We start from the raw sequence: 288,358 nt of genomic DNA on the forward strand, positions 1-288,358 counted from the left end.
AGTGTTTAATTAGGTGTGTGTGCTTAAGTAGTGAGAGCTATTCACTGTCATAATACAGCTGACCTTTTCTCTATCGTACCTTAACCAAACACCGATTCCCCCATTTGTGATTGAAAATAATGTTATACTGTAATACATAGCAGTGATGTAACTGCTTAGGAATGAGGTTAGATAGCAGATTTAACAGGAGACTAATAACAAAGACACCACTAAACCAGTAATGTTTTCCTCATACCACCGGCAAACTGAGGTTTGAGAGCACTCAATCAAATCTGGACCCAGTTGCAATTCTGCTGAAATTTCATTTCTCAAACCACAGCTGGTTTACAACACGTCCTTATGCTGACAATTTGTAAACGTATCAGATTCTCCCAATTGCACACCGTTATTCCCCCCTAGTGAAACTATTTCAGACAGTGGAATTAGCCGCTCGCCGTCAGATATTTTGTTTGTTTTTTCAATACAGCCAACGTCTTTCTTCTTTGTCCTGCTCATAAACGTAATATAAATGTTTATGTCCAGTCTATGGTCCTGGTGTGATAACAGCAGCTATAGTTACATTCAAATTATTCTACAATTAGCAACTATTCTCTGTCTGGGTAAATTAAATTAAATATTGAATTTTATTTTCTACATTTGAGTTGAAATTTACTTGGTAAAAAGCTTTATTGTTATCTCCGAATTTTGCCATCTGTATGTTTGAGGAGAAGGAGAAAATCTGGATTATCCAGTTAGCACTGTCCAGAATGAGAACAAGAGCTCTTTTCTTCTCTTTTCTTTTCTTTTTTTCATATTGACAGGGAAACAGGACTTGCGATAGATCACAGCGACCCCTGCTCCAGAACAAAGCTCGGCCTGTTGTACTGTTTGAGTCCCAGTGTGTGTATTGTGATAGTTTTGCGTGACTCACCTGTCCTGCTGTCATCCTGTGTACATATCCTTTGTTCCTGGGTCTCCATGATTAAATGAAGTTCAAGAAGCTTAAAGAAAAGTCCGTGAACTCAAGCACACTGCTTAATGCTGACATTGTGAAGGTGCCTTTGTGTGGGTGCTTATGACCTGTCTCTCTTAGATAGCAAAAATAATGAACTGCAGTATCTTTACAATAGGCAGTGTTTTGCATTTCACACTAAACAGTAACCTTTTTCATTGGCTGGGTGCATCTGAAGACCGATCAGCCGGAAATGTAATCTGAATAACTGCCCTCATAAAACACATCATTCCTATAAGCAGTAAATGGATGATGACACAAAAAGCCACACAGCCACTTTGATTAAACCCCAAGTCTGTGTACTTCACAGAAAGCTTGACCATCTTCCTTCTCTGTTGCTTCGGCCACTGGCAGCCTTTGCAGGATCCGCCACGGGTCTCCAAATCCTGGCGGCAGGCCCTATTGTTTGCTTCTCAGCAAGATGTAGCTACAACATGGAGGAGGGTCTCAAACTTGCAAGAAGAGATGGATTAAAGGCCTTAAAATAGAGCAGTGCACCTGTCACCGAACATTTTCCAGCATGGACACTGTTGGACTGACTGACCACAACAAATGTCACATGAAGAGGACGCTGTGACCACTAAGCTCCTTAAAGTTTTTCACACTCAACAATGGACTTCGACTGTGAGAGAGCAACGTCTAGATTTGGATCAAGTCTTGAAATTGTGCTGTAACATCCATTATATACTGTACACACTGTGGCATTACGCTGATTACACCTGCACAGTGTAGTTAGAGACTAATGGGTATTTTAGGGCACTGGCTAGTGAAGCAATTACAGTGTTTAAAAAATACAGAAAATATTTTCTTTCTTTGTGCATACTGCCTCTGCATGAATTTCACCACTTCACTGTTTTGTTTTTATTATTTTTATTCACCCGTGTTTCTGGTGTGCCTGAAAACAGATCCTGCTGATTCCTCAAGTTTCTTGTTTTTCCTCCATGCACATTCCAGAAATTAAATTCTTTGTTCTTGGCATAAACACAAATGTTTTGTTCAATTTGAACTCGTTTTAACACGCCCAGCTGCGTCTTTGCTTGAGCTTGTCCATCGCAGACCTGATTTGCATCCACTTTGCTTTGATTTCATATGAAAACAGGCCAAGTCTAAAGTCTGCTGTTCTGTCTGACCAGACCTTTAGAATCATGTTTGTGGTGAAGACTGCAGTGTGTAAATCTTAATTAACAAGAGTTTTTTGATGACTAATGATAATTTAAAATATATTATAATGACGATTCTGGTAAACACTCGTTGAGCAAACCCTACTTTTCTTTTACGTTTCATGATGACAAACTAAAAGTAATTTCACAGATACTTGACTTAAACTTAGATGAAATAAATGACTAAAACAAACTACAGTTCTCAGGAAATGACTAATACTAAATTGAAAGTTTGACCATTTTGAAAGTCGAAATTGTCAATGGAGGAATGTCATTATAGTCAATCTGCTAGTTAAATAATGTGCTTCATTTGTTCAGGGTACGACTCCAATAGTTGACAAACATAGATGACATCTGCAATGATGAGTCAATCAATCTAATTGCTAACTGAGAAGATTAGTTTTCATAATTAAATAATTATCCAGTCTCAAATCCGGGGCTTTTATTGTTGCCAGCTTCTCAGATGTGACAATTTGGTGCTTTTCTTTAAACTGTTTAGACTTTTGGAGAAAAAAAAAAACATAGAATAATGAATAATGATAGTTAACGTAGTTGAAGCCCTAATGGAAGACACGGTAGGTACTGTGTGACTGCACTTTATAAGAAATGTATTCAAATCCGGTATTCGGCCGGTGTCAATCTTGTGTAATGGATACAGGCAGCACATTTAAGTATCTTTACGTGATCATGTAAGACTTAATAAAACATAAAAGAAAAATAGAGCTTCCTAAATCATTTTTTCTAACTTGCTGTGCATGAAGATTTAATAGTCCAGGCCACAGAATATCTGGCTTTCAGTAAAAGGAAACTTGATTTTCAGTTTAGAGTAGAAAATCAGAAGAGGCCACTTTTTGTAATAATTTTACAACTGATCTTTTAAAACAACGCTATGAATATCTTTTACAAACAAAAAAAGATGTGTTGCAGCCTCTCTGGCAACCTCCTCTAATAGTTTCACATATAATTAATATTCAGAAGGCATAAACCTTGATGGTCGTTGCATTGGGTGCCCTTTTCCACTGTTGATTGCAAACATACTCATACATACTCATTTCTTTCCCACAAATAACCATTTATTCTTCACACATTTACTGAAAATTACAGTTTATTGAAAGGACACAGAAAGGTCAGATAACACAGATACATGTAGCTAGGAGTTACTACTCAGTGCATGGCACATTCTCAGGGACACGACCCATTGTGAGTCTTTGGCTCTTTGCCTCTGGAGTGTTAAAGGCAGAAAGAGTGCTGAAATATTAAATGTTGAACAGTTGGCCAGCCAACTTGAGCCTCTATATTTCAAAATGTGGAGGAGTAAATTAACCTTGCTACAATGAGTGACAAACAATATTCTAAGTTGGGTAGTAGTAGTGGTAGTATAAGTAGTAGTAGTAGTAGTACTAGTAGTAGAAGGAGCACAATTTTTTTATTTGTCAATTGATATACTTATCACAGGATACAGTGTCAGACCTCACCAGCGAAGGGAATTTTCTAGAAAGATCACACATTTAGAAAGCAGTGTCCTCACTCAGAATAAAACTCAGATAAGTAAACAACAAATGAACAATCATGAAACAAGTTACCAGTGCCATGGCTACCTTTTAAAAAAGAATTTCTAGAATGCATGCCATTTTACTATGGAGGTTTTCATGATGATAGTTTGAAATCTGACAGTTCCAGCGTCTCAGCGTTTGCAAACAATGCTAATATGCGTATGTGTATCTGTGTGCGTGTCTTTAAAAATGTGTGTGTGTGTGTGTGTGTGTGAGTGAGTGTCTGTATTTGTGGCCGCACATATGTTTTTTGTGAGAGTGCGCAGGTGTGTGCTCTTAGAAAGATCCTTCAGGCAATGCAGGAGGTCTGCATTTTGGATGATATGCTGTCCACTCAGTTGTCTTTATGTGGCTTTGTCTTTTTGCTGCTGCCTCCCTCCTCCTCCTCGCTGTTGTCTGAGCGCTTTGTGTTGAATTTTCCAGTCTGCGCTTGGCTCCTTTTCTGTAAGGTCAAGAACATAAAGATTAATAATGAGCGAGGCGGACAAAATACCGTTTCACAGTGGATGCAGTGGTCTCTAATCTGTGTACGGCCTCTTCCCAAATATGTGGGAAGAAACTTGTTTTCATTATTTAATATTAAAGTTTACTCTTCTATTGCTTCTATTGCAGTTACTTATTATCCTTAATTTGTTTGATTCTTCTGTCCCATTTTAGGAGATTCTGGTTTAGCTGATGCAGCCAAATGAAGAAGCTGCCTTTGAAAAAATATCGAGCTGAACTCTCATCCTTCCTAAGCAGGATGATTGGAAAATTGACCACATGTCGCCACCAGTTTTCTCCTCCTCTGCTACACAGATACCAAAGTTAATGCTGCATTAGGACAATCCTCTGTAGTTCAAATTAGAAGTTTTGAAAATTGCTGTAAAACATTAGGTAGTGTTAATTTTAATCTGTATTTAATGTTTCTTACTGAAACATCTATTGCATCTATTTTATTACCTATCAAACATATAAAGGACAATTCTTTCCTCCTGAAACATTTGCAAAGCTGATTTTAAAGTTCCACCAATTGTGTAAGAGCAGTACAGAGTAAAACCATTGCAGGATGTGGATCATGGCGCCTGCTTGCTTGCACAGCATGTGCTTTATTGTATTCATAAACAAAATGGGGACCCACTCATATGAATATTTACCCATTACTGGAAGTTTTACAATTTATGGAGCTTAAAGACAAAATTAATTCATTTTTACAAAGTCCAAAAAAGGCACTCTGTGTAGTAATTTGTGGTTACAGTATTTTAGTTCTTAGTACATGGGATGAAAAGTATATAATATAAAGTATATCATATAAGTATGATGAGGATGGAGCTGCCAGACAGGAGGAGAAGAGGGGAAGAGGAAGGGCAAAGAGGAGGGTCAAAGACATGGTGAAAGAGGACATGTGAGAGGTTGGTGTCGCAGAGGAAGACGCCTAGAACAAAGTGAGATGGAGACAAATGATCACACTGTGGCGACCCTTAAAGGGAGCAGCTGAAAGAAGAAGGTGATACAGGTCTGCAGGGCTAAAGTAGTTTATTTTCATTTGCAGAAAGATAATAGCTACTATTGGACCAAACATAATAAAGTGTGGTGAGGATTTGTTTATATTGTAATTAAACGGCTGTACATATAATTGACTTAAATGCGGATTTAAATTCCTCTTTACAGCTAATGTTTGAAGATAAATATAGCCTTGCCAAGTGCTGACTCTGAAGGGGGTAGCACCTGTGCACTGGGACGCAGCTACTGTGTCCCGCTGGTTTCATTCCAGCTATCAAGGAAATGAGTTCTACTTTAGAAAGCAATGCAATTAAATACCTGGCAGGATGGAAAAGCAGCAGTTCTCAGGGTTTTGAAACCAACAGTGATGGCCTGTTTACAGTTCAGTAACACATTGAAACGCAGCGCAATTTAAGAGAGAGAGAGAGAGAGAAAATGTGTGTGTGTGTAGCGTGTTTTAGGATGGTAGGTTCCTGTTGTTTTTACAAATTCCCTCTAACATTTTAAACACAGATTTATTGGGCTCTGATGTATTTCATTAATGGAATCCAAACGTCTTTGGTACGTTGAATAATCTAAGTCATTTTTGCCAATGACATGTTTAAGTACTGCGCGCAGGCACTAGAAAACAATCCCCCAAGCAAAGCATCTGTTTTGTGTTTACTGATGTCACTTTGGAGAATGCCTTAAGGCTTGCTGGCTGCTTGCAAATTATTGAGTTACACATCACTCTGAATGGCAGTGGGTTATAGTTCTATCACCTGGCTGGAAGCAAAACAAACAAAAAGAGGCAACGTGCACCTCAGCTTTTATTTCATGGGGGGCAGTTGTGTAATTATACAATACTGAGTAGTACATTTTTCAACAGAAGTATGCAAATATGTGTGATACAGTTAGCGAGACTCGGCACTGAGTGACTGTCGCTTCCATCTGCAAGCAAATCTCAAGGTCTCACTTAATGCACTCAGGTGGCTTCTTGCCATCTTATGTTTCTGCCTACTTTGATGTTTGTTTGGGATTTGCCTGTTTGTGTGTGTGCTTGTTCATTTCCATCAAAAAACACCCTAAGGACAGCAAAACATTTTAGTGCAAGGATAGATTTTTGGAGTATCAGGAATGTTAACTAATTTAAAACAAATGTGCAACATATCTGACAAAATAACTTAGATGTCCACTTCTGCTAAATACATACAGAGCAGTTTTGACTTTATATTCCTGGTTAGAAAGAAACTGTTAATGCCTTCTCTTACCTTGTGGATGAACTTTCTTTCTTGCCTTATTTAGCAAGTGTTTTGTGAAAACACTGCACACCAGCTAACTAACCGACTGACTGTACCACAGCAGGACTTTTATTTCTTAGAATATGTGAGATACTAAAACAAATGGGCACATTTTCTTTCAGTTTTCTTGGATATTATGGCCTTTTAAAATCTAAAGGCAAACATTGCAGGGGCTTAAATCTTTTTTATTAGCAAAATAGGCAGAATTTCAAAGTTTTCTAAAAAACATATAATAACATTTTGAGGACTTTGTTTATTTTAGTTTTAATTCATTTATATTGTACATTGGGGCAAATAAATATCTGACTATTTTTCCTTTTAAGATGTTTCTATTGCAGCTGTAAGTTAGACCCAGTATTAACTCAATAAGGCCCCGTGGCAAAAATAATCATAGCATCGTCATCAATAACAATACAATGCAATGCTTTTCTTTGGTTTTTGCCTTGTTTTCAGCTTTTCCTCATCTACTACTACTATGTGAAATGCTTAGATTCCTGGAGTTTTGCTTTCTTCTTTAAGTATGCTAGGGTTTGCTGAGGTGTTATGAAGATCTTTTGTTTTGTAGGTTAGCTGGCATACAGTGGCTTTAAAGCAAGGGTGGGCAGTTCCGGTCTCTAAGTAAAACACCCTATGAGGGCATGTGCTGTTGATCTGTAAAGCTCTGCATCTAATCTGTCTGCCAGATGAGACAGAATGAATAGCCTAAGGTTATTAAATACAGTGATATAGAGAGTCCACATGTTGCTTGCTTGCACTTTAAACCTTTCTATGTGTTGTGTAAAAGAAAGTCTATTCTTCTAAAACCATCTGTAGTGTACACAACGGGGGATGCTGTAGTTCAGTTCTATAAACTGAACATAAGAGCACATAATCAAGGTAGTGACAGGAGTAGGGGGCAGATTAATGAAAAACGAGGCACAGATGCAAGAATTGAAGCCATTACTAATCAAATTAATAACTACACCATGTATGCTGGGTGTTGTGCCTGAAGAATATCAGTGGAAAGCAGAAAAAGAGTTGAATGTAGAGACATTGCTGCAAGACAGTGTGGAAATTTCCCAATTAAGGAGATAACAATAGAAGAGAAAAAAAAAAACCTCTCAAGTCATTATCCCAAATTAGAAGTTAGAAGTCTTCTTTTTTTGTTTCTAAAAAATGCAATAATTTGAAAAACTGGAACATAACACGTTTTAAACAAAACACTGAAATGTACAATGTTCACTAACACACACACACATTTCCTTCCATCATTGTACTTTTTGCTTTTGCATCTTGTGTTGATACAGAACAGTACATATGCCTCAGGGGGGATGAACTGCTTTTGACTTCAATAATATGTTACATATTATGTGGAACTACTTCTCTACATTGAATCTAAAACTGAATACTATTATCTTGTAGAGCTTTGAATCAGTGACACAGTTCGCTGTTGTATCACATAACAAAAACAATTGTCAGACTGTCTCACTGAGTATCTTTTTGGCACGAAACAAACCAGTGAAGTCAAATCTGCCCATTTGTCGAGATCTCCTTTGAAATATTCTTGTGAAAATAGTCTGTGCCTAAAAAGGGATCGTTGCCACTTGGAATGCATGGAAGTTGCTCAGTTACACTGTGATGCACTGCATTGAAATGAGATGCATTGTTTGGCAGTGGCAGATGGTACAGGAAAACACGTGTGACTCAGTTCAATAATATGATGAAGGAAGAAGTTATGCATAGCCTTTGGCAGGGCATTGAATCTTACATACTATAGGTGACATTGGCACACTGAATATTAGATTTCAGCAGATGTGTTGACGGCATTGAGCATCTTTCCATCATGTATTTTTAGCTGTTTCTTTGTTATATACTGTGTTTGTTGTTAAGCTATGTAGCTACACTGTCATTTCCATCATGTCTTTTAATGTCTTTTGTGTTTGCTATGTTTTCATGATTACATTGTTGTGTGTTACATTCAGAAAATGATAAGCTGAAACTGCTATAATTTGGTACAGAGGAGCTACTACAGCTACACAAGGCACAGCTTATGGTTTTCTATGTTTAAAAGTCTCAAGTCTTAAGTCTCATGTCTCATGTGCAAGTTTCTTGTAAAAGAGTAGTATTTTCCTGCATAGCCCATAGGGGTGTGAAACTGTGACTGAAATGGCTACACAAATGTCAATGATCCTGTGTCTTCTATTGAAGAGACAGGTTCACTGAAGTGAAAGTGTTTTCCACCAGTTTTCCTTTGTTTTGCCTTCAGCTAACACCATGACGTAATCATGATGTAGGCTGTAAAAGGGTCTATAGAAGGCATAATGTGAGCTGTCAGCTGCTGGTCTGGTGCACTGCATTCATTTTCAGTGCTGACTGTAGGTCACCTGTGTTGTGAGGCGTTCAGGGATATTATAGCATGTGGGTCATCTGTGTTCTGAATGATCACAAAAAACTAAATAAAAATAGTATGAAAAAAAATCTCATAGATGGTGCCATCATTTTAGCCTTCACGTGATGTATGAACAAACATGGTAGTTGAGTGGCACAGACAGAATAGGAAAGTCAGGTTGTCATAAGCAATACATTTATTCTTTTGTTGTTTTCATAGGATTAGGATTGCTGATGATAAGGAATACACCTTATCTTTTAGGACTGTTTCTATTTTATTGACTAAAAAGTTCTTCTGGAAGATCAAGAATTCCCATCATGGTTTTAGTCAAATGTTTGCATCAGCTGTTATTTCCATGTAAATGCACATGAGTCTTACCTGCTGTTGCTCTGGCAGCTTTTTACTTTCTGGAGCTGATTCCTCCGTCCGATTCTGGAAGCAGTCGCCCCCAGTCTATAGGAGGAGAGGGAAAATATCTCAGGTAGTGTAGAGAACACAGAGAAGGTGTGCCAACTTCATATTTATGTGTGCATTCCAGGAAAACGTCAGATGAATAGACCCATATTAGTGACATTTTATGTCCTTTAAATTCTCACAAATCCGCTGTGTCAATGTCATTAACTTCTTGTACCACCATAAAAGCATCCAGTCACTTTGATTTGACTGGATTTATGACAATAATCAAAAACAAAATAAAAAAATCCAATCGTTGAAGTCATTTACTAACAAAAAAATGCAATGACACTTGCATGTTCTATGAATATTTGCTGCCGGCAGTGTTGGAAACATCACACACATCACATTACACTGTCAAAATGAAGCACAGACTGTATGCTATACAAAATATACACACTCATACAAACTGTCTTTGTCCATTTTCTCCCAGCCTACAGGCAGAGGAGCACAAAGATGCACGTGTCGGAGTTCATGAGCACATTCAGTTTCTGAATCTTTGTTTCAAATATGTCTCCTCTTATCTGTAGCAGCATGTTTCTCCCTCTTGCTGCTGCATTTTTACATCTTTGCCAAAATTGCATAGTAAATGATGGGACACCAGTGAACATTGTTTGCACAAATTCATTAAGAAACAATCTCTTTGACACTGTTTCTACACAGGGTAATTTTCTCTCTTGTTGGCATCTCTCCATACTCCTCTGTCTCCAGTAGTCTATCAACTTAAGTCTGTATTAGTTCTTGAAAGCCACTCATCACAAAAACTGTTCTTCCTCTTTCTTCAAATCTTTGACAGAGTTGGCGATGCTCATTTACTGAAGGATTTTACTCATTTTAACTGATGCTCACAGTTGCCAGGATCACAGAAACAAGTCTGCGTCCTTCCCAAAAAAACCTGAATAGGAGGGGTCAGTGACTGCTTTTCTTTGTCTTACCTCAGTAACTGCCTTCAAGGTGTTAGCAAGGCACTACTCTCCCTCAAATGTTCCAGTGATGCTCTTGAGTGTAAGCACTGTAGTGCACTGTGGTGCAGTAGTGAGTCAGAGGGAACTTGAAAAGGCAAATCTTCAGCTTTTTTGCACAATAAATAATTTGATTATATATTAATAATTGATTTATGACTAATGAAATTCTACCCTTTGGTCTGGTGCTAAAAGAACTGATGCAACATTATTCTAAAAGTTGAAGTAGATAAAGAATATGAAAAAAACACACTATTAACTAAATCTTGTTGCAGTTCTTACATTAAGTTCTGAAGTTAATGAACCTAATGAAGACACTTGGAGTAAAAGTGGTTTGTTTGATTTGTGATGAGGGACTTGAGCATGAATGCAGTGAACAGATGAACCTTGTGGATATGGACCCTCAGGTTACACAGGCCATTACAGTTTAATTACTCCGAAGGCTCACCTTTTCCATCTGGCACTCTTTAACTCCATCACTCTCTCTCCTCATTACTCCAATGTTCATGGGTGATTTACTTGCTGTGACAATTCTCTGAACTTTAGAGATATCCTGTGTGGAAAAAAAAGAATATTTCAATTTTGGGTTAAGATTAAAATGCATAAGTGGCTGATGCTGTAGTGGCTCTTGGGTTCTTAAAAAGTAAACAGTTGTGACCCAAAGGCTCATAAATGTTTAATTTTACTTGTTCATTTAAACTAAATCAATTTATTTATTTGTAGTAAATAAATCATGTCTTGAATTACCATTAATTAACAGGCAGCAGGAAAAGACAGAACACTGACAAACTAATTATTGAAATACAGTACCATGACTTGGAGGTCACATCTTGAGCACTGAGATGAAAAGCTTTTCTTAGTACTAATATTTCTGACCGAAATTTCAAAATGAACTGTTGCAGTTAAAAATTGCTAAGGTACTACCACCAACTACTGCATTTCTAAACAAAAAACTTACAAATACTATACAAAACAATTGTCATCAAAAACAAATAACTACTGCAACGTGTCTGCAACAATGCTGGTAACACTATGAGCCTGTACACATGCACATTGGTGGCTTCATGTCAAAGTCACCATGTTAAACGTGGCGATGCTAAGCATGTATAATGTTAAGCATGTTCATCATTTTAATTTATCATGTTAACATTTTTTTTAGTACTAAACACTAAGTTCTGCTGAGGCTGATAGATTTATTCATGAAATGTAGTATCAGACATACAGTATGCCACACTGGTGATGAAGGTGAACCAAAGTGAAATCATTATTATGCTGCATTGTGGAGGAGCCTCAAAATATCAATTTACACTACTTGACTGACAATTGTTCAAAGCTTTATAATTAAGTTGGGCATGTCAGGAATATATCCTGTGTTGTTCCATGGTATGAGCGAGGGGGCATTGCCTTCCTAAATGTAAATATCAAGTTTTGTTTTAGTTATTACTACGTGAAGACTTGTTACCTGTCTAATTAGCTGGGCATAAAAGCAAAAGGCAATTAAATTCCACTGTCATTTAACTCTTACTTATGAAACAAAATGTAAATGCACAGTTGTCTGTCAACTGACTCTGAGGTCTCAGTTGTTTGACCTTCAAACCATTGTGCAACTGAGGTGAGTATAAACACAGATCACCAGAGTGAGAAGTAATTCTGAACGATAGCTTTGGGATTTACTTCTGTGAGAGCTTTATATGATGAACAATGATGTTGTGTGATGACCCACTGCAAAAACAGCCCACGCAAAGTCAAGATAGTGTGAGGAAAACAAGATGGACAGTTGGAGATGAAAAGGGTTCTCTCTGGCGGTAGAAGAGCAATCTATATCACCACCACCTGAAATGATGTCCGTATGAAAAACATGACTATTGCAAGGTTGATGTGCTTTGACGCAGGAGTGAAAGAAAGGCTTCATCTTCGGCACCAAAAAATGGTAAATAAAAACAAAGTTTCACAAGGGTTGAACACCAGACTACAGTCACAGTTTTCTTTCATATAGTAGACATCATTCGCATACAGATGAGTAACGATATGGCTGCTCTGAATCTAACTGTTGCCTCACAAAACGGTGACACATGATAAACTTTCGGAACTATGGCTACATTTTGTTATTTATGCACCTTTGGTAGCACCAAGAAAAAACCTCCTAGGATCTGATACAGTTCCATCCGTAAATAACGAAACAAATGTAAGCTTTTTGGAATTTGTCCTCTGTACACCAACACAATGAAAAAAGTGAAAAACTCAGATGAATGAAGGGAATGAAGTCAAGACTTACTAACAATTTAGGTTTTATAGCCATTTTCATCCATACATCCCCATTTTTGCTTGCCCATAAATAGTGGCACAAGGACTACCTTAAATATTTGGAAGAATTTCCTTGCAGTCAGTGACTGACCAAATTCCATTCCATTTCTTTGCCTTGAGAAACTTTTGGGTTGTGACACCAGCCACATGGTTCCATTAGCAGCCATACATGTCCATGCCATTACACTACCACCACCGTGTTTGACAGATGATGTGGTTGCTTTAGATCATGAGCTATTCCTTTCCTTCTCCACACGTTTCTCTTTCCATCATTCTGATACAAGTTCATTTTGGTTTCATTAGTCCAGAGAATCTTATTTCTCAGTTGTTATTGTTTTTTTTTTCTGGCAAAGTCTAGTCTTTCTGTTTTTGGGCATTACCAGTGTTTTGCACCTTGTTGTGTAGCGACTGTATTTAGATTTATAAATTTGTCACTTGTCATAGTCTACAGCGTGTTCTTGACTTGACTAGCTGTTGTGAAAGGGTTCTTCTTTACCATGGATACAATTTTGCAGTCATCCACTTCAGTTGTCTTCTGTGGTCTTCTGATTCTTTTGCTTATACTAAACTTAACGTACCGTTAAATCCTTCTTTTTAAGAATGTTTCATACTACTTTCTTGGCTACTCTCAGTGTTTTTGCTCTCTGTGTGATGTTTTTTTTTAATTTCAGCCCAACAATGACTTTCTTCACTTACGTAGACCACTCTTTAGACCTATGTTGACAATTCCAGTGAACAGCTACCAAATGCAAATCTAACACTCCAGTCTCAAGGCCTTTTATCTTAATTAATTATGGAGTGAGGGGGGGACAGGCCATCCTTGGCCATGCAACTCCTTGTCTATGCAACTCCATGTCAGCCATTTGTTCCACTATTTATTATCCTCCAAAAGAGGTGTGGGTATGAAAATCATAATTCCTGAATGGTTAATGCCATACTTGGTACATATTGACTTGTCACTTTCACAGATGCTGGACTGTAGTTTTTATTTCCAAACTAGTGTATGATACAAATGTTGGCATGACCAGATGTCATGTGCAAAAAGATTCCCTATTATTCATTAAAAAACAGTCTCAGGGCCTGAGTACAGCAAGAAGCTTCTGCTTGACCCTAACGCATAAGGAATGCTGGCATTAATTACAGACAGTTCAAGTGTTTCAGCCACAATGAACTAACCCCTGACTGTACTGCTGACCTATGGACCAATGGCTCATGTAAGTGTTAAAACAAAGACTTGACAGAGAGACAGGCCAACTCGAATTCTCTCAATATTCACAAGCAGATGTATGTATATATATATATATATATATATATATATATATATATATATATATATATATATATATATATATATATATATATATATATATATACAGTATATATATATATATATATATATATATATATATATATATATATATATATATATATATATATATATATGTGCCATAACAGGACAAAACTGATTACTATTCTAACTAATTGAGGTGGAGCTGATTTTGAGTACTTATATACTGTACAGTATCCAGTGACTACCACTGAGTGCAATATTTTACTCTGAAATATAGATGAGTGGAAGTATCCACCATAACAAAAATGTAATGTAAGAAAATGTGCCTGGATCAGATGTTGTATTTATATATTTTGTACATTACTGTCCAACAATAAAAGATCAGCAGATATAGTTTTTCCCCAGCAGATATTCTGCAAGTGTTTGTCTACTGCAGCCAGGCTTCAGCACAAGGCTAGAACATAGTACCTTCCCTAACTGGGTCAAAAATGGTCTCTTGAGAGCACAAAGCAAGACGGTCGCAAGATGAACACAAGCAATCTTAACCTGTTACTGTCAAACCCTATTCTTACTTTGTCAGCTGAAGCAACATCTTTTTAGGCAGGTTCAGTGAAAGAGGCTGTATTTGTGGATGTGACCACTTTTGGATGAACATTTCATGTAATATTTCCTAACTTTTGACAACATCACTTAAGATCAACAGAATTTCACAGTGCAGTAAAGGATTTAATATGCATTTCTATCTCCATAAAGTCAGTACTTAAAATGGCGACCCTTCTTATTATGGGATGCTTGGTAATTGTAGACTATATTTAAAAAGGAAATTGAATGAAACATAAATTTAAAAAGCTTTATTAGAAGGCACAACTAAAATGGTTTCTTTAGAAAGTTTCCCAGATTTTTTGCATTGTGCAAATGTTCCTTTAACAGCTGATAAATATCTACAGGCAACTTTTTGCACTGTCAACCACTCACTATCTCCTTCTTGCATGGCAGAGATAAATATTGCATTGATTTTTATAGACAATGAAACAATCATAAAAGTAAATACTAAGTGCTGAGAGCAGGGCAATGAAATGCCTGATTTCTCCTCCAGCACAGTGCTCCAAGCATCTAAGACATCATCTCCCATTACTTTGATGAAAATTGCATGCTATCAGACCACAAGACTTGGCTCCCTCCTTGGGTCTGTTAAATATGAAGCAACTTCCAATCTTGCTGATCTCTGCATCCTCACACTAATGAATCTTTCACCAGTATGAAGAGCTTTGTGTGTGTAAGGCAAGGCCTGTGAGAGTCTTATCTGTTGCATCTACCGGAGTGTAAGGTCCATTACGTTAACTCCGACTATGAGCATGAAACTCAAAGTGGTGTCAGTGAGTGCTTGAACAAACATCCCTGCACTTACCCACTTTGGATTTCAAATACACAAAGCAGATTTTAGTCTAAGTGTGCTCATGAAACTCAAATGCATGTTTTATCACCCAGTAAGTGGATAAAGGCTTTCTCCATATGTTAAAAGCTTTGGAGCATTTTTTTTGTTTCTACAGTACATTGGTGATAATGCCATTGTACCCTGCCTTTTGATCACCAACAATTAATAAAGAGCTGGTATTGTAGAAAATTAGGGATAAAATGCTTGGGGTGGATTAGGATGATGGTAGGGCTCCACATGTACTGTAAAATACTGAATTCTATCTTAATTATCCTAAATTATTTAAAAATTTTAAAGTCTTGCCTCAATAGTAAGCAGTTTGGACACTATGTAAGTTCTGATGTCTTTCTCAAATGTTATATAAAATTCGCAAGGACAAGCCCTTTATATAACTTCTATAGTTTGCATTACAGCTAGATAATGAGCAAAGGAGGACAACCAAAATGTGCTTTTACCCTTAAATTATGTACACATTTTTAAACATACACACATATTAGACCATATATATTATAAAGGACTATAGCTGTGCTAAAGCTACAGCTAGTTATCTATATTATTCTATCTATAAGGAATATTCAATTACACTTACACATTTCTGGAAAGTCTCCAATTTTAACAACTTTTGGTGATGAAAATACTAAAGATATACCTAATACTCACCCAAGTTTTATAATAAATGAATTTAAAATGGATGTAATACTAGCTCTTTAAGATAACGGATTATTTCCCATGGATCGTCAGCTAAGTGTTACTAAATACATTCAATTACAATTTACAGTCCTCATACTGATATGTTAAATTCTAAACCAGACAACAGGGAATAGGATAAGGGATCTAATAATACCACTGAGCTCTTTCATGCTGTTAAGAAGCATAATAAGGAACACAATGCGGTCACCAAACAGCCAAGTTCTTGACATTTGCCTCCCTGTCAGTGCATTGTTACCCAACTTCTCTGCTGTGGGCTGTTTGGCTCTTTTATGCACAGTAAGTGCTTTTGCTTGTTGTTTTCTTACTACTTAATTTGAGTTAAATTTGGCAGTGATTTAAATGGGATTTGACCCACCTCCGCATGCACAGGCAGAGCGGACAGATGGAGCACCCCAGTAATCTTTACAGTGAGGGCGCACCCAGATTTATCAGACAGCCCGTCAAAGTGTACAGCAGCTACAGGAGATAATGGAGCTCGAAAGTGGAGTGCTGCTATTTGTATGCTAATGAACTGGAAAGTAATAACTTCATTAGCATAAAAAAATCAACTCACACCTACCTCGAGTTTCCTTTACTTGTCATTTATTTTGTAAGATGCTTATATTGCCCATGTGCTTGCACTTATTTGGCTCAGTATTGAAAAGAAGATGATGGGGAAATACACACTTATAATGGGATCATCCTGTTTTGCTGAAAACACCAACGAAGAGTTTAAATGTGGACAGAAAATGTCAATTGTTTTGTATGATGCGACAACGAAGGGACAGTGGTGACAATGGTGGGGGTGGTGGCACTGACGCATGCAAAGAAATAATGAAAAGCAAAAATAAATAAAATATAAAAAAAAACAACACCTATAAGTAGAACGTCAAACCTCTTAGGCACCTACGGAAGAGACTCAATGCACATTGTGACTGTTTTGAGGGCACAAAAAGACAGAATCGTTCACCAGGATCATGGCAGATAAGGCACTACAGTGCTGTGGCCGACTCGATGATTTCAAAGTGACTGCAGTGACTGCTTTTCTGAAATCAGAACTAACACAGTCTCTGATTGAGGTTGACATGGCTGCTTGGTAGAAGAGAAAAATAACTGCAGGTACTATAAGTATATTTTCAAGAAACATACCTGTATGTACTCCATATAATCTTTTTTTATCTGTAAGTCTATAAAGTAAAATACATAGGAAATGCTTGAAGGTTGTTGAATCAGACAGTGTTGCTTTTTTTAAATATATTGACTGTGTGAAACGTTGACACGTAGCAGTTGTCACAAATGTCAAAGTGCTTCACTAGCAAAACAAGACAAAATCCTGTTTTTATAACAAATCCTCATTGCAGTCACCTTTTTTATCAACTCCTAAAAGGGATTAAACATGAATCCTAAGTGCAGGCTAATGTGACCTTGACTTTGAGAAGCTCCAAACAAAGACTTTGTGTAGTTAATAATGTCATAAAGAAAAAAATTGAAGTCCAACATACCAAAACTCCATAATGCCCTAAAGTGGTTCAGCTTCACGTCCAGTGATACAGCTCCACAGAGTGTATCGACTGGCATGCATAACTTGGACTGGTGCTTGATTCCTAACAACCTTTGCAGTTGTGTTTGTCCAACTGTTATATTTGCAAGTGATTATTTCCAGGGCAATTTTTCTCTAGAGAATGATGCTCAGGGCATCAGATTGACAAATGGCCACTTGAAAATGAGGTAATAATTGGCTAGCACTTAAATTCATATCGCATAGAGTGCATTATGTGTGCTCTGATGTGCGCTGAGGTGAACATTTTGGCATGCAGCTATATTCCATGATGTCACCAAGCTAGGAGTTAAAGCGTGAAATGAATTTCAATTTGGAAGTGTTTACACAAAGAGGATAGCACAAAACAGTTGCCTGGTTTATCTTATCTGGAAAGTCAGAGGGAAAATTATACTCTATCATTACAGAGGCAAATCCCAAATCCAACTTGAGTTTCATTTTCACTTTACAAACAAACGTATCACATTCTCATCGAGATATTGTAAGTGTAATTTCTATGTTTAAATTAGGATCTCTAACAATCAAATTGACCCTACCTACATTTTAAGTCAATACTGCGAGTCTTTTTTTTTTATTGCAGACACTTTGACATGTGCAAGCAGGAAAACCACAGGTGTAATTAAAAAGATTAATTAGGGCTGCACTCCATTTAGCACTGCTATTGTGCATGCTGGCCCTCTGACATGGCCTACTGATACACATAAATGGCACTGAGCCATTGTTAATGGTATTAATTAGACCTTTTTTGCTATGGCAAGTCAAAATGTCACTTGTGAAAAATGCCCATTGGCCGTGAGTCTAGTAATATCAGCGGGCTGTAGAAGTGCATTCTGCATTAAGCATGTATTGTTCATTCAAGGTCAGTCTTTTAGTCAATGTGCCATGGAGAAAAATAACACGAGTTATGATTACCACAATGACATGTACTCATGGCGCACAATGTGTTGCTCAGAATCTCACTGTGACATTAAATGTTCAGTTTAGGTCAGATAACAATGTTATCAGCTGAACTATAATTAGCATTGAACTTCAAATTTTCAAGATAGCGTTTTGATAGCGTAGCTCAGAGAGTTGACAATTTTGATGAAACACAAAAAAACAACATTCAAGCAGTTGTAATTACCTAAAAAACTATGAGCAAAAGTAAAATGACTTAAAAAAAGCTAAATAGTTGTTACAGTAGTTCAATTAAACTTTACTGTCCCATGCGTTAAGCAATAAAAACAGGGAAATATGGTTAAATATGGAGTGTACTGTTGCAAACTATTTTTGAAGTGACTAAGCATAAGTATTTAAAATCAATTTACTTTATGGTAAGCATTACAAACATCGCACACTGTATAAACACAAGTGCTTATATTTTTGGACTTCTGCAGAGTACACATTGACATTTCACAGTGAGACATTCATTTAGTTCAAGGACAGGAGAGCCTTATCTACAGCAGATATATATCACTATATCGCTCAGTCGATTCAATAAATATAAAAGCGGTTGGATTTTTTTAAAGACCGCAGCCTGCTTTTTGATAAACACTAAATCAGATGAAGCTGCACTGACTACTGCATTACCTTGGCATGTGGCTGCTGAAAGGTGACTCTGGAGCTGTTGATGAGTGATGAGTATCTGAACAAGTGGGTGGGAGAGGTGGGAAATCTGTGGCTGCTGCTGGGCTGGTTGTGCAGGACAGCTGAGAAGCAGATGTGAACTGTGTCCTTCAGCGCCTTCAGCTGAGACTCCTGTCCCCAAACAAGATTACACACAAAAGAAGATTTTTGAATTCCTCCATGCCTCCTCCTAACCACATAAGAATTTACTTAGGCATTAAAGGCATGGGAGGCCATGCTTTAAAGTGACTTTAGAACGGGTTGAAGACATCGTTAGGCAAGGCATCCAGAAAAACTCACCAAAGTAATAGAAGGAAAGCAAGGTTCAAAAGATCATTTACCTTTAATCGATAATAATAATGGACTCTGTGATTGGTTTAATTATTTTACAACAGCTTTTGATGATAACTTCAAGTTAAGACATTTTCAAAAGGCCACCTAAGGGTCTAAAGTTGGGATTCATGCAAACCACACATCCTTTATTAAAAAACGAATTAGCTAAAAGTTGTAAAAAAGAAAACATTACTATCACAAATAAAGACAGTATGATGACATCATTATTCACTGGTGATATTCTTCCTGTCATTCACCTTATCCAGTGCTGTCTTCTCCAGCTCTTCCTTGGCAATCGCTAACTTGTGCTCCAAGTCCATAAGTTGCTGGCCCTGCAGAAAAGAAACAACTTTTCAATCATTGTTCTGTGCTATTCTGCCTCCCACCTTATCTGTCCAAGCATATTAATAATGCAAATGTATAGAGCAGCTTGACACACTGAGGGTCCTCTTTATTGTTTTTTCGATAATTACTTCTTAAATCTCAGACCTAAACTTATTGCACATTATTTGCTTTTAGCAGCCACAGGACCCCGTTGTGTCTTTAAACAGGAAAGTACTGGGATCTCATAAGCCTTTATAAACATAGGTTCACTATATTGATTCATTCTTAGTTCAGTTTTATGACTAAAATGCTTTGCAATGCTTTGGGTATGCAGAATGGGATGAGCATACATTCATTGCCAGCCACGTTAAAAAAAGAAAGAAGAAAGGTTTAATGTTGAAAGTTGTGTAAGCAGACCCCCTAAAGCCCCTTTGAACGGGCGTCACAGCTGTGGTGAACAACACACACAAAGGGTTTTTTTTTTTTATATCCATAAATAAGCCAATATGACTCCATATAAGGACCAAGAGAGCTCCCTCTGAGCAGTCTTTTATTATTGATAAATTCATCAGCGAGCAGAAAAGAAAGTCGTTTTAGGGTCATTTGCATGCAGTCTGTGTAAAACGTGGCCTTGGTGGTGGAATTTGAGCCATGAACTTTTATTGGGTGTCTTTTACTGGCCTCTTAAAATGATAAACTGCATGGGCTTACATTCTGAAACACCCAAGGACAGCGAACCCAACAAACACCAGCCACAGTCTTTGCACAAAAAATGCAAAAACTTTCAGAGATGGGTGATGGGGCTGACTTATGGGTTTTGGTGAGTTTTATAGCTTCATGTGGTTCCTCTGTGAGTTTTGTAACACGGTGTCTTGGCGTGTTCCTCGAATTTCATCTCACTTCCAACTTGATTTCTGCCCGTTAAGTAATGATTCTAATAATGAACATGCCTGTCATTCCTACCACTCAATGGGGCAGCGGGAAATGATATTTAAATTTTCCCTGACAGATGAATCATGCAGTGACAGTGAAGGACAGATCAGCATTCACCACTCTGGTGTTTCAAAGACGCTTAAGAATCTGAAGTTACTCCCAGAAAGCCTTTTTGAATGTTCTGAAAGTTTGGGACAATGGCACAAAGTTTTTTGTAGATGTCCTCGAGAGGGAGCGAAGGTTATAAAGTCCGAGGAACAGTTCTTTAATCATGGACACAAAGGATGGCGTATGTATGATCTCTTTGTGGCAAATGAAAGGTACAAATATTCACTGGTATGCATTGGAATTATTTTTAATATAAAGCATACCGACACAAAAGAAAACTATTCTAATAGTCTAATTTTAAGAGACTGGTGGCTTTTGTAGAAATCTGCCCTCACATCTATGGCAGTGGATATTATAACATGATGATGATTAAATTTAGTTTCTTTCCAAACACAATCCAAAATGCTGCACTTTGAGATGACCTAAAGGTTCCTGTCTATGTTATATGTGTTGCGTTCAAGCAAAATATACAAATGCTGAGCTGAAGAAATGGCTGGACTTGCTCACAAACACAGAAAAAAAGCAGCCTTCTCTTAATTCATCTTCGAAAGGGGAGATGAAGACTACATGTGCTCGAATGTAGCATTACAGTAAGAGAGCCATTACATCCATTACACAGAGCATCATCAGCGAATAGTCCTCTGAGGACTGCGGGCGCATGGCTGCTGACCCAGAAATGCTGACTTTCAGGGTTAGTGCCTCCAAGTCTAAAGCTCCATATTTCTGTGCTGGGTCCATTATAGAGGTGTAGGGTCATTGAGGTGTAAGCCACTCTGCTAGATGAGGCATGCAACTACATCAAGCCGTCATTTTTCTTTACTGTTTCTTTTTCTGAGCTGGAGGAGAAACCGCTCTAGGGGTAAATTTAAAAGTGGACTAAAAGAGAGAAGGAGATGTGAAAGCTTGAGTATGGCTCCTCTGCCAAAAATATTGTCTCACAGGGAAAAGGCGCCATCAGTTTTTCTGAAGTTTTTAATGTCACGGCTGAGCAAGTGACGCGAAACCTGTCTGCCTAGTGTTTACAGTTTAGTACTGGGACTGCATGGTTTGGATTCACAGAGTTGGGCCTCGCTTTTAAGTTGTCCTCTAAATTTGAGGGCTACTGATGATAAAGTATATACGGAAGAAAACACTTGCTTGTTTCCTGATACTATAGATGCAGTGTGTCCTCACTGTGAATATCTGGATCATTGCATTTTATTGAAGTTTCAAGTCTGCTGCCTTCTTTCTTTTTCCAGTTTCCCAGTACTTTTTCTTTCATAGCCATACCTGTCAGTTCTCAAAAAGCTGGGGTGATTCCCCAGATCAAATATTTGAGGCATGAGTTTTAAATTTTTTTCTATTTTATTCTGCCACCAGTTTTATAAGCTCATGTTTTTGTGCACAGTGACATTGTCCTGCAAAATGCACTTTGATATGTACAGCAGCTGTCATAACCAGTTCAACTGCCTCCCGGTCAAGGTGCCTTGACTGACATCCCCCCTGTGAGGCTGATGACATTTCTGTATCTTGAGTGACTCTTCTCTGCTCATGCTCCCTCATCCCCCCACTGGGCATCTGAATAGAGCATATGGGGAATACAGATGAGTTTTCAGGAATAGCCAGGGGGTCAGAGGGACAGGATGAATTTCCAGCTGACGTTTTTCATCAGGAAAAATAAAACTGACTGCTTGTCATCTTCCAAATATGACATTTTACAAGACTATTATGATCAAATTAACCAGATTTTTGTGCAACTGCAAAACACAAAGACCAAAGCATTTTTAAGCCCCACGTCAAATATTTGATGACATTGAGCAATGGCTTTGTTTTGGGCAAGTGACTGATGCAGTTTAAAAAGAACAATTTACAAGCTGTGACACGAAGCAAACAAGTCAATTCATATATCTTTCACAGGATGGAAAAGAACAAGGAACATCTAGGGACAATATATTCAGACATTGAGCTTGTAACAGAAAATTCAGTCGGTGAAGACTGAGACCTTTTTTTATTCATTTATGTCTGACAGAGCTTTAGGAAAGACGGCCTGAAGGATCAAAATATACTTTTAAGAAACGGCATTAGAGGGCATTGTGGCAGAAATGTCGACTGACATTTGAACACTGCAAACAAGGTCTGAAAGGTCAGCCCATGTACCCGTAAATGCCAATAAATATTACGTGAGTGCTCAAATCTAAGAACATTTAGTCCTTGCAATACAAGGGGCAGTGGAGCATGCACGGCTGGGCAACAATACAGAACGGCTTCTTGTTTGCTGCTTTTAATGCGCTTGCAGAGGAAATGTGTGAGGAGCAGGCTCATTTCTGATGCCCTATATTTGCTACTGACAGAATTGTAGCGATACATGTGTCAGCTGTAATTTGTGTCTTGAATAGTCCCTCATATGATATAATGCCTTAGTTTGTATCAGCTTCATCCACTGCTATCTTCATCATTAATCCACTTACCTCCCGTGATTGAAACCAATGGGATGGATCTTGTAGAGGGGGAAACTGAGGACTGGACAGAGCAGTATGTGGTCTAAATGCTGGCCAATTGACTTTGCAGGCTGCTGCCTTGCTGGAAGGGACTTTGTAATTGCAGACTGAATTAATTGGAGTGCCTCCCGTGATGAGATCATATTTTCAAGGTGGTCTGAAGTACCTGTTTACCCCTTGTCTGGTGCTACTATAAAGCCCCCACCCCCTTCAGTTTGAGCTTACCTTAAAAATTAAATCCTTTTTCCCGTACCGCAGTTCTTTCAGTTGAGCCTGGATTTTTTTGGACTGCAAGGGGAAGATAAGGAAATAAGTGTTAGCTTATTCAAATAGCGAAATTGGTTTTAGATCACGTAGCAGGATTCTGCCAGCTGCAGCAGAAGACTCCTTTGTGAGTGTTCCCTGGGCAAAGCTCTGGCTTAAAGGAAGGCCCTACTGAAAGGAAGAAAATATCAAATCTCCCCTTCACTGAACTGCATAGTCCACACAATGATGCAGTCATGCACTGGCTTCTTGCCCACTGTCTAAACCTGAATTCTCACTCCCACTACACAGGTTACCGGCACCACTACCACACACATGCAGGCTCCTAGGTTATGATGGGATCTTACCTGTCATGTGTGTGTGTCATCTCCCACACCCACCCACACACACACACACACACACACACACACACACACAGCACTCCTTTATTGCCACCCCCAAATGTACACAGTGACCAGTCCTGCCTGACATTCACACTGCTTCTCCTGCTTCTCCACATCAGTGGGCGCATGAAACACAGAGGCTGTCTCCTAGATTGATACACAGCCATTTTCAAAGCTGCTCATGATGTGAGCATGGACACTGAACGCTCCCACATTGGACTTGGCAGGGATTCGAAATGTTTCGGTCTGTAGCCTCAGTCAGACTGAAAGATGTTTTCAGTTTTTACATTATAGATATTACACAGCCTGGAATCTGTGATTGATATGTAGATAGAATTGATTCAACTTGATGTGAAACTTAACAAAACTAAAGTTTTAAAACAGATCAATGTGTCAGGTGGTTCATATTCCAGTTATTATGAAAGAAAGAATATTTTAGTTTTGACTGATTATGTAATATCTATTTCTATTCATATTCACCCACTGGCCACTTTATTAGGGATACTGTACCTTTACAAACGAATGCAATCCAATACAGCAGCTCTGGCATTAATGCTACTTTTACAGTGTTGTTATTTATATATATATATATATTTATATCTTGTGAAGCACTTTGTAACAAATGTTTAGAAAAGTGCTATATAAATAAATGTATTATTATTATTATTATTTCTCAGTTTTTCTTCAAACTGTCAGAAAGGTAATAATATGTGTGGTAGCGCATGGTGCGGTGTTCGTGAATGCAGGGTGACATTTGCAACAGCATACCATAATAGAATATACATTTATACAACAGTTATAGATGCATTTATAAACAGAGCCTGGCAACAGTGCATTAGATTAAAACTAATATTAAACTCTGAACAACAGCGGAGACAAATTATGATCTCTTTGGTTTTCAACACCAAGGGATAAATTCACTTCAAAGAGTTTTCATCTAGTTATTCCTTCTCCCAGGGTGCTTCCATGTGCCATGATAACCAACTCTGTCTTGTGTAAATCAATCAATAAATTCAAATTGCATATTGGGACTGTATATAACGGAAGGTTAAATAAATGCAGGGCTAATTTTAAACAGCTTGAACTCACAAGTGCAAGCCGTATATTTTATTTGAGATTAAGACTTTTTTCTGTGTTCAGGTCATAAAATGAAATGACAATAAATTTTATTTCTATCAGTTAAGTGGACCTTTTGAGAGACCCTGCAGTAATATAATGAATCATATGAAGAGGCTACAGAGCCATACACTGCGGAGTGTTAACTTATAAATGCAAATATCTGAATCTCTAAATGTGCTGAGCTCTCAGAATTGCCAAAGCATCGGTCTGTTATTTACTCCGAATAAATCATGTGAGCTGTCTTCACAGCCCAGGAGAATCGCAGCAGCATATCTCTCTCTTGTTGTTCCTGATGGTTTAAATCTCACAAGGGTGGCACTTGCATTTCAAATAGTTGCAAACCAAATACAGTTGCGCAATATTTTATAAGATTAGTGTAGTACGACAGTTCTTTCTAACTAAGTAATGTGTCATACATATTCAAGTATTAGTATGAGAATGATGACAAAACTATTACATTTTACCACAGTAGGCCTGCTAATGAGTGCTACTATGCTAGAAATCGTCTTCTGCCAGGCTAGGTTTATTATTTATTTTTGCATGTTAATATGGGTAATGATTAAGTAAAACGAGGGCAGACCTCTACACTTTTAAGGGGTTAGGGTTTCTTTTTTCATTTATCAAATATTTCTACCAAAGATGCTTAAAATACTGTAAATAGTAAACATAAATATACTGTATAAGTAGCAGCACTAATGTTCGTTCATTTAATGGTTGTACAAGACAAGGTATGACTCTGTATGAGGTTTTGGAATGAATGCACTGAAGCTCATTTTGTCCTGTCATCATTTTAAGGCTGGCTGATCTAAACTGTTGTTTGGCATTTTATCTAGCAACAGTGACAATCAGCACTAAATGATCAGTAACACACTTTTCTGGACAAGGCTTTGCTAACAACCCACATAATTTGTGTTGTCTTCATCATACAGTGAATCCAGAAGGTTTTTTACAGCGCTCTTACGGTTATTGTTCTGTTGAAAGATTAACCGTCCACTCTAAGGTCCAGAGTGCTCTAGAACAGGTTTTCACAAAGGATGTCTCTGTACATTGCTGCATTCGTCTTTCCCTCGATCGTCACAACGCTCCCAATTCCTGCCTCTGAAAATGTGTATTTCTTTCCAAATCATGTACAATCAATCCTTTTAATAAAATTGCAAAAAAAACAAACAAAAAAAAAAAACACTTTGACATAATAAGGTATTTATTATTGAATTTTGACATAAAAACATAAAATGGGGAAAAAGTTAAGCACTGTGAAAACTTTCTGGATCCACTGTAGGTTTGGTCTGTAAAAGTTAATGTAAAAGACAGAACTTCAAAAAACTCATGTAACATTTGTATTAATATTACAATATTACTCTTAATGTGTAAATATACCAACCTCGAGGTGATTTGGATGAGAAGTAGACACAACTCACGCAAGTTTGCATCCCTGTATTTACTGATGTATTTTTAACAAAGATCTATATTAATAACACTCATAACACAACACAAATTTAATTAGCATTTTGCTAAAAAGGGGGTACAACAGAAAATGGTAATTCGAATAACACTATTTACACAAGATTGATTATGAGATGAAATTGTCAGATGAGCTACTTGTATACACACTGTACCAACACTTGATAAAAATGTCTTCATCTTTATTTGCAAAATGCTCTAAAGAACATTTTGATCCCCAGGTAGACAAACTTTGTCTGTCTCTTTTTTTTGTTTCTGAGCAGTTAGTGGTTTATCCAACCTGGAAACTGGTGCCTGGCTTGATCGTAAACAACAGTTATTTTGATCTGTCAATAATGAGTGATAGCACTCCTAAAAGTAAAAAGCAGAATGGGTAGCACCTCATTGATTAGTCATTGTTGGATCATCAAACCAGAATTTACTCTTTCATTTTTTTTTTTTTTATGTGACACCAACTAAAGGACGTTGATTGTATTTACATTTTCACATCTCTCCTTATTTGACAGACTAGTTGCATATGCATGTTGTATACCTTCACTTCACTATTCATTTTGTTTAATGCAGATTCATTTTTTGTGAAATTATTATTTATTTATTTTTACATTGCTCTTTCGTTCTCAGAGAATATCAATAATGTTTGAGCTCAAGCTGATGACGAACTATTCCGCTCTGCATCAAATAACATTATTCCAAAAGTATGGCATAACAGCCTTTAAGGGTTTCTCATTATCCAAGTTCAAATGGCCTACGGCACTGTGCGTGAGCATGTCTGGAATTTCAAACATGGAGATCAAAGGGAGTATGTGTTTATAGGATGGCTTTATACCAATGCGTTTCTATATTCCTATTCTTCCCTAGTCTCTGCACAGTAGTTGTCAAAGCTTTATTTCAGGAAGAACAACTAACAACTATCTTACATTGTTATTGAAAAAAGGACAAAACAGTGGATCTGTTTTGTATGTACCGTTTGTGCCCATAAATCGATGTACCATAAAAACTTCCTGCGGGAGAACAACACACAGCTGCTCCACATTACAGAAACGGAGACACAAACAGGTGACGTGACATCGCAGGGTGGTGGTAAGGGTGCAAAAGTGTGCAGACGTCCTCGGCTATTTTGTATGTGCATGTGCAGTGGGGGGCACAGCAGCATCACAAACCCAATGCACCTCCCTCCCCATTTAAACAGATTGCCCTATTTGTGAAGTGTGTCCGATTGGCTGCAGCATGCCAGACGAATCCAGTGGCAGGCTGGCAGCCAAAGGTTACTGACTGAAGTATGAATTTTATTATAGTTATGTCAGTCAGGGTAATCTTACTCATTCAATAAAGATAGTGAATTAAGCAGAACAGCGTAGCTATACATTATTGAAAGGATCTACTCTATGTGCTCCCTGTGCACATAACTAATTGTATTGTAGGGAACATCGCTGAATCTCAGAGCACACATCTCCTGCAACAACGTATTATCAAAGCAGCCAAACATCAAACATTCAGATGTGTAGAAATTCTTTGATTTCTAATTTTCCATTCTGGATCAGGCCTGGAACTTTTTAATATTACATGGCTTTTAACTAACATATTGCACCTCTTTCCTGCTTCCTGATAGGACAGAAAATCTAATAAATGTCTTAAGCCTTGGATATTCACACATGGAGAGACAACAAGAACATTTGATGGAGCACAGAACATATTGTACAACTCGCTTTCTCTCTTGCACACATCCGAAGTCTATTAATAAATGGAAGTGAAGAACATTTATTCAAATAATTGATGCTTTAATAAAGACCAGTGTTGTTTCATTCTTCTGGATTATTAATTGCCTCCCAATGCAGAAAATGATGCCATGCTGCTCCCTTTCTAAAGCCTTGTAGAAATTACATGGGGCCATTCACCTTGAAATCAGTCATTACAGCATATCCTCCCAAACCCAGGTATCACATTATATCTGCATAAGGTTGAGGTTACGAGATGATTTCATTAAATCCTGATGCAAGAATGAAATACAGTGGCAATACAAAGTGTGTGTGGAATCTCATGGTTTTCTGCATTAATTTGTCATAAAATATGATCTGATCTTCATCTAAGTCAGTTCCTATGATACCTTCAAATCTTTGGCTGTCTCTCAGAGTTGTTTCTTTCCCTCATTTATGAGTGTTCGCTGTGCTCTTAGGGTCATTTTGACTGGCCGCCCACTGTTTGGTTTTTGGTAGAGTAGCCACAGTCCCAAAGTGTCTCCATTTTTGCCCAACTGTAGACTAGTTAATTTCTAAAGTCTTTGACATCCCTTTGTTACCATTTCCAGATTTTTATAAATCAGCAATTGTTGATTGCAGATCCTCTGAAAGCTTCTTTTAAGCATATTCTTTTTGTGCAAAGCAAACTCAAAGAGTTAGTGTTTTTTGTCAGTCAAAGTACTTCTAGTCCACACCTCCAAACCAAATTAGCTTTTTTGAGGTCATTATTCAAAGGGTTCACATTTTCAACTCACACTGCGAGGTTATTATGGTTTTTCTCAATAAAGACATGAAAGATCAGATTTTAGGCACATTATATTTGTTAAAACTCTTGACATAGATGAAGATCAGATTACATTTTTACAAATTAATACCAAATGATTCACATTCTTTTTCTTACCACCGTATAATTCTAATAAGGACAGAGTTGAAATACTTATATGTAACAATATCCCTAATCCAAATGATGACTGTGCAGCAATGCCATAAATTTCACAGAATACGAAAAAGGCGACAAATTCATGATCTTGAGAAAAAGATGAGCAACAGATCTAATTGCATCTGTCACGCCACATGTCACCGTCCTTCACAGAAAATTATTAACCTTGACTCAGGTTTTCTGAGTTATCAGAGGTTTGCGTAAGAAAGCCTGCATGACATTTTTCAGATAAAATAGATAGGGAGCAAAAAATAGCCAGATATGTATAGCAGGCAGCATAACCTTCAGCAGCAGCAGAAGCAAACTGAGCAGCAGCAGAGAGCTGGACTGTTGGCTTTGCAATTTGAATGGACAGCTGAATTTGTGAAGTGTTTGTGATTGGTGAAGTGAACAAAACACAGCAGAGTCAGGCCAGTGGCTGCCTGCCAGTGAGTTTCCTGACTGAACTTGTTAATTCTGTGATACACTTTTCTCAGTGACCTATTCTCATGGTCATGTTTCAACATTGACAATTTCACTACTGTCTCTCCAAGCTGTTTTTGACATTCAGAAAAGAAGCTTGGCATGCCTCCATCTGTCTTACTATGAAAGAAGGCTTTGCAAAACGTCGCCATTCTTACCCACTGGTAATAACTGTAGTATAAAAAATGGCACATCCTTTAACTGTCTCAAGACTGTGGTGAATGGAATAACAAGGTCTGGAGTTTTATTAGCCCTGTTAATCTTAATAGCAGCTGAGAGTCAGATCTGCTCCTCGTGGACAAATAGATTAAAGGTGTTTGAACCATCTGACAGACTGATGGTTCAAACTGCACGACTGGTGCTGAGGCTCACTTTTTTTTAAACATAATAGTTTTAACTTTTGACTATTAACTTTTGACTATGTTTATAATGATTTATTATTTAAGTACTACTGTTGCTACAGAGAGAACATTGTCATGATTTATAACTGAATAACTTTGCAGTGCTAGTTGGACAAAACTAACTTTGCAGTTGCAGAGCTACAAAGCTCTAGAAGCTTTCTTTGTAGAAATTTTCAGTAAAGTGGGCCTTTATTTTTTTGTAAATAATATTGTTTGTGCTGAATGCTACACTCAATGAAGATCCAACTAGACCATAAAACTGGTGTTAACATGTAATTTCATACATTTTTTTAACAGAGTAGCTTTCACGAGACAACAAAGCTTGATCCTCCACCTGGCATAGCAAGCAAAAGTCAAGCAAAAGTAGAAGCTGCTACCTTAAAAATGATTATCACACCAATTAAAACATATTCCACTATACAATGCATTCCCAAAGCCAATTTTCACAAGATAAGGATGCAAAACACACATAAAGGAAAGCTACTGTTTACTCATAGAAAATCCTAAAATGTATCATGGGACACAAAAGGAGCTTGTGCTTAGAAAGTTTATCCAAGGCTGGCTAGAAAAGCTAGGGCCTAATCTGAGTTCTTGGACATGGCTTCAAAGCTGTGACTTCATATTCAAAGATTTTATCACAAGCGCTTTTTAAACTCACTTAATGCTCTAAGGAAATCTTAATTGGAAGGATCTTTGAAGCCTGAAAGATGATTTCTAGACAACGATTAAGCAAACTTTCAGAGGTTAACATGTTCCTAGAGCCTAGGTTAGAGCCAATGCAAGGCTGTCCACTATATTGAGATAAAGTGAAAAGTGTGCTAGGTCAAAACAAACAAACAAACAAGAAAAAAAAAAAAACATAATGTTTTCAAGTTTTACATTTTCCCATTGGTATCACTGTCCACCAGGTGGTTTCAGAGTTGTGCCAGATTGGTACACATTAGAGTGAGTAAATCTTACCTTCTCACCTGCAGACAAACCTTTAATAGAATGCTGCAGTTAGCAAATGGTAACTTTTTCTGAAGCTTGTTTATCTCTCTCTTTCTGTCACTATGCAGCAATAACAGTGTGATTACAGGTTCAGGCTGCAATCCTTCTCCTTTCAGCATAAAAAACAATCTGAGATGACAGTAGGAGGAAGAATGTTCTTCTCACTGATGTACTTGAACTATTATAGCATCCCAAGGTAATTGAAAACAGTGTCCTCCATCTACCTGTGTTCATGAAAATTCTAGTAGTCTCTTTACCTTGGTAATAGTCCTGCAGAAATAACCACTACTGGACTTAGCATACAGTAACTCAATATTAAGTAGTTCTGAGCACAAGATAATATCAATTATAAGCAATCATTTCATCACTATTTATATCATTTCCTTTGCTGCTGCTGCTGCAGTGCAGACTGACGGACAACTTCAATCAGGACCTCTTCATAGCCTTTGTACTCTTTCCAACTCTTTCCTGAAGTGTTATAATCAGGCTTGGCTGCATAGTCAAATGTGCCATCATCATCTCAGAGTTTGAATATTTGATGACAGCTTGGATAACACGAGCTGGTGAAATGTCAGGGGATGTTCAGCTGGAGGATTTGTAGGAGGAAAGAGGCCTGCAATTTTCAGCATCAATTTCCTGCATCAGTAGGAACTTGGGAAGAGCTGTAGAGTTGGAGCAGGTTTCTGGGTCGATAAAAAGCTCTTCAACATTAAGAGTTTCAAAACACTGGATTCTCTTTGTGGACCACTCAACTGTGGTGTGTGTATGACTGCGGTCAATTTCAATGTCTAGTCTACAATACAGGTTATTTTTATTCTCACGCTAATTCCCATGCATACTCATACATTATATTTTTCAGTTCTTAGACTACATCATTTAGTATGTCAATAACAGTGTTCAGTTATTGTAAGCAAGGCCACAAATACTTTTGGGGGTACAGATTACTATCCAGTCACCTCGTGGTTTTGTGACAGCTTACATATCTGATCTCTTCATCCCATCTTCTACATCCAGAAACCTCAAATCCCCTGATCAGCTGCTCCTCTCTGTTCCACACTGTAGTCAAAATCTAACGGAGATGGGAGTTTTTCCATTGCTGAAATCTGTGACAGATCTCGTCTGTGTTGTTGCCACTTTGATATTCTGGGTAAAGATTCATCTTTATGTTCTATCAAGTACACATAATTATTACTTTATATTTATACACTGTGCTGAGCTGTCATCATTGTTTGCACTAAAGAGGCCTGAGCTTGGTATCACCTAAAAAAAAGGCCAATAAATATAAAATAAATAAATAAATAAATCGTCACTAACATGTTAGTTAATCTCCAACTGCTGGTGTTTTAGTACTGCTCTCCTCAAAATCAAAAGGAGAGATACATATCAAGTTGACTCCTAGCAATTTCTCTCTGAGAAGCGCATTGTTCACCCTGTAGTTTTTAAATGTGACCTTAAAATACATGACATGACTAATTTGTGAGATTTAACATAACACTCTCAGATGCATGCCAGACATTTTTAAACTGCAAACAAACATTCTGTCATTTAAAAATCTTCAAATTAACAACAACAAATGTCTACTCCTCTGTTCTTTTACATATTGCATCCTTGATATAGAAAATGCTTGGAATCCCCAACTGCATAACTGCGTAACTATTCAGCCTGAACCTCGATTACACGGCACCAGCTGCACTGACTTGGGTATGTCATCAGGATACCCGCAGGACCTACTGCCTTATATGATCCTGCATGGCTAAATTACAGCATGAGCACTGGTCAGCAGGAATGTAAAAGCAGCAGTTCAAAGCTCAGCTCAAGGCTTCACTAAGGATGTGAACCTGGTGGACGCTGCTGACTGTAACAACTGGCAGAGGAGCTGAAGTAGAAAAAGAGAAAAAGTAGGTGACAGCAAAAATGAAAGAGATGAAATGTCCTCGAATCTGCTCTCACTACAACCTGACTGCAGAGTACAGCCATCAAATAGCTCACTCTCACAGACAAGTTGTTCTGAGAATCACTGGGCAGCCAAAACCAAGCAAGTTTGTGTGTGTGTGTGTAAGAGCGAGCAAGCCTGTAGCGAGTCTTTTTTTTTTATCGTTTGCCCTGTAGAGGTACCACCAATAGTTTCCTTATTACAATTAAAAATAATTATCTAAATAATAGTGATTAACTTTAATTTCAGGGAACCAGACAAACTGCACAGTAAGCCATCAGATTATTATGAGTACAGTAAAATATCTCATTTAGATTTTTCTGCATTTCTTAGATACAATTAGTATTTAGTAACATTGCTTACTCATAGGAATATTTGTCTGCAATATCTTATAAATTGCACCTATTTCATGAACAAATAAGTAGGTAGAGTTAAGAATTCATTATGTATATGATAACAGGACAGAATCGACTAAGTGGAAATGCTTACCTCTTCGGCATAGGCATCACAAAGTTTGTTTCCCGAGAGTAGTTTATTTTTCAGGCTCTTATTCTGAAAAATAAAGAGAGAAAAAATGTCATTGGTGTCTGTCGTGTACTCTGCACTGCATGTTTAAATTTATCTGCTTTACAAAACGCACTAGTGACTCAGTGGACCTCAGTTGCTCCAGCAAGATATGTGGCTGTATAGGAACTCTGACACCAAGTGTTTGGTTTCATCTTGATTTGAGACTAGATTGAGGAGTGGTCAGGAGTGCCCTGTCTAAGTATCTGAGAGTGCACTCAGGCTCACAGGCATCTAAAAGGTCAGCAAGATAGTTCAGGCCAGACCTCCACTGAACTAAACATGATCAGTAAAACCTTAAAAACATTTGACTGGCAGCCAGTAGAAAGAAGGCAAAATAGGACACAAAGGGTCTCATTGTTTGGTGCCAGTTAAGATCCTCGCTGTACTCTTACACTCTGGAAGCACAAGAGAAGAGAAGATTTTTACTAAGACAGAAACACTGTGTCTTACATCATTTACATGAGATTTGTTAAAGCATTAATGATCATTGCCAGTTCAAGAGGTTATTAAATGTGATTTCTGGCTGATAATTTCAGCTGTTGAACTGCACTGCTCTCATTAGCAAGTCAATAGAAAACAAAAACTCACTTACTGAAAAAATAAAATCTATCAATTCAAATTTTAGAAAAGAAATATTTCTGAATCCTTATTTATCTTAATAAATATTTAATTTTCTTTTTTCTCTTAAGAACCAATAATTTATCACTAAGGAGAATGCCTGTTTGTAAAAGCAAATGCCAAAGTCAAAAATAAGATAGGGTTTCTGGCCACAGCTTGCTGTAGATCTTCCTTTCTCTTTCTGTTTGAGTAAAATGCACCAGTATATATTTCAAAGGAAGTCAGCAAATGACACAGCCAACATAGGCCAAGTAAAGGTGGAAGAGAATGGGACCCGAGGGTGATAACAGTACTTAAGGGGAAGACATTTCCCTTGTTAATTGTCAATGATCTGTTAGTAAAATTGGTCTTAAACCAACTTAGTGCTTAACCCAAAGTACCTATTCCGATGCCTAGATGACCCAATAAAACAGCCTGATCAGGCATAACGAAAGCAAAGTCCTAAAAGGACTAAATTTGAACAGTCTTCAGCACCTGCAGTTAAGGTAAGGTGATTTCAAATTGCACTGACTCCGAAATTAATCAATAGAAATATACACTGTACAATCAGTATTATGTAGTGACCAGAGCATACTTGACCATGCAACACACTGAGTGTATCTATGTCCATGTACTAAGTACTTGTATCCGTATCTGCTGCAGGAAGTCTCAAGCTTGCAGCATGTTTAAATGTCTAATAAATGGTCCAGTTTACTTCCTGTGGAGGATCATCGTGTGAGTGCAATTAACGTGTGTTCTCCTCTGTGTTATTGCTCTCTAACTGGTGCTGTGGACCAGTTTACAGCACTCCGGAAGGAGGTCTTCTACTTTTGGTCTTTATAAATCCATTGGCTACGGTGTTATTGGTGACTTTTGGATGAGCTAGATAAGGTAGTGGATAGGTTAGAATTTACTTCAACCAATGAGCCAATCACCAAGATGGAGCTGTGTGCTAGTTTCAAAGATCAAGCACAGTCCACAGTGTTTTGCATCACATTTCAAAAGAAGCATAGGGAAGGTGGTACAGAATAGCTATAGAGGAGCTTTGATAAACTCGTCATTTGTCAGATCTTTGCTACTACTTACTGTTTGATACGTTTGACTGTTCAGCATTCTTTCAAAATGTGAGTATCTACTGAGAGGCAGTGAAAATGTTAAGTAGTAGGATCACAGAACCTTAAAATGTCTTTAAGGATGTCTTAAAGTTTCAAGTTTTAATCACCTCTGTTTTATCTGAAACAAACGCAATTAGATGCAACTTCATCATAGCAACCAGTCAAGATTTATTTACACTTTTTACTGACTCAACGCATTAAGATTCTTAATTAGTTTATCAATGAGTTAATTACGTGTAGTCGAGGGTCAGTTCTTCACACCCATTGAGCAAAACACAAGTGAGAGCAATGAATATTCATTCACTAACTGTGATTAAAGAAAACTAAACTCAATGACTGAAAACTGTTCAACCACAGCCCTGTAGAGCAAATTGCTCCTCAAACTGACTGCACAGTACATATGGTACATACACAAATGCTTGCAACAACAAGTCTTTTTCCACAGTTGTTTTTCATGTGAAGGGATTACAGTGTATGGGTTTAGAGTGAGATCTAACAGACTTTGAAGCGGTGTAACACTGGATGCCAAGAGGGTGGTCCTGAGCACCGGCAAAACTGTAATCATGCAGGGTTTTTCAAAGGCAGTAATCTCTGTACATTGTACAATGAAGAGAAAAACTCATCACAATGTTTGCTATGTGGGAGGCAGCCCAGGGAAGATCTACATAGGAGATGACACATGGCTTAATCTACAAACAGTCCATACACGAGAGTCATTCATGACAGTAAACATCACATAACAGTTACTGAGGATAACAGGCAGTTTTGAAAAACACAATGGACTTAATTAAAAATGACAAGTCTCCGAGTGAATAAAAACCTGGCCCATTATATTCACAAACAACGAGATATGTTTTCTATCTGATCATAAATAAATAATGATTTCACATGGGATTAATATGATCTAAATTCTAAATCTAAAATCTTAACAGAACAAAACAAAATACAGATCTAACAACTGAGATTGGGAAATATGAGAGATTTAACCGATTATTTATTAATAATTGTACATTTCACACACTTTTTACATGTATGTCTGTCTGCCTGCCCTTCAGAGTTTTTTTTGGGGGGGGGGCTTTAGTGAGAGTGAGGAAATGTTGGTTTTACCCTGGAACAGTTGCCGGTATTTTCAGAAATGTGTTATTTGTTTAAGCAAAAGGATTGTAGATGGCCCACAGATTAATTTAGGTGGATATAACACATTTGCCTATCATGTTGCTGTGCTCTGATGATATATTTGCTGCTTGATGTTGGAGACAGCTCAGTGTTATTAGGTGATGAGTTGGCTGTGAACCACAGGGACAGTTTGGATATAGAGGGAGGAGGAAATAGGCATCCACCAGCTGGTCCTTGACATCTACTTATAAATGATGTGGCCACTGTCACAACACTTACTTTGTGTCATGGTACATATTGACTGTATTGACAATTCCACGCTTGATGACAGCCATTCACAGGCCATCTGTGTCTGAATAACGCTAGAATTATCAATTTATCTTATTTATTTTTAAACCATGCTAGCACTGTGGCTGTAGGGAATAAAGTGTTGGTCTGTCAGTTGGTCCAGACTAGAATATCTCACTTTGATGTATTGCAATGAAATTTTGTACAGACATTTACAATCAAACAAGAGAATTAATCCCACTGATTTTGGTGATTCCACCTTTAGAACTACTGAGAGCACCTGTATTTGTAATGAAATGTCTCCACAGTGGACAGATTCCTATGACATTTGCTACAGACAAGCTACAGTGTCTAATTACTCAGCACTTAATGTTTATAGTGTATATCAAAGCCAATTTATGCAATTAAATATATAACTTTGGAATTATATATACAATTATATGACTCATCTCTGCTGTCTATAACATCAAAATTGTAATTAATTACCACCATTACCAACAACAACATGGCAACACAACATTATTTGGGTTATGGTTAGGGTTAGACCAATCTATTCCCAAGCCAGCTTAAACCATAATGTACTTTGTTAGAAAACTACACTACATGTGGTTATGCATTATATAATTATGGACTGAACAGGAACCTTGAAAACATGGTGATGAGACAAGGTTCAGGTTTACAGTACAGGCAGAAAAAAGCTGTGTTCAGTTCAAAAAGTGCTAGTTTCTTACAAACTGGCCTCTGTCAATCCTTTGCAATTCAGTTCTAACTGCCACACACACATCTGTATAGTGTAGTGTGTACTCAAATACATACAATACATGCACACTGAGCAGAAGTAATGAGCTCGGATGAAGCTGCTTGTGATTCAGTGAGGCAAAACTGGCCGAGCATCAAAAGCACACAGGTGCACCTCCTATCACCCCTATAGAGGGACCACCACGAGGACTTGTAGAACTGGCGGCTGTCATAAACTGTGACGCAGTTTAGCTCCAGGACATATTCAGACTGAAAGTGAGATCCTCTGGAGCTTATGGGTTACAGTGCATTATGCAAAATGTGAGCTGCATATGACTATGCATCTGTGTTATTACCACAGTGGTGTCATTCAGCAGAAGTTAAAATGTGTAACAATAATAATTTGTACAAAACAAAAAAGGATACAGGAATATATTGCAATAAGGACAATCACTGATTTCTAAAGGACTTCATCTCTAAGTAAATGGCTGTGGCAACTCACCAGAGTTGTTTTGACACATTAGAAAGTGTTAATAAGTTGACAGCTCTGTTGATATTTAATGTCCATCTAGGTCAACTTTCACACTACTCCACACACATCAGTATTAGATCCTTTTAGCCTTAGTGTCAGAAGCCAACTCTTCTGGAAACACTTTTTTTTTTCTAAATGGTCAAGGTTTTCCCACGCTATATATATATATAACACTGAGTGTGAGTGTAACCCAGTCATATTACATATGTATGTCTCAAACTAATTTGATTGCCACTGTTGAACAGGGAAGATTAAGCCTCTCCCACACTGTCCATTCTGCCCAGCACTGCAAATGTGAAATAAACCACCAAAGGTGCATGTAGGGTTGGCATTTTTATTTTTAATAAGTGAGTCACACTAGCCATGACACTACTCAGCGATACAAGCAAACAACTGTTGTCGCAACATGTTTAATCTTAAAAGGTCAATAAGCTTCATTCTAGTGACAAAGAAAACAAAATGTCAAGATGTTCCTGTTGCATGGCTGCTTTAATGGCTTGTGCATCTCAAATCTGGAAACATCACTCCATTATTTATGTAAATTCAAAGCCACAATAAGGTATACTCATAAAATAAAAAATATTTTCAGATGTCATAAAAACAAATGCATTTGTTGTCACCTTTTGTTGTAGATGAGACCGCGGCAGCAGAAGATAATGCGGTAATATAGTACAGTATGTGCCATGTAAAGTAACTCACCTGTCACGAAGCTGCCTCACCATTTAAGATACTTGATGTCTCAGAGTTTTTTATTTCATATAATCATTTCACCATCACAGTTTAATTCACGCTTGTAAACTCCTGTTCAACCAGAAGATAGCAATCTGAATTTTGTGAGACCTGGAGACTGCCACACAGGTTCTAGTTTTGTTGAAATTGGTGTTAGAATCAGCTTTGAAGTAGACGTGTCTCTTTCACTTTGTTGGGTTACAGTAGTGGGAGTGATGTTTGATAATAATCTTTCATAGGAAAGTGCTCCTCTCTAGACTTCACTACAGATGGACTTTGAAAGACTCCAGCAGTGAGCCACTGGGACAAGTGAAGGGGAATAACAGCATTATGAACTAGTGTTTTCATTTTTAACTTAAGAACAAAGACTTTTGTTATGCACGCTTAGTCATTTGTCCCATGTGGTTCTGATTGACTCCCACCACATAGTTTTCATAATTATGAACTAGAAAAATATTCTGTTAGAGTTTTAAACACCAGTTTCTGTCTGGAGTTTCTTCACATTAAAAGTCATATTGTGGTCTGCAGTGAATCTATAGTCAATATAGATAATTCATTATTCATTATTGCATGCAGTTAAAAAACACTGTAATAATCTATTATATGACTATTTAACTATTTCTTGCTCTACTTTTTGACATTTTGATATGATGTTAAACAGGCTTCTGAAACACGATCTTTTGATTAAATAGAATAGACTTTAGAAAAGGAGCATAAACTTGTACTTAACTAAACCAGTTTAGTTATAAAATACTAGTGGCTAGTGTTACTGATATTTGAAATACAGTTTCTATAAAAGACAGGCTGCTATAATAAAAATACATATTTGAAAAACTAGTTTTAAAACTGGATGTCAGCACTGACCTCCAGAATGAATTCACTTTAATTCATGATGATTTAATTACATCCAATAAATACTAATGTGACCTGAAGCACTTCTTAGATACCAGGGAACTGGGGTATTCATGGAAATATTTTCAAAATCAAATAAAGCATTCAACCACTCAGTTGCTTCCTTGAATAAAAAATTATGTACATTATAGACTATTTCATAAAGGCTTTTCTAGGTTATAAAACTGTGGACCAAGGATTAATTTATTAAAAAAAACACAAAATTGCTAAAACATGATGTGTATATAACATCTATGTAAGTAGGTGTAAGAACAATAAAATATGTTTAAAATATTGAAAATGACTTAGCAGAAAATGATCATTTTGAACACAGAAGGGGCAGAAATGTAAAGTCTGCTTTCTAATTCATTCATCAGGCATCAACCTGTTATCTGCAGACAAGCATTAGCTCCCTGACAGGGACAGACTGAATGTAAAAGTTGAACTATGAGCTAGGCGGAATCAGTTAAACATACCAAGTCTCATAAAGTGTGACAGGTTCACATGGGCTTTTACAATTCAAATCATGGTTTACGGAACTGTTGTAGGACAGTTAGGGACATCAAAATAAATGTTTGGATCCATGGCTGTTTAAATCTGTCCTGAACAAGCAACAATCTGTGGAGGTGAGGAAAATAATCCCCTTCCCTGACATGTCCATCTATTCTATTCTGTTCAGTTTAGTTTGTTCCAAGAAAAGAAATTCATCATATGCCACTGGATGATGTGACTCTCTGTTTTAACAGTGCATACAACTTTCTACTACTCTTATGAGGGTGTCATCATGTGGAAAATAAACTAATGTAAGGTATTAAGTGAGTCAGTTGGCTGTTTGAAGTATTTTTCTAACACTGTGTTGCCAGGAAATGTGACAGCATTTTTCTGTAGCTGTACTCATTATGTAAATTAAGCGTCTCATTGGGTTACAAGAAAATATTTGGAAAGAGAAAATAAAGAATCAAAGTCAATACCACTTACAGTTGTACATTAGCAATATAATATTATGTAGTCATTGATGTGCTACCAAATTTCATTGTGGAAAGTTAGTATTTTAATTTCAAAGTAAGAAACAATGACATTTCAGTGAGCAAAGTAAGAGGAAAAAACTACACACTTGCCAGTCAAAATGTCCAGTAAAAATGCCCATAACATAGAATTTATATGGTAGAAATTTAAATTTAAAATGGAATGCTTTCAATGTTAAGGACCAGCAACAGGAAATGTTTGAAATGTTTGGTTATCATTAACAGACTGATCACTGGAAACAGAAGAGACAGAGGTTAACAATGCAAGCTTGGAACTACTCACATTGTATATATATATATATATATATATATATATATATATATATATATATATATATATGTATTGTTGATGCTGACACTGGTGTTTGATGTGTACTATTTAATGCAGCTGCCAGCTGAGGACTTGTGAGGCGTCTTTGTCTCAAACTAAACACTCTCAGATATTTGTTTTCTTGCACAGTTGTGCATCGGTGCCTCCCACTCCTTTTTCTGTCCCTGTTGGAGCCAGTTTGTGCTGCTCTCTGAAGGGGGTAGTTAATAGCATGATAAGAATTTTTCAGTTTCTTCGCAATTTCTGGCATTGAGTAACCTTCCTTTCTCCGGACAACATTAGACTGATGGGTCTCTAATGAAAGTTCTCTCTTTCTAACCTGTAAACAAACAGCTGCTGATGTGGGGGTATACAACACAATTGGAAAATGATTTTCTCATAATCAATTAGCCTTATTAAATGATTAACTTGAATTAGTAGACTGATGCAGAGGACTGACAATTGCTCATAATATTGTTTTCCATCAATGTCATTGCCATAATAAGACATTAACTTTTTTTTTTTCGTCATATTTGAAATTTCTTATGTCTGGCAAATTTTATAATATTACCAACCGTCATAAACATACAAGAATTTAATTATTATTTGTGAGTACATATCTAGTATCTCTGGTTTTGGTCACTACCGACCCCAGAAGGAAATATTTGTCTCATTGGCACCGCTTAACATCTGAGGGCATGTGCAGATCTGGTACTGTAATTCTTTGACTTTACATGTTGGTTATTATATTATATAAATATTTATGTTAGCCCATGTGATAACATCAGAGTATTACCTGAATACCTCATGGAATTAAATGATTTAACCACACATCTGTGATTAGTTTGGTATATTTACACAAGATAGGCAAATGTTTTTATCAAGTTAATAGGAGCAATACAGATGATTATCTCAGGATTTGATTGCAAAGTCAGGGGTCTCCATTGTGAGTGGGTAGACAAGCCTTCTAATTTGCAGCATGCCACCATTTAACAGTTTTCATAGAGCTTCAATAATTGCTAATTTAGTAGAGGTAAAAAGTGATAAAAACATGAAAGGTATTCTTATGAAATTACCTCTATTTTCAGTACTGTTTTACAGGAAAAGAGTTAATCTACATATTAAAGATACAGTGGATTTGCCACAGGATTATATAAATATAAATTAAATAAATAATATTTTGGTAGAAAGGATAACATTTGTTTTCTCTGCAAGTCCTTGGGTTACAGTGACACTTATCATAAAGTTTCTTAATCCAGTATAAGAATATATACATACTGTATATATATAGGATTTTTTCCATTATTATTTTCTTATCTTCTTTTTACAAAGCTCTTTTTTTGTAGCTTTGAACATCCTCCTCTAAGAAGTCGATGCTCTGGTGGCCCAGCTGTAAGTCTCTACTACAATCTCTATAGTGATGTAGAAGACGAGGTTTGTCAAAAGTAAGAATTAATTGATGATATGTACAGTATATGTTTAAGATAAGATAAGATAAACCTTTGTTTATCCCACAGTGGGGAAATTTAATGATTTAATTCATGCATTCTTACTAAAATTAAAGTATAGTAATACTCAAATTATAGAACAGTTTTTGCTAAGACATTAATCAGAATAATGACAATGGAATATTTATAATGCTTTTGAAGAAAATGTTTTTGTTTTTATGCTCTGAAGCTTTTCTGTGATGCGTTGACACTCTCATCGTGTCAAGACTGTTTGAAATTGAAGGTCCTGTTCAGCCGCAGTCTTTGTTAAGACAGCCTCTAGCTACCATAAAGCAAGGAAAAAAACATAAAATGTAATTTTCTGAACATCTCAAAGAAATATTTGCCGTCTCAGCCGTCATCAGTCTTGAAGCACTTGGATGTATTTCTGTAAAAAAAAAAAAAAAAAAAAAAGATAGACCATCCTTTTAATAGTGTCACAGCTGAATACCACAGAAAACTGGTCACTTGTCTGGAAGCTGAGAGCTAGAAATCAATATCCATGGCAGGCTGTGAGGAATAAAGCAACGCTGCTAAGTGACAGCATGACAACAGCCCTCTGAACACATGCAGCCTGTCTTTACTTCTCTCAAACAAGTTTTTATCAGTTGAATTCAGAGCCGGTGCCCATGAAGACAGATATACTGAAAATTTAGTATCGAGTGCAAAACAATGTGGAGAATGACATAAATTTAATCCCTCTTGTTCAAGAAAGTCTAAAACTTATGCATAAATGTAGGAGTTGCCAGCTGGTGGCTGAGTTACCCAGACAGACATCCCACACACTGCAAATGAGGAAATATTATTTTTCACTTCAACTTGATGCACAGCTCAGACAGAAGTCTTTCCTTGATGTTAGGGGTAACTTTGTGGCTGATTGTTGCTCCACTTTCACTGAGAAGTTGGGGGTCGCTATGAATCATCGTTTTATTGAAGGCTCGTAAAATGCAACAGCAAATCAAGAGGCGAGAACCAGAGGGGTGCACTGATACTGTTATCAATCAAAAACCAGAAGACCTTAAACTGAAATCACTGAACTACTTGGCACCAAAGGGACATAAAGTGCACTAGCGCCCTTTTAGCACTGAGAAATGTATTGTGAGGAGGGTTTGTGGATAACACGAGTCAAAATGTTTGACACCACGTTCAAGGCAGCTCAGTCAACCATTAGAAGGAAACAGGAGAATATTGTTAAGCACATTTCAAGTCTTAAAGTATTTTTGTGCCTCGTACTACAACCTCAACTCTGCTCCACTGTACTCGCTTTTGGTACCAAGTACTTTGATTTCCGCTGCAAATTGTTCCCCTTAGTATAAGTCGTTGTCAGAGCGATGCCGCATGAAACTGTTGTGAAACTGCCGAAACAAACAGGAACAATGGAGGCTATCGAAGGAATGCTGTTCTTGTTTCTTGATATTTGACTGTTTGTCACAACAAGGAGACAAATCTTGTTTGAGAAAAGACTGAAAGCAAAAAGATGAAAGACAACTGAAATAAATCAGGAGATTTGGAGAAATACTTCAGTGTTCAGATAAAAAGACGACTGTGGTAGAGATGGTTACTCTTCTCTCTAACCACTCAATAGTCCACAGTGTTTTCACATCACCTTTTGGTGTCACTTCAGCTTGTTTGGAACCACAATGGATGACAAAAAGCAGGTACCAACTACTATCCACGACATTTTTCCAGTAGGAAACCAAAAAAGGCAAGTAGAGAACAGAGTTGAGTCAAATTGGTATTATGTGCTAAAATGTCAGTAATGTATAATGTAAAAAATAGGAATTATATATATATATATATATATATATATATATATATATATATATATATGTATAGAGAGAGAAAACCTGCAGAAAGGTAGACAGAGAAGGACTCAGAGAGGAAGATGCACAGCTATGGGAGAACAAAGACACAGAGTTAATGACATGCAATGATGGCATATAAATGCCTAGTGAATGGGGAGAGTAGAGGAGAGGATCGCGGTGTATCAAGGGAGTTCCCCCAGCAGTGTAAGTGTATAGCAGCATAACTAGCAGATGGTTCAGAGTAGGGACTCACCGCTGCTGAAGTTTTAGTGTCTGTTAATGTTAATATTTATTTTGCTTTTTGATTTAAATATTTTTTTTAAATGTATGTATTTTCCTAAACAGTCTACTGTCAGTTGAACATATGTTATATTTTTATTTAATATTTTAATAAAGTTTTAGTCATCTGTAGCTGACAGCACATTTTTTAAGCAGGATAATGATGCATTTTGTTTAATTTATTACAGACATATCCTATTAGACTGCCTTCCACTCTTGTTGTCATTACAGTCACTATCACAGTTTCACTTGTATTCAGCTTTTTTAGTAGAAAAATTCAGAAAATCCAGCCCTGTTTTGTCACATACTTGGGTTTTTAATTATTGATATGATCAATTCATCTAGTTTCATTGATTTCTAATAATATTGTCTATGGGAAACTTGTGTAGAGAACCGTGACATTTCAGTCCAACCACAAAACCTGTGGAACTCCAAGTAACATTTGTTTATATGGGAGTTTATTGAACAGAATCAGTTATGCCCCTCTGGTTCTCGCCCCTTGATATATAACATAAACTGTTTGTTCCCTACATTAAGCTGAAAAGACTGACTCTACAGTTCACTTTAGATTAAAAAAATACAATGGCTTTTTTTTTTTTTTTTTTAGTTTTATAAAAAATGGCATAAATTGCCATTTATTCACTTTTAAATTACTAATAATGTTAAGGGGTCTGAATATCCCCTAACGCAACTGTACAGCAATTTAAATTCTGTCATATGTAACCTCGATGCCTGAAAAACTGTGACTGGCTGTCATTCGCTCATCTAATCACACTAAAGGCGTAGTCCTTGATGCTGGCACTGACAGTTCATGTTTGAACTCAACAACTAAACAAATACACCCCATTATTCAAATAGAACACCACCATAATTCATGCACATGCATTGCAGATACAGGGGCAAGAGCTGATCCAACAGATTATTGCATAAAGCAAAACTGAATGAAATGTACCCACATAATCAGATAAAACACAAGCAAATGTGAATAAATCTGAATTTAATTGTGATCAAATGGAGCTCACAGCTCACAGGGTTAGTTAACTACAGTACAGCTGCTGCGGATACACAACTAGCAGTAACATTCAGAGACTCACCAGCTCCAGAGTCCGCTGCTCTGTCACAAACAATGGTATGCAGTTTATGTGTTGTCTCTGAGTTTTTATTCACTGGTTGCTCTGATAAAATGAATATGAATTATCTGCAGTATGAGAACACATTAAAGACTTGACTTATGTGACTTCTAATATTGTTAAGAAAATGTTTTGCAGCTCCACACTAATTACAAATCCTATACAATCCTGAGCTACAGGACTAATATACAAGAATTCTGAAAGTGAAAAATACCTGTAAAATGGGATTGGTATATTATTGCCATTTCACAGAGAGTAAATGCAATTTGTCTTTTTGCATATTGCAGCACTTTGGCAGTGTTGGGAAGAAATGCCAATTTAATACAAGCCCACAAGGAATATGCCCTCCATTTAATATGAGACAGTAGGCCAACAAATTGTGCGCTCAGGTTTACATGCCACTCGAGATTCCATTACAGACAAGCCAGGGCAGAATTACTGTACTTCATGATTTGAGTATTCTCTAAACCCTTCCCTTCTCACAGATTTGCGCAATGTGTCTGTGCACAGATTCACTGTCTATGGAGCACCTTATGTTTAGTCCACGCAGGACCAACAATCTTTATAAATGTCCTATCTGCGAGTCATCAGTTCTAATTAAAAAGAAACACACGCATACACACACACACGCACTCATTAGATTGAATGTTACTCACAGTCTGACGACATCCATTGCATAAGCAGCACTGCTGATAATGAATCAACAAACAACAACAGAAATGTCAGAAAGCATCTCTAGCACAGCAGTCTCTGCTATAAATGCCACAGCATGCAGTCTAACCTAGATCACAAAGACACCATGTTTCAAATCCACTGTGGGTATGATTCACACTGCTGATGGCATCTAAATCCCATAGACTTTCACTTTAAACCTTGGCCTCTCCTCAATACCGTATGCCTCTTTATTCTTGGCTGTGAGACATATTTGGGGGGGAAAAAAAGTGTTTTATGGACAGAAGAATCCATATAATAACACTGCAGCTAAGGAAACAAAGCATTAAATGACAAATAGCTTTCTGAACAGCAAAGAACCCAAAACAAAATAGCCCATGTCGCACACTGCTTTAATTCTTCCAGAGCTGAGCCCTTATGCAGCACTGCAGGAAACAGTTGCAGTGCTTTTCCATTTGGAACAAGCTTCCTGTCAGTGTCAAGGAAGCAGACACTGACTCAGTATTTTAGCTGAAACTCAACTCATTTCTTTAATGCAGCATTTGTTAAATAATGGTTGCATCATTCCAGCAATACCATTACCCTTCCTTTTTAGCCAACAGCACATTCTCTAAATAAACACCGTAGTCTGTCTATAGTGTGCGTTTCCCCACTCTTCAATGTTTTTGACACTGATTGAGAAGAAGAGACAGATACAGTCTGTTAACCCACTGCCTCACCCCAAGCCACATTCGATTGGACGCTAAGCTGTCCGCTGAAATAAAGTGTGTGGATTCACTGAATTCACTGACAAGCTTTCCGGGTGTCCGGCTCTCAGCGGAGGGAGAATCAATGCAGCCTGTGGATAGTATTGAGATCAGAGCTTTTTTGGTTCGGGGAATAGTGTGAAATGAGCATGATGTCATAAAATGAAAGTACACCCTCTCTGTGTGAATAGTTTGAGAAATTCAAAGGGATTATGTGAAAGAGAAACAATGAGAAACACATCTGACATTGAACTAGCAGGGTGGATGGGTATTAGACACATCTGCCTTTAACTCTGATTAATGATCTTCATACTTGACCAAAGTTTTAACTCTAATCAAAATTGTATTTGCATAATCAAAGCCTCATTCAGTTAACTCATCTTCCACGTACAGTGGATGCAGCTCTTATCAATTGTGGCTGATTGATAGTGTATATAAACTTGCTTACACCGGATGTGTGTTATTCAACGTTATTAAGAAGACACATTTTCATTTTGTGACCTGTTGATCTGGACTTGGTGAAGCAGGTTTGTTATATTTTCAATTCAGGTTGTTAAGGGCTTATCTGGCTCAAACACGTACTTTGTGGCTGTGAGACTCTTGTGTTACTTGTGCTATACTGGGTGCCATGTTTGCATATTGCCATAGCAACCTAAGACACATGGATTTGTTGTCCTGATTTTATTTACATCTAAATGAAATGCCATACCATTCCAGTGTCTAGACCTTTGAAATGCAGTGATTTTTTTGTTTGTTTGATGTCATATCTAATGCTAGAACTTTTCACAGCATGCCATCTACAGTATACCTACCTATACATAAATAATAATAAATACATCATTTCTATCTACAGTAACAATGTAACTACTGTCTAACCCTCATTCTCTTGATACACTTTGTCTTTCAAACATGTCCATGATTGGTAATTGGTTCTAAGAGCATCTTTCTGGCTTTGAGAGTCTCTTTGTGTTGGTGCAGTGGCTACTGCTACTACTAGTGAAGAAATGAGTAAGCCATTTATCTTCAAAGACAATAAACCAATCACTGTAGTGTGTTGTGTGGGGAAATAACTAGAAAGTAATTATGTATGTTGTATGTTTTTTGATACAACCTTGAAGCATTTACTGGCAAAATATAAAGAAAAGCCCGACATAGAATATTATACAAGTTCTTTTAAATGATTGCGCACACTATTCTAGGAAGACACATTATCTTTGGCTTCATGTCTTTGATCATGGACCATCTTTACTTAATTTTATCTGAGCTGCTGCAGTTTGATAATGCTTGAGCCAAGTTAAATCCCGGAAAAACGAACTTTAACTTGACTAAAGACACATTTCTGTAAAAAAAAAAATAGTCGTGACAGTCAATATTTTACTTTTATGACTTGAACAAGTGAACTGCCCAGCTTGCTAGACAATAATATCAAGCCTCTATTAACTTTAGTAGTTTCATCTGCTTTTTGTTTGCCCTGTTCCAAACACATAATAATGCAGTTTCTATTTTCTGCCTGATTCAGTTTTTTGTTATTTTTTTTTCCAGACTATCACAAAGACTATCCAGTAAATGTTCTGCCGCGTGTTTTTTTTTTTCCTGCGATTTAGTTGGTGAAATGACACCAGGAAACATGAAAGGAAGAAGACAATGACAGGATGCCATTTTAGACTATAAAACATCAGCATTAGCAGCGAGGAGCTGAATGTGTGACAAAGCTGTCTATTACAATGCTCTGTGAGAATGTGATGAATCCCAGCAGGATCCAGGTCAGTCTGTAAATCATTCTCCCTCACACTACTCATAATAAGCCCTGAAAGCAAATCATTGATAATGACTTGATTTGCAATCGTAAGGCTTCCACACTGACACCGCAACACAACTCACAGTGATGTGTAACACAAAAACACATTTTAAAAACTAATGCTGGCATAAACAAATGATATAGTCTGTTGTACAGATGTTCCCTTCAGTCCTATGAGGAATCTGTATAACAGACCACAGAAGCACTAGTTCTGAGTAAGGATATATTATCAAATTGCTATAAGATGTTCACAAAAACTATTAAGTGCTCAAAACTAAAGCATCTGCAAAATGACTAAATGTAAATCTCCATCGAGCTACACTAACCCATAATAAAGTAGAAACATGTTTCTGAACTATCACTCCAATCTCAGGTCTCATGTGCTCTGGAGCAGGTTTTCTACAAGGACTTCATTATATGTGGCTCTGTTCATCCTTCCCTCAATTATGACCACTCCTTTTTTTTTGCATGTACATACATGTTACATGTTGAATTAGGTGTTTAAAAATGAAAAAATACATTATATCATTATGTTAAGTTTTGTCAGATCACGGAAGTGGAGAAAGTACTGTAAGACTGAAAAGAGTGGACTGTGAAGTAGTAAAATAATAATGCTTAAACACTTTTGACCTTTGGGTTTCTGCACACAGGACATTTCTGTAATGCACACAAGTGTAATGAATACAGGAAAATGTTTCTCATGATTCCCTGCATGTAGCCACGACTTAAATGTCAGAATGGCACAGATGTGAGGGAAATTCCCAGACTTCTATTGACCACAAATGACCCCTTCTGTATGTGATTAGAAAAGTCTCCAAACCTAGAGAGGCCCTTTTCCAAGACGTGTACATCTGACAGAAAAACGTCAGTCTATAAAAGGTGCTTTCATCTACACCTGCTCTTTGCCTCATCCTCCTACGCGCAGTCTAAATTTGATCTAATATCAAAGTTTTCTTCAGGTGGTGTAAAATCATTTCCCTGCAAATTCTGCCAACAACTACTGTTTTTTTTTGTTTGTTTTTTGAGTATGTTAATTTACAGTTTAGTTAACTCTATTCAGAGTCAAACACTGATTGTCTTTTGTTCTGGAAAAATTAGTGCAAATCAATGAGGGGATTAAGGTACTGAGCGTTAACAGGTGGCCTGTGATCACAGCATGTAAAAAATATAGCTCCATACAAAAAAAACTGGACTGCATGTGAAACATTCGAGAAGAATCCTCTTCATGCCCCATCGTCTTCATACTTACGTTGTTTTCAAATTAAGATGTTAAGACTACGGGAATCCCTAAGTGTTCATTACAAAGTCAAATCATGGCCTCTCTTATGGGTCATTTAGTCAGTTAACGTGATCTGCAGCACAGTATTGCCAACATGTGTCGGCTCCTGCTGTGAAAATCACATGATTGATTATGGAAGTGTCTCACATTTACCTTTGATTACCCCCTGCGGAATTAAACGTGCAGGAACAAATTTAATATATAACATTTTCCAGCATTCATTTAACTTTAACTGCTACCGAGGATATTATTCTTCAAATGCATTAATGAACAAGATTATGTTTCAAGGTTCATCAGGCTTGGGTACTATCTCATATCTACTTCTGCAATGACACCAATATATGGCACAATGATGTAAATTCACAAGAGAAGATAAACTGTATAATAAAAAGAGACAGAGTGCAAGATGAGTGTCAGCATGTGGATTCTTGCGTTCCCCGCAGTCTTTGTGACAAGTGCATATATTGAAAACCTGTTGACTTGAAATCAAAAGCCAATAATCCTACACACTATTCATGACTTAAACAAAATTTATTAAAACAATGTTTTAATAATGTTTTATTAATAATTTTGACTTAGATGAAGATCAAAAGGTTCACATACTTTTTCATGATACTGTATGTATTCATGTATGTATGTATTATGGATTATTATAGATTAACCACCTGGTAGTACATAAAGTGGGTAAAATAAGCATTGCCCTTACCAGCTCAGTTTCTTTGCCACATTTTTCATGGTTAAATCTTTGTTTGTAGCTATAGGACAAATGTGAAGTAAGTTCACAGTAAATGTTTTCACCTTTTAGAAACTTAATGAAATGAAATGAATGTTCTCAAAAATTTCTGTCCTTGAATCTTTACACGAATAACATCTTATATATGAGGCAACCATGGACTAGATTTGTATATTCCTCTTATCGACAGAAATTAGGTTCAATACTTTTTCTTTGCTCAGTAACTAAGTCAGACTCATATCCAGAGAAATCTCTTTCTTAATGGAGTACTTGTAGCATGTACCAACAAGTCTTTTAGTTTAATTTTTCTTTACTTTGTTTGTCCCTGGCGTCTCGTTCAACATTTGCTGAAAGAGTGACCCCATGGATGCAGTCGTGCCAGGCATCAACACCAAAATGGTAGTTGCTATCTCTGAGATTACAACTGTGCAAACAAAGTGGTTTGGTTTGGGTTTGGGTTTAGTACAAATGTTACTTAAAACAACAGTTTGCTTAATGTTAGGTGACATAATTAATGGATGGAAGCAGCACACTGGTGGATACTTGCCTGAACAGTTTGACTGCAGTAAATTGCTACCATTATGTCATTGTTTAGGGAATTCATTTGAAGCCCTCGATTATGTTACCAAAGGAGAGTAAAAATTATCCTGAAATTAATTTGAACATCCTGTGGAAATCAGTTTCTCACTGCAGTGCTGAGTAATATGGTGTGGTAATTTTCAACATCTCTTTATCTTCATTTCTTGTGATCTTTGCAATGGCCTGCCTGTAGTTCAGAAAGCAAAACATGCAACCACTGTGACCATGGCCAGCCATTAGAGAACATTAAATTGTAATAAGTAACAAAGCTAATACTCAGACTAGGCATATGTATACACTAGGTGTTGTGTGTTGGTATATAACAAAGTTCATAGATATCAATCAATCAAATAAAGCAAATTAAGGCAAAATAAGCTGAAATTAGCATTTGATGGGGAAATGGAGTTAATTAATCTGTTTCAAAAACCGTACATTTAAGAAACAGGCCCTTTACGCGTGGAACCTGAGTGAACAAACTCCAACTTAAGGTACCTGAACATGTTTAAAGGTTCTGTTGGCAAAATGGCTATGTTACATTTAATGGGCCAATGTTCCTATAGATAACAAGCCAAATAGTAGGTAATGTAGTGTCACAAGTTTGCAGTATAGTTACAATGGTATTTGTGAGCAGAACCTTTTTTTTAAGGCATCAGCCGTAAACATCAGAATTTGGTGTCAGCCTGTCAGAATAAAAAAATAAAAAATATATATAAATGAATAAAAACTTCCTTTTAGACTTACTATTTTGCACTGATCCTCAACAATCACACAGAAATAAATCTATCACAGAGGAAACAGTAGATAGGGAGACCAATTCCTCCACCAGCATAAACCACAGCAGTCATGATCAAAGACATATTCTATAGACATATTTGACGTAGGTCCGCCTTTGAATTAAAGCAATAAGCTGTCCCTTCAGTCTCAAAAGGGATTGCCAAAAGGTAGAAAATCATTCAGTGAAATACAAGTAGGGGCGTCCAGTAAGTTCAGGTTAGTCATATACCTTGTGAAAGCCTAAACTAAAAATTAATGAGGATAACAAATCCTTATTTTTGTTAGAATACAGTAGCATGATTTAAACCAGCTTCAAACAATACTTTGATGACTCACCTCTTGCTGTAAATCCTTGATGATTTTGGTCTTTTTCTCCATCTCCACTTTTAGAAATTTGATCTGCAGACGAAATGAACAAAAGAAAGATGATTATGAAGGCTGTTTAGCGGCACTGTTTTTACCATTCGGTAAAAATAACAGCTGTTGAGTATGTTAAGCAACATATGTAGAAATAAATCCACTGAATGAAGGCAACATCAAAAGGCAGCTCCAGTCTATGCATTAGTTCATCTCTCAGCCCTGTCTGCCTGGCTTCCCTAGCAAAATCTGTTTTCTAAAAATGACATTCCTTCGCAACTTAACTGCAAAAGCCATTCTTTTTTGTAGTAAACATATGCCATATGGAATTAAGCTTCAATGCAACATATGTTTTGAATGAATGAAGCACTACATCATTTATGTGAAGTAAGATTTCCTTTTATTTAGCCAGACCACTGTCTTTTTAAAACAATAACCAAAGTTATTTTTTTGCCTGAATATAATTATAATAAACTTTAATAATGGTGTGGTCACAAAAACTGGATGTGGTAATAGGTTAGAATATATATTCCATCTTCTACTTTTTAAAAAGTTTTATGTCAACTGTGAATTAACTCATTTGCTGCTGTATTATTGTACCTGTTAACAAGAGCAGCATCATGTACAAGGGACTGATTCAAAATAAATTAGCATCTGTTTCATATAAATGTGTGACAGTGGGGTTTATCTAATGTGTTTGTTCTTAAATGTTTTGCATAACAATAAAGCTCTATGGCAAAAAAAGAAAAAACAAATATATCCGGGTTTGGTTACACTGACAGTAAGTTTATTTGTTGATTAAATAAAAAAAGTATTGTATTGTGTTACATTTAATATTTTAGGCTATGGCCATAAGCAGAAATGTTGTATTTCATACTAAAAAAAAAATCCCACTCACATCATTTTTTGTTTGTGTTTGTTTGAAAAGTAAAAGTCACATTTTTTCCACTTTTTAGTGAGTGCACCCTGGGGAACTCGACCCCACCAGCTGACTCACATCCCTAAACAGCATAATAACATCAAAGGTCACGCTCAGTCACTGTCACTGCCCCAGAGACTAGGAAAACATATACAAAAACAGAAAAAAAAATCCCCGGTGCACTAAATATTTTAGCTAATTAATGTATGAAAAGAATAAATGGATAATTAAAGTCGCCATTAGCAGTTATGTGTACTGCAAGTAGTAATTTCAGCATCATTGGTTGATTCATTGTTTTTAATTTCATCAGAATAAGCAGTGTTGGTATGTTTACATTCAGGCAGCATACTGGGGCACCTACCATCAACGACAGCTATATCTTATGAACAAACATTGGCACAGAGTCATGTATTAAAATTACAATACAGTTTTTCACTTTTTAGACTGTATAACCGATAAAAGTCATCTGTCACCTCCCGCCCCTTACATAATTATTTTTTCATGACGTGTTCAGAAATGGTTAATTGGAGAGTCTCTGATTGAAGCACATGTGATACACTGAGCCATTTATTCCTGCAGTGAGCAACTGCCGATTTTCCACTGCATGCTTGATTTAATAGCCCATATGCTTATCATGTGAGAGTGATATTTTTGTTTTCCACAACCTTTTTATCATGGGCTCCGCATGTCTTGCTGATGCAGGCCTGTGGCTTGTGTCTAGCAGCCAGACAGAGGTTCAAACACCTGCAGATGGCACACTGCTGCCAAGTGCTGTCGTAAATCGAAAAGAATGAATTCTGTGTGTGTGAGAGAGATAGAGACGGGTCCAGGTTTCGACTTTCCAGAATGAAAAGGCTTTTTTTGAGCATTGCGTGACCTTGAAACAGGTCATCAAGATAATCCGGAGGACAAAGAGAAAAAGATTCATGGGGCTGGTGACCTCATACCAGGTATCGACCCCCAGGAACAGTAAACTAAGTTGACTCGTGTCCCCAAGCAAGGCATGATAACATCAAGGTTCATGTTTGAGCCTTTCAGTCACCGTCACACCCTTGGGGAATGGTATAAAAAAAATAAAAAATAGCATCCTGTTGCAACATGGTCTATGTTCTATGTACCAAATTGTTTGTTTGTTTGATGGGGCCTATTTCTAAGCCAGAAAAAATCAGTTCCTAGCTCTATATAGGTTAAGATTCATAACACATTTAACATTTATGACCATTTATGAGTAGGAAAATTAAGCATAATCTTTTAGCAGAATGGATAAGCTGGACCAAATAAAACATGGATTCATGATTTGTCGATTGGTAGACAGTTGACTAATCTCTAGCCCTACTTCAAGCTTCTAACCAATACTGAGAAGGTGGTGGTAGTAATATTGCTGAACACCAGAGACTAAAGTAAATCCTTAAATTTACAGTCAGATCCAAAGACTTTTTCTACACATCAGAAGCTACAATATACAGTGTATTATAATATATTTTTATGACGTGGGGTGCTCCTCCCATTCTTCTTTATGTTGATTCGCTCTGGATTTTTTTACGAAGCTCTGAACCTGCACATCAGTGTTCTCTTGAATGTGTGTGGCATTTGCACACATTAGCAGCGTCCTCTTTCCATCTTGAATCTCAGTGGTTGTGATAAATACCATTTAACAGAACATAAATGTCAAACTCAAACTATAAAACCCTGCAACTGGGATTTGTCACTGGACTAAGATAAAGGGCAGGCGTGCCACTTAAAATTTTACTGTACTTTTGTTTATCCTACAGAATGATAATGGTGCATGTTAAACCTTATGACATAGGGAGGCATAGAAAATCAGGACTATTGCAGGACAAGGTTTTCCTGCAAAATACTAAAAACCCACAACTACTCTCTTAGTTCAGCCAATCAGGCTTCTTCACTAGAGGCATCTCTCTGAATGGTAGGAGGGTGCAACTGTGGGACGGTACAGTAGGACAGACAACTTTGAATAGAACAACATAGGTAAAAACGAATATTATAGAATAATGAAGACAGTAAACACAAACATTACTACACTTCAAGTGTTATAAGTCACATTGTCATTTTATGAGGATATTAATTTGTTTTTTCACTGTTGATATTCTGTTGATGAGTTGTTGATATTGTTCAGAGAAATAATCCACATGTTTACGTGTCCATGGTACTGACAACAAAGCACCAGCCCAGCAGGCTTATTTTTGGCAAATTCAATTTGAACGTACAATTAATTAATTCACAAATTAATTAACGATATTTGTCATAATTACTGGAGTGAGCAAATGTTCACATTCTTTGCTGACTGTGAATTTCTTTTTATAACATCATCAATATGCTGTGACCATGAAAAAAATGTTGGTAAAGCAAATTCAGTATTAATTTAATTTGATTAATTTGTTCAGCTCAAAGACTAACATAGATAAACATGGCTCTTAACTGATCTTAATATATTACAAGTTATAATTTACTCTACAGAACACCAAGAGCAACAGTAATTACCTCAAAACACAGAAGTACTAGTTTCTGTGTTATAACACCTTAATTTTATGGTAATATAACATTAACCCAAACACAGAGCGCCTCAGTAGTTACCTAAAAACACACATAGATGTTTATTAATAACCCTGATATATTGATATTACCCAAATTATACCACCTATTACATTATTACCAAAAGCTATAACTTTGTTGTTACAAATTATTACCCTAATTACATTGTTGTTGCAAAAATGTTGCACTTGACACTGTTAAGTTATAGAATTTCTAGTTCATCTGCAGGAAACTAAACAGCAGCTCCAATGTACTTTATGCTCAACACTATCCATCATGATCCATTTTCTTTATCTATTATAATAAAATATATTTTGTTGGATTTTGGACTTTAAATCTTGGGCTCTGGGAAAATAGTGACAGGTATTTTCACTAGAGGTATATATTCACTTTCAGGTATACATACCAAGGGATTGATTCAATTAAACTTACCTTATTTATTCTTTGATCAGTTTTTTTTGTTTGTTTCTTTTTACCTTGGAATTTAATTAAAAGCAAAGTGACAGCCTATCTGGAGAGATAAATACATGTCTTCAGATTATAATACCTTTGTCCAATCTTATTAAGTTTTGTGTGGGGTTAGGAAGACACAAAGCTTTCCTTCAGTATTTCTGAGTCTTTCAATTAAGTGGTGAGGCAAGGAGGCGAGAGCTGGCTGCTGGGTAATGAGCGTGGATCACTGAGAGGCCCTGTGTGACAGGTGACGGGGCTGGTTAGAGGAGACCGGATGTTGATGGTCAGGTCAGCTCTGTCTTACCGTGGCCTGCTGCTTCTCTGCTCTCTCATTTGCCTCATCCAGCTGCTTCTGCAAGGCTGCCTGGAGGGACTTCATCTCCTCTCTGTCAAGTGGGAGGGAAGTGAGAAACACTGTTAGCACATCCGCCTCACACTCTCAGGGGCCCCAAAATGTCTTTCTTAAATGTACCACTGTTGAGAGCCATTTTGAACAGAAATTGTAATATGCAAAGCAGTTTGTGAACAAACATGTTGAATCGTTTCAAGTTTAACTAATTCCAAAATCAGGAAGCACACATTGTATTTGTGATATTCTGGTAAACATCAAATCCTAGCTTTACCTTTCCACCTACTGTAGGGAAGTGACAATAATGAATGAAACAAGAATATAAACATTAACACGTTATTAGTTATGCAATTAGGGGATGAAGAAGGTGGTATTTTGTAGCTAAATTGTGTGCCAAGAGAGCTGTAAATTGCTTTTGTGTAATTGCTGAAACCTTGTTTACATATTCACACATTCATTGATTTGTCACCTTATTTTTCTTCTGTGGTATCAAAACATTTGTGCTTTTTTTAGTGTGTGTGTGTGTGTGTGTGTGTGTGTTTGAATGTAAAGGTTCAGCTACAGTCATGATAATGCAAGGTTTGACAAATGCGCTAAAACAAATATCATACATAGATAATGTTATATCAGTAAGATTATACAGGTAACATGTTGCATTTCAAACACTCTCCATGCTGTGTGAAAGTCGTAATGTGTTTCATCTAAAATGTTAACTCATTACTATACAGTGGATATTTTAGTACCGTCTGATGCTCCTGAACACAGATAACAACAATGCGCACTGAATTATGAATCAAGTGATGCGGGTCGGTGGTTTTTAAAACATGTAGAAATCACATCTCAGGAACACAGAGTTAAATTCGAGGTAACAGTCTATTTACTGTTTCCAAGCGTGGCTGCAAGTTTGAAAGTGTGTGACATGGTTGTAGTCAGCCAGAGGTGTAGTCAAGCGGCAGTATCTTTGAAGGCAATGCAGCAGTGCTCTGTGTTTGTGTCAGAAATATTTTACTGCTCAACAGCCATATACCCTTATATTTTATATGCCAGTGGTCTTGTGTCTTGGCATAACTTCAACCTAGCAAACATTTTTCTTCACAGCAATCAGCCAAGCGCCACAGCTGTGGCATTTCATTTATATTCCCATGTCCTGCATCTGAGACTTGGAAACAACTTGGACAAACAAGATCAAAACTGCAGAAACTGACAGAAAATGTCCCAGTAACTATGAGACTGACAAATCACAGCATGCTAAATTAAAACAGCTGAACTAATTGTTGTTGCTACTTTAAAACCTTTAAGTGTTTCTACCTGTCTGCTGAAAAAAAAAAAAAACATTTTCGTTTGGAGCTAAATTATTTTCAGAAAGCAATCAAATTGCTGTTAAGAGTTGTCAAAAATAAATGACTTGCAATGAATCACCTGTCTGTATCCGCCATGATGGAGTCAGCTAGTAATCACACTTGGCAGACTTGGAACTCCAAAGGTGGATTAATAACACTTTGAAAAAAATCGCAGCTCACAAATGCAAGGTAGGCAACATTGAGCCAAACTGCTGCTTTATGGTTTTTAGCCTGATGACATGTGAGAGCTGCCGTGGACTGGTGATAGGGTATTGATTTGCTATCAAGATACTGCACACAGGATGCTAGCATTTCAGAGCATGAAGGCCACAAACGACTCCAAATCATTAACAGTCTCATTATACACAACATTAAGCAGACAATCCTAACTAGCAAAGTGCACTGAGTGAACACTTTTCCAGCTTGCGTGCAAAAACATAAAAGACTAATTCACAGATGTTGGATGGGCTTTTTTCACAAAGCAAAGACAGGCACATCATTTTAAAATATACAATAAGGATTTGGAATTGGAATATGCATTATTTTGCCAGACCGCTGTCAATCAACTCAGACTGCACCCACACAGTCTAGATGAAGCAGATTAGTTTTGAGTGTTAAACTCTCAAATGATAACACCTAAATAAATGTTTTTGACATTGATCAACAGTAAAAAAAAGACTCAGTCGTGTCAAAATCAGATCAGTGAAAAACAGATCTCTACAGAGTAACATAAATTGATGGAAAGTATAAAACAGAAATAAGTGATTGCATAAGTATTTCCGCATTAAAGTAACTCATCTAAATCATCATTGCTGCATCCAGTTGGGTATCGAAGTCACACAGTTAGTTAAATAGAGCTCACCTGAGTGCAGTGAAGCTGATTGTAGTACAAATTCAAAGTTCAGTTACTGGTGACTATTCAGTGAAGACAAAAGAACACTTCACACAACTCCACATAAAGGCTAATGGAAAGCATAGAGGGATCAATTCAAGGAACATTAAAAAAGGCACCATGAAGCATGATGGTTGCAGCACCATGCTGTGAGGTAGCTTCTCAGCAGTGGGTCTTGAAAAGCTTGTGAATGAATGCAGCAAAATACGGACAAGAACCCTGAAGGAAAACCTGAAGCAGTCTGCATGTGAACTGTGACTTGGGAGGAAATTTGGATTCCAGCAAGCCAGCGACCAGAGAATATCTGGCTCAACTTGAAAAGGATCCCCGAAGAATCTTGACCAGTTTGTGAAGAAGAAAGAAAGGTGCATCTGCTAAATACTTACTTTAGTAAGCTGCAAACTTTTGCTTTTTTCCCAACGCTGTAATTTTAAGCTTACGCCAAACATAACTAAATGTCTCTTCACAAAATGTGCCTGTGAAGCTTTTATGGCACACCAGCTTTTACATTTTCTATTTTACCAAATTGTTTGTACGGATGAGTCAAGCTCCATCTCTGAGTCACCTAATGTCACCTATGTGAAAAATAAATAAATGGGGCTTTTACTTTCAGAAAAACGGGTGCCCACAATAGATGCTACAGCTGTATAGTGATGTACTTGAGATCTGAAGCAAAGTTTTATGTATTAATTAGAATTCACTGTTTGTATAACACTTGACTGATGGTGAAGGTGATTCATCAGCCATTACTGGTGGTTATTATATTGTAAATTTCTAACAACTTCTGATGGCATTTGTGGCCATCATGGCACTGTTTGTTACTCATGTAATTCATTATCCCTCACTTTACCTCTGTTTGTGGCTGAGTTCCAGGATCCTCTGCACGTCCTTCTTGGCCACCGTGTCATCATTTTTCAGTGACTGAAAGAAAAAAAAAAAACCAACAAAGAAAAAACAGTTTTCTAGGAAGTTCAAAGTTTTTCTTATTACATGATACACTTTAAAATAAGATTTTTTTAAAGGGAGCGTGAGTCATGCTAAGTTCTTCATTTACATTCAACTAAATGTAAAATACTGTAGTGCAATCTCAAATCACATCACAATCATAAAATATCTGAGGTGAATTTCATAAAATGATGTAACAGATGTAAAATGGCATAGATGCCCCAGAAATGTATTTAGCCTATAAGAATAGGGCAATGAATGTCTTATATAAATCCTAAAGAGGGACAGGAAGACATCAAGATTGCACTCCACTGGCACATAAGCACCTGCCTGATGGCTAATTATGGATTAGTCAGGTCTCTGATTGCCCTTCAGTCCCTCCAAGATATTTTTTTACTTGTTATGAGCTGAACAGAATTTTCCAGACCCCTAAGAAAATGTGGGCTCAGAGGGAGAGATGGCTTTTGGTTAAATTGTGCTACAAGGTGATATCTGTGGCAATTAACAACACATTTCCATAACATCTGTTTCATCCAGTCTCAGATGAGATGTTTCTCCTCCTCCTCAGTCCCAGATGTCACTTCATGTACGGTTGTAAAGAAGAGAAAGACGAAAGAAATGAGCCAACAGCTGCTTTTGACAAGAGAGCATGTATCGCATTAAGGCAAATGTTGAAGTTGGAACAATAAGAAGTTTGCAACTGTATATTATTATTTATACATGACTCTCTAGGTTTATCCTCTGAGGCCACAGATTTTACAAGCACCGTTTTGTCAATGTTTGTTCCAAAAAAAAAGTTCAACATTTAGATGACAAAAAATCTTCAAATACACTTTCTAACCATTTTGAAAGCCATGGGTTTCAACTTTACCTGAAGTTTGGTGCAGGGCATCAGATTTTCATGATTTTAATTCTCTTAATTCTGCTTCGAAAATGACAGATCCCCTAGAACTGCCCCTGAAGCAACCCATTTAACTTCACACAATATATGGACCATAATAAACTCATGATTTACACATTCTACACATTTTCTATGTCAAATTAAAACTGTCTTCACATTTACTGTTGTGCTATTATTGTACTATTTTCCTTTAGGATATGGTGAACTGTATGACAGACAGGTTTGTAGTGTGCAGATCTCCTCAGGTTAAGTTATTATGAGATTGAATTTAAATTGTGTTCATAGACCTCATTAGGTTATTTTGCAAAGTGCAACCCAAATAGTTGCAAATGCCCAAAGTTTGGTGCAGGGCAGAAAAAAAAAAACTTTCTATTTCTGCACTAACTGCTACACAAGATCTCACCCGGGAGCTGCTGCCAAGAATAAATTCCCTACCTCACAAAGTTTAATTATTAGGGTTGCTGACCTGCACCTAGAGGGCAACTCGTTAAAACTATGAACACTTGCTCCATCAAATCTTTCCAGAAATACTAAATGTTTCTCCCTGTTGACTTGATTTTCTTTTAAAAGTTGATGATTTTTATGTAGATGATGTTTCCCCCCTGAAGAAAAGATTTGTTCCACAGCACACCATTACAAATCTAACCCAACCTCTGCCCTGCCCAGCGTGCTGGCACAGGGCCCAGGGCAAGGATAGATGCCAACCTAGCTAGCTTGGAGTGAATAGACATCAAAGCCTGCCCCCAGGGGTGATGGTAGCCAGACTGCATGAGCTTTTCCCAGACACATCTCACAAGTCTCCCAGGACACAAATCTCTCACAAACACACACAAATGCAGGAAAAAGTGTGCATATCATTGTTTGATTATTGATTTCCAGACAATTCTATTGGCCCACAAAAGTTGCCCGAAGCCTAAAAACATCAACACCCTGCCAAGAGGAAACTATAACTCAAACTGCAGTCTTGGGAGCATTGCACAGAAATGCAGGGAATCTGGCACCCAAGGTCTAAAAGTCCAAGAGGGAGGCATGTTTTGTAAGATCGCTGTTGCATACCCTAATGTCACAGAAAATCCAAAACGATTAAAATATCTGAATGTATAATTGAGTTTCTCTTCTCTTTCTTGTCACTGCCAAGAGCCGTAATGAAGTTGACCTAAACAGACTGGTGGAAAGTGATGTTCAGTATCTGGCACAGAGATAATTGTGTTTTGTGAAATGTTCACAGAATTGTAATATCTACTGTATAATAAGTTACATGATTTGAAGATCAGTATTTGGTGAAACCCAACAGATGTCCCCCATTCCAACAATGATATGAATCTCCATTATCATTCACCTGAAGTTGTTTTATTAACCAAATTTTTCCTCTTATTTTGTGCTAAAATCATACTCGGGAAGGCAGGGTATATATATATTTTTTTTACATATTTGGTTTTAGGCCAAATGTAATTAGGGCAAAATTAATCAAACCTTCCAAGCACAGATGCATGTAAAGTGAGGCTTGGATGTATAAAAAAATTGTTTAAATTTATATATTATATTGTATATTGCTGTTTTAAGAAACTCAAAGAAACCTGAAAATTCCATGGGAGCTGCACATGGCATTAAAAAGAGTCCCATTATTGTGACCCATGAATTAAGGAGGTGTTAACTAGAGCGTAGGTTTCATTTTTTTTAAGATTAGGCCATTGGTTATGATAACATTTTTTTTTCCAGGGAGACATAGCTAAAAATAGACCCAACAAGTTGCCGCACTATATTATCAACTCTAAACAAGCTAGCACTTAAGGTAAAGTGAGGTGATCCATAATGATAGAGATTTTCTTTAAAGTATTATAAATGTTTACAATGAGCAATTGAAGTGTAGTTTTATCTGTAGCATAGTTTTTTTTCCTCAAAGAATTGTAATTAACCTAGGAGTTTTAGTTTAAGTTTACAATTTTCATTATCCCTGATCTCTTAGCTGTAGTACACAGAAGAACTTGAATTGTGTACAATCACTAACTACAATTTGTAGGCACTGCTTGTGCCTACAAAGTGTAATAATTATTCCACTTGTATCCCAAAAACGTAAGTTAATTACTGTGCTTTTCCCTTTATTTCAGGATGGGTACGTCATGAAGGGATCTATGTGATAAAATGAATTCTCCGATTTTAGGGTTAACATACCTTCTAAAGTTACTGGGCTTTTTTTTTTGTACTTGAATGATTATCTGGCTGCTGGGGCATGTTGCCTCATTGGACCTATTTTTAGTTATGCAGCTATGTTCCCTTTCTCAACTTACCGTGATGAAATTGAGTATAAGATTATTATCAAGAGATTTACTTTTCAAGCTATCAGCCAGTGTATTTTTTGGTTTACTGTTTCTAAAATCTGGCATCGAGTTAAGCATAAAAAACAGTGTTGAGGATAGAACATTGCTTACATTTTCGTGTATTGATGGTACTGTCAATCTTTGCTTTATTTTTCTTTTCTCACCCTTCAGTAAAGCTTTTTAACAACACTGAAAGCAGCAGTTGGAAATAAATTGTTTACTTGCTTACTAATTGATCTGAATTTAAAAGTGCATTGCTTATTCAGCACTTGCATTTCCAGCAACACAAATCAAATACGCAACAATGGGCGGGCTCACTAAATTGAAAAACATTCACACATTAATATTTAACAACAGCGAGTTGCTATACAGCCAAATAATGAAAAATAAGTGAGGAGTGGTGGGTTTCCTAGTTATCAGATGACTGAATGCACAGGCTGGAAATTTACCTCTGGCCCATAACTCACAGTTAACTAGGCCTTCAAATGCTGCTATACTGTAGCTTTCTAAGAGAAACAGGAAAATTCCAACCTGAAGGTTGCCTTTTATGCTGTCCAGTTCCTTTGACGTCTTGGAGAGCTGGTGCAGGATGCCGCTTCGCTCACTGAAGACTTCCTTTAGCTTCTTTTCCAGCCCATCATAGCTTTGTCTGTTGAAAGAATGAGAGAAAGAGATATTTCACTATTAAATATCTGCCACTGGCTATGAGAAGTCATTCTTTATTGACACCCTTTGGAGAAAGAGGTGTTTTAAACTGGATTAAAAGCATCATTGTTACAGCTAAAGGGGACAGAAATAGGGAGAAAACTAATATCTACTCAGCACAGCACAGTCCCTCAATGAATAAACGAGGGAAAAACTTCTATTCCTTTCAATCAACTAATTTAGTGAAAGCTTGTTTTACAAAGATAGGTCTTTTGACCAGTGGTATGCCCCTGAATTACCATTTAAATATTCATGTAGTCCATCCAATTATTAACTCAAAAATTCTACCGGGCACATTTGTCAAATCCTGTTTTTCTCTTTGGGAAACTGAACTTCTGAACAGCACTGCGGAGACATTCTTGTCATTTATGACTGAGCTTCCAGAGAGGCAAATATTACTTCACAGCATGTTTGCATGAACTATCGCTATAAGAAAGGTTTTCTTTCATATTGTGAATGACATTCTGCGTTTTCCCCCTGGTATAATAAAAAACTGGGTACAAAAAACATCTGGGGACAAAAGTAAGGGCTTAAGAGCCCGGATGTATCGTAAGTGAACAGAAATAGAGGGAATTAAACCTTGAGAGTCGGACAACCCTGACCCCTTGGCTGCTTCTTACTTCATGACTTGATACTTCTTTTTACCTTTTTTAATCAACATAATAAGAGCTACAACTTTCCATATGTTCCTTTTCACTTCCTAAAAGCTCAAAGTCCATTTTCTCATTTATTCTAACATACTTGTTTACTAACTGAAGGACAAAAGCAACAACTCTTCTGGGAGGTGTTTAAAATCAAGTGTACAGTATATGAATGTTGTTACTCTACTGACAAAAAAAGCCCTGAGGCCCCAGTTTTCCTCTTAAGTCCCAAAATATGATTGCCTTGATGATCCCTTGAGTCTTTTAATTGTAACTGCATGTAATAGTAAAAAAAAAACAAAAAACATCCACCCTTTTTCTTATCCCATAGTAAGGAGTTGAAAAGGTAATGCAGTGTCAATAAGTGAAATCAACTGCTAGGGAAACAGTTTCTGTCTAGACATAGTGAGTTATTTAAGGACAAAATGAGATAACTCAGTAAAATGGTCCTATCTCACTCTGTAATCCATTTTACTTTGGGCATTTCATTACAGTTAAACTTACAGATTGGTCTACCAACAAGAAAAAAAATTAAATTATTATGGGAAATAACATATTGATGCTAGTCAATAGTTGTCGGCCAGTGGCTGGATTAGATAGCTAAACCTCAATGAAGTTTGTGCTAATACTTTAGCATACTTTACTTCAAACACAATCATCTCAAATTGTATTACTGTCAATTACTTAAAGATTTACATATTTACTGCGTCACATACATAGCATATACATTTTTATTTTAGAAGATGAGGATTAGGAGTTAAACCTAATCAGAGTTTTACAATTTGCTATAAAGAAACAGCCACAACTGCATGGCAAATCAACTCAACAGCAGCTTGTTAAGGAAATATATGTATATGTTTTTCTTTTTTCACAAGAAAGATCAAAATACCAAAAGAATAAATATCTGTGCTTACTTTCGTATGTAATTGAAACTCCAAATTATTGCAAAAGCTTCAAGCGAAGCATATGCACTCGCTGTACTTGAATAATTCTTTACTAAATAGTCGCTGGTAGTGACAAAGTCTCTCACTTTGCTGTCTTACATTTTTAAACAGACTCTGGCTGACCATTTCTCGTACGGTCCAAAGAAAAAGTGAAAAATGAAATGCTCGTGGACAGAGCCGAGTGCTGCACTTTATTCTAAATCCATGGGTTTTGTTTCAGCCTGGGCTGTCTTCCAAAAACCCTGCACACCCCATGTCATAGATCCCAGCAGCAGATCATACACAATGACACATAAATTACTAATAGAAAAGCAACACCTGGGAAATAAATAAATAACATGGCATACTGGATTCCACACATGAGTTGCCACCATATGGCAATATGGGAATTTATTGCAGGTTCATGAAACAGGGTAAGATGGGGTTCTTCCCTGACTGCCATATTATTCATTACCCAATGGAACAGGTTGTTGGGTATATGTAAAATGAATGAGACCCATACTTTGAGGTCCACTGACACAGAAACATGCATAGCCCAATGTTCTTAGATAAACTGTATCTTTTTCTGCCTAATGCACTATAAATTGCTCATTACAACAAACAAATGGTAACAGCTGCATGACTGCACCATGACCTCTTAAGAGCCCAGTGTTCTAACAGCCTCCTCCCAAACAAAGACCTTCCTTTTTTCACAGCAGAGAAATGTGATAATGACAACCAGAATGCTGACAAAAAAGGCTTATGATCAGAAATGGCACCACCAGGCACATGGCCATAAAGCAGTGGTGATGAGATAATGAAATCTTTCATTTCAGACATCTGCAGTTTGAAATCACTCCCTGCCTGTCTTCATGAAACTCATCAAACGCCCGAGACTGAGGGGGAGGCATCATTTATTGGATCTTATTATTGAGGACAAATATTTCTTTACCCTTGGAGTCTCAGCAGGTCTCCGAGTTATATGAGGCTGACCGTGCAATGTGAAATAGAACTGCTGAGGCTAAAGGAAACGCCACTGAACTCAATCGTCAACATCCGAGCAATGGCTCAATAAAGGAAGCCAAGGCTGTGGCATCCGGCCTCACAGAGAGAGCTGCAGTGGCTTGCGGTTCATTGTTGACAAGCGCTGGACTGTAAATACATTTATAACACAGATAGAATAACACATAAGTGCAGCTTTTCTCGACAAACTGTTCACAAGTTCAGGTGTCTATTCACCAGGTACTCCGTCTGCCACATTACTGGTTGTTTGTATTTGTAAGTACTGAAGCCTCTATTCAGTTGTTCAGTGTTGTGATGAAGATATTTAACATTCAGATATGTATAATATGTCTTTACATGAGGGAAAACTAATAACATTTCCTGTGTGGGTAAGTTGATTTTTGTGCCATCCACATTTTTCGCCACACTAACTAAAATATATATTTATATTAAAACTAAAAAATGTGGAAAGGCTTACACTATAGCAATAGCCCTGCAGCTAACATTGGTTTGAATTTGAAGGTGCAGTGAGGAAGGCAGAGATCAGCTCATAACAAAATGACAGCGGGTGTCAGTGATTTTCATGAAAATGACAAAAGAGGGGATAATAATCTATTGATTCTATTCCCAGTATCCATCGAATTCAGACTCATGAGTAACATCTGCATGATAACAATATCTTTCATTCAGTTACTGATATGCCGCTTTGTTAACAGGGTCTGTTGCTGTACGTACGGTGTCCTTCATTTACCTATGAAGGTAAGACATTTATCCATGTCTTCATATAGAATGTGTTTTTTTTAACCCGATGATATGGAACAGGGGGGTCACTCTGGCTATCCTAGAAGTAGTAGTAGTAGTAGTAGTAGTAGTAGTACTAGTAGTGGTGGTAGTGGTGGTAGTAGTGGGTTAAAAAAAAGGAATAAAAAAATAGCAGCTCATAGCAGTCAGAAAAAATATTTTCACATATCTAGACACCAGCAAAATCTAATATAAAGGCACTGAGGATACCATCAACCATCTCCTGCTTACCAATTAGCAGCAGTAAAATACTGTAATTATACAGGAGCTTAGTGTGTTAGTAAGCTGAATAATCTAATGCAGCCACCCCTCCATCCCCAACATAAACTCTCACTACTATTTTTGGAAAATTTGCAGGACACAGTCAGCAGTTCAGACAAGGACAAATGAAAGGATTCCCCTGGGCTCGTTTTTTTTGGAAGCCCCTTCACTACCTACCACCCACAGCGGAATCTGAGCTCCATCAATCATTTATTCCACATGTCGACTACCCATGACATCCAGTGACCATGACAAATACACTGCCATTTTTCATTTTTACATAACCATAGGTTACTTCGTGAGAACAAAACACGTTACTTTCAAAAATAAGTAAAACATTGCCTCCCTTGCTTCTACCTTCTTTGTTTTTCAAAATGGCAAATAGTTTTTATTCAAATCTGCAAAGTTATCCATCTGGCTCTTTTAGAAAAATAAGAATAGTAGATGTCATGGGCATACATGGCCAAAAAAAATCACATGTGAAATCATATTTAGTAATTGTTTTAGTCAAAATAAATAAGTGCTGCCTGACAAGGTCAGTACAGGGCAAGGAACTCTCTGTCTTCTCTTGCCATTTACTCTCAAAGTGCAGCCCATGTCTACCCCCAGTGTTATTTGCTGTCCCCTGCACACTAGTTTGTCAATTTATGTAGCACAGTCACCAGATACGACACACAGGGGTAGACAACATTATCAGCCAATCAGTTATTTCAGCAATCTTACAGTGATAAGCTGACTCATTTGCAAAATCATAATTATCAGATGTATTTACATGAATGCAATCAACTCTGTGAATACAAATTGTACAACACTTGTAGATAATTTGTTTGTGGATGAGTTGAGATTAAACAAAATAGAGTTTGAATGTGGAAAACCAAGGCAGCAACATATTTTCTCATTCTGCTGTTTTTCTTTTTCAGTATTAAGAAAGAGCAAAAAGCATTTTATTAAAATGGATATGCAATAACTGTGTCAGTGTTTTTCAGAGGGTCCACTGACCACAGCTTCCAAGTTTTAGACTATAAAATGAAACTAACAGTGAGTGCAGTGCCACTGTTACATATGCTAATACACCATGCCATGTCTCTGATTGTACGATCGAAGTAAAATATTTAATATTTAACAAGGCAACAGCCACAAAAACCAGCAGCTACTGAGCATAAGAGTTTATTTGCCGTCATGCAGATTATGGGCAGACAGCAGTTTATGTGGTACTTCCAATTTCAGGCTGGATTAATTATGCCATTAGGCGGGCGAATAAATAGTTTTAATAAGAGGAACTGCCCAAGGCCTGTCAGTGAATTAATATATTCGTCTACCAGAGCATGACCACCATCCTACATCTGCAACAAAAGTCAGTCATGTTTACCAACCGTTGTATAAACATTGCAGACAGCAGGGAATATTAATTGCATGCATGTCAGGGGATGTCTGTCGCTAAATCTTCTTTAATTGTTTAGTCCAGGGATATGATGAAACAATTGGTGATGAGGAAGCCAATTTTGATTTGCCAGCACAGGTCAAACTGATGTATGGACCTTAAATATCACAATCTTTAAGGCTCTCCATGTAACATCTTGCATATATAAATGTAAAATGTCTTTATATTTATCAGAATATTAACAGTGCAAACATTTAAATATTTTTATAAATGTGCTTTGTATTTAATTTGTATTTGTATTAGTGTAATATATCTCACACTTTTATAAGTTTGTTGCCCAAAACACACATACAAGTTAGTTTTCGGCTTCCTGTCGCTTGTTTTTCTGAGGAAATTTGGGTTTGTCTGGAAAACTGTTGAGAACTCAAAAATAGGGGTGTGTATTTGAAAGGCGACCTAGTTTTTTTGCAGCTTTTTTCTGTTACTTACAGCAGTCTTTGCTATGATTATGGGTAATTCTTGTTTTTGACAAGCATAATCACACCATTGGATACCCTCTTGGGTATTTTTGCAGTACTGTAGCAACATACATTATGTTCTTGTAGCACGTCACTAGCACTGCAGTTATTTAGGATTATTTTCTCTTGACCAGTCTTATTGTAGACGTTGCTGAAAACAAAGGATATTTTACGACTTCACTTCTAAACAAATGGTTATGGTGTAAGATGTAAAAATTAGCACGGACACATACCAACAGAATAATTATACAGTATATCTTTATAAACTGAGAGGCAAAATAAAAGGCAGTTTTGAATTAGTTACATTAAAATGTGGTCATAGAACGCAAAATAATTATTTGAAGACAGGTACCATCCAACAATGAGAACCCAAATCAGTTAAAGAGCAGTACTTTATGATGGATGAAATTAAAGTAATGTAACCGATTTTACAACTGAGCTTTTACTACCCATTAAATATATAATCCAACTTTTATTTTTACTTTTATGTTGTATTTGAGCAGCTCATATAAAATCAACGGTAGTCGTACTGTATGTTGTAATATAATAAAGATTTCAGATTCCTCCATTTGTTACTCCTTCTAATTTGTTCATCACTTAAGTTATGTAATTTTCCACCAAGGGAGGTTTAAGGAATAGAAATAGAAATACTTAGCATATTAGATGAATAATTCAATGATTACTCACAGGCAGTTTCATGCATAAGTACATGCCAATTACTTTCCCCCCGACGTTCAGCGCTCTATCATTCTCTACTTGGAAACAATATGTTTTTTTTTTGACAGAGAAGCATTTTACAGCAAAAGAAAATACAACAACTGAGACAAAATGTGAAACTTTGTTTTTAACATAGATTCAACTGATCCAGTGTAGTGCGATGCATCTTCTTTGTGTGGCTTCAATAAATGATGTTTTTCTCTTTCCTCTTGTTGTCCCTTGCTCAGTTTTACCTTCGGCCATACGTAAAAAAGAAAGTTAAATCCTGAGTGTATTTCTCTATTTTCTGCTTGGACTGAGCTCATCAGACAATCCACTCTGCTCTCTCCATTGTCATGTACAATTCAAGTCACTTTCACAGTGACATGAAACCTTCACATTTCATTTAAAAGGAACCAGGTTATAGCCAACCCTCATTTTTACTAATTATACTGTACAATTCATGCCGTGTTTACCGTACAGTACATTCTCTCTGTGCAGTATCCCACATAATACATAGGTTTTACATCACAGAGATGCTAATGTTCAATTTCTAATTCTTTCTTCAGCCTGATGTATGCTGTCGATGTGACTCATTCTGTCTTTCTATGGCAGAATATCTCATCTAGGGACCTATATCACACAAATTACGGCTTTAAAAGCATCCCAGGAACCTCTTACGGTTGCCAGCTTCAATTAAATCTGGGATTTGAGTGTATCTAATGCAATTCCGCCCATCTTTGCTTTTCAAAGCTGTGCAGCACTGCGACTCCAGCTTCAGTAATTGTTGTGCTATAATCAAGCTAGATTGAGCTTGGACTTTTTTGTTTATTCTGAAAGGCACACTCTGTCAGACATCAATTCTTACTGCTAATGCGGACGATAAAGCGATCCCTTTTGTGTGGGAGAGCCTCACCTTTTCCCTCAGAGACACTTCATGACAACATCTAATCCAGCTTTATTGTCGGAGAATGTTACAAGAAACAAGCTGTTTTACACCAGTGGCAACATCCTCAGGACATGAACACTACAGCTTCAATAGTGAATTTGTCAGAGCAATAGTGTGAGCAACAGCACACTGTGACAAAAGTGTGAAATCAACACAAAAAGCCATACACCTAATCCAGTCCCATTGCGTGGAAACTAGAACATCATAAAGTAATTCCTTTTTACTTCTTGATTTTCTATTTCATTTTTTGCATTTATTTGTTCAGTCACTGTCTCAAGTACAGTGCACGTAAATAATATGCACATTGGTCATAAGATGATACACAAATTACTGGTGTTATAGTTAGGGATGCATCTAAAGCCACATCTCAGAGTTAAATCTTTAGCTAAAGGTAAATATGGATTTTCAGCAGAGGTGGTAAGTGTTTAATATGGGATTTCAGCCATGGAATGACATAAAGCACTTAAAACAACTTTGTATAATCAGATAATCAGATTTTATGCAAACAACACAGCTGGCAAATATGAACTTGAAGCCAATGTCAACATGATGCACACTCTGTTGGGTAAAACGTGTGTCCAGCAGGCAATTATCTAACCAACTTTAGCCTTGTGTCTGACCTGAACTGCAGCTGTGAGTTTTGCCTCACACATCCTCACCAGACTGTGAATGGCTGAGCTGCTTCCACATTTCCCATTATGCCGTGCTAACAGTGCAGTTATGACGGTCTACACGTTGCCTCGCTTATTATGTTGCATGTATGATGTAACACCTCGGCTTTTTTTCCTTGAAGCTTGACACTATGTGTAATAAACAGGACTTCAACCAATGACCTCCTCTTGATTAATTAACACGTCAGAAAATAAAATGGCAGGAAACAGTTCAAATTACCAAAACAATTTATAAAAGCAGTTTACATCCTTAAAACAGTAAAAACCCATATTCAGTTTACCATCACATTAAAAAAGTCTATAAATGCAGTTTATCACCACAATAAAGAAATGTCTGATGCAATTAATTAAGATAGTTGCATAATCATTTTCTTTCAATCAGTTAATTGATTAATGGATTCATTGTGTCCACTCTTTTCATTTGCCTGAGCCTAATTTATGTCATGCCATGAAAATGTGCAGCTATGTCTGTCTGTCTGTCTATGTTTGTGCTCACTTTATAATACAGATATGAATTAATAGGTATATACCAAAACAAAAAAAAGATGCAACAGAAGCAGCGTTTATCTTCCAGGAGCTGTGTTGCTCTGTGTCTTGTTTCCTCTTCCCTGACCGATAGCTAAGAAGTTGGGAACTGGCAACAAGCAGGCAGATGCATCTGATTCCCATCAAGGCCAATCAGTGGAGCCTCTCCCCAACTTCCAAGTGTCACTCAGGGAAAACACAAGAGGACGAGTTAAGCCAGGCAGAGGGCAGGGAGGAGGGGGAGAGTGAGGTGGAGAATTTAGAATTGGATGACGGATGTGACTTGATTACTGGTTAACTACCCTGCTGGTGCACCACTCCGATCTGGATGAGAAACCCGCTGGCGGCTGGATTATCAATTTGGAATAGGCAAGACTATTTGAATCTACTGTTTCTCTCCAGGCAGGCTGATAGTTACACGGCCCTTCTCGTTGAGGGAGGTTTGGCGTTGGCTTTCTGGTTCTTATTTGCCACAGTGATTTGATACCTTGCCTATTGATTAATATAATCTATCAAAACTTTCATCTGATTTTTTTTGTGTCTGCCCTAAAGTTCTGGTTCTCACGCAAACCCACTGGCCACAGTAAGGTCCAACAAAATGAAATACAAAGCAAAGTCAAATGTGCAGATAGGAGGAGTTTCTTTTCTCACACTTCCCTGTACAAGTGTCTGGAAGGTTGTGATTATTTATTATTACCCTTTACTTAATTTGTTTTACTGTGCATTTTGTGGAAAAGGAGATCTAAGGTAAATTAAAGTCTACAGTGTTTTTCTTTTATTCCTTAGGATTTAATGAGGAAATATTTTTGCCAGTTTTAACCAGTGATTTATTCAAAGGGTCAATGCAACACAGCCTTTTAAAAAAAAGTTCTTGTTGCTCTTGAACGATGAACAATGGATGATGCTTTTAAGTTACATTTTGGTAAATGTAGCTGCCTTTTTAAGAGATTAAGCCATAATGTGAGGTTGAAGTCTGTCTGCTGTGATTTTCCACCATTCTATTTTTAATCAGTCTCTTGTGAGTCACTAGAGTAGTCTGCTTTCGTAGAGATATTTCAGAAAGAAGTGTCTAAATATATATCTATACCTAGTTTTATGAAGACTTGGCGTTATTTCTGTTTTTGACACATCTCCTAGTTTTACCACACATATTTTGCTTTACAGAGTTGGGGATGATAAATAAATAAAAATAATACACTTAAACATTAGAATGACATGGGATAACCTTGTGTCTTCTCTTAAAGCCTTTCTGCCACTGAATTTTCATTCCTCTTCTCTTACACGTCTTATTAAATGGGCAATTTATAAGTTCAGGAAAGCAGTGGTGTCTCTTGTGGATATTTGTTTGGGTATGTTGTCTCTGAAGTTGTTGCTAGTTTTCCACAAATCATCCTCAGGCAAAGAACCAGCCTACACACACGTTACAGGACTATGATTTTCTGCTCACTTACAAGCTGCAAGCAGCTTTTTGTCTGACCTCAACAGCAGATTTGACATTGCTTCAGCGGGTAATTGAGTGCTCTGAGTTTAGAGGCGTTTCACAGAAGACACTCTTTTATTGATTTCTTATAACCCGTGAAATCTTTGGAAATAATTCGATGCTTATTAAGTATTTTTGAGATATCCTTGATTAGGCAAAGCATTATTTTAAAAAAGTATGTCTTGCACTTTGAAAAAGACCATTTAAGAAACTACTGCACAGCGTGTACAATTCAATAGAAATGAGAGGTAGTCAGTTTATGATAGTAAAATACATTATACTAGATTAGGATTTGCACAGATTACACTTTGCATTCCAATGCATTTGTTATACCACTGCTTCAAGACATAGTGAATGGGAAGTTTAATGAAGCAATTAAGACAAGACTGTGACTACAACTGCTGCAGGATCAAAGCATTAAAAACAGTACAACATTTTAACATAGATCGGGAGGATGATCAGACATTTGCCTGCTGGAAATAATCTATTTTTCAAATGGGACACATAATGGCTTTCAAAAATGAGAGAAGAACCTCATCTAGCGACTAGTTTTTCAAGTAGGACAAATTAGAATATGTAACTAGCCTCTCAGCGGAACCACGTCTTTTGTATAATGATTATGCTATTAGCCATTGTATGTCTTTGGATTTTCAGGTGATGGTGAGGATGATGACAATGTTTTTGTACCCTGGAAATGTTTTCTTAATGCACAGCTGCATGCGTGTGTGACTCAAATAGTGAGGCACCATGTTGACCACAATTGTCAAAGTGCTGGTGTAAATAAGAATAATAATGCATTTCATTAACGTATTGATTTTATCAGTACACTGGCAGTACTCATATCACTCATCATCCACATATCATTTACCTCACTTTTTTAAGATAAACCTTAAACAATAAGGCCCAGGCTTCACAAATGGGATTACTGTTGCCTATTATAAGGTAAAATTCGTTGTCCAATATATTGACGTTCATATGAGCAAACATATTGTTAACAACAACATATGTGAATCCAAGCACAATTGTGCGCGATTTACTCTCTTGGTAGCCTGGAAAATGCATTTCATATTAAAGGTCATCAGAACCACATGGTCTGAAGTCTTGTCTGATGAATACGATGACAGAGAACACATTGATTTAAGCATGAAAACACCAGCCACAGATCACCTCCATCTTTAACCAAATCTTGAACTTTTTGACCAAATCTGCCTTTGAATCATAGCCACGATCAGTAAAATTCAAAACAAAGAGCAATAGCGTGGACATGGAAGAGGCAAAGATTCTTAACTTCATCTGCATGGATTTCTCATCAAATGTATAATTGCACTTGTTACTCTAGAGTAGAAAAGTCATCTTCAATCCTCAGGCCATTTACATAGCTTTTTATGAACTATGCGACATGCTATACTGGAAAGAAATTATCTACCATGCCTACAAATACCATCAATCTGAAAGAGGACTAAAATGAACCAAGGTTAATAGAGGTCTTCACCCTCATTTGATAAGAATGCATATGGGCATCTGTGACCTTTCTAAAGACTGACAGGAAGACCACAGAAAATATGCGATTTGATTCTAGCCCTATTTAGATAATTATCCTGTCACTATATTTGATTCCAGTGCCATCATTGCTTTGTCTAATAGCTGGTAGTACTGAGAGCTGGGTGTTAACTACTGAGTCCTAGAACAGGTCTATTTCCAGTAACATGAGCCTAAAAGAAAATTAGGCTTCTCAAAATCATTTCCTTTTATGAGAAGACAGAACAGGAATAAGAAGAAACATATCATCACATGGCTGATCATCCTCTAACAGTCTGCTTTTAAACTAAATAATTGGAGGACAAGCTTTAAGCGGCATATCGAAAAGCTACTGATTATTTCTATATGACATTTGTAATATAGAGAAGCAAATGGACCCAAATAGTCCCACCAAAAAAAATAAGATTTGGGTCATACACAAATAATTCAAAGAGTAAATCCAGTGTTAAAGCCTTTGTTGAAAATCTGGAATTTCTCATTTCTATGCAGGAAAGACTTACCAATGTTTAATATAATGCTACCAAGGTGTGTGTGTGTGTGTGTGTGTTTTCAGACAGAAAACCATAATCAAGTATAGTTTCAAATACAAATCCAGTGGTTCCTTTCAGGCCGACAATTTATTGCTTTTTTTTTTTTTCTTTTCAGAACAAGGCACATTTCATCCTGCTTTTTATATTGACACAACTCAGCTCTTACTCATTGTGCCATTTGCTATGCTCCCTGGTACCTGGCCTCTCAAGTTCAAGCCATCTGTTACAATGCTTAATGTGCTGGGTTCTCTTTCAGCTTGACCCTGTCTCATTTCCGCATTGGACATGAATCAATCTCAATCTGTTGCATTCTGCTGTCTCTGTATCGTTCTCTCTTAAAGCCACAATGGAAGTTTTCTCAGACTAGTTGCTTTAGGAATAATCTACTACTGCTATTGTTGTTGGGGGAAGCCACTTTGCCCCAAGGATACATCTCAGTTGTAAATGGGTTAATCATTTATTGCTCAAATCTCCTGCAATAGGTCTACTTCCCCATGAATATTAATAGCATAAAAACAGTCATATCTTGCAGCTAAATGCGCAGGAAAATGCAATTTTAGTGTCTATTTGCATAACAGTGAGGTAAGATATGGGCATCATGTGCTGACTTTAATTAGGCATGAAACAGGATTAAACTGACTTATTTCTGAATGGAAAGATTATGGTCACACTTATTTGCTGGATTAGATTTAACAGTATAAACCCACACATTGTCTTCAGTTACTTGAGGTGTTCACTTGCTGACAGAAATTATGCTATGTTAATGTCCATGTTAATTCCTAATTCTCTGCTTTCAGATTTTAACTTCAATGAACCATTGATGTTTTAGCTGCATATTTGCTTAAAGGTACTATGCATTTCTTTTTTCCTGAAAATTAAGGTATATGCTTTGTGTGTTTTCTTGATGTTTACCAATTAAATTGGATGCATTTCCTCATTTGCTTTTCCTCGATCATTTCTTGGCACATCACTGTCACTAACTGTGAAACAGTGTAAGAGTGTGAAACTGGCACCAGGTATGGTCCTGCATGTATGTGCTTGGCCTAAACCTCCACAGACTACCTTCAAGTAGAAGTTAAAGTTCGAGTTCTGCAAACTCACTGAAGAAGTACAATGCAAATTTACATTTCATGTGGAATAACTAGTACATACTGTATGTATATTGACTGTTAAAACTATCATAAGCAGTTTTTTCTATTGTCTATGTCCCGATGACAACAGAGAAACAGAGAGATGGCTGAAAGATAAAAAATGTAATTCTGTTCCCACCTTTCCTCTGCAAAAGAGAACTGATGGCAAACAATGACTGATAAATACTCATGCTACAATTATAGGTTCACTGTTCTGACAGTGAATCATTTGTACCGTATAACGTCTGCATGTTCAGACCAACTAGTATTAATAGTTGAGACTTTACTGCAAGTAAATTATTTTAAAATGACACATTCCTTCATTTGTGAATCAAGTTAACCTGTGGCTTGGTAGTGCACACTTAGGCTATAGATTATTGATTGATATCTATATCTTTGATTGACTAAACCTGAGAATAAACCTTCTCCTGAGTAGGTTTGAGATTGCCAAATAAAATTAAAATAAAATATATACTGAAAGTAATTTCCCTTTGAAGTGTTTTGAATTTATGATCTTGTAAAAGTACTGTAAGAAGCAGCAAATTTCCTCAAAGCTGTTTTTAGGTAGGTTAGGTTAGGCACTTGCTGTGCAGAAAAAAACAACACAGGTTGATGTGTTGCTTCTATGATAGGGAAATTAGTCTTAAAACTTAAAGTTAATTAAAGTTAAAACTGTTCCCTTGTTAAAAACACCAAACTGACGTTAAGGCATACCTACTTTGATGATCCCATGGTGACAAATTCATCAAAGGATTACAAAATACTAATTAAGATTAATTTTACATCTATAACCTCCTGCATAAACATGGCATACAGTGTGAACACTCCGAAAGAGGAACGGGTAAAGTTGGGTATAAACATCCTTCTTGACTCTGTTGGCACATCAGTGCCGGGCATGTGCAGCAATATCTTGGATTAAAATCATGTCTGGGACCTTCTCTACATGTCATGCCTTCTGCCTCTCATCTTTTTGCCTCTCTTCACTGTGAACTGCATAATAGAGCAGAAAAAAATATCTTCAAAAAGACACTTACCCAGATATGCTAAAGGGGTCTGAGGCCATGAACATCCCACTTTTTTGTCACAGTGCCGATATCCTCTTAGCTGTAATTTGTAGAATTTAAATGAAGTACAACATTAAACTGATCATTTCTAACAGCAAAAAGAGCTACACCACAGTATGTTTGTCTCCTTCACCAAGTTCCATCAACTAAGAAATTAGGTGAGTAAACAGGTGTATGCTTTGACTTAATGCCTCCTAATAGTTTCCTCAGCACACAATAAATAAAAAGGGAAGCAAATGTCCTTTCAATGTATGAACAGGATGAATGTATTCCTGTGGCCTTTAAAAGCTCCCCACTTACCAACGTACAACAAGCACTGAATAGGTTGCACAGTATAGTGTGTAGCTAATTCAATATTCGTCTGACTTACTAAATGTAACCACCAGGACATCATTGTGTTTTACACTTCCTTAATATTTAACCAAGCACACAATAAAAATTAAACCTAAAACAACTTGCATAAATCACTAGAAAAAGATCTTTCTTTTTTCTTCATCTGTAACAACACAGCCAATACAAGCAGTAAAAGCAAATTTGAACTCCGTTTCAACACTCTGTGCTGTCACTCACTTGTTCAAAGCGCATCCATCCTCTTCAATGACATTAATTAACTGAGCTTGGACTGGCAGTAGCTAATCCGTTGCACTTGGATTGTGAACACAAGTTCAGAGGAGTAAATGAGAGGCACATGAGAGGATGTGTGATGAAAAGAGGTCGTAGTGAAGCTCACAAACAGACAATGTCGACTAAGTAGGTTCACAGCACTTGTTTTCATAACTTATCCCAGGAGATGTTTTATTTATTTATTTATTTATTTATTTATTAGATAACAATCAAACAAGAAAACCTTTATTTTGACATGGAAGGAGCTGCTCATTTTCCAAGCTATTCATAACACGCTCATATGATGAGCAGGTATAGGTAAACTAGCTGTTTAACTTTTATATCTAGGTTTCACATTGAAGAATTATAGCCTATCTAAGTATATTTATCACTATATACACTACTGTTTAGAAGTTTGGGTTTACTTCCAAATTTTTTATTTTCCAAACAAAAACACATTTTCATGCAATTTGCAAAGAATTTTATCCATTTCACAGACAATTACAATTAATCTGATTATTTTAAAGAATGATGCTAGAACAGTGGTTAATACCTTTAGTCAAGGTTGGTGGAAGCAGCGTGATGGTCTGGGTGGTTTGGAGGTGGTACAATAGCGGTACAAACTTTTGAGTGGTGTAGTAGTGTATATTGATGTTTTGTAATTAAGACTCTTAACCGGCACTATTATTTCACTACAAATTAGTGTGGCAGAAGTTTTTAAACAAGCTAGAACCTCATTTTAACATAAAATTGGTTTAAACCAGTATCAGTGTAGTGCAGTAAATGCCTTGTGTAAGACAAGACATCTGAGCTATTGAACACACATGCTGGTTGTCATACTGGAACACTGTGAATCAGTGACAATGGCTTTTATCACCATGGAATTGATTTCAACTGTCATCTTACTTTGTAGACCTGTACAATGTGCTTTCACAGTTGGAAGTAATAAATGTGACATAGGCTTGATGAGACGCCTTTTCCTCCCAAAGTGGACAAATGGAGGAAAAATTACACGCTGGGCGAGAGAGACAATTCCATCATAGACAAGCCTTTAATGATGTCTCATCTGCATTTTTCAATTTGAATGGGGCCAAAAATAGATCATTGGCCAGGCTTTGTTAAAATGAGTCACTTTAAATGGATAGCAGTGGGAAAATCATTTATCGAAGGTTTATGTGTCTATTTTACCCGTGTCTCATTTCTGTATTTATCAAAACCCAGAGTTATAATTAACTGATGAACAAAATACATACTACCAACGGGAATTTTGTTTATTCATTTGATTCTAATTAATAAATATGAATTTTTTGGTTTGTTTTAATTTTTGTTTAGATAATAGTGGAGGGGAGTGCTCTCACAACATTTTTAATATATGACATCCAGGCTTTTTTAAGTTCTAAGGATTTCCTAATCCATTTCTAATCGTTTTGCATTATTGTAAAATTGATATTTTCTCTCTTTTCTATTTGTTACAGAGAGATAAGGGAACTGATATCATATTGGGTTCTTGAAAGATGTCACTAATATTTTATGAAGCTCTTTTACTACTATTATATTTGATTTCATAGACTGTTATCAACAGATTCATCGCTAATGAAAATAATTATTGCTTGCAGCCTTGAATAATATTTAAAAATACACAGAATTAACAATAATTGTTAATTGTAATAATTATTAAACTGCTTTGCATTTCACTCATTATGTGGAATAGTGCTACTAAAACTAAACTAAAACGTGGTTATGTTTTCACTTGCAAATATTAAACTAATACAGTCCCATTATACAAATTAATGCTAACTAAAGTAAAGTTATAAGGACTTTGCATGTTGCTGTCAAGTCATCTCTTCCTTTGTTACTGCATCTCATTTGCATAATTGGATACAAGCTATTTGAATATGTCATGTGCAATATGAGGTTCTATGCGCTCAGATAGTGTTACTTTCCCCAAGGAGCTGCCTGCCCTGCTAAAAGCTGGGGCAGAGGCTTGGCCCTCCACTTCAGATATTGGCTGAGCCAGTGACAACACTGAGGCTCTTTTGCCGCTGCTATGCGGCCAAGACCATTAACATTTGGATAAATTCTGCTGGGAGACTGAAGAGCACAGGATCACAAGCTGATGGCTGTGATAAAGTGAGACAGATAATGGCTAAAGCTCACACTATGTTAGGGGTCATGATGCAGTGTTTGTCACTCTGGATTTTGCATTCTTCTCAACACAGCTCAGGCTGTAAGCTTCTCATAGTGTCTTCACTTCTTCACAAAGGCAGAGCAGGGAGAGCAGGCTTAGCCTCAACCCTCCCTCCCTCTTGGCTCTCATGTCTCTTTCTATGAGTGTCACTGTCAGGAGAATCTCTTATTCTTGTGGCTCTGGGTCCTCAGTTCATTCATGGCCTTTAAGATTAAAGATAAGCCACAAAGTGTTAGCTTCAGTTCACCGGTCCTTTTTCCTCATTTTTTGCTTGTTGGTTTTTGATTAAATTTTTAGAATAGCATTTGAAGGAGCCTCTAAGTGGACTGGTGTGCAAATGAAGCATTATGTGCTGATAAATCAATCCTAAGAAGAAAAAAAAGGTGTGGAGAATAAAAGACTGGCTGGTGTAGAAAGCTGTGATGAAAGGATAAAAAATACAGAATGGCATATTCCCCTCTGGCAAGACAAAAACATCACACAAATTCCAGCAGATTTGTTGTTGTTGATTAGTTGAGTAATTAAGCAGAAAATTGTCATTTGCACCAGCTTTTCACAATCAAGCACCAACTTATCAATATAACTGGTAACACGGCCAACCATTTCCTATTCAACTCGTATTCATAAAAGTAACCCTGCTGAGATAGGAAAATTCTACAGCATGTAGAAAAATCAATTTCAGTTTTACTCCAGAGACTTTAAAACGTGCAAATGTTTCTCCACTTCTCTACTAAACTCCATCTATGAAGGTGTTCAAATACAGTACTGTATGTTCACATAAACCACTTAATTATACGATTATACAAAACAACATTCATCACTGCTGCATTAAAGGTGCCCTAAAGAACACAACATATACTGTATGTATTTGACAATTGTCAGGCATGTTCACTCTTAATTGTGACTGTTTTGGTAACACTTGGCACAGATCAAGCATTTCTCTTATTGGTAGCTTTGTTCAGCATGTCATCTTCACTAATGTGATCTGTTTGTTTAACAGAGAACCATTTTTTAAGAGCCTTCGATAAGCATTTCTTTACTTAGTGTCCTTACTTTTCGTGGTGTCAAGATTTTTACGCTACACTCCCACAAGGTTGTGTACAATAATGCAGTATTAGCCCTTTACACATTTGAGAGACGTATTAAATGTTAGCCAAGTTGATAAGTCTGATAAATCTAAAAGATTGGTATCAGCTTAGGTTCACTCCCCTGTTTTTTTTCAATCTGTACCAAAAAATGCCGCCATCGATTAACTGGGGGACAGTTTGTCCCCTGCTCTGTTGCTCCCGCACCTGTTTGTTCAGGTGTCACGAGTGTACTGACAAGATTTGATAACGTTAGATTTGCACTATGTCATGCATTTCCTCATTTCAGCAGCAACATTCACCCTGTCTCAATAGTCATATTAATTCCAAGTTACATATTACATCAGGCTTCCAAAGACTCCTGTCTCTTTGAACAACTTCTGCAGACTTGAGCTACAGTCTGCAATTGGAATGTATTGTTTGTGAATGTGACAGATTATCTGGCTGGTGTGTAGAAAATATCCACGGAGCAGCTTCAGGTTTTGCTGATTGCTTCGTGCTGATTGTCGCTGTTGCTGGTTAAAATGTCAAACAGCAGCTCAGCTCGGCTGATGATAGGCCAAATGAAACACACTGTTGTCGAGCTACAATACAACACAACCCCCTGTCTAGATTAAAGAACTTCTATGTTCCAGCCATTCAAATAATTTTGTCAATAGACAACTGAAAACAACTCTCTTATCCAAATTTTGCTCAATTCATTGAATTGAATTGAAATTACAAATTGACAAACAATCCAATAAATGGGTTTTAGTTTGTGTGCTTCTCTGCTCAGAGAGTAAGCTTAATGAACAATGATAATGGTGATGATTACAGTACAAAAACTCAGGAAAATAATATGGGCTTCATCAATCCATGTCTTCTGTGGGCATTACAAATACACTTGAAAGGTTTTTTTTAACGGAGGTCTATAAAACTATTTCCCTGTTTGATCTAAGCCTATCAACTTCTCTCCAAAGAGCACAAGTGGTGCATTGCCAGCTCACCAGCACTGCGAGTTGTAAAGGAGCCTCAGTGGAGAGTGGCAAATAGAAATACAGAGAACAAAACAACATTCGTGATTAATCCTTATTTAAAATCACATTGTTTGGTTCAGCTGGCGGTAGTGTTTACCAGCAAAGAAAGAAGCGGGGAAAAAAAGAGTAACACGGAAAAGGGTTACATTTACGAGTACCCAAAGCCATATTAAGCCTTCTAATGCTGCAGTATTGTAATAATCCAGCCCTATATTCACTTTGTGAAGGTGGAATGAGCATTCATACATACTGTACATTTCCTTCAATGTTAACAGCTAATTAAGAGGAGGATTTGGAACATGATGGGGGCTCACAGATTAAAGTGATAGGATGAAGACAAGAGTCCACACACATCAACAACTGCTGAAGCATGTATGACTAGCAGGCAGTCATACATCATAAGTCATCATAATACTTATTAACATTTAAAAAGCCTTCAGTGAATTCAAAATCCTGCAGCCAGTGTTTTCACTGGAAGTAGCAGGAGAGATCATATTTCCCTTCCGTTAACTTCTCTTCAATGGGTTTCCATAAAATCTAAACTTGAATTTAAAATCTTGATCAAGCTCTATCATATCTTTAAGACATTTTATTCCAACAGAAGACTTTGATTTCAGCTCTCAGCCTGCTCTCTGAGCTGTATGGGCAGTAACCAGTAACTTTCCAATCACCCCAACAGGTTTGAGGTAGATGGCCGCCCACCTTGTGCCTTGCTCTGCTGGAGACTGGAGAGGGAGTTTTCCCTTTCCACTGTAACCTACTGCTTCTGGCTTCCTTTTCTATATAATTGTAAACAGTTATATGGCAATTGTAGTTTTCCACATAATTCTGTAATATCTTGAACCTTACGATGTAAAGTGTATGGAGATGACTTTTGTTTGTGATTTGACGCTATATAAATAAAACTAAACCAAACAGCTGGGAATAACCAAAAACACAATGCATTTGAACAGGTGTCTGCAGCTGTGGCGGATGAGCAGGGAGTGAGTCATAGTGACAAAGATAAATGCATCATAATAATACTTCACTCTGTCAGCTAGTGGTGGCTACTGTGTATCCTCTTTCCACATGTAGTGCAGCAATCATATACTCTGTTCCACTATAGTACAAAGCTACATCACAGGTGGGTGTGATCACACTTCATGTGACTAATGTTTTGACTGATAAAGTACCAATAACCAAATCAGTCCCAGTTTGTTTCCTTTTCTCTGCTGTTCAGTGTTTTATACCTGCTTTAATGAACTGGTACATGAAGCTGTTACTGATATAAAACTGGGAAAAGAGACCTCTATGGCGTCCCATACAGTTATGCAATATTTTTGATTCTGAGTAGGCAGTTAGATAAAAAAAACATTTCAATCAAAATCTGACAACAGTTATTTGGTTGTGCCACTGTCACTCAAATCTTATTTTTCTTTCACCAATGTTAATTTTGATTGTTGCAAATTTAGCCCACAGTATTCAATATAGAAATCTTTTACATTTGAAACCTAATGTTCAGGGGTTTTAATATCAGCACCAACACTTGTCTGGTGGGTCAGATCATTACATCGCTGCCATAGATGTCAGTGATTTTGGAACTACCAAAGGTCACACTAGGCGTATAATGAGCCTCATCCCCAGTGTCCGATGTTCATCAAACACAAAGCACATGGCAATGATTAGTGAATTGTATACAGTATCAGTGACAATAGTCAGGCCTAATCAATGCACCGAAGAAATGCACTTGTTCTCAGATTCCTTAATGGAGGCAACTGACCAAGGTCAAGCAACCTGCTCGCCACAAGGGGACAAAAAGCTACAGCTTGTCTTTTAAAGCTAAAACTTGTCCAGTCGTTAATGGAGGATGTGAGGGTGCTTTGATGATAAGTCTGCAAAAATGGATGGATCAAAGGTTTCAAACTACCTCTATTGTTGAGGCAAGAAAGGTACACTTGTATTTGAAGTTATTAGTGATGGTTGTTCCAATAACCTTTGAATGTCTGAGGACACAGAAGGGCACTGCATTTTCTGAGAGGGTCGGCAGACAGGTTCATTTGTATGTCTGTGTTCATCAGTGATTTTGAGTGTTTCAGGTTGTCTGCGGCACAATGCAGTGGATAATACTGGTACTCAGCCATCCGAATATACAGCCGTTCGTAGTCTGAGCCCTGTGCACATTCATGATGTGAAATATCAGGTCTTTAGTCATCACAAAAAGTATGTGAACCCTTGGAATTAATGACTGGTTGACCCCCCTTTGGCAGCAATAACCTCTGCCAAGCGCTTCCTGTAGCTGTGAATCAACCTGCACATCGTAAAAATTGCTAACGGTCTGCCATATTCTTTGGATGTCTCGTGTGTGGCTCTCTTAAAGCTGTACCATAGTATCTCTATTGGGTTGAGTTCTGAGCTCTGAATTGACCACTTCAAAAGGTGAATTTTGTTTTTGTGAAGCCATTATGTTATTTGTTTTGAGTCATTGTCCTTGTGCATCACCCCACTTCTACAGAGTTCCAGCTGATGTACAACCATTCTCACATTATCCTGAAGAATTTTTTGATGCACTTGGGAATTCATCTTCTCCCCAATCACTGCAAGTTGGCCAGGCCCTGATGAAGCAAGGCAGGCCCAAATCATGATGTTTCCTTCACCATACTTTATGATTGAAATGCCGTTTTCATGATAATATCCTGTGACCTTATTATGCCAGATGTAGTGCTGTGTGTTCTTTCCAAATAGTTCAGTATAGTTTCATCAGTCCACAAAACAAAACACTTTGCCAATACCGCTGAAAAGTGTCAATGTGCTCTCTGGCAAACTTCAGGTGTGCAGCAATGTTCTTTTTAGTAAGCAGCAGCTTCTTTTGTGTTGTCCTGCCATAGACGCCATGCTTGTTCAATGTTTTATGTACTGTAGACTCATGAACAATGATGTCTTAAAATCTTTGTCTGTTTTTCAGGGTTGTTTCTTTACCTCAATGATGAGTGTTGAGGGTCATTTTGACTGGCCACTCACTTCTTGGTAGAGTAGCATAGGTAGGTACAGTCCCAAAGTGTCTCCATTTGTAGATTGTTTTCATAACTCTAGACTGGTGAATTTTCTAGAAAAGTCTTTGACATCCTTTTGTAACCCTTTTCAGCATAATGTAAACCAACGATTATTGATTGTAGATCCTCTGAAAGCTCCTTTCAGTGATGCATGGCTAACATAAGTGTATTCTTCTTATTCCTCAGTGTTTTTTGTTAGTCAAAGTAGCTCTAGTTCACACCTCCAAACTATTTTTTTTCCAGGTATGCTAACATTTTAATATAAATAATTATTCAAAGGGTTCACATACTTTTCCACTTGCACAGTGAGGTTTTTATTATTGTTCTCAATAAAGACATGAAAGATCAGAATTTGTTTTTGTTATTATTATTTTAGGCACACTGTATTTGTTGATACTCTTGACTTGGATTAAAATCAAATCACATTTTATGACACATTAATGCAGAAAACCATGAAAAATCCAAAAGGTTCACATACTTTTTCTTTTCACTGTTACAGCACATAGCACACAGTGGTTTTGTGAGGGAAGAATATTCCAAGCACACATGGGTCTTGTATTTTAAAATAGATCTTGTAGATGTTCAGCATTTAATTTACCAAATTCACAGCTCACAGTCAATACTTAAAAATGAATGAGTAGCAAGGCTGACAAAAATAGGCTCAAACTCAAAAGAAGCTCTTTTTACACCACTAGCATGCCAAAGACAATACTTCGTTCAGACAGTAGTACACTTCAGTGGATAATTCAGAGCATGGTACAACATGACATGTAATTTGCAACTCTTAGTACCCGGTGATTTTAAATAGACGCGCTAATGAATGCTTGCACAGGTGTTCATATCCATTTCATTAATTAAATACCAGACATCCCAACAATGTAGCAGCCTGCTCGAATAAAAAACGAACAAATGATCAGGCCTCTCGGGACAGTCTCAGGAGAAGCACCTCTTTCAGAACAAGTCAGCATGTCTAACTCTTCCTCACATGTCAGGTGGATGCTGTTGATTCATATTTTGCATGTGAAACCTTGTGTTTAACTTATTTTTGACCTTTTTCCATCACACACACCCATGTTAATGTTATAGATGTGAGAATGCTTATTGACAAAATGCATTCCCTACCTCCTTATCATAACCTTTAATAACTAAATAGATAAATGCCTATCCCTGACTTTTTATAACCTAATGTAAACCTAATTCTAAGCTGTACTGTAAATCCAAGTCTTAATCCTTTTGAAGTTGTAAGGACTCACCAAAATGATCTCAGAATTACAGTATTAAAATAAAATGTCTGTCTCATACAAATTTACATTTTTAGTGGTCTTTTCATTAACTAATCATTTGTGCAAATGTACATTGCGTCTTATCACAGAGTGTAAGAGAAGAGAGGTAACGGGTCATTACTCTAAACTAAGTACCCATTGAAGACGATCTTACAGAGGGACAGTTGGTATAGGAGAAACTCAGCTGTTAATCTCTACTGTTGAATTTTGCATGAAATTACATTTAAAGGTCAGAGGATACATTCTATAGCCAATGGCAGCAATAGGCCTTCAATGCACTGAACTCAAGGGCTGAATGTTAATGCAACAATACAGTATAAGATTGCCTTTTGTCTTAATTACTGGAAACAATAAATGACCTGTCATACCAAAAAACCTTCTTCAAAGAAACAGACTGTTCTAGAATAAAAATAAAAAATAAAATAATATCCTTAGGTAGATAAATTGACAAAAATCTCTGTACAAACTATAAATATTCTGGGAAGGCTGGAAAGGTTTGCTCAACTGGACGGCAGCCTCTTGTGCTCACTAAAATGTGTATGATAAACAACATGTGTGGAGCTGTGTTCATATATTATATTAATAGACTACAATGAGGTCTAGACCACGCAGTCTTGCACATTTGTAAATTCTAGGGAGCTGACAAAAGAGTATGCATGTGCACCCAAGGCAAAATATTGCAAGTGTGTTAGGTTTTTCAAATTGCATGTGTAAAATGTGTTTTCATTTAATACTGGAAATAAATCTCCAAGAAGAATTTTGCTACAGCTGTGAAGCTGACATTTGGTTTTGTTAGACAAAGTGTTCCATGTTGCACAAGATTTTTATATAATTACTGTGTGATAATCCGATCCGTTCCGATCCGATGGTAACTTTAATAGCAGACAATAAGCAGGCATAAATTAAAGCAACCGTGATTGAATTCCTCTGTGTGAGAGGTTTAAAACATGACGAACAATCCAGTTTTGCACTAATCAAAAAAATATCATCGCCACGTTGTTGTTGACCAACCACATTTAAAGAAACTTGTTCGTGTGTCTGAGCATTGGCAAGGATCCTTTGTCATTTACTAACTGACCTAGTAGTGCAAGTTGGAGTGAAAAATATTAACTACACGCTTGAGTTTTTCTTTAAATCCTATTAACCAAATATCAATGAGATATATCAGGACAAGATGTGACATTTTTGTCATACTAAGCACCGATTAATAACTCTAATACATTTTTTATCCTGCCAAGCCAGGTGTTGCTGTATCAATTTCAATCTTGCATTAATATTAATAACTGAATTGCCTGGTCAACTTCTGCATAGACACAAACAAGAAAAGTGTTGATGGTGACTCATGAATATTCTGTCAGAGATGGTTCACAGGTGTTAGATCGGGAGAAGGAGGAAGATGACTCCAAAACCAGATTGCTGACATTATAATGAATGTCAGCGACATAGAGCTTGAAATACAGTCAATGAAAACACTGAACAGTTTCTTTGGAAACATAACGAGTTTGCTTTGTATCTATAGTTACAGTGCTTTGTGAGCGATCAGGTACAGTACGACAATGTAATTTCAAGGATATTTCTTCTTTCTTCATATAATGTAGTAATGTACTAGCGCTTTGGTAAACAGTTTAAGGAAACATTGTACGTCTGCTCAGAATAATTTTTGATAAATAATTTCAGATCTAAGACTAAAGATACCAGAGTTGTCTATGTACTGACTTATCATTAACTCTTAACTGTTAGTTGTTTAATCCAACATATTATGATGTGGTCATGGTCAGGATTTCATGTTAAAGAGTTAATTAAAATGCAAAACTGCAGTAGACTAGCTGTAAATGACCATAAGTGAAATAGACATTGTAACCTGGTTTTAGACCACACCTCAGTGAAATATTTTATATTGATAAAAAAAGTCTTGTCAGTAAAACCTGGTTACCTATTACACCATCCAAAGGTTTTTAGATTGCAAATTTAAAATTAATTTTATTTTAGAGCATTTAGATAAGGGCAGAGTACAAAGCAATTTGGAACAGTCCAATGTAAAGTAAATGTAAGAAACTTATATGACATAGTTCTCTGTAAATATTTAATGCAAAGATGACTCCTCTTCATTTTCTATAAAAGATAACTCTAAGACAAATATACTTTGTTACAAGCTACAGAAGAATTTGTTGCTTTGGGTTTACTACCTTAACAAATCATCTTAGTGATTCCATTACAGAAAGAGACTGCTGCCTGGTATAAAAATAAAGAGAAGCAAAGACAAGAGGTGGCCAGAGTGGTTATGTTTTTAGCCATCTGGATAAAGACAACTTCAGGTGACAGGGAGAAGGGGCATGTAAGTCTGAGCACGGTGGTGAAATCCCACATGTATATCGCTGACCTTTTCCAGATGTGTGGCATTCCCATTTCTAAAATAGGTAACATAACATTAAGATTGACTGAGTTACACAGAAAAGAGGGCTGCAAAGCTGGATGTTATCAGGAGAAACGAAAGCTTACACTTATTAAAAGTAAAATAAACTGGCAGACTAAACAGTTAAGGAATTGTTTCCATAATAGATTAGCCAGACAATTAATGTTTCATTTACCCAATAGCTGTTTGATTATACCGAATATATAGTCATAGCAATTTATTGTAGATTCATTTTGGAATGTTTGTTTCAGCTTTATAAGAGAATAAAGCAAGTGAGGCTAAAACATAGGTGACAAACAGGAAGCACAAAAAGATAACAGAGATAATGACAAATGTAATTAAAGCTTGTTTGTTTCCTAAAGTATTGGGAGCATTGCTATAGATTGGGCTTGTTTGTTATTATTTTCCCTGATCGGTACTGTGTAGAAACTCTGCAATCTACATAATACTGACAGGTAAACAAGAAATCACTCATGGCTGACACAAAGTCTTTTTTCTGGTCTCATTAGTGTTCGCCTTAAAGGACGGGGATAAAGAATAATGGTGCATTTCTTTTTTTAAAGATTGGGAAAATTGGTGCACTCCTTTGTATTTCTGCTTTTGTTTGAGCTTGAGTTAGATATAAGGAGTCATTTTCCTCCTTTTAGAAGAAGTCATTTGCTGTCAGTCATTCTAGCATTGTTGTAAAAAAAAAACCTTGAAGACTTTAAAGTTCCCCGAGTTAGATAATCTACTGCAATAAACATGAGGCCCTAATTTGCTTAAGGTTTTAGTTTCTAGTTGATGAGTTATTCTCTGTTTATAACTGACAGTTACAGTGGGGAAATTAATGCTGAAAAGGAACAGATATGGTAAAACAACTGTATCGTAAAGATTTTATACTGTGATTCCATATTTTCCCAGCAGAATACTCTTTGCATGTATGTCTACTTGTGGTTCCTAGAGTTTCCAAATGTTGAATGGGAGGCAGAGCGTTAAGCTATCAAGCTCCTCTCCTGTGAAACCAGCTCCCAGACTAAGCTTAAAACTTTCCTTTGTGATAAACCTGATAGTTAGAACTGACCTCAGGTGACTCTAAACCATCTCTCAAATATGTCGCTGTAGACATCCTTTGCTCTCTTTATCCATTTAATAGATAGTTTGTGTCCCTGCCAAACTGCCCTGCCAGTGTTTCGTCTCTCCTTTGCTGATCTTTTCTCTCTTACTCTCTTTGTTGTGATTTGGTGATAAATAAACAAAAAAATGAGCTGAATTGAATTTATGAGGTTGAGATTGAAAGTTTATTCTTGACATCATCCTTATTTTTTTAAGGCAATGTGCACTAGGGAAAGGTGTTTGAAATGCTCAGAAGAATTAAAATTTTCAAACTTACTTGAACTCAAGGTAGATAGTATAATATTATCAGCAGCTATAGATCAGCCCCTGAAAGGCCTTATGGTTGGATTGCTTTGCTATCTGTCTTACAGAGAGATAGTTCCAAGATTTGTTCACCACATTTATATTCCTAGACCTCATAAAATATTGTGATTCAAAATTTCAAGTTATGTTTGACACTAGAGAAACCTACATACTTACAAAGCAACTAAATATTGAAACCAGACTAAACCTGCCGCCACACAGATATACTGTGAGCTGAATGATATCTTCATTATTCTAACACTGAGAGTCTTAACATATAGATGTTTATTAGATATAATGCCTACTATCATTACTTCTGTTTCATTTGTTATTTAGCACTAAACACAAATGGTAACATTTGTTTATCACGAATCCAAGTATTTGAAGTTTACTTTTGCAAATTTATTACAATTCTTCCAGAAGGGAGCACGAAGGTCTTTACCAAATGCCATGGCAATTGTCTTACAAGCTTTCAAGACATTTCAACTGTGAACGGAAACTGATATGGGGCGAGACGAGAAATATGGAATCATTAGGATACATCATCCTCGAACCTTGAGTTTGTCCCGAATGTTTGAGACAATTTATCAAACAGATAAAAAGATATTTCACATGCAAACCTTGATCTACATGGCTCTACATGACAGGTCAGGGTTGCATGTAAGACATTCATCCTCTTGGCAGTATGGACGCCTGTGCAAAATGTCATGGCAATCTGGCCTTGTCGATAGCATGCATTATAAAAGGTTTGAGAGAAATACAAATTATATGAGATAGTTGTAGATAGTCCTAAGCCTGGATGACACTAGTATTACTCTGGAAGAGCAATAGGTTATCCATGAAAATATCATTTGGAGTATAGCAAAGAAGATTCCACAGCATATCTTGCATGCACTGTATATTGATTTTCCAGCTCTGTGCCTATGTGTGTGCTGCTGATGCCCTTTTTTTTTCATTTGAGCTGCTGGCCTTCAGGTCCTTTCTGAATGTCCACGGTATCGTCAGAGAGCAGACGGCTACATCAGGAAAAGAGACACGGTGCACGCTTGTTTAGCACAGCCGATTTAAAAGGGAGGCTTTCTCCCCGAGATGAGGCATCGTGGGGCACTCATGAAAAGAGGAGTTGAGTTATGTATCTGTCTACTTTCATCAAAAACCACTCATGAGATAAGACTATTCACACAAGACTGACTTTACACACATACACAGACTGGACACCATCTATTGACCAACTTACCTATAAATGATAATTCAGTTTGGAATTGGGGTTATTTTGTCTGCCTCTCCATCTCAAAGAGTCTCTATAGGTGTTGCCTTATGGTGATATTAGCTGGATGTTTACTAAAGTGTTGTGTGATAAGGGCAGCAAATGAAATACTGAATTCCACTGATTCACTACTGAGGAAGTCTGGGGCACAGCTGGTTCAGAAAAAAAAAAGTTTCTCCATTCATTGTTTTTCTTTTTTTCTTATATAAAACTTTAAATAGAAATATGAAAATATGTCTATTATAATTTCAAAGTGATGTCTTTAAATGTCTTATTTTATCACAAGCTACTGTGCATTTTGGTCTTTAATGCACCATCTTTCTCTTTTATTCTATATTAATATCTTACTGGATTTTTATTTGTTTTAACAGGTCTATGTTCTTCAAATCTGCATTTAAATTTGTATGATGTCTTATCTTATAGTATGTTTTCAGTAGATTGTAGATTGTGGGATTGTAATAAACACACCATACTGTACAAATAAACTTGATTTCCTTCACCTTAAAATTGACTTACAATCCCAATACTAACAACAGAATCTCATAAACCCCCATTTTAGTCAAAACTAAACATAAAAAAGATCAAATACTTACAGAAGATGAGAAAATGTACCATTTTAAGAGAAAAATTAAGTAATTTTCAATTTGATGGCAGCAACACGTCTAAAAAAGCCAGACAGAGGCAACAAAAGGCTGTAAACGTACGTCCTGCTGACAAGGAGGAGTTGGAAGAACATTTTGCAACTAATTAGATTAATTGGCAATAAAAAAAGAACATGGAGAATCACAGTTCACTACTCTGTTCACCAAAAGCCGTGTTCAAATTGTCAAACAACTTCAGAACAAAATCTCCCAATGTAAAATTACAATTAAGACTAATATATATATATAATTATCTGCAATATATAATCGAAAGATTCTGAGATCCTGGAGAAACCTCTTTTTGCAAGGGACAAGGCTGAAACATTGGATGCCTGTGATCTTCAAACCCTCAGGCAGTCCTGCATTAAAAACAGACATGATTCTGCATGGGTTCAGTAATCCTTCCAAAAATCACTGTGTGTGAACACAGTTCTCTGCGCCATCCAAAAATGCAAGTTAAAGCTTTAGCACGCAAAGAAGAAGTCAGATACGACATATGTGAACATGGTCCAGAAAAATGCTGCCATCTTCTCTGGGCTAAAGCTCATTAAAATCATCTGTGGCAAAGAAAACTCTGCTGTGGACAAATCAAATTTTGACATTCAAAAATGAAGTAAAAAACCTAGGGTGTTGCATCCTCTAGACCAGAGAGGACAGATACCTGTGGTAAACATGGCCCTGCCAGCTTTTGTGAGATGTGTTGCTGCCATCAATTTTCTTTTTTCCCTGTAAAATGGAAAATGTTCTCATCTATACAGTGTCCCGCTTTTTGTTGTGATTAAGGTTGTGCATACTTAATTAGTAATTTGTATCTAAATTGTGATGTTTTGTAGGTCATTTTAGCTTTAAACTGTTGTGAAAGATGGACTGTCTAATCAAACTGACAAAAATGACTTTTTAAATACTTTAAAATAAAACTCACCCCCAAAATTATATTATTATGCTTACTCCTATTAGTAGCAGGTATAAAAGTGATGTTGTACATTTACTATGTATCATTGTAAAGCTTCACAGAGGGACTGGCAGTATGACCATGAAAAGATGAGACTGTGAAATTGAGTGAAAATAGTATAATTCAACTGAAGAGAAAATATTATTTACAATTTCTAATGCACTAAAATAGCAGCTTAGGTTGAGGTTATATACTGATGTGTATGTTATTGTTATGTTATTTATTTCTTTTCTCTAATCACTCCGCTGTTTACTGTACCTGTTTTTGCACAGTGTGATTATACCACACCTGTCCACATGGCTTCATACAGGCTTTCTTTGTTTGTGAATCACATGAATTCTGCTGTGACCCACCACTGGTTTACACAGCCTGCTACTCTGCATTAGCTCATTAGTCATGTACTTTAAATAGATGGCAGTTTTTACTTGCCCGTTGTCAGAGCTACTAAGCTGCCTCAGTGTTCTTGTTTTTCTGTTTTTTCATCCTGATCTTCCACCAGGATTCTTCCATCTCTGTCTGGTCTTCTGTTTTTTTTTAACAGTAAGTACCTGCCTGAACAATGAATGAAGGTGTGTTTTAACTTAACTAGTTAAATGATTGAGTGATGTGCTTGAAGTTTGCATTTAGGATTATGTGCAGCTAATTATACTGAATACCTGAATATCACTGAATATCATATATTCGTGCTCTTGCAATCTTACTTGACATGTGTCACACAACCTGGTCATGTGCCATACTGTAGATCCACAGGGATGAGATAATAAAGGAGTAAAATGTTAAGGTATTCACAACTACAGTGTAACCTGTATTATTTCTTTGAATGATGATTCACCTTCATACTTACACACTTAGACACTCACACATTTTCATGATTGTAATATAATAAATATAAACATTTATTCAACCTAACAGCAATTCATTAGCTAAATGAGGTTTATACACTGAGCGCAAAGTGCAAATAATATTTTCATGTTACTGACAGGCTGAAGGCTCAGAGCGCTGTCACATTTCTCTAAATTAAATCCGAGGGCAAGTGTAATCTTTCAGAAAAGGTCAATAAACTGACACTGCTGGACCTCCAGCTTGAGCTCTCATATGTTGAGTTTTTGCCGGAACCTGAAGGATATTTTTAATGTCTGTTGTCTTTGGGCAGTAATCTTTCATAATAGCTGTGACAATGCATAAATTCCACCTCCTGTTGCCCAAATCCCTGAAAGTGATTTGCCATTAACCTTGAAAAGGTTCCATAGATGAGAGTGAAAGCTTGGAGACATTTGTCCTGCTTTCTGCTTTCATGAGTGATAGTCTTACATTTTTTAGCATGTAAGTATAAAAGTTGAGGAATAAATGGATCTACATATTAGTTCGAGGGACACTTTAATTTATTCAGAAAAGATTAATAACATTAGTTCTGAAAAAATTAGGTCCTTTAAAATGGAGATGCCAATACATTTCCTCAAAGATAGCACCACTTAAGTGTTAATTATTGATTTTTATTTTTCAGTATTTTGATAAAACTAAACTATAAATCCCATATACCTTGTATGAAATTGCCTAATTTTCAAGCCAAACTGGTTAATATTTAGCAAAACACTAGTGAGAGTAGTTTATTTATGTTGAAAATATAAATAACAAAACAACTCATTCACACATACATTGTAACATTTCAAAGAAGTGAAAGTCTTACTCATAAAAATGTAATGTTAAATTTATGACCATCAAAACCACTATACCTTCTTTGGTATGATGACTAGTTTATGATGGCTAATACTAGCTTTAGGTAAATGTCGCATTTTAAAATCACCGAGATACTTTGCTGTTTTTACGAGTCTTCTCTGTGTGTGAGATTGTTACCTGTGACACAGGAAGGTGTACTATAACAATTTAATTGGTTTCATCACAAAGGAAAAAACAAAAAGGAACACAAAATTGAATGTATCATCATCCTGTAATGACCACTTGTGGCAGTTACAGAGGGATTTCATGGTCAAAAGAAGCAGAACAGACACTGATATGTGTCAAGCACTGAAAACTCTGGATTGCACATTTCTCATATAGCAACCTAATGGCATGTTTTAACAAGCCCTAGTAAATGGCTGTGTCCTTCAAACTCTGCAACTTGAGATAAGCCTGATGACATTATATGTCATTTTCTCAGACTTTGGTAAGCGCCATTTGGAGCCACAGAGGACATTAAACAACTGTCTTCAAAGGTTTAATATTAGCCCTCAGGATACGCCACTGATCTTCATGTATCAACTTGGTGGTGTGCCAACTTAATATGTGCTGCACATTTCTAAAGGCATGCTTTGTTTTTAACAAAGCTAAAAACAAATATGTCATCCGTCCTGAAACATCTGTCCCTGAAAATGCTCCCAGTCAAATGAAATGAGACAACTGTCTGTGCTAGAGTTCCTCTGAAGGTCAGTCTCTATGCGTCGAGTGATGGTCTGACCATGGCTCCTGCAGAATCAATAAAGAAATCTAATCAAGGGATGTTACCCAGGGTTCAAAACCAAATTATGTCAGAAGAAAGGGGCTCAGGATTTGTGGGCAACTTGTTAAACCAGGTCAAAATGTCAAGTATAATCTCATTAATTGGATTAATTGGCTACAGCGTCATGTTTATTTTTTTCTTTTATTGTGTACTAGAGCATTTGAGGCCTTCTCAGTGTTCTCGGTTGCTAATTATCCCTGACACGTGCATGTAGTTAAACTTTGAAAAGGTTACTGTAATACAAAACATGCATTTATTGCACATTTACAACTTGTTTCACTACTACACTTATTCACAGTATATGAACATTTCAGTTGACCAACAACTCATTTTAAAATTAAGCAAACATGTTGTTTTGTGTTTTGCACAAAAGCCAAAGGTTGCAATGACTAAATATTAAAAGATATAATAAATCTACTATCCTAAAATACTAGTTCAATAAATGTATTATCACAGCTAAAAAAAAATAAAAAAGAAAACGCCAATAGGCTTCACTTTTCCGTTAAAGGCAGATAACAGCAGAGCCATGGTTACATTCCCTCCTGTGGAAAATTCTTTGCCTTGCCTGTGGCAGATTTATTTGAGGAATTGGCCAGTGAACATCTCACCTTGGTAATGCAGTTCTTAGGTGAGTGCTTAGGTTTATAGTGGCTCAAACTTGGTATTCATAGCTGGCTGCATCGCCACACATGATAACATAGTGGATGTGCATGAGTTACAGATGTGAGGCAGTGCTCATTCAAGACTTTGCTCACTTGGCCAGTCAGCTTACAAGGTTCCAATTTTCATGTGAATCTGACTTTGACCTGGAGACTGAGCCAGTGAGTTGGGATTTTGATCACATTCAAGGCATCTCCTCGTTCTCATCAGTTTACCAATGCAGCACCTCTATCAAGTATCTCCCTTGCTGGATCTCTCCAGCTCCTTGAAGAGAGCTCCTCTATTAAGAGATCATCACTTCAGGGTTCTTAACTAGAGTGAAGCATGTGATTTCATTGGAGTCTGAGAGATAGTCAACACACTATCGGAAAGTCAATACGCATGTTGAGCGGCACTGAGCATCTGATCATAGTTATCCAAGGTGAGCAACACCAAAAGCTCAGTTCCAAGCCAGGAAACGCTTTCAGTGAAATAAGAACGCAGAGGCAATGATTTCAAATCTGAATATTAAGAAAATGTATTTTCAGCCCAATTAAATCTCTTTGCTCAGGACATATATATATTTATCATTTATTGATGCATGCTCAGACCAACTATTGCCCAGTGCAACATTATCCCCACATTTCCTTTGAAGTGACTGTATTTTATTTCTTCATTGGGGTGCCAAGTTTGATGTTAGACTACAAAGGTTAGGTAGGATCATTTTTAATTTTAGCTGAGAATGTTGGCATATTGTGAGGGATAATCAACAAGAATACAGCACCAGCACTTTCATATAGGATAGTGCTTAAACTGAAACGAAGACTTGAAACTGCCACTCTGACTTGTGATTTTTTATTCAGATTTCAGCAATAATGAAAAATTTAATTTGAGTCATGTTTAATCATAAAAGGAAAGCATTTTGGAGCTCAGTTAAATTGTAATAAGTCTTAGATGTCACTCATTTTTTTATAATGACTTCCTTCGTTTTAAGGAGTGGAGTCAAGCTGTGGCGGATAGATTGCAAAGGCTGCGAAGAGAAAAGCATCTGCAAGCCATGTTTGATGCTGTCTTGTCAATTCACACAAGCCTTTGGGGGTTGCTCCAGGATCTATCGTCTATATTATGAAATGTACCTTATAATGTCACTCCTCTTTGGAAAGCTGAACACAATCTGTCCCAGAAGAAACTGCGGCACAGTGAATGTGATGATGTACTACGCTTTGTGCTTTCTTCTCACTAAGAGTGCTATTTAGTTAAACAATGGCACTGATTTACAAAGCTTACAAGGCTAGTGGGTGTGTTTTGGATTTGCAATCATTCCAACGCTGTTCAAAAACCAAGCCATCCTCAAACTCTGATCCCCTGGTGCAGTAATACAAGCTGTATTTTCAATATTAACAGCAGTGATGAATTCCTGTATACACTGCTTGGTACCTTGATGTGGCTTCTCCTATAGCAACAGAGGAATATGTTGGTCTGTGTACATGATTTTATGTTTCAGCCTTTGATTTTCTCTAATTAGGCAGGCATAGTGTAAATATGACTCTGACCACCATCAAATGTGTTCTTTGCATTAATTTGTGATAAACTTTGTAATTAAAGAATCATTATATTTCCACCAAAGAGCCAAGTGAGGTTTGTGAGCCAAATGTTTCCTAACCTAGGTGTTACACACACGGCCAGACAGTTCTTTACAGAGTGTATTATGCTAATCTTGTCCTACGGAAGTGCATCTATTTCCACACCTTTGATCATGGTGTGACACAACATACGTACGTATTCAGCCACGATTACCTAATCGTATTCTGTGACTTGACTTCATTAAGGACTGGCTATTTGGTAAAACCCAGAGGGAAGCAAAATAAGAAACTGCTGTTCTACGCGGGCCTTTCCAATTAGTTCTGTGAAATCCCCGTGAATGCTGACAGCTGTAAATTATGATGGATGCTCTTGATTTTTCAATCCCCAATCCATACCAATCAATTGAAAGCCCAGTTCAGTCCAGAGTGCCCCCATTCTTCACCTTAGTGCGAGTGTTTTTTTAACAGCTCTATGAGCCAGATCTAACACTCTCTCTAGGGAGGTCTACATGATGTGCCAAGTACAGGCTAGGGGATAATTAACTCAGCTTTCTAATTAGGACAAAGCAATCCACTGAGGATTCAAGTAGGAAGAGGATAAATACTGAAACATCAGAATGGGAGAAGGACAGGGACATGAAGACAGATAAATAAAGAAAGGGAAATGCAAGCTAATGCTAAACACGTAATACATTAATGTACAATGTGTGATAGATGCTATTTTGTGTGTCTAATTTCGTGTACCATGACTTTCTGAGCAATTGTTCTGCATCTTCTGAACAGTATCAGCAAATCAGAAGAGATACATGTATGATAGTATATTATAAAAAATTGCCACAAGACTCAGGGCTTTATTTAATACAGGTTTGTTTGTTTCAAAATAACGTGCAAAGTTGGTAACACCTGCAAAAAACAGCGCAAGCTGATCTACTAAGGGTGCGCACTGAAGCCTGCGTCTTCCAAGTGAACAGAATAGAGCACACTGTTGTTTTTTACTCGTTTGTATTTATAAATGTGCAGAGTTGGGCACTTTTGCCCCAGAGCACAAAATATAAAGAGAACAAAGTGTAAATACATAAACTGCATTTACAGAAGGTGTGTTTACAAATGTTAATACATTTGAAATGATGTCGAAAAAAAATTATACAAATGTATCGTCTGTCAAGCGATCACATTCTGGACCTGAGCTACAGTATGGGCTGATGTGGAGCTTGTTGAAAGAGGGAGTCATGCAGTGCCTAACATGCCAAAACTTGGCCCATATATGTTTGGTCATTCTCCAAACTCTCCATGGCAGACATCAGTGAAAGACACAAAAGCCTCATTTAAATATAACCACCTCCACCATGTTTGCACCTGTTGTTGATCGTGGAATATTTCTTAGTAGATCATCAATTTAATGGCCACTAATGTAATGCACAATTTCCAAGACAGCGCACTAACCTATGGTATAAAATGAACAAATGTGAATCTGAGTATTCTCTCCATTAAGTCCAAAACCAGCACTCCAGACACTGCGATTTAAGACAGTGCTTCTCAAGCCAAAGATGCCGGTCCTTTGGGTGAGGTTGTCGTTTCAGTTTCGGGGGGTTGCAAACATATGAAGTGTTACTAATGACATGAAACCAGATGCTTTCCTTTTTTTGCCAGTGCAGATCACATCACCTCTGTCTTGTGTAATAATTTCACTGCAAAATGTTTAAAAGTAGTTAAAGTGTTCGGTAGCTGCTGCAAAGCTCGCAGAGAAAAACTGTACAAGAAGGAATTAAAACATTTGGCATTTTGTTGATGCTCTTTCTTCTTAGCAAAATACCAAACAAACTCAGACTCATGTTGTGCAAGGACAAATTGAAGTCTAAAAAAATAAAACACACACGCACACACTGAAAGTGATTCATTTTGTTCCAAACGCTTACATTCTGCAGTTTTGGTTTGTCTACATTTACTGACTAAAAGACTTTTGCATGTTGAACTGTTGCGGATAGCTCAGCCATCCCTGCAGTAACAGCAGGACAGAGAGGACTATGTGCTGTACATGTCTTCAAACAACAGTGGCTACAGCAAAGTTGGAAAAATAAAAAAGGGAGCATCGGTTAGCTGTGTGGGTACGGATAAAACCAAGTTACAGTTACACAAGAGCTCCTGCTGCTCTAAGTAGACATGCTACAGCTGTAGTTTGTGTGTGCTCTGGAAGTTTTTGGACTTTTTTTTTTATCAGCACGGCAGCAATTTCTGTTGTGGAAACAGCTCTGTCTTGTTAAAAAAGAACAATCCAGGAACATGTTTAATTTCTTCAGAGACCATGAGGAGAGAAATGCACAAAGTACAGCTTTGATAATACCTACCAGCAAGTAGGAAGGCCATACCTGAGCACATGTCATGCATGTAAGGGGAAGGAGGGGGTGCGGGGATACACGACATCGAGACAGAATGGAAGAGCCCGAGGGTTCAGTGACAGCCTGTCAATGTCTCCGAGTCCCAATTTTTCTGTTAACACTGCAAATCATGCATGCCTCATTCACTGGGTGTCATCATCCATCATAAAATAAAATAAAATAAAAATAAAAAATAAGAGTCTAATTCTAAAAAGCACTTCATAGGTATATACCACAGACTTGGAAGAACACATCAGAGGTGACACATATTGCAGGAATAGAATGTATTTGTGGCGACATATTCAGTCCTGTCGAGTCTATTAATGTCTGGGATGTGTAAATGCCAAAATTGTTCCTGGCAAGTGCTGTATGGAGCTTAATTAATCATTTTATAGTTTCTGCGGCTCTGTTTCTTAAAGCGTACAGCCTAAACGTTTTTAGAATATTTATTTATCTCATTGTGGGGAGCCTCTGTCAGAGCCTCCTGTGAACAGCACCAGCAGCAGTGCTGATATATCTGTTTCGAAATGTTTCTGAGTGAGGCTCGCCTTCAGACCTGAAAGCAATTTCAAGAATTTGAGCTTGATTAGTAGGTTTTCCAGCATTTTTAAAATGTGATTTGATAATGACTAACACTTGGAGGGCTGTGTAGATCACAGACTACATATCTTGTTGTTTTCCTCGTGTGTGCCCATGTAGGCAACCTAAATCTTGCTGTTTTTTTAAAGCTGCCTGTAGTTTTCCTTCGCACACAGCAGGTGTATTTTCCTCCTCTGTTGAGCTTTACAACCAAAATAAATCGAAATTTCCTGGAGAAATGAAACAACGAAACTATCCTTTTCTGCCAAAGCACCTCGAGTCCAACAAAGGGTGAAATGCTTAAAAAAAAAAGAATCTGTGACAGCTCCATCAGTGGCTGTTTCGGTCCCACCTTGACATCTGTTGAGGAGGTATTGTGTTGAGGGCTGTCCCTGACTGAGTAAACCAAAACCTCCTGAATTCCTGTAACATATTCTGTAACATGTATATGATAGTGGGACTGTAAACAAGTACTAGTTATTCTACTACTAATGGGAGTGGGATACATATGTTTTTATTGTTTGCAATTTTAAGAATAATGTAATGTAGCCAAAGTGCAGGCTCACACAGTGAGGCCGAGCAAAAGAAAATATTTATCTATTTGTATTTATGTCAATGCAATAGCAGCAGAGAAAGGGTAGCTACTAGAATAGTTTCTTTGGCTACTCTAACACAGAACGCTATATCTACACTCCACAGCCACTGTAACACCAGAACCTCCCGAAGTCATCCTGCGTGTAAAGAGTATGTCTCTCCTGATTATTCCACAGATTATAATATGATTCGAACTAATCAGAAGGGGCCAAGTCACACCCAGCAAGTCCCATGAAATCCTCTTTTTCACCAAAAGTTTAGCTCACATGAAAAAGGTTGGCATTGCTTGCTACAAAATGGACTGACCCTTAAAGTTAATTTTACTCTATTCCTGACAAGATGCAAACTTTACCTGCAATGTTTTAACTTATTGTGCTTAGTAATTAAAGGGTAAAGATACTGTATCTGTGGGTTGCCATAGCAGCAGTGAATATATGTTCACAGATCTGTACATCAGTAAGGGTGCAGTAGAGCCACTGATCCTGGCTTCTAAGAGATTCATAATCTTACCCAAGAATTTCATACTAGAGGGTAAAATAACATGAACATGATAAAATGTATACTAGCATTTTACAGTAATTCAGTAACAGGGTTGATGATCAGTTAATTGTGGCTATTTAATATTTAAGTATCTGCAAAGTTGAATTTCATTTACCATTCATGCGGCAACAAATATACCACCTCCCTGCTTCAGGTGTATATGTGAAACCCCGCAGAGAAATATGCTTTGTCATGTTGTTGCTACACTTTGGTTAAACAGCTACAGCTCTTAGGCCAAACAACACAGCAGGAGCCCTGACACTCAACAGAAACCCTATATGGAAAATCATTTGAATCTGTGCATGCAATCTGAGCTAGGTGTGGGTGGTGAAGTGGTGACTTAGAAAATTGTGGAACTAAGAAAGAACAGTGGAGTATAATCTTGACCCATGCAGAAAAATGAGGTAGCCTTCAACTCATCTCAGCTCCCCATCAGTATTTCTCTGAATAATTGACATATTAAAACTCAGCGTAGGTCACTGCAGTTTAGAATTTAAATAATATCTTTAATACAGGTAGGAACGCTGCTTATGAGAATCACATTCCAGCACGCGTTCAAATGTATGATTTTCTACGCATATATTTGAGCTTGGTTCAGCCCTGAAGCATTTTGAAGAGCAGAAAAGAAGATGATTTATTGTAAATGGCACACAAATATGAAGTCATATCAAAAAGAGGGCAATTTGTCCCCCAATGTTTTATTTATTTATTTCTTTTTTTCAGCTTAGATAAAAATCAAGTCTGCCTTCCATCTGCAAAAATGTCAGTTTAGTTTGGCATTATTTCTAAATGAACTTGAATGGCAAGAGATTTTATCACTCATTTTCATATTGCAGTAAAACACAGTGTGATGAAAATGTTTCCCTGCTGCTATGCACCTTCAAATGGATACACCTTGATTATGTATTCATATTTTCTTTTGATTTTCATTAAGATAACATCCCTCTCAATGCGTTTGATCTATCTGGCACTATGTCCTCAAGACAATCGTCTGTCTTCAAACATGAACTGTAGGTCTACACGGAGGTCTGATACATTAACCCTTCACTTCTGATGCCCCCAGGAAGTCATTTTGGAACCACTGTCTTTGACAAGGATTTGACATTGTAAATCTCATTATGTAAATACAATTGATTATGGGTGCATTTTAAATCATCATGGGGGGACCACAAGGCCAAGTTGATAAACTAATTCAATGTGAAGAGAAATTTTTTGAGCTGATGAAAGTGATGATGCAGGCAGTTCAAAACCCCCAGAGAAGCAACTTTGCACTGTCAATGTCCGACATAGTGGCTTTCCATTGCTTGTTCTATTATTCTTAAGGACAGCTGTCTCCTGCAACATAAATATGTACCCCTGACTCCCATAGGGGTCACTGCAATCAATGCCCCCCCAAGCACTAGCTGTCACATTTAATGTTGGGGCAAAAGCATACTTAAGTGAATGAAGTGCAGTGACTCACATAGGCTAAACAGGAGTGCCTGAAGGGCGGGAAGGATGGGAACCATTGATACAGGAGGTATAACAACGTTCTTTATTGGGCACTGGGTCATGTATTGGTCACACCAGAAATATCACAGCATGACACACTTTGATCAGAGTAGCAAGAAAAATCGCCCCTACTCTGACAAGGGGGCCCTCGTCTGACACCACATCGCCATACAACAAGTGTAAAACTATATAAATAAACTGTAGGCATCCTCTGGAAAACAGACGCTCCTGTTGGAGGCGTCTGCAACAGGGCACCATATGTGCTTGCTGAGATAAAACGGAAGGGATGAGCATACCCCCTGTAGGTAAATACTCATCAGACCAGAGTATTGGCTGCTGTGTTTCCAGATTATTCCATCATTTACTGGCAGTCCCTGATATCCTCTGAAGAGTTTGGACCCTGGTGAGCTGAAAACTGGCTCAAACATATCCTTCCGCACCCCTGGAAGGAGCACATATGTCCTGTTTTTGGGGTATGGGTATGGTTTTAGGGACATACTGTACCTTAAAAAATACCTGCCTTATTCCCTGTGCGTAATTGCTAATGCACTACAAAAATAGAAGAGTCATATAGATTTAATGGCTCTGGATATGAATAGCTAATGCAACTAAAGTCCCAGATCACAAAGCTTACAGTATCATTCATGAAGCATGATATTTTCTGTTTGCATGCTGTGAAGCATAGGCAGCCTGCTGTTCACATGGGCCCCATAAAAATTCAATTAGAAGCATAGTCTCATATGTAGCACATTGGATTGTTGAATGAACTTCAATACACCTGCCTACAATGCAATGAGTTTTTCATGCCCCAATGAAGATTTAATAATAGCAATTTAATAACAGACTATGCTTTAGTCTGCTCTCTACAGAGACTCAGCTGTCTACAAAGTACTGTGCTGTGGCTGGAGATAGACCAAGAGGAGACACAACTAGACCCTCTGACCACCTGTACCTCACCTCCACAGGATATTGTTGGTCATTATGGCTGGTGTGTCACACTGCTACCATCTGTTTGTGTGTGTGTGTGTGTTCTGAGTGAAAGACCCCATAACTCAAAAATCATGGAGGCTATGCTTTGTGTTATTCTTTCTTTCTTGTATTTGTCACTCTCAGTTTCTGCAGAACTGCTGGTGATGAATCACATCATCGCTAGCCTGGATCTTTTTCCATTAAAGGCGCAAAAAACGCTTTCCGTTTTTGCCAGTTCTTCACATCGCAAGGCACACCTGCTTATATTAATCACAGCTAAATTATGTGAAAATATGGTATATGGTTTCACAGTTGTTCTGTTGTATTTTTTGGAAAGATGTAGATAAACACTGTGCCAGTAATACCTTCCCAGATTTCTCTCCATCCTCTCCATCTCTCCCATCACATATTATTTCTATGTGATGGGCTGCTGTGAAACCATGTTTGCATTTTGGTCTGACAGTACAAGATTATGCACAAAGCAATTCACAGAGGATTGTTACACCAGCTACCTTAGGCAGTGTGGGCTTCACTGCCTTTGTTTGTTATAGTCAAACACCTACCCAACCAGACCTGTTTCAAGCTGGAATAAAGGAAGCAAGACACCAGAGAGATGCCGGTTACTGGTTTGTAAATTTGTTAATAAAAGCAGGTGAATTTGTACACTCAATCAAATATCAAACATAGTAAAGACTTTCTAATTTTACATTCTTCCAATTATTGCACATACTACTGTGCCTGCTATCCCGTTCCTTCAACTCCTTCAATTAGCTTGAAATGGTTAAAGCATTTTAAATGCATGCTAATGTTATTTTATTCGTTTTGTCTCCATAAATAAAAAAAAAAAAGATCAGCTGTGAGAGTCACTGTTTTATTAAAATTAAAACTGGTAAACAAATAAACAAACCAAGAAGACCCTTAAAACTCCAAGAAGTAAATAGCTTCACATATAACAGAGCGTATGAGGAAAACAGAGAAATCTCATCTCGATAATAGGGAACTCCCAATTAGCCAGGAAGAGAGGGTGACATCAACATGGCATCACAGACATGACAAAGATGTTGCAAAGTAGTTTATATTCTACCATATCCTCAAAGCTCTCCAAAAATCTGTAATCTGCACTACTGCTTCTTTGACATTCCTTTGCTTTTGAGCAGATAAATCTTTAACTCACGCAGTTCTGCCATTTGTTTCCCTCTCCTCTGTTCAAAATTTATTTTAGCTCTTAATCTTCTGAGCTCCTCAATTCTGCTACCAAATGTTAAATTCATTCATATATGTAATGGATTAGATAAGTCTCTCAGAAGGAATTAAAAACATTTAATTAAAAACTGTGCAAATGTACAGTTGATAAAACATTTCACTAACAAAAGACAAACAAACAAACACACATCCGTTATGTTAATATTTACTGCTGACATTAAAAATATGTTTGCATGGTTGCATGGATAATTATGTGAGGTTAAACCAAATGAGTAATTATCACATTTAATAAATAAAATGTCCTACTTTCAGATGACAGGACAATAAGTACTAGAACAAATTTCTGTACATGTCTAGGATGAACATGTATAATGTTGTAAAATATTCACCTACTCTTTTCAGGAATTATTTATGAAGAGAAGTGCTCTTAAAGGGGTCATATTATGCTTTTTGTGTTCTGATAATACGCATATTATTTTATGAAGACATAAACATTTGTACCTCAGGTTTAACTCTGAACAATCTTCTTTGTTCTGAAGTGTTATTTGTTTATTTTTTTTATAATCCTGTAATTAACCTTGGTGGATCTGAACTGCGATGTACTTTGTTTTTCAAGCGAAACGCTCTTAACACTACCTTAGTAGGTGATGTGTGAAGCCGTACAGTATATAAATGCTAACAAGCTCCTGATTAGAATATCTACATCATTCTGCATCAGCTGTTTATGATGGAAATCGATGTACACACACAATGAGGGGACATTTTGACAGCTCAATCATTTCAGTGTGAAAATTCAGCTCTTCCAGTTGATCTGTTTACCATGATAGAGTTCTCAATATTGGTTTAAACTTCCAACACGAGGACTAAGAACTCAATTGTTGACCCGCTTAAGGGCTGTGACTGGAATTGCAAATATGTATTTCTGCAGGAAGTCATGACTCTACGGCACACACAACTAACTTGACCTGTCAGAATAAGTTAACAGCAGTGTCACAACATCACGTATTCCCCCTGCGAGCTAGGTGAGCTTATACACATTAACTAATCCAGAGGGTCTGATGTAACTATCACGTGTGCTTTGAAACTGGGGTTAAAGGCGTTGAAATTTGATATGTGGATTGCATGATGGAGGGAAACACTAGTGAGTGGGAGTTTCAGTTTCGGTGTTATCAAACGTGTGACTCCTTTTCAAAAGATTTTGCTCATGAAGCCTCATTATTGAATTACAAGATCTCTGGATTATCCATATTTATATCACTATGCACATTGATCACATTGCACATAGACTGAAAGACGTATATTCACAATAAGTGTATGCCATTTTTTTATTTTATTTTATTTATTTTTTTGTGTGTGCTGTTGATAGACATTGTCGTCCCACAGTGCAATTCACAAAGGACACGGTGGAGGTACAGACTAGAAATTGTGACAGCTTCAGGAAGATTTTAGAAAACAAAACAAGTATTAAAAGTTTGGAAGAACATTTGTATTCTTTTGTGAAATTGAGGCTCTCTGTGGAGTTTATGTCCACTAGTAGCTCTACTGAGCAATGTTTCTACAAATAGGGCTCCATTTTGTATGTAAACCCAGCACTTGGTGATATACGTAAGTTCCCAACTGCAGTTTTAAATATTACTATTTTATTTAATACTATTTTATTCATAGTTATGTGGCTTTGTTATTATGCCAATGTTCTAACTCCTACACAGATGATGAAATATTGGTCAAAGCCTGTATGTAAGAACATTTTAGGTTCATATTTGTATTTTTCTGACCCTCTGTCTGAAATGTTTTATTTTAGTTATGAACCTAAAACACACAGGGACTCAGCAAACTCTGACCAAATTCACAGGATAGATAAAGAAAGCATAGATTTATAGTTTCATAAAGTTTTACTTAGAATTACAAAAGTCAACTTTTGAAATGCAGCTATACACGTTCAAGTCAAAATCAGACCTAAAATGAGGCAGATAGACAAAAAAAAACAATCCAACTAACAAAGATAACTGAAGGTAACATAATTCACTGTTGATACTGTAAATGTAAGCGACCTCTCTCTGTCACTCATTTGAATTTGTATTTCACACCACAGCTGGCAACAGTAATGCAATAGGACAGAACAGTGTGCCAGGAAAAGCAATGAGGAAGACTATAACAAGTTAGCAAACACGGTGTTAAACAATGCAGGAGTTTAAATATTTAAATTTTTTTGGGCCTTGAAAGTATTTTATGAAGAAGAAAATGCCCTCAGGGCATTTGTTGAAACTCAAGAACAGACAAAATACAGTTAATTTAAGAACACCAGATCGCTGTGGTGCACATAATGCACTGTATATTGTATCTTGTCCTGTTAGAAATGAATATACTGTAATGCTAAATTTACTAAACACAAACAATAACATAATATGAAACTGTTGATACTATAGCACTCTACAATACATGTATCCTGTATGGCACTCGGACACAGCTGTTAAACTGTTAAAACAGCTGTCACTTCTTGACTCATTTAGCAGGTTTATAGCCCCCTCTCCCTCCGAAAATGTTCCTACAGAACTACTTGATATCAGTCCTTATAATTACATAGAAATGGTTCCTTCAGGAGATCAGATTTGGGTATTTCACACAGGAAAGAGATTAATTCAGTCAATTTAAGTAGACCCCAATCTTGCACACTGTGTCTCACTGTTGAGACCTGGTTGCTTTCCATTCATCTTAACTTACAGTGGTATTTTCAGTCTACTGTAAAAACCTGTATTTTCAAAGCTTAACATTCCCCATCCTAACTTCACTTGTGCATACTTTGTATTAATTCAGCTGTACACGTAGGCACAGTACCAAGCACATAAACAGACTATTAAAAGAGCTCTGCCTTCCCCCTCCTCTTTCTTTGTCCAACCAATGAGCACAAAGCAGGAGAAATGAAATTAATACCCTTAAAAGCTTTGTATATAAAGGTGTTTTGTGGCAACGACAGCTCAACAATTCCCAAGAGCATGAGATCCCAGTTAATCCAGATAAGTTAGAAGTAATGTTTTATTATTAGTCCTATCCATTTAAGTAATGGGATTCTGCTTGCTATGCAACCAAGCACTATATTCAGAAGACCATGTTGTCAACTTAGGTTGGGAGGTGCTGGATTAATGTAAGTTGTGTAACATACTGTATTATACAAGCTTTGAGAGACTCACAGAAAGAACAGTGAAGGATATAGGGCACCCCAGTTTACTGCTGAGAAACTGCTAAACACCCCTGAGGGAAACTATTTTTGATGAAAACAGACTGCAGAGTTTACTATTTTTTACTATTTTGAATTGTTTCACAGCTGTTTCCTTCAGTAATTATTTAAATGTATGGCCACCTAGTCTTCTATCTATGAAGTACATCGAAATGTAGTGGGAGGTTTTAAAGGACTGGTCCTTTAAGAATCTCCTCAAGTTCAAGGACACACAGGCATAGTGAGAGCTGCTCCTACTGAGCTGCAGTCAATGCCTACAGCAGGTGACACTGCAGACCCTTTGTCTGAATTGAGGATGATAAGTAGAAGATTGACAAGGTCGCTTTCAACAGCGACAATTTCTAACTCCCACAGGTGACCATTGTTCACATCTTTTTATACCTGTCAGGTTTCCAGCTTAGCTCCATTCCCTGACACCGTGCATCAGATTTCACATTTAGCCTATATTTCTCCATAATTTCAAACGGTTTTATTGCTATTGTAGTATTTAAAAAGGGGTTAACCTGCTGGAACCACAACTTAATCATGTATACACTACCGTGTAATGTGTGACATCCAGCTGTGAAAGGTCTTATTTTGTCCAGATAGATTCAATTTAGTATCCTACAAAAGATAAATCTAAATAATAAAAATTTAAACCAAACATACAAGAAGCCGGAACCTGCCCTTTTATCAGTTTTCCTTGACATTTTACTTGAACAAATAAGTGTGCTCATTTAATACTGTGGTGATCAATTAAATGTTCCAGCCCTAATTGTATAATCAAGTTACTGATTAACCTTAGAGCTGTTTTTATACTAGCTTAAAGGACAACAGGCCATATCCTTGGCTCTTCTTGGCTATAAACAGACATGTGAGCCATTTTCCTTTACACAAATGGAAAGGTGAAGTTTTGTTACAGTATTTAACATTGTCTTTAATTTCTGAAGTATATATTGTATTTTTATAGAAACCACACACTAGGCACCTAGAATGCAGTTTCCAAGAGACTAATTACAATGAGAGTTCTTTGTATAGTATAATACACACTGGCTATTGAAATAAGAAGATGTCGGTTACTTTAATTCAAAGCAGTCATTGAATTATCTTCCTACATAGACTAATAGTCAAATAATGCAGTTTTCAAGATTTAAGTTTCAAAGAACTTTATTAATCCCTGAGGGACATTGGAGTTACCTTGGACACAGCTGTCCTGTAAATTACTTTGTGTATTTCCAATTAAATGTGCTGTCAAGATAAAAACAGATCAAAAGGTATCTAATTTTTTTACTGCACTCAGTCTGAGAGCTACACTACAATAAAACCATGTATTTCAGGTACGCACATCAATAAAAAAAAGTGTTGGTGCAATGTTTTGATGTTGTTTTTGTGTTCCTGGCAGGATTTGTGCAGATGAAGACATGGACATGTTTTAATGGATTTAGCGCAGAGAGTTTCCATTTGCCTGTTTTTAACAGTATCCAGGAAGTAGGTAATCCCAAAACCCCACATTCATCCTCCAGGGACTTCCATAAAGCTCATTAAATCAGTGTTAATCCAAACACCTGTCATCAAATGCTAATTTACTAAACACGCCAGGGAAGCTGTTTGGTATAACTTATTTAACTTCAGAGGCGAGTTTTGTGAATGCAACTCCAGATGCTTAATGCAGTTACAAGCAGGAATGCCCTCTGAATAACAATGTCAAGCTTAAAAATTCTGATCTTTACTAAATGTCCCCAATAACCTCCACAGTCCCCCAGCTCAATCTGTGTTTATACATTTAAGGGCCCCAGTGTAGCTGTGCGCCCATTAGACAGATTATAAGATTAGAGACACATTAGAATGCGTCTCAAATCCCACCAGCCAAGTTAAGATAGTAAGCAACGCATGAAAAAGCACTGAGAACACATGATCTGTGTGAAAGCATGCTAGTAAATCTCTGCCTGTACACACACCTTGTCGTAGTGACAAATGTCAGGTAGCATGTTGATGCAAAGTTCTTCTATATGTCATCTAATTGTGGCTGCTGGTATGTGCGTATTATGCTTGTGTAAGTGCGGGGACGGTGTAGTTTACATCATGTTGTGAACCTGTACGTCTAATATGAATGCATAATTCTGTGGGACCAGCCTTTTTATAAACTACAGCTCTCTCCCTTTTCTGTTCTGGTGTGCGGGAGCTTCAGAGCTCCTGGTGCTTTGCAGCCAAATTGACATTCACTGGAGTGTGCCCCCCTCCTGTCATTTTGTCAACACCATCACTGTGTGGAGCTCAGCCAAGCAAGACATCTGACAGACAGGCAAATGGGAGTGGTGGACTTCAGCAACATAACACCCCCTTGCTGCCCTCTCTGTGCCCAGTGGTGAGGTTCAATGCGCGCGCGCACACACACAAAAGAAGAAAAGTCACATTTTGTAACCTGGACTTCCTCTTTGCTCTCTGATAGTTTGCAGTTATCTTGGGTACAGACATAGGAAAAAAAAAATCAGAGACAGACATGGATTGATCAGAGAGATGCAATCACCAAGAGGGTGAACTGCATGAGTGGGTTTCCATTTGTTGCCCAATAGTAAATCTGACACTAAAAATTGATTGGCAAGTGACAATACCCCCTTAATCCTGGAAGCATCATCCAAAAAGAGAAGAGTTTCAGGGACAGAAATTAGGACTAGCTGTGCTGTGGGATTCTTCAGTTTTGATTTCTGCAATGCCAGGCTCACAAAAGATGACATTTTCCAAATAAGTTTGTTGGAGACTTGTCAACCTGTTAGGAAAAGGGCACGTCTTATGTGCCATGAATGCACAACAAAATACAATTTATACAAAGACAAGAAAATATAGCTTTAATTTAAACCTAACGTTATTTTCATAGTGGCCACAAATCCTTTCAAATTGTGGCTCCTTTGACCGAAGCCTGTGAATTAATGGCATCTCTGACACTTCACATTTCCCCAAGACACCATTTTTCTTTTGCAGTGAATAAGCAGGAGTCTCAAAAGTGCCATCAAACGCTGAGGTCTGCCAGCATAAAATCCTCAATCAAAATATAAAACAAAAACATTTATAAGATAAACTGCCACCATGGGCACTACTGAATGGCTTCCCTGTGTTAAATGCAGCGTGTCACTGCTGAAATCCTCCCCTTCTACATGCACACCGAACAACACACTTATCAGTCAGGTGTCATGGCAAAACACTGGAAAAACAGGGCGATAGAGGACTCAAATGGAACTAGCACTTGTCAGCCAAGATGGATCCTGACACCAGAATATGCTCAGGAAATGATTAGATAAAAATAACAGAATTTGCCCAGGCGTCGTCGAGGAGGTGTGCTGGCGGCTGATAAAGGATTCAGATTTATGTAGCCTTCACCAAAAGAAGCAGATATTATGTTTCTTGAAAAACGGTACATGGGAGCTTGGCTGTGATGTACAGTATACCCAACAGAGAGCACAGAACAAATATGGTGGGGTTAATAAAAGACAGGAAATGAAAAACAGCACCGGTTTGGCAGCTCAATGTGATATCTTTGGAAATCAATTTCAGCTCTTGAACATAAGTTTGTTTGTCCCTGAATATTGACAGTACATCTGTCAGTGTTTCTCTGACATGCACATTTACTAACATACAGTATATGAGTCGCTGATTTGTATATTAGAGGAAAACGCTTAGTAATCAAGTGGGCAACTCACATCAAAGATGTTCTGTTGAATTACACTCAAGACCACTGACAGCTATGGAGTAAATTCTGGCAGATCAGACACTCATCCAATCCCTGCTCTCAACACTGATCAGACCTCAATTACTCAACGACATGGTACCTACATGAAGGCTTACACTTACTCCTCTGAGCTGCACCAAATTAATTTCAAATTTGCTTCAGCCTCAACTGCAAAAACCTATTAGAGACAACTGTCCCAAAAGAGTTTCGAATGGCCCGCAACAGTTCAGAAACCAAATTGCATCCAGCACAATAAAATAATGCGAGAGCTGGTGCTGCCTGCTTGAAACAGCCTGCTCAGCAACAATTCCTACAGAAGGGTAGGGACACGGAGCCCCCTGAATGCTGCAAGAAAGCAGATCCCACCCTTCATTATTGTGTTGTGTTCACACAGCAGCCGTAGCCAGTTCAGCTTGTTAGCTGACTTTTCAAATTGTTGTGCTGTTGGGTGACATGTAGAGAAGATGTACACAGCTCGTTTGGAAGTTTGTGATGAGATAACGACTTAACAGGCATTCACAGCACTGGGTTAAGGTTAGAGAAAGAGTGTGGGCGGAGTTAGTAGAGATGAACAAATGAACAAACGACTTCATGTCACATGTTCTTTTGTCTGCTTACAACTTTGGACATTTTTAATTTTTCATATGGCTTCACAATTGAACCCTCGCAGGCTAATTGTAATTCGGAAGCTATATCATTAAACCAACGTTAACCTTTACTCCACAGAATTGGCTGGTTATTGCTATTTACCAAACAAGTGTGATGGATGTTTTTCAGGGATGGAAATTTGATCTGAATGAATGAAAGGCATCATTCAAACGCTGCAGTGGCTTTTTAAAATGTAGATAAATGAGAATGCATTTAAATGTAAATGGAGCAAATTAACTTAATAATGAAAGAACAGCAATTAATGACAGCTTTTTCAAAACACAGCGGTCTCATCAGACGGCATAGAGCTCAGACAAGTGTGGTGACACAATAAATAAATTGATAAAAAGGAAAAACTGAACGCTTTTTTTTTTTACAATCTACGCCTTTGTGTAGACCTGTATTATTTATGATCCTCTTCTTCTGTTCATGCCAAAACCAATATCTCCACATTTCCTGATCCCTCTAATATTTTGTAAGTTATGCCTCTAAGCACTTTGGTTCATTCCATACTGAGCCAATAATGGGCTATTAAACAGGAGAAAAGAATTAAATTGGGGAATGGATATGTTGCTGGTGGCAGCTTAATGATTAGAGAAGTGGTCTATGACTGAGAGACCAATCCCAAGCAAGGCTGGGAAAATCAGATGGGGCAAGGTGAACATGCAACACCCTCTTCTATGCTTTGATACCCAACTACAGTCTCGAGCGAGCACTAAACCAACTGCTTCAGTGGAACAGTTGTTCTCAAGTGAGAAACATTTATACATTTACATTTAGTTATTTGGCAGACGCTTTTATCCAAAGCAACTTACAATGGTACAAGGTACAATGCAAAGGCAGGGCAAGCGTAAGGAGGTCTTGCCTAAGGACCCCTAGTGGAGGTAGGCCACAGCTGCCATTTCAGTCCTGGTCTTCCCCACTGCAAGGCAGCGATGTTAGCACCACACTATCCAGCAGCCTGAAAGACGGCAACTTTATGTATGAGAAACACACTGCTGCTGAAAATGACTATGTCTTCTTGGCAACACTTCTCTTGACAAATAAAGGTGTAAAAACAACAACCATAGCAACTGGGAAGCAGGAAATTAAGAAAATGATTTAAATACGATTTACCATCTCCCCCATCCTGAATGACATCTGTGGATGAGATTTAAAGCCAGTGCGATGTACAGTAGCTACATTAGTGAAATCAAGAAAAGGCAGAGAAGTCGTCTTATCAAATATCTGTTCATTGGTACTATAGGAACATGTGTTTGAAAAGAAGTTCACCAAGCTTCCCTCACATGAAATGCTACTGTAGTGTGTTTCTGCCATGAAGACGCAACAAGAATCATTTTGTACTATTCGATTGACAAAACAAAACAGTTAATGGCATCATGAAGGACTTCGGGGAAATGTAAAGGGCGTATCCTATTATTTCCCAACAATTAAGAGATTGAGTTATTGCGAATCAGCTGATTCATCACTAATGAAAATAATCACTTGTTGCAGCCCTATTTGTAATCAGCTAATTAGAGTAGGCATAGAAAACAATGAGCCCCTTTCTGTAGAATACACAAAGCTTAATTTACCTCATTCAGGTTTCAGCATACAATTAAAAGAAAAAAGGCAACAAAAGACTTTTATAATACTTTTTATACTTTGAATCACCTTTTACTTTAATTACAAGTCTGTGGATACTTACTCTCTCTACTCTACTAACTTTGACCTAGATTTAGCAATGTTAGCAATCCCACTCCAACTCAGTCAAATTAAATAATGACTGCTAGTGGACTGCAATCTCCAGGTCTCTGCAAGGACATTCACCTTTTTCTCCTTCAACCACTCTATGGTCAATTTGCTTGTGTGCTTTGGGTCATTGTCATGTTGAAAGGTGACAGGGGCAGCAGGTTTTTGCTCAAGAATGTGATAGCACTTTGCCCCATCCATTTTCTCTTCTATCCCTTTCATATAGATGTTGCAACCTGCATTGAGTAAATCAAGCTTTTGTGTGTTTTCATTTCATGCTGTAAAACAACAAACTGTGTTTAGAAAGGGAGCGATTCTCTTCGATGCCCACTGTATGTAGTTCAGTTCATTGTGTGAACTGAGATATTAGGAGCACAAAGCCTGAAAAAGTAAAAAAAAAAGGCTTTTTAAAAATCTGATTGGAACAACAAAGACATCAGCTTCCAGATAAAATAAATAATAATAAATAAACAATACTACATACGGCACATATGCAAATACTTGAGGCATTCTCCTTTATTTTCAAAGCTGTTCGTCAACAGTCCAGTGAAAAGGGCATTATGTGTGGCGCCATTGTGGCGAGGGATGGTGCTGTTGTTCATTCTGGTTACACATGTTGCACTTCACTGCAACAAAAAGCCAAGCCTTCCACTAATGACTCATCACAGAAAGAACACAAGCGTTGTGTTTACAGGGACCGAGCAATTAAGTGTCTGCCAATTACAGCAGCGACTGTGAGAACAGAGCACTAATAACTGCACTGACAGCCCAAAATGAGTGGAATCAAGAGCTGGTTGATAAAGCAATAAAGATTCACATGAAAACCTCAGCCACCTTAGAGCTGGTTCAGCCTACATTTTTACAACGCTTATCAAAGCCATAAATATAGGCAAACTCTATGCACTTAGGCTGATAACACACAATTTAGAGGTAGCAAAGCACCTCAAATCATGATGCTCCCTCCATTGTGCTCCACATTGGGATGTTGGTATGCAGTGCCCTTTTCACAGCATACACACATTTACTATAAAAAGTGTTTACCCCTTTGGAAGCTTCTGCTTTTTTTTTCTTTGTCTCACGGTTGGTTAAATGTAGATTACTCGAGTGCTGTGAATGTTTTTCAAGTAGTATAATTACACCTTTATCTGATCTGGAAGGTCCAGTTACTAGTCCAGAACTGGTATACTGGCCAAAAACTGCCTAATGAAGACAAAACACCACTCAAAAAGGTTATTAAAAAGCACATGACATTTCTAAATCACTGGATGACCCTTGGAGCAATTACAGCAACCATTAAGAAAAGGAAGGATTACAAGTGTAAATCTTTCGACAGCAGGCCGCCCTAAAAAACTGAGCGACTGAGCAAGTAGGGAGGCCTGAGGGAGGCCACCAGACCACCTGTGACCCCCCTGAAGGTGTTTCAAGTTTGCATCAGTGAAATATGTGATGTGATGTTTGTTTTGTAGAGGAGCAGCTTCCTCACCGGTTTCCCGCCATGGACACTGTGCTCCCAGCAACACTGGACCATAATTTACATATGGAGGACTCATAAACAGAGATGTGAACTAGCTCCAGTGAATCTTGTTAGCTGCTGTGACCACAGACTCTAAACTAAAGATAGCAACTATCTCAGCAGCTTATTTATCAGGGTCTTGACAGGTCTCACTCAAAACCACAGGCTCTCTAGATGTCAGTTATGACCATCTAACTCATGGTGGTGTAAACAGCAGCTATCCTGTGGAAGGAATCAGATGGCACTGTTGTAAACTGCACCCAGCACAGTAGCAGCAGTGTGAGCATACAGAATATCTCCTCAGTCCAATGTAAACAATATAATGGACTATTGAGAACTATCCCAGCTGTCAAATATCACCATTCCTGTATAAACTACTACAGCAAATGTAGTGCAGAAGGGTTAAAGGACCCATAATGAATACTTTATTCATTAAGATAATACTGAGGAGTCCTGTTTAAAACTACTTTGTCTATCTTTCTCTTCGTATAATTATTCTTCTTTGTATAATTATTGCTACTACTACACAGCTTTAGATAATTTGCATTTGCAATTCATCTGAAGTGCATTCATCTGTCACTGTTAAATGCAGTAATGCATCAATCTTAGCACTAAACATATTTGTTACTTGAGGGGCATGATCACCCTGTTTTTTAATATTGAGTTAATGTCGGATCACGTTCAGATCAATGAATAAGTCTGCCACCATTAAACTTAAAATTTAATCCTTCATCAACACTTTTAATTATTTAAATACCAAGAACCCCCCTTTTCTTGCACAACGAGTGAATACCAGTCTGGTAATGCCTGTAAGTTTGTGATTATTCCCTCATTTATATCATCCCAAACATCCTTGTTTCTACATCAAGCCAATATTCCGTTTCTGGTATGCCGCATTAGCGGGTGATGCCATTCAATGATAAAACTTTGTGTTCCAGGAAGTGTGATAACAAGTAATCTATGACACGCACTTTCACTATTTGAAGAATAAACACTGCTGCCGTTTCAGATGTCTTCTGAGAGCAACAGCACACTACCTGAAATGTGGCCTTGAATATAAAACATCTGGCTACTCTTCACCCCACACTGATTGTGGTCCTTTTAATTACTTTCTCATTTGTAGGAGCCACCCAAGGTTTTGTTTATTGTAGCCCACTTCATTACTGTCATGTGGCCACAGTGGTTGCCATGGTATGAGCATTACGCCATGTTCTTTGAATTTCAATTATCGTTCACGGTCTGATTTGTACTGGAGACATTACCAGGCTGCACAAATGTCATTCTCTCTCATTTTGAGGACTCAGACAAACCCCTGAAAGTCATATCTGCAATCATGTCTCTACTATACATGTCATTTGATAGCAGCAAACACAAAGTGCAAATGAGAAATAACACAAACTGTTTATTCAAGCAATTTGCACAGGCCCAACTCAGACGATGCTTTCCCACAGTCATTAAACATGCCCACCCTGTACGGTGTGCCATCACTCCAGTCAGACACTTCCAACCGAACTGCTGCTCTGCAAAACGCGTTTACACAAAGATGTCAGGGTTGAGACATGTCAGGTTTCTATTGTGACTTTCAGTCCAAATAAAGCACCAGTTCATTTAGATAATATAGTGCTCTCACTAAGTATAAACAAGATGAATGGCAACGCAGACAATCCCCACTTAAAGAAAGAAAATTTGAGCGAGCTCTGCCTTCCACACTTACTTAGGTAAGCTTTATTTGTTTAAAACAGCTGCTCTTTCATCACCCATGTGCCAAACAAATGCCTAGGGAAAAGAGGCGGCGGAGGATTGTTTCCACTTAGTCATTATCCCTGCTAACCATTTGAAGTCCATCAAAGTACAGATTGACATTATCATCTCCCCTTGGTCAATCGTTAAGTCTAATTCCACATCTGTTCCACACTTGACCTCTACTCACTTCTCACTTTCCCAGCGTGTCAGAAGATGTTTGTGAACAACTTGGCTCTCTATGCTTCATGTTTCATTCATGCGTTTTAAATTGCAAAAATAAAATTCAGACTGCGAGTGCTCATTCAACGAGATATCATGTGGAGTTTCTCTCCGCCGCTGTACATCTTGATTGGATTTATTTATCGTCACTTGGAAGAAACTATTGATTGGATGTAAATGATGATTTGTGGAATGCTTTCAGCTCAGCGCACGTGACGGATTTAGACAAAGACGGCATCTGCTGCTGTGATGCATGAATCCAAGGATGAACACCTTTCAGCTAAACAATCCACTGAGAGAAAACAGCAGCACAATGAGCTGTTGCTCTCTCCTGGAAAACAGTATGTGTGAAAAGACAATGTACAAATACTGAGTAGTTTCCTGCAAACACTGAGTCGATCAATTTAATGTAAATGGTGACATAAAATGAGTCCTGAACGGATATAAGAGCCACAGTGAACGATATCCTGTAGCCTTAATTAGAAAAGCACCAGCATCAATTGCTACACCTCATAAACAGTCTTTCTTTTAATATCCAAAGAGAAAAGAGAGAAACTCCATTTCATTTACAATAATACAATACCACGTGCAGATGTTAAGTTACAAGCCAACATGGCTATGTGCCTGCACTCCATGTATAATCCAAGGCTCTCTGTAGTCCTTTTAATTGCCGTCCAAAACACTCATAAATATTTGATGTTGTGGAGATCCCACCAGATAGCACCGTTTCCAAGAAGAGCCTGCTAAGGTACGAGACATCAAAGACAATGTCAAGAAAATGTGTCAAAAATGTTTCAGGAAATTCTCTGAAAGGGAATATTTCAAAGTGTAAAAAGGTGGAGCCATTTGATCTGCAAAAAGGAGAAGAAACAAGTCAAATGCAGAGGAGCAGTCTTACTGTAGTACCCTCCCCACCCTGATCCAGGCGTGGACAGTCATATCTCATGGGAGTGTCAATGTCAGTGTCAAGTACCAATTGATTTCTGCAGTGACACATAGCCCTGTACCACCATTATGTGGCCTGAGTAACCCACTCAATTCATTAACATCAAATCCTTCTTAATCACGCTCTCATATGAGCACAGACTGCCACCAACACAGTTCACCATTATAGAAATTCTACAGATACGAAGAAATGATATTCTACGGTGTTTCAAACTGTTAATTCTTGTAAAATTTGTCCTTTTTTTTTTAGAATGTATCTGTATTTTAACATTCATGGCGAAACTCGGTAAAGCCGCAACGTATCTTTCAGGTTTCAGGCTATAGAACGGAATTAAGTGTTGACCAAGGGTCTGACATAATGAATTCATATATCAAAATTGAAATGGTTCCTATTTCTTTCATTCTCAATCTTGAAGGCAGCTCTATCAGGTCACACAATGCAGGTAGCAGTTAACCTATGAAAGGGGTTCTCTCACACACCAATGAAGTGATGATAGTGAATCAAGCAAAGCGAGGCAGAGCAATATGTAGAGTAGACAGCTCAAGTCACTATTCATTTGGCTCCTGCAGATATACCTCACCGTCAGTCCATTCAACATAACACTATTACAACAAAAAAATGAGCATGTCACAAATGATAAGCCTTTGCATGTGTGGGGGGCCACCACAACAAAAACATGACAATACTTGAAACCCAACCAACTCGAAGATTTTGAATTAGACCTAGACTAAAGACCTACCTAGTCAAATTTATAGCATTTTATATTATTCCTTGGCTTTGCTGGTGGCTTTTATGAGGAAAGAGATGCTTTTAAAAACAAACTCAAAAAAAGGAAAAGAAAAAAACAAATCACTCTAGCGTGGCGCTGGCTAATTATCACAAACTATTAAAATCACGGCGGTGCGATGATTAGCACTGTCACCGCACAGCAAGTCGATTCTGGGTTTGAACCTGGAGCCTTACTGTTTAGACTTTGCATGTTCTCCCTATGCCTGCATGGCTCAGGGTTAGGGTTTCCTCTAGGTACCTCAGTTGCCCCCTACTTTTCATAAGCATGCAGTGTAGGTTACCTGTCTAGATTTCCTGTAGGTGTTAATGTGAGTGCAAACTGTTGTCTGCCTTTGTGTGCCAGCCCTGTGATAGACTGACAGTCTTTCCAGGATGTTCTCTGTCAGCTAGGATTTGCCCCGGCTGCCCACAGCACTGCAAGAACGTTTAGCTAATGGATGGATGCCTTTTCAAAATCACAGCTCATTCTATATATTTGACTGGGATAACAGCAGACAAAAACATGTCATGCCATTTGCAGGAGGAGTGGACAATGACTGAGCGGACGGGTGTTATGGATTAACCAATGTCCCTGTTCAGTGCTGACCTTTAATTGAATCATCCATGGGTAGTGATGACAAATCATTACAAACAGAAAAATAACCTTTAGCTGAAGCCTTATTGCTGCCATTTTCATTAAGATTTAAATATATAATATGCCCATCTGAACTAGCCTATCCATTTAGCCATCAAACCACTTTTCCTATGTCTCACATGGTCATCTGTCTTGTACATATGGTCGTATCAGCATGTGACCACCACGTCTGCTAATGGTAAATAAAGTGTCAAAGTTAATTGTAGATATAAATGATTTACCACTGATTTCTGCATTTCCTTTGCTTTCTCTTCAGGTCACACGGTGCCAACTAAGAAAATAAGCTTTAATTAAGCTTAATTTCCCCCAAACTGTGTTATTTTTTCCCAGTTACAGCATTAAAAGATTAGCTAGTTGCAACTTATGTTTCCTGTGGGCAAAGCAGGCTGATGTGTCACTGCAGATCTGGTGAGGACTCAGCCCATGTTTAATTTTATTTCCTGTTTTTATTTTATTTATTTATTTATGTTTTAAATAAATCCCCCCCCCCCCCCCCGTACGCTTTTAACAAACACTGCCTTCTGAGGACATTTCTCTTTTCTGCTGGGTTCATAAACAAACTACAGTATCTAATAAAACACTGATTATATCTATGTGTTCTGGTAATTACTTTCCATGACAATCCCCCTCAGGAATTTGCATACAATCTGTGATGACCTGTTAAATTACCACTGTGATGCCTCCTTCACCAGTTAACACCCAAGAGATCACCTCAAAGAGTGGCGATGGTACACACAATTTCAAATACTCCATGAAAGACTAACTGTATTTTCACAAACCAAACCTAAAGACAATAATGAAACAAATCTATCCGATGACAAAATAGGACTGAATGTTTATAAAGCTTTTTTATTTAACGTGGGCATTAAATTTGTAGGTGTGTTAAAGGGTGTGAGCATTTAATTTGCTGACTACTAAATGCTAGAGGTTACTACATCAATACAGCCCCTAGTTATATGACTCATACATCTTCAGTGTACCTCTCTGGTAATGACAAATATGCTTAATGTAGATAATAACCTTGACTATTTTCACAACAGATCTCTATCTACCGTGACCACTAGTTAGACTGGAAATAACTCACACAGTGTGTTTGGTATCTTGCCACATGTGTAACGTATAGATTTATCTATTTGGTTAATATCAACAACACACTGAGCTCCGAGCCATTATTTTCCCTGTGCACGGATTCCTCAGCAACCGCATTCAACCCATCCACTAAGTAATGATGAAAACAGTATCAAAAATGTTTTGGGCACTGAGGAGAAAAAGGAAAGGCAAGTTTTATAATGCATGCCTTCCTGCGTGTGATGTCTCCATGGTATAGTCAAAGCCCTGAATTTCCTCTCACGGCTCTCATTAAAGCAGTGGTGTCAGGCACTGGCAGAGAAGGATGATTTTATCAATGATTTAATTAATCATCAAAAATCCCCCGTCCACACATTTCTCTCTTATTCATTCTTCGTACCCATCTCTCTTCTTCCAGCTTCTTCTAAAACCTTTATCGCACACACACACACACACACACACACACACAGGCAGGAATAGGAGCACACGCATACACCTGCTCTTTTTCAAGACACTGCAACACAAGTAGCCTTGTCTTTTCTCTCAGTTCCCCTGACTTCAACTTGCTCCCTCCCTGACCAGCAGGCAGCAAAAGTCCCAAAAAGCAATGTCACCACTATTCTAGAGGCATCGCATTCAGCGGATTACCACCACAAAAGGACAACTGTCTCTCAGCCTGCCCAGAACTGAGAAAGATAATAGCCTAGTTCAACAGATAAGCTCTTCTTCCCTCCTTTTAAGTCTTTCAATCTCCAACATGCTCACAGAGAGCCTCTGTCAAGGGTGAATTAAGGCTTCAGTATTTGTCAGGACCTTTAGATTAGTAATCTAAAATTGCCCATTGTATGATTTGAACCCTTTTGTTTCAGAGTCTCTAGCAGGGTGAAACTACCAAACAACCCTCTCCTCTTCTTTATCTCTTACCTGGTGTTGAGGCTCAAAGCTGGACAGAGAAGCAGTAAGCAAATAGCTTGGATGAATTTCATAGCTGTCTCACACTCCCGTTCCTTCTCCCTTCTCAGATGCTTTTTGCCTTTCCCCCGTGTCTCTCTCACCGCTCTCTAGCTCTCCCTCTGGCTGCCTGGGATTTTTAGCGCACTCTCTCACACACACACACACACTCCCCCAGACACACAAGCAGCGAGGCAGACAGATGCAACACAGTGGCTCGGCGAGAGGGAGGATCTCTGGCTTTAAATAACACAGGGACACGGACCGACTTGCTAATGGAAAGGAGCGGGTGGGGCTGAAATCAAGAGAGGGAGATGTGGGAGTGATATGATGTCAGCACCCATACAGCTTCAGCTATTGGTGAGAGGCATTCTTACCACTGTTTGGTGCTGGTTGTTCCTCCAACAATGAACCTCTCCATTCATTTCATTCTGCCCGTTTACTACTAGCAGTTTTACAGGTGCAGAGAAGGCAAAAAGTAGAGCAAGAAGAACGTGACCCAGGAAATAACAATAAATAAATAAAACAAAGGGTTTCACAGTTCAATTTTAAATGAAAATCTGGACAATGTATATATTGTAGTTTGAAATAACAAACTGTGAAGTAATTTTATTCTTTACTCGATTAATATCCAAATAAATAACCTGTCTTTTCATGAAATTAAATTTTAACATACATTTAATAATTTATTTATGTATGTGTGATGTGTAATGTGAATATAATAAATACTGAAATAAATATTGTAACTAATATTTATTATAACAAAAACTCTCATTTTAGACTCAAATGTTTCCATTAGACACTGCTGCATTACCACTGCACTGATAACATTGTGCACAATAGACCCAATGCGCCCACATACCGTGGTATGGGCTACATGGTTTCCATGGTATGGCAAAATGTTGTAGTCATTATGCATCACTACAGAAGACTCCTAAAAAAGAAGTGTTTATCAGCACATGATGTTAAGTCATCTTACTTTATCGTTGGTACAATGCGGCGCAGGTCTTTTCTCGTATTATCATAGCATTTGTTTAAACTAAGAAAAATCCAGTGATGTAGACGAAACACACCTGGACTAGAATAGAAAAACAGACATTTGCAGTAATGAAATAATCTCACCCCTGGCCTCACTAGACCTGTGAAGTGCTTTGAAATTCATAGTTAACCTTATAAAAGTTAGAACAGCTCGAGAACAAAATGTTGAGGACTAAGAGGATGTTCCGAGTGAGTCTCGAAGCCGTACAATACAGGTTGAATATTAAGCAATCCATACAAAAGGTGGAGGTCACACACCAAAGGCGTGATAAATGATTTCAATTAGAGGTTTAATAGAGTTTGAGTCTAATGTACCCCAGTAGTGGCCAATTCTCTATACTGAAAGATGTCTACCCATTTATTTGGTCTAATTAGAAGTTCATGCATGGAAACCCATGGTGACCAGTTGTAATGAGTGTGCTAGGCCGCAGCTTGCCTTGGTTACTGGGGAGTGCGTCCTCAGTGGACCTCTATAATCTGTCTCAATCATATATTACATCAGCCAGAGACTTGTAGTCCCAGTGCCCTGAGCCAACCTGTGGAGCATGTTATCATAAAGAAGAATAATTACCATAAAATGAACATGAATTGTTGATATTATGCAAGATTACATTTGGATAAATCCCCATAACTAAGCCAGAATGTCACATCAATTGATCTGTGTATTCTGAATGCTTCATTTGAATTTTGATCATGCCCAAAACAGGATGCATTGACTGAGTCAGAGATGAGCGCAGACATTTCAGTAAGTTTATAGTTTTCCTGTGATAAAAGTTTTGAAAATTGTTCCATATCTCTGCATCAATTTTGGATATACCAATTGTCTCTACACAAAATCACTATAGATGCCAGTTGATTCAGAGACAGCAGTCGAGCTGAGTATGTTGCAATAACTAAAAAAAAAAGCTTTGTTTGTTTCTACTCACACTTCCTCCCATCATTTCTTAATGCCTGTAAGCAAAGTCAAAGGTATAAACATCGAAGAAGTGATGCAACAGAAATTATACTCAAGCACTTTTCAATATTTTGAAGAATAAAGTTAATATCTCCACTTATTATTTCCACTATTTTCACGAGAAGCAATGAAGAGAAGAAATGATGAAGACTGGTCTGTAAACAGCACAATCAGGCTTCAAGTAGAAGATGCCGTGATAGAACAGCATCTTGTAGCATTTGTCAAAAACATTTGACAGTCCAGTAAGACGCTGATTCATGTGTTTTGAGGGACTTATTTCAGTGCTAACGATTTGCTCTTCCAGTATATATTTGTTGGTATGGTTTACTATATGAACAGATGGTTCAGTGCAAGTATTGCAGTTTCTGTGTTTGTGAGTGGGTGTACTCTTGTGATCTGAGGAGCACTTTGAGTTTGAGTCATTTTTTTTTTTTTTTTTTTTGCATTCTGACTGGTACTCACTTCTTCAAAGGGGTGTTTGAAGGAGTGTGTGTTTGGATGTGTGTTGACTATGTACAGTATTAGAATTAGGGCTTTACCAAGGTTAAGGATAGGGTAAAGATTGAATAGCAATAACATGCTTGCTACAGATATGTATAATGTCAGTGAGGGTTCTAACAGGGATATAAGAATAAATGTACTTGCCGGGTTTGATGAGACTCTGATGAGAAAGTACGAAAAAGGCAGAGTTTGCCTACCAGCTGTCAAAATATAGTAGGCGCGCCCAACAAGTGTTTGAAGGCATATATTCTTTATCTGAATGCAATATAAAAGGCCACGAGTCTAGATGGTTTTGTTTTCTTTTTAAACCTTTTATTTATCCATAAAAGGTTTTCGCGGCATACTGTAAACTACATGCTCTTCTTAGAAATGTCCAAACACATAGCGCTAACAAGTGGCTGCACTGGATAAACTGGGTCAACTGCCTAACTAAAGGGCATTTAGATATTGGCCGTTGAGGGACTGCACAGTATAACTCAATTTACTTTTTTGTCCACATTTCCCTAGTCCAGAGAATGTTTCTTTTTGCCTTCTGGTAACAAGCCCCTTGTCTTTACCTTCAGGCTACAACAGTCCCAGCAGGCAACATTTCCACTTGTCTGCAATAACATAACCAAGGACAATGATACTGACTGACAGTTGCCTGGGTAAATCAAGATATCGTGCTTCTGAGCTACCTAAAATAATAGCCTGTCAGTAATGTTGCTGCTTTTACTGATGACTGTTTACTTTCTGCAAAGATGGCTTCTCTTCTGCTCCTCCTCTGCATGAATATTAAACTCATGAAGATAAGTTAGCAAGTACTGAAATCTCCATAGCCTATTATGTATGTTTACAGAAGGTTTGCACTAGAATAGAGAGAAAAAAAAAATCTACCATTTGTTTGCATAAATTTCCATTCTCAACATCTACAGTGCCATTCAACATTTTCTGTGGAAAAGGAATAAGAAAACAAAAAAACAAAAAAGAAAAAATCTGGCAGCTGAGCTGAAGCTTAAGGCAGTTCCCTGTCAGTTGGTTCATTCTCTCAGTTCAGGGGTATGGAAATGTGCTTTCACAGAACTGGTGCTGAAATACGCACTGAACGTGCAACATCTGCAATGTTGAGTTCGAGGCAAAACCGCCTGGGTGACAATAAACAAAATCCTCTGCTGTTGGTCAGAGAGACGAGGTCACAGTGCAGGACACCTGAAACGTGTCACTCACCCCTGAGTGTTAACTATAAATGAATATTGAAAGAAATACATGTCACAGTAAGCTTCAACCAACTTTGTTCCTCAACGTGACGGCAGAATATTTTCACATTTGGCCGTACGCTCCGCTGCAGAACCAGAAGAATAAAATGCACTGATGCCAATCAGACAGGGTTTTTTAGTGCCCTACGGCAGCTTTGTGCAATTGTTTTCAGCTATGGTGAAGTGATTCTGTTGCTTCTTTTGCATTGTTGAGCATCTTGTATCTTTGCAGGTGCTGAAAAAAACTTAAACTCAGAGTGGAAATGTGCCCAACGTCCACTGTCTACCAACACTAATCAGTGTTGTTTGTTCCATCAAACAGTAACATTTTACCAACCATATTTACCACAATGTCTACAGAAAACAGCAGGAAGCTCCTGGACCAAATGGTGTGGTTCTCGGTCCTCTCAGTGAGACTGACCATAACAAATAATCAATGTTAAAGTGTATACATGTTTACATAAGTAGATGTTTGAACAGCGGTTAGGAGAACAACAATTACTTTGCGGTTACCTAGGAACAAAACTGCTGCTTTTTTATTGTAAGCTTCAACGAAAAGGTCAGTACAACACAAGTTGCAAAAAGTGCTCTCTCTCATCAGGGCCTAAGAAAAAGAAAACAGAATGAGAGATTACACTGTGCAAGACGGTTTGCCACCTCATTTGTTCTCATTTGGTTTAAAGCTGTATTAACTAGTCACTGGTCACTGACTGCCACAGTGTATCTGCGGAGGTTCAAACATTTGAAATGTTCAAACGCTTTATTCAGTGACTCAAAATTAAAGATTATAATTTGTGTGCGTGTACAATTAACTTCAAAGAGAACTGCATGGAGTGAAGGAGATGCTGGACGCTGCACAGTCAGCTACTTAAACATGAAGAAGTTTGCATAAAAGTAAAGAGTACTGGTCTGTAAATGCCCTCAGTAATTTCCCATAAAACCTGACAAAAGCTTTGTTCAAACCTACAGAAAATACTGAGCCTGAATCTATTTGTTTTTAAATAATAATGTGGGGGTTCATTTTTATTAGAAATTATACTCTTGATAATATTGAATTTTTACAATGAAACCATATGACTATTGAGTTTTGAGTTAAATATACTGGAGCTAACTGACCACAAAAAAACAAAAGCAACAACAGGACACCCACAGTCAGCGGCAACATGCCAGGACATCCTAGTTTAAAGCTGATAAACTGACAGGACGCCCACATGAACTGTAGTAAGATGCCCTGACACCCACTTTTAGCACTTAGACAGCAGCAAGACATCCATGTTTGGTGACAGAGCAGTTATGGGTTTCTTTGACTGTAATAACACAGCACTAGATTTCTTTTTTTTAAACCCATCATGAATCAAAGCAATAAGGAACGAGTCAGCTTTGTTCACTCCAGTGCATTGTTATGTTCCAGCAAGACCCCCGGAGCAAAGGCTTGGCCTTAAAGCGCTGCAATGCTGCCACTAGAGAGGAGCATTTGTGGGGGATTGTTAGCCAGTGAGCTACTTACCCTGCATCCTCTGAGTGAAGGGGGGAAAAAACTGCCATACAGCTTTCTACAAATTATTCACCCATGTGATTATTGTAAGATGATTATTAATTAAGTTAATTAAGTATAATCAAGTTTAATTAAGTGCTGAATATACTTTACATTTCAGAGCTTTATTTGATAATCTTACTAAGGGCAGCTCACTGCAGAACAATCTTAAAGTACTACATCAGCAACATTGTGCATCTCATTATCAGGAGTAGTGTGGCCTGAACTTAATGTTAACGACTATTTCTGTGATTAAGTAAGGATTTCTTTTTGACTGAGAAGGGCTGCATGAGGACACCAAAACAGAATGTTTAACATGCATGTGGGAGGTTTTTTAACAAGCGTAGGAGGGATAGATACAAGACTGGGACATAGCTGGGAACACTGGGAATACTTCAACGAGAAGGCTACACATCTAAGACAGTGATAGTTTACTAAGCATTATGTACTTTTCCAGTACCAACTTATTGTACTGTATGTTCTATAGCATATACCTAATGATCTGCAGATATACAAATAAATGTATATATTTCTAGTTTCTGCAAGCTTCTTTGCTGTGTGATTGCCCACAGGTTTTATGTCGGCACACAGATGTGCCCTGCATTTCTCTGATTTTGTCCAGTTACAGTGCGATTTCTGGGACTGCCGTTCACCATTTTACCCTCTCTTGTTCTCAGTGGAGTAGGCTCTGGCCTGGGGATGGCACCACTGGACAAATAACACCATTGTTCTGAAATGCTGGTAATGTCAGTTCTGCCATAGAGACAAATAGCTAAAAGCTAAAATAAAAAAGAAAAGGTGATAGTGGTGTTGAGGCAGTTGCATAGTATATGTGATATTTTAGCAGAATGCTTATGCACGCTACTGTAGGAAACATTAGGTATTCTTGGTGATTGCTTATCTTAAAAAACTCATTTAAATATGTATTATATTGATCATAATACATAGCCTGGCTTTGTGTAATCCTCATAGTTCCAGTGGGTCCTAGTTTTTCCATTTTCATCGGATAACATTAACTTGGAGTTTCAATTTCAAACTGTAAAAAACTAGACAGATGCCAAGATTCTTATCAGTCACGCTACAAAACAGAAACTGGAATTACCCCGTAGATGGAGAATTTAATATGATTTGAGCACCTACTTTACACTGAAATTAGGAGTGCCTCTTGATAGAACTCTTGTGTGGTATGATATCTCCTCACTACAATGCCATCACATTGGTGGTGATGTCTTTAAACACGTCTCTAGAGGGAAGGGAATGAGAATTTTTTGGAAGAATACAAACTGAATTGTCTGAGGTGAAAAGATTAACAATGCTCAGAATTCAGAGGCAGTCTGCTTTTCAAACTCACTGGTGGATTTTTACTACCATCTTCAGGTAGTCCTTTATATTGCAAGTAGCAAAACTGGAGAAGAAAATATCACCATTATAGGACAAAATACAAGATGCAGAAACGAAAAATCCATTCATCCAAGAATTAACGTTGTTTTATGTTTGTGTTTTTTTGCTGAAGACTCTCTAATAATGAGGGATGCATCTTTAAGACCTGCATAGCTGCTTAGTTTCTGATACACAGCTGCTGCTTGACCTGGATAAACAAAATGCTGCAGACACAGCACTATTAACAGCATACTGCTGATATCTCACATGCACTACAAGGGACACAGGATTTGTATTCTGAACCTAAACTGTTTGAATTGTTTCAAATTAAAAAGTGAACAGTGCTTTTTTTTAGACGTTTCATTTTTCCTATAGAAGCCCAAATCTGTTATTTATAAATAATTACAAAATTAAATTACTAGCCACCAATTAAAAACACATCGAGTGAGCTAAGTTGACTAAACATTCCTACTGATAAAGTTCAGGAATTATTTATTATTTAAGTTAAAATATAAAATGCATGATGTGTAAAGTTATATAGTAAAGTAAAATAAAAATATAGAATTGAATATAATTATGCTCTGTTGGCTGCTGATTTATGTAGAGGCTGTATATAAAGATGGACAACGTAACAGCTCTCCAAAAGTGAAGCTACTGCAGGTTAATCGCCACCTGGAGGATGGTTGCAGTACAAGTGGGCCATCATGCAACCTAAACATTTAAATCAAAAATCAAACATACTTTTCCCCAAAGGTGGGTTTTGTCATTTTTTGCAGACTGTCCTCATGTGAAATACATTATGTGAAAATAAGTGTGATGACTGGACCTGTCCTCTATCTTCTCATCACCCACACACTGCTGCCGGAAACTGAATCTCTGAACATAATCATTTATAATCTTGTAGTCCTCAAGACGCTGCTTAATTAATTATTTGGGTCCTAACCGTGTCTTGAATGTGCAAAATTAGCCAAAGCACATCACGGTCCATCTACAAGTAATAAAAACACAGTGTATTCTCGCCAACACGGCAGAATTTCGGTATTAAAAAGGACGATAGAAAAGGCTGCAGCAGAAACACATGCCTCTCCTCAGCCTAAGCCAGGAGAAGATAAACATGCAGGTTTATCTTTGAGCCTACCTTGACAAAATGATAAAGACAAAGACAAATCGACACTAGTAGGGAAGAGAAAGATTTGAAAGAAAGCCGATGGGAGCCAACCGTTATCACCAGCAGAACTGAGTTAATATGCTGCAGTGATTTTAACTTGTGATTGTTTTTGTCAGATTCTGTTGTCGATGGCAGCACAGAGGGAACGCAGGGTGTGTTTACTAGGAGCTTTATTCAAAGACAAACTGAAAGATACAAATGCCAGTGGATCAGGGTGTTTCCCTCCTGAATAAGTGTTTCTACAAACTAAGCCTAAGCTAAGTTTGTATGTGGTTTTACAATCTAATACTGCATTTTCTATGGTTTTGGGAGATAACTGTAGCTACGGCAGCGCCAATGTTAATTAATTAACCTTTTCCAAATGGACAACAAGCTCAAGCTGATGCCATCACGGCTCCCATTTACCACTAATGCTAAAGATAAAGAGGCTCTTACTAATTTAAACATGTATTTATTGTATATCTCTTTATGTTGTGAGATTACAATAGAACTGCTCATTACTACAGCAGCTCCACTGTTACTACAGGACACGTGTCGTCCAGTGGGAAGGAATCAACTAGTCAGAACGGAGACAGATGTCTGTGTGTCTGCCTTTGATACAAATAAGAAATAATATGAAAAACAAACAAACAAACAAACAAAAAAAAAAAAAAAAAAACACAACCCTTTATGTTAAACAGGCACAAAGCCTATGGCCAGTAGGAACAGCAATGGTGACTCTATAGGGAATTTAAGAGAGTCATTATCTTGCTTTTGATACTTTAAGCTGATTCTGCCATTAATACAAGTTTTATAATTAATTGAATCATTCATTTCTTTAAATTCCTGCCCCTGTGGGGGAGAACGTGAGTGGGAATGGATGGATGAATGATGGTAAATGCAAATTCCGCGTGTGATCACTGAGACCTGCAGAATCACTTCTCAAAATCTCTCTCCCCCTTTTCTCTAGAAACAAAAGCAAAAATGAAATACTACTACTACACTGAGAGAGCGATCTTTCTTTTCCAGTGCTCTATACCATTCATTTAACTTTGTATGTTTAGCTAAATTAAGTCAATGCAATGCAAACAACCACTATATGTTACAGCAGCACAGTGTGATTGTGTTCAGTCCTACTAGTCTGAAATGAACAATCCTGTGTGTTTGTATGTATGTGTGTGCATAGGTGAAGATGTACAAAATACATGTGAGACTTAATCCAAATTATCATCATTCTGTCTGCAGACCAGCCTACAAATAAACAAAATCCTGATTATTGTGTCTAAAAGTGCCTGGGAGAAGGAACCTGAAGTCCCCATTAAAGAGATGTGGAGGACACTCCAGCATAGCTCTGGCTTTCCTGACATCCTGCCACTGTGTGGCTGTGACAGGTCCAAGTAAATTTGGGCTTGGGCCTCTAGGGTCCCACACAACTGAACTGTTCTAAAGGAAGGCAGTTCCCTATATGCTCTCTCAGTCACAGACTCGTTTGCTGATGTGGGGAGAAAAAAAAAACGTAGAGCAAGTAGCCCAAAGCAGGTCTCATGTATTCAGCTGGCATCACATACTGATGGTGGTGTCTGAGCTCTACTTCAGTAGTGCTTTTTGCAAGAGTGATGAGGCATTACCAAAGCTCTTTGTTCCAACTAAGCAGACAGAAAAGAAAAAGTCAGCAGCTCTGCCCACTTCATCAAAACACTCAGCTTTGTTAAATCTCAGTTCAGCTCATGGATCACCAGCCAGCGCTATGTGAGGTGACTTTTCCTACAACTACACAAATCGCCATTTTGTTTCAGTAGAGTATATAACCTGGTGTTTGTAGGTAATTACTCAACTAAAACTGTGCTCAGCAAGCTTTAATATAAAAAAAAAAACTAGGGCTGCAAAAGATTGTGTTAATTTTGGTTTGGTAATCATTTTTTAAAAATCATGCGTTAAGAAAATTAATGCTGGTTAATCGTGTTCTGTGTTGCCCTTTGACCTATTGCAAAGTCAGAGAGAGCATTTACTAACCACAAAACACCACAATATACAGCCAATTAATGCAAGGCACAATATACTCTGCAGAGTGATGTGGGCCAAGTATATAATAAATTAATCTGCACAACAATCCATCACAGGGCTGACGATAGCGACAAACAACAATACACACTCATATGCATATCAATTTAAAGTCACCAATAAACCTACATAACATGCATGGCCAGAGTACCCAGAGAGAACCCACGCAGACATGGGGAGAACATGCAAACTCTACTCAGCCGACACGTGGATTCAAACTCAGCTCTTTCTTGCTGTGAAGTAACAGTGCTTTGTTCATTCATATAGCCTAATATCACATTCTGCCTCATAGAGCCTTAGAATCGGTACAACATAAGGCAATCTGTGTCCTAAGATATGGACAGAGGATCCACAACCCCCAGATGAACACTTAAGCTAAAAAAAGCTTTTGTTCCCTTAAGACATTCTCATAATCAAGAATGAAAGTGCAAATTTAACAGAGGTTTGGGAGCTGTTCCCTGGGCACACGATATAAAACTTGGTGGTAAGTTTTGTAACAAAGAGGAAAACTGTGCTGCTCAAGTAAATCACATCCATATTTTCAAAGTAGTAAAGTCTGCACCCTTCTCCTAAACACCACCTAAAGGAAAAAAAGGATGAGTTCGTTTTGTTCGCAAAAAAGAAAATATAGAGAGTGAACGTTGAAATGTAAATGCTTATATCTCAGTATCATTGGGACGTTAAGTACCAAGTAATGCTCATGTAATTGTACTGTGGGACCATATGTAGATATGATATGCCTGCATGGATTATTTTTAATGTACTCGACGGTTATATGGTTTTGCATAATATATTTAATTTAATTGTTTTTGTTTTTGTATCCATCTCCTCTATGATGAGAAGGTGACTGAAAGACTGAGTTACAATAAAGATCACCACCCTCTCAGTGCTAAAAGTGTTTGAGTCTTTATTAAGTCTCTATTAAATGTGCAGTGAGCCTTCAGTGCAGTGTGTCAGTGTTTCATTTGCCTTTGTCCATCTGTACTAAAACATCCTTATATTTCAGATTATCACTTTAAATCACTCTACACCAACTGACAGCTGTTCATTTAAAAGGTTAGACATCTTTAGACTAAGACTGAGGCTATGTGAGATTTGAGAGAAGCTATCATACAGCACTGTGTACTAATGCCTTTACAGAGCAGCATAAACTGGCTCTAACAAGAACTGAAACAGGAGTGAGGGGCCACATTAGAGGATCTAGTCTGAGAGACAGACACCTCACAGGTCATCAACTAGCAGCTTCATTAACAAGGGCCTGCAAAAGACCAGACTCAATGAGCACCGGCTGGAGGAATATCGATAATAAATGTTACAGAGAGCAGAATCTAAGTTGGATGTTTTTGGCTCACAAAGAAGAACTTTCCTGATATGTAAATGCAGACTCAGAGGGTCTGAGACAGGAAAAGTATCATTCCAGTTTGCACTGCGATACCCTGTGGACAGCAATTGATTGGAGCCAATGTTGTCCTGCAACAAACAATTCCCAAAAGCACAGCCAAACTATACAAGAGCTATTAAGGGAAAAAAGCAGTCAGCTCGTATTATATCAACACGTGCCAGGATATGCATCAACTTAGTCAAGAATACAAGAACAATGGCTGTTTTTTCTATCTTTTGCATAAAAGTCTAAACAAGTGCTCTAGTAGAAAACAGGATCAGTTCTCAGCCGGGTGCATTTTATTACCACTTGAAGAGAGCGGCGAGTGAGATTAGCTGATCTCAAAACTTTATTGTAGTGATTGTGATGCCGTCTTTTTGCTCTGTCTGTCTCTGGATCAGGGACAAGGCTCTCACAGCAGAGTGCAGACTGGAAAACAGATGGAGCACATGTGATGTGAGACACTACTCCAGTTGTCTTAGCCCATTACTGTACATTAACATAAAAGCTCAATGAGTAAGAAGCCAATTAAAGCAGTTTATTAAAATATCCGTTAAACACGCATAACCTTGCAGGAAAAGGTAATGTCAGTAAACATAGCAACGCACTTGGCTAAGCGCTAATTGCCATGAACATGCTTAATCAAAAGCTGTCTGTACCCTAACTGATAACATATAAAAAGGCTGAGGAAGTGTTTGTGCCCTTAAAAATTGACGTAATTATACAACCCTGAAAAGTCTTCCTATCTCAAAAGTCAAATTGACGCTGAATTTAATTATGTACAGTGAACAGAGGAGCTTTAAAAAGGGATCTGAGTTAGTGAGTTGATTCCAAGGTGTAAAGTAGGTGCATAATATCTTTTCATATCTATCTCAGGGCCCTCATTCAAATTGAAATCAGATTGCTAGCTGGAGTATATATATATATATACTATATTGTGATTTACATCCCTTGTAAGAAGTGTCTATTAAGCACTGGCAGCCTAATGGTTATTGTACATGTCACATAACCATAACATTAATGGTTTGTTTAATGGTGGGGACCTTTGTTGCATGTCACAACCTCTATATTCTACCCCATGTTTCCTGTCTGCCTCTCCACTATCAGGCTATAAAAAAGCACAAGAGGAAGAAAATAAGCCAGTCATCAAGCCAGTTCAACTTCAAGGAGGTACTTTCTGCAGCATAGGGTGACATCTCTTCAGATTACCTAAACAAACAACAAGAGTGCTCGATGTCTGCAGAGCTGCAATCGCTCCAAATTGGGAAATATTAGACAAAAGCAAAGTTTGGAGGACACAATTATTATTTCAGGTAAAATAATAAAAAAAATAACCTACGTGTGTATGTGTAGATTTTGTGTTGTGCTAATATGTTCATGATAAGGAGATGACCAGTCAGTCTGTTTTTAGACAGTGGTGTGTGTGATATTTTCTGTATGGTCACATGGGTGCAGGTGGATGACAAAGACAAGACTCCTCAGCAAAAAAGTCACTACATCACATGGAAACAAAGTTGTATCAGTACCGTAAACTGTGCAGAGAAAAGTATGTTGAAAGCTTGATGGTGAAAGTCTTGACTAAGAGAAGAGGGAAGTTAGAAAATTATCTGCACCCAACAAGAGGTATCAACTGTTTGTGTGTCTGAGTGGAGAAATATACACATTTCATATGATCAGTAATCTGTTTTCTTTAATAACCAAACAAGTAGAAGCATCTATTTTTTTATACTGTAGATCACAATAGCAAATAGGACTTTTTCATCATAGTGTGCCTCCCTATTTCTTATTCAAAGTCATGGTGTCTATAGTGCATGTGCTAATGATACAACACTGTGGCACTGTGTTCATTTCTCTGTACGAACTGTACAATAGAACATGTGTAGTAGAACCTCAGAGTACAATAACCAGAACACTATCACAACTTTCTGTAACATAAAGGACAGAAACATTGGAAACGATGTGCCTGAAAAATATTATGTCTTGCCACTTGTTAATGTTGTTTTTCCACATAGACATGCTCTGGTTTTCACATGGGACTGCTGTGGAGAAAATTTTAAAATCTTAAAAAAGAGAGAGCGAGAGAAACAACGTCAACTCTTGCGATGTGTGTGTGTGTGTGTGTGTGTATGAGAAAAATACATTCAAACTCCCAGTGCAGTTAAATGTAGGAACCTTGTAAGACTGAGCACATACTCGAGCAAATTAAATATGGCATAAATCTAAGTGCAATGAGCCCCAGAACATAGCACATTCTGAATATAATTACACTGGAGTCTGAAAATACACAAAACAAGTTTAGATTCTCTCATGTAAAGCAAGGTCACAGGAAATGGTGCATGGCTGCCAAGCGTGGAAGGTGAACACGGTTCACAGCTGACACAATTATACACACTTTGAACAGCTCATGCTCGCTGGCATTCTCCATAATTTTAGGGACAGGTGTTCTCTTTCTTCTGCATCTTCTCTCACTGTAGCAGAAATGAAACAAAGAAAAGAAAAGAGGAAAAAAAAAAACGTCTTCAGCAGATATGTCACGCTCAAGCAGCACACACACAGGCTGTTCTTTGACATGCTCCCAGTGCAGTCAGCATCGTGCCAGAAGAAGCTGTCCGTTTCTGCTGTTCTGAGGGTTATTCACTGAATAAAGCCGCACGTGTCCCTGCAAATGTTTCTCAGCTGTACGTGATAATATTAGCAGTGATGTGAACCTCTGGTTTGCGTGTCAGGCTCCCGCAGCTGGTTTCATTGTTTCAAATAATAACACCACTCATGACGAGCTAAAAAAGTAAAATCTGTTATTCATCTTGTTATTAATAATAGTAATGGGGATTTAAAGCTGTGAAGATGTGTAGACGATGATGTGCCCAGTCTTGGATGTAATGACTTTTTGGCTTCAGGCCTATGTCTGAGCAGCTGCAGAGAAGTGACTTATTCATAAAACAAATATTAAATGTTGCAGGAAATGGGCAAAGAAAGAAATCGGACATTGATACAGGAATACATAAACACACTGTGCAGTTGTCATTACTGCTATCATCCACAGGGGGACAACCTTTCATCAGGTTTCAGTCAGTTTGGCTCAAACAGACACAGAAAGTCCAGGTTCTAGTTCTGTTCCACAAGATAGTTTGAAGATCCAGGTCAGTATTTATTATATAAATCTGTTTTGTTCGTGTTTCTAATTAAAAGTATTATTTATAGATTTAAAATGTCTCCGGTCTCATCATAACTACATGTGCCGGCTTGTTTGTGGATATTACCGGTGTAAACAATCTATTAAATATTAAATAGTAGCTTGTTTTCTAATGTGTTTTTCTTCATGCTAAAGGACAAAAGGATTTTGAAGTTTAAAGGTCATTTAATGTTTTTTTTTTTCTTTATAGATCATTACTTCTCCTATTTCTAACGGTGAGAGTAGTGGGAATAGTGGGGAATTAATTCTAAGCGTAAACTTACCTTTGTTATATTTTTGGGGCCTTTGAACTGAACACTGTTACAGTCATCAGTCACTGTGCTGCCTGTACAAAGCGACAGCTAATGAAAGATTTACTGCTCTGTCTTTGTGGCAACACTGTGACGATTCTCATCAAGTATAAATTTGACAAGTCAACTGAAGGTGATTTTGTTTTAGTTTTTTTTTTTTGTTTGTTTTTGCTGTGTTCTGAAACCTTATTAAACAAGACAATAAGGTGCACGTTGCATTAAAAAATAAAAGCCCTTGTGATTTCATCCATACTTTTACACTTCAGTTATACAGTATAGACTTAAATGAGCACAACTCTCCACGTGACTGTTTTGAGATATAATTAATTAGACAGTGAAAAACATTAGCATCAATGCTTCATGCATATCTGGCTGCCAATCACCCATCTTCTTTTTATCCAGCTGCATCGTTGCCATTCTTCACACATTCTTAGTCACCATCTGTCAAGAACTGAATAATTGAGCACCGTATCTACCGCTGTTCAACATTTGCTTTGCACAAATACTGACAAAGTCCTGGGAGAACTGTCCTTGTAATCAACCACAACAAAAGAAACTGCTCCGGTGTAAGCAACTCTAAAATGTGGTTTTCTACCTTCAGGGTGTTGTGTAAGAACCCTGTGGCAAACATTTTACACACATTACTTTACGTCCATCTTCTTCCTACTAACCTTAGTCACCCACTTTGCAGCTCAGCAAGTGTTGGGACATGAGTGACTGGCTTCACAGGACACCTTATTCCACATTGTCCTGGATTTGTGCTAATTAGCCAGGCTACTTGTCTCTGTTGTGACAATGTGACTAAGTTAAAAAAAAAAAAAATCATGAAACAAATCCCACAACAAGACATCTTCTGTTGAGTTAGAGATGAGAGCGTGCATTAACTGTAGCTTATGATCAAGTTTTATAGAGTGCTCTAAGTCTTGTGTGTTGATAATTATCCTGTTTCTTCAAGGTTCAGCAATGACTTGTTAAATCAACTCTGTGCCATTGTAAAGTACACCAAAATAGATCAGACCGCTCACGCAGAACAGGTCGCTGCTGTTGCTCATGAAGACGCTGATGAGAGTCGTGAGACTAAACCAAACCACAGTTGGTCAAAGGTGCAGGTCATAAATCCAAAACTATTAATTAAAATAGGTTCCAATGCTTAAGATGATGGGAACTGCAGAGTCTGTTGGCATGAATTGTTTGATGATTAGATGCAGGTGGCAGAAAAAAAAGACTAGTTAATAACAGAGAGGTAACAGGAAATGAGAACTGGAATAAAATCGTACAGTATACACAGTAGGTTGGATAATAGAGTTTAAAAAACCTTTTTATGGATGAATCTTGTTTTGTTTGTTTTTTTAGAATTACAGTCACAGAAAAGACTCTTGTTGCTCTGGCTTCGATTTTAACCTCTTTATTTTAAATCTCTGCATTTAAGTAACGGGCTACCTTCTCCTCATCATCGTAATTTAACGTGACATAAATGAGTCAAATGACTCCTTTCTCCCTTCAGGCTTCAACATGTAGTGCTGAACGCCTCTTTACAGCTGACCAGTCGTGCACTCTGAACAACTTGGTTCGGCTGTTTTCCTACAGAGATACAGTAGAGGGGAGGCTGGCATCTGCCTGACGAACCCCTAATACCAGAGCTAGCAGTTCTGAAAACACATAAACAACAGGATTTGGCATTAAGTCCTTACTGATCAGGCTTAATGGAAAGATCCCATGTAAAACACATTCACACCAACTAAGTCAGAGGCCATGTCCCTCAGCAGGACCTGTATGACCTGATCTTCATTTTCAACAGCTGGCTGTCCGCCTGATTGAGCTTTAGCTTGATAACCATTAGGTAGGAAATGACTGAGATGTTGATAAAGCACCTAAATTCATCCAACAAGCCGTTTATCAGAGGACATTTCTTCTTAAATCCTACTCATGCAGTTTTCGTTAAGATGCTGACATTCGCCAGTGTTTAGGTAAGAATTAAATCCGTATACAGTAAAGACAACTCTTTACTCAAAACATGTGGTTATTCCACAGTCGTTTAATATAGGAATTAAATTAGAATTATATTTTCATCATTAACAATGTTTTAAAATAACAAATGCTATTATTTTACAAAGCACTCAAATGAACAAACACTATACTAGCACTTCAAATCACATTGTAGGATGTGACCATGAAACTCGACGCTCCACTTCTCCGTCAGCAGACTGACTCGCTCAGCTCAGGTAAGTGAGGGCAAGTCTGTCCTCTGACTTTGCTGAATATGAGACCTGTTTGCTGTTCACTTCGTGCAGCGTTGTTCTGTTCAGAACTCCGGTGATCCGACGAACTTTCCTTCCTTCGATTTCCATTTTCAGTCTTGATTGTGCACATCACAGCCTTCAGTCTCACGTCTCTTTTTGGCCACTGGCGGTGCAGATCTTTATGCTAAATTAAACAACTAGAATCACTTTCAACTTACAAGATTGATTAGTTAAGAGCAAAGGAATGAGCAAATCTGCTGTTTTGAGAACACATCATGAATCTGACAGGACTTTTCTTAATTTAAGAAAAAAAAAAAAGATAGTGATGAATAGGGCCCATTGTTCTCTAATTTGTTGCAGTTGAACACTCCTTTCATTGCACACACCCAAAAGGAGTTTGAATTAAAGCATGCATTTAATATTCAGTGAATCCCTTATTTACAAAAACACAGTGTAGGTTTTTTTTTTTTTCAGTTAAATCAACTATTTAACAGACTCAAACACAAACCCCAGAGCATCTAAAATGCTCAAGCACAGATATTTAGCGGTTTGCACAGCAGTATTGTTCTCTTACACAGTATTTATTCCATTTTTTTGAATTAAGTATATGGGGTTAAAAAAGAGCAGCTCATCAGTTGGCAACATGTCCCCAGAGTCAGAGCTGAATTATGCAACGATTTCTGTTTAGTGGACAAAATCTGAACCGTGGGTCAACTCACAAAGAGGCTTTATCATACACACACACAAAAGCAAGACATGGGGGGTGGGGGGGGGGACATCATCACACACAACTTCTCTTTGACATGACTGTTTGCAATTTTCCAGTCACAGCAATAGTGCAGACGTAGCCGCAACCTTTAATGCTTTGGATTTCTTATTGTAAAGCAGTGGAGCTGGAAGGTGCTGCCTATTTTCAGCCTAACTAAAGTCGAGCACAAAAAGCGAACGTGCACTATACATCAACCCCAGCTGAAACCAGACCCCACCACAGACAGACAGTTAACTGGCCAAAATGTTTGTATAGAGCTGAATCTATGTCACTTCTTCATGTAGTTATTTGTTTTAGTAAATACACTCTAAAACATATTTGAATGTGGTGGAAGTGCTGCCGACGCCTTCTGTAATCCGGACTCTAATTGAAATCCGAAAATTCATAGCACCATTAAAAGTAAATGCGAATGTCATGAATCTGCCAGTCGATCTTTTTAAGTGGCAATTGTGGAGACAGCACAATTTAAAATGTAAAAAAAAAAAAAAAAAAAAAAATGATGAATTCATTCTACTCCATGTTGTGTGATCCTCAGCGTCAACCGTTTAAATTTCACCAACACCCACCTTTCATCAGATTTTACTTCTCACATGGCACATAACTCATCTCTTTTAGATTAGCTCCTAGTTGGCAAAATGAGTCATAAATGTACTTTATGATGTGCTGGTTTAGAGTGCTTCCCCTTTTCCAGCTGCCTGGATAATTCTTTCACCCGCTGTATGTTTTATTGTACAGCAGAGATGTTCCACCACTGGCTGTCTTCAGCTCTGTGTACTGCTGTTTGTCTAACAGATTTAGTGCACAGGCAGGCTGGAAATATTGAAGATATATCTCATTAACTGGTCTCCGGAATAAGATAAAATTAAAGTAAAATTACAAAGCGTAATCAAATGTACAAACTAAAATGGAGATGTCTTTTTCTAAGCCTTACAACATTTGTCACACATTTCGTTCAATGGCCACGAGCCCTTCATGTCCACCACCACTCCACTAAATCCTCATCCCCCTAATCTCCTATAAACACTCCCTGACTGTGAAGCCTCCTTGGCACTGCCAGCATGTGTGTGCCAGCCCCATATACCCATTAGCATCGTTAAGCCTGTGCTTCTAACTGCCAACCCCCACTCCTCGCAGCAAAGGTGAGTTTGTCTCGTTTCTTCGACGCACTGTTGGTGCCGTTAATACTCAACTCTGGCAAGATATCTCGACAAACACTGGAAGCACTCATCCATCCCTGTCTGCCACAGTCTTAAGTCCTCTGTCGTTAACAGCAACGATTTGCATACTGCAGAAATTTAATTGAATTTGTTCCATATCCCTGCAGTTTTCATCACTACCTCCTCCACTTCATAACCCCCTTTCACTTTTTTGCTCATCTCCATCCCTCTGCTTTATTTGCCTGCTCACATTTCTCCCTCTAACCTCCTTTCCTCTGTCAACACACACACACACACACCATCTTTCCCCTCACATGCACCAGTCTGTATTCCAATAAACCAGATAATTCAATCCATTCACCCAGTCCTTCCGTAAATAGGAGAGGTACAGTAAACAAAAATCAGACGATGATATTGCCAGTTCAAAGAACATTTTTCTCTATTTCTCTTCAACTCCCCTTGCTGCTTGTGCTCTGTGTCTCTCATTCTCCCAGAGCACTGCAGCTCCTCCTTCCACCTCTCTCTCATCAACTGCCCCTCCCTATTCCTCTCTGTCTCTGCTAGGTGCAGCATGTATGTGAGCGTGTGTGAGCCAGCAGAGCCGCCTGTGTGTTTACATGTCAGCCTATCAGTGCTGCCGGATTTAGCGCATCTGGAGAGGACGAAGGCATTTCTCAAATGCCCCTCAGACAAGGGATACTCAACGTTGCATATATCCCTTTTTCCCATTTGATTCTAGCCCGTTGTGAATCCTGCATTCCTGTCTCCATGCTTTCGGAGGCATTTTGAATTTCCTTGGCAACATGGAGCTGCCTGAATTAGAATTCTCTGCATGACAGTCCTGGTAAGTACTCAGTCTCTATGGTGGGCTTTGAGCACTGAGGCACTGGATCAGATTTATTATGGCGCAGTGTTGGGGCCAGGGGATCGCCAGGGAGCACATTAATATCAGGAATAGAATTGTATATCATAGGCAAATAGACTAAATGGAAAGAAGGAGAATTTTTCACTGAGGAGGTCTCCAATCTTATTTGTGCTTTGTCATCCAGATGGGTTTCATTCTGCTGTGTGCTGTTCAATCTGTGTTTGTACTGATGGAACACACACATATGTGTGCATGTAATGTGTGATTGTACTGTTTGCAGCTTAGATACTTTACATGGTATATATATAAATAAACACAGGTATACATGTGCATGAATTTATGCAAAACACACCTATGTCCTACCTTTTATTTCACGGCTGAAGGTGTGAGGCTGAGCAGGAAAGTGTTTTGCGTTTCTCCCTCAGTGCTTTGCCAGGGTGCTTGTTGTTGCTTCCTAATCTGCCCTAATTAACATTCACGTTTCTTCAAATGCCAGTAAACTCATCTAGACTCACACTTATTCATTCTCAGCCACCTTGTGTTGTCGGCTATTTCCAGTGGCGATGTGTGATCCTTTGCAGGTGTTTGATTTGCCACAAGTTAGATAGATGGGTGATGGTGGTGGTGGTAGTGGTGGTGATGGCGGTGGTGATGATGGGAAGGGTGGGCATGGGAGATGTGGGGGGGCGACTTTGCATGATTATATATGCAGGCCAGATAAACGATCTCTCACAGTTAAATTCCCATTGCCTGTTTTATTTGCATCTTCATAATCATGGCTGCAACGCTCCAGCAGGCAGGGAGCTATGAGAGGACTCTTCTCTCTTTTTAATAGTGCAGTAACAACCTCTGCAAGCCACAATCTCCCGACTGTCTCAGAGTGAAGGGTCTGCTCTTCACGTCAAGGCTTTATGAGCTAGACAAAGCTTTTAATTGGACTCCTGCAATCAGGTTATGATGGCTGATTGGAACTTATTTTTTGTTATGCGTATCACTGTGTTTGCACAATTTCAGTGGAGTGAAACGAGCAAAGCGTGTTTATGACTGGAATTTCTGATTGCATCGGGTAAACGTTTGAGTGACTAAAGCTATTCATTGTCAGGGAAACTGTTTTTCAACAATCTCCGTGTCAGTGTGTTGTGTTTTCGTGACAACAAGCGTAGTAGTCTATATGAGTAGGAGTGCAAAATCAGCAGAAGTTGATAACGACACAGCTCATGCACCATTTAAGTGCATGTTACAGCTGTATATCAAGACTGGGAAATATATCATAATTATCACATTCATACTGCATTTCATGAAGTTAAGATTATTGCAGTAATACAGAAAAAACAGTCACTCATTCTTCACGAACACCTGAAAATGCTTTGTTGTGTTGAGAAAATAGTCACCAGCCTTGTCTAGCTGCTTGGTGGAACAGGGCTGGTAGAGCACAATGGGTTTGTTAGAGCTGAAAACAGCTGCCTGCTACAGCTGGAAACCACACTGACAAGTGCAGCAAGGCTCAACATAACAGTCAAGTCGCATGCTGTGAAACATACACAAGACGCTGCACACAGAAGGGAACTGCAGAGTCAGGTGATAATTCTCCGTGGGTTCATCGCTACGAGAGACCTCCTGCCCATACAAGTAACCACTTGATCAATCAATCAATCAACAATGGACAATGTGTGAGGTATGACACTGACAATAAGCAAATGGGTAAAATGGAAATGTTCAAAACACCTCCACTAGAAATTAGGATCCATTGTTTAGATCTCCTTTCTGAAGGTTTCTCCAGGGCACCAGAATAAGACTAAGGTTGTATGTGTGCATGCAACAGTTCCAATATATTGAAGTAAAAGTATCAGAAGTGTTATGATGCCTTTGTAAGGGCATGTGGAAAAGAAGTTATAATAAGCTGCTTTAAATATGAACTTGCTTCAAGTTTTACCATTAATATTGACACTATTTCTCTAATGTACTCACATACAACAAAACCATGGAAGCCCCTTTAATATATTCCATCTTAAAGGAAACAGACACAATCAAAGCATTGCTGATCATCTTGTTCACAGTGTTCTGCTCCATGCTGTCATATGTTTAATATTCTGTGATTCTGTGAGCAGTCTACATAATACAGAACAATAGCCAATTTTCTCACAGTATGATCAAATGAGAATCATCAAAGCAAAGGTAATGTTTTTATTTGTAGGATTTTTTTTCTTTTTCTCCTGTTCTAATGGAAAAACAGTCAAGCTGACAAATTCCATTATAAAGGAGGCTACAACCAGCAATATGTATATATTCTAAGGCAACATGATTTAGTATGCTGACACTAAAGCCACATATATTGTATTGTGAGCTTGGCAAGATCGGATCCAAATGCCTGTGAGTAACAATGAGACAGAATTTATATTTTTATGAAGTCTTCCCTTGGTTCATTGTGTAAATCTGATTCTGAGTTCTAAGTATAGCCCATTTTATTTACAGCTAGAATCAGGGCACCCCATCACATAACAGGTCATTTGTGATGGCCCAGAAAGAATCACTATATACGCCGGCCAGAAAACATCAAGGGTGTTACTATTAGAGCATTTTCGGAATCCATCTGGAATCAAGATGCTGTCACATAATGGGTACCATCAACCACCTTGAAAGGGAAATGCTAAAAGGGATTGTGGTGAAGGCTGCGAGACCACATGTTTGTACAGTGTCTGTCAGATGGCAAGGTGACAGACGGAGGTGGATCTGTCACAGGATACTCCAATTTTTGTTCTACAAACATATTCAGAAGGTCACAGTTGTCCTGCTCTGCAGCAGTCTTTCTCATTTAAATTTAATAATAACGACTTTATGCAAAATATGAAGCAGTCAGAAGCAACTAGGATAGAGGGTTGAGATTGCCTCATGTTCATGCTCCAGGCTGCCTAGCATACACTGCAACTGATCACAGTTGAAGTGTTGCAAAGGATTTCTATATCCATTCATCTGTTTGTTTTTTTCTGTGTTATTGACACCTGACATCAATGATCTGGTTCTTAAAAGAAAGGACAGCGATGATTGCGCCGCATTTCTATATTCTTAACACTCTGGACTGACGCTGTAAGCAGCTAAACCTCTGGAATCTTTAATCCAGATTTCTCTCTCAACACAAAGGCTGATGCATTTCTTCAAAGAAACAGAGTCTAAGAATTTGGAGAAAGCAATCTGAACATAATTAAGCGAATGATCTGAGTTTCCTTATATCAGTAAAATGCCAAGGCACTCTAACTTCATATTTGTGCTTTAGATGGTGATTATTGCCTCAGTGATTTTGTGTGAAAATCGCTCAAAATCTCCCATTGTGCTTTCTTTGAAGGGCTGTAAGAGGCTTGTCAGACGTAAAATTGCCTTTAGAATGGCATTTAGCCCTTTCTTTTCAATTCCAGTCCAAAACATCTTATATTCCCTGATGGTGAGTAGGGGATAAAGGTTTGTGTAATTTCCAGCTTATCCTACTTGACTTTCAAGAGGAATTGGTGTTAATGAAGAAAGGAGCCTCTTTTGTAGTATTACTGTTAGACACTGTCAATGAACCAAGAGACAGATCTGCATGGTAATACTGATTAACCAGCTAAGTATACTGCTCAGTTCAATCCAGGCTCTGTTTTTTTGGGAGATTTCATTAATATCTCAGCATCGTGTCTTTAACTACATTTCATAAAAAAAACACAATAGGGCTAAACGAGGAACAAACAATTAGAAGAAACAGAGTACAAGACACATCGCATTCCACTTTTTAAAATAATTATAAAAACATTAGAGAAGAGCTGCCATTGGATGAGAAATTAAATCTCCACTAAGCAATGTTTCCATATCAACACTAAATCAAAGGACTCTCTGTAAAAGGGCTGTTAATACTGCTGATCTCAGAATGAATAGCCCAGTCTACAGCTCTGTGCAGCCTCTTACAGTTTGTGTGTTCTGGTTCAAATCAAACCCCCCCCTACCCCCTCTCCCTATAAAACCACTGGCTGCTGTTTCCAGCTCAGGCTCTCCTACACGCTGACTGTACCCTACCTGCCAGTACCCTTTATATTCAATTTAATCCTACTACAGAATTCCTGGATACACATTTTACCCAGACAACTATTATCAGCTGGGGCTTACTGATGAAGCTGCTCAAGCCATCTCCAGCCAATTAGGATGTGCACGTTTGTGCCCATATTTACTCAAAGATCATATTAGAACATGCAGACAATATTGCCATTGTTATTATTATTGCTACTAAAACTGTTGTAATGTGCATTTATATAATAAAAATGTTATTAATACTGATTTATTCAAAATACTTAAGACGCAGAAATATTCAAGGCTCTCAGAGTTCTGACTGTAGTAAAAAGACTGTATTCAAGCATGGCTCACACCCACATGTGAGTGTGGTTTAGGACGTGACACGTAGGTGTCAGCTGAGAACTCGGAGTGCTTTGGACTTCCCTATTGTTTTTGCTCACGCCTCTAACCCTCGACACCAAGTAGCAACTTTGTTTACAGACGTTATGACTTTTTCTTTAGTTTTTTACCATTTATTTTAAATCTGTTTAAATTATTGAAGCTGATTAAATAGCACATCGGTTCTGTCTCTGAGCTGCTATATGGCCATGTTGATTTTTTTATACATAAATCACGAGACATTTTTCAAGATTATAAATTCAGAGCAAAAGTTTGCTTTGGTATGGCTCTGACTGCACATTAGATGTGTCATGCAGCAAGCCATGCATTGCCAGTTCTTCCTGCTTCCTTGTGTTACTGGGCGCTTCTTGTTTATCCTTGCATGCTTTTAACTAATGCAGTGATTACAGACAACCTTAAGGGTCCAGTAAACTGTTTTGGGTGCACTACATTAAACTGAGGATCAAATATGATTTAGATAATCGCATCCACTGACCACACAGGAGATGAGAGGGCTCCTCTGCTCTTGAAGCTGATTATTTCCAGATTATTAGTACAGAAGATGAACATGTGAGAAGGAGATTGTTACAGACTTGCTAATCACCAGCGCCCTTGTGGTGCCTTTATACATAGTCCTGTCCTCTGGAGGTGCATACACTCTGCAATCTTAACACAAAGGGCTATGCCCCTACAAGAGTAAAGCAGAAGCAACTCATTTTAAAAAGCACATATGCAACAAGGTGAGCATTGAAATGCGCTGCGGTGCTCACTCTTAAAGGCTCACAATAAATATTGCTTTATTGTGTGAGAATTGCCACCTAGAGAAAATATTTCTTTTTATTTGTATGTATTTATGCAACAGTGAAAACAGCTTTTCGGGTGAGGATACCAACAGCTTTTTTTTCTGTAAGATCTGGAATTAAATAAGTTTTTCATTACAATAACTGCCAGCTTGGCCAGCCTCCACCACTTCAGCTATAATATTATTACTGACAACTGGAATGGATGCTGTGTTGGTCAGAGTGCAGTAAGGGTTATTTGAGAAAGATAAAGTCAAATGGAAAGCCTAGTAGAGACCGTTATTTTCAGTTCCATTAACCACAGTTGTTGGTGATGTTTAGGTAGAGAGCAGGCCTCTATGATAAACTACACTGTGTCACTTTGCATCTTGAAGACCATTCATCTGTACTGTCACCTGTCAAGATGAAAACTATGTAGCATAAATGCCAAGGCTTCATATCTGCCTGAATTTGTTGGAAACGTATCCATGAGATTCTCTAAAACCAACTTGTATACACTTGTTAGCTGAAGATTTTTCAGTAAAACTGCAAAGGTGAGAAAGTGCTGATGTAAATCATTTAAACTGTGATTGTTGGCTATTGAACACTTATTATTCTGGATTATTGTATTATTGAAGTGATTTAAATAGGTTTGTAGTTCGCTATTTAGAACCTTTTGTCCAACATTTTGTTTCAACCACTCTTCCTCCACATAGCTAGCAGGGCTCTCAGAATTGGATGCAGAAGTGCCTGCCTTTCTGGCTGATGGCGTGCTAAATAGAGAATACTTTGACTCTGTCAAAAAACAAATAATTGAGAGTCCAATAAACCTTATGCAGGTATGTTTCTGCATTTCAACAAGGGTACTTCATGCACTGAACTGTTTTGTCCTTCTCTAAGCATTTAATCCTGGCATGGAGGCTCATCAGGGCATGTGGTTTCTTCTAAGGTTTGCAGGGGTTGTTACCTTTATCAAAGGATTCCATGGAGGATTTGTTTTCATGGGATTTCTCATATCTGACTGCTCACTCTTCTGTGGGATGCATATTAGCTGGCAACCTTTGCTGCAATACAGTTCAGTATATCTAGGTTCACCCAGGAAATATTCATTGTAATATAATTACAATTGTTGCAGGTCATTGCATATACTGTTGGTATGTCTGGATCTGTTAATGCTAGGGATTTGGCTTCTATCTAGATAATTCCATCATGACGCAATGACTGTGATTTACAAAGAAAATGTACTGAGTTAAGATGCAAATGTGTGAATCAAAAAGACTCTTTTGAATGTGAGTGCACACCAAAATCTAGGTGCTAGCCCTGGCAACATGCTGCAATACTAGATGGACAGATCAATAGATCAGTAGATAAATAAAGATGGCCACACGTGAGCTTTGATAATCTATTGACTAAATAATAAATCCTTGAAATCTGACACCTGACACTGCTGGATGTGTACTGTTGCCTCAAGTACTGGACCCTCCTTTGGATCTAAGACACTACTCCAAATCTGAAATTGGATAATGTTGTATGAGTCGTGTAATTGGAAAAGCTGTCACTCACCCAGTTCTTGATGACTCAGCAAAATGTTGTAGATTGCTCAGCAGAATGAACCATGCTAGATAAAGGGGAGTTTAGATTAATGAAATGATTAGATTTTAAGAAATATGTATTTATATAGACTTTTGAAATAAAACTTTTGTGACATACTGTAAAACTGAAAATCATTGTAGAAACAATTTGGACACATTGGTGTAAAAAACATATTTCACACTATTTCTGGGGACAAACTAATATGAATAAATATGTACATATGCCATAAAGCTCTACATTTTTAGTGAATACTCCAGGGATTGCTTAGTTTATCTTATCTGCTTGTCAGTGAATAAACCTATTTTTGATTATTGATGATTTTTTTTTTTTTTTTTGGAAGCGTTTTAAAAGACACTTTATTATGTGTAGTGAAAAGAGCTGGCCCAAATGGTTGGTATAAAATAAACACATCTCTATTTCAAATGTTGTCTACCTTGCTCTTCCACCAAGTGTAGGCAATTTCTATCTCTGAAATCCTTTACATGTTACTCTGCAGCGGTGCCGTTCCTTTTGTTTCATCCTAACTATTCTCTGCGCAGTCACATAATAATTAAAGCTGTTTGTGGATATGTTTGCTAGTGAACAACAAGCCATGTATGAGAGAGGTGTTAATGAGCACACTGCTTACAAGGCTAAAAGCTATAAGTAGTCGAGGGAGTACAATCATTTGTGAACTGTCATGAACAGAAGTGAGAGCATCGCTGACTGAAATGTGGAGTTTACAAAAAAATTATAGAAAGTACAGTATATGTCAGCCTCCCCTTAGGAGACTTAGCTTTGGAAGACATGCTGAACAACAAACCTTAACAACAAAAGACATCACAGTTTGTTTCATTTTACTAAGTAGTGTTTTCCAGAGACTGAATGCTCACACATATGTTCCCCATATACTGCACATGTAAAGTATATGGGGGTGAGACAAACAAAGATAAGACCTTCATGTAAAAACTTTAATGAAATTGAATCAAAATTACCAACAATGTTGCAAAGCTAAGTCAGATATTGAATCCCAGCTATGAAGAAGAAGGAAGATTGATGTGCCTGCTCAAACTGCAGGCACATCAATCAAAGCACAACACTAAATTATTTAATATATCTATACAGAGAAATACGCTCAGAACACAAGCTGCGCTGATGATTCATGACAGTGGTCACAAGCTGACACTAGGTGCACATGTCCACACACACACACACACACACACACACACACACACACACACACACACACACACACACACACACACACACACTGTACATTCTATAGGAAACTAACTAAAAACTCCTTTGTATGCCACTAATGGCAAAGGCTTATAGTTGCATCTATGATGTGGCTACTTTCAAGTTAGAGTTTTTTTACATTAATAAAAAGTGAGAGTGAGAATCTGTTTTGAAAGGATCAAATGTTCTTTTTAATGCAAATATCCCAATAGTCCTACCAACATTACACTGCACAACAAAGGTACTTAACAATAACTAAAAACATCCAAAGGGCATATATATACGCACTGATGCATATAGCTCATTTGTCTGCATGCAGCTTGCAGACACTCAGTGACCCATTAGCAGTGTACACCTTCTCCCTTTATCAAACCCTAGAGCACCATAAGAGAGGAGATCCAACATAATATGGGACTAATGGTGAGCCAAGACATGTTTTTGAGAGACGTTTGTGACATGTTGAGAGGTTTGCAGCAAAAATACAAGTAGTCACAGAAGGACCAGAGAAAAGGGACCTGTCCACTCATATACTTTCTCTGTACAATACTATCAAGAGAGGAATCCAAAGGATTCTTGTTCTTTCAAAGACAATACCGTAAACATCACTTCCTAAATTTAAATACTAAGACCAGTGTTTTTTTTAAAAAGGTATTGAGCTACTTTAATTGAGGTTATTTGGTAACTTCTTTTTTCAGAATTCCAGCTCAAGGTCAAAACAATGCAGTGATATATTGAGTAGCTCTGGGCTGTAACATAGTGCCCCTGCCCTTACTACAATGAATCATAAATCATGCATGGTACTCCAAAAAAAAAAAAAAGATCACCACTGGTCTTGCTTGTTCTCAATTATGATTAGCATTCATATTTCTGACTTAATAAGATAAAATCATATTCTGGGTCAAAAACATAAACATGTCACCCATATCTGCATTGAGAATCTTAGGATCCAAGGTTAAGCATCTGCTACACAAAGTAGCAGAGGTACCCATACATTATACGATGTTTTAGCTTCAAAAAATGAAAACAAAGAGCTTCCCCATCCCACTAGAAATGCCTACATGCTATTCATTTGTAAATTCATGTTAATTAGTGGGAAACAGAGTGGGAGGTCACAAAGGAGCTACTGATAGACACTTTAGCTTTCACTCTGACAGTTTGCTTTTTACAAGACCCCATACACTGATGCCTGACATATGCAGCCAACACAAATTAACAGTTCTGGAAGAAGTCAAAATGGAAGCAGCAATTATTGTTCCACTGGAACTACTCAGACCACAATCGAAGCCGCCTCAATCCCATGACTTTAATTCAGTGAGAGTGGAATGTAATTTGTGTTGGTGCAATAAAAGCAGAATCATTCTAATCTTCACTATCAAGTTTAATACTTTTTCAAAGCTACAAAAGCATAGTAGACAGCCAAAGAGGTTCTAAAAAGCACTACACCGATAATTTGAAGTGCTCTTACAAAAACACTTTTGTATTGAATGAGTTATGGGAAAAATACACAGTGCATATTCAGCTCCCCCACATTCTGACAATATGGTGAATATTTGGACTGAGGCTGTTTTAACCTCTGATAATGGAGTTTCTCTTTGAAAAGAAAAAAAAAAAAAAAAGATATTCTTCACATTATTGCTTGTTGCTTAATAATGTCATGATTATGTGGAATTTCATTTGCCAGTTGTAATGCAATACAGCTACTTGTTTACCGCATAAACTAATGTTTTGTTTTGTTTCTTACAACCTCTGGCATTTGGATGTGTTTTTCTCTGATAAAATAATTAAGTGCAAACATCAATTTAGACCAAGGTATCTTTAATTAAACAAGCTAGTGACGATGCCAGTCTGAATAAATACAAATCAGTCATTTCTCTTATTTTTTATGAGGCCCTTTTAAGAGAATGTCCCATAAATAAAGCTGTGACTTAAATCGCATGATTGATGCGAGAAGTAGAGCTTGAAGGTTTTAGCCAGTTAAAGTGCCCCTGAGTCAAAATCAAATAGGGGTTTAAAGTCCTTTGACAATCTCCCTCTTTCCATTTATCACCACTTGGCAGCAATCTCTGTTTTATATCACTGCAAGGTCAACAGCTCAGCAATGGCATGAGATGTGTTACATTTTTAAATGGCTTGCCCAAAACATCTGCAGATGTACTGTATGGTGTTTTGTCTGCTAATTGAAAATGATTTGTGTGAATGGAGATGATGTGTGATACTGGCAGTTTTAAGCATAGTCAGACGTCAGTAGCACAGCAGATTGCTTATATTGTGTGACCAGGCCCTTTCATTGATTAGCTGCTTTCACTTTTGTAACAAAAGTCCTGATAATTCAATTTCATGGAGAGAAAGGGGAACATCTGATATGTGAGAATGTTTTATCATCATGAAATTCATTTTGTGTGGTCAGCAAGAATTAACAATACACCATGCTAATACGTGCTAATTCCCCCCTATTGTTATAGCCGTTCCTGCACCACCACTTGACTGTACCAACCCCTACTTTTTCTGTGTCTCCACAGGTAAGCAGTAGGATGGTGTCTGGGGAGGCAGGAGGGCACAGCTACTTGGTGGCGTGCTGGCAGCCTATCCTGATCCTGATGTTGGGCACTGTCCTTTCAGGCTCCACCACTGGTTGTCCCTCGCGCTGTGACTGCAATGCTCAAGAGCGTTCGGTCGTGTGCCATCGACGGAGGCTGGCAGCTCTTCCTGAGGGCATCCCCACTGAAACAAAGCAGCTAGATCTCAGCAAGAACCGTCTCAAAACTCTGGGGCCTGAGGAGTTCCTTAATTACCCTCAGCTGGAGGAGCTGCAGCTTAACGAAAACACGATTTCAACTATCGATCCTGGTGCTTTTAGCAACCTCATGAACCTCCGAACTCTTGGTCTGCGTAACAACCAGCTGAAGCTCATTCAGCTGGGCGTGTTCACAGGCCTGACCAATCTCACCCACCTGGATATTAGTGAGAACAAAATTGTCATACTCCTAGACTACATGTTCCAGGAGCTATACAACCTGAGGGCTCTCGAGGTTGGTGACAATGACCTAGTATTCATCTCACCTCGATCATTTCATGGCCTCAGCAACCTTGAAAGTCTCAACATTGAGGGATGCAATCTGGCCTCAGTGCCCACTGATGCCCTTAGCCATCTGCATAACCTGCTGTCACTTCGATTACGCTATCTTAACGTCACTGTCATAAGGGATTACTCTTTTAAAAGGCTGTATCGGCTGAGAGTGCTGGAGATTTCTAATATGCCTGCTCTGGATACCATGACCCCAAAATGTTTGTTTGGACTCAATCTCACATCACTGTCGATCACAAACTGTAATCTTACTGTCATCCCCTATGAAGCCATCAGTCACCTAAGGTATCTTCGGTTTCTGAATCTGTCTTTCAATCCCATTCATACTGTTGAAGGGAACCAATTGTTCAATCTACAGAAACTCCAGGCTTTTCATTTGGCTGGTGGGAGATTAGGTGCCATTGAGCCCTACTCTTTCCGAGGACTCAACCACCTTCGCGTACTCAATGTATCAAGCAATAGCTTAAGCACCCTGGAGGAGTCTGTCTTCCACTCTGTGGGAAACTTGGAGACCCTGGCTTTGTATGACAACCCCTTGGCCTGTGACTGTCGCTTGCTCTGGGTCTTCCGACGGCGGTGGAGGCTGAACTTTAACAGGCAACAGCCCATGTGTGCTTCACCTGAGATCGTGCAAGGAAAAGAGTTCAAAGACTTCCCAGACATTCTCCCTGCTGACTATTTTACCTGCCAGAAATCAAAGATCCTGAATTATAAAGTTCAAGAGAGTCATGTAGATGAAGGTACCACAGTTCATTTCACTTGCCAAGCTGAGGGTGATCCAGTCCCTGTGATAATGTGGCTATCCCCTAAGAAAGAATACATCACTACCAAAACTGTGGGGTCAAGACTTTCTGTGTCTAATGAGGGCACATTGGAGGTCCGTTACGCCCAAATCCAGGACAACGGCACTTACTTGTGCATTGCAAGCAATGCAGCAGGCAATGACACCAAAGCTGCTCATCTTTTTGTGCATAGCTACTCACCCAATTGGCCCCACCAGCCAAACAAGACATTTGCCTTCATTTCTAACCAGCCCAGCGATGAAGGTGCTAATGTGACCCGGGCCACAGTTCCATTTCCATTTGATGTAAAGACACTAATCATTGCAACCACCATGGGATTTATCTCTTTCCTTGGAGTTGTCCTCTTCTGTCTTGTAATCTTATTCCTCTGGAGTAGGGGGAAAGACAATACTAAGTCAAGTATAGAGGTTGAATATGTGCCACGTAAAGAGGAAACAGACGAAGCCAGTCCAACTGAGGCACCCATACAGTTCAACATGAAAATCATGTGAACCTCAAAAGTTGGTCACATAAGTTACAAACTGCAGTCAGGAAGCATACTATCCTCGCTTCAAATATGTACTCAAGTTTATGAGTAATAGATAATTGCACAGCAGCAAACGCATCTTGACACTATACCCTAGACTTTTTTTACTTCAGGGACTTAATCTTTAAAAGCAAACGTTGGATTTCAAATATCAAACTTTTCTGTAAATCTGTATTGGCAATACTTAATCAGTATGTTAACATGCACTCAATAGCCTGATTATGGCATTGGGCCAAATTAAGTTAATAGTGTAAGTAAAGCACAGGGTTCACAGCAGATTTCCCCAGAGTAAAGTGAGTTTACATGATAGGTGGGTTACTGCCATGAAGGTTGCGGACATCAACCTCCAGGTATAATCTTTAATAAGCACAGAGTAAGTAATGTCCTTTAAGATAAGTTAATGATTGCTCATAAACAGCAACAACAACTGGTGAATAAGATAAACAATTAGTAATATTTTCAGAGTTGTAATGTTCTATGATACTGAAACTTTTGTGTTAATGTTAATATTAAATAATTTTCAATTTAGCTGTTATAAATTATAATGACCAAAGTAACATATTAATCTGGTATAAACTAGTGTGCATGTTAACACACTGATCAAGAAAAATAAGTCAATCCTGCAGTATGTGCTCCTTTCTGCCAGCAAAGAAAGTGTGTCATTAAATGTATTGACATGTTCAGCTATACATATTTTTTCTGTATTTTATTCTTTCCTTGTACATTATGCTATTGCACAATAGTAATGCTTTTAATGGCTGTGGGGTTTGAACATATTACAATCTAAAGAGCAGATTAAATATTTGGTAAACATGTTTTGATGTAACTAAACCAAAAGACAGTATTATTGAGTGTGAAAAAGCACCACTGAAAGTCATCTGATTAGCAATTTATCATCAAATAAAACAAAGTTAATTTGTTTACCCATTTGGCAACTCACTAAGAGCGGCCACTCTGTCCAAGTCCTGAGGTTATACTGTCACAAATGCATCAGACACATTGTGACATTATTCATTTGTTGCCTTAAGTAACACATTTTCCAGCTTTCAGCTGTGCAATACCCAGCATTTATGTGTAAAATACAGTTTAATGCCTCGTAAGGATTTTATGTTGTCTAATTAATTTCACAGTCAAAGTCTGCTCTGAACATAATGTGTTCATTAACTCTAAATTGTTGGGCAGATGGAAATTCTAATAAAATAAATAACATTTTATAATACAGGTTTGCTTATTTAATGCGAATCTACTATAAAATGAATGTGAAGAAGACATTTTTTCATCTCTATGAGATGTGCTCTCCTGGTCTGCAAATGGTGTTCACAGATCAAACTTGAAAAGGCACGCAATGAAGCGCACATCTAAATACTGATCTCGCTGCAGTCTTTTGATGTACTTACTTCCCAATGTGGTCAAAAAATCATACACTGCACTCAGACCTAGTGACAATGTTAGAGTGTCCAAAGTATCTAAATACCCAGGGATCTATCTGCATGCATTTTAAAAAGCAAAATGTGAATTCATATGAGACCACGCTTTCTTATTTTTGTCAAATGTGCCTCAGTTTTGTTCTAAGCTATCTATAGTATGCTTTAGCTGTTCTGCAAGTCTAATGCCAATATTAGCATGCCAACATTATGTTGCTGTGGTGCATAATATGCAGCTGAGGCTAATGTGAACATATAGGTCTCAGTGAACAATGGAATATTTAGTGTAATCTGGAACAGGACAAGAGAAGAGTATTTCTGATTACTTCTGTAAGCACGGTAAGTGTGTTACCAGTGGTACATTTTAACTCATGATAACAGTCATGATTTTTGCTAAAATGTTGGTTGTGGTGACAACATATGTTCAAAACAGACGCTTTTTGAACTGTCAGCTTGACACTGGGGATGCAACATTATCCTAAAAGCCTGAAGGCATGAAGATGAGGTCGTGTTTTAAAGCAATAACTGTCAGTCTGCTAAAAATCTGGAGAACGTAAAAGAATAGCTTGTTTGCTTGTGTACAGGTTTGTAAAAAAAAAAAAATCAGCTTTTATTGAAATGAAAAAATGACAAATGTTCAATATAGAGTGTGGGTGCGTAACCCGGGTCCTCAGGGGACATAGTTCTGCTTTTCCATGTATCCCTGCCCTACCTACTGCTGGTTGCCTGGATCAGGTGTATTCAGTCAATCAGAAGTTGTGACTGCAGGAACTGTTGGAAAACATGCAAGTTAAGGTTAGCCGCCACGACTGTAGAGCCTATGAAAGTGATCAGAGTAAGCAGAAGTCTTCACAATCAGTCCTGTCTGAGTGCCAAGCATTGAACAGCCTGCATGTGTCTTGTTTATGCACATAAAAAAAACACTGATACGCTGTTAAAATGGCTGTTGTGAAATTCACTCCAGGAATAGAGTCTGAAAGAATCCAGGCACAGACTGACTGCCAACGCTAAGTAACTGAGCATCATGCTTTTCTGAAACAGAAATATAACAGCATGAAATATCTTTTGTCTTTGTAATTTTGTTTAGTTTAAGAAAGCGATGAAGTAAGAATTCAGCTATGAAGCAACTACCCTGAACTGTTTCCCTATGTTCTTATGGGATTATGTGCTTAATGATGCCACTTCTGTGTTTCACATACATTGATTTAGTTTTAGGGACCAACCACACAACCAACACTGAAGACCATATATAGAATTTTGTTTTTCTTCTTACTTCTGGCCATCTGCTAATAGCCCCTTATCTCTCATCAGGTGTAGTGTAACACATGTATATGGAGACTGTTTTTCTTCATTAGCCTATTTAAAGTGAACTTAGCATCACTGGTTAACTTCAATAATGAAAAGCACTGGCCATAATCTGCTGTTAACGAAGAGGAGAAAGCCTTTGTCATTTCAATATTGTACAACATGAATACAGCCCCATCAGATGAGTACCTGTTGGTTGTGTAGACACAGCCAGAGAAAAGATTGCATCCAAAAGGTGAGCAGTGTCCGTGCTTTGCATTCTGCTGCCGCTATTTTGCTGTTTTTAGAGTGAATCTGCTGTAGCCAGGAAAACCAATTAGGTCATTGAGGGTGGATTTTGAATCAAACCTGAGCAGAGATTGGGTCTCTGAGACTTGACAATACATCAGTTCATAAGTCAGACTGATTAAAGTTTGATTTGGCTACCAAACTCTACTGCAGCTGGACGGCAAACACAAGTGCTGGAGCCTTTCCAGTAGCTTGTTTATAAAAGTGTTTAAAGGATATGATTCTATTTATACTTCAATTTCAAGCAAAAGAAACTTGCACGCCACACTTGATAGAATTACATCTGCACTCTGGCATATAAAGAGACAAGCAGCAAGCTGCCACATATTGCTAAGCCAAGTAATCACTAAAACTTTAAAATCAATTCTATAATGAAACCAGTGTGGCGAAGCTGAGAAAAAAAAGAGGCTGATATGGATGAATGAAGTGTGATTATTCTTTATCACTAATAAGCATTTTATGGGCAGAAAAAAGTATGTACATGCTGGAGCTGCACCACAGCTTGTTGAAGACAAAACGACAGATTATTGTACATGGATAAATGTATTAAATACAAAAGAAGTCTGCTCTCTATTTATTTAGTGTTCTTTACTTAGATATAGTAATGGCCTAGTTTAAAGCCATAACCTTTGATTCACCTGTACAGTTTTAAAGCATATAACAAGTTTGTTAAGAGATATATTGTGATTAAGTGTAAATAAAAAAAATCTATCATAGCTTGTAGTTTGAGAATAATAAGGTTAATAAGTCTAAATCATTTGAAATAAACTTTTAACTCCCCGAAAAGGGGATTGAGCTTAAGGCATTTTACAAGTAAAATAGTGAAGCAGGCAAAATATCAATATGACCCAAGGACTGAACATTTTCTCTCTGACAGATAAGATAGGAGCTGCACCAAGACATTACTACAGTATAACAGAGCATTGGTAATATAGTGCCTTAAAACCTGATAAACAAGCCAAGCAGTTCAATTTCCAACTTTCCATTTTATTATTCTTTTGATTTATTAAGATAATTACTTCTTTGTCTCATGTTTGCATTTGTTCATGCTGGCTGCAAATCTGGGTGGGCCGCTGCACACAGCAGTCAAGACAGATAAGGTAAAACTGTCTGAAGAAGATGTCAGAAGAAGCAGAAATTATTAGCGGCCTAATGTTTCTGCATTATTCAGCTATAAACAGTTTAGCTGGCTGGCTAACAACCAACTATCAACTAACACAAATAAAACGATGACTCACATGGACAGAGTACAAGGCAGGAATAAGTTCTGTTCAGTGCTTGCACACTTACTCACTCAGCTCCACAGATCCTTCAATTGTTGAACTGATCAGGAATGAGATAAAAGCTGTTTATCTCATCATACAATATGATTAAAACCCCTGCACTCTCTCTCGTCATATTAGAAATAATGCAATTACAGTCAGTGCTTCAGGAAGTATTCAAACCCCTAACTATGTGTCCTCTTTCTGTTATAGATTTTGTTCTGGTAAAAAAATCATTTTAGCCTCTGAACCTACAGTAAAGTCCATAGTGATAATGTGAAAATGTGTTTTAGAAATGTTAGTGAATGTATTTCTAAAAAATCAGAAACTGAAATTTCTCTTTTACAAAAGCATTCAGACTCTTAGTTCTTTTCTTTGTACAATACCTTTGGCAGCAAATACGGCTTTGACGCGTCTTTGTTAAGTCTCTACAAGCTTAGCGCACCTGGGTTTGAGCAGTTTATCCCATTCTTCCAGACTGATCCTTTCCAGTCCTGTAAAATTGGATGGAAAACATCTATGAGCTGCCACCAAGTCTCTCCACAGAAATTGTGTAGGGTTTAAGTCTGGGTTGTGGTTGGGCCACTCAAGGACAATGTGAGGCTTGTCCGCAATGCAATCCACTGTAGCATTGTCTCGTCTGTATGCTTCAGATCAATCATTGCTTTTACATGCACTCAAATAATCAGGTTACTCAGGAAAAACAGGTTCCTTGGGAGAAAGAGATTACATGCACTTAAGAAACCTGGTTACTGGGAATCTGTGTATACATGCAGCAGATGAGTAATCTGATGTCTTCTCTGCTTTATGCTTATGATAAGGAGTCCCATTCATCAGCTTACTTGGGAAAGATGACTGTAACCTAGTTACTTAGGTGCATGTACATGCACTGATTGTCATAAAACGTGAACCACTGTCCCAGTTGCAGGTCACTTGCACTGTACACAAAGTTTTGCCAACTCTAACCTGCCTGCTGCTAAGAAGCACCCCGACAGCATGATGGTGATGAGCAGTGCCAGTCAGCAGAATATGAAATATTGACAGTATGATATGTAATTGCACATTTCATTTACTCATTATCAACCTATTGAATTTGGTACACTTTCTGTTTTAAGCACTACTTGGTTTGAACATTCAAGGTCAAAGCTCAATTGAACTTTAAAGGCACAACTACAGGGAAAGGTCCACAGGGTGCACACACATGAACATACACACACACACACACACACACACACACACACACACACACACATATTCCACAATAACCAAACATTACCATATAAACTAGAGCACCAATGATTCCACATAGCAGATTAAAATCCAACAGAGCTAATTTTAGGCTCAATCAAAGACAACAAAGCCACTATAATATTCACAGACTCTGTCAATCTGCAGATTACATATTATTGACAGGATAATAAATTTATATTATAGCCCATTTATATTTATGATATGCATAAAGCCTGTTTCCTTAGCAAAATGCCAAAACCACACACCGACAACATCATTTTAGCCTGTTATCAATCTAAATCATAGACCCAATATTAGTTAGCAACAGCTGATCTGAGCTCCTGTTTTATATTTCAACCAGCATCAACTAGTGTTAAAAGGTCGGAAAGCTGCTCCGTGAATATTTTCTACACTGAGCCAGATGATTTGACAAATTCACACATCACAAATTTAATATAATAATAAAAAATATGCTGTAATGTAGCTTCTGTGGGCACTGAATCCATGTGTTGTAACCTGTATAAAACAATTATCCACCGTCTGCTCATGAAGTGAGATAAGACTATCTTGATAACACTAAGACTGGGACAATGTGTTGTCATAATTGAATGACTTGATTACATAAATATGTCGATTTTGGTGCAATGCGTTGATGCATTTACATTCATCCTACATTGAGATGGCTCCCACTCAGAAGTGGTCCCACATTCCCACAGTAGCACCACTGCTATGCACAAGCATCTCATATCAAAACATCCTGGGCTCTCTGACCTCTAAGTGATGAGACTACCGCATCAGGGTTTACTACAATGAGTTTTGTCTTATTGTTTATTGGGGTTGGCGCCTGAGAGTAGCCATTGCGTTCTCATCTGTTATATTTCAAACAGGAAGTGAATAGAAGACTATAGAGCAGATACTAACAGCTAGTGTGCCAACACCGCTTTGTTGCACATTTGCACATTTCACTTTGTTTATGCACAGAAAACATAACAACATTGATTCCCATGTCTGTTGCACAGTACGCAGCAGATGTAGTACTGTAGTGCTGTACTACTGTGTAGTAATAACAACTTTCCTAACTACAATGATAAATATCAAGATAAACACAGTAGACATATTCCATAATTACAAGGTTAAAAACATATACAATCAGGTACTACGGTATATACTATAGAATGTGGGTGATCAAGCTCTTTACAGGTTGAACAAGTGATTGAAAATAAATGTTGTTATTGATTTATCCCCCTGTGTTTAAGATGGAGTCTGCATTAGAGTATAGATAATAGAATTTGGGACTTTGCCATCAGCTTATGAATGCAGTGCAGCATCTCTGGCTGTCCTCCAAATTCAGCTAAATGTGTTTACTTTAAATGCAGAGTTGAAAATGTAACAAGCTTCTTTGTTGATGCAGGAAACAAGAGCAAAGCCAAAATAGCTCTAACCTGGCAAAATCACTAATTCTCAGGAAGACTTGGATATTATTTCCATATTTAGATCTGACTCCAGCTTCATGTTTGCTTATAAGTTACGAATCCCCCAAGCATAAATCCACTAGATATAAGAAACCAAGCAATCAAAATGAGATCTGGAAGAAGTAGAGCGTGTGTGAGGGTGTTTGAGGGAGTTGGGCTGTGTTCAGATTATTTAGTTATGACATAGGAATGGCCATCTCTGATTACTTTCCTTTCACACCTCTCTCTCTGTTTAAAACTAAATATTTTGGCACAGGAGTAAGATTTGTTGATGCGCCACTGTTGTTGCTGGGATATATCTATTTACTGACAATCCTTGGTAACACTGCTAAAGTTACATGCTACATGAAAAAATATTGCGGGTTAACATCCCCTGTTCATTGTAAAGTGGAAAAATGTTGCATACATCAATCTATTTTAACATTTGCAACCATTTTCTTGTGAGGGAGGTGCAACAACACCTCAAAAAGAAGACAAATTGGCCTTGACGTCACCAAAACGGGGAATGGCAAAGGTTTAAAAATAAATAGAAAAGACCATAAGGCTCATGCTCATACTAATTTATGCATATATGACATCACACAGCCTTATGATAAAGAGCCCCTTATGCATCAGACCAGGAACTGACGAGGCTAATTTGAAATAGTGACGGACGACAGACAACTGACTTCTGGGATAAGGAAAAACGACACTTTTAGTGAGCAGCATAAGGTAAAATTTGAGAGGGTAAGTTACAGCCAGATGTAGCTAATCATCATCCTTTGATTAATTGATCATCAGCAGTTGTGCAGGCCTCTGTCTGACATTTTGGCAGTGCGCTGCTGTGGAGTATTCAGGTGTGTTTTAACACAATGTGCACAAGAGGGGAAGACACTATACAATAAAACTAGATGGTCTTGTAATACTGGCAGAAGTATTAATGCCTGCCTTGACAGGAAACAAATGCACAAGGAACAACTTCAGTGTCAGTCATGCCTCACATTACCAATTAAAAAATCTACATGTCACAGTGATTTATTGCAGGGGTTAGAGGGAGACTGGCAGACTCAGTAAGAGAGGTGAGTAGTAGTTATATTCAAGGCAAAAATAATTTATACTTATGTTGACTTGTGCAGTGTAATTAAAATAAAAGCCTGAATAATGCAGCTGTTGATAGCCTCAGCAGGTGTCTGCTCCCAGGTTCATGTTCATGTTGATCTGGATCTGCAGTGGGAGAGCAGTGTGAGAAGGTGCTACTGACAGTGGCTCTGTTAAAACACTTGTGTGTACTGTAGGATGAGCTGCAGGAGCTGTCGGTCTCAAATGGTCCTATCTTCAACATTTCATGTTAACCTCTAGCATAAATTAGAGGGAATATAATACTGTTGTTTAAAATAAGCACTGTACAGGATTGATTTTCCTTTACACTTACAACAAATAAATCCCTTCTTCTCAGCTGGACACAGCTCACTGTAGGCAGGAAAACTGTAGGCAGGAAAACTAAGCTTGCTCTGTTACTGAAAAAATATTCACCTAAAGTAAAAATGGTCAGACGCCAATTTCAATACAATGAAAAAAAAGTAAACCCAAAAAATGTGTGCATTTAAACTAATGGAAGACTAAGTGATGAGTCTGACGATTACTGATGTTTAGCATTTTTAATTTATCGGCTGATGTCTTTACTCATGCTGGCCGATTAAAAGTATCTGAAGACACATCTGCAGCCTTCACTAGAAGCATTACATACACACACACACCTGTAAATTATCATGCATGAATGTGCAGTTATTTGGGTGCACCAGTGCAAGTGACTCACCGGGGTGCATTTTATTTGCACTTCAAAGATCAGTGAGACTAGCAGATCTAAACATACAGTTACAGCTTTCTGCTGCAGCCTCTCTCTTCTGTGACCAAAGGTGGAGCTCAGCTCCTCCACACAGTGGACAGCAGGCACGAGAACAGACAGAGCTCAGGTGAGGTGAGACTTCATAGTGTAAAACCTTTCACTTTAGAGAGTGTCTGTTTGTTCACATTTTCAGACTTGCCGTTACTATAATCTACAGTTTTTTCTTTTAAATAACAATAAGCCTCATACTGCGAAAATACATTTAGGAGAAGAAATTCACTCAAAGGCAACATTTACCTGACTTGTTTTTTTTCCAGACAGTAACAGCTGAGCTGTTGCTGCTCCATCCCACATGTTGGAATGTTTGTATCTTCTCTCTTCTGTTGTTGGGCTTCCTCCTCTATGTTCTCCTCTGCAGGTATATCCCTGACTTCAGAGCTGTATGCTTCCAGTGTGCAGTTACTGGTTCTACCAGCCTGCTCAGTGTTTTGTCTGCTGCTTGTTGTCCTTTTTTTGTTGCCTCCGGTTCTCAGGGCAGATGGCCCCCCACCCTGAGCCTGGTTCTGCTGGAGATTTCTTCCGTTAAAGGGAGTTTCTTCTCTCCATTGTTGCTTAGTGATGCTCAAGTGGAGTTTGTTTGGTTTTCTAGATAATTTTGTGTAGTTCTTTTCTGTGAGGTCTTAAACCTTACACTGTAAAGTGCATTGAGATGATTTTTGTTGTGATTTGATGCTATATAAATAAACTTAATTGTATCAAAGATGCTGTTTTTTTTTTCTCTCAAAGTAAAGGGGTTATGTACTGGTACTTAAATTGGTACCATCCCTACTGTGCACTGCCTTATTAATGTGTAATATCAATTTAGAAAATAATTGCGTGAGCAAAAAAGATACTAAAAAGCAAGGTTTTAAAGACCTGAATAATATTGGTTCCAAAAATGTAAAATACGGTTGCAAAGTCAAGTTAGGTTATTCCTAGTGGGCTTTTTATGTTTCCTTACACAGTCACTATTTTAATGGTATTCAAGAATAAAACAAACAAATACAATCCAGCGTTATCTTGTGCCAGTTCCAAGTCTGGATAAATGCAGAGGGTTGTGTCAGGAAGGGCATCTGATGTAAAACGTTTGCCAAGTCAAACATGCAAATCATCAAGACAACTTCCGTTGCAAAGATTATTCGCTGCCTGGGTTAACAACAACCGCCACTGGTGCTGTTGACCTACAGGGTGGCAGCGGAAACTGGGCTACTGTTGGTCAAAGAAGGAGAGGAAGAAAGCATGTTTGTAGGCAGAGAGAGAAGAGGCAAGAGTATAGCACTGACAGTAGGGAAAGCTAGAGAGCTGGTTGACATGAGAGAAGAAAGGTGGACATACTGTGTGTCCAGGAGACCTGCTAAAAAGGTAGCAAGGCTAGAAGCTTAGGATCAAGGTTCACGTCGGTTTACCATCATGTGGATGAAAAGAGAAATAGAGTAGGAGTAGTACTGAAAGAGGTGTTTGTTCTGGAGGTGAAAAGAGTACAGGCATCATGACATCATGATGACTCTGAAGCTGGAAATTGAAGGTGTGATGTTCAATGTTGTTGTTGGTTATGTCCCACAGGTAGGATGTGAGTTAGAAGAATAGGAGAAATTCTGGAGTGAGTTAGATGATGTGATGCAGAGCATCCCCCGAGGTGACAGAGTAGTGATTGGTGCAGATCTCTATGGACATGTTAGTGAAGGGAACAGAGGTGATGAGCTGTGATGGGCAGGTTTGATCTTCAGGACAAGAACGCAGAAGGACTGATGGTGGTAGACTTTGCAAAAAGGATGGAAACGGCTGTAGTGAATAATTTATTTGAGAATAGGCAGGAACATTGTGTGATAAATAAGAGTGCAGGGTAAAGAACTGACTACATCTTGTGCCAACTTTATAATCTGAAAGAGATCAGTGACTGCAAAGTATTGGTGGAGGTAGAGGTGGTGGAGTGTAGCCAGACAACACAGGATGGTGGTGTGTGAAATGACTATGGTGGGGAGGAAGATAAAGAACACTAAGGCAGAGCAGAGGACAAAGTGGTGGAAGGTGAAAAAGTTTGGTGGTGTGTAGTTTTCAGGGAGGAGGTGAGACAGGCTTTGGGTGAGTCAGTTTTAAGAAGACTGGTTAACGATAACTAATGTGATCAAGGAGACAGGTAGGAGGGTACTTGGTGTGTCATAGGGAAGTGGAAAGCGGACAAGGAGACTTGGTGGTGCAACAAGGAAGTCCATGTGTGTATGCAGTGAAAGAGGTTAGCTAAGAAGAAGTGGGACTGAGAGAACGGAAGAAAGTGGACAGGAGTACAGAGAGACGGAGCGTAAGGCTAAAGCCAAACAAAGGGCATATGAGGACTTGTATGCTAGGTTGGACAGTAAAGACGGGGAGGTGGATTTGTATAGGTTGGCGAGGCAAAGAGATAGGAGATAGGAAGGATGTGCAGCAGGTTAGGGTGATTAAAGATAGGGATGGAAATGTATTGACTGGTGCCAGGGGTGCCAGAGTTGATCATTGAGGAAAAAGAAAGAGAACCAAGAGTAGAAGAGGTGACAGGAGCAGGAAGTAGCAAAGATTAGTAAGAGTGACGTGAGGAGGACATTAAAGAGGAAAAGAGGTCTGAGAGGCCTGATTTCATATCTGTGGAGCTATGGAAGTCTCTAGAAGAGGTGGCAGTAGAGTGTCGGACTAGTTTGTTCAACAAGATCTTGGAGAATGAGTGGATGCCAGAGGAATGGAGGAGAACTGTATCTGTGCCAAGAACAAAGAAGAAGTACAAAGCTGTGGGAACTACAGAAGATCAAAGCTGTCATACAATGAATTTGTGGGAAAGAGTAGTGGAGGTGAGCATTTGTGAGCAGCAATATGGTTTCAAGCCTAGAGAGAGTACAACACATGCAATATTTTCTGTGAGGATGCGGATGGAGAGTCCAGAGTCTGGCTTTAGTCTGTCTCAATACAGCGTGTCAGCGTAGTGCAGGACATTTATGAAAGCGGTTAGACAGTGGTAAGTTGTGCTGTAGCTGTGAATGAGGAGTTCAAGGTGGGTCTGCATCAATTATCAGCTCTGAGCCCCTTCTGCTTCGCTTTGGTGATGGAAACAGATGACAATAGACAGGAATCTCCTTGGACTATGATGTTCGCAGATGACATTGTGATCTGTGCTGAGAGCAGCCAGCAGGTGGAAGAAAACCATGTTGGTAAATGGATGCTGTGGATTTACAATTGTGCTTACTGTACTGTTTATATTTCTCTCAAAAATAGTGAAAGGAATGGCAAACTAGAAAAGGCTTAATCTGCTCTGTTGTACTTTGGATCAAAGTGATCAGTATTGAACCAGAGGTTACAGATGGAGTGTCTCTCATAGAAATTGTTCAAAGTCTAAGATTCTAATTATAATAATCAAAGTGCAGGTGTTACATTTTCAAGAGCTCCAATTTCCAAATTTCTATCCCTGTAATTAGCAATGTGCATTGTTCTTTAATCCCACAACAACCCAGTCCCTTTTCTTTGCTTTGTAGCATATTTTAAGATGATTCTGCGGTGAGGTGAATAGGTTGAGCTGACAGACAGCTTCTGTCTTTGTGACCGTAGTCTCAGAATGACAGTGATGGAATTCATTAATCATTAGCAGCCTGCAGGCATCTGACCCACACCCAATGTGCCCGCTGCGAAGCCTGTTAAACTGAGCCAGCCTGCTACTGCCTTCACACATGTATACCAAGATTATTGGGTTATACGAATATGGATTTGCAAAAACAAATAAAACAGTGTTATTGGGTTTTCAGATTTGCTTATCTTTAACATTTCTCTTCTCCGTCAGATCCACCCATGCCATTTTTACATGCCATCCTTCATTTCCCCTTGGCACAAGCTAAGATGTAGCACAATTTGTCATGTGAGCGGCCAATTTCGGAGCAGCAGAGCCGGGCCCAAAAGGGAGCAAGAGATTTAAAATGGAACTAAGATGCCCACGAGCAGACCTCATAACTGTCAATGATAAAAACAATGATCAAATCTACACATTTAATGCATCTCACGAGTTGTTTTGCATAAAAAAGCGCAAATTAGTTCATTCGCTCATACTTATGTATGTTTTCATGTTTTGATGTGTGGTGTAAAAAGCAGTGACAACAATGCTTTCTGGGTAATATGCTCCCCTAGTTTAGTTAGACAAACTACTGTAAATAATTAATACATTGCATTGTGTCACATATACATTTGTCTATGTCAATATTCCACTATATTGGATTAGAAGCAAATAAATTCCTATTTGGATCAAAAGTTCAGTAATTCAAGTGCTGATCTCAAAATTCTTCTCTTACTGCTTCCAAAACGCAGATGATGTACAGTTTGTGTGGTGCCCAAATGCTTCCCAGGGCCTTATTTGCATAAGACGGATAACCTATAATCTGTATGGCCCCTGAACACCTCACCCTGACAATGCACTTCTGGGAAACAGAGGCAAACATTACATGGTTTTACTTTAAAACCTGCGCACAAAGGCAAGTGATTGGCTTCTCCTTTTTGTACACTGTAAACCCTGCAATTTGTTGATACAGTTTAAGGAGGAAAACGAGAGTGCTTGGTTTGATGTGTTGAATCTTCCTGCTCCCACATCTTCCATATACTGTACAGTAATGTAGGATTTTTAAACCTTAGTGGTCATTCGTGGAACTGCAATTTAATGGTGCCTTTGCGGTTGTTTGCCTCTAGTAACATAACAGGTCAAAATCCGTTACATCACTGAAGCTTGCTAAAAGGAGTTTCATGTAGCTGTTGTTCTCATGTCGAGGTTCACGTTAGTAAGTGCACATCAGACCAAATTTTATCAGATTTTTTTTTCCAATTAAAATACTGCTCTTTGTGTCAGACTGCCAATCATGTTTTCAAGGTTAATGTTAAGTGCTCTGTTATTCAGCCGTCTCCTCACCCACAAAGAAACACACATTTGGACACACAATCTACTGGATTTGCTATGATTTCTGTAGCCAGTTTGTATAATCAATTAATTGATTATCTTACTACATCAAGGATTGTAGTAAGATAAATTGCATCAGAAACCCCCTACATTTATTCCAGATGTGTCTGAGTTCAGAAACAGCTGGTGTTGAATATGGTATCACCTTGACATAACAGCTCCTTTGAAGGAGAACATCTGTCAAACTGCCCTAACACTGATCCTTCTCTAAATGAAACAACCTTGTCAACAACCCCTAATGCTGCTAAGAAAAAAAAACTGCTTGTAAATAGGGCAAGGCTGCATTGAAAAGTTATTTGCAACCTCTGACTATAAGTCCCTGGGTATTTTACTAAGGGCTTGGCATAAAGCAGCAGACTAATTAACCAAATTTATTGGACTAATGGTCTATCCCTAACCTACTGATTTCTAGATGGTGCCCGGCAGCTTCAGGAAGCTGTTAAGTAGAACCAAGAAACACTGCTTAGGGCAAAGAGTCAACATGATAAATCTACTTCACTGTTTCTATATTCTTACTTGCAAACAATGTTTGCAACATATTTATTTAGCAGTAACCATCACCAACATCAACAGCACTCAGTAGTATACAAACTAATGTTTGACTGACTGACTGATGTTGACTGACTGAATTTTTCTGATTAACACCTCTATTTTCTCTGTTGAAACACATTGTTGTTCACATGATCTGGAAACTACTCAGTAGCTTTAAACTCAAAATATCCAGTTGTGGCAGCCCCATTTACTGTTCTTTAGGTATTCCTTACAGTCCTTTAATTTTTCTTATGTGCAGCCTTCATTTGGTACTCTCTACTGTGTATACAAATTAGGGCTGGACCCAAATATCCAGGAATCTGAATATGTTCTCAATAAATAAGTAGATTTGTAGTAATAATAATGTAATAATGTAATAATCTACCTGTAACTGGTAGTAACTTAAAAAGACTCTGAATAAAAGGACCAATTATAAAGTTGTGAGATTTACAGAAAATAGCAATGCTGTGGAATTGTATTTATCAATACAATTGTCTTCTAGTAAAGAGTACCTCACTGGTATTTATTACTGAAGGTCCATTGCATTGGCAAATCAATTCAAACAGGCCACTGCTAATGTTCCGAGCGTGTGATAATGCTCTTGATTGCAGCTAATGAAAAATAATGAGATCTCAACTTTCACACCCCCTCAGAGTTTACAGGGCATACATATTTAATGCATTAGGTGTTCAAGATCTGTTGAATAGCTGATTAAAAACACACCAATGCTAAAATAAATGTGTTAAAGGAGTGCACCTACACTCTTATAACGAGAGCCAACATGCATTAACCATTTCATCAAAAAAAAAAAAAACACTGTTGATCCCTTATGAACTATCAATTTCCTTAATCAACAATCAGCCATATCAACAATTAATACTCAGTTAACTGTGAACACTGCAGTTATGTTTTTTCATAATAAAACCCCTGAAGTGACCTACTCTCACTGCTAAATCCATTAAATTAATTTAAATGTGGAAATCAGACTAATTTAATTCAAACTCACACAGCTTCCACTGTCCACATTTGTTGCTGTTCAACAATTGGCTAAACGAAATTCAGCTTCTTATGTAGATCATTAGAGTGGCTTGCTGTTAGCTATCATCAGTATAGTGGCATTTCGACACTCATACACAGAACAGTTGTCTAGGAAGTAAACAAAACATTAATCAATTTTAGATGCAGGCCAACTTACACTGTTCGACTGTTATAGCCAGCTGGTTGCTTTGCCAAGATGGCCCTTTGCTGTATGGTGCTGACGCGGAAACATAGCAAGTGGCCTTGTTATGTTTCTGCTTAGGGTGATGCTGCAGTCCATCACAAAATGTCACATACTATACATGTCACATGCACCTGTACACACAAAGTCTCCTGAGCTCTGAAACCCTTACTGCCTTCACCAAATGTGGAAATACAAGTATATTTTCTATATTAGTGACACACACACAATTTATATAAACACTATGGCCTCTTAATTATCTATTTCTAACAAAATAAACAATGGCAGATCCTTGAAGTAATAAATTCAATGACAATGCAGAGAAATGCTTTGGTGAATCATGATACAAGAGACTATGAATGTGTCATACTATACAGTATTTGATGTCACATGCAGGCCCTAGACCTCCAGCCTCTCCTTGAAAAGAGGTGTCTACTGTGGCATAATAAGTTAAAAAGAAAATGCAGCTCTGTTTACAACAACACGTTTTTGATGACAGGCATCAGAGAAGAAAGGCTGGACTATTTCATGCTGGACACACAGCTCATGACAACAACAGTGCACATAGGGGCATTTCAGAAGACACAGCTCATTAAACTTTAAAGCAGCGGGGCTATGGCACTCTCCCCCGCCAGCCAAGAGGAGGGAGATGCTACAGTAAGCCAGTGATTTCAACAACTAGCTATATACTGTAAATAAAGAATGGAAAAAAAACAATCTAACAAATCTCCATTTCAGATTATAATTGAACACCTCAAATTGAGTCATGGATACATGTTGCCAAAAGTCAATTATCCAGCTTGATAGTGTGATTAACTGGAGCTTTGACACCTAATGGCATTCCATCCATACACATCGCTTGAGCAACATTTCATTTGTTGCTGTTGAGCAGCTTCGTCCTTTCATAGCTGCACAGTACCCTTTTTAACTGACGCGTTCAAGATAATATAATGTGTCACAAAGCATTCATCATGTCATAATTAACAATAGCTCTGCCAACTCTCGACTCAGCAGTTACCCTTAGTTACCCTTAGATGAGAGCGATGTTGTAGCAGGAATGGTTGGCAAACAAATCTGCAAGAAATTATCCTGACAAGTCACCAAGGTCCACAAGTTCCTGTGTTAAACATATCCATGAATTCCTAAAGGCAGTCCTAAATTCAGTGAATTGGCAACAAGTGTCTTCTTGAAGTGCTTGAAGAAAGGGAGAAGAAACGCTCTATCCTTTACAGATTGCTCACAAATTGCTTATGGAGTGCTCTTATGAATGACCTTTCAGAGATAAAACACACTGAGTACAAATAAGATATGAGAAAAAATAGTGAGAGTAGAGTAAGAAGTAACACATATTAGAAAATACAGAAGAATTCAGTGTTATCACAGTGGCTTTACAAAACACAAGCAATAAGATAAAGAGCTCGATGGCTTATTACTTTCATATGCACATGTAACCAATACTGGATTCAATGCAACAATCAAATCAAACACTGTTTAGGTGTGTCAGGGTAGCTCCAGTAGTAGCTACTGGATAATTGATCCCAAAGTATTATAATCAATTATTAGTATAACAGAATACAACAGCCACAATCTTTTGGAAGATAAAATATGGAAAAGTCCTTGCAACACAAAACAAAACAAAAGAGGCCCATTTAAATTCATTAGCACTGTTTTGAATGACATAAAAGTTATTTGTGGATGTAATCTGAAGAGGAAAACATATTCAAATTTGATAAGAGCAACAGCATTTTCCTTAAATTGAAATTCCTTGTCAACACCTATCAGCTTCAGAAGTGACTGCATGATGAACGTACATACATTTGCATATTCGGACACAAAAGGACCACATTAATTTGATTGATCCCATGATCAGATCGCAATGCTTCTTCCTTACAGTCGTACTGTATGAATCAGCATTTGTTTTCCTGCCACACTCATTAGCTGCACTGTAGCGCGGGCCATGGAAGAAACCACTGTATAGACAATAGCTCTAATGAATTTTTCCTGTTTCTGCTGAGATAAAAGAGGAATCACTCCAGGGAATATGCTGAACAGACACTGTGTATGTCCTCCAGGATAGCATCAACTTGAAATCTAAGCATTGCTCTTTTCATCGGAACAAAACAGTAGATCATAATCTGTCAGATGGAGCAGAGTCACAGTGGAAGACGTTTCACTTGACTGCACAACATGCAGATGAGTTATACAGTATCCACATACAGGAGATAGGGAGATAGACAGAGATGATGATGTAAACTAATGGTATACATTTTTAAAATCACTATCAAAAAATAGAGTAACCAGTATATTATTACTACAAAAAACCTAAAATATATAGTATAAAATATAGTTTATTTAAATAATGCATTTCATGTTTATGGAAGATTCAATTATAAGACTTCAACACATAGTTTATTTACACATTGTTTCATAAAAATATGTCATACAAAATTTGACTAAATAATATATATATATAAATAATTCTAATTAAATTAATAACTTATTTACTAATATGTTATTAATAATATGTTATTACTAGAATTTCTAATCTATAATCTACAGCAGGCAGCAAGAAGCATCACAATTTAACTGGTTTCATGGTTTTCTGATGAAAATATGGGGGCAGAATGGCAGAATGAGCTCAGTCTACTGAAAATAGGTTGTACTGTATTTCAAGCTGTTGGAGGGTGGGGATGGAGGGGAGGGGGGTGGAGGAGGCAGATCTTTGGTTACTTTGGGCCTGTCCTTGTCTGGTTTTCACCTCATATGGTATATGATCTTCACATCTCATCTCATGGCACTCAGAAAACTGAAGTCAACTTAGCTAAGCAGCAAGACAATCCTTGTGTGTGTGTGTGTGTGTGTGTGTGTGATGAAATTCTCAGATGTACAGTAGGTACAGTCATATGACACATTGTCACCTCGAATTTAGCAGTGGAAGAGCACAACACAGCTGAAGGTGGTCCAATTATTATGTGAAGAGACTGAAATGACATAGTCATTTGTAATGACAGGCGAGAGAAAGTGCTCTTTTAGTTTATTCAGATTTATTCTCCAGGTTGTCAGAAAACAAAAATGTGATAATCAAATGTCAAAAAAAAAAAAAAAAAAACTGTTGTCATTTTTATTTGTTGTTTGACCAAATAGGCACATGTGCCAGCAATAGCCATTGTCAAGATACACATTTTGTTTAATCCCTTTGAGCTACTTCACAATCATCCAAAACGTGTTACGGTAGTGCCACTGAATGAAATGTTTACAAGAAAACTCCTTAGGTTTATATTTTCATGGGGTTATATTCAGCTTGAATCCAGTTTTAAATAAGGCAAAACATTGTGGGGAAATAATCAAATAGCTTAGGTTTTAAGTAATATTGAGATTTTAATATACTTTTAACTAGTACTTTCTCCACTCTCTGCAGCTCTATAAGGCTCTGGTGCAGCAGTCTGGCCTAAGCATGTGCATGAGAGCATGTTCACCAAGGCCTTATATCCAGCCTGAGTAACTGAATTGAGGGACATCACAACATATCTTTCCCTATTAACTCAGCTATCCTCACAGTAATTTGCAGTTGGCATTTTCACTCACACTATATATAGTGATAGTCACAAATGGCCATCCTACTTGGCAACTTGTTCATTTCTTGAACTTTCCACTCTCACTCACTTCCTCATGAGGTTTCACGAGGCTTTCAGCCCTTGAGGACTGGAGTTTGTATCTCTGCATCTCTAAATCTGTGGCTTTACTATTCAAAAAATGTGCTATCAATGTGCAAACGATTAATTGTTCATCTCATTTTTGCTAATTTAAGTCAAATTAGTAAAATTTAAATAAAATTCTGCCATACAGATAGACTATATGTCAGCTGCACTTTCACTTTTCCCTTGCATTCTGCAAAAAGAGGCAGAGAAAAAGAGTGTTTTGAAATTTGTTTCCATCCCAGGACTTTTTCCACCCACTTTAATTAGCTTTGAATTTTTTTTTTAATGGTCTCATGTCTCAAAATATAAAAAGTAAGATTGCACTTGCTGTGTCTCTGCTTCTTTCAGAGCTTTGATATCAGTTAATGAATGAAAAGGAAAACAGGAGCAACTGCTGCTGAGGACTGAACAAACACTATCACATAAAACTTGTTTGGGAGCTTGTCCGCTAGTGCTGTAGATAAGCAGTGCAGACTTTGATACAGAGTGTGTATGTGTGTTCTCCTTGTTTTGGGCCTATACATCTCATTTGCTGGGGTCTGATAGAATGATGAATGTGCATCAGAGTTCACACAGATGCAAAACAAATCCACGTATTAGTCAAAATGCTCATCAGTTCATCATTACGGTAAATTATCATTGCTTATTCAGCTTCTGCCTCATTCAGCCAACAGGTTAAATTTGTAAAACTGATACTGTTTTAGTAAATATACTGGAGAAGGTGGAACAATCGAAAGGCCTAAAATCCATCTGACATGCAACAGTACACTAAAGCACTGCAGTTCTGCTGCAGATAATTATTCACTTAAGCACATCAAAATGGTTTAGAGCAGACAGCCTCTTCAAATGAAATGCTATGTATTGTTGATAAGCAACAGATGACCATCAGCACATGGATACAAGCTTCAGGTTTACAGAGTGCAGCTGAGCAAAGCAGCAGTGTAAGACCAGGAGCTCAGCAGTATAGATGTAATTATGATATGAAAGCAAGCTGTCACATGCAGTAAATGTATTGCTTTGAGCTGAAGCCTTTCTACAATGTGTAACCAAACATGAAGTGTGTGGTGAAAATTGGAATTACTCTCTAGTGTGTGACAAAAGCCAATATTACAGAAAAATAATTATACGAGTGGGCTCTGTGCAGAGCAACATTCACGGTCCCCTAAGGCAAATTTACAATACAATTTTACCTTTAAATGAGACCCAAGTTTGCAGAGAGCAAACACAATGTATGATGGCACTCTAATTCATAACATGACTAATCGTGTTTTACCATAACACAAATGTTGTGATAGCATCATAATCACTTACACATTTAAAAAAGAAAGCCACTGCAAAAATGAATTCCCAATTCATGTCAGTGCAAATACTGTTCATGCCGTAGCTAGCATAACGGCAGAAATCAGCAGTCAATTTTAGCAGAGTAGGACATCATACAAGCTCTTACTGAACACACAGTACCTGTTATCTAAAAAGCATTAATAACCTACTTACTTAAATGAAATGAAGCAATCTCCAGGTGCAACTTACACAATAAAGTGCCTGGGAAAAGTCACAGTTGCCCGAAACTGCCCAAATGTCACTTGCTCTAAATGGTCTATAGGGCCGAATAAAAAAAAAAAAAGAAGTCAGACAGGAGCCACATTCAAAATCATTGAGATGCTTAAGCATGTTAAGGACTTTGGACTTTGATTTCTGCTGTTGTGCAGCGGAAATCAAGCTCACGCAACCAATTTTTATTCCTTGTTTTGCTTGATTGCATTTCTACCTTTAAGTAGCCTATTTGCTGATCAAAAGTACAGTTGCAAAAATGGTCAAAAACAGAATACAGTACACATTACAGTGGAAATAGCATTCTCACAGGAAATCTGTTCTTAGTAAGACATGGTTTATCAAGAAAAACAGTCACAGAGAGGATAAAACAAATGAAAATTATAAGCCTTTACCCACAAAAGATGGAGCACACATTTTAATTTCCATTTCCTGACCTTTTCAAGACGGAGGCAAGCCACTTCCAAAAGGAACAGTGAATAGTTTCTTAAATAGTCAGAGACAGCTGACAAAAGAACATGACTGCTTTTAATCCTCATAAAATCCTGCATAGTGGGCTGGGTAAATGTTAACTTATCACCCTTCATTATGTGGACACAATGGCATATTTTTAAGGGCACTGCAAGTCTGCAAAGTGGGGACATCTTATGCAGTCAGTGGTACAGAGTAGCTTCCACAAAAGATTTCTCCAAGAGGAATTTGGGCAAAAAAGGGCCACTTTGGTGAAAACTAATTGTTTATGGTATTTTATACTGTATGTCGTATGTATGTATCTATGAGGGATGTCATCGCTTAAGATAGAATAATTCATACTTTCATACTCTTACTTTAGTACAACTTATATCACCTTGCAGCAAAGCAGGCCCAAGGCATGATTCCTCCACCATACTTTACAATTGGGATGCTGTTTTCATGATGATAATGCAGTGCCCCTTTTTACATCAAATGTAGTGCTGTGTGTTCTTTCCAAATAGTTCAATCTTAGTTTTGTCAGTCCACAAAACATCTTCTCAATACTGCTGTGCAATGTCAATGTGCTCTTTGACAAACTTCAGGTGGGCATCAATGTTCTTTTTATTAAGCAGCATTTTCCTTTGTGGTGTCCTGCCATGGACACCCTGCTTGTTCAATGCTTTAACTACTGTAGACATGATGTTAACCAGTTCCGACGATGCCTTCAAATATTTGGCTGTCACTCATTGTTGTTTCTTTACTTCACAGATGAGGGTTTGTTGTACTTCCTTTCCAGCTTTATGTAAATCAACGATTCTTCATCATAGATCCTCTGAAAAGTCCTACTCCAAGACTACAGGTATGCTAACATCTGAGTCCAGTTAGCTTTTCTAAAGGTCATTATTCCAAGGGTTCCAATGGGTCCAGATAGATTTTTCTTGCCACTTTACTTCGAACCACATAGACGTTTTTTAGGAAACTATGTAAGTTTTAGATGATATATTCCACTGATATCTTACTGTGAACTACTGGTATCTTTTTTCAGTGCCCCTTGGATATCTGAGCCCTGGTTTAATTGACTGAAACATTAAGGTGCTTTAAATGCAGTTCAAAGATGTGCTTAAAACAAAGATTCAGATATGATATAACAGTCACCACAGCCTGCAAAATGTTTCCTTTGAGTTAATGCTAAGAAGAAGAAAAAGAAGAGTGCAACTCTCCATTTACGTTTCTTCACAAGATTCACATTATTTGTACTTACTTTAGATGCTGTAATGTTCGCATTACACTCAGCTGGTGTTCTTGTTATTTTGTCCTTCTGCAGTACACGTGTACACAGAGTCAAGTTCACTACTTCTGGAGCATCACATAACTACAGGCTCAAAACCTCAGCTGAACCTTCTCAGCTGCGTTTCTCATTTGCTTACCCTCACTTCCCATGTGCTTGGTTTAAATTAGTAAAAGATACACACCACTACACAACAAGCATCCATCAAAACTGAAGAAAATGAGTTGGCATTATCCCTCTCTAGCTCTTCTACTGTTTTTTTTTTTTTTTTCCCACAGCTCTAACTACTTTGCAAATCCTCTTGAGGCGTTGGCACCTTTAGGCCTCATGAGTTACACAGATTTTTGTTTTTCGATTTTTTTTTTGTCACATTTATAGGCAGCACCAATTTTATTTGGAGCACCAAAACCACTGTTATGAGGAACAAATGGCAGAAGCATTGAACATTAGGATTCCCAGAGGCTTGAAAATATTTCAGGAGTTTCAGGAGCACCTCAGATTATCAGAGATTTTGTCAAGGTTTGGATTATGAACCACTTATAGACTTGATCCAATTAGCGTTTGGAAGAAAGAGATCTCGTTGAAAACACAGTGAGTCACAGTCACTCCAGTCAGTTTCTTGTTGTGCTACTGCAGTTTCTCCCCAAAGCTATCTCATACAAACAATCTCTGCTCCTGCTTTCTTTCTGTCTTCTCTCCTTAAGAAATTCTCAGTTCATTTTTTGTTCTATTTTACACTATTCACTATACGTCACTCTCCCGTTTCTTTGTTGTCATCCTGTTTTTCTTCTCTCCGGCTCTCACTTTCCATCCTGCAGTTGCTCATCTCCCACCCGAGACAGGACAGTGTTGTGTGATGTCAGGATAGGAAGGATAGGAACTGACTACTTCTGCTGTAAAGCACAAGACAAGACAAAAACCCACACAATGCACATCTCAGAGTGCTGAGCATGTTGACTGGGCTTGCACTGGGCTGAGGCCCAGAGTCTTACAAATTGCTCTGCCAAGCTGTTGAGGCATTGTTTCCCTCATTTTCAGCACAATGAAATGAAATCTGTGTCATGCTGAGAGTGGACATTATGCCTGCAAACACATTTTAAGAGATATACCTTAATTGTTGTGGCATCTCTTACATCTAAAGAACTATGACTGGATACTCTTCTTGACCTCAGTCATTTAAATAAGCGAATTCAATGTTACCATTGTAAGAAAATTACATATAATTGCATTCAAAAATATGCTATAAATATATCTAAATCCCTCCAACCGCTGACAAACACTTGAAACGTAAGCAATAATGTCTCCAGACCGGGCTCATCATGCACTGTTCGTCTCATTGAGCTGAATAGACCGACTGCACACAATGAACCATGTAATGTGTTTCATGTAGTAAAGCCCATGTTTCATTAGCTGCTTTAGCCTTTGTTTCTTTAACCAGGCCACGGTCTGCATTAAGGTCAAATTAAAAAGTTATTTAATTCCAAGCTGATGCAACTCAACATGGGCTGAAAATCTTATCTTTGCCCCCAGTAGTTCAACTTCTCACCTTGATGAACAGATGTACGCCTTGGTGTCACTAAACTGTGACTATTGAAACTTTAAACAGACTTTAGGCAGCAGGATTATACTCAAATTAGGTGTGTGTTTGTGTCTATGTTGTGAACACAAGACCAATATTCATAGCCTGTGTCTTTTATTCACCGATTTGATCCTCACCAACATTAGAGAAAGATATGTGGATTTGTTTTTGCTAAATGATCCAATTTACCCCTGATTAGGCTGAAACTGTTTCACATTTTTGCCCTACTTCTATAGTTAGTGCTAACATGCAGCCATTTCTATTGTAATGGCTTTTTAGCCACAGCTGTATTTGCACCTTAAACAGATTTTAAGTCATTTGCCATGTTCTCAGTCGGCTGCTTTAGTCACTGTGTTGTTGCGCTTTTAAACCACATTCACAGTCCAATACACACGCTGAAGTAACCGATTTGATGCTTAAAAGATGCTTTGAGTTGCAGTTACATAGATAATTATGTGTGAGTTATTAACACTGAGACAAGCCGAATCACTGAGATGTCCTAAAAGGGCCAATGTACAGCCTGTAAACTCTTTTATTTCAGGAACAGTTCTATCAAGTCATCCTATTGTGCAAAGCCTGAGTGCCCTGAACGCAAACTGTTTTATACCGTGATTCACAGACATTAAATCCTCCACATTTCTCCCTTTCCAAGCCCCAGTAGTGCACTTGTTCATGTTTAAGCTTTGACCAACACACTTAAAGGCTAATTCAGATACAGATCATTCTATCATCCTAGAAACGTGGCAGTGATTACATTAGTTGTGTCTTTTAAAGACACAGACTAAAGCTTTTATGTCATCTTGATCTAATTAATCTGGACTGCTCCCCAGTAAGTAGGTAATGTGACACTGGCAGTAGTACTGATAATAACTGCTGGTCACGTTTAGATTTGATTTTAATATTTGACTGAGCACTTTGATTGTTTAAACCGATGTGGCTCCTATACTGTATCTTCTATACAGTTTCCTTATTGCCTTCTCCTGAACATGAGCTTGTTCACTGTCTAAATTCCCCAGACAGTGTTCTTTAATTGGCTATGAATCATCATGAAGCACAGTGTTGATCAGACATTGTGGTATTGTAACTATTGCATAAATGTTTAGATTGTTATCCTGTAAATACAATGAGCACATTACATAGTGGTACACTTGGCACCAGACAGTGGGTTAGTCAAGTGGACAGGCTGCTAAATCAAGATGACAGACATTAAAATCAACAATAAGAGGACCATTTTGTTTCCTTAGACTTGATACCAGACATCATGTTCTATTGTATAGCAAAGTGCTGCCAGCTCATACTTTTTATATTTTCTTCAATATTTCTATGAGGTTCATATTGGACAAAATTGTATTTCAGAATTCAAGGGTGAGGCTAAATATAGACCTTGAAAAAAAAAAAGCAATGACAGAAGTGCAGCTGTGTGCTGTCATTGTTACAGCAGGGTGCCAGTTTTTGAAAACACTGTCGATCAGTGATGACAGAAAAAAAAGCTCCATGGGTCATTATCTTATCTGGACTTCAAGGCATGTTCACATAGTAAATAAACAGGATTTTTAACCAAAAACCCAAATGTAAGCAATTAATGAATCTATTTCTCTATATATTTCATAGAAAAATAATTTTAACAGATGTTTGATAGATTGTGCTGTTATGTTATTCACATTATTGATTAGAGTTTACAGTTTGCATTGCATTTTAAAACCAGTCAATGTAGCTTTAATTCCAAACCTTTGAACTAATTTTTTTAACAAGACTCCAACCAGCTCTTTTGAGGTCATTAATACACTTTTCTAGACACATTTTTATGGTTGTTCTCAATAAAGACATGAAAGATCAGAAATTCTTTTGTGGTATTATTTAGGCACATTATATTTGTTAATACTCTTGACTTAGATGAAGATCAGATAACGTTTTATGACAAATCAATGCAGAAATATAAAGATGCCTAATAGTAGGGTGTAACAAAAATTCACTTTGGCCAACTGCACATTGCTTGTTAGCAAGTTACCCTGTGATCTTCATGCCTTCCCACATTTCATCCAAGATTACTCTTAAAACAAGATGTTTTAAAGAGTCTTTGACCTAAGATAAGATACACTCTCCAATAACAAGTCATTAAAAATAAAGTGTAATGTAACTTGGTAAGTGACTGTGTCTTATATCAAGTTAAATTAGATATATTTGACTTGGAATTAGACAAATATTTTTGGTAAGATTTTGAGTTGCAGTGTAGCACAGCTATCAAGTAAGAAACAGGTTTGGGCAATATAAGAAATATTTGTTAGTACCAATTTATTATTATTTATGGTGTTTTCATGTAAAAAAATATATATATATATATCCAGCCTTATTCTTCAAGAAGACCAAAATTAACATTGTCCGGTGAATACTGTACACTATATAGTGTTTTTAGATGTTTTTCACACTTGCATTATCTGCAGTCTAACACAAAATTACACTAGGTTTAACAATATGCTTCCACAGCTTCCATCTCTCTCCTGACAGTATCATAAACACTGGCTGCCCTTGCCGCCTCTCAGCAGGCCACACAAGACGGGCGGCGTGGGGAGCAGTAGCACCCCGAGGACACAACAGCAGCAATTACACTTAACTCTTGGCGTTTGAGTGACAAGAAAACTGATTCAGAAATAACCTGTAGCGCAGAGCAGTGTTAAGTGCTAAAATCTTTGCCTCAGGGTGCTCTCATGGAGCTGGGCTGACACAACATGCAAGTTGAGTTACAATTTTGCACACAAAATGCTGTTTTTTTGAGCGTTGCAGAACATTAAACAAATATGATAATCAGCTTTCTAGACACATAACTCTAAATAGACGAGACAACGTATCAATGTGGAGTATGGCTTTCCAACCTCTACATCACTTAGAAATCAAAAGTAACAAAGTCTGAACTTTTAAAACATTACACCCACAAATACCAAATGTTTATTGGTACAAAATGATGCCCATAATCTAGCGTGATATTTATACTGTACTTATAGCATGGATTGATCACCACCTTTCATATGGGAAGAGATTAAAATCCTGGCCTTAGGCAACATTATGATTTACTCTGTAGATCCCACAAAACAGTTGCAGGTTTTGTGTGTCTCCTTTATCAGCTTTATCTTCATTTCGTGTGTGCTTATATCTCTTTTTCAGATGCTGACATTTCCCCCCTGTCCACCAGTCACCCTGTGATTTCTCTGCCTGATTTCCTGCACAGCTGATACTCGTCCCCTGCTGCTGTGTCTCAATCTCATATTCTAAACAAATTTTAAATAAGGTTAGACTATGCAGTGGTTCATACAAGATTATTTTTTTTTAAATGAAGCTAGCAGCCAATAAAATAATAATAGATATGATAGTATTTAAACCATGTTTAAGGGTTAAAAGGGTGTTGTAATACCTTATTGTCCCTGAATATTTGCAACTCATAAATATGAATCCGTAAATCAGAGAACCAAATATGTCTGGGATAATTGTTATCTGCGAATCTTATTTTTGTACAACAGAGAAGAAATAACACAAAATTACAGAAAAAAAGTAAACATGTAATAAACCCCAGCTGGATTGGATAGTGGCAACATCACTGTCCTCCATGTGGGGAGACGGGGGTTCAACTCCGGGCCTACCTCTAATAGGGGTCCTTAGGCAAGACCTCGTTAAGTTTACCCTGCCTTTGTCCTGTACCTTGTAAGTCACTTTGGATTAAAGGGCCTGTATGTCAATAGTACAGTAAGCACAAGGGCAGACCTTGTTTGGCCATATGGAACAATAATCTACAAATGAATCTTGCCTGACTTAGTTCTATATCACTGGTGCATATCCGGAATACAACAGAATAATTCAACATTGTTTCTAACCAGCAGCATCCCCTCAAGGCCAAAGTTTATTCTTTTCCACATGAATATTTTTGTGAAGAAAATGCAACAAGGCAGTGACTTATGCTTACTCTGGCGGCCTCCACAGTCCCTGGATTTCAATCCAGCAGAGAACCTTAGGGAAGCATTACATCAGAGTAAAGGATCTGCAGGAAACGTGTGATGCTAACAAGTCAGGATGGACCAAGGTTTTTAAGTAACATTAGCTGTGTGGCGAATCTGTTGTTTTAAGAAGCTGCCACAAACCAGCCTGTGATGATTGTGATGATAATGTTTTAAGTTAAGCTTTAAAAAGCTGTAAGGTTGATATTTAGGATTTGTTTAAAGTACTTACTGAAGTGGTGCTATGGTGTATTCTTTTAGGAGGTATGTTTTTGTTTTGTTTTACCCTGGCCAATCAAAAGTAAGAAATAAAACTGTTCCATCATTGAGTTGCAACATTTTGAAGTTGCTAGAATTTAGTGGTTGACAAGTGGTTCACAAAGGTTAAAGAATATTTTCAAATTAAAAGACTTGAATTAAATGTGTTACTTCTGCTTACTGCGTTGTTGTGTTGCTATTTAATGTCATATACACTTGTAATCTTTTTAGACTGATTTTCTGCTGCTGTTTTTCATAGATGTAATTTCTTAACAAGTCATGAGGGACGAAGTGACGTCCTTGTTCTTGAACCGAACCCACAAAGCTATGATTGAGCAATTGTTTCTCCAGCTGGTGGAAAACAGACATGAATGGGCGCAACACCAACCTACTGCTGCTGAACAAAGCAGAGAGGTGAGTCACAGCTTTTAAAACAAGCTAATTTCAGTTACAGTAAATTTAGATGAATTTGCTTTGGAGATCTCACATATAAACAAAACATGATCCCTCAGGTCATAACGTCATGCTGTGAATACAAACATGATGTATTAAGCCCACAAACCCAAAAAATTACATTAATATACACTGCCTATTCAAAAAAAGCATCCTACTGAATAATTATTGTATGGATGATTTTTTTTTTTTTTTTAGATGGCAGCAATCACTGATGCAGTAAGTAGCTTCTAAATTCTTAAACAACCATGTCGGAGGTCACATCCTGTGGTCATGGAAAAGATGTTATTCGGTTTCAGAAGGCTCAAATTATTGGCATGAATCAAGCAATGAAAACATCTAATGAGATTGATGAAATTACTAAAACTGGGTAAGGAACTGTCCAATGCATTATTAAAGCCTTAAAGGATAATGGGAAACCATCATCTTCAAGGAAGAAAAGTGGTCGGAAGAAAATCTTCAATGATCGTGATAGGTGATCATTTAAACTTTGGTGTAAATTATGTTTAATAAATTATGTTTAATAGTGAAAGTAAGAGCATTTCCACACACACAATGCGACGGGAACTCAAGGGATTGGGTAACAACTTTGTAGCCTTAAGAAAACTACTTGTCAGTGAGGCTATTTATTTACCAGGGAGCATAAAGATTGGACTCTGGAAGAATATAAGAAGGTCTTGTGGTCTGATGTGAGTGATGCGCGCATCAGGGTAAAAAGGAGGGGGAAGTGATGCACCCATCATGCTTAGTACAAGCCTGTGGGGGCAGTACTATGATCTGGGGTTGCTGCAATTGGTCAGGTCTAGGTTCAGCAATGTTATGTGTCCAAAGAATGAGGTCAGCTGACTACCTGAATATACTGAACGACCAGGTTACTCCATCAATGGGTTTTTTTTCTTCCCTGATGTCACAGGCATATTCCATGATGACGATACCAGTGTTCATCAGGCTCAAATTGTGAAAGAGTGGTTCAGGGAGCATGACTCATCATTTTCACGCATGGATTGGCCACAGAGTCCAGTCCTTAACCTTATTGAGAATCTTTGGGATGTGCTGGAGAAGACTTTGTGCAGCGGTCCGACTCTACCATCGTCAATACAACATCTTGATGAAAAATGTACGCAACTGGACATTGCAGAAGCCTATTGAAACGAAACGATGGTGAATATGTTTTTTGATCAAAGCTAAAGGCTATCCAACAAGCATGTGACTTTTTTGTCGGACAGGCAGTGTATGTCAAAATCTTTATTAATATTACTTTTGAGTGGATGTTTACTTTGGCCAGATCATGGAAACCAGAGAGTGCAACTGACTGGTTCATAATAGATATTAGCCATCAGGGCAGCTAACATGCATCGCGAATGACACATTAATGGACACACCCAAATTTCACCTTAATTAAAAAAAGAAAGAACCCAAAAAATGCAGTTTAGTACCACACAAGTGTTTTTTGTCACTGGAGCCAGTGATTGTTGACTGTTTTGCAGTGCACAGCGTGTTCTAGCCTCAAGTATCCGCACGTAAAATGAGGGTGTGAAACACCAATTGTGTCCTCTAAATTCAAGCAGAAGCTGGATGTATTTCTCAGGGTGCATTCAGAGGAGCCATTGGAAGAGGACAGCCTTGTCACATTTGGTCTAGAAATGCAAACTTCAAAGGAAGAAGGCCCCAGAATTGGGCCTCAGTGAATATGTGTACAAGAACATCCACTCAGTGACGCACATGCTGGAAACTCATCATCATTATTAATTGGGTTATATCACAAAATGCAAAACCTTCACCCATCTTACATTATATACCATCGCTTGATTAGCAATGTCTTTATGTGAATAGGCTTAGTCAGTGATAAGTGTTTATAAGGCCGTCGAGGGATGACTCCTCGTCCCTTTATGTGTTTATGTTACTCATAAATATGGAAGACAATACAGTTTGAGATCCCGTGGCTAATTTCTACTGACTGGCTTGAACGCTTGGACAGAGCCTGTTTGGAAAGGCAGCCTGTGCTGTACCCTGCAGAAACATTTCAACCTTATGTAACTGCATAGTTCAAAGCATTTATGACAAGGAAAATTAATCTCTTAGAAAATTGATATTCCTCTTGTAATTTTTTTAGGATATGTCTCTACACGTTCTCTCTACATGTATCTTTCTTTCTTTTAACTGCTTTTTTTAAACTATCTGACTTCCTTTTATTTGAGATCATGAATTATAATGCATTGTTATTGTTTGGTTTCCTATGCAAATAAAATTACCAGTTGGGCCTTGGAAAAAGAATCCCTTAATCTTATCTGGATCAGCCAGGGTAAATAACAGTTAATAAGAAACTGCCTGCTTCATATTCCCTTGTGGAGGAGCTCAACAAGGATCAACTCCTACCTTTTTTCCATCTTATTGCAGTAAATGACACTGTACTCCTATAGCTTTTTGACTTGTTCCCCTCTGTTGCTTAAGCAAATCTTCTAAATTGCTTATTGGACAATTAAAATGCTAAAATTGGTAATAGTAGCTTTCCATTGGATAATGAGTATGGGGTGATGTAGCATGAATGCTATAAGTCACGTGTTGGGTAGAGTTGTCAAGTAGACATATTCAGTGCAGGAAAGTAACTACTGTACGTATATTTCCTCAAACCTTGTACATTTATAGGCACAATTTCCGGTAATTTAGTTGATTATTTTAAGTTAGTATTTTCTATGTTGTGCTTTGTTTTAGTTCAACTCCATTACATTCCAAAGGGCAATATTCTACATTTTACTCCACTATATTTATTTAACACTGTGAATTACCTTTCAGATTTTAACATGGAAACTGGAGTTGACACCTTATTAAAAGGATAAGTTAGTGACTTGTAAAAACTATCACTTAGTTGACACAGATGTTTCAGTTCCACTATAAGTGTCTTTCATTCTAAATAAAAAGATATTTGCTTTTCAGTAATTGAGAACCAAAGATTAGAGAAAAGTCCAAATGTCTAGGTAGTAGAGTTATAGATCACAACTCTGTTCTTACCTTTTTCTTCTTAATCATGCCATGATACCTCAGATTTATCTTGTGACCCTTTAAAGGGGCACGGCATGGGAACAGCTGACCTAAACTACAGTAACTACTTTAACTTTATATAAAATACTTACCAGTGGCTCTACATAAAGCAGCTACATTGTTTACACACTGTTGCAGGATGACTCAACATGAGGTCCAAAGTGTTTTGGTTTTAAGGGACACAATTATAATACCAGACACAAAGAAAGTATTTGTTTATTTCATTACAATAGTTTCCTCACCAAACACAGGGATCAGACCTGGGATATAAGAGACAAAAGAACGTGTAGCAAGGCACTAGAGAAACAAAGTGAAAGCAAAAAACTACCGGGAGCCTCAATGAGGCACTAAGGTACAAAGTAATAACCACAACTAGAAAGTCACAACAAGAGCATGGCACGTGTATAGTTACTGTTTGAGATATAAAATGTAAAAAATGTTTCCTGTATTTAAGTTCAAATGTACATATTATCAGTATCCAAAGAAAACTGTTTATCTTCAAATGTTATTGTTTTAATTTTTTTCTCAGTAGACTAAAAATCGTACTTGTTGAAGCAACAAACCTTCAAGAAATATTGTATTGCTGAATAATGCATTGCCACAAAGCTGATATTTTAATAGTGCATTTTGCCTAGTCGTTGTGAACAATCATAATCTTAGAAGACAACAAAAGCTTTCATTAAAAAGCTTGTACGAGTAAATCTTTCGCATTTTCGTTGAAAATATTAATAATGATAATTATTTTGTGTTAATTGAGTCATCATGTAGTCTGTTTATCTTTTCATCTCAGAAAATAATTATAACAAATATGTGAGCATGTATGACCTTCAAGATTCCCTTCCTGTATTGATAATGCTAATTCAAATGTAGTTGATGGCATCTAACAGCAAGAACCAGTTAGAGTTTAATATCTACCTGGCAACAGATTCTGTCATCACATGGCTGCCACTTGACTCCTACTAATATCTGCTGCTGTGAATATGTTTCCTCCTCCACCTTGGACTAGCTTGGCCAAGGTCACTGCACAAAAAGAATAAAAATCAACAGGGTAACCTTGTCAAACTAAGCTGCACGTGTCTCCAGAGATTCTCTGGATTGCACTTACTTCAGGGTAGGTGATGTTACACCCAGACTTTAATAAATCACAGGTGTGTAATAATGGTAGTCAGATCTACAATATACAGTATGTTATTTCTTTGTAGGTAGGTGTAGCCTAAAGTGGTGGAAAAGGGAAAGATTCAGTTGAAAAATAATGGAACATTAAAACTTTGACACATACACTGCAGATCCCCAGCTATGGTTTCAACAGCTGAAGATCCCAAAAGTGACAGAGACTTTTATACAATGACTTCCACCTGACAGTTTAATGAGGGAAAATGACTCTGAGTCTTCATGACATTTCAAACAATGGGTGGTCATCCTATACACTTCTGCACAAATAAATTCATTTATTATTTAACTTTCATGAAAAATAAATGACACCAACAACAATGTGTTTATATGTGTGTGTGCGTGTGTCCAAAAACAGTCGAAATACAGAGACCATGCCTCCATCTGTCACTGAAAACCGCAGGGTTAACAAGTGAAAGAGTGTCTTCTCATCCCATACAATACTAACTAAATGACAGGATCACCTTATGAAAGTGTGCACCATTATACCATAGTGGTTAAACACACAGTCTATGCCACAGAACTAAAATATATTTGTACACAAGCGCCCCCACAAGCTCTGAGCTGTCATTTTGAACATACACACGAGGTCGATTTCTATAAGTATGCGTCCTCAGTTACTTTAAAATGCTTTATTAGCTGCTTACAGCGACTATAATGCATGTAAACAGCAGCGCATGCATAAGTGACAGTATGTTTGCGTTTGCATAATATGTTTGCAGTGTGTGGGAAAAGTTAATGAAGTAGTGTTATTTCACTCCGATCTGAGGGATGGAGTTCATCAGCTGCAAATTGCTTTTAACCAGTTATGGAAAACAACAGCTGGCGACTCAGAGCGCACCGCCCGGTGCCCACAGCTCTCCAGGCTGATAAGCGCTCTGAGAGAGGTAGGGGATACTCATTCAGCACTGAGACTCTCCATTTCCCAAACAACACAGAGAGCTGTGAAGTAACTGTTAAGAAACACCGTCCTGGTGATCTGGGGCATTATTAACTAAGTTTATGGCACAGTTGTAGACGCTTGATCTGGCGCGCAACAGAAGGTGAGCCCACATGGGCGAGCATTTGTTCCATTGAGTCAGTGACCGGAAAAAATAGCTGTGGAGAAGGTAAAGCAGCTTCTGAAGAGTGAAGGGGAGCTACAATGTCTAATCCCGCACCCTATCAGGGGAACTCACGGAAGTCTTCAAGTTTGGCGCGTGAGAGGAGACCACCGGATTTGGAGCTGTCGGAAACCACGTTCAGCAGCGTGCCCGAGCTGGAGACGCCACCGGACAACGACACACTTTCTGGAAGAGACAAAATGCCTGGGGACGGCAACAGCACCACCGGGATGCCCGCTGTTCCACTCCACCCGTACTTATCTCATCCCCGGATGTCAGTGCGAATGTCGGTGTACAGCACCGGTCCAATCCGTCCCGTCCTCACCCGCGCCTACATCCAAGGACGCGTGTATAACTTTCTGGAAAGGCCGTCCGGGTGGAAGTGCTTCGTGTATCACTTCACAGTGTGAGTGTTTTGTTTTTTTATTTATTTTTTTATTTTATTTTATTTTCATAACCATCTAGATCCATGGGGCATTCAAGGGTATAATTGCAACTCTAAGATCCTAATTAAACAGGGAGTTAATTGCGCACGTAGAGCACTGAAACTACAAAGAACTGTTAATCCTGTGAGTTTTAGAAAGATGCCGCACAGATATGGCAGCACAACTGGAGGTCCCTCAAGGAAAATTAGACGGATATTTTAGTCCAGCCATAGCAGATTAAAAAACACTACATCATTCATCTCAGACAAAAGATGTCCTCACAGGAGCACTAGCGGAATATTATACAGATCTTTCATTTGGGAAACTATTTTCCTCAGCATCACTGAGCATTTAATTTTCCTGAACAGTGCGCGCGGCAACACACAGGTGTTCCTGCTCTGCAGTTTAGTGAGTCTAAATCTAACGCAACCTGACAAGCAGTGTCTACCTTTTCTTTTTTCTAACTGACAGTATGACAGCATTTGAGACTACCTGTTTTCTGAAAATGAAATGTAAATAATACAGCATGAGGAGGAGAGTTTAGGGGAGCCACTATCATGAAGATGTCAGATGTTGTTTTTTCACCTATACCTGATCTGACAGCTTGTCACACAGCTTGGAAGTGTTTTAATTCAGACAAATTAAATGTTGTTACTACTAATATACTCTACCTCTCTATACAACTAATGCCAAAGGCTTAAGCTTTGTTTTTCATGGTATAACCTGTATCCAAAAAAGTGACAGTCCAGCAGATCCAGACTGGAGTGTTCAGGCACAGGTTTAGGAATGCAGGCTATGATCTTCCAGCTCACCCCCATGTCTGACTGCACTTGCTGGCACTGATAGCAGGCAGCTAAACTTGGCTGTGTGAGTATGTGTGTGTGTCTGTGTGTGTGTGTGTGTGTGTGTGTGTGCTGTGGAGGAGGTAGCAGCCCTGTCTGGCACTGCCACCCTGTGACCCTGCGGTGTCGGAGGGGACGTAGGGGAATGCAGCCTGTCGGAGCAGGTTAGAGTCTCAGTGACTCAAAGGGAGCATGAGCAAACACACAATACACAATAGTATAGAAGCTAATAGCTACCGTGATTTTAGGAGAATCTCAGTTTAGCCGTTAACACTTTGAATAGTAGAATAGTAGTAGTAGTATTATATTATTTGACATTATGACAGGTACATGTAAAAAACAGTGCTTCAGTGATTTATCCGTCTTACGTGCTGATTCCGAGAAAGCACAGAATGAATAAAATGAAAGCAAACACGACAAAGCGGTGATCAAATTACAAAATCAATGTTTTTCATAAGCCACAGCATCCGTAGCACATATTACTTCTTTGGCTTTGGTTGATATGGAAAACTGTCCCAGTCAGCCCTGATGGTTGTTCCTTTGCTGCAACGCTCACATTAACCTATTGTTAAACAAAGTTCCCCTGCTCAGGGTGCCTAAGAATATCCTGCCCTTCTTCCACAGGGAATAAATATTGAGCAGGTGTGTTATAGATTTGCAGAGGTGATGCTGCAGTTTGTAGTCTTGCATTGCAAAATTGCACAAAACATAGTAAATGCTGAATAATGGTTTCATTTCTAACTCTGACTCTATTTCTTAGGCTGCTGTATACGTTGTATACGAAGGTGAGAGTTGGTGCGTGTACACGATCAAAGTCGAGCAAAGTAGTTTTGTTGTTTTTCATTAGGCATGTTCAGTGTGCTTTAGGTGAAAATCTCTGTATTCCATAATAGGATCAGCTGTTTGTTGTAAGAGCATGTTGGCAGGTTGGCTGACCATGCAGCAGGTATTCAGTTCAATGCCTCCTTGTTTTGCAAATGTTTGAGAGAGAGAACACAGTTAAGAACAAGTACGACCTTATCACTGACCCAGAACGCAGACGTCAGATTTACCCGAGGCCTTATCAGAGATATCCTGAAGTGTGTGTTTGCACATGCATATGTTTGTCAGTTTGTGTGTATGTGGTGATACAGTATGTTCACAGGGACTCCAGGCTGTTTATTTTGGTAAATGGAAAGCAACAGTGCATTTTTCTGACTAAGTTTTATTCTACTCATAAAGTAAATCTCATGCTCTCCTGTTAAACACTTTCAAAAGAGATTTATCTGAGACTTTTATCACTGTGTTATTTAACTTGTGTTGGCCTGTCTAAAGTCTGCTGCAGTCTACACAGTGAATGCAGTAGTTTAGTCTGGAGCAGCATGGATCCATCCCACATGCTGTTTATGAATGAGGAGGAGAGTTAAGAGAAAATCCAAATCCGTAAGGGATTTTCTGACCAGAAATCAAAACAATATCAAGCCGGAAGAAGTAAATTAGGATGCAGTATTTAATGATTTAACAAACAGGGCAATAGTTCATTCTTTGCTATTCTTTTCAATTGACAAAACATTTTTGACAGGAGCTATTTGTATTTATCTTGTCTTTCTTAAACTCATTTAGTTCTCTACACTCCTGCTTCAGTCAACAACTTTCTTTTGAGTATATTTGGCAAAATAGAAGTGCTAAGATTTTTAACAAGGCACACAGACAAGGTCAGCGGTTGGTTACCACTTTTATCTTTGAACATTTAGATCATTACCAACTGGAGTTTTGGCTGAGACCTCGACAAGTGTAGTATTATTTTGGTTGGCCAAAATACAGGCGGGAGGTGATCAGGCATTAAAATATTAATAAACTTTAATAAGATGAATTTGAGGCTTTTGGCTGATTTGCTTTCTGCCTCTTTAACACTTTAAAGCAATACAAAACAGTGATAAAAATAAAGTATGACTGTTGTTCCAAACAGGATATTTGATGGTAAAAGCCAGTGACATGGTCAGCAGCGTCACTACTAAGTCTTATCCTGTCCCCTGCTTTGTCTCTACACTCACTGCACAACAGACTGCAAGTGAATCTTTCCATCAATAATAGATAGGAGCAATGCTTTGAGCTTTTGTTTAGAGTTCAGTGGTGCCTATGTAGCTGAGCCAATGTATTATTTTGTCTGTTGCTACACCAAGCCTGCGGATGCCAGACAGTGACACAGAGCCTGTATTATCTATAGTCCTGGAGGTAAAGGAAGTGAAATACAATGATGCAGTTAGTAGAGAGGGAGTGACGAGTCGGATAGTCTCAGATGGATTAAAAGTGAAGCACAAGTGTTTGCTCAGCATGCTGAGTGTGAATGTTAACTGGCGTTTCAAATGCCCTGAAATAATTGCAACTGAGCTTGACTGACAAATTACGAGCATTAACATACCAGAGCGTGTGATTTGCAAAGTTCGAGGTTTATTTGTATTTTTGGTGATCCTCTTAAAAAATCCCTCTGTCACATTTGCACATAAGATTTTATAAATGGTACTTTGTGCTAACATTGGAGCTTTTTTGTTTTTTGTCTAGTCTGCCCTGTTCTTCATACATAATAGTTTTCCTATTTACACAGGCTGCAGACTGTAGTTATTGTAATGTCATTTGCTGCGTCTACTTGTTCTGTCCTTTCAGACAGGACCAAGTCCTTTATTAGCTGCGTTACAGCCCATCTTCCCTGAGCAGGTCTCCCCTCAGTCTTTTATCTGTGTTGACGTGCGACGTGCATGTTCAAGCTCCTGTATGTGAGTATGTGTTATTTTAAAGAGGGGTATTTGGATTCCTGGCCAGTCTTCAATAAACTCGGACTGTAGCATGTGGTGATATGGGATCTCGTGGTGCAAACAAAGATTGGAAAGTAACTCCCTCTACACATAGTTTCCATCATGTCTGCTCATATAGGCACAGTGCAGTGATTCTTCAGGGTTGTTTTCTGAATAAACAATATTGACTAGATGACAGTACACCAAATGCTACCAGTATCCTGTTGCCAAGATACAGTATGCCATTCCCATACTGGATTTCTTCTGTGCCTCACAGCTAACTGAATCTCCATGTACATGGTGCTAAGAAAAAAGTATGTGAACCTTTTGGAATTTCATGGTTTTCTGCATTAATTTGTCATAAAATGTGATCTGATCTTTATCTAAGTCAAGAGTATCAGCAAATACAATGTGCCTAAAGTAATTACACAAAATAAATTCTGATCTTTCATGTCTTGATTGAGAACAACCATAAAAACCTCATAGTGCGAGTGAAAAAACTATGTGAATTAATGACCTCAAAAGAGCTAATTGGAGTCAGGTGTTAGCATACTTGGAGTCTTGTTAAGAAAATTAGTTTGGAGGTGTGAGCTACTTTGACTGACAATAATCACTTAAACCTTTGTCAATTAGCTCCACATAAGAAAAATTCCGCATTATGGAAGGACACCACGAAGGAAGCTGCTGCTTACTAAAAAGAACAGCACACCTGAAGTCTGCAAAAGAGCACATTGACACAGCAGTATTGGCAAAATGTTTTGTGGACAGATGAAACTAATATTGAACTGTTTGGAAAGATCAGACAATGCTACATTTAGCTCTGGATATCATGAAAACGTCACAATCATTAAGTATGGTGGAGGAAACATCATGGTTTGGGCCTGCTGTGCTGCATCAGGGCCTGGCACAGCTTGCAGAGATTGAGGTGAAGATGGAATGTGTGTTTCAAAAAATCCTTCAGAATAATGTGAGAATGTCTGTACATCAGCTGAAACTCGAAAACACTGGAGTAAGTTCACAACAGAATGGCTTCAGAAAAACAAAATCTACCTTTTGGAGTGACTAAGTCAGAGCCCAGACCTCAACCCAATAGAGATGCTGTGGAACGACTAAAAGAGAGCCACACATGAGACGTCCAAAGAATAAGACAGAGCTAAAGCACTTCTGCAGGAAGAATGGGTTAAAATTCCTCCTGAACAATGTGCAGGTCTGATCCACAGCTACAGGAAGCAGCTGGTTGAGGTTATTGCTGCCAAGGGGGGGTTCACCCAGTTATTAATTCTAAGGGAATTTAAATACTTTCTGCTATCACTATTAAGTTTTTATGGCTGTTCTCAAGACAGACAGACATGAAAGGTCAGAATTTATTTTGTCTTGGCACTGTAAACATAGTGCAGTGTGATTCAGTTCAGTTGGTTTCCCTTTTGTAATTTTGAAATACTAGCATCAAGGTTAATCGGTATGCAAACAGGAAATGAGCTTTCCAGCGGCTCCATGTGACTGTTGGCTGAATAGTCCACAAAACATTCACATGCTGTGTGTTCATTCAGAATTTCTGCCCTTCACTGCCACAACTCTTCGTCACCAATGTCAGTGAAATGTTAATCAGCTTGTCCTTGCACCAACCTTTCTGCAAAATCCATCCTGCTAACAGACAAACAGTTGGAATGAGGTGATCGCAAACAGGTAACCTGAACTTCAGCTCTGATAGTGGAGGAAATGATAGAGTAGCAATAATAAGGAACTGAAGCTGTACCTGGCTCGGTGCACTGAGGCACTGTGAAGTTATGAGTTTGAGAATGGCACATCACCTCCATTGCAGTCAGCCCTGTTCTCCTCCGCTGCCATGAAATTTGATCTCCTGCTTTGACTTTTACGAACAACTGTGAAAAGTAATGACTGAAATGTTACACAGTTTTACAGTATATGTAGGCAGTAAATATAAGCTCGTCTCCCAAATAACAAAAACACAGTCATAAAACACCCTGAAACGCTGCTGGTCTTCAGAATTGTAATTTCCGCTGAAGAGCTAAACATCCGAAAACTCAATCACACAAAAGAATGATACTTGTGTTTTTCATGTAGTGTCACAACAGCGCTCTCAAAGAGCTAAAATATCTTTCTCATAAGTAGGTGGAGGAGTTACAGATGTCTTATTGTTGCTGCAGCTGAAACACTTGTGACCTTGAGGGGGAAATAAGGAGAATGTTAAGGCGATTTAGTGTTTGTTGATACTGTGCATGTTAGGGTGTGCGCGTACGCAGACACCTGTGCGCTCCTAAGTTTATCGTGCTGTTTGCATTCATATGGTAGAGTTCAAATGTAGTATTTCCTCCAGAGGGCTGTCCTTGAATGTTTACTCAAATTCAGTCAGACACATTTCATGACAAAAATATAAAGTAATGTTATGCTGTCTTGAAACGACTTTTTCAAAGTTGTTCAGAAGCTCCGACTCAAACCAGACACCAAAGCTGACTGAAGATTTTCTGTCTAAATTAACGTGTGAAGTGTTGACATAAATATGAGGTGAAATGTTGAAAAGTAGACAGAGGAGACCCGTGTTTGCATGATTTGACTTGACTTGACAAGTTATGTGAAGCTTTGCTTTGGGAGAAAATTACATTTATTAATAATCAAAACCCAGTTGGATATTATTGTGCAACCGGATGAAATAAAAATTCAAGGAAATAAAAAATATAAAAACTTCATGACATTTTAATCAAGTCTGATGTGTGATCTGCTTCATTTTCCTCAGGTTTCTCATAGTTCTGGCTTGTCTGTTCCTCAGTGTCCTCTCTACCATTGACCAGTACCAGGCCCTTGCTCACACGACACTCTTCTGGGTGGTGAGTTGGAATCTAATTAAACAGAATATTGGATAAATAGAGACTGCCCTGCTTCAAGAAACCTTGTCATTTGTCCTAGAACCCTGTTATGACTCATACTTAGAAGATTGTGAGACACAACAATAGCATTCACAGCAAATGCCCCAAAACATTGGTGTTTAAAACGGAAGACCAATGTTTGTTCTTCAAAGAAATCAGTTTAACAACCAAACCAAGTTTACTTTAGACCTAAAAACATATTTCCCCAAACTTAGCCAAGTAGTTTTTGTACCTTAATTTAACATATTGTATAGTTATCAGTGATCTTTAACTCTTCATAGAGCCATGTGCATTAGTGTGTAATGCTGCTATATGAATTGTTTTTAATGGTTGGGAACAAACAACCAGTATGGCTGTTCAGGTTGGCGACTTACCCAGAAAACCAGAGGGCAAAGGCTACTCCACTGAAATCAATAGTTAATGGGATAAACGTAACCCTGAGACACTTGCTGCAGAGCACAGGAACTGTTTTGGTGATGGGTGAGTCACTCAAGCTCAGACAAAGGAATGCTCCAAGAAAGGATAAAAAGGACGAGGATTTGGTTTGAGGGGGCTGGAGCATGCCACGTACGACAAGTTCACCTTGGCCTAAGGATAATGGGATGAAATGGTCATGGTGTCTCACATTAGAATCTCAAATCCTGACAGTTTCTTATTGAATTCACCGAGATTAAGTCTGCTGCAGAGGCTCCTGTATATACAGTAGACCTGCAGCAAAAAAAACGTGTGAATTTTGTTTAGTTTTTTTTTGTTTAGTTTTTTTTTTTTTTTTTTGCGAATTTTAAAATGTACACTACATCCTATGATAAAATGTTTTGCTGTATTAAGTTCTCCCTCTGGAGATATTTAATCTTCTTATTCTTCTCTACTACATAGATAATGAATAATTAATATTTGCTATGCTACTAAACCTACCAAAATCTCCAACATTAATCTCCTCCAACCTCCACCCCACAGGGACTATTTTGTACTTTGTGCTTTCTAGTTTAGAGATATTTACTCTGACCCTGACAGTCTTTTATGTTGTTCTCCCCCACCACATAAGCGTCTCCTTTGTCCTGCTTTTTTATTCCTACACACTCAAGGTTAACAGAAACTGCTCTATTCTTTACTTGGAAATGCAGCACTGGCTGACAGTGTTTGTAGTACTGTATAGTAATGTGAGCAGATGTTTGGCAGATTGCCCAAAAGATCCACATTCTCAAAGGATTTGTTTGTCTTTTGGGTTCAAAATGACTGCGAACTACATTTTCCTTTTTTTTTTTATTCTGCAACTAAATCCTGGCAACAGAACCTGTTTTACTTGTGATGGGACTAAATAGCATCAAGTCACTTATCAACTTATTTGAAAGGCAGGATGAACAATGAACTTAGAGAACAGGGGATGACAGAGGTATAGTTTGAAAGGCAGGATGAAATAAGAGTCAAGCATAAGGGGAGGAAGTGAGACTCGACTGGGGGCGGTGATGAAAATGATTAATTTATCATTTAAAACACTGCTAACTCAAAGTCCACTTGCTTACTTGTTCTCGATTGCACAAAAGAAACTCTAAAAGGACATTTGCATTTATAGAAACGTAATCCCAAACATAAAAAGGTAAATCTACATAAAAACAGAATGCAACATGTCTCCAAAGAGTTGGGACAGGGCCATAATAACAGGTAAGTTGTAATAGTCTGTAAATATATGTGAACTAAGCAAGCAACTGTTGTCCCATTCCTGCCTGAGACAGGATTCTGGGATTTAAGATTCACCAAATATTTTCAGTTGGTGAAACGTCTGAACTGCAGGCAGGACAGTTCACAATCTTTTCAACTCTGGAGCCATGCTGCTGTCCTAAATGCAGTATATTGTTTAGCTATGTCCTTTCAGAAACATTTGATCTGTTTTCTGTGCTCTATTGTGATTAAATAGGGTTTACGGGATTTGCAAATTATTGCATTCTGTTTTTATGTAGCCTGTGGCCTCTTTTGAGATTTAAGAAAACCGTTGTCCAGAGGAACAAATATAGTTCTACTTTATTAAGAGAAAAATTAAGAAATAACAAGGCCTCCATGGTCTTTCATGGCCTTCATTGGTCCACAACATTGGATCCTGTCTTAAAGGAACCAATGGAAAACTCTAAACATGCATTAAAAAACAATAGGTAGGGACAAATATATAGCAGCATGGAACCCATACCACTAGCTTCAGCAAAAATAATATGTGCTCCGTGCTTCAAAATCTCATTTGTAGAAACAACAAAACGTTTTCACCTCTTGCACCAAACACAAACTGTGAGAAACCTCTATCGCGTGATCTGATCTGGAATTTGTTCACTTGTCATGTTGTAGATGTTCTGAACTTTTCAGTATTCTGATCACTTTTACACTTTTCTTAACATTTTCTGCAGCACGTAGGATCAACTGTTAAGCTTGACAAATGATTACTGATTGCTGAAGCAGAATTTGACAGTACAATCCAAACCCAAGGTTCATTTGATGCCAGCTGAGAAAACTCCATTTGTTGATGAAGATTGTTTTATACAGTCAAAAGCTCTGGCCCACCGCTTGCCAAGGTCAGAACTGTCAAACTCAGCTAAAAACTATTGTTTTTTTTCTCCTCTTTGCCTGCATGTGCTCCCTTCCTGATCATGCTTCGCTTTTTGGGTTTTTCAACCTTGAAGAATAACTCCTCAGTGAATAATCTGAAAAAAACAACATTTTACATACAGCGTTAGCTTCGAAGAGCAGAGTTTAACACATTAATAAACACATTTTCTTGCTGTTTTATATTCATGCATTAATCTTTGACTCTAATGACCCAATAATTCCCACCTGAGAACAGTTCCTGCTGTGCAACAAGGCGCACACTTCCGTCTCATCCCCCTATTTGTACCTCCATCATTCACTGCAAACAGTCATGTCACCACTACAAATCTATGAAAGCCACACAGCAAAGTTCCTTTTTAGATATCTTCATTTTTAAATGCTAACTAATGATTAGGAGATGCATGAAGGTAATTGCATTCTCATTCACACTAAGATCATTCATTTCCACATGTAGATGTAATTCTATGCTGAAACAGATTTTTTAATATCTGTTTCACCATCAAGGAGCACTGGAGGAAATAGAGCATGTTGGATGCATACTGTGTGTGTCAGTTATTGTCAGGTTGATTACAAATAATTAACAAGAAAATTAGGAAGTAATCTAGATGTGATGTGGTAAAAGCAGCTGCTTAGCTTATTGTAGCACAAGGTCTGAAACTAGGAGGAAACCGCTAGCCTGGCTCTATTTTATCCATAAAACCAGCACATGTCATTTTTACATTTATCTGTTCTTTGTATGGATTAAATAATGAGGTGTCTTGATTAGTGGGCATTACCATTAGAAGATTGTTAGGTAGATTGCTACCTTTAGACAGTCAGATAAATGTCATTAAACTATTTTTTGTCTAGATACATAATCGCCTTTACATCTATCAGGTCCGCACACATTCAGCAGGAATCAATCAGTGTTTCTCAAATAAAATGGTGATAAATGGTGTACCTGCTAAGTGAGAATCAATAAGTCTTAATGAACCGCAGTGGCATGTTCACTTCAAATGAGAAGATGCACTTAATGCAAAGGAACATAATAGAACAACTGTGCAACAGTTGCATCCATAATTCATCAGTATCTATTTAAAGCAAACTTTGTTAAACTCTGAGCAGATAATCAACGTAGCGCCGAATAACCTGCCTCAACATCTGACTTTAGTTTTCTTTCCCACCTGTCCATCATCCTCAGTTGTCAGTTCTGGTTCCCTCATTTCTCTGGCAGGAGATCGTCCTTGTGGTGTTCTTCGGTGTGGAATATTTTGTCCGCCTATGGTCAGCAGGCTGCCGCAGTAAATACGTTGGCATCTGGGGCCGACTGCGCTTTGCCAGGAAGCCGATATCTATTATAGGTGGGAAGACAGACACATATCTATGTGCATGCACACAAGCAGACCTATCATTCCTACAAACACAACCACTAAAGCACTTTGCCTCTACTTTATATTTTTCTATGACTTCTACAAACTATTTCCAGTTATGCTACACATCTGTACATTGAACATCTGCATAATTATTCATAGTTTTTCTCAAACCCCTTCATTCTTTGTCAACACAGATCTGATTGTAGTTGTGGCCTCAATAATTGTGCTGTCAGTGGGCTCCAAAGGCCAGGTCTTTGCCACCTCTGCTGTACGGTAAGTTACAGTGAATGGAAACAGTGTGGATAAAAGTATATGGACGCATTGTGTATTTCTTGTCTTCGGTTGTTTTATGTAGTTTGGCTAACCCCCTCAGACATCTGTGTGTGTGTATGTGTGTGTGTAGAGCATATACCCACATGAATTTGATGTGAATACACTGCATTTAAACACCACTGTTGCTTTCCAGCGGCATTCGCTTCCTGCAGATCCTGCGTATGCTCCATGTTGACCGACAGGGAGGAACCTGGCGTCTCCTGGGCTCTGTTGTCTTCATCCATCGGCAGGTAAGCAATTACAGCTTTAAAAGCACATTGCATTTAGGATCTAAAACCATCAGAGCCTGTGATTATTATTAGTAAGCTAGAGGCTGTCTGTCAGGGGATTAATAGTCTCTCCTCATCATGTAGGTTACTGTTTTTCATTTCCAGGCTGTACTGAGACAGACTCCTCATACAGCTTGAAGAATATTCAGCAGAGAACCACAAGAAAGGAGCTACTGTGCAATAGGTTAGGGTTTTAGGGTTATAGACTCCTCCGCAGAGTCTTCCTCCAGGGTATCATTCAGCTGAGATACAGAGGTGGTTGTGATTATCCCCAGTTGCCACAGTAGTTGTCTTTGATGTCTGTATAAAAACAGAGAGTAATGAGCAGCAGCAGAAATGTTGCTCAGCCACCTACTGCGCTTCCTTGGATTGGCCTTGTCTTATAACCAGATTGCTCCCAAAGGAGGCTGGTCATCAACAGTCAGTGCCAGTGCAGGCTGATCCCGGAGACATTTCCAAAACACATTCCTAAGTAATTCACCACAGGGTGTCACTCTACATGAATGAATGACACATTCATCTTATATCATTCAAACTATAATTACGAGCAGCTGAGTGGGAAAAAAATGTGCAATGCGTCTCTACTTCTACCTACATCTTCACTCTTTGTGTGATTCCAGTCAATCCGTTTTTTAACCGATAATCTGATTTTTTGCTTAACAAACTAAGTATCCCACCTTCCAGATGAAAGAAGCACAACTTAGGAATGTAAACTTGCATTAGTCTTGATTATGAACTGATGTATGAACTTCTCAAATTTATCATCCCCAATGTCATGAGCGAAGTACTAATTTCCACAGTAGCAAGAGTTTCATCCAGTATCGCTGATTTGGGTTGAGTCTTGATATGGCACACCTTACACCCGAATGCATAAATGGAGGCTGAGGCATGAGATGAGTGTTGGTTAAATTCACTTCTGATTAAAGGAATCAGAAACAAAGATGTCTTATATAAAAGGACTTTGTTCACAAGAACTATGCAGTGTATTTTTTTTTTCCTCTTTATTTTTCTCTTTTCTCTTTACTGTTTCTCTTTGAAACCTTTTTGGCTATAGAGTAACCGTGTTCTCTTTTAAGGCATCACACAGCCATGTGTTAACAGCTGGAGTTTTTTAAAGTCAATGCCGTTTTATTCCCTCTAATCAGTATCCAGTCTGTGTTACAACAGCATTTAAATAGTCGTTGTGGACCTCTCTAGTGCTTGTGGCTTGTAAACACAATTTGCACAGTTGCTGGCTCATTGGCAGATGGGAAGCACACGTTTCCTGAATTTGTTTGCCAGGTCACAGCAGCAGAAACACATCTACTAAACCTCAGGGGCCATATACCTGAATGCAATAAACATGGTTATTTCTAAGAATCATGCACTTATTAGTTTCATGCTGTCATGTTAGTTGAATGCATCGTCCCAAACATACATTTTGAGATCATATAAAAAAACAAACACAGAATTGGAGCACCAATGCCCAATAGTCATTGTTTTCATAGTATTCATGGTATTTGTGTAGGATAATGTAAGGAGATATTTGTGTTATTTCAAGGTAGACAAACACTGCCATTTCCTGGATTTTGTAATAATCTGTTGTTGCTCCCCCATAATGCTTTAAATAAATCTGGGAGTGACAGTTTTAGGCCGAGGCATAAATAAGAATTTCACTCATCAGAAATTCTGCCCAATCTAGTGTAGCGGGTGCTGTGGTACTCGGAGCGGTTAAACACAGTTTAAAGCAGGTAGAAGGTGAGTGCCGAACTCTCACTTAAAGAGCTCTTTCACAAAGTAGTAGTCCAATTACAGTCAGACTGGATAAGTACTAAGCCCAATTAGTCTTCCTGAGCAAATCATAGACAGCTCCTTGTTGAAGTTTGCAAAATGTTAGAGATCAGGTGTCTGGCTTTTAAACTAATTTATAATGAGGCCCTCTTTAGTGATTAGTGTTAATTATTGAGCATACCTTCTCAGTATAGTAGATTTCTTTTAGCCACATAAAGCACAATAGGACATTTCTGCTGATCCACTGTACAGTGTACTTGTACTCATATCTGTTGTGAGATAAGGAATAAACCTATGAATAATGAAATAGTGTTTGACGTGTCAACCAATTTGATATTTAGTCTTATTCTTAGTCCTGTGGTCAACAGTGTACGATCTTATCTGTAGTCGGATGTTCTGTCAGATGCATGTTTATTTTGAACAGACTGTGTTATATTCATAAGTTTGTATGGTAGTTTGTACACCACCATTTACATAAATTTGGGAAGACAATTTGACATTCTTGCAGACAAGACAAGCTGCATGCTAGACAACTGACTTATGCCCTGCATATTTATTAAAGCCCCAAAGTAATTTTCCACACAGAATGCTGTATATAATAATAAGGTAAATATTGCAAATAGATATTTATCTAAAATGGTGCCATCTAAAATGGACAAGGCCTGATAGAGATGAGTGGTAGTTATATTGTGCAAGTCCCAACACCACAAATTAAACAAATGTGTCTTAAGCAATTTGTCAAGCCACTTCTGGCTCCAATACTTTGTGACATATACTACCCTTACGTTACACTAACTACGTTTATTTATTGAACTCACCTTGTTTCTTTCAGCACTTGCGGTAGATCTAGAGGTAACAATCTCTTTCACAGTGATTTGTCTTGTCTGTTGTCCCCACATATCAGCCAGGGGGCGTTCTGCAGTAGGAAAGTGTTTTTTCAATTGATTACTTTGGTTTCTGTGCAATTAGAAAGTTGCCTGTAGAGCAAAACAGTTTACCCCCGCTTTCATGCTGAACATGTACAGTGTTTGGCAGTGTTTTTTACAGACAGAGAGATAGAAGCTCCAGAAGTCTCCTGCATATTAATAGCAACTCCCAGACACCTGCATATTATATACAATATCACAGTAAATGGCTATTTCCTCTTTTCTTGTCAGGAGTGCACTTGTCATTTGTCTTGTACAGAACTTTGAGGAAGAGTCACAGCGATGTCGAGGCTGAGCAGAATTCAAAGGGCTTTGTTGAATTTGCGAATTGTCAACTCCCAGAGACTGATTTGTACTTCCTCATTCAACAAATATTATTTAGTCATACTCATGTGATTGCATCTTAATGCATTAATATATAGTTATTAATATGTCTTGCATTTGTGTGTATTTCAGGAGCTGATCACTACCTTGTACATTGGCTTTCTGAGCCTGATCTTCTCCTCATACTTTGTCTACCTGGCAGAGAAAGATGCAGTGAGCAGCAGCGGCTCCACTGAGTTCGGAAACTACGCTGACGCTCTGTGGTGGGGAGTGGTAAGAAGGATATGCGTGTTAGTTTGGTTATCACTGCTAGACATGGGATTTAGGGTTTTTCAAACCAACCTTGTTCAGTCACTATTCTACAGCTCTGATACATGAAGTATATTTTGAAGTTTGATTGGATGAAATGTATTGTAGAATTTAGAAATCATTAATGAATTTATTAGAGATTTTAGTAAATATGCAAGAGATGAAAAGATAGACTCCACCAGATTTGTTTGTGTGGTAAATATAAAGCCCATGTGGCACTTTATCTTGTGTTACACTGTAAGCATTGGGGGAAGCAGCAAGCCTGACTCTGTCCAAAGATAAAATATCTGCCTACCAGCACCTCTATAGCTCACTAATTAAAGCATTGTGTCTTGTTAGTTTAATCTGTGCAGTGTAAAAGTACAAATTGCTGTATTAGGGGTGTTTACTGTGGCTAACCGTTTCTTTTATTCACCTCACTGAGATAAAAGATTTATTTTTTAAAACCGCCGTGGAAAACATGTCAAACAACATAAAACAAATATAATAACGCAACATTAACAAAACAAAACAGTACAACCACAATTTGTTAGTTGTATATCAAACTGCTGATGGGTCCAGGCAGATAGTGCAGCGTATTGCACATGTGCTGAAGTGAAGCAACTTTCTGCATCTTCATAACTTTATAATTACCTGTCAGACGTGGATGTGGTATCAATTATCATCATCATTCAACTGATTTAATCAGAAGGCGATGAAGTAAACTTCCAAAAATGTCAAACTATACCGTTAATCAACAGTTAATTAGGTCAACTTTACCAATTAAAGATGTTTTATTTATTAAAATGATTTATTAAATTATTTTCAGAACATCATTGCTTGAAGTAATTGTTGATTGAGCCCTAGGCTTGAATGGATTCTGTTACCAGCGTTAACATTGACATTAACTCATAATCTAATTCAGTGCAGTTGTAGTAATTTTCCCATCGTGCCAAAAGTAGGTTTTTGTAGCAACCACAGATTTGTTGTAAACAGTATTTTGGCAAGTTAAAGGTCAAAATATAGACTGTGTTTTATCTGTACTACTGTTGTTATAGTAGGAGTTGTGTCAGAACCCCTGGGCACATCCAGTGGGCTGCTCATACGAGAAGCAAAAACAAGCAGTGTAGAGAATACAGGATGAAAATATATTTGGAGACAATATCATCCACTCACTTCTTGGAAACTTCAGGGAATTAAATATTAAAAACCTTAGACACACACACACACATAGACACACATATCAGTCATAAAAACCTTTGTCACATAAATAAAGCTTTATTTAGCCTGCAACATTTATACATTACATACCTTGACCTTTACTGGCGTGTACTCAACCTCTCACAGCCTGTGTTTACTACATTTACTCAGAGTGCGCTAACTTGTAACTGAGAGCCAGAGTGGTGGAAAAGGTTCAAGTTGGGGCTGGAGGACCAGGGAAACATACAGTACAGTACAGAAGAATGAAGCCTCAGTAGTGTAGTAGTACAGAAGTGTATGTAGACACATTTACATTTATTTAGTTTTCGATAACCAATAACTTAGTAAATAATAGAGTTAATGGAGAATAGACTGCAAACTACTATAGTAATGAATCAGAGGGTAATTCAGAATATATAAGTAATGGGAAACAGGGTATTAGATCAGTTAAGATTAAATCCATGTACCAACTGTCATTGTCATTTTCTATGTAAATACACTTTATACTACTACTACTCATTAACTTTCATTAACAAACTAGTTTTGAATAGACTCCCGTGTTCTTAGTTTGAATATGGGAATACATTTTTTGAGAATCTTGTTGGATTGTTGTCAATTGTGAAGTCCTCAGCGAAGATTATAGCTCACTAATTAAACCACTTAGAGTCTTAACTTTTCAGATGTGTGATGAATTAGTCATCATAGTTTGTGCCACTCAGTGCTGAGTCAGCATTAATCAGTGACTTATGAAGATAATTTCTGCTATTTTATTTCACAGATACTTATGAGCTAATCATTACCTACTGATTGATTAATATAGTGTCCCCCCTGTCATCATCATTATCCCCAATTTAGTCCTTGGCTTGTAGTTATTCAGGAACTACTCATTAACAATAATTATCAGGTTGCTCCCTATTAGTTCCTGACTTTTCCCTCATTATTGTGGAAACCATTTTCTATTAAAGAGCTTTTAAGCTTTTTAAGCAGTGTTATTGCAGTGTTGGTAAATACCAACAAACTAAAATAAGGTGGTGAACATTGTAAACATCCTAAATGTCATCATGCTGCTGTTGTCACTGTGAGCATGTTACATAGTGAAGTGAAGGTGCCTCACAGAAATGAACAGAACTGCAGACTGTAGCCTGGGGCATTTTTCAGGCTGTCAGTGTTTTAAGTCGGGGTGTTGGAAAAGTCTCCTGTCTTGTTCTCATGACTCAAGCAACTAAGTCTCAAGTTCACCACTCTGTGGCCCTAAAAGGTCAGACGCAAAAGTTTCTGCTGTGGATCGTTTTCTCTTTCACCAATTTATGAAGTGTTTGAACATCCCTACCAGCTGTTTTTAATGTTTACTGAAGACATACAGTGTAACGTTACGTTATCATTCGCATTTGAGCCAATTTTTTAAAAGTTTTGTAGCCCGCGTATGATTGTCACCATGTACAGTAAAGGGTACTACAGGATGTTTCAGTTGTCATATTTTGTTTTTCAAAGGTGACAGTGACTACCATTGGCTATGGAGACAAAGTTCCACAAACCTGGATTGGAAAGACCATCGCATCCTGTTTCTCAGTGTTTGCCATTTCCTTCTTTGCCCTGCCTGCAGTAAGTGGGCAGAGAAATTAAACAAGCATTTTTCCAGTGTTTAATTTTAGTAATATACAAATCTGAAAAACAAATAACATACATTAACTTGAGAAATCATTTTATTGTTGTTAACATTTTATTTTTATTTCTATTCACCTCTCTAAATAAACAAAGCGATTAATAGACTTCCATGGCATTAAACAGCAGACTATTCCCACAACTTAATGGGATTTCTGTCTTCTGCATCACGCTGCTTCCTGTGAATGTGTTGCTAAAACTGAATTAATGAGCAGTATCTCTGGCATGTTCTTGTTCACAGGGAATCTTAGGCTCGGGCTTCGCCCTGAAGGTGCAGCAGAAGCAACGACAGAAACACTTCAACAGACAGATCCCTGCAGCTGCCTGTCTCATTCAGGTATTCAGAAAATATTGAAGCAGGCCAACAACACAGCCGGGGGACTGAACTGTCTGGGAGTCCGAGTCTTATTATTGAGACTATCCTTTCATATAACCCTTACTTTCTTTCCTGTATGGCATACATGTTGGCATGAAATTTTGTGCAACCAATATATTGCTATTTTCACGCCCCTCCAGACATCGTGGAGATGTTTCGCCGTGGAGAACTACGATTCTGCCACATTCAAGTTATTTTTGAGAAAGAAGTCTAGCATTCCTGCCTCCTCTCTGTCCACCCCCAAGCCCAAGAAATCGGTTAGTAATCATTTTATTGATTTCACTGTAACTGTTTTTTACGCTCAGTTTCCAGTTTATTAGGAACACAAAGGCAAAGCTATTGCTGTCTGAAGCAACAGCAGTGCAACCCTGTAAATCCGACCTTCAAGTAGGGTAAAATGTGCTCTTTTTATGGACTTGGAACCAGCTTCAAGTGAGGTGTTGACTCAGCCTGGTGGTAGTAGAAGACAGCAGTTTGTGGTGGTGTGGAAGGGTATCACTCTAAAGTGAGAGTGGTATCTAACATTTATATCGCTGATATAAATATGATGGACAAAATACTCGCAAAGCCTCTTTAGAAAACACAGTTCATTTGTTTTCAGTTAGCTTTTTTACCCATACTCATGGGAAACATGTATGGGTAAACAGTAAGACAGACTAGAAAAAATGCTAATGAGACAACACTGTAGTGTTTAATGTTAAAACTAACTAATCAATATGACTGCTGCTGCTGGGTATAAGTGCAGGCCTAGAATAATGAACACATTTTAAGTTGTTATGTTGTGTCAAAAGGTTCTCTACAAACGGAGTTTGTTTTTTTTAAGTTAGGAAATGTCACAACAGCAGTATCAATCATCTAAAGTATTCTATATAAAATAGCTCTTTTATTGACTTGACACTGTGACATCTATTTTTGTGCTTTTGTGTTTAGACTCTGAATCGATTCATTACTCTGTGTTCATTTTTGGATAAAAGCGCCAAATGACTAAAATGTAAATGTCATGGTAGACAGGGGTCAGCATGGGATACCTTTATTACTGGCCATGATCGACAGGTGTCAGGATACACAGTGCAGTTCAGCTTGCTGTGTTTGGGGCAGCATAGCTGCAGACACTTCATGCTGTCCATATTGTTGTGGACAGTGTTGTGGCCCATTAATGAATGTCTGATAAATTAGCTTGCATACGTATATCTGCATTTTTGAAAATTACAACCATTTAACTGTGGAGAATATTTTGTTTCAAAGGCCAAAAATGCCAATTGAGCATGGATAGATAAACACAAAAAGTTTCATTGTGTTGTTGAATTGCGTCATTCAAGTGTCTAACACTCACCTTTGTTCCTCCACAAAACACTTTGTTAAGCTGAGATGTTTGTATTTCTCGGGCAGGTAAAGATAAGGAGGAAGGCGAAGAGCACTGACAAGGACAACGGTCCAACTTCTCCCAGAGTTCCCAGCATCACCTTTGACTCTGCATTTGACAGTGGAAGGGAGCTGAGTTCAGATGTTTACAGCACTGTGGGCACAGGTACCAAGCAATTGAGACATTCTGACAAAATCCACGAGTCTTTCAGTGTGTGGTAAATGTTAATGAGCTCCTGAGGTCATACACGTGGTTTCATTAAAATCAGAATAAAGAAAATGTCAAACAAGATAAACATAAACATGGAAAAGAAATGAGGAATTCACTGGAAACAAGGCGTAAAGTCAGTGATGATACAGGAAAAAGGAAATGTTGGATTCATACTTCAGTTGTTGGTTTGCAGCCACAGGAGGGGGGGGGCTTGGGCACATTGCAAACATTACAGATGGATGACCATGCTGCAGCAATAAAATATGGGGTTGCTTTTATGAGTAGGAACTCCAGCAGTGCATTGCTGAACATACAAAACTGCACACAACATGCTGGATCACTGTAAAAGAGCTGCATATACTGCATTTAGTGTAATATAACCACAAAACATAGAAATGTAGTGATAACAGCCACCATTATAACCCCTAATGATCCAAACATCTTTAGAATTGTTATCCATACTTTCAATATGTCTGTCAGTCAGATTTTACTGATTCATCAACCCTAAAAACTTGGATAATTCTGTTTCATGTTAGATATGATGATTTTCATTGCAAATCATTTTTACATTTTCTAAATAGATCAATAGTGGATAGATAAGCAGTGATCTTCTCACAGACTTGAAATAAAGGTAACCTGTATTGAATAAGCACTTAGCTGTTTCAAAATCAGCCACTACTTCAATGTCATCATTGACACGGCTCCATTCGTCACTTCATTTTGTCTAATCATTTCATTTTCCACATTTATTTATTTTTCTCCCTCCCTCACGGTGTTTCTTCATGTTTGATTCTCATTTAGCATTTTACATTAATTTGTAGGCCCTAGAATTTGAAAGGATATTTATCAATAATATTAATCATCATCATTACTATTATCAGTGCTGCATGGAGGGCATTAATGGGTTTCTGTTCAATGTGGATGAACTAGGGTAGTCTGTTTACTCTTAAAAGGAGACAAATGTGGATGCTTTTACCGTGGCCATAATATGTAAACATGTAACTGGATCATGCTCTTTGTTGTGCTTTGTTATATAACCTCTTTCTTTTACACCAGCTGGTAACCTGAAAAAGCTGCCTGGGTGCGTGACTGCTCTGCTGCCACCAACATGTAACTGTGCAAACGGTTTTGCTGTGCACTCAGATCTCAGCACAACAATAGGATTGAATTTGCCCAGTTGTATGCGTGTCACTTCTCTTCGTGTCCACTGACATCAGCGTCTTTGATTTGTAGCTCAACAGAAACTCCAGGTTGAACTGCACATCGAACAGCTACAGCACGCTGCTTTTAACTATGAATCATTTCACTAAATTACCACATTGCCATCTGGTGTGTGGTTGTATTGACTGGACACACACGTCGATGGTGGCTCAAGTGCTCAGCTGCATACTGAGTTATCAACAAACATTACTGTTCTGAATGGATTTTCAGACAACATAACCTTGTGCAAAATCAGCCAATTAAGTCCTAAACTGAGCTTGCTGGTACTATACTGTATGTGTTTCTGTGTTTTATATTGTTAAGACTGAGATTTTGACATTTTTCTTGCTGTTGCTGATTTTGTAAACTATTTTTTCACTTCATTTCTTCCTATAACTGATTACGTTTAACAGTCATAATAAGGTCAGCCTTTTTTTAACCTATGTTTCTAGATTTCCTTTTTTCAACCAACTTAACTGCAGGTTTCCTTGCTTGTGTTTTTTTTTTTTTTTCTTCCTCTCTCGCTGTTTGTCCGTGTGTCCCGGTTGAGAAGGATCCCACACTCTGGGAGGATGTGGTGAGCTGCTGTTAGTGTCCATGTCCAGCACTTATCCTCAGTAAACTCACTGTCCTCTCCTTCTGTCTAACTCAACAACATCCTGTACAATCACTTTATTCCCAACCCAGTCTTCTAAACTTTCAGTTTCCAGACAACTACAGTAATTGAAATGTTTACAATTTCAATTACTACAACTGCATGCTTTCTTTTATTATATAAGTATATATTTTTTAAGGCACGATCAATTAATTATGTGTTGCATTGTTTTACATCTAAGAATAATATTTGCATTCACAGGTTTTAACTAACATCACTGTGTCATTTATGCCCTGTGGTAAATGTTGTTCATGTTTGCGTTTCTTATTGTCTGTGCTTCAGATCGCCAGCAGTCCTGGACGTCTTTGTCCTCCCTTCAGTTTAGCTCGCCATCTCCAGGTAATGAATGAGTGATTTCATGTTGCTTTGTCTCTCTGTAACTGAGTAAGTAACTGATTTTGGTAGAAGAGAGTTAACATCAATTTAAATGATGGTATATGAAGTGAGAGGGTTGCACAGATGAAACCGTGTGTGTGGTGGATGATTACAGAAGTGGTTAAAACTGTTCTCTGTGCTTTGTTACTGCCAAATATCAGTTGGCTTGTCGGGGCTTGTCACATAAGATCTGTTCTAGTTATCAGCTCAATTAAATCTATTTAAAGCCTGTTTTTTAGTTTCACTTGTCAGCAGAAGAGCGGTTGTGTCACACATCTCTAGCTATGGGAGTTTTAAAACACTACATTGAATAATTGAAGTAATTAACAGGTTTTCAGCTTTCTCCAACATCTCTTCTAAACTGGACACATGTCACAGCTGGAGATGGCGACAAACATGTGCAAAGCCATGCATTTCAAATTATGGTCACAAATTGGAGATTACCTGGTTCTTTGGTGTGTGCTTTGGATTTTTATAAATCTATAAATTCTTTGGTTTTTTGATAAAACAGCAAAGCCAAGACCTAATTTCAAACCAAACTTTTGGGATATTGTTTTTCTCATAGAACAAGATATGCTTTACACACAAAGAGCTTTCTCGCAAGTACAAAGTATCAGATTTGGGAATTGTTGTGGTATATATCAGACCTCAAATCAAATCAAAACAGGACAGGGCAGCCAAAGGGGAAAAAAAAAGAACAGATATAGTCAATAATATTTTTCTCTTGGTTGTTTGGTTTGTGGCAAGATACAAATTGCATTAACTATCAGCATGTGACATTTGTGAACTTCATAAATCGTCTGTCTCACTTGTTTGTCCAAATTAAACCCTGTCCACCTTTGCTCAGTGTGGCTAAGGAAACCACGGCTGTAAACTCATATCTTTTTTCCCATCCAAAAAGGACGCGTCTGTCTTACAGAGCTATGTACAGATCACACAAGGTCAAAATGTTCCCACAATGACAAGGCCTTCCGCAAATCTTTAGGGATTTTGAGAAGCCACTTTAGTATTTATTTTCATCATTAGCCACAGCTGTTTTCTATGGCTGTGGCTTTTGCCTTAGCAAATTAATGTAACATACATAATTGTCTTTTTCAGTCCACCATAGTAGGGTATACATCATTGGTACAGCTAAAGAGACATAGTGACCTGTAACAGGCTGCACAACTGAGTCAGCACATATATATTAACTACAGTATGTATGTGTGTGTTTGCATATAATTATACAGTTAAAAGAAATGCTGGCCTTTTAGATGCCCACTCCTCTGGCCCCCTCCAGCGGAACTGCAGCTTTGCAGACGACCTGGAGCTGGAGTCAGAGCGAGACAGTGATCTGGTTCCTGCCTCTTCAGTATCACAGTGAGTTCAGCACCAATCTGCCACAACACTGATACAGCATTTATGTGTGAATGCAGTTTAATGACCATGTTGGTGTGCACATTTTTTACTGTTCATAATTAACCTTTTTTAATGTCCAAACCCCAGAGTGCTCCTGTCTCGGCTGTGTAATAATTCTCTATTAGAGGAAGTACTCTGAGGCACTTGCTCAGTGAGAGACTGAGAGTGATATGAGGAAATGAGTGTTAAGTAACTGCAGTGTAAGAAAAGTGTGCGGTAAGTTAAACAAATAGAGCGACGGTTTTCACCCATGGGACTTCCTATCTGAACGGTGGGGTAATGATGCAGAGTGGGAATTGCATGCAGCAGCGTTGTTGGCAAAGATCACTCTGTGCTCTGCTGACTCCAAAATACATAACCAGCTGTTCACACAGAGCAATGCCGCATCAAATCCCATGTTAAATTGAGCCATCACAAGACACCACTGCTTGTTATATCTGTCATGAGAAAACACTGAATTTAAAAAAAAACTTTAAAAAGTGAGAGGGTTAATCATATTTTTATTTCAGCAGAAGCTGAATATATGATTATATTGCCTTTAGTTAGGCAGAAGGTACAATTTATAGTTTTGTTGTTTTTAAAGGTTTCTCATTTATTTTGTAACATTAAAGAAAATGTCTAGGCCTAAGTCAGAGGGTATTAACTTTTGCATTTAGGCGGCATTATTTATTAATAGTGACATTAAGACTTAGTTTTGCCCAGAAGGAAACTTCTTTTCTCATTTGAACCTCATATTAGCTTCTATTTTGTATAAAGAAACAGGTGAGACAAGGGTCACCCTCAAGATGTAAAGGAGATACAAGGTTACTTTCTTCTCCCCTGGAGAATAAAACGAGAAATATTAAAGTTAATATGGAACAAAGTGGACACAGCACATTACTTCCCAATGTATTAGCTACACCTGGATAAAACCAATGTTGAATAATACAACAGCCTTGGAACGAATCCTTCAATTCACAAGGGTTATAATGTTCAGTGTTGTGTGGCAATTTTCTTTTTCAAAAGAAAATGAACAAATTTCTTGTTCTTCCCCAGATGAGAAGAAAGGGAGCTGTGTCCCTTTTGTTTCCAGAATAACTGTTCAAATCATTTATTGAGTGTAAGAGCAACATAATGATTTTTGTGTAATTAGTGTTTTTTTTTTTTCATTATTGCTACTTAGATAGAGATATGAAATGAAACATTTGCTACATGCCTAGTACATCGTAGAATTGTTTTCTGTGAATCCTTTCAGTGTAAACAATATGAATCACAATCTATGCCAGATGCCATAAATACATTTTATAATACCTGTAGCAATATTGGCACATTTTGACTAATATGTTCACCAGTTGTTTTGAAAGAGAATCACACTCAAAATGATTTCATGAATGAGAATGAGAGTCAACCAGCTAAGACCCTAGGAAGAAATAATCTGGCACATCTGATGCAAATCCACAAGTTGTTGCTTTAACCCCATGCTTTTCCAGTTTTACTTGTTCAACATAATATTTGAATTTGTGAGCTTTAGACGCACAAGAAAATGTTGAGTGATTCCTGTAAAGATTCTTACTTTATAGAGTTAAAGTAATAAAGTGTTAATGTCGGGGTGAAAACAAGAAACTATTTCACTATTCAAACTTTCAGTGTCTGTCGTTAGAGTTGTTTCTGGTTTTATCACCACCCAACTGTGGAGAATGGATTTCTATAATAGCTCACCGAGCACATTATTGACATTTTATGATATAATGCCAACTTGGCAGAGTGTTATGAATGGTGCACGTGAAAATCAGCGCAACTCTTTCACCTATGTGGATGTGACAAACAGCTCACTGCTCTCTCCATCACATATTAATTTAGTTTCCTGGCTAATGAACCCTGATGAGGAACAGATCCGTAATAAGTTCCAAAACATAACACAGTCTTAGTGCACTACAGTCTGTTTTTATTGACTTTTTTAGAGACACACAAAGACCCAAATCCTATGATTTGTTCCTGCTGTTTTGGGTAGAAATAAAAAGCTAGAATCTAAATGTAAGCCATGTTTTCAGAAGATCAACCTAAACTTGTAGGTTTTTGCATGGTAAGTCTAACATGAACACATTCATATGAAAATCTTACACAGATTGACGGAATCTCACAGAAAAGCCATCCGGGTGGTCCAGAGATTGCGTTACTTTGTGGCCAAGAGGAATTTTCAAGTAAGTATTTTTCAGTAAGTAAATGTTTCATTTGAATGTATTAGAAATTATTTTATTTTAAATCCCCATTATACAACATTTACTGTTTGAAAATAGTTACTACAAGTTATTTCACAAGTCTGTTACACTGACTTGTACTAAGGTGACTAGCATCTTTGCCATTGCCACTGTGTGGCCAGCTTATAAGTTACTGCGATGTGTAACTTGTTGTCCTATCCTGGACGCTTTACAGCACCACACTAGACGTGACTAGTTCAGCTCATCATGGTCGAGCAAGCAGATTTAGGCACAACACTGGCAAAGAAAGCGTCAATACTGAAATGCTATGGCTGCAAACTAAACTAACTCTTCTTCCTGTGCACCAGTCAGGATTTGCACAGTCATGGTAAAAAGGAGGCAAATCGCAACTCGTATTTACAACGCTGAGCAACTGCAGAGGGAGCCAAATAGCAAAAGATCCTAATCTTACTTATTGGGGCTTTAAATGTCTGTTTACAGATAGTAAAAAAAGAAAAACAAAAGGAACATTTAGAATTGACTAACATTTCACTAATCTGACGTTTAGTCATCATTAAGTTGTGTAACTGCAGAGATTCAGCAGCGTCATAACTAATTAAACTGTGCAGCACTTTGATAGTTTATCATAACTGCCTTGTAAACTAACTTGTTTACTTGTCTTTTTTTCCCATTTCAGCTTAAAAACTTGAACTTGATTGATCATAGTGTGGTAGTGAATAGAAAATACTGTATGTATGTATATAATTCATATTGGACGTCTGGACTGGAGTGACAAGATCAGAATTAACAAAGATGACATGAATGTTTTACAAGAATTATTTATTTCATGTATTCGTTGAATTTAATTTTTTTGTCATTACGTGTCATTTTGTCAAATGTTTACTAAATGACACCTTTTTTATTTACAAAGGGCATTAGTCCCAAATTATCTTATTCATAGCATAGTTCTAAACATTTGTTCTCTTTGCAGCAAGCCCGTAAGCCATACGATGTGAGAGATGTGATTGAGCAATACTCTCAAGGTCATCTCAACCTCATGGTGCGAATCAAGGAGCTACAGAGGAGGTAAACTGCTCAACTAAGATGAGCTTCATATGAATTACTTCTCCTGAGTAATCAATGAAGAAATTGTAGATCTAAATGAAAAAAAAAAAACTCATGAAAGCAAGAGACTGGGGATAAAAAGAAGAAATACAGAGAGTGTAATTAGATATTCCTCTAACTGGAGCCTCCTGTTGTTTCTGTCAGACTGGACCAGTCTTTAGGGAAGATAACTTTGTTCCAGACGGGTTCAGGTAATGAATCACTCCACTGCTCTCTCAAAATATATTAGAGGAACAAACCACAGCCCTAATCCTCTTGTTTGGTTGTTAACTGTTTTCTCCCTCTGAAGACAAAGCTAAAGACAAAGGCACCAACTCTATTGGATCTAGACTCAACAGGATGGAGGACAAGGTATGATTTGTACAAAGCCAATGGAAACTAGAGTAATAGTTCCTCGTCTATGAGGTGTGAGGTGATTTGTGAAAGAGTGCGCACTGCAAAATAATTTGTGCGTGTTTAACTCATCAAATCTATTTACCCTTTATAGATAACACGCATGGACCAGACGCTGAACTGCATCGCAGAGTCCCTCGCTCTTCTGCTGGACCAGGGAGATGGCGGGGGGGAAGGTGGAGGCAGGCTGAGGCCACAGCTTGGACGGACCTGTAATGTCCTCCCCAGCCAGGACAGCCTGCCAAGCTATGACCAGCTGTCTTCATCGCCTTCTTCGTTGTCCTCCAACACCGCGAGCGTCGCACCACACCCAAACCCACCCCTCAACGTCACTGCCAGTCAGGATGAGAGCTCTTGAGCGCTGCCTGTCTATCTATCTATCTATCTATCTATGGCCTTATGATATTTATAGGAAATATCTCTGGGATAAATGTGAAAGAGGAACAGCACCATCATCATCATCACTGACATTTCGACTCTGATATTTCAGTATATTGTATCAGCCTTAGTTTTGTAGCCTTGAGGCGCAGAGTCTCTTCTTTCTCTTTTTCATTTGCCTTTTTTGAGTATTATACTTGAAACTAGTGTAATGCCAAAGACTCTGCCACTTCTGCAGTATCAGTAGAATGTCATTCAGTGCTCTATATCAATGTTCTTGGTAAATCACAAATTTGATTGCATCTGTCTTAGCGGAGCGACCTAACATTTAAATACTTCAATTTAATAAAAGACAGTTTTTACTATTTTAATTTGTCTGTTTGTAAGTGTACAGAGATATTCCTCTGTAACAATAAATAATAGTGCTAATTATTACCAAGTGTCTGTGGATTGTGTCCGGTAAAACATGAGCTAAATATTAAACTTTTCAGGTGTTTTAATAGAAAACAAAGGGTTAAGTTTTTACATGAGAAGCTATCAATCAAGTGGATGCTTCACTTTCTAATCATAAAATCTAATAATCCTCACTGACCTATGGAAAGCATAGCTAATAGCGAGTGCTTTGGACTCATGACCTTTGGTCAGCAGATGGTGACCTTTTCCCTGCTGTCCATCCGTGGGGTGTCCAGGAATTCCTGACCATCTGCCTGTGGTGTCCACAACAATGGGCCCCACCCGCCTTAAGTGTGAGGGTCTGAGGGTGTTTGGCTTTGCTGACCGTGGGGTGGGTGAGGGGAGAATTTCATCACAGGGCGGGTGTGGAACTTAGAAAAAGTCTTCACCCTGGTAAATGATGTTTTTTGGGGCATCTGGAGAGGAAACCAGCGTAATAGTCATAAACATTAATACAATGAGGATCAATCAAAAAAGCTGAACCTTCTATGTGAATAACTGATTTGGTTAAATTGTTATGTAAATAAATTTTAGGCAATTTGATTAAACTAAACAAGAAGAAGTCCACAGCTTTTATAAATACTGTTTTTATTGCTCAGTTAATGTACAGCACAGCTTTATTTGTTTACTTGAACATGGAGGCACGTGTGTAGTTGTATCAATACTGAAACATTAAATCATACAATCCTTGCAGCCTTTGTTCACTGATGATGTACCAAGCTGGCTGTAGTGTTCATCTTTAGGGGAATTTGATTAACTCAGTGGAAGGGGAGTGGGGAAACCCAGGGGAACCTTTGCACCCATGGTTATTGATTTTTCTATTGGTATTTTTAATGTAAACACGGTTAATCTGTCAAAACAGAGTGTAATATCATCCGACCCTAATTGAAATACGTATAACACAGTTAACCTTGGTTGTCCTTGGCACTGAAATGGTGAACGTGTTGTTTGCTCTTTTCTTAAAGCTGCTGTGTAAATATGAACACACTCCCCTTGTGATGGTGACACACTAGCAAGCATGACCCAAAGTGGGAATACACATTAGTGGAAATGGTTTGGGCACATGTCAGTGATAATGGCTGCTTTGACTATGAAAAGGGACGAAGTGAAAGGAGAAAAGCTGCGTAGAGACCTGGGGGGTCGAGGCAGCTCCAAAGGCTGATTTGCACGTGAAATAGATGGCACACTCTGCTTTGTGGCCATTGTCATGCTCTCCGGCCAGATGGCCTCTTGAAATTCTTTCGAGCTGAAACCTCAGCACCGTGGGTGTGAAAATGCTTCTGTGGTTTTGGCCTCACTAATAGGCTTATTTGGCAGTTACAGCTCATATTAATGGATGTAATATTAAGCTTGACACAATATTAAGCTTGACAGCACAATTCTTATTACTTTGATGAAACATCTCATAAGGCATCCCAGAAAATGCAATTACTCTAAAACGTTATTCTTCTTTTGATTGTCAAACTTGCAACTTGAATTTATTTTTTCTCTTCTCTTTTTTTTTTTCTTTGCAGCTTCAGAGGGACACTTAACAAAATCATCTGTCGCTGCTGCAAAGAGAGCATAAAACCTAAATTTGTACTTTTCATAAGACTGCAGCTGTATTTAACAAAAAAAAGGAAACAAAACATTCAACTGGAAATCTCTTTACCGATGGTAACAAATATCTTGGGTCAGTACTCATGCCAGAAAGTTATGACTATAAATTTTTAATGAATACTATCTCTCACATGTATACTCTTATGAAGAAGGCAGCTATGTATTTTTAATACCCAAAGCTACAGTTGAAATTATGAACCTTGAAAAATCGGTTGCACTGTTTAACATATGAACGGAAAGCTGACAAAATATCTGACAGAGTGGAATTAGAAAGCTTAAACTGTTCAGTGAAAGATTTTTGCTGCGGGCAAACTGTCACAATGCATAACAGACATGTTATCACATCCAAACATCCTGTGCATTATTTCGTGTATTACAAATCTGCATTTTTGCATCCTCTGTGCTCCAGGGCGTGTTTTACTTGGAAGCCTTGGGCAATTCCTGGACTGTAGGAATGTCAGGCACTGGTTGGATAACCAATGCAGTTTTTGTGTTTTGCTGCAGATGTAGATATAGGGAATGGAAGTAAGATGCTATGAATGCAAAACCATTACATAATCTACAACTAAATCAATTTGGCCCATTGATTATTGTGTTTTTTATTAGGCCAAAGGTAACAACTGACAAAAGTCAGCAAGGTTGCCTTGTAACCATGACATGTTAAAATAAGAGTATGACAGCAGAAATGGATGTAATGATCACTCACTCTGAAATGAAGTCACAGAAAGAAACAGTTTATTGATATCACAATATTTGGCATTTAAATGCCTTGCATCTCAGATCATGTATGAAAATATGACATATATAGGATAAAATAGTGCTTTTCAATATTCAATAGTTAATAGAAGCAACTAGGCCACGTTTAAGAAATTCAAAGTTCACTAACAAATGAACAAAGTTTGATTTAGTAGCTTAAATAATATGCTGATGAAAAAGACATCTTAATTAGTAAACAAACATATTAAAGGTTTCACCAGTGAAGAAAATGAAAATACATTAAATAAAAGTGTCCATAAATAGAATAAATAATACGACAGTGTAGAAATTCATCCCAGACACAATTATCAAAGCTGACAATAAAATTAAAACTTCAAGTTCAAATAATAATAACAAACAACTCAACTCAGTTCAAAAAAAAAAAAAAAAAAAAATCCCTTTGTGCAATTGTTATGCCTCTGTGCAGTTCGTGACAGTGTCTGTAAAAACACTTGATGCCCGTGTTTTGGAGCATGTTCATCTTATTGTTTTGCACAGAGCTGTCTCGGTGGCGCTTGTGTGGAAGTGGTTGGGGATGCTCTTGCTCTCTGTCGTCGTCCTCCTCCTCTTTGCGAAATAATCTGCCAAGAAAAACGAGAGGAAACGAGTTGTTTACTTGCTCATGATTGTTTCATTATAACTCAGTAAGCGTGGACGCACGGCGGGCGAACAGACTCCTCGTGGATCTGTAAGACCCGATCCTCACCTGTGATTCGTGCGTTGTTCCTGGGCTTGGCTGCGGCTCTGGACAGCGTCCTCTTCCTCCGGACGGGCGTCACTTCAGCGGGACATTTGGACAGTGTGTTGGAGATGCGGGAGCAGTTCTCCCGGTCGGCCCCGGAGCTGTCTTCACGGCTGCCCAGCGTGTCGCCATCCTCGGTGCTGGAAGTGCAGACGTCGTCCCTGGGAGGTGTGACCTCCTGATAGAAAGAAGCAGCGCAGTTTGCGGGTACTTCCTCCCACTGAAACCTGCCGGAGAGCGGCGTCTCAGTCTGGAAGTTGAAGTTCCAGCGGTGACTGTCCTGCTCCGTGATCTCCTTCAGCCTCAGCTTCAACTCCCTGCGCAGCTGGTCGTGGTCTACCGGGCCAAACAGACTCCTGCAAACGGACTCTCTGCGCCCGATGGGATCCATCCCTCTGTTTGGTTTTAGTGGCAAAGGTCGTGGTGTAATTTAAAGGGATGATGTTGGTGCTCTGGCCATCACAAAGCTGCAGGGCGATTTAAAGGCTGCAGGGATGCTCTGTTTGAAGACAGCGAACAGAGACTGCTGATTGGCTGCATCTCTCTGAATTGGACAAGGGGAGGGGGCGAAATTCATTCATTGTGTGCTGAAAACCACAAAGCCACTCATAAAAGCCTCCGGTTTCGTTTGTGTAGCCCATTATTGTGATAATGTCTGCCCTAACACTTAAAGGTCGGTTTTTACAACATTTCTTCTGTGCCTGGTGCATGTGTCCTATACATTCAAAAGATAATCATGTTATTATAAGTTTCTCTTATATTGCAGGTGGAAAACCACTTTAAAATCTTATCATTGCAGTCAATATGTTTTCTAATTTTAGCTTTTTGTGAATGAAATATGCAGAGTAGCCTGTAGGCAATGGGGATCACTGCACACTGCAGCATTCATTGTGGAGGTCAAAGAAAAAAAAAAGACAGAAAGTATGATTTAAATTAAATAGTAGTTCAAATCAGGAGAGGATGAGTCAAGTGACACATACTGTATATATACTGTACATAAGAGTACAGTGATGAAAAAGTCATTGCTTTAATAGTAGTTTTACTCGCAATATGTAAAAAAGGCTTTAACTTAACTGTAGGTATTATATATCTAATTCAATTCAATTCAATTTTATTTGTATAGCACCAAATCACAACAGAAGTCATCTCAAGGCACTTTACAGTGTTTAAGGTTTAAGACCATAAAGAGTATAACTGTTTAAAAAATGATATAGAAAACCTAACAATCCCACATGAGCAAACAGTGGAGAGGAAACACTCCCTTTAGAGGAAGAAACCCTTACCAGAACCAGGCTCATGGTGGGCGGCCATCTGCCTCGACCGGTTGAGGTGAGTGGAAAGAGGAGAGAGAAAAGAACAGCAGGCCATAAAGACAACAACAAGCAGCAAAAACATTGGGCAGGTCAACTGGATTCTGGAGATATACAGCTCCACACCGATGGTACCTGTATAAAAATCACAATTAAACTAGAAGAAGGCACCTTCACAGTCAACAAAGGGGTGTAATTTTCAGTTGTTGCCGGTAAAACCACTGTCTTAACTGCAGATCACTGAGCAGCCACGCTGGCGGAGTTGGCGTTTATGGGAGTTGCATGACAGAACCGAAGTGAGTTATTAATGAATGGTCTGTTCCCTATTCCGTGAATCTCTTTTCCTTTCCCCTTTTTTCAAAATGTGGACAAATGATTTCTTGTCCCAGGATGTGCCAACAATTGCAGACAATAATTACAATTTTAAAAGTATTCGAAATGCTGTTGTGATGAAGTACTTTGTGACACCTGCTGTTAAAAAGTGCAATATAGCCTACTGTGTATAAACAACTTATTTGAAATACGAGCCTTTCTTTGGTCCTGATGAGAGCAATGTGCAGCCATTGACCAACATGCAAACTCATGGAGTGCTACGGTGTTCAGGATTGGCTGTAGGGAGAGTGCCACCTTTGTACCACACCCCAGTGGCCGGGGTGGTTCAACTGAGGGTTGTTAAAGAAAACTCCTCAGCCTTTACAGGTGTGGTTCAGCAGGTGGAAGAGAGTTTCAGCCATGCAGGAGAGACAAGACACACCTCTGGTAAGTATGTACCGTGTGGCACCTGTGCTTTTCTATGCAGACATTTAAACAGGTGATTTTTGAAAGGGTGCTCTCCAGTACATTACTATATTTATATCTTGCAGATGATGACAAGTGTTTTTACATAGTGGGTGGTAGCACAATGTAAGAGAGTCATCAAATTATTTATTTGTTTATGTATAAAACTGTAAATTATTTTATATCTGGAGGATGTAAAATAATCTTTAAGATTCAAAGGAGAAATGTTTTTTTACTGCATAGATGTAGGTGTCTGTTTGGCCGTACAGGGTTACCCATATACTGTAACTGTCTCTGGCTAATGTACATAAGTAGACTGAGACATCCCAGAATCATTCTCTCTTCTGTTTGACAAAAAAAAGAAAAAGAAAATGATGCAAGATGTCAAGTGTGCATATACTGTGCGTGAGGGTGCTGAGCTTGCTTTCTTCTACCTTTTGCATGCAGATCGTGTTGTTTGCATGCCCAGTAGTCTTTTTTTCCCTCTCAGACCCAGAGTTGTAGACACATAAAGGCTCCCACAACAAGCTACTCATCCAGATTAAAACAGATGGCTTAATGTCAAATGACTCTGAGTGTGTGTGTTAACCACTGCACCACTGTACTATTAGAACAATTCAGTGTACACAAGGAGACTATGTGCACAGAAAAATGTACTTGTGTTGCATTTTTGTTTTAATCATCTTTCACAAGCGAGCTCAAGTACCCATGCAAATAAGGGTGGCTGATAAACGTCTGTGTTTACTCAGGCAAATGGATAAGCTTATCAATAATGAATGAGTTTCCTGTTTGACCCCAGTGTCATTTATTTCTATGAAAATAATCATTTTGAGATAAAACAGAGAGTGGCTGTTTTCATTGTAAAACAATAACAAGCCAAGACCTAATATCAAAAGCACATTTCTCAAACACTCCAGACTGTTCATTAAAACCAATAGACATCATTGTCATTTCACATTGGATCAGGGTCTGCTGGGAGCCCACTGTACTGTGGCTAATCTCTTCTTGGTTCCATGTGTTGTGCATGAGTAACAGTGTTTCATGCGTTTCTAGTTCAAACGTCAGTCAGGAAGCACTTTGCATAGGAAGCGAGGATGGAAATTTGGCCAATTTTGCATTGACCACAAGTTCTTCCAAGAACCTTTCTGTCTATGAAAAAGAGTGGCGAGTGAGTCATAATGGATTCTGAGTGAAATTGACATTACAGCTGTGTATTTATTTGTTTACAGGGGCCCCTGCAGTCGCAGACACGGTGCCCACAATGTGGGGACATACTGGAGTGGTCAGACGAGCACAGGTGTGTGGTGTGTATGTATACAGACGTCAAAGACAATGCAAACAGGTCCATCTATCCCCTCCATGTGAAGGGATATACTGAATGCATTGCATTCATGACAGAAGTTCTTATGTGGCTGTGTTGTTTCATATTCATGAGAAAGAAATAGTCATCAGATCAACTGAAAATAGATATTTCTGAGAAATTAGATCATCCAAGTTAATAATAGGCCATAAGTGAATAGGGTGCAACAGCAAGCAAACATTTGCACAGGACCAAGACGCCCCAATTAGTTCCAAGTGTAGTTTTCTATTTAAATAATTCATGAGAGCTGATAATAATTTCCTTGTTGGAGAATAAAATACTTTCTCCAGTGTTAAATGCAGAAAAGCAGATCATGGGTAAAGCAGCCCAACCATGAAACACTTAGAATACACTTAGAAAACCTTATAGATTTTTAATCCAGCTCTGCATCTGGATCTGTTTCAACATGATATGCAACATGATACTGGAAAAGTCTCTGGTCCCGTCTGAGAATATTAGGCTTTGCCAAATCGAGGATGAAACTGAGGATTGCAGTATAGCATGAATAACGTGTGTGAGTGTGTTTCTCTTAGTGTCCTGCTGGGCTGTTCCTGCAATTCTACAGTGGATGAGACATTGGAAAATGTGGCCAGAGGGCTGGCCAGCAGAATGAAGAAGGAGAAGAGTCACTGGGCAGCTGGAAGAGTGGGCGACATTGACTTTATTGGCTCCACTAAGACGAGAGGGAAGGTGAAACTAAATGATACTACAAAAAAAAACTAAAGGCAACATAACTGTAAATAACACGTTTGTTTCAAGCACAATGCTGACATATTGACATGTCTCTCTATACTCAGTTTGTGAGGGTGCGCAGCAACACAGACGCAGTGCTGATCTACCAGATGCTGACAGAGGAGTGGGGCCTTTCTCCTCCACACCTGGTGGTGGCAGTGGTTGGAGGAGATGAGCTGGCTCAAATGAAACCTTGGCTCAGGGACACCCTCAGAAAAGGACTTGTGAAGGCTGCACAGAGCACAGGTTATAATCAGGGGGGCTAAACCAGCATTTTGAACTCAGCACTCACAGAATGGGTATTCTGTTGCCCTCTGTTGACTGATAGCAGAATTACAAGAGACAACAGCATTTCTTTTATGTATATGTATGGTGTCTATAATAAGAATTCAAATGTATTCATCATTTTCTTTTATTCTTTTAATTTTAATGCATCTTTTCATTTATTCAAGTGCATGAAATGAGTAACAAAGAAATCATTATATCCACATAATAGAAAAATTTGATTAGCTTCATCAGTAGAGCAGCTGCTTGACATCCAGGACACAATTCGAATTTAACACATATATACACAGTAACGACTCATTCTGTCCTTCCCTAGACCTTGCTACAAAAATATTTATATCTATATGCATATACATATGCAAATGCTTCTCTTTTCTCTAGGGGCATGGATCTTGACAAATGGCCTCCGCTTTGGCATCACCAAGCACTTGGGCCAGGCAGTGAGAGATCACTCCTTGGCCAGCACCTCCTCTAAAATGCGTGTAGTGGCCATTGGCATCGCACCCTGGAACAAGATTCACAACCGAGAGGCACTCCTCACTGCCAAGGTTTGAGTACATGCACAGACGATGCAGAGCTAATAAAACCTAAATATATCATTTATGTTGATGTGTTCATGTCGTCTGCTGTCGTCCTGCTCTGAAGGTGGATGAGCCTGCAGTATACAAACCACAGGACTTGCCTCATGGGTCAGTGTATTCTCTGGATAGCCACCACTCTCACTTTGTACTGGTGGAGGAGGATCCCAACAGACCAGGAGCTACGAGTGAAATGAGGGTGAAGCTGCTCAAGCACATCTCTCTTCAGCGCACTGGTTATGGAGGTAAACTGCTGGGAAGCTGTAATATGTAATTTGTAACATGAGTGTAGTTTGCTCACAGTTATGCTACTGTGAATGATATTAGTTAAAGTCTAGTTTAAATCAGTAGCTTGTTTTACATGTATTTATAAAAAAAACACAAAAATGTACTTAACTATTAAAAGTAGGTCATTGAGTGAGTATTCAATCTGATAAATGGTTTACATTAAACACATGTACACACATACAGTTTGTTAACTTTTCATGACTTAGTGTCAAATCATAAACCTCTGAACTGTACACAGAATGCACTTCAGCTCAAAACTCAGAAGTGTTCTGCATTATTTCTGCAAATGAAAAAAGTTTGTGTTGGACATGGGCTCTTTGCAGGAACATCATTGTGCTTTTTGGTGCATCACCACCAACAGCTGTCAGTTAGTGGAGCAGCATAAAACAAACATCAGGAATGAATGCTCACAGGCCCGCTCATGAGTACAGAACAAACAAAACAGGGACCAGTTCTTCAAAACATTAATTCAGCATGCTAAAAAAAACTTTTCTTCATAGTTAACTCCTACTGCCTTTCAACACCACCACTGTACAAAGTTTTATGTTATTTTAATGTATGTAACGGGTCAGAATGTGAATAGGAAGAGCAATGAGACTGATTAACAGAAAATAAGAAGCACATGTTATTCTTTTGTTTTCTCTGACATGTTATTAAAATATTGGGCTCCAGATAGTTTTCCTCTTTAAGATTTCAAAACTGTTTGAATGTAACAATCTGAAAAAGGGAACATTGCTCCCTTTGTCAGTTCACATCTTAGAACCAAAGGGAATCTGTAAAAAGATGATTGTCATTATAGCATACTGAAAAAAACAATGTTTGTTTTATAGTTTAGGGCAGAAACAACTGCACTGTTCACAAAACAATGAGTATTCCTACAGTCTCATACACTCCGAACCGTAAATGGTATTATTAATGTAGTTGTGGTGCTTGCAGGTGCAGGCAGTTTTGAGATCCCTGTTCTGTGTCTCTTGGTCCATGGGGAACCCAAGATCCTAAAGGTAGGATTTATTTTCTAATGCTATGTTAGTTGCTCAACCCCCTTTAAAGACAAAGAGACTCTTTTGAAAGCCAGACACCTGTTCTGTCATATGAATGTACACAATCTGACTTTGAATAAGCTCGAGAATTAGGCTCTGAATCAAATTGCTGTTGCGCCACCTCGGGAGGTATCGAGCCAAAGTCAGAGTGAGGAAAAAATTCTGGAAAGCCTGTCAAAGGCGACAGTTTATTTGCATGAATAGAGCCACAGCCGAGGAGATTATACTGTAGACGACATCTTACACTGATCAATATAATTCTCTGATGATGTTTAGTTGAGCAGGCTCTTAGTCTGAATTCTATGAGCATGTCTGAACACTGTACCCCTTTCTGCAGAGGATGTGTAAAGGCATTGGCAATTCAACACCATGGCTGATTCTGGCAGGCTCAGGGGGCGTGGCTGACATCCTTGTCACGCTGATGAATAGGGGTTCCTGGGACACAGACAGCGTTCATGAGCTGTTGCTGGACACCTTTCCAAATGCCCACCACAGCACAGACATCAGTAACTGGGTCAAGCTGGTGAGAGCGATGTGCACAGCGTGGAGCCAGCACATACACAGATATGCACATCACAAGACTTGAATGCTGCTAGGAAAATGGGGCACAGTAGGAAAGATTGCGAGGGAAGCTAATGTAGGATTTTCATCTCTATCTTCAAAATTTGTATGTGAAGACCTAAAAATAGTTTTTGAGTTTAAATACACAGTAAGGGTTTGTTTTAAAGCAAGTCATAAACAACTAAAACTTTCATATTACTTACTAAAATGAGGTGATAGTGATAACTGGTTGTCAATCTGCCAATCAGATCCAGAGGATGCTTGATAATGGGCATCTCCTCACCGTCCACGACCCTGAACAGGAGAGCTCTGAGCTGGATACAGTGATCCTCAAAGCTCTAGTCAAAGGTAAAGTACACCTTTTGAGAGACCTGTTATCTACAAACTTGCAATTTTGTGCACTTCATGAGACGTGAACCTGTTCAGAATTTGTATGTTATGTATTTATGCATTAGCTTGTAAGAGCCAAAGTCAGGAAGCTCAAGACTTCCTGGATGAACTGAAGCTGGCTGTGGCCTGGAACAGAGTGGACATTGCAAAGAGTGACATCTTTAATGGAGACGTGGAGTGGAAGGTGACAGAAATAAGTAATTTGAGGAATCTTATTAGAATTTTGTCATATTCTGGTAATACAGCAATCAACATTTAGCATATTTCTTAACTACCAAAGTGGCTGCTCAGTTAGGCTGTACCTGAGCCCTATGGTTCTTTGAACTGAAGACCATTCATCCATTTACTTCATGGATGCAGACAATTTCATGGAAATCCATCCATAGTTGTTGGCATAGTTGATTCTGGACCAATGTGTTAAAGCAACCAACTAACCAGCTGTCAGGTGGACACTGCCATGCCTAGAGCCATGCAGCTAATGTAACCATCTATGCGAAAGTGACTAAATCATTCTGACTGAGCAGCTCATTAGGCAGCACAGAAATGGAAAGTCAATGTACATTGTAGTCAGGAAGAAACAAGCCTGACACTTAGAGTAGGTCGGACTTATTTCTTCCATTGGCTGGAAGATGAGGAGACAGCTGTTTTATGTGTCATTGTAAGAAGGACACCCGATCTTTGCAGGCATGCGACCTTGAAGAGGTGATGATGGATGCACTAATCAACGACAAACCCGACTTTGTGCGCCTGTTTGTGGACAACGGCGTGAACCTGGGCGAATTCCTTACCTACGGTCGTCTACAGGAGCTTTACTGGTCTGTGTCGGAGAAGAGCCTCTTTCACAACCTGCTTCTCAAAAAGTATGAGGAGAAGCAGATTCTGCTTGGAGCGGCCAGGACGCCTGGTCCGCCAGGGCACCATCCACCCGAGCAAGGGAAACCCCGCTTCACCCTCTATGAAGTTGCCAAAGTGCTGAAAGACTTTCTCCATGACTCCTGCAAAGGCTTTTACCAAAAGATTCCCACAGTGAGTGATACTGCTATACACAAAAATTCAAATCATTTAGCCTCCTGTAAACTGCGCTAAATAGGTTTGATCTTGTACTGGAAATGTAAGAAAGGCCAACCCTCTTAGATTGTTTCATTTGAAACTCTGAAAGACCTGAAAACTTTATAGTATATAATAACAATATAGACAATATACATAATAATGGTACAAACAAAATGACCTTAATCTTAAATTAGTTTACCAAACATGCAAATATATGCTAGTGAAGGGATCTCCATCTGCAGATTTTCTTCTCTCTTGCTCATATTATAAAATAAAATTACAAAATTGAATTATCCCTTGAACTATATGTGTCTTTTTCCTGAGCTTCATAGACTGAAAATTAAATTCTATGATTGACGTGATACCATAACCTACTGTGTGAAGCTACCTTGTTAACTATGTAGTGTACTGTTTGCTCCAGGAGAAGCCAGCAAAGGGACGACTGTTTCACAGCCAGAAGAACCTGGCTGAGTTAGAGGAGCGCTGTGAACATCCCTGGAGGGATCTGTTCCTCTGGGCTGTTCTTCAGAACCGACAGCAGATGGCAAACTACTTTTGGGCCATGGTCAGTGTTGTCAGCGTCTTTAGTCATTTCAGCCCCAGCTTGTACCATCTCTATTGACTGGTTCAATCAATAAAAGGCTACATGTCCCTTGGTATTGGCAAATGGAGTAAAGCTAAGTTATACTGCGCTAGTTTGTATTCTGGGTTCAGAGGGAACATGAGTGATGTGGGTCAGCATAGTGCAGGCACAGGTGAGTCATGCCACATGAAAATGTCACTCTAGATAAAAGAGCACAGCAAACGTCATATTATCAAGAACGGAGGTGGACTAAAAAGCTATCTTATCTCCAAGAACATTATTCAAATGAAGGTCACGCTGCTCGCTGGGGCAGTGTAGTCAACCAGCTGTGAGGTAGTGCAGGAGTAGCTAAAGTCCCGATGAAGTTAATGAGAAATTTATCCTGACATGGGATTGATGCTCTATGAATAGTTTAAATGACAGCAATCAATGGTAATTGCTCTTTCTTTTCAACATCTTTTCAAGACACCTTTCATTTCTTTATTGCTCTTCCCAGAACTAAGGGAACCAATTATTGTAATCTCACAAGCGGTCACCCTGATGTGCTCCTTTCCTGCGTCTTATTTCAAACATTATCTGAAATTATGGTAATTGCATTTAGCGTGTGTACATCCCCCACTGCAAATCATTTTAGCACTCAGACTCTGGTTGGGATATCTGTATTCATAATTTGATTGTTTGAAGTATCTCTCATGTTGAAGGTCTCATCACAATTATCCTTGCAGGCTGGCTTATGCTAGCAAAATATGTCACATTTAATATTTGCGTGTACATGAACCCAGGCGTATCATTATATAGTGTAAAGTATAGAGATCACTATCACTGAAATAAAGATATATGAGATCAGCAGCTTTAGATGTAACTTAAATCCCTCTGAATCAACCTGAATGGAAGAAAACAATGTTAATTGTACGTCAACAAATAAGCAAAAGCATTTGTAGGGTTTATTAAAACGGATTGAAATAAAAGGATTTATTTCAGACTAATATTCATCTAAGCCACATTCAAATTAGCGTTTGAGTCAAGGACATAAGAAACTGTTGCTGTAATGTACTTGGTCAGATATGCTTTTAGAAACACTATGTGGACTGGCAGTATCTGTTGGAGCCCATTGCCCACATTATGTTAATTTAGATGCAAAAGATGCGGCACTCTTAAAATTCTAAACTAGATTTCTCAGATCCATCTTTCAAACCCATTTCTTGGATCCAGCTTTCTTTTAATCCTTCAGGGCCCTGAGGCGGTTGCGGCGGCGCTGGCGGGTTGTAAGATTCTGAAAGAGATGGCACGACTGGAATCTGAGGCTGAGTCTGCACGGAGTATGAAGGAGGCCAAGTACGAGCAGTTTGCCCTTGGTGAGTGCATAAACTGTTCAATGACAATAACTGAGCGAGTGATCAGAAAAAGTAAGGATCAAATGTAACAAGATGTACATTCAGTGACCTCAAAACAGCATTTTTCACAAGCACAAACAGATGCATCTGCAAAGCGATGAAGTACGAATCTGAATCTGACTGAGTGGTTAACACTTTGAACTCTGTGTTCTTATTATGGCAGATGTCTTTGGAGAGTGTTACTCCAACAGCGAAGACAGGGCTTACGCTCTGTTAGTGAGGAGAACACACTGCTGGAGCAAATCTACTGTCCTTAACTTGGCGACTGAGGCAGACGCCAAAAGCTTCTTTGCACATGATGGAGTTCAGGTAACGTGGAGACGCATCCTTATGCTCACTTGACTCCAATCTAACACATTTTAAGCTATGTTATAGCATATAGCTTCAAAAGAGTTTCCTTGAGAATGTACCTGTTTATATTAGCACTGTATTACATATTTTTTTCAAGGTCATACAGTATCTTTTGCTGCTTATTGGATGCAATTCATCATACAGTCTTGCCTGAATATCCCACTATCATTAGAAAGGCAGGAAGTAAATGTAATATTTTTTTAAAACACACAAATGGACTAATATAGCATTATAATCTGTAAAGAGAGTTTAGATTTTACTAGCTTGAATGTATTTTTTTATTTTTTCTATGGAGCCTGGATGAACCCAAGCATTACCATCGCATGTCTGTTTATTTTAATTATTTCCTCCGAAACTGCAGCGAGACAGATGGCAAAAAGGAAACGGTTCACACATCATACAGAATGTTTGGATGAGGAAGGAACATTTGCATTAATTTAATGTTAACCAGCTGTGGCAACTCCCAGATTGATGTTTCCATGGATATATAGTCACAAGACTGCAAGGCCCAAGTATTCTGTGGCCAACGTTGCCCCCTTGTGGTGATGGTTTCATTCAGCCGTTAATTTCATTTGGGGCTGTTAGTGAAATGCAAAACTAAACTTTTACTGCAGGCTCTCCTCACAAAGATTTGGTGGGGGGCGATGACAACAGACACGGCCATCTCCAAACTTGTGGTGTCTTTCTTCTGTCCACCGCTCATTTGGACGAACCTCATAAAGTTCAGGTGAGGAGTCTTATTCAAGTCTTATCTTGGCTAAATAGACCTGCTGTACATGTTGATGTGCTGTGTGACGCTCTCCTGTGTGTTTCTCAGTGAGGAGGAACTTGACAATCGTAACGGCGGAGAACAGTTTGTGGAGCTGGACAGTCTGGATACAGAAAAGGCTTTGCTGTTAACTGATGATGACGACCATTTGTGAGTTCACAATCAAATCATTGCATTTGAAAGCACATGATTTAAAACACATACTTAAACCTCACATGAAACACTTTGCATCCGGTATTAGATAAGACGTGGAGTTCGACCACCTCAAATCAACAAAGCCATTAATAAAGTCAATACATTTCTCATGTTGCAGAACTCATAATAAATCCATATTTGTGTAGAATACATGTATTTGTTAACTGTGTTGTGTTTTCTATGCACTGCGACGTCATTTCCAATCATCATTCTCCAGGGATTCTTCACCTGGAGGTCAGACAGCTCAGAGTTGCGCCTCTGTGTGGTGGCGTTACCTAATACGTCGCTGGCGTCGCTTCTGGAGCGCTCCTGTCACTGTGTTCCTCGGTAATGTCATCATGTACTTCGCCTTCCTCTGCCTCTTCACCTACGTGCTCCTGCTAGACTTCCGCCCAGCTCCACCCTTTGGCCCTGGAGCCCCAGAGATAATGCTCTACTTCTGGGTCTTCACCTTGGTCCTGGAGGAACTTCGACAGGTGACTGTCAAAGCATCCATTCTCACTGGTTCATGTTTATATCATATATATTCAGTTTATATATTAAACACATTATTGGTGATTGTGTTTTGGTAAAGATCCAGTTTTTCAATCTGGAAAGTTTTGCACCTAATTTGAAGCACTGGCTATTTTGTTGGATGTGTTTGCATTGCAGCGAGTCAGACATATCTGAGTTGGAGGTTGTGTGAATCGCTACAATGACCCCATTTTCTTGGGGGTTTGAAGGATTCATAAGCGCTTCACCTCTCTGCCTGACTCCCTCCCAGTTAGCCAGGTCAGACAAGCATGATCCCTTATTTCACTGATCCTGCTGAGCTTTCCTCCCTTGGGCTCAAAAGCCCCAGATGAGACAGGCTTTCACCACTGTTCTCTCAGCTCGATTTTTCAACATGTATCTCAGAAAGCCCCTGAGCTGAGCAGAGCAATGTTTCCAAAAAAAGAACCACACTGCTACAGGAGGCCCTGGCATGTTACCAAGCCCAGCAGCACCCCTGTGCCTTCAAAGGAAAGGCTCTGGGGTGCATGCCTCTCCCTAAAGGAAAGTGATGCCACAGAGGCTCCTGTTCTTACCATACTTATCATGGAACAAGGCTAGAGACTGTCGGTTTACCAGCTTTGCATCTGATAGATTGCAAAGCTGCAAGTTACAACTGCAAATATGTTGTAGCATGATCTGTTATCACATATCCAGCAACAATAGACCTCACTGGCTTTCAGCCCTATATTGTAGTACTAACATGATGGTTCAGCCTATTTGTGTAATGTCAACGTAGGAGAGATTTGTGACAGTTTTGTAGAATTGTTTTTTAGCCAACATCAGTGATTCTGTATTAGGAGTGACCTATCTGATCTGTGTACCCTCAAACACTACACTTTTACCTAGTTTACAGAAACCTCCAGCTCCTCTTACACTTAATTTATACCTTGAAAAGGTCAGACGTCATCAGCAGTGCTGCAAAGAAAAAGCCAAGGACAAACAGAATTGAAGAATTTCTCTGCAACCATGCTGAAGCTGAGCGGAGCAGGAGTAGATTCAGAGCTTGTGGCGGTAGTGATTGAGTATCTTGAGGACTATGTGATCCCAGAGAGCGGCTGCATGGATTACCATGCTAATTTGGTTTCTTATTAATCCACTTTCCAAGCCAATTGTTCCATGTTGCCTGCGTTTATTTATTTCAATATTATGACTTAATTTATTTTTTCATTTATATAGTTAGTTCAGGAGTTGAACGTGTTTGGTGGTCTGCTCATGTTGGCATTAGGCAGCACGACAGCTGGGGCTACTTACAGCTCTGTTGAAGCCACAGGAGAATCTCAACCTTACACCTTCAGGGGTAATAGGCATTTCAGAGGAAGGAGAATTTAGGACACTGCCTGTGCTTCTAAATCTGCGGGGCTGTGTACCTGCTCTCCTCAGGCAGGTGCATCTGAATAGGGCTCCAGAGTTTGACCTGACAGAGGACATGTTAATGTGACAAAAGCATTATTCTTCTCTAACAGTAAACAAAAGTCTGGTCAGATACCAAAAAGGTTTACATTTATTAAATCCTCTTTCACCTACAACTATCACACTGGTTACTGGAAATGTTGAAAATGCCTCCATCTGTACTTTTCACATAAAAGATAAGGTTGGTGGAAAATAGTTAGTGTATTTTCTGTCTGTGTGTCTTATACTAATGCATAAACTCTGTTTTATGACACAGAGCTTCTTCACAGATGAAGAGATGAGCATCTTGAAGAAGTTCAAACTGTATGTAGAGGACAATTGGAACAAGTGCGACATGGTTGCCATCTCCCTCTTTGTTGTCGGAGTTTCCTGCAGGTAATAAACATTAAATGATGTTGTTGGCACCGAAAAAGAAATGACACAGTGGAGGCTCTAGGTTTGTTGTCTTGGCTAGAGCGGCTGGATTAACTATGGACTGGACACAATTCTAGAAATGAGTAATGTGTGTTTCATTTGATTTTACAGGATGGCAAATGACACCTATGAGGCAGGAAGGACAGTCCTGGCGATAGACTTCATGGTCTTCACTCTACGTCTGATCCACATCTTCGCCATTCATAAGCAACTGGGCCCAAAGATCATCATTGTGGAAAGGATGGTGAGCAAACAAAGCACTATTACCTCAACCTTCCTCACTGAGGATCACGTTAGGTGACTTTCATGGCCGTGTGTGTGTGACAGTGAGGAGGATGACAACATCTGTTTCTCTTCTACAGATGAAAGACGTTTTCTTTTTCCTGTTCTTCCTGAGTGTGTGGCTGATCGCGTACGGTGTTGCGACCCAGGCTCTTCTCCACCCCAACGACCCCAGGATTGACTGGGTGTTTCGCAGAGCCCTGTACCGCCCGTACCTGCACATTTTTGGCCAGATTCCCTTGGAGGAAATAGACGGTAAATGGCAGTGGGTGGAAATGCCTGTATTTATTCAGTATTACCAATCTCTAACTTAATGTTATGTTGTGATCAATCATGCAGGTTTCCTGTTGACCTGAATGTTATGTCTTCTAATTTAATCGTCCTGTTCTCTTCTTAAATGGAGCACAGCTGCTCGCATGCCTGAAATGAACTGCACCATTGACTCAGAGGAGATTATCATGGGCCTCCGGCCGCCATGTCCCAACCACTATGCCAACTGGCTGGTCATCCTGTTGCTGGTTATCTTCCTTCTTGTCACAAACGTCCTGCTGCTCAACCTGCTTATTGCCATGTTCAGGTCAGGGGCTAGAAATCTAGAAAGATCAAGCTCATACCTTTGTCTGTCTGATCATATGAGCTGAGCTCGTGGCTTCTTTGTGCACTGTCAAATCAAAATCAACTGGTTTTGTTAACTTTTAGCTCTTTTTCTCCACTGTCAGCTACACATTTCAGGTAGTGCAGGGCAACACGGACATCTTCTGGAAGTTTCAGAGATACAACCTGATTGTGGAATACTACAGCCGCCCTGCCCTGGCCCCACCCTTCATCATCATCAGCCACCTCTCCCAGCTCCTCCTCTGCCTGTTCAAACAGCCTGAGTCCAAGCAGGAATACCTTGGTATGAATATTCTATCAGCATATTTCCATTAGGGACGACTAAGTGATTAAATTTAATTTCAAGAAGATACTGGGATGGGTTCTTGTGACTTATCTGCCTAAAACAAAACAAACAAAAACAGGCAAACACACAATGTTCTTATCTCTGTCCTTCACCTGCTCTATCTGGAAATTGCCTAATGGTTCATTGGTTATTGGACTACCTCCTTGTGAGTGTGTATTTTTTTGCAGAGAGAGAGCTGCCAGCAGGACTAGACCAGAGGCTGATAACATGGGAGACAGTACAGAAAGAGAACTACCTTGCCAAACTGGAGCGTCAGCATATGGAGAGCAGTGAGGAGAAACTCAAAAGTACCTCTGCAAAGTAATTGTCCTTTTGTAATGTTGTTACCCTGGCTTAGCGGCCACATTGTCCAACACACTCTGATAAACCCACTCTACCCAGCAACAGACTTTTGATGCTCTCCTTCCCCCTTCTGGTAACAATTAACAACTGCAGCATAAAATATGGTTTTCATTGATTTGTGTGTGTTTGTTTGTTTGTGATGAAGGGTTCAGAGTTTGCTGAGGATTGTCAGTGGGTTCAAAGACCAAGAGAAACGACTTGTATGTATGGAGGCTCAGGTAAACCTGGAAAAACGACCTCAACACTAACATTACACACATGGTCTTGTTGTCTTCAACATATGTAATCTGAAGAAAGTTTATGGAAGTCTCTCTCATGTCTGTCCTGTGTCTAGGTCAGATATTGTGGGGAGGTGTTGTCCTGGATGGCAGAGTGCTTTGCTCAGAGCACACTCAAGTGCGGCAAGGAAGCCCCAAAAGCTCCAAGTGAGTCGGAATCCAGACGCCGCAAAGATAATTATGCGACTACAGGACGATAACACCAATGATTCAAACAGAAGAGAATATGTGATTCTAATCTTACAATACTGTATGTATTTTATTAATATTTGATTTAACTCAATCTTAATGTGGCATGACGTTTCAGTGTCTCTAACAGCCGCTAAAGAAAGCTGCACGAAGGACGCACCTCAGAATCAACCTGAGAAAGAAGTCAAACAAGAAAAAGGAGAAGGGACACCAGGTCACCCAGGATACGGTGCAAACAAAAAATTTCCATACATTGATGAATGAAAGTGATAATGGTAAAAAATTGAGTTGTGATTGTGGTGTAATTTGGGGAGAGGGGACATTTATTTCATTTTGATTCCACTGATAATTAATAAAAATATATTAATTGCCTTTACAGATTGCAAATGAAGCGTTTGAGTTTTTAATAGATTTCATTTCTAACAGACTTATTTTGCATCTTTCTTATAGGAACTACCGTTATAGGTTCCCTCAGTAGAACAAAATATAAAGCATATTATCTATTAGTCACCCACAGATGGCATTTTAGTTCCTCAGTTTAAAAGACAAAAATATACTGGAACAAAACTAGTCTTTTCCATCATGGTTAGTAGAAAACATTTAACTTTAGCCACCACAGTTTACGTAAGCTTTAATTTAAGGTCATTCTCCTCAGTTTAAGACCAGTCTGTATACTAATATCAAGCATACACAACAAGCATGAAGAGTAATCATTTTTTACACAGGTAAGTCACCTTGAATGGCGTAATAAAGAATTAATAGGCAGCAAAATGTAAAAGACACTAACCCATGATGTTGTATTTATATCTTGTCTGTGCTTGAAATATTTTGTTACGTCACATTAGCGAGGATTATCAATTATACCAAAAGCACAAGTAACAACATAATGAGCACAGTTATGCTTACAGCCCATGTTTATCATCAACAGTACAATGTGGATTGTCCTTAGGGTCCGCCAAATCTCCTCCTCATTAATTATCAGCAAATGAGACTTCAGGATATTTGAATCGTTTTCAAATATCAACACATCAGCTCACATAGTTATCAACTGGTAGTATTCTTCTTGACCTTTCACTGAAACATTTCTTGTCATGTTACCGGCACCAAATATTCAGTATAACATCACAGTGTTACCACTCTGGTCAAACGTGTTACTTTAACTTTGAGAGTCGCTTCAGCTTTTCTAGATGACACTCCTCGGCAGCTTGTCTAACCTATAGATACAGTACATTAACACAAATGTTTCCAAGATAACATGTTGTTATTTACATTTAGAGACAGGAAAAGGTTCCTTGGGCTCCTCTTGTTTCATTTTGTCCTCTCTGCGCACATGAATGACAAAAATGATGTACTGTTATAGCTATTTTTTCTTTGAAGCAGTGACAGTAGTTTTAAAAACGTAAGGAATCTTTAGTGATTCTGTATAGAAATATGAGGCAGATTTGGTTCAAGAGGGAGTGCTGGTCTCCTGATGTGTGGTTTTGGCTAAATGACTACATGTAAATGCAATTTGGTGATGCTGAGCTGATTAAACACAGACTATTTGAAAACAGGAAGCTTGCTGCTAGCATATGGGTGAGTACAAAGATTTCAAAATTAATTAAAACAATACTGCTTCTGTCCCTTTTTTTCTTTCCTCTTTTCCTTTCTTTTCAAAACATGCACTGACATTTTAAAATTAGTAAACTATTAAATACATACACTCACTGCCCACTTTATTAGGGACAACTATAAAGTCTAATGCAATTTAATACAGCAGCTCTGTCGCAAATTCTACTTTTTACACATTATAGTTTCTGTTTTGTTGAAACTGTCTGAAAGGTGATAATTCACAACATAACTATGTTTTTAATTAATTAAGTCTTATCCAGAGTCTCCACCACCAGGTGTGGCGAGGCATCGGGGGACCGGGTTCAACCATGACTGTCCTGTATTAAGGTTTTAGTGGGTGGTGGAGTTGCACTGGAGTGAATTTCTAATGTAAATAATGCGGTCGAAACATTACAGGAAAAGTACAGCTTTGTGGCAGATCTGCTGTATTGGATTGCATTTGATTGTACAGGCTATTAAAGGGGCCAATGAGGGTACATAGCATACGTTAGCATACATACGTAGCGGTTTCTACATTTTAATTTGTTGTCAGCTTCAATCTTCCACCTCCTGATATCCATGAATTAAATTGATTGAGCACTACTGAAAATCTCATCATAAACAATTATCGCTTACAGACATGGGCAAAATACAAAGTTGATACCCTTACGTAAACCATAAAAGTCACTTTATAACTTCAGTTTAATAAACCTGGCCTGGACAAAAGTTAAGTTACCCTAAACTTTATATTTTGAACAACCTTTTGTGACAATCAAGTGATTTTAAGATAATATCTGATTTTCATGAGTTAATTTGTGGTAACTTTTTATTTAATCTTACTTTTGTCTGTTTCCCGTTATTTCAGTGACCACTGTGGGTTTATTTCTTTTACATTAGGGTACCAACAATTTTGTCCACATCTGCAGATATGAGGTTCAGTTCAGTCTCTGGAAACTGATGCCTCAGGCCCCCTAGGCTGCACCGTTGGTCCTTCGCGATGAAACGTATTGTCAAAACGTGCCGTCACCTCACAGCGGATAAGCAGAATGTCGTCTTTAACAAAGGCTCGCTGTGTCAGCTGATTCAGGTGTAGAAAGGTAACATAGCCAAATCCTTTGGGGTTGCGCTGGATTGTGGGTTTCTGGAAGGCTTGCAGGTCTGGCTTAGTCTCCATCACCTCCGTATGATGCTGGCATTCTGGGCTTTGGTCTAGGATGGAAAGTCGGATGGTGCCTTGAAATGGCCAGGTCAGGAGCCCATCAAACGCCCCTTGCATGGTGTGGACAAAGAGGGAAATATAGTTGGAGCAGCGTGGTGCAGTGGGCGTCTGCAGGTGTAAACGCAGGCACAGCTTGTAGCCAGGTCGGCCTGTGTAGAAACCAGGGCTGTGCTCAACCACTGGCAGGCCTGCCTCTTGGTTTCGCAAGTGTACAGAAAAACCTCTAAGGCGCCAAACGAAGGTACCGTTGCAGTGTTGAGCTTCCAGCTCCTTCACTGTCTCCTCCAGCATTGACACCCTACGTCGGAGCTCTGCAAGTTGGCCCGCCTGCAAAAGAGGTAGGAGAACAGTTTTAAAGACATCTCTGACAACACCTAAAACATCTCCAGCCGTTAGATACAAGACGCTGCCAACAAAAATGGATTATCACATCTGAATAAACACTACAGCTGCAGTACATGTTTTAGAAGCCACATTTGACATTTCGTCTATTTATCTCCTTAACAGTGATTAATCTGTCAACCACTGATTTTCTTTTTTTCATTTTTCTTCTTTCTCCTTTCTATTTGATTGGCACTGGCCGCCATCTGAACTCATTCCAGTCAATTAATAACAAATGTCTGCAGACAGATTTGCAGCCTACATCAGAAGACTTTTACTCATTTCCGATTAAAAATTACAGTGTATGGATGTCAAAAATCGGTGCAAGGGACACATTTGGATGCATTTTATTAGCACTTCAAAAGAGCCGTGAGTGAGATGAGCAAATCTGAAAATACAGTTATGGTGTTTGTGCTGCATCCTCCCCTCAGCTCCTCCACCTGGAGCACACAGCAGACAGGAGAGCTGAGACGTCATTATTATTATTATTATTATTCATTTTATCCAACTTGTTTCTGTACATGCAATAAAGGTGAGTGAAAAGGCAATAGTAGTTTATAGTAAAACTAGTCCTCTAACAGGTGTAGGCCACCTGTTCAGCAGTGAGTCAAATCAGCAACAGAGAGAAAGATTAATGAGAAATAATAACTGAATCCTTTACTTTTTTGACCTTCTCCAAATTCATACCTCCAGTACTACTGTGTACTTAATAAACTGTCAAATAATATTTTGAAAACATCAATTATTTCTAATCAGGTTCTGAATGTATTGAGTTTGCTCAGTGGTCCCTTTTTAGTTTTAAACATATCAGCATTATAAAGACAACAGGCCTCCCGGCTCTCTAAAGATCGACATCGGCTCTGGCTTCGATGTTGAATGCCCATATTGACACGTCCCCTACCTGTGTTTCTTTTAAGATGATCAGCTCACGCAGCTGGTGATCCTGTTTCACCAATCTTCCATCCATCTCTCTCAGCCTCTGCATTACTTCACTGGGTTGAGATGAAGAACAGTTGCCACTGAAGCTTGCATCTGGTCTGGGCCCACTGGAGGCTGATGTTGACGCTACTGGTCCTTGATCATCAGCAGAAACAGAAGATCCAAGTGTCCACAGGGATTTGTGTGTGGTGCCATTGAGGCTAAGGCCACGTAGGAACTCAGCCATGTAGCGCATGTGCATCTGTGTGAACTCCTGCATATGCTGAGCAAGGTTGTGGCGCTGCATCTGTAGAGGCAAACATTTCTTTGTAACATTTCTTTGGACTAGTCTCCAGCAACGACAGGAGTAATAGTGATCTTCCACCACATGGTACCACCTCAACTCGACTCATTTCAACACATTTCGCTTTTAGTATCAGGCACTTTGTTTTCCAGTACAAATTAAGTACCTCTGGAGTGTAACGTGGTGTCAAACCCGTAAAACTGTAGACATAACATAAGAACAACTCATGACATATTAGAAAATGGTTTCTTGTTTCTTGGTATGTGGCTGTTTGTCACAGTAAGGAGACACAAAAATAGTTGAGTTAAGTCAAGCCAGTACTATGCATTACAGAACTCACTATAACAGTCCTGAAAATAAAGTTCTCAAAGAAGGTTCTTGTGTGTGGTGCCATTGAGGCTAAGGCCACGTAGGAACTCAGCCATGTAGCGCATGTGCATCTGTCAAACATGACAACTCTCTAGATTTGTCATGTTTCCATCTTTCAGTTGTAAATTGTATTCATTTCCGCTACTGGTCGCTGCTGTTTTGTGTTTTGTGTTCTGTTTTTGCAATGTCTTCTGACGTCTGTCTGCACTTTTTCTTTGTGTTCTTGCACTGTTTGCACTAGGTTGCACAGGATGCACTTTATGTGTTTTGCTAGGACAACTTAGCAGTCCTCAGCCCCATGTTTGTCTTGTTGCCGTTTTATGTAGCACCATGGTTCTGGAGAAACGTTGTCTCATTTCACTATGTACTGCTTCAGCTATATGTGGTTGGAATGACAATAAAGCTTCTTGACTTGACTTGACTTGACTTCAACAGTGTGCAGAAGATGTGGAACATATGAAAACTGTATTTACTTACCATTTCCTTACATCCAAAGGCGCTAAAGTTACAGGCAATGGGAGCTTTTGGGCATTCTGTATCACAGTGACAATCCATCTAAAACAAAGGATGAACAGCTCAGCTCATTCATGTCTACTTACTCAAGTAAAATATTCAACAAGAAATTCAACAAGGACCTTATAGCTGTATAATTGTGGACAACTGTAATGTTAGATCACTGTGCGCACTTGCTATTGCAGAATGATGGGTGCTAACATCAACTCTGATATGAATGAGACTGGGTGTTGAGTAGTTCCCCATCGTTTGAACAAAAGAGAAGTCCATGTATGTAGAAGCTGCCTAAATTATTATCAAGAGGCTGATATATAACATCTGATATATCAGAAGTGTTTTTCGTGGCAACTCACTTGATCCCTAATGAGATCCATCTCACAATACTGGCATTTGACGCTGGCAAAGGGACACTGCTGCTCATGAAGCTGAAGGAAAAAATTAAAACCATATTGTAAGAAGACTAATCCGTCTTGACACACACAGCAAAAGATCTCTGTAAAATGAAAGAAGCAGTCAAGAAGGTGAGTCAACAGTACTTCTCTCTCTTCATAAACAAAGTATTCCGCACAATCTTGACAGGACACAGGCCTCCGTTGGCACTCAAGGGTTTTGTGCTGGTCTAGGTGGCTCTTTCTCACTGACTGTTGGCACTGTGGGCAAGGCACCGTGGAAAACTCACACTGTGCCAAATGATTCTGGAAGGAAAACAATATATTGAAATGATGCGATTAAATGTGACTGGTAGTGGGACAGCAGTACACATATAGCAATTTCTTTTTACCTCACCAATTTTTTTTGGCAAAACAGGAACACGTAGTGTGACACTCCACAAAAACCATTATTACTCATCAACATACATTAGTGACTTCATGAGGCTCTTTCTATTTGAAAAAACTATAACTCTCCTGACTAGCTGTTGATTGGGAGCCAGCGGTGTGAAGAAACTTTGGAAAAATCAGAAGGAAGTGTCTGTGCTGACTACAGTAGTGTTGACAGGACAAGAGGCAAGCTGAGCTGCCAGTATCTTACTTGTTGTCAGTTTTATTTTATTGAGGCAGTTCCTATTTTCCTAGACTTTAATCACAGTACTTCACTAATTATTACAACTATGATATAATGTGAAAAGAATCTATGACACTAGGAATCTCAGTGTGCATACAAGCACTTCCTCCCAATTATCGGAGGTAGATGATAGTGTATTGTACATGTTCTCTGATCACTCACTACACATCTATGTATTACCAACTGTCTTAACTTCATGTAAATGTTGTTATACAACCTCAGTCCACCTTAAAACACTGGCCTTTAAATCAACATTCAGAGATGTCTGACAGTAACAATATTCTCACCTCTAAATGTCGGAGCTCCATTTTGTCAGAACAGCCAGAGTTGGGACAGCGAACAGTAAGTGAGAGAATCTCACGCTTGGCAAAGTTATCAGGAAACAGCTGGTCTTCTGACAGCATTTCATTATCCACAGGGCACCGTTGTCCTGTATCACTGTTTTGCAGGATGAAGAGATGCAACCATTTAGGCTGAATTTTAAGATTAGTACTGTCTGCATGGTGCTTTATATTTTAATACGCTATCAATTGTCTGCTAAAATCATTCTCTAAGACAAAAAGCATCACTTAAATGAATAGCAAGAAGATATTTTGTTTTGGATTATTACTCAGACATCTGACAAATTAAAAGTAGTACAGTACAAAGACTAATAAAGAAGGAAGCTAGTGTTAACAAATGTATTATAAACATGGGTTAGTCTTCAATTTTATCAAGAGAGCCGGAAAACAGCATACCGAATGGATTTCTCAATGCAGTTCTTGCAGAAACGATGACCACAGGGTGTTTGAATGGCATTCCTCAAAGCCATGAGGCAGATAGGGCACTCATATTTACTCTCTAGGGGAGGGTCAAACTCCACATCATAGCCCTGGAGTGGGACAGTAGTCTGAAGACTGGTCGAGGTGCCGCTGATAAAGGTGCCGGGGCTTTCTGAAGGGCTGAGGGGAGATTCCCTCTCCTTCCCCATCATGGCCAAAGCACACTCAGACAGGCCTCCCACAGCTCCTTCGCAACTGTCCTCCTCCCAACTCTTGTTGCTCTCACAGCGCGCCATCTTTGGAGAGTGGGACAAACATTTTAAAAATCAACATGAAAAAGAAAGAAAAGGGGGCACAGAATAATGCACAGGAGTCTTATCCTACTAACTTGATGTATATTTTTTCTACTATCCATCTACTAACACACTGTGATCTTCTTAAATGAAAAAAAAAAAATCTGTCATCAGAGAAATCAGAGTTGAGTTTCCAAAATCTTATTGAATAAACTTATGCAGTACAGATGGAGGGCTGTGGGCGTTTCCATCATCACCTAACGCAAACTAGGAAGCACTTTCTGGAGGGATCTCCAAACCTGTGGTAACAGGAGTGATCACAGAGAGCACAAACTTTTAGAGTGGGCACAAAACTGTCCTGAAGTCGATCTCACAAACTTCAAACTTGCTTCCTGTGGGACGTATGCTTGTAGTGATTAGATAAAACACCGTGACCTGACAAAATGCGACTTGATTTGTCTAACTTTAATTGGATTGTTTGTTTTCACGTCCAACGCTAGTAAAACTACAACGCTAAAAACCTTTTAACCTTTTAAACTTATCCACTGTTTCTTTTCCAAGCTAACGTCAAGCACCCGGTGAACTCCCCGGAGGCACCTGGGGAGTTACTAAAGTACCAGATGCCATGAGGAGCACGACTCGACGAGGTCCTGACTAGACTGGTACCTTAGGTAACACTGAGACGATGTCGAAATCTATTTCATAATAGATAAATTAAAGTTAAACTCCTGCATATATCAAGTTAAAGTGTGTTGGCTACGTTGCGACTGGATAGACCAGTCATGCCCTGGATGCGGAACTGCAACTTCGACTCTGTCTGTGCTCAAAAGCGATTACAAAATAGATACTGGCCCAAAGACAGGCAGCAAACACACACCTTCATCAGCAACAACAGCAATAAAGTCGTCAGTATAATCAGAAAATAACCATACAGTGCACAAACCTTTGACACGAAAACGTCCTCAACTTATTGTTTTACAGTTTCCTGTTTTTTTTTTTCCTTTTCAAACGTCATCAACCTGCTGCTGGCGTGCGCAGCGCCCCCGTGTGGTCGGAGGCCGGCTGCCGTCGCCACAGCGCAAAGGAGACAAAAATGGCGGACATCAGGAAAATCTGTCCGGAGTCTTTGCTCTGCTGTGTCAAGTGTTCGCGAAAGCCGCTGTTTCAGGGAAAGCTTTTCATCCTTCTGTGCATACTTATAGTGGATTCCGGAGGAGCCACGACCCACTGGGTTGTTACAGAGGATGGAAAAATACAACAACAAGTATGACAGTTAACTAGCTAGCTCATTACCCTGCTAACGTCTGATGGCTAGCCCGAAAAGCTAGCTGTTGAATATTTTTTAAAACATCAGCATCGTTGTGGTTTGTTGACGTGATTTTATTATTTTATTTAAACTCACGAAGACCTGTTTGCCAACTTAGGTAATGTTTTATTACGTTATAACAACGTTGTTTGGCTACCTCGGTTAGCTTAAACCCGCTAACGTTACCTTAAAACTGACGTTATCGTGAACGATAGGTGTTTGAGGTCGAGATAAAACACTTAAGGTACATGTCGACGTCCGCGCTGGAAACAATTTATTTCAGTTGTAAGTGCGGTTGTTAAGTGTCAGCTGGCACTAAACTAATTTAGAAGTAAATATTGCGATTATGTGACAGGATTGGGGGCTTTAATAAGCAGCATCTGAAATTAAAGTTAAAGTCCCAAAGCAAACTGACGTTCGCATCTGTTTGGGACTCGTCAGAGCTTACTTGAATAATCACCTCACTGTTTGTGTTTCAGGTTGATTCCCCATTAAATCTAAAGCATCCGCATGACGTTGTCATCTTCATGAGGCAAGAGACTCGTGTTAACTACCTCAAGAAGCTTGAGGTGTGTGGGTTTGTTTTGTCATGATGATGAGCAAAGGTTGTGTCAAAGTGTGTTTCTCAGATTCATTTGAATTTGGGCAGAACTTATTCAGTTTTGTTGGAAGAAGGGTTCACTTGTATATATGCACTCTATCATTACCTTATCCAATGCTTAGGATCACATATTCTTTCATCCGTCTGTTGTTTTGCACATATTCACCCTGACTGCTTGATTGTCCTTGATGATTTTTGAGCAGAAGCAGCTAGTTGCACAGAAGATACACATTGAGGAAAATGAGGATAGAGACACAGGGCTGGAGCAGAGACACTACAAAGAGGATGCAGACTGTGTCATGGCTAAGGTACCTCTAGGGGATCTGGACCTATATGATGGCACTTATATTTCTTTGGAAAGCAAAGACATCAGGTAAGCTCTCCTCAGTAAAGCCGGTCAACATTCTTATTTCTACAGTATTTCTGTAAAGTACCATTACCATTTTAAGTCATGCACATTCAAATTGTGAATGCATTGTTTTACACATACATGTGTCTAGTATCTCTTTATGATTATGGTGAAATTATTACAGTTGTTATTTAAAGTGAATGTCCCCCTCTGTTCTTTGTAGCCCAGAGGACTATGTGGATTCCCAGTCAGCTCTTCCCCCAGACCTAGAAAAGCCTGACTGTGCAAAAGTGTTTGAACTACCTTATAGCATCCATGCCTTCCAACATCTTAGGGTGAGTAGAGGTCAAACCTGTCAATAGATGGTTCAGGAAACTATTTTGATAATTCTTGTTAGGGTCACCTCTTGGATACATTTTCATATTGTCAGCATAAAAAAGGAAACCCTCTACCGTGTCTCTACCCTGGTTGAAACTACAGTTCTGATGTCTTAACACCTCCACTTACTCACTTTATCTTTTATAGTGCATTGACCAGTAGATCAGTAGAGAGAAATGTACGCCTTTGTGTACAACAAAGTTATTATTGATTGATTAACTGTTTGACAAAAATGAAAACTGTTATTCTGCTGATGTATAAGATGGCCTAAGGCAACAGAGGAATGTGCTTGTAAATGCATAAAATAGGTACTGGCTGTGTCATCTACCTGCTGCTCTGAGTCTGACTGGGGCAAAGCTGTCTCCATCCCTTTCCTCCCTGGTGCAGCTCTCTCTCTCTTGCCCTGTTCTGCAGGCTGTGTTTCTCCTCTCTGATATAGACCATCCCCAGACTGCTGTTGATTGGTGTTTCTGTCACAGGATGGGTTGCTGTTATACAAGCTTATAACTGGACATGAATGTTAAGTGGTAGCAATTAGTGGCTATGTTTACTCAAGTTTAAGCTAGCATTTGGCTAACTGGGTGTCTCACCTTGTTTTCCATTAATACCTGATGGGTAAAAAAATAAAAACATTTAAACCACAGAAATTGTCCGTCTAGCTCATGAGCAGAAACTGTGTAATAAACATTAGTAATGCTCCTATATGTCAAGGCAAGGCTAGAACAACATATGGACGTAATCAATTACTTTGATTACGTCCATATGTTGACTTTTGTAGAATGTGTTAATGTGTCCCAGTGTTTTCAATTATCCCAAATTATGGCAGCTTTCACTCTGCAGCATGCTGAACAGTAGTAAAAAGAGTGTGAACCTTTAAACGGAGACCTAATACTATAGTTAATTAATGTCAGTGTCTGGTCGTGCAGTCGCAATCTATATAACAATTTATGTTAATAACTTAATTAGGAATGAATTAATATTAAATAAATATATATTGTGCTTTGATATACCTATGCTATCTTACATTGCACAACACTGCTATCATTTTTGGTTCTGCATTGTACATAATAGAAGCAGTAACTAACTACTTTTATTAGATTCTATTCTAAGACATTTGAAAGGACTTTGGTTGAGTAAGCAAATTCCAAACTGGATTCAGATGTGAAAAAATGTTGCTTAACATCCCTATTTATACCCTTAAGAAGGAAGAAGAAATGTTCCTGAAATCAGATTTCTCTTTTCTTCTTTCTTATTTGGAGCAAAGTGGTTCTTTATAATGCCCACAATATACATGAATCTAGACCATGCTGTGAACACTGTAGGGCCAAGTGGCTTTAAAAGTAAATAAAAGGAGTGTCAAAAACAAATGTAGGTGTGGTTCAGGAGATGAAACAAAAATGCCATTAGCCAAGCCCAAGTAAGCTTGCCATTTTCTGACTTTGCAGATATATAAATACCAAAGGTCATTAAGTCCAGCCAACCTTATTAAATAAACTTTTATGATCAATAACAGTTTTCTTAGGGGCATTATTTTCGTTAATGTCCCTAAGAGCTTAATCTAAATGTTAGACCAGACAGCAGCATGTTGAAAATTACAGAACTTAAAGAAAAACAGTTTGAGCAGTCCACAGCTCAGAGGTATTGGCTATAGATATTGTTTCTATAGCCAAAGCTTAGCTTTGCTTGCACTGTATCAGCAAGGTTGTTGACATCAAAATGTGCAAATGTATGATGTCAGACGTATCATGGCTCATACAGTTTCAATAAAAAGTAAAAGCATTGTAGTTTCCAGTTTTCTGCCTAAACAAATATTATTCCTGGACTATTCCAAAAGTCTCATTCATACTGTGCTTCATCTGCTGGACAAGCATCCTGATATTATCATGTAGGAAACCTTGATAATCTTGGGAAATAAATTTTCCCCTCTATGATAGCAAGCTGTCCAGGTCCAGAGACTTACAAATTTACCACAATTTATTGAGTCTTCCATTTTTGTCTTAACTTACTTAATTTGCTCAGCCCAATAAGTGATCACCACTCAATTATATTTATTTATATAAAGTTGCCAAGATGTTTTAAGGGTGTGCTGTGTGTGTGTTGTAAAATCATATAATACAATTTCAAATAATCAACTCTTGCTGTCTGCCTGTTCCAGGGTGTGCAGGAGAGGGCAAACTTGACCTCCCCACTTCTTTCTAAGGAGGATCCCATTTTTAGTTCACTGTCTCATAAGTTTGGTCGCAGTGTTGATGAGGTGGGACATCGTATTCATCAAGGTTTACTTAGGGTAAGAACTACCTTTATAACATTTTCCCACAAAATTGCATAAATATACTGCTGCAGCTCATTTCACATTTTTAGAGAAGCAACAGTTAGTGGTTAGTCATCAGTCTGTGTGTGTGTTTTTATGGTTGTGTTTTCCAGAACTCATCATCCTGGGTACTGTACAACATGGCATCATTTTATTGGCGTATGAAGAACGACCCTCAAAAGGCAGTGGACTGTGTTGTGCGATCTCTGCATTTCTCCCCAAGGTAATGTTTTGATTGTCAAAAAGCCTCTGCACTAATACAGATGTCGCTTCAAGTGTTGTTACCCTTATATCTCAGTGAAACAGTACTCGTCCAGGAAAGTGTTGAATGTAAAAGCTACTTTGTCATGCATCCCTGCATTTAATTCCTACTTAGTCTGCAAAGACCTTGTAAAATTGTGTTTTTACTTTTGAAGAGGAATGGTGTACTAATACAACTTCTTTAGCCACATCTTTAGACTCTTTTTTTTCCTTTGCTCAGAGATTTGATTTCCACATTGTCATGCTGTGTGTATATTGTGTTTGCAGGCAGCACAAGGATGTAGCCTTGGTCAACTTGGCAAACATCTTGCATCGTGCCCATTTCTCAGCTGATGCTGCAATTCTAGCCCATGCTGCACTGGACCTTACCTCAGATCTTTTCACCAGTCACTACACCTTAGGCAACATTTATGCTGTAAGTCAAACAGAAGCTGTTTAAAAGTGACTTCAGCTAGACTTACCATTTGTTTAACCATGTAAAATGTGATTCACTAAATGGTTGCAGCTATTGTTTGTTGCACTTTTTAGTATCCTCTAAACCTGTATAGTCCAGCAAGATTAAAACTTTCTGTCAGTAAGGTAATTATTTGTATGTGCTGATCTGATGAAATACATTTAAGTCTTATGTTTTCTACCATAAAAACCATTTTAAAGTAAAATTATTCAGTGTTGTGTTGGCATGTGTGAATGTATGTTTGAGTCCTCAGTGCTTTATTTCCAGTTGAAACAAATCAGTATGACCTCATCTGCATCCTCTGTTCAATCACTGTGTGACCAGATGCTTGGGGAATACAACCACTCAGTGCTGTGTTATGAGCAGGCACTTCAAGCCCAGCCAGGCTTTGAGCAAGCTTTGAGGAGGAAGCATGCTGTGCTCTGTCAGCAGAAGCTGGAGCAACGACTGGAAGCCCAGCACAGGTAGACAAGCACTGCAACACACATCAGGTAGTTTAGTACCAAGGAATTGCTGTTAACACTAAATGTTTTGGAGATGTAAGGTATTCACTATAAAGTATATTGATTGCAAGCAACTGAGAGACACAAACAATATCAAGTACACTACTGTTCAAAAGTTTAAATTCCATTATTTTCTGTGAAAACATACGTGTTTTCAGCTAACATAATTGAAACACACTTTTCAAAAGGTAGGCTTTAATATTCATAGATTTCAACCAACATAGTCATTAACAGCATAACAAGCAAAAACAAGGAAATTTCCACCAGACACCAGACTTTTTTAATGTTGGTGTATAAGCTTAGCAGTAAACTGTTGATCCTGTTTGAAGTCGTCTAAGAAGACACTCTAATGCAGTGTTTGCTGTGTTGCAATTGTACAGATACACATACTGTAGCAGAGGAAGACTTAATATTGATTGTATAGTATGTGATTGAAAGTGCACATACTGACAATAACACGTTTGTTCTGTCTTTATGGAATGAAAATTAGTGACAGCTGATTTCAGCTGCTCTTAGACATTCTTAGCAGCAAACAAGTAACCTACAGGTACAGCAGAATGCAGGGAAAAACATCCTCTGGTTAATTGAAGACGGATTACGTTGTTCTCAAAAAACAAGTGCTCAAATATACTTGGGCAGCCCACCCAAGTTGTAAATTGTTCTCTCTTCTCTCTGAACAGTAATTAGTGTCGGATTTCTTGAAATCATACAGTGGCTAGCAAGACAAATGCATTACTCAGTATCTGTTGGATGTTGAATAAATACAGTAAAAACCAATGTACTCTTCTCTTTAGGTATGTTATCAGTGCACTTGCATCACTCCACAGGTCAAAATATTTCACAGTGCTATTGCAGTCAGTGTTTTTATTCATGGTTGCAGAGTGGATGTTTTTGCAGATACTCTGCTATGGATTTCTGCCAACCGTGTTGTACTTCCGTCCTCATTTTTGCTGTATTTGTAGATCCCTGCAGCGGACGCTGAATGAACTGAAGGAGTACCAGAAGCAGCATGACCACTACCTTCGCCAGCAGGAGGCACTGGATAAACACAAGCTGCTGCAGGAAGAGCAGATCCTGCACAACATAATCCATGAGACCCAGATGGCCAAGGAAGCCCAACTTGGTACGATGCCATGCAGAAACTCACAATTCAGTTGATTTTAATTTTTTTTGTTCAGGATTGTGTATACAGCAAAATATATTTATAACTGAAGAAAAGCTATTTGATTCAGCTGGTAACAGAGAATGGATTTACTGTGAAAGTTATTACTTGACATATCCTATGCTAAAAAAATGTAGTTAAAAGAACAGACATTGTTTAACAGTTGTTCTGCAGTGAGTGTTTTAATTTTAAATGGTAAGTCTAGAAGAGTAATTGGCTTGACAGAACAGGAGTTGCTAAACTATTAAGAAAAATGTGATTGTATGGAATGCATATATTCACAAGTTTACTATGTTAGTTGGCAGAAAAGATGTGTTGTTTCATTAATCCAGTGTTAACCTTCATGCATATTGATACATACACATCCTGTGATTCTTCACCATAGAGCAACACCTGACTGTTGTATTTAATTTGTCCTCCAGGGAATCATCAGATGTGTCGCCTGGGTCAGCAGCAGCGCAGTCTCTACTGCCCCTATGACCTGCCTGTGCGCTATCATCGGGGAGATCTCTTTGAACATGTCCACTATGTCCAAGTAGGTTTCTATTACAATTCAGGATATTTATAGTAAGGGTAGTGTTCCCAGGATTTTTCCTGGGAACCTGTATTGGTGGATATTTATTAATAGAAGCAAGTAAAATGAAAAAATAAAAAGTTCTTCTCGTCTTCAGTTCTTTCTGTTTTTACACATTTTTTTTATAGTTTGGAGAGGAGATGTCAGTGGCACCCAGTGTGGCACTTGTCTCAGAGCGTAATTCAAACCAGACAGCAGCCAGCCCACAGCTCCATTCTTCTGTATCTGGAGACCAAGACCCTGCTGCTGCTCTCTGGGGCAACCAGCAGGATTATGCACAGGTTAGATGAGAAAACTGCATGCAAATACATTTTTTTGCAGGTCACCTTTGTGGCTTCATACTGATACTGATGTTAGAAGGACAAATTAAATTAAATTATTCAACAATGGTATTGTTTCGGAGAAGAAGAGTTATTAAAGTATGTTTTTATGTTAAAACATACAGAGGACGTTGTGGCCTCAGAGAACTGACTGCTCCCATGAGTACCCAAATGTTCCTCCTGCTCAGCTGCTGCCGACCTACCACCTTGCACCTGAAACACAGGGTCTCAGGTCAGTACACATTCCTGAATGGGGCCATTTTATGGGTACATGGTAGCAACATAGGTACATTTGACTTAAGTTTAAATGATCCTCAAAACTGCATCACACATCAAAGCAAAGAATACCAATTTGAATCTACTACTACAAAACTGAGCTTGTGTTTATACATGAAAGTGAAATATGTCTAATTATTTCTATTCAGCTCAGTGGCAAGTCTCCTCTATGCGGAGAGTAATCCTGCTCAGACAGTGACTCTGCCAGACTGTGGTCCTGTCCCCCAACCATATCCAGCCCTCCTGCCTGCTTCTCTTGAATGGTCGCTGGAGGAGAAGGAGCTGCCAGATCCCTTTTCCTCTCAGGTATCTGTTTGTTTACATGTATACATACAGGTGTCAGGTATCTGCCTGTTTATTTACATGTATACATAGGTGTCATTTGAATAGGAAAGTCATTGAGATACATGCATACCTTGTGCAGTACATTTACACAAATATTTTGCTCTTTGTGTATGTTTCTCTGCTTGAGTATTCTCTGTGTTATGTGGAACTGTACAGAGAAATGTGCAATTATAAATGTTACTGTATGTGATTTCAGCTACTTCAGGTGCGCAGTAAAGGATGGACACTGGAGCAGATCGGTACCAGAATAGCTCAAGCTATGAAACAAGTAAGAGAACTTTACGCTGCTTTTTTTATAGCTCAATATTCTGACAACTCAGTGGAAAAAGTCTTGGAAATCTAAATCTAGAGAGAGTAGAATGTAACATGTGTAGGTCTTTGAGTGATTGACTGTAATTTTAATGTTTACTGAGCAAATACTCACACACTAACTTCAGGTGTGAGTAAAGTCTCACATTTCATATTTGGGAATTCAATCACAAATCACTTGCCACTCTAAAGGGCCTCTAACTTAATCCTTCTTAAGTCATTCTTAGAGATAAAAGAAGTTTGTTTTCGTGTATATAGGCCACTATACCACGCTGGCAGGTCCACAATGAGGCAGCTCTATTCTGGCAAGCAAAAGGCAATGGCACCCGTACCCTGCAGTGCCTGCGCCAAGTGTTGAGTGCAGCACCACCATCTCACCGCCATTTGCCCCTCACCAACGCTGCTAACCTGCTGCTACACCACGGCTTGACTGCCCATGCACAAACACTGCTGGAGCAAGCATTGGCACTGAATGCGTCTGAGGTAAAGGCATGTTGGTAAATAACCTGCAGAGCTTTAATAGCAGGTTAAAGCTGAAACTAATGGTCAGTTTTTACTTACCCATCTGCTAATGTTTTCTTGTTTGTTCTGTTTCGGTTTTCCTTCCTCAGCCACACACCCTGCTCAGCCTGGTGAATGCGCAGTTGGCCCAGGGCAATGTGACAGGTGCTTTGGCCTTGTACCGCCACATTCTGGTGATGGCTCTTTCCTCTTCCTCTTCCTTCGCATCCTTTGCAGCTTGTGAACAATGTCGTACCATCCTACCTCTGCTGCGTTGTCTGCAGTTCTACCCCTCCCTTTACAACCTTTCCCACCGACAACCCTGCTCACGTGAGTAACTCAAACACATACGTATTGTTTTGTTGGATCTATTAAAATGGATTTCTACAAGAATTCACTTCCTTTAAAAGCATATTCCTTAATTTTCAAAAACAAAGTTTAACTAAACTATGAACTGCTATATAGATTCAGAACATCAGCAGTGATCTGGATTCATCAAATTAAACACGTGGGTCTTACACATCTTCAGTGTTTATTCTTGAAGCTTCAACAGAGCCTGTGAGAAACAAGTAGTATGTGAACACAGTCTGTACCTTCTTCTTTATTCATATCAGTGAAGAGAAAAATGCTTTGAAGTGGAGACATTTTGCCACTCAATTATTTAAACTGCAGAAAATAACTGATACCAAATTTAGAAAGGTCTATATTTTACTCTCTAAGCTAAATATTGCTCCTGTAAAGCAAACTGAGTACATGAGGTCACATAAGCGCTTATAAAACACATACCTACCTTAAGTTGGGGCAAAGGTTGAAAAATACATAAAATGACACCGACGTTTCCCACACGATGTTACGGTGTTTGCACTTCCTCCCACGTGTTTGATCCTTTTTAGAAGTTGTTTAAATGTTGCTGCAAAAATAATTTGGGCTCTCCATCTTTTGTCATGGTTGTGGAGATATTGAATGCATGGCCAACCATGCTACTACCATCATCCACTTACTATGTCTGAGTAACTTTAGACAATGAGTGTAGTCAGTGTATGGGCATAAGTTGAAATGACAGATTTATTTGTTACAAAAGAGGAAGAAGTGCCTTAGTAACATGTCTGTAATATTATGATTACTATAAATATGAGTGGAGTACTTGTTCAAACTGTTCAAAATGTGAGTGTTACAGAGAATACATGTAACATTTGTGTTTGTTCCACCTTTATTAATCAGTTTGATAATGATTACTTTTGTCTGAGTGCCACCTAGTAAGCATCAGCTGCCTCAGTTCTACTATCATGAAAAGGTTTTGCTTATAATTCTCCCTTGACTGTTGTTGATCCAGATGGTGCTGCCTGCATGACCGAGGAGGATCTTGGTATCCACCTAGAGGAATGGGAGGGCAGTGAGGAGAAGCAGGATGCACCATCTATTTCTTCGATGGAGGATTCCCTGCCTTTTGAAAGTAAGAATATAATTCAGTGACATTCAGTGGCAAAATAAAATTGTTCAGAAATGTACATTCTTAGCACACAGTTCCATGTGTGGCACATGAACATAAAACCTTTACAGTAAAACATACTTTACTTGGTTTATTCTGGTTTTGCTGCATTGTAGAGTAACTCACAGGCCAATGTTTGGCATTATAATCTAGTTCATGAGTCATGTAATAAAATAATGATCTGAAAATATATCTCAGGTGCACATTTTAACTTCCTGGTCCGGCTCTCGATTCCTTCACCCAGCCAGGCACAGTTGAAATAGCACTGTCCTTCAGAAACTGCCCAGGCACAATTTCTGCTGCATGCTGGGGCAGATTGTAAACAAAGTCATCTGTGAAGTGCAATCAACAAACAATTCTCAAAGTTTGTTGTTGGCCTGTAACTGTACCCATTGTTGTTTCATGGTTTTGTCGTTGGGGAAATTTAATGTTTCTTCACTCTCAAAAAACACTTTATGCAAGACGTATTGACCTCTGCACAAAATCTCGAACCACAGGCAGGTAACCTGAGAGGCCAGACAGGATGGTGTACTTCTAAGAGTCTAAAACAGATGGATACACACGGGCTTCTAAAACTCTTTGTCAAACATTTTAGCATTTAGAAAAACGAAAGAAGGAAGCAAGTAGCCAGACTGAAACCTGGGTGTTTGTTTCACACCAGCCAGTATGCAAAAACACATTCACCTCAAGCCTAGGCCTCTGTGTGTGACTGTGTGTAACTTGGGCACACAACTTCACACAAGTATATACTGCATTTATGTTGTGACATACATCTCCTCTAGGTAATGACTAGATAAGTTCAGGGTTGCACTATCACTCAATTCTACTCTGATTTTTTTCTTTTGTTCATACCTGACATCGCCCAACAACCCACTCCGACTTTTAGAAGTTATCTTGGACAGCAATGGTTCAGGTCAAGCATCTGGACAGACGCAGGTTCCTTCATCTTCCTCAGCATCAGCTAAAATGACCACCCCATTGGAAGGTGGAGGAGTGGAAGGGGAGGAGGAGTGGCAGCTGAAGGAGGACCTCATGGGAGCATTTGAGGGAGCACTGGATGTTGGAGGCAAACGTGGGGATTTGCGAGGTATCCGGGTGTTAAAGAATGACCGCTCCATGGGATCTCGTGCTGGTGGTGGATCCTGCTTTGGAAACTGTGAGGATGATGAGGGAGCAGAGTGGGTAAGTGTGAAAGCTTCTTCAGTAGAACTGAGTTTGAGTAATAATCACTGAACTCCGGTAGATAGGTGACGCTGATGCAAACGAACTGAGTGGGGAAAAAAATTGACAAAATCTTTTTCTTGTTGTTATCAGATCACCTTCCAGGTAAAACGAGTCAGAAAGGCTAAAGTGGATGGGATAGAAAGTGTTTCTAGCTCTGATGACAGCCAGAACGGGGAGTCACTGCCTGGTGGACACTCTGTCTTGGAGATCAGTGGGCCAACCATCCCATCACCTGGACCTTCAGGTACCATATACACCTGCATTTTACACAGAAAACCACTGAGGTGATATTTCACCAAACTGAAAAAAAATCTCCTTATGGTGTTGTGCTTATGGGCAGGTTGCTGGAGAGACTACACAAGTCTTGGTTGGCCCGGGCCTGAGGAATGCCAGCGAACCAGAAGGGTGGACCTCACCACTGTAGCTAGCACCTGGTTGGCTGTCTCTGCTAAGAACATTGAGTAAGATTGTCATTGGTGTAATTATAATTACACTTTTGTGTTATGTTGTGTTATATTTTAGCCAGTCAGTCCAAAAAGAGGTCATGTATATTAATTATAAATGTAGTTATTACTTGAACTTTGACCATGTTCGTACTTTCAGTTTTAGCAGTGGTCATTTGTCAGTGTGTGATAATCTTGACTTGAGAATATCTCTCTGATAAGTCTTTGAGATGTGTAACATGTTTTTTATTTAAAGTTTAAGTGTGTGTTGTGTTGTTTGTGTGAAACAGAGAGCAGGTTCAGGAAAACAAAGGAAGAAACACAGACATTGCTGCCTCATTGACATTTTGCACCACAGCACATGGTATTTTATGTTTCGTTTTATGTTGTCTCTTTGTGCTCTCTTTGCAGCATCACAGAGCACATAGACTTTGCCACGCCACTCCAGGAGCCAGCTGCTGAACCTTTATGCAATGCCAACCTAGCTGCCAGTATGCACACACTTGACCACCTGGCAGGCGTGGCCAATCGTGCTGCGATCCACTACACTGGAGAAAGCCAACTGCGCGAGGTAGGCTGAGGCAGAAGCTGAGTAAACAAGAATTAACTTGTACCACTCCCTTTCTAACCTTTCCTTTTCTTATCTAAGAAGCAAGAACTGAAAAAGAAACTAATTGTGTTGATTAGGAAAAGAGGAACAGAATAACGATAAGCTGTTGTTAGTTGATGAAAACTAATGTCAAAGACAGTTTCACAGGTGTACTTCCTTACAACATGCATGGGGGGATGAGTGTAAACATCAAACTAAATCTACTACAGAATGACTTCAGAGATGGACAGAAAATCCATCTAGTCAGAAGGCAGACCTTCACCCAATATATGCTGTAGAATGGCCTCAAGTGAGCACTTCACACCAGATGTCCTGAGAGTACGTCTGATCTGGTCCAACATTCCTCCTGGATGTTGTGCAGGTCTTATCCACAGCTACAAAAAGCACAAGCTGGAGGTTATTGCTGCCAAAGGTGGTTCGACATTTCGTTCGTCATTAACCACCACCTCCATCATTCTGTGTGTTTAATGTGTGTGTTCAATAAAGACATAAAATATCATAACTGTTTCTCTTATCAGCTTAAATATTACTGATGAGAAAATACATGATCAGTCAGCTCTGTTGTATTTAAACACTCAAGTAGTTAAACACTGTACAAATATATAATAAAATGACATAATTGACAGCCAGTCTAAATAATCCACATACATAACCCCACTTTTTGTTATTGTCTCACGTCTCTTCTTGTCCTAACACACAGGTCCTGCAGAACCTCGGCAAAGACAAGTTTCCTCCTCAATCCTTTGAGCAAGTGGGCACACGTATTGCGAAAGTCCTGGAGAAGGTATTAACTGAATATACATCAGCAAAAAGAAAAACTGATACTCACTAGTTTGCTGGGTCAGAGTAAAAACAGTTTCACCTGTGTTCTTACAGTTTAGTACATGTGTTATCATGTTTATGTGCAAATTTAAAGGGTCATAAACTAGGTGTTCAGTCTGAACACAATCTGACAAACACAAACACTCCACTGTGAAACTCACTGTTGTCTGGCTGGTCTTTATGAATTAATGATTCATGCTGATAACAAATGCCAAGATCACTCAACATTTACATTTTAAACATTAATTTTTCCTCTTCCCTAATCCTTGAAACTGTAGAATCAGACATCATGGGTATTATCCAGCATGGCTGCACTGTACTGGAGGGTGAAAGGTCAAGGCAAGAGAGCCATTGACTGCCTACGACAGGCCCTCAACTACGCCCCCCATCACATGAAGGCAAGTTTTGCCTGGTGTTTTAATTTTATTAACAAATTGTCTCGAACATGAATAAATCCCTTTTTTTTCTTCCCTCCTCGATGGTGAACCAGGATGTGCCCCTCATCAGCTTGGCCAACATCTTCCAAAATGCTCGTCTATGGGAAGACGCACTCACAGTCGCCCGTATGGCAGTAGAAATCGCCCCACATTTCGTCGTGAACCACTTTACCCTCGCCAACATTTACATAGCAATGGTAATGGCTGTGATGACACTTTGTTCTACAGTTTACTCATTAGTTAGTTTCTTTTGTAGTCACATGACCTCAGAAAGTCAAAGCATTTCATAAACATCAGTGGAAGTTGTGTCCTCCTGATGACGTGGTTGTGTTTTTGACTACAGGAGGAGTTTGAGAAGGCCATGCACTGGTACGAGTCTACTTTGAAGCTGCAGCCGGAGTTTGCCCCTGCTAAAGATCGACTGAGAACCATTCAGTGTTACCTTCTCACCAAGAGGGAACGCCGCCAGCCCTAAACCTCTCTTCCATCATGCACACACACAGATGAAGAGAATTCAGACACTCAGACATACATATAAACTCACCTAAAGACAGATAATTTGGCTAAATTAAAAGTGGGAGAAACTCAAATGCGTTTTTTATTTATTTTTTTTTTTTTGTAGGTTTGCTTGACTTGCAAAAATGAAAGGGGTTTAAAATAATAATGCTATCAAGCTCCATTTAATTCTTCTGGGATATTGTGACATCTTGAGCATTTAATTAATTTGAATTGAACAATATAAGCCCTCATTGTTTCTGCTTCATGAAATGAATGGGAATTCTAAGTTTGCACTTCTTTTTTTTTTTTTTTTTTTTTTTTTATCATTCCTATTTATATGGGACCTACAAACTGTTTGATTATGCTCCAAGCTAATTTAAATACAAAAGAGAAGATTAAAATGCTATTTCATGTGCTTCTTAACTTATGGAAGTCATCAGGCTGAAAACAGATTTGCCTTTGACCATCTATTAAAAATATTCAAAAGTGGAGTCTGTATTAAATGTACAGTATTAAAGACAATGTGTGGATTGTATCATTTCAGTCTGCATCAGTTCTTTGGGGATTAAATTAAATAACATTTAGACATTTAACTTTTCTCTATTATCACTATACAGCCCCGATAGAAGATTATCAGTCTGACTGTGTTATTTTTCTAGTAAGGACGTTTTAAAAGCAGTCTAAAGGTGGCACTGTCTCACCTATGAAGACGCTAATTCATACAACTCCCCCAAACTCTCCCTCTCTGGATTATACACAGATGCATTCAGTATTTAGTTAAAACTCTACTGTGTGATCAAAAGCAAAACAGTTATCTATAGCTTGAAATATTATTTTAGGACAACCAAAGTCCAAATGAATAACCAGTATGTTGTAAGACTAGTCGTTGATTGTGACTTTCCACACAGCAGATTGCTCTTCTCACCAGGACATGTAATGTTCCACTTTATATGTTTTTTTTATTTTATTTATTTGCTTGAAGAAAAAGTATTATAGTAAGTGTTATGAGGCAAATATGATGACCTTAAATAGACATAATTTTCACATCCACACTTCAGGTCATTAGAAAAAAATAACACATTCTTTTATTTTGTTTACAGTACACCTTGATCTCAGTTTAGAATCTAGTAACATCACATTTCGGGGGTGAATAAATATTGAGATGTTGAATTTGTAACTGCACAGAGCAACGAGTGCACGTTGCTACAGCAATTTCAAGAACAAAAGGCTTTGTTCGCGGTTTGTTACACCGTGATATAGAATGAACATTTTACTAATCATCAGACGTTTTTTTATTAATCAAAGAAAAATATTGTTTGGAGACCAGAAGAATCAGATTTAAAGGTAGAAGATAGAAGTCTTTAACAGCAGGTCCTAGTTTTCATCAGAAGTCAGTAAACAATCATTCTAGACTTCAGAAGCTTCAGAATTTGGCAACAAGAACCCTGAAAGTGGTCATTCTTTAGTTGCAAATAGCAGTTTACTTAGTAAAATGTGTAAAACAATAAACATGGGAACTATAAATGAAAAGCTAGCAGTTCAGAGGCGTTCGTGATGCAGCATGGAGCATCAACATTGCATCACAACAGTGCATCCATTCACACGCACACACACACACAAAAAAAGTGCATCCACATAGAACCTGTGTGAAACAGCACTTTTTTTTTCTGCAGCCGTTTTTTTTTTTTTTTTTCTCCCTTTTTAATTACAAGATCTAAAAATGGCACAAGCGCAGCCTGCTATATTTAGATCTCTGTAAAGCAACAAGATGGTTGCAGAGGAGCTGAAGTGTTTGCACAGACTCATAGAACTACAAGCACAACACATGAGAGGGCAAATCTGCAGCTCCCGCCCCTCTCCCTCAGAGTCACTGCTAATGGAGATTATTTATTGTTGGGCTCTCGCTCTATTCCTGTGTGTCCACTCCCCGCTCTGTTTTAGAATGTTTCTCAATGAATAATTGACTGGAGTGGTATTTTTGACAAGGCCTGTCTTGGGTGCAGCATATAAATAGCTCATGTGCAGCAAAGCGTGTATGGATTTGTCAGGGGCATTAGGCATAGGAGTAGGAGCCCTGTTATGTAATAGGCATGTGAGTTGGCACACCAGAGACACTGCATTGAATGGGTATGTGTGTGTGTGTGTGTGTGTGTTTGTGACGCTCTGTACCCATTGAGTGTTTTCAGAGTGATAGTATACTCGCTGGGAGTCGTGTGTTAAGTCAGTTGCAGCTGAGGCAGCTGATTTTGTTACTGCATTAGTTAAACACAAACTTCCGCGCACTGTTTATACATTTAAATGATCAATTAAAGCAAAGGTTTATACATGATGTACACAAATGAGCAGTCGAGTCGTCTTCATCGTCTCATTGAGCACATTGGCCTTGAGTTGAATGTATAGTATCCATGTATTTTACTCATATAGTTTGAATACTATGATATATGATATTTTCTGTACTGATATGACATCAGTACAGAAAATATCAGTGTCAACCCCCCTGATTGTATTATATAATAAAATGTGGCACTAATCCGCTAATCATACACTTATCAGTTGCATGTTACTGTAATAGGCTCATGTTTTAACAGATGTTTTATTTTTGTGCTACACCGGGGTGTTATAAGTGATAACGTTGCTATTGAAGACTGCACCCGTCTATTTGCGTGCATGTCAAACGCGCTGCTAAATAGATTTTGGGTTGCAGAACATTGGAACAATTGGCAGTGTTTGGAGATTCTCACTTGTTCTGATGCCAAACTTTTGATGTGTAGCTCCATGTTGAAATTTGTTATTGCACCTCACAGTATGTAGATATATTTGGCTCACCGCTGCTGAATATAGTAACGCTGAATGGATGTTGCTGCATGATATTACATAATAGTGACTTTCCCACATGGACATGAAAGGAGAAGGCTATTTTAAAGACACAGTGACGTAACAGAGGATCAAGATTTCAGCACACGAGGAGGGAAGTTTATTTGAATGGGGCTGTTTCTCATTTATGGGGTATACTTACAAACATTTCTTTGTTTTCTTGTATTATGTTGTAGAAAATTTTCCTCTTCCTCTCTATATTGCTCAATCTTAGTAGACTTCAAGGAAGGACTCAGTGTGATGAACCATCTCAGTTTAATGCGTACATGCCGGCATGGAGAAAACACCACAATCATGTATGTCTTCTGCTCTACCTCTCTCTAACCCTCATACTTATACTTCTCAGGGCCACCTCCAGATAACATTCCTAAGGCACTAAGTATATGTGAACCATAAGGAAGACATAAATTTCTTCTGCATATAGGCTGAATGTTTATACCATAAATTTCCACTACAAGTCTGTTTTTTCACTCATGACCTTGTAACCCAGAACTCCTCTCCTACCCCTGTCCTATCTATGAACCCTTGTCCTGTCTGGTATCTCCTATCATCTTTCACACTGAAGTTGCTCTTTTTCTCCTACATTTCCTCCCTTTTGACACAAAGTGTCAACACAAGGAGCAACTTCCACCTAACACATGCAAGTAACCATACAGCTTATAATGAAATAAGAATGAACAAAAAATGTAAATGAACAGAAAATAATACACAAGATATAGTGATACAATATAATGATCAGAATAACATAAACCCAAAATAAAAATAAAAAACTTAGCATTCATCCTCTATGTCACTTTCACTAAATGGGTTTCCCATCAGTGTGGTCAAATAGTTGTCTCTTTTGTCGTAAGAGATTCTTTCTTTTTGGTGTTGTACTGTCACTTGTTCCTGGTGACATGGCACTGTCACTTCTTCCCTCTGGTTTCCTGATTTCATCTCTCAATGCAACATTTGGTGCAGATGTGTAGTAGTTACTGTCCTTTCCTTGATGGTCTTGTCGTTCCCTTTGAATGATAACCCCCATTGTTATCATACAGATGACGAAAACTGCTGTCACGATCCTCCAGCACAGCCTCCTTTCAGCTCCCGGCCACCATCGTGTTCGAGGCATCGTTTGGAAATGGTTTGCAGTGAGATGCATGAATCCACGTATCTCTCTCTGCCACCCGGACCGCAGTTGGCGTGGTCAGCAACACTTGATATGGTCCTCTCCACCGAGGCTGGTGCCAGTGCTTCCTTCTCAGGTCTTTCACTACAATCCAGTCCCCTGGCTGGATGTTGTGGAGTTGCCCCACTGCAGGCTCAGGAAGGGCAGCTTTGACCTTAGGAAATATAAGCTTTAGAGCACGGTTTAGAGCACAACAGTAGTTTACCATCTCATCATCCATGCCTGCCAAAGTCAACCTATTTTGGGGAAACGGTGTATTAGTCATTCTCATAGGTCGACCAGTGAGTATTTCATATGGAGAGAGTCCTGTTGTTTTATGTGGGCGACCCCTCATAAACATTAATGCCAAGGGTAAAACTTTAACCCACGATAACTGCGTTTCAGCCATCAGTTTAGTCAGTTTGGTTTTAAGAGTCTGATTTGCTCTTTCTACTGCACCACCACTAGCTGGATGGTAGGCACAGTGCGTTTTCAGATTTATCTGAAGACTTTCTGACAGGCTCTGTATGACATTATTTACAAAATGTGAGCCATTGTCACTGCTTAAACGTGAGGGTAGACCCCATCGAGGGATATACTCCCTAAGCAATGCCTTTGCTACTGAAATAGCTGATGCATTTTTACATGGAAAACATTCAATCCACTTTGAAAACATATCTATTATCACTAGGCAATATTTGTAGCCAGAACATGGTGTTAACTCAATGAAATCCATCATTAAATGCTCAAAAGGACCTTCAGGTTTTGGATGTGCTGAAAAAGACATCTCTTTAGTTCTACCAATGTTGTTAGTAGCACAAATTACACATTTCCTACAAAAATTATCAGCAAAAACCCAAAAACCTGGTGCATACCACAGTCTATTTACAATATCCATCATCCCCCCTTTTGACACATGATCAGGACCATGAGTCAACTTTGCTAAGAAAGGAAAAATGGATCTCGGTAGTACTGGGAGACCCTCTGGATTCACCCAGACACCCGAGGAAAGTTTTTTGCAACCCTTCCTTGTCCAAGAAGCTTGTTCACCAGCATCAGTCCCTGCTTGCAACAAAGAGACATCATTAAGGGAAAAAACATCATCCTGGACAGAAACAGGCATTTGCAGAATTGGGGAGACAGGAGAGAGCGAAGCTGCTTTTGCAGCTGCATCCGCCACAGCATTCCCACGTGACACTGAATCTTTAGCATTTGTGTGCGCTTGACACTTACATACTGCTACTGATGCAGGAAGCAGTAATGCATTCAGAAGGTTAATAATGAGAATCCTATGAGCAATAGGTTTACCCGTAGAAGTTAGAAAACCTCGATTTTTCCACAAAGCATAGAAGTTATGACACACATTAAAAGCATATTGTGAATCAGTGTAAACTGTGATGTTTTTCCCTGCTCCTAGAATGAAAGCACGGGTTAAAGCAAACAATTCTGCAGCTTGAGCAGACAAATTAACAGGTAATCTGGCACTTTCAAGCACATCAATGTCGCTACAGATAGCATAAGCAACACAAGGCAAGCCATCTGAAGGATTTCTCATTGCAGATCCATCTACAAAAAACACACAGTCAGGATTACACAAAGGTGTATCAAACAGCTTATCACGTGGAGCTGATGTCATTTCCACAACTTCCAAGCATGAGTGTGGTTCTCCATCTTCAGCTGTAGGGAGTAAAGTTGACGGATTGAGAACAGTGCACCTTTTAAGAGTGACATGAGACATGGTTAGTAAGACATTTTGCCAATGCAATAGCCTAGCTGGTGAAAGATGAGCTGTTTTTGCTTGAAGAATAAGGGAGTGCACTGCATGTGAAACATGAACTATGAGAGGACACATAGCAACAATGTCTGTTGTAGCCAAGACGGCTTCAGTAGCAGCCGCTACTGCTCTCAAACATGCAACCAGTCCTCTCTCTGTAGTTGAGAGGCGTTTGGAATAATAACCCACAGGTCTCTGTTTGTCACCATGGAGCTGCGTAAGAACAGCTGACATAAATCCATCACGTTCAGACACAAAAAGATTAAACGGTTTTGTATGGTTTGGGAGTCCTAAGCACGGTGTGCTTGCAAGAGCTTGTTTTAAGTCAGTAAAAGCAGTCTCTGCTTCTGTAGTCCAAGTCAGAATGTCAGTCATGGCCATATGTTTTCCCCCATATGTGATGTCATACAGGGGTTGGGAGATCTCCGCATAATTTTGAATCCATGGACGGCAATAGCCTACTAGACCTAAAAAAGACATCATTTGTTTTTTATTCTTTGGTTTTGGCACATCCAAAATTGCCTGGATGCGTTCAGGACCCAATTTGCGACCCTCCGGAGTTATAGTATGGCCAAGGTAGCGCACAGATTGCGAGACAAATTGTATTTTGTCTTTCGCAACCTTGTGGCCGTTTTCTGCCAGAAAACAAAGTAAAGACACAGTGTCAGTTTCACATGCATGCTTCGATGTTGAACATAGTAAGAGATCATCCACATAACTGATTAATGTACTCCTACATGGTGGCACCCAGTGTGAGAGATTTTCTGCCACCGCCATTGCAAACAAGGTGGGACTGGAAGAAAATCCCTGGGCTAGCCGCGTCCAAGTATAACGTTTACCATTGAAAGTGAAAGCAAACCAGAATTGTGAATCAGGATGAACAGGAATACTGAAATATGCATTTGCCAAATCAATAACAGAAAACCAACAGGCATTCCCTGGAACCTGACACATCAGTGTGGTTACATTCGGCACTGTTGGAGCCGGATGGTGAACTGCTTCATTCACAGCCCTAAGATCTTGAACTGGCCTCCAGCCCCCATTTGGTTTCTTTACAGGCAAGAGGGGAGTGTTGCATGGTGAATGGGGACATTCCACTATAGCACCTTTATCTATCAGTGATTGGATGACAGGAGCAATGCCTTCAACAGCTTCAGGACTCAGTGGATATTGTTGTTTACATGGTCTAAAACTAGATTTTGGCTGTACAACAACAGGAGTTGCACCCTTCATATCTCCAAAATCAAATTTGCTTATAGCCCACAATTTGTCCGGTACTGATGAAAGCAGAGCTTCATCCTCTGATGTCAGTGTCATAAGTGTTGTGTCTGTTTCTGAACTATGAACTGCTGATAAGCAGATGGGATATAGACCCGCAGTTGCACATGTTACTTTAATTCCAGTAGGTTCACACTGAACCTCAAGACTTAATGCACACATGAGATCACGACCCATCAAGTTAACAGGACAAACATCAGATATGAGGAATACATGTTCACCTATATAATCTCCAAAACAGACAGTTAAAGGCTCAGATAGTGGTTCAAATCCAGGAACCCCTGATGCTCCTATTGTTTTAAGATAATTTGTTGTTTTTGGAGCACTAGGAAATATTTTAGATTGAATCACAGAAATTTCTGCGCCTGAATCTACAAGGAACATCACACTTTTCCCTTGTATAGTGAGGTTTAATCTAGGTGGTGTTTTATAATTAGATGTTAACTGTAAATACTGACTATATGTAATAGTTGGGGTGTCATTAGGAACTGTGTCTGTAAGTGTGTCAATGTGTTGCTTACTGCTCTGACCTGCCCCCGCTGCTTCCTATTGCTGAGGTGCCTGGAATCCTGGTGAGTGAACTGCAATGCCCTGGGGAGGTGCGTATGGCCAAGATCCCTCTCTGTTGCTCTCTTCTTGTTGAGCATTTCCTCTGTTTGTTGGACAGACTCGGGACATGTGTCCAAAACCTCCACAGGTGTAACATCGCAGGTCACTCTGATTATCCATCTGGTTCCGTCCATGCAGCCTGTTATACGGCCCTGACTGCCCTCTTCCTCTGTTTCTTCCTCTGGCACTGCTGTGTTGTAGTGGTCTATGTCCAGGACTTTTCCCACTACCCTGCTGATAGAACATCAACTGAGCAGTTTGGAGTTTCTTTACCTGTTTGTTGTCACAGTCCACCTTGTTTCTCTCAGCATGTAAGACATGTGTCCACACAGTTGCCAAAGTCTCTGTTTCCCAGCCTACGCATGACATCATGACACGGCTCTTCAGATCAGGATGAAGACCATTCACCAGGGCAGTTTTCAGCAGATGACCATGTGCAGGATTACTTGGATCAATACCTGAATGAGCTGAGAAAACACTTTCCATACGGGTACGATAGTCAGTAGCTGACTCACCTTCCTTCTGCTTGGTGTTGTGAATCTCAGGCCAGCAGACTCTCAAAGGGAAGGCAACCTTCACAGCATCATACAGTGTGTCCATCATGGTGCTGAATGCTGGTGAACCCACAGGTGCAGTAGTGGACCAGTTAGCAGGTCTGATGTTGGCCCATCGAAGCTTGAAAAACCTGCGACACACAGCTTCCACTTCCTGTAATGTTGGGTTATACATAGCCAGTAATTGCTGCATTGCTGTGACCCATTTTTCCCCACCAGTCTTTTGAGGATCAGGTAACTCCTCAGCCACTTCCTTCAGCTCGTCTGGTTGCCAAGGTCTGTAGACAAATACCTCTGGATCCCAGTTAGCTTGTGCTTGAGCATTTTGTGGCATAGGTTGTGGGTTAGGGAAAACCATCATAGGCAATTGATTGATTTCTTTTCTGTCACCCTGGCTCCTGAGCCAATATTCGAATGAGACTGCTAGAGGAGACAGAGGTTTACTAGTAGAATCAGACAAAGTGCTGGACTTTTTCTTTATCTGTACTTTAGATGCTTCTGGAGTATTTAAAACAGTAGAGAGGTCAGGGTAGAGTTTCTCACTTTCCTCCTCCTCTTCTGAATCCTTCTGTGCATGGCCACTTGCAGAGGCTCCAGCCTGAGCCTGAGGAGGATGCATTCCTGATGGAGGAGGGGCACCTGGTGTGGAGACAGCATATGGAGGGGGCAGGACCCTATCTCTGTCCCTGCGTTTATGTTTATTCTTCTTTTTCTCCTCTATGCTTAACTCTTCCATTTTTAACATCACTCCAGCAGCAGTTTTTTCTGCCTTTATGTCTGCCTCTCTTTCCCATTTCTGGAAAACATGCCACTTTATATCACCTTTCCCTACTTTCTTTCCCTTCTTCTTCACTTCCTCTTCTTTCTCTTCTAATATTATTCTGCAACGTTTTAAACCATCTACACTTAATGTGCCTTGTAAAGGAAATACCCCTTTTGTGATATAGTGCCAAAGTGGAACATCCTCAACCACATCTTTTCCCCATTTATCTGCCATTAATTTAGCAGGGCCCGTAAGAGGGTCAGACAATTTTTCTAATTTCCCCGTTTTGTTTCCCATGTTTTCTAGATTCACTTGGACTGGTGCTTAAACATTCAATGGGCTTATCAGTCACACACTATTTCATTCATTCACACTGATTTTCCCATCTCATCGTATGGTCAAATCTTATCACACATACACTAACTCAGGACGACTTCCCAGCCAGACAGTCTGTTACTGTCCTATGGAATGCACAAGATGCGCAAACTGGACACTGAAGACGTCGTCACAAAGCTTATTTTGTTATAACTTATTTCCAGTCACACGCCCATTTTATTCATGTGGGACCTAGACTGTTAAACTATTATAAAGCTATATGTCAGACTTCTTATTCAGGGTTTCTATACTTTAAGATTTTATTTTTAAATTTAATAGTACACACGTTCATATCCCTATAAACACGCGTATATAGTCTCCTTTTTTCTTTTTTTTTACTTTTCCTTTTTCTTACAAAACTCAGTTCGGACCCCACTGGATCTACTACGAACCAAAACGATATTCTTTCCACACAGGATCCCAAGAATATCCCTCAATCAAGACCACAAAGGATTTACATGATTAGTTTCCACACAGTAATAGGCCTATCTGTCGTACCACACAGGATTTATCGACCATTTCAACACATAAATATCAGCAATCGGACCACACAGGATTTATCGACTTGCCTAACCTAGGTAATCACTATTAAAAGAAATGGTTCATCACGCTGTACTCACTCAGTTTGGATGAAACATCTGCTGTCCGCCGCCTGTCCCAACGTCAGGTGGGAATCCAGTCCTCCGTTTGTCGGAGCGGAACTTTCCCTGGGCCCGCAGTAACCTTCAGTCTGGACTCAGGCGTCGATCAGCAGCATGTCCATCTCGGTGGAACCTCCAACATGTTGTAGAAAATTTTCCTCTTCCTCTCTATATTGCTCAATCTTAGTAGACTTCAAGGAAGGACTCAGTGTGATGAACCATCTCAGTTTAATGCGTACATGCCGGCATGGAGAAAACACCACAATCATGTATGTCTTCTGCTCTACCTCTCTCTAACCCTCATACTTATACTTCTCAGGGCCACCTCCAGATAACATTCCTAAGGCACTAAGTATATGTGAACCATAAGGAAGACATAAATTTCTTCTGCATATAGGCTGAATGTTTATACCATAAATTTCCACTACAAGTCTGTTTTTTCACTCATGACCTTGTAACCCAGAACTCCTCTCCTACCCCTGTCCTATCTATGAACCCTTGTCCTGTCTGGTATCTCCTATCATCTTTCACACTGAAGTTGCTCTTTTTCTCCTACAATTATCATACAGATGTTAGACTCCTACTTACTCCTCACGTGCTGCAGCAGTAGAAAAGCAGACAGGACGTGTGACAGGATGTGTGAGATATGTTGAAGAAGAAGAAAAGTGGAAAATGGAAAATAACCAATAATACACCAGTGTAAAATAAGAAAGGCTTTTGTGTGAAGTTTAGTACGAGTGTCTCCAGATTTCTTATGAAGTAGAAAACAAGTGTGGTTGCAAAAATCTATTTACACCACCATTTGCCTTTTTTTGGTTTTGGCTCGAATACATACAAACACACTGCTAGTTCACCAAAGGTTCTTATGTGCAACATGGCTGCATCCACATGGGATCCGGGGACGGTTTTTAAATGATGGTTTTTCTAATTCGGTGTAATAGGAATGTATAACGGACCTTGTGAGGCCACTAGTTTTTCATTAGCACCACAACTAGTTTGACCTGTGGCCACTGAGGTCGTTCAGGTCCAGGCAGATTGAATCCTCCTGGTTCAGGGATGGAATCAAACACCTTCTGCTTTGTTTCTCTAACTTTCAGGCCACTAACTAAACTAACCAACAATGCACTACAGATTCTTTCTGCAGCTTTGGTGTCTGCATCATGAGTCTAACTGTATTTCAAAGTCTTCCCGGCTGTGTTCAGCACCATGGACAGCTCCAGCTCAAACGTAATGCCGTAATACTAGTCATGAAGATGCTAAGTCACTGCGATCAGGGAGGTGAATTCTGTTTCTATAAACACTTTTGATTGTGGTCATTTCCATGGACAGGTTGAGAGTTTTGATCTTAACTGCAGACGTGTCATGGACAGTTCTGTTGAGCGGTGTCTGAACAAACCTTCAGCATTCAGAGTATTGATAACACCAAGGAGTTCAAGGGGGACATAGTATGGAGGGAAAAGAATTTGATCGACAGCAAAAACTGGATTCACTTGGTGGAGGTGTCAGAAAGGAGAACATTGCTCAAACTCTCGAGCATCAGGGACAACGACGGTCATTCACTCCATCACACGAGCACCATCAGTAAAGGACTGATGCCAACAAGGTGCACCATTGAACAGCTGAGGAGCCAGCTAAAAAAAGTCAGTGAGTTCGTCCTGGAGTGCAGCCTGACCTGTTTGTTGGGTTCAGCTGCTCAAAGCAACCCAAAGTTTCCTGAGCCAGATAAGTGTGAGACCTTTTTATTAACCATTAGAAGTCAACTCAACTATATTTATACACACTATATATTATGATAAAGCCAATTTAGGCCTATAAATAATAATACACATAATAAATAAAGTCGTCATGCATCATTTATTATTTCTGTAATACTTGAAAAATCCTACAGGTTGCAGCTTTAATGAATGAGGCAGCGGCTCATTCTTAAAGACACACACTGATGAAACCAAACGCATCTGACGAGGAGTCTGTTTTTATTTGTATTTATTTTTTTTTTTGTACTGTAAACTCTTTTTTTTATTATTATTCTGGGGGAATCAGATCCAGCCTGGAAGCTGCTCTGTGTTTATGTTTTGCCTCTCGTACAGTAGTAGACTACCTTGAGCAGAGAAACCCGCAGCGCCAGCCGTGTTGAGTAAGGGGGGGAGATAAAAATAGCATCCTCGCTCGGCCAAGCGCCGCTCCGTTACTACGCGTTTCAGCATTCTGCCCTGTGCGGGGAGGGTGGTGGTGGTGGTGGTGGTGGAGGGGGGGGGGGGGGGGGGGGGGGGTCTGCAGGACTGAGACCGCGGCAGCCTGTAACGAGCCCTCCACCTTTTCGTGGTAGCGCTGCATCATCACCCTTCAGGGGGGTGGAAGAGGGGGGGGGGGGGGGTCTGCTGGAGGGTGAACCCAACCTGGACTCACATCCACAGGCCTCGGGACTGTGGTCGTTAGGAAAACCCTTCAAATACTACGTCGCTGCCTCTCGTGAGCAGCGGAGCCCGTAGTCCGCAGCATTTCAAACATTAAAGCTGCTTCAGGTTGACGCTGCGCCTCCTTCTCCACATCCCGCGGCGGAGGTTTGGAGGCGCGCTCCGCGGAGGCTCCTGCTTCCACCTTCAAAAGTGGGAGATTCTCCACCTGACGTCAATGCCTGGTGACTGACGCAGCCCCCGGGAGGAGGAAGTCTGCTTGATTCTTCCTTTTTTTTTTTTCCATTTCTCCCGGTCTCCAAATAGAAAACGGGCCGCGGACAGCTATAACGCGCGTTGGTTTTGTTTGTTTTAATACAGTTGGATGGGGCGGGCGTGCGCAAAACCCCACTTAAACCAGAGAGGAGCAAGAACAAGAGCCGAGTCCTGCACACTTCTCCCCGATCCAAACCCCGGGGCTCCCCCCAACCACCCCACCACCACCACAACATCACACTATGAGCTGTCGTGCACGCGCATTTATCATGCAAGGGGTTGGGAGGAGGAGGGGGGGGGAGGAGGAGGAGAAAGCGGGAGCTCGCGCCCGTTCTCAAACGCCGCACGCTCGAAATTCCTCCAAGGAACCTCTGCGCGAGCTTGTTCTTTTTTTTTTTTTTTTTTTTTTTTTTCATCATCACGCGCGAGCTAAAAATAGAAACGGGGTTGGATCGTGATCCAGAAATAGATAAGGGGGGCATCACTCCTATAAAAGGCTCCATTCAAGAGTACAGTGTGAGCGCAGGGTCCAGGAGCGAAAAGCCAGCGCGCGTTTGACGCGGAAACAAGCTTTTTACTGTTCCAGGTTTTCTCGGAGAGAGTGTGTGTGAGTGTGTGTGTGTGTGAGTGTGTGTGTGTGTGTGTGTGTGTGTGTGTGAGGGGTACTTTTTCTTTTTCTTTTTTTTTTTCTTAAACGGAGGCTCCGCTGCTACGACGGTGAGTTGAGTGAACCTTTCTCCAGCTGCACCTGTTCCCTTTTCTGTTTGTGTCCTCGGGGCTTCGTTGCATGTGGAAGGAGGTGGTTTGGTGTTTGATGTGGATTTCACAGACGATGCGGCGGTGTCATGAGCACTTGGTCTGCCTTGTTTGTTTGTTTGTTTGTTTGAAACACTCGGCGAGTTAGCGTGTGTGTGTGTGTGTGTGTGTGTGTGTGTGTGTGTGTGTGTGTGTGTCCAAACCCAGCCTCTGCAGCTATGCCGGGGAATCTCCCTCACTTGTGTTTAACCTGGGTGGATGTCCTCTCTTGGTTTTCACCCCTCTCTCGTGCTGCTTCACCACATCAAGGCCTGAGCTGTGTGCGGATGAGGGGGGAGCTGTCCCTCTGCTGTGGTGCTGAAAGTGTCTTGGAGACTGCGTGTGTGTGTGTGTGTGTGTGTGTGTGTGTGTGTGTGTGGTGTGTGTGTGTGTGTGTTGGGGGGGGGGGGATGTTCGCTCTTTCACCGCCCTCACGCTCTTGGCCGTGTCTCCTAAGTTGGATGCGCCGTATTTCCCCCCCGCACACAAAGCTTCCAGGTGTTTCATGCGCGTTTCTTCTTCCTCGCTCGGCTCACACCACCTCCACCACCACCTCCACCTCCACCACCACACCGCCGCCGAGCTGACTCGCCGCCCGCCCGCCCGCCCGACACCTCCCCGGCCTCAGACAGGAGGTTACCTCTACCATCGGATCCTTGTTTGCAGGTTTTCAAGCTTTTGTGCGCGACGGGTCTCGAGTCGTGACTGCTAAAAAAAAAAAAAAAGTGAGCGAGGCGCGTGCTGCGTCAGTGGCGTCTGGCTCCGGTGCGCTCGAGACAGATGGGGGAAATCGTGACAGGCTGGGAGACGCGGCCACGAACGACGAGCTGGACGGCCCAATGAAAACGGAGCGAGGGTGGGGCCCCTGCTTTGGCAGCTGGAGGTTTGGAGCCAAATTAACCCTTTGCAAATAAAGCCAACTTTACTGTTAACGAATTCATGAAACCAGCCGCTCCCATCCGGTGGGTTCTGTTTGTTCCATGAAATAACAACAACAACAATAATAATAATCAGAATTAAAGATCCAGAAATGAAGGGAAGCTTCACATCAGACCACGATGCTCCCATCGTTTATCTGCATCTGTGGTGGACTGGTGTTCGCTGGACTGGAAAGTCGTACTCTGTTGAATCTTGGGGGTAATAATGAAACTGTCAGGTGCTCCGGCCTCCTGCTTAGGTGCTCTTCTCCTCCGCGCCGCTATTGGTGGATCACGAGCGGCGCTGTCCAATGAAATCGCGGCCATCCCTCTGCTGCGTGTTGAAGTCTCTAATGGCAATGAGATGCCGCCTCTCCTCATCGCCGCTCTTTTTAATAACAAGACTGCGTGTTGCTGCAAAGCAATGCCAGTCCATTGGTTTCCTGTACTGGGAGCTACATCTCCGGGTGGGGGGGGTGATAAACCAAACAACCGAGTCGATTGTGTTTTATGTGAAAACACTTGGAGAATGAAGACCCCGAGGAGTCGTGGACTTGGAGGCTGCTGGATGTGGATTTGGGAGCTGTGGCAGTTGTCCGTCACGAATCTTTTTGCGGTCTGGGCTTGCTGTGCGTACATGAATGGGAAGCCCTTACCCCAAAAAGCATTTGTGGAGGATGTGAGCGTCGCTCGTGTTGCCGGGACCGAGATGTCACAGTGCCGCTGTCAAGATGGGCTCAGTGGTTCGTGGTAGCACCGAGGGTCTGCTGGACTCACACAAAGTGTGCAAGTGTGACCCATGCCTTGAGCACGCACACACACACACACACACACACACACCTGGTGTGACAGGGTGCTCAGGTTTAATGACATGCTGGACTGGAAATATTAATCACGTGCCTCTCCAGCTGTGATGCATGAGGCCACAGGTCAAAAAGGAAAATCCTAAAATAAGGAGTGGTGTCTTTGCCCCCCACCCCTCAACCCCAACAAAGCACACACACTACACCATGCCCAGCCCCACACACACAACAGCAGCAGCACACACAATCCAGCTTGTGATGGGCCTGATTGTGCACATTGCTTGTTTTAATTGTGCTATAAATACATAGTTTTGAATGGGGGGGACTATCTGGAGGGGGTTTCATATCACTTTACACGTATCCGTTATCATCTCTCAGTTTGGTGTCAGAGTCACAGCCCTGTACCACAACATCATCTCTAGACGTGCAACGTCTCATCCGATGTAGATTTTGTCAGGCGTCCTCAAAAGGCAGCTTTGTTTTAGTTTAAGCGAGCAGGTGAAAAACGCAGACGTGTTCTTTATTGGAAGCTTTTCTTTTAGCAGCACGTCGTTTCGATTCCCGTACATCTGCTGAGTTCACGTTTGGGACGCACACTTGGACAGACAACGTGTCAGGGAGAAGGTGCGAGTCAGCAGTTAGGATTTGCTTGTGGTACGCTGTATTCAGCTATGAAGACATGTATTCTCAGTGTCATTCTGGCAGTGTCACATTTCCAGTACATTTAGTTTCCTTTAAGTTGCTTGCTCACATCATGTTTTGGGTCTTCTGCACAGACGTCACATATTAGGTGACGTACTGGGAATCATACAGTCACTGGAGAAATCTAAAGTTCACTCAATGTCAACTTTGAATATCCTTCAACTTTGATTCTTTGCATTTTCAAATACACAGTTTCTCTATTTCTCACAGCAAAGTGTTAGTTAGTTAGAAAGCGTTTGAATTCCTACACAACACATTGACACAGTACAACATACGGATGCTCTGACTGTTTTATCTTCTGTTTATTTCGTTTTTTTTGGTCTTTTCTTTGGTGCATCTTCTCATTTTACTAACCCACCACTGTCCAGTCACTTTTCCTTCTGAAGCAGGACTTGTATAAGACAAAAACAGGTCTTTTCAGTATCAAACTATATTTTGATTTTTAGGCTTTTCCTCATTAGGATTTCACTTTTTTTTTGTTTTTGTGTTTTGAACTCACAGGTTCTCACACTCACGCTACGCAGGGAGACGGCAGCAGTGAACCACAGCACAGTGAGAAGGTGGAATCCACAATGTTTTCCAATGTGAGAGGGAAGTAAATGATGTTTTGTTATGTACGGAAACACACAAAGTGAATGCGACGCCCCTGATTCCCACATTCATTGCGATTCTTTTACATCTAGTGTGATGTTACTGTATTTCAGTTTTTCTTTTTCTTATCAATATCTCTTATTCTATCACTGACCACGTACTACAAATACTTTTGTGTGCTAAACCTTTTCTCCCTGCTTGCTCCATAATTTTGCAAACTGACGATGAGTCCAAATCGCAGTAGTTTCCAGCTTTGTCAAGAGTTTCATTCGTTCCATTTCAGGCTCAGCACTAAAACACGCAGGAAGCGTCACAGCGTGACATCATGCTGATCAGGAAATATAAATATATAATAATTCAACGTGCAAACACCCTCTGTAACTCTAATCCTCCCGCAACGCCATGTGAAATCAGCTGTTTGATCAAATTTCCATACAGTGTAGTGTCGTTGCATTTGTGTGTAGTGTTTACAGACATGAGAGGATCTGAACAGTCTTCACAAAAGCTGAGGAGATAAAGTGACTTCGTCACTGTGACGTCTCAAACCTGATGTTTTTAACTATTCTTGTGGTTTTTACAAATCTCCTTTCTACAGAAATGTCTCTGCCGTGAATGATTTGGAATCTTTATTGTCAAATATCTGAAATACAAAGAGTCGCATCGTGCGTATGTTCTGATTTATGGTCCATAATCCTTGGGTCTATGGGGTCTCTCCCATCCCAATGAGGAAACGTCGCCTCAGCAGCACAGCAGCTCATGGGGCACGGAGCTCCTGGTTTAGGGAACAGCGAGAATGTAGCTAAGATGTCATCTCCCTGCAGTTTTCCACCAAGGCCGTCTTTTTAGTCAGTGTACCTGGTTAATAGAGGAGTAATAACAATTACACAAAAGTCAGAATACACAGACTCCTCTGGAAAAACAGAATAAAATACTAACAAAGTGTGCAGTATTGGGAAACACCAAGATCTGATGTCAACTGTGACTTTTACTCTCTATTGGGTAAATTTTTCTAAGTCACTGTAGAGATATTTTTCTTTTTACTCTAAATCATAATGCGATCTGAGGTTTCAATTAGTTCTCGCACTCAGCATGGAGTGTATGTGTGTGTTTATCTGCACGTAGGAGAGGAAACGATAGAAAGTGTTTACTGTTATTTGTAAAACTGAGTCTAAACGTAATAATAAGTTATTCATTTGCAAACAAACTCCATATACAAAGTTAGAGCATCTGTAGCAGCCTGCACTACATGTCAAATGTTCAATCAATATGATCAATTTGTTGAAATCACCAAACAGCTGCCACATAAACATGGTCTGCTGCTGCATATGTTGAGAACCGTCAAGCATCGTACTGCACAGACACCTAGTTTGAAGTTTTCAGGCATCCTCCGAGCAACTGGACTCATCACACCAAAGAAATGGAAATCTGCTTCCATTTCTCACGCAACCGTCAGGAATTAAAAACAGATAAACATTCACTTTAGACGATTTAAAAAGCAACGTTTTCAAAATGTTCAACTCCTTATATGCCGTCAAGCTCACTTCCCCTTTTGCTCCTGACTAACTGATTTCCTGATTTCCACTGTGCACCCTTGCTATGGACGTCAGACACATGAGTGTGTGTGTGAGAGAGAGTGTGTGTGTGTCCTTTTTTTTCATCTAATAATCTCATTCAGCCTTATTTTGTCACATCCTTTTTTTTAATAATGTCCATTATCTATGTTTAAAACTGCAAATAAGTGGAAGTTTTGAAGGAAACCTTTTAACAACATGACTGAATGGGTTAATGGTGATTAAGAATTAAGATGGGATTTATCCCTCTGTCTGTCTGTGTGTGTGTGTGTGTGTTTTATTTTGTGAAAGTAGACTAACGCATGTTTCAATATTAATGCTTCTTTTAAACATTCAGGCGTCAGCTGTGATTTCTGATAAACAGCAGTGTTAAATCTTTTTTTTTTTTATTTCAGGATAAAAGGATTTTGGAGATGTTTATTAAATGACATCAACAGCCCTTCGAGTGTCATGCTTTAAATCAAATGTAATCAGTGTTAAGTGTTTGCTGGGGTGGGGTTTGTATCTGTTTTGTCTTTTTTTTAGTTTACTAACTTAAAGATAGTTTCAACTGTGATTTATATTCTTTGCAGTTATTACTGTACTGTAACTGTTCTTTGCTGCACCGTGGAATCACCTTTGTGTAGAAGTGTGACATGCACACGTGTTGTATATAATAAAGCTGAAATTAAACTCGAACCTGATGTTTTGCTGTCAATTCACACATGGAAATAAATATTAAATAACACAAATGCTGCACAGTTGTTTGTGTGTGTGTCGATTTGGATCATAAAGAAGATACAGAATTGTGTTTTGCCATCCTGTGAAATTCACAAACAAAGAAAAAAATAAGGATATAGTTTGTAACAATTTCTGTATTGCCCAAATCTTTCCGGCTTTATGTCTCTCTACCAACAACATCCATCCTCAAAAACAAAGACAGAAAGACGTGTGATGTCAAATTTCTGGCTGTAGTGCCCCATGATGTGGGATTAAAGAACGCTGACATATTTTTAATGCACATAACATCTTTCTCACATGTTTGGTCAAAGTCAAAACTTTCCCTCAGCATCCGCCGCGTTCACACTCACTCGCACGTGGACAGCAGGTCTACTGTATTTGCCTGCAGGCTCCTCTAGTCATGATCAGCAGCGCGTCCATTTAAGTCTGAGATGACGCTTTAATCTAAATATCATTCAGGTTCCTTTGAAAGCTTAGAGCCAACAGTTTAGACTCTTGTTTACCATTGCTGCATTTCTATTTTTAGATGCAATGCTCTTATGTAACGTTCACTCTCACATTATGGACTACTGCTGTCTGCTCCACTTGGCTGAACTGTGTACTCCGTATGTGTGTGTCTGTATAGGAAGTTGGATTCAATTATGTCTTGAGACTTCTATGAACTAAAAAGAAACAAAAATGAAAACAAATAAATCAGATAGACTCAAGAATATACGTGTCCCACATACAATATGTAGTTGGGGAAAAATATTAAATCAAACAAAAACTTTACAACAGTCATAACATTTCTAATTCAAGAAAAACACTAAATGTGAAGTTTTATTGACATTTTTATATTTATAAATACAGTTTGGCACAGTGAAATGATTCCCACAAATTCAAAGGGTAAATATAGGTGTGTATAGAATTTGCTGTCTTAAGAGAGCTCTGCTAGATTGAGTATTAATCATAAATACTGGTCATGATTGCCAAAGCCAAAAATGTACACATTTTTAAAATGTGTATTCGTAGCTACAGTTTATATAATATGTTCATAAAACCAACAAAATGTGAGAGAAAAAAAAATCTTTCAATCAAATCTCCCTGTGTTCATTAGAGCAAATGCAGAATCTGCTAAAGCATACCAGGAGAATGAAATGAAAGAGGACACTGTTTTTTAGGTTTAAATAAAAAGTAGTAAAAGACAGATAACATTAACTTTAATGATTTTGTTGTTGCATTTATTTTCAATTCTTTAAAATTACAACTCAAAGGTGGATTGTTTATATGCTGTACAATATTAAAAACCCTGCGCAGATCACTCTAGTCAATAAGGCAATTTATCAATACACTATCAATGAACAATAAACAACAGCAACAACAAAGTGTTATTTAACACAGCCAATACATTAAATGCAATAACATGTATAGTTTACAGTATTGTTAGTGTTAAGCTGAAGAAAATATGAAACAATCTAAAGCATCTTTTACATCTTTTACAGTAATGCATGAGTTATTTTCCCCACAACATATAAACACAGCTTGAGTTAAAATAAATACTTCACATATGATTTATATTATGCATGTGCACTGGCAGATATCCCTGCTAGAAAATAGGTTTTAGAAGTAGAGATAGTGTTTCATGGTGGAATAATGGAGCTGTCACAAACAAACATAAAATACTGATAGAAAAAACAAAACAAAACGTAATATAAAGTTTATAAAAACACAATATCTGGATAAAGATCTGTTTCAAAGTAAAATCCCCTGGTATCAAGAGAGATGTTAGTTTAAGCATTTGTGAAAAAAACATATTTCAAATATTTTACCTCCTAAAAACTACAGAAAGGTGGAGACCGAGATATCAAATTAAGATTTAATGAACCTGCAGGTTTTGTAGGATGTAGAGTAAATTATATACATATTTTAATTAAAAAAAGGTTGAAAGATGAAAGAATAAATGTCTAATTTGTAATCGTATGAACATTTTTAAATAAAGGAATTTAACTTTAATAAATCTGCAAAGGGTGATGATAAGTTAGATGTAGGTATATATATATGTACATTTTTTTAAACAAATAAAAGGATAAACATGTTGTAAGATTACAAATACAAAAGTAAACACAGTCTTAAACCTCACTGCAAAACCTTAAAGGGCAAAACTTGTTTGTGAAACATAATATATATTATTCATAATGATGCGTTGTATTTTCAGAAGTTGTCTTAGGTACATTTGATAAGATAAAACAACACAGTATTTCATGTACACACCTTTTAGTATTTGTATAAAATACGGGTGTGATGACATGCAGGACTGTGGTGAACCAGTAGGTGGTAGTAAAGCTCTGGTTTGTTGCCATTTGCTATTAATGGCGGAAGCGAAGAAGAAAATGGGCCAATCACAAACAGCCAAGCGCTGATGCGGATATCCTGAATCTTTTTACGCATGTTTGTGCACTTTGAGCACTCGGTACCACATTTATATACAGGTTATCAGTGCAGGCCTTAGTGTAATCCGACAATACAGACACACTGTGGTGCAGCCATGTCGTCCAGTGTCGAAACCGCGCTTCGGGCCGTGGAGACGCCGCTGTTCTGGCTCGGAGCTCTGACCGCAGCCTGGCTGTCGTTGTGCTGCGTGAACCGGCTGCTCTCCGGGATCAGGGTGTGGGTGCTGGGCAACGGGAGGCTGGTGTCACCCACCAAACTGGGAAGATGGGCAGGTGAGAAACTGGATGTCAACACACAAACATGGTTTTATGCCATTTAAAGTGTGTTTTTATCACCACTGGATCTTCAATCAGCCCAATTAGGGGAAATAACACAAGCGTTAAGACATCAGTCACCACATTGTTGGTGAACAAATAGTCTAAAAGGGATATGTTACCAGGTTGTTAAAGTGGCAGAATACTATAAATAATAAACCATTAATAATATCTAATGTTTAAACGAGTCTGTAATGTAGAAATCATAGAGTCTGTGTCAGTAATAAGGAGTTAATAAAGAGATGTTGGTCCTGCTGATAGTTTTCTAGCAGGCAGAGGTTTTTTTTTTTTTTTTTTTTTGGGTGGACTCTGTCTAAAACATATTAAAGAACTAGTTAAACAGGCCCAGACACACACACACAGGAGGATTTCAACCAAACCCAGCCCTTGTTTTTTAATCACTTATACCAGAGCAGGAAGTATATGCATAACTAGCAATAGATTAACTACAATCAGAAATAGCTTTATCAAAAAGTGACAATGATATGTAGTAGTTCTTGTGCACATGGGCGTAAACCTGACCCTGAACCTGAACTTGAATAAAGCAATGTCTCGTTTGTGCTACACTAGTCCACGAGATCCAAACCCATACTACCAACATTTAAAAACAACAAATATGTACCAGTAATGAGCAGAGTCAAAATGGAACAATTGGCTGATTGACAAGAATATTATTATATATATATTATTATATATTAATATTCCTTTGTCCATGTTCTATGTCATTATCAGTCGATACCAGATAACGCGTTCTTGAGCAATGACGGCCTGAAACTGAGCTTACGAAACACTGTTAAAATGGTTTTAATTCTCATAGTAATACATTTTTATTAGTTATACTGTAACTTTGATCTTTGTTGGGGCTCTAGAACAGAAAAAAAAATATTTATTTATTTATTTATTTATATACCAGTGAATGTATTTCATACTTGATATGATGCACACTAACTCTGCAGCATACATCTCTCTGATCACATGACCCGGTCTACAGTTCTTTGCTGTTGCACCACGTCACATCTGAGTTGCATAAGTTTCCACTGACTTGCTCATAGTTTAGACAGGCGATTATGAGGCCTCCTGTTTGCTTATTTTACTTGAGCACAGCTTCTTAGTGTAAGCATCAGCAGACCACAGCTGACTGTGGTGTGTGGTGTTTCTGACCAGCAGTAAAGTATGGGCAGAGAATGATCAGCACATTGTCACTGGGGGTAAACTGTAGCCAGTCTTGTGATTGGATTATGGTTCGAGGGGATTATCAAATCAGATTGAATGCTCTCCATCTGGCCATCCTGCTTGCTGACTGAACCTTGAAGTTTGAACAGACAGCTGGTCTTGGTTGAGTGTTGAGTCTGGTGTTCAAGGTTCAGAGGTTCAATTTTTTTCTCCCTGTTCAGTTACACTTGATCCAAAATGTTCAGTAGAACAAATTGGTAGATGTTTAATTTTTCCCAAAACCAAAGTCATTTACATGTATTGAAATTTTTATTTGGACACTTGGCTGTTATAATTTTTATCTAAATTTATGAAATATGAAAAATATATTTTTCAACTCAACTGTAAGTCACAGTCATGTCAGGCTGTTAGTTATCCTCAAAATGTTCTGAGGATGTTAGCTGAAGTTGCCTATGATCTTTTTGTGTGCATCCAAAAATGGAAATGCATCAGATGGGTTTTTATTTTTGGATTACACAATCAAAATGATTCAGAATATGCAATGAGGCAAAGGAGCCCGTTAGCCTCAGCTGTTTCTTTCATTCACAAGTTTTATGCCACTGAAGTGGACTTAATTGAGAGAACGGCCCGATTATATAACAAGACTAAAGCCATTCATAAACGTGTTTCACATGAGACACAGGAACCTCGGGATTCTGGTTCACTGGAGCTGACTTCTCACTTGTGTGTGTGTGTGTGTGTGTGTGTGTGTGTGTGTGTGTGTGTCTGTCTGTGTGTGTGTGTGTGAGAGCCATTTTAGTGGTATCAAAATTTCATCTTCTCGCTCCTTATATTGTAATAAAAATGCATGTTGCACAGCTGCATATTGTACTCATTATGACCTTCGATTTCCAAAACCATGATTTATTATAAAAAACAAACAAACAAACAAACATTTTTTGTTCAAACTTGTCAATCAAATATGTATCAGAGCTTGGATGTTGCTGCATATCCAACATTTACATTACACATACCATAATAATAAATGATCACAAATAGACACAAAATGAGACATAAAAACTAATATAAACTAACAAAAATACTAAGAACAGGCAACAAGATGAAGTATTGAACAATTAAATGATGTCTATCAATTCTAACATCACAGTGGTGGCGCATAGTAGCACTATCACAGAACACCTAGCCAGTCTAACCTACATTTGCACAAGACAGCAGTTCCCAAAATAGACCTTGTTTCATTTGAGTGAAGGGAACATGCACTCAGCTGTAAAAGCTTTTTTTTTTCTGTTCTGACTGCAAAACAGTTTATTCTTAAAACAACTAAAAATAACCCAGCCTATGTTTCCCTCAACGCTGTGCCTGCAGACTCTCCCTCACTCGCCCCTCCTCTTCTGTGTGCTATTTTTAGTTGCCCCCAGGATCCCCCATGTTCGTGTTTGTCATTTTCGCTCCTCTTTCCACCCCCACTCCCTTCTGTTTGGCTCTGCTGCAGCCCTAGAGGATGCTTGGCACCTCAGCATCATCTGTACTCTTGAAGATCACACAAACGGGAGATGGGACAGATGAGTAGAGTAATGGGAGGAATGAATGGCATTGTCAAAATAACACAATATTTGCTTAAAATAAACTTTGTTACTGCTGCAGGGATATTTGTATTAGACATTGCGGCAGCGGCACAATGAAAGCAGCAAAGATCAGGGGCTTCAGTTATCAAAGCATCTGTGGAACAAGTTCTGAATGTGTCTATATGGAAAAGAAAAAAAATGATCAAGGTGGAGCAGAGCACAGCTTCATGCAGTGAAACCTTATACATTTCAAATGTTCAGTACCCGTCTGCTTGTGCATGTATAGATATAGCCAACCACACCCCTCTGAAAAGTCCTAGTGACTTAATTTGAAGAATTATTTTTTTACACAAATGAAGCAGACGAGAAAAACAAATGTGAGAAATAACAGACAGTGAGGTTAAAATATTATCACGCTGTCCTGAGCGAAGTTAACGTATTGACACTGGCTTGAAGTCTTTAGGTTCTGACAGTATAGTGTGTTTTTTCCATTGTGTTATGTATCGCTTGGCAGCAGATCAGAAATATCAAAATAAATGTCAGCGGTGCTCTCATCTTTAATTGTCTTAAGACAGGTTTTCGGATACCTTGCATGTAGCATTTATGGAGTCTAAAAGGGCCACTAGCAGACGCTAGAGGCTGCACTGCTCAATGCTTCCAGCCAGACTGATGTGGTTTGACCCACCTGATGTAGCATTACTAAGACAAGTGCAAAATAGGTGTAAACAGCAATGGGAAGTAAAAAACATAAAATAAGGAGATATAATGACACACACCTGACAGCTAAGTACCCAATAACGACACAAGAATAAGTTGAATAGTTCTCTTTACTTTGGGCTGTGCAGGTTACTCAGGGACATATTGTAATGCTCTGACTCTCCAATCCACTCCCCATCCACTTTTTGTTATATTTATCCAGAGGTGTGATGAATAGTTCCTTCTGAAAGATGGGAATTGCTAAAAATAGGCCCTTGCTGCTGCTGCTGTTTGTGCCAGGCAGTTCCAGGGCATCCTTTCGCTCGACTGCCACTGATGACAGAGAGGACCTCACTTTCCCTCTCTCTCTCTCTTTGTCCTCCTTATTCGCCTCAGCTGCTCTCCATGTACCTTGTTCTGCAGTATATCGCTCTATTCTCACATTTAGCCCTTTACTGTTACTCAGTTTATTTTATGTTTGCTGTCATTGGTGTTTTTGCACTACAGTTTGCGTGATCACTTATCTGTCAATCAGCCTTGACATCACTGGTTTTCTGTGGTGTCCTATAGGTAGTGCCCTTTGTCTGTTCAAATTTGAGGATAACACAAATGTTTCTGCTACTACTGTGGTTTTTCTTTATCGGTGTATGACTATTAACATCGGTTTCTGTCGGTGTTCTGTCTTTATCTCCATTTCCTCCTAAAGGAGATGGAGAAAACAAAGTATGTCTACAGTGAGAAAACCAAAACATTAGTGGCCTCAAATAAAAAAAATCTATTCTTTTTGCCTGAACTCATCCGACACATCAGGGAGGAACAGGAATGCCGACTGTGAGCCACTTCTCATCACCCGACATCGGTGTTTGACCTTATTGATGGCGTTGAGTCTGAATGTAAGCAGATCCAGTTTTCAGTGGAAAACCTTCCCAGAAGAGTTCAGGCTGTTATGGCAGCAGGTTAATGCCCATGACGAAGTCCAACAATCACACATGCGTGTAGTGGGTGGGGGTCCACATACTTTAGGCCATGCAACAGAGAACCTTTGTCAGTAACAAATAGGATTCAGTGTGTAAAGATGTTTGTGTGCTGTGTGTTGCTCGTCTCACTGTTCATTGTGTGAGAGACTTGTATGAATCCCCCCTGATACTTAGTGTAATTTAGTTCCCAGAAATTGAAACTTACTTAGTTTTAAAGAACCATTCAGTTGAGTTTTATGTTGATTAAAACAATCAATGCTTTAATGAAGTTTCCAGTGAATGGGGGGAAGTATATGTCATTTAGAATGTACTTTTGTTGTTTTTATACACTGCCATGCTAATTCAGCCTCTTATTTGTCCTTGTTTCCCTTTTAGTTGTGACTGGAGCCACAGATGGAATTGGGAAGGCTTACGCGGAGGAGGTAGGATTTGCTGTCTTGAGCGACACTGGGTCACAGTGAAACAAGAGGGAGCTGGGTGAAACGCTCACTTCCATCTAATGCCACTAACTGCTTAAAAAACTGATGCACTGGGCTTTCTGAATTTCAAAGTAATGACTTGCATTGCACTTTAATACACTTTTGTTTACATTTTGTATATATGTTTTGTGTATTTGCAGCTTGCTCGCAGAGGCTTTGCCATTGTGCTGATCAGCCGCTCTCAAGAGAAGCTGGATGAAGTTTCCAAGGCGATTGGTTAGTTGTATGCATAGTTATCATTCTTTTTTTTTAATATACAGTGTAAATCATTGAAGATTAATGCCAAGGATTTTTGTACATGAGCTTCATATAAATGTATGTTGGTATGACCAATATAGTTCATGTGTTAGGTATAACAGCTGCTAGACTGCAGTTTAGTCTCAGTGATCCATGCAGCTATACAGCTTCATTTATCCTCAACATGAAATGTTGCAACCGTATTGCACTGCGCGACAGTCCAGCAGGTCTAAATGACTACATGATATTGCATTGAATTGCATGTATTGCACAAGTGATCCTTTATTGAATGGAGACTCAGCAGGACACTTATGCTTTTGGTTATGAGTAAAGCCTCCAGTTGTGAGTGAATCTATCCAATTAAATGAGAGTTGTCCCTGAAGAGAGGGATATCCTCAGTAATGATGAAGGCCTATTTCAGGGTTTAACCTTTTTTTTCTCTCTGCTCTGCTTCTGTACAATGACTGTTTGTTTGTAAGCAGTTTCATTATTTAAAATGATTTTTCACATGTAAGTTTCAGTTTCTGGTATCTCCCCCTGTTTCTTGCCTATACAGTATCTATATACATAGTTAAGTATAGTCTTTATTCATATCTGTACCTTCAGCAAGCAAATGTGGTGTGGAGACCAAGACGATCTCGGCAGACTTCAGCTCTGTTGATATCTACCCCAAGATTGAAGCTGGACTTGCTGGACTGGAGATTGGAGTACTGGGTAAGACGGCAGCATGTGCTGAGGCCACCTTGATAAAATCTTACTATGTTTGGTGAAATAAAAGGCCTTCAGACATCAGGGAATGCTCTGGTATATACACCCTCACAGTTTTTCATGTAATCATTAAGGATAATTTAGCCTGGGATCCTCAGCCCTTTGCTGCCCCCCTTAGACCAGAAAGAGGAATGACACCCTGAATTTCATATTTACAGAAATGCAATCTCCTCATCATCCATTAGTTTGTCAACACAGTGTTGTATCGTGAATGTCACAGTGCTGCTGTTGTTCTCCTGTTAACAGTGAACAATGTTGGAACGTCCTACTCTTACCCTGAATTTTTTCTCAGCGTCCCCAATCTTGAAAGTGTAAGTTGAAGAGTTATTTTTCTGTTACCACAACTGTTTAATATAGTCACAAGATAACATCTCTCATTTGTAGGTTTCAAACATGACCGGATAAAACGATGAGTGACGATGAAGTTGTAGTAATAACTGTCCTGTTTTTGTTTCAGTTCATCGACACCATGGTCAATATTAACATAACGTCTGTATGCCAGGTGAGTGGGATGTTTCTTGAAACATTGATGTATTGAGTCTTTTTAATGTCAAATCAAACTTCCTCACTGCATATATATTTCCCTTCAACTTGATATTTAGCAGAGGCCCCTTTGGCAGTGATTATGGACTCATGTCTGTGTAGATAAATAGATTTGCTTATTGGCGCTGCAGTTTTTGCCAATATTCCTTTGATGAACTGCTCATATTCAGGTGGTTAATTCTTAACATGAACTCTGTAGACACGGACTGTTAAATGTTATTTCTAGCTGCCACATCTTGCTTTTGAGTTAAGTTTGTCCAAGTTGATTCAAATGGCAGAGATTGTTTGAGATCCACTGTCAGGTACTCCCACAGACCAATAAAGACACCCCCCCCACACACACACACACACCACACAGTAACACAATAAGTCACTTCTGTCCCTTTTCGCCATGATCAGCAGCTCCCGAAGCAACAGCTAAAGTCCACCCACTCCCTTATCACTTAATTTATGTCATTCAACATTTCTTTAAACTGCTCCCCCTGCTAGCATTATCATTTCTTTTCACTCTCTGTCTTTCTTTCTAACCACCTCTCCACACACTACCCACACACACGTTCACCAGCGTGGACACACATCTCCACACACATTGTCCACAACCCACACACTTTAATAGACTTCTCTTGTCTAATTCTTTCGCTCTGTTTCTCACTCTCTTTTTCTCTTCACCTTGCCAGATGACACGTCTGGTTTTACCTCGAATGGTGGAGAGGTAAGTCTGTATGATGAGGAAGTGATTTGTTAATATATAGTGAGTACAAACCATCGGTAATTCAGAAAATTGGAACGACATGTTAGAAAGTACACTTGTGCTTGGACGTGGACTAAAAATGAGCAGATGTTCTTAAAATAGACAAAGAGAAGCAAATTAAACAAATGAGTTCATTCATTACTAAGGGAAATTATTCAATCTTACATATTTCTGTGTTGGGCTACATTCAGGTAAGAGTCCACGATGCCTTGCTTTACTTACTACTACTGCTACTGGGGGTCTTCACTATGTAATATTTTCCTTATAACAACCTTATTACAACACAGGTTCTGGGTGCAAACA

At 38.6% G+C, this 288,358-nt stretch overlaps 8 protein-coding genes across 9 annotated transcripts in view; 5 read left to right on the forward strand and 3 right to left on the reverse strand.

The window, feature by feature from the left end:
- Positions 1 to 3,216: 3,216 nt before the first annotated feature.
- luzp2 (leucine zipper protein 2) lies at positions 3,217 to 123,735 on the reverse strand. The gene is made up of 12 exons (XM_026378658.1): positions 123,528 to 123,735; positions 63,745 to 63,862; positions 59,900 to 59,970; positions 56,773 to 56,854; positions 52,523 to 52,585; positions 33,486 to 33,548; positions 23,533 to 23,595; positions 19,723 to 19,797; positions 19,097 to 19,264; positions 10,698 to 10,802; positions 9,213 to 9,287; positions 3,217 to 4,146 (listed from the first exon to the last, which is right to left on the reverse strand). Exons 1-12 carry the CDS (start codon positions 123,587 to 123,589, stop codon positions 4,039 to 4,041), a joined length of 1,053 nt encoding a protein of 350 aa, XP_026234443.1. The 5' UTR covers positions 123,590 to 123,735; the 3' UTR covers positions 3,217 to 4,038.
- A 19,333-nt stretch (positions 123,736 to 143,068) lies between these two features.
- On the forward strand, positions 143,069 to 156,098 carry lingo1b (leucine rich repeat and Ig domain containing 1b). Its single transcript, XM_026378565.1, has 2 exons — positions 143,069 to 143,279; positions 153,823 to 156,098. The coding sequence occupies exons 1-2, from the start codon at positions 143,268 to 143,270 to the stop codon at positions 155,680 to 155,682; spliced, it is 1,872 nt and encodes a 623-aa protein (XP_026234350.1). The 5' UTR covers positions 143,069 to 143,267; the 3' UTR covers positions 155,683 to 156,098.
- Positions 156,099 to 189,681: 33,583 nt separating this feature from the next.
- Positions 189,682 to 217,479, forward strand: kcnq1.1 (potassium voltage-gated channel, KQT-like subfamily, member 1.1). The gene is made up of 17 exons (XM_026377650.1): positions 189,682 to 190,250; positions 196,638 to 196,728; positions 200,573 to 200,699; positions 200,906 to 200,984; positions 201,178 to 201,274; positions 204,466 to 204,606; positions 207,313 to 207,423; positions 207,725 to 207,820; positions 208,000 to 208,116; positions 209,249 to 209,387; positions 211,570 to 211,626; positions 212,892 to 213,021; positions 215,165 to 215,240; positions 216,229 to 216,323; positions 216,507 to 216,553; positions 216,652 to 216,713; positions 216,850 to 217,479. The coding sequence occupies exons 1-17, from the start codon at positions 189,886 to 189,888 to the stop codon at positions 217,111 to 217,113; spliced, it is 2,094 nt and encodes a 697-aa protein (XP_026233435.1). The 5' UTR covers positions 189,682 to 189,885; the 3' UTR covers positions 217,114 to 217,479.
- Positions 217,480 to 220,418: 2,939 nt separating this feature from the next.
- On the reverse strand, positions 220,419 to 225,927 carry cdkn1ca (cyclin-dependent kinase inhibitor 1Ca). Its single transcript, XM_026377770.1, has 3 exons — positions 225,909 to 225,927; positions 220,648 to 221,076; positions 220,419 to 220,522 (listed from the first exon to the last, which is right to left on the reverse strand). Exons 2-3 carry the CDS (start codon positions 221,072 to 221,074, stop codon positions 220,419 to 220,421), a joined length of 531 nt encoding a protein of 176 aa, XP_026233555.1. The 5' UTR covers positions 221,075 to 221,076; positions 225,909 to 225,927.
- trpm5 (transient receptor potential cation channel, subfamily M, member 5) lies at positions 222,639 to 238,374 on the forward strand. The gene is made up of 26 exons (XM_026377771.1): positions 222,639 to 222,752; positions 224,000 to 224,067; positions 224,664 to 224,820; positions 224,928 to 225,108; positions 225,529 to 225,695; positions 225,793 to 225,970; positions 226,950 to 227,014; positions 227,391 to 227,576; positions 227,863 to 227,962; positions 228,070 to 228,188; positions 228,689 to 229,030; positions 229,476 to 229,619; positions 230,869 to 230,992; positions 231,195 to 231,340; positions 231,997 to 232,109; positions 232,200 to 232,301; positions 232,564 to 232,822; positions 234,547 to 234,665; positions 234,816 to 234,948; positions 235,067 to 235,241; positions 235,395 to 235,563; positions 235,706 to 235,884; positions 236,115 to 236,247; positions 236,435 to 236,507; positions 236,624 to 236,714; positions 236,875 to 238,374. The coding sequence occupies exons 1-26, from the start codon at positions 222,726 to 222,728 to the stop codon at positions 237,018 to 237,020; spliced, it is 3,696 nt and encodes a 1,231-aa protein (XP_026233556.1). The 5' UTR covers positions 222,639 to 222,725; the 3' UTR covers positions 237,021 to 238,374.
- Positions 237,373 to 245,192, reverse strand: traf6 (TNF receptor-associated factor 6). 2 transcript variants are annotated; one of them, XM_026377767.1, is made up of 8 exons: positions 245,110 to 245,192; positions 243,850 to 244,169; positions 243,400 to 243,550; positions 242,587 to 242,745; positions 242,404 to 242,475; positions 242,015 to 242,092; positions 240,848 to 241,171; positions 237,373 to 239,892 (listed from the first exon to the last, which is right to left on the reverse strand). In XM_026377767.1, exons 2-8 carry the CDS (start codon positions 244,167 to 244,169, stop codon positions 239,287 to 239,289), a joined length of 1,710 nt encoding a protein of 569 aa, XP_026233552.1. In that variant the 5' UTR covers positions 245,110 to 245,192; the 3' UTR covers positions 237,373 to 239,286. The 2 variants fall into 2 exon arrangements, with proteins under 2 accessions (XP_026233552.1, XP_026233554.1); XM_026377769.1 differs by lacking the exon at positions 245,110 to 245,192 and adding an exon at positions 244,833 to 244,942.
- A 28-nt stretch (positions 245,193 to 245,220) lies between these two features.
- On the forward strand, positions 245,221 to 259,874 carry ttc17 (tetratricopeptide repeat domain 17). The gene is made up of 25 exons (XM_026377766.1): positions 245,221 to 245,430; positions 245,952 to 246,041; positions 246,277 to 246,446; positions 246,646 to 246,757; positions 248,956 to 249,087; positions 249,225 to 249,334; positions 249,640 to 249,787; positions 250,151 to 250,290; positions 251,292 to 251,452; positions 251,914 to 252,026; positions 252,194 to 252,346; positions 252,511 to 252,617; positions 252,811 to 252,967; positions 253,203 to 253,274; positions 253,574 to 253,798; positions 253,927 to 254,146; positions 255,150 to 255,269; positions 256,192 to 256,487; positions 256,620 to 256,773; positions 256,870 to 256,990; positions 257,384 to 257,543; positions 258,283 to 258,366; positions 258,683 to 258,802; positions 258,895 to 259,038; positions 259,185 to 259,874. Exons 1-25 carry the CDS (start codon positions 245,260 to 245,262, stop codon positions 259,314 to 259,316), a joined length of 3,612 nt encoding a protein of 1,203 aa, XP_026233551.1. The 5' UTR covers positions 245,221 to 245,259; the 3' UTR covers positions 259,317 to 259,874.
- Positions 259,875 to 280,521: 20,647 nt separating this feature from the next.
- hsd17b12b (hydroxysteroid (17-beta) dehydrogenase 12b) overlaps positions 280,522 to 288,358 on the forward strand; it is a 12,956-nt gene continuing 5,119 nt past the window's right edge. Inside the window, exons 1-7 of the mRNA XM_026378863.1 lie at positions 280,522 to 280,824; positions 285,653 to 285,699; positions 285,897 to 285,972; positions 286,600 to 286,707; positions 287,008 to 287,072; positions 287,219 to 287,263; positions 287,982 to 288,016. Of these exons, the coding sequence (XP_026234648.1) occupies positions 280,647 to 280,824; positions 285,653 to 285,699; positions 285,897 to 285,972; positions 286,600 to 286,707; positions 287,008 to 287,072; positions 287,219 to 287,263; positions 287,982 to 288,016 (554 nt within the window). The 5' untranslated portion in view covers positions 280,522 to 280,646. The remainder of the gene's footprint in view (positions 280,825 to 285,652; positions 285,700 to 285,896; positions 285,973 to 286,599; positions 286,708 to 287,007; positions 287,073 to 287,218; positions 287,264 to 287,981; positions 288,017 to 288,358) is intronic.

The sequence above is a fragment of the Anabas testudineus genome, chromosome 3, assembly GCF_900324465.2.
Source record: "Anabas testudineus chromosome 3, fAnaTes1.2, whole genome shotgun sequence".
Classification (NCBI taxonomy): Eukaryota; Metazoa; Chordata; class Actinopteri; order Anabantiformes; family Anabantidae; genus Anabas; species Anabas testudineus.

Bases quoted from the DNA above. Each gene is read 5' to 3' on its own strand.
- luzp2 (XM_026378658.1), bottom strand. From the start codon at position 123,589: ATGAAATTCATCCAAGCTATTTGCTTACTGCTTCTCTGTCCAGCTTTG. The intron at 59,971-63,744 runs GTTGGAATTTTC...TTTTTCTTTCAG, and splicing joins GCATAAAAGGCAACCTTCAG to TCACTGAAAAATGATGACAC. The intron at 19,798-23,532 runs GTAAGCTCAAAC...TCTTTTCTGCAG, and splicing joins AAAAGGATTTAATTTTTAAG to GGCCAGCAACTTATGGACTT.
- kcnq1.1 (XM_026377650.1), top strand. From the start codon at position 189,886: ATGTCTAATCCCGCACCCTATCAGGGGAACTCACGGAAGTCTTCAAGT. The intron at 213,022-215,164 runs GTGAGTTCAGCA...AATCTTACACAG, and splicing joins CCTGCCTCTTCAGTATCACA to ATTGACGGAATCTCACAGAA. The intron at 216,554-216,651 runs GTAATGAATCAC...CTCCCTCTGAAG, and splicing joins TTTGTTCCAGACGGGTTCAG to ACAAAGCTAAAGACAAAGGC.
- cdkn1ca (XM_026377770.1), bottom strand. From the start codon at position 221,074: ATGGATCCCATCGGGCGCAGAGAGTCCGTTTGCAGGAGTCTGTTTGGC. The intron at 220,523-220,647 runs GTGAGGATCGGG...TTTTCTTGGCAG, and splicing joins GAACAACGCACGAATCACAG to ATTATTTCGCAAAGAGGAGG.
- trpm5 (XM_026377771.1), top strand. From the start codon at position 222,726: ATGCAGGAGAGACAAGACACACCTCTG. The intron at 231,341-231,996 runs GTAACGTGGAGA...CTTTTACTGCAG, and splicing joins TTGCACATGATGGAGTTCAG to GCTCTCCTCACAAAGATTTG. The intron at 235,242-235,394 runs GTAAATGGCAGT...AATGGAGCACAG, and splicing joins TCCCTTGGAGGAAATAGACG to CTGCTCGCATGCCTGAAATG.
- traf6 (XM_026377767.1), bottom strand. From the start codon at position 244,169: ATGGCGCGCTGTGAGAGCAACAAGAGTTGGGAGGAGGACAGTTGCGAA. The intron at 242,093-242,403 runs GTGAGTTGCCAC...CCTTTGTTTTAG, and splicing joins TGGATCTCATTAGGGATCAA to ATGGATTGTCACTGTGATAC. The intron at 241,172-242,014 runs GTAAGTAAATAC...TTGCCTCTACAG, and splicing joins CCTTTGGATGTAAGGAAATG to ATGCAGCGCCACAACCTTGC.
- ttc17 (XM_026377766.1), top strand. From the start codon at position 245,260: ATGGCGGACATCAGGAAAATCTGTCCGGAGTCTTTGCTCTGCTGTGTC. The intron at 246,758-248,955 runs GTGAGTAGAGGT...TGCCTGTTCCAG, and splicing joins ATGCCTTCCAACATCTTAGG to GGTGTGCAGGAGAGGGCAAA. The intron at 258,367-258,682 runs GTATTAACTGAA...TTGAAACTGTAG, and splicing joins TTGCGAAAGTCCTGGAGAAG to AATCAGACATCATGGGTATT.